General features: G+C 48.4%; 11 protein-coding genes and 3 long non-coding RNA genes across 24 annotated transcripts in view; 10 read left to right on the forward strand and 4 right to left on the reverse strand.

Moving 5' to 3' along the window:
- The first annotated feature begins 1106 nt into the window (after positions 1-1106).
- On the forward strand, positions 1107-16092 carry Ube2l6 (ubiquitin conjugating enzyme E2 L6). The gene is made up of 4 exons (XM_005065087.4): positions 1107-1230; positions 5209-5304; positions 10947-11133; positions 15797-16092. Exons 1-4 carry the CDS (start codon positions 1204-1206, stop codon positions 15946-15948), a joined length of 462 nt encoding a protein of 153 aa, XP_005065144.1. The 5' UTR covers positions 1107-1203; the 3' UTR covers positions 15949-16092.
- Positions 16093-17871: 1779 nt separating this feature from the next.
- On the reverse strand, positions 17872-29455 carry Smtnl1 (smoothelin like 1). Of its 2 annotated transcripts, XM_040745717.1 has the most exons (9): positions 29407-29455; positions 25516-25751; positions 25117-25419; positions 23956-24088; positions 23805-23850; positions 22701-22856; positions 22431-22545; positions 22114-22265; positions 17872-18142 (listed from the first exon to the last, which is right to left on the reverse strand). In XM_040745717.1, the coding sequence occupies exons 2-9, from the start codon at positions 25747-25749 to the stop codon at positions 17998-18000; spliced, it is 1284 nt and encodes a 427-aa protein (XP_040601651.1). In that variant the 5' UTR covers positions 25750-25751; positions 29407-29455; the 3' UTR covers positions 17872-17997. The 2 variants fall into 2 exon arrangements, with proteins under 2 accessions (XP_040601651.1, XP_005065143.1); XM_005065086.4 differs by having other exon boundaries at positions 25117-25751.
- Positions 29456-36517: 7062 nt separating this feature from the next.
- On the forward strand, positions 36518-38527 carry Timm10 (translocase of inner mitochondrial membrane 10). Its single transcript, XM_005065085.4, has 3 exons — positions 36518-36676; positions 37090-37202; positions 38101-38527. Exons 2-3 carry the CDS (start codon positions 37132-37134, stop codon positions 38300-38302), a joined length of 273 nt encoding a protein of 90 aa, XP_005065142.1. The 5' UTR covers positions 36518-36676; positions 37090-37131; the 3' UTR covers positions 38303-38527.
- A 6707-nt stretch (positions 38528-45234) lies between these two features.
- Positions 45235-51801, reverse strand: LOC121140414. Its single transcript, XR_005877246.1, has 3 exons — positions 51714-51801; positions 46152-46318; positions 45235-45804 (listed from the first exon to the last, which is right to left on the reverse strand). It is a non-coding gene; the product is annotated as an uncharacterized LOC121140414 (long non-coding RNA).
- On the forward strand, positions 51139-75283 carry Slc43a1 (solute carrier family 43 member 1). 2 transcript variants are annotated; one of them, XM_005065083.4, is made up of 15 exons: positions 51139-51446; positions 52556-52722; positions 61150-61327; positions 61423-61478; positions 61811-61887; positions 64399-64491; positions 65990-66123; positions 67095-67273; positions 68411-68557; positions 68656-68691; positions 68872-69025; positions 71081-71222; positions 71455-71528; positions 73073-73196; positions 74612-75283. In XM_005065083.4, the coding sequence occupies exons 1-15, from the start codon at positions 51331-51333 to the stop codon at positions 74756-74758; spliced, it is 1824 nt and encodes a 607-aa protein (XP_005065140.1). In that variant the 5' UTR covers positions 51139-51330; the 3' UTR covers positions 74759-75283. The 2 variants fall into 2 exon arrangements, with proteins under 2 accessions (XP_005065140.1, XP_040601652.1); XM_040745718.1 differs by lacking the exon at positions 51139-51446 and adding an exon at positions 52115-52207.
- A 6923-nt stretch (positions 75284-82206) lies between these two features.
- Positions 82207-98605, reverse strand: Rtn4rl2 (reticulon 4 receptor like 2). 2 transcript variants are annotated; one of them, XM_005065082.4, is made up of 3 exons: positions 98047-98605; positions 91639-92120; positions 82207-83589 (listed from the first exon to the last, which is right to left on the reverse strand). In XM_005065082.4, exons 1-3 carry the CDS (start codon positions 98075-98077, stop codon positions 82840-82842), a joined length of 1263 nt encoding a protein of 420 aa, XP_005065139.1. In that variant the 5' UTR covers positions 98078-98605; the 3' UTR covers positions 82207-82839. The 2 variants fall into 2 exon arrangements, with proteins under 2 accessions (XP_005065139.1, XP_040601653.1); XM_040745719.1 differs by lacking the exon at positions 98047-98605 and adding an exon at positions 97632-97741.
- Positions 98606-115881: 17276 nt separating this feature from the next.
- On the forward strand, positions 115882-118311 carry LOC121140415. Its single transcript, XR_005877247.1, has 2 exons — positions 115882-116335; positions 117895-118311. It is a non-coding gene; the product is annotated as an uncharacterized LOC121140415 (long non-coding RNA).
- Positions 118312-133307: 14996 nt separating this feature from the next.
- Slc43a3 (solute carrier family 43 member 3) lies at positions 133308-155550 on the forward strand. Of its 4 annotated transcripts, none has more exons than XM_040745720.1 (14): positions 133308-133402; positions 134326-134676; positions 135379-135508; positions 137787-137833; positions 140801-140877; positions 141056-141148; positions 144204-144343; positions 145243-145284; positions 145588-145685; positions 147206-147421; positions 147623-147742; positions 151935-152121; positions 152661-152775; positions 154236-155550. In XM_040745720.1, the coding sequence occupies exons 2-14, from the start codon at positions 134493-134495 to the stop codon at positions 154332-154334; spliced, it is 1548 nt and encodes a 515-aa protein (XP_040601654.1). In that variant the 5' UTR covers positions 133308-133402; positions 134326-134492; the 3' UTR covers positions 154335-155550. The 4 variants fall into 4 exon arrangements, with proteins under 4 accessions (XP_040601654.1, XP_040601656.1, XP_040601657.1 ...); XM_040745721.1 differs by lacking the exon at positions 133308-133402 and adding an exon at positions 133450-133469; XM_040745722.1 differs by lacking the exon at positions 145243-145284.
- Positions 155551-192491: 36941 nt separating this feature from the next.
- Positions 192492-195673, forward strand: Prg2 (proteoglycan 2, pro eosinophil major basic protein). The gene is made up of 6 exons (XM_005065081.4): positions 192492-192537; positions 193395-193464; positions 194015-194319; positions 194655-194786; positions 195208-195319; positions 195504-195673. The coding sequence occupies exons 2-6, from the start codon at positions 193407-193409 to the stop codon at positions 195560-195562; spliced, it is 666 nt and encodes a 221-aa protein (XP_005065138.1). The 5' UTR covers positions 192492-192537; positions 193395-193406; the 3' UTR covers positions 195563-195673.
- A 5741-nt stretch (positions 195674-201414) lies between these two features.
- On the forward strand, positions 201415-207214 carry Prg3 (proteoglycan 3, pro eosinophil major basic protein 2). Its single transcript, XM_021232117.2, has 6 exons — positions 201415-201438; positions 201814-201948; positions 202429-202733; positions 204691-204822; positions 206270-206381; positions 206974-207214. Exons 2-6 carry the CDS (start codon positions 201888-201890, stop codon positions 207030-207032), a joined length of 669 nt encoding a protein of 222 aa, XP_021087776.1. The 5' UTR covers positions 201415-201438; positions 201814-201887; the 3' UTR covers positions 207033-207214.
- Positions 207215-209975: 2761 nt separating this feature from the next.
- Positions 209976-249133, reverse strand: P2rx3 (purinergic receptor P2X 3). 3 transcript variants are annotated; one of them, XM_040745725.1, is made up of 13 exons: positions 247112-247235; positions 240947-241239; positions 238665-238800; positions 238217-238288; positions 237946-238009; positions 237306-237399; positions 236982-237059; positions 236191-236332; positions 235547-235683; positions 213984-214077; positions 213644-213709; positions 212938-213015; positions 209976-212452 (listed from the first exon to the last, which is right to left on the reverse strand). In XM_040745725.1, exons 3-13 carry the CDS (start codon positions 238695-238697, stop codon positions 212339-212341), a joined length of 972 nt encoding a protein of 323 aa, XP_040601659.1. In that variant the 5' UTR covers positions 238698-238800; positions 240947-241239; positions 247112-247235; the 3' UTR covers positions 209976-212338. The 3 variants fall into 3 exon arrangements, with proteins under 3 accessions (XP_040601659.1, XP_040601658.1, XP_005065136.1); XM_040745724.1 differs by lacking the exons at positions 240947-241239; positions 247112-247235 and adding an exon at positions 248901-249133; XM_005065079.3 differs by lacking the exon at positions 240947-241239 and having other exon boundaries at positions 247112-249133.
- Positions 222012-227490, forward strand: LOC121140416. The gene is made up of 2 exons (XR_005877248.1): positions 222012-222098; positions 226816-227490. It is a non-coding gene; the product is annotated as an uncharacterized LOC121140416 (long non-coding RNA).
- Ssrp1 (structure specific recognition protein 1) lies at positions 249111-259773 on the forward strand. Its single transcript, XM_005065078.4, has 17 exons — positions 249111-249266; positions 249751-249929; positions 250336-250521; positions 251600-251705; positions 251954-252144; positions 252246-252476; positions 252568-252671; positions 252757-252885; positions 253152-253373; positions 254246-254318; positions 254710-254848; positions 254975-255020; positions 256677-256806; positions 257727-257897; positions 258012-258100; positions 258896-259082; positions 259301-259773. Exons 2-17 carry the CDS (start codon positions 249876-249878, stop codon positions 259370-259372), a joined length of 2130 nt encoding a protein of 709 aa, XP_005065135.1. The 5' UTR covers positions 249111-249266; positions 249751-249875; the 3' UTR covers positions 259373-259773.
- Positions 259774-260646: 873 nt separating this feature from the next.
- Positions 260647-280338, forward strand: part of Tnks1bp1 (tankyrase 1 binding protein 1) — a 24774-nt gene continuing 5082 nt past the window's right edge. Inside the window, exons 1-6 of one of the 3 annotated variants that reach the window (XM_005065077.4) lie at positions 260647-260767; positions 263519-263618; positions 264864-265488; positions 266817-266886; positions 270578-271924; positions 274038-276130. In XM_005065077.4, the coding sequence (XP_005065134.1) occupies positions 263534-263618; positions 264864-265488; positions 266817-266886; positions 270578-271924; positions 274038-276130 (4220 nt within the window). In that variant the 5' untranslated portion in view covers positions 260647-260767; positions 263519-263533. Of the gene's footprint in view, positions 260768-261165; positions 261678-263048; positions 263204-263518; positions 263619-264863; positions 265489-266816; positions 266887-270577; positions 271925-274037; positions 276131-280338 lie in introns of those variants that run through there. The other 2 variants (XM_021232100.2, XM_013121199.3) reach the window with 2 other exon arrangements.

Genomic DNA, 280338 nt, shown 5'->3' on the forward strand with positions numbered 1-280338 from the left:
CATTCGGTATTAAGTGCTAGTTAACCAAGACTAACTAGAAATGGGTTCAAGTGCCCTGCTCCCTCATCCCCTACCTATATTTAGGGATGGGATTGCTGATGGTTTCCTGTTTATTGCCATCATTTAGGAGGTATCTGGTTGAAGTTATTGGGTTAATAAACAGAATTGTTCTGCAAATGAAGCAAAGCAGACATTTGGTTCCAGGACAGAGAAAAAAAATCATGTGACATATTGGGTCAAAACTTGGGGTTCAAAATATACTAATTTCTGGGCTGGAAGGGGTTAGGTGGGGGAGGTGGACTCCTCCCTAGCTTCATCACAGCACCAGAATTTCTCCTAGATGCTGTTGAATATTGGGGAGGGGGGTTGCTATTACATCGTGGACTCAACTTGGGCTAGGGCAAGGCATCTCTGCCCTTGCGTAGAGGGGTGGAGACTCTTTTGACTGTTCCTAAGGACACACAGTAGGCCCATAGTTTGTAATCAGCTGGCAGTCAAATATAATAGGCTCCTCAACTCTGTCTTAAGGTTTCTCCTACCCATCGGTTTCCCAAATCGCCATACAGCAGACACTTTCTAGGTGTTCTGCAGAGTAAAGGACTGAAAGTCGACAGAGCATCCAAAACTAAAAGAGAATGGATCCAACAGCATCCTCATGTGATGCTCAGCGCCAAGCAACCTAAAAGAAGCGTCTTGGCCTAACTGCTGGTCTGCACCTAGGATCCCACACAACCAAGGGAGCGGTACTTGGAGGGCATACACTTTCCACTGTCCCCCACTCGCTTTTTGGATGGGGCTCTGGGCCCTCAAAGGCAAAGTTACCTGGCCCAGGGCTCTGAGAATCTTTCTGGAGGTAGGCTTAGGCAGGAGGTCTCAGAGAGACCTGCAGCAGAACTAAGTTTGCACGGCCTGGAGGGGGTTAATGAAGGCTGGGGATGGACCCCATCCAGGCTCCTGCGATGTCCCTCAAGGGGAGCAGTGTGCTCTGCGGACTTAGTCTCCCATCTGCAAAGAGCCGAGTTTCTGGGATTCAAGACCACCGATCTGGGCACTCGACCGCACCCTCCAGGTATCCACCGATAGGGTGGGGAGCAGGTCTTTGCAGCTAGAGTCTGTGTGGGTGGAGCGGGCGTGGGTGGGGCTCCGGAGCTGTGGTTCAGAGAGCCAGCCGGGACCTGCCGCTGCCCCACACTCCCACCCAAGATGACAGCCAGCAAACGGGTGGCGAAGGTAAGGGCATGTAAGATGATCCCTTTCTAGTGCTTCCCTGACCCCATGCTCTACTCCCTCGGTTTCCCCGGCTAACCTCTGAGTGTTTTTGTTTATCAGGGGTACCAGGGTGGACTGAAACCCAGGCATCCTCACCCTCTCCCAGTGAAGGAGTTGGGGGATGCTCTCTCTCTCTCTCTCTCTCTCTCTCTCTCTCTCTCTCTCTCTCTCTCTCTCTCTCTCTCTCTCTCTCTCTCTCTCTCTCTGTCTCTGCCTCTCCCCCTCGTGTGTGTGTGTGTGTGTGTGTGTGTGTGTGTGTGTGTGCCCGAGAGTGCGTGCAGGGCTGGAGTTTGTGGGCCACGATGGGGGACACACAAGACAGAGTTGTCACCAACTTTCCAAGTTATACTAGGGGCTGTGTATGAGAATGAATTAGTTTCCCTAAACTGGTTTCAGTTTCAATTCTGCTGAAGTTTGTTAGTGGGGCGGATCTCAGGCCTGGGCAGAGTTCTGTTACGCCACCTACTGGATGGACCCATAATTTGATACCTATCTTAACCGAGCCCTCAGAAGCTAGAGATGCTGATGGGCAATCGGGTGGGGATGGGCGATCCCTGGAATGAAAGTATACAGAATAGTTCCTGGAAAAGAAGTATCAATTTATGCCCTGACTAGGTTTTTATGCAGTCTGCTACAGATGCTAAATGCCTATTTTATACTAGTCCAGTGCCAGGCGGCCGGGGGCAGAAAAGGAACAAAATCTTATTCCCCTTGAGTGTTCATTTCTAGGACACTGTTTAAATACTACCTGGAAGGATGGAAAGGCGGCAGTTTCCTCAGGAATGTCTAGAGGGCTGAATGGAGCCACGATTGGAGATAGTGGAGAAAAAATGCTGGGGAGCTCAGACTGGCATCCCCAGGCTTTGGGCCTTCCCAAAGGCCCCTCTAGTCTGCAGAATTTAGGGAAAGGCTGTTTCAGGAGGTGAGAAGGGATGTTTGCTGTTCTCAGATCCATACAGGAGAATTCTTTAAGGTGGAGAAGGCCAGAGCAGGCCCATCCCAGAACTAAACTCTGGAGGCTGGAGCAAAATGGGGAAGAGGGTCATTGCTGCCTCAACACCAAGAGATAGACTTGCTTGTATTGCTCCAGAATCCTGAGTGACAGGCCGTTTTTTTTTTCAATCTAATTTTTATAGCAATTCTATGAGGTAATTATGAGTTCCCATTTTACAGAGGAGGACATTGAGAAATCAGAGAGAATAATGAGAGGCTAATGTTATCCAGATACTCTGCAGGACTGATGATCCTGGAATTTGAGCCTAGACTGACTGGGAGCTAACTCACAGGGCTTTTAAAGACCTTTGTATCTTCACTTTCAGTTCCTCTAAGTCACATGACTTACTAGCAGACTTTGGGAGGAGCTGTGTGTCCTAGCTTGGGTTTCAGCAATTATGGGAAAGCCATGGCAGAATTCACCAAAGCACAAAAAATCCAAGTATTCCCAGTGGTAAGAGGAAATTCCCCTTCAGGGTTTTTGTTTTGTTTTTTGAGATAGGGTTTTATGTCAGGGTTGGCCTCAAACTTGATATGTAGCTGGTAATGACCTTTAATTTTATTATTGTTATTTTTATTTTATGTAAATGGGTGTTTGCCTGCATGTATATCTGTGAACCACCTGCGTGCCTGGTGCCAGCAGAGGCAAGATCCCCTGTAACTGGTTATTACAGAGATAGTTATTAGCCACTATGTGGGTGCCGGGAATTGAACCCAGGTCCTCTGGGTTAGAGCAACAAGTGCACCTAACTGCTGAGCCGTCTCACCAGCCCAACCTCCAGTTTCCTGATTCTTCTGCCTTCATCTCTTTTTCTTTTTTTTTTTTTTTGTTTTTCGAGACAAGGTTTCTCTGTGGCTTTGGAGGCTGTCCTGGAACTCACTCTGTAGACCAGGCTGGTCTCGAACTCATAGAGATCCGCCTGCCTCTGCCTGCCGAGTGCTGGGATTAAAGGTGTGCGCCACCAACGCCCGGCTCCTGCCTTCATCTCTTAAGTCCTGGAATGGGAGATGTGCACCACTTTATCAAGTTTTATGTAGTTCTGGGAATTGAACTCAGGGCTTCATGCATGCCAAGCAAACACTCTACCAACTGAGCTGCATCTAGCCCAGAACATGGGCACTCAAGATCTGTGTTCTACCAAAGCCTTTGTTCTTGCCCAAGCTATAGAGGATGGTTGTTGCTCGGTGGAATAGGCAAATGAGTGGCCCTGGCTCTAAGTAGAAGGCACAGGAAGCAATCTGTTGGTGTGCCTAGATGTGGAGGAGAGTCTGAGAGACAGAAGAGAGTGTGGGAGGTTTGTATTTGGGAGAGGGAGCACAGAAAGTTTGCAGCAGGGAAGGACCCCGCCCCCAACCCCCTGGGTTAGGGGAACTTTCTCTCTGCCTGTGTTTACACAAGCATTTCTCAACTTTATTTCTGTTGACACTTGGGACCAGAGAATTCTTTGTAGGGTGTTTCATCAGTATCTCTGGACTTTACCTGCTGAACTATCATAGCACCCATTCCATTTATGACAGTGGAAAATGTTTCTAGATATTGAAAAATGTGCTCTAGTGGGTAAATGTATCCCTGGAATCTCAAGAACCACTAGTTTGTATCTATTCATTCTCCCAGAGGACTGCACTGCCTTGAATGTGTGAATGTTTTTCCATGCCCTCCATCCTCTCAAAATGAGAAGAAGATCTGGAGTCCCATAAGTGAGGTCCCTTGGTCAGTTGCACTTTGGTAACTAGGGACTCTCGGCATGCTGGGGGTGTGGTTCAGTGGGAGGGAACCACCTAGTATGTTCAAGGCACTTACTTCCATCTCCAGCACTGCAATAGCCAAACCAAATCCAAAACCCTTGGGTGGCTCTTCAATGACAAAGCTGTTTTAGCTCAACTTTCCCAAATATACTCAGTCATGAATCCCTTCTCCTGTAAAAACTATTACTATTCCACGGGGCCCCTGCACACACTTGTCCTGTCTGGGCCCTTGGCCTTGGTGATCTGCTTTTCTGCCTGGTGGGCTCCTATCTACTCTTCAAGACCCATCTCACAGCATGCAACCTCTGTGAAGCATTCCTGCTTCCCTCCTCCCTCCTCCCTCCTCCCTGATTTTGTCCATCCCTGCTATTCACATCTTCAAACTCGACTTTCCTCCATTACTCCAAAGACATTCTCAAGGGCTGCACCCTGTCTTAGTCAAGGGTCGACAGAGGACGTTCAGCGAACTGCTCTTGGGAGAACGCAGGGATGCCTAAGTGACTGGGCCGTGTTTTTGAGAAGCCGACTTACTCTTTATCCCCGGTTACTATGTGTGGTGTGCAGAGTCCCTCATGGGGGGGAAGGGGGCAGCCTAAATCAGTCCTTTACCCCCAGGGTGGAGTGATGTGGTGGAGGGAATGGAGGGGTGATGTCCTTGCCATCCGTTCCGACAGTGCATATTGTGCTGGAAACTCAGCATTACTGAAGAGGACATTGGACCCAGTGACTTTCCAGAAAGAGGGCAGAGTTAAGTACCTTGTTTTCAGAAAGAAAGGCTGCTGGGAGAACTTACTCCCAAGTTCTCCATATTTGAGGAAGTGATCAGCTTATACTGGGCCTTACAGAGCTGGGGTGAGGCCTAAAACAGTTAAGTGCTCCCTAAGTGAGCTCTCCTCTGTATCGTTTGTGTGTCCGGCTTCTTCAGTGTCTCCTTGGTATCTCTAGTGGGCTAGATTCATCCCGAGTTCCTCTCTCTGTAAGTCCCGCCTATTGTCTCCTGGCTAGCTGTCGGCCAATCGGCTCTTTATTAAACCAGTCATAGTGACACATCTTCACACAGTGCAAACAAATAATCCACTATGGGCTCTGACCTTTTGCTTTCTGCTCCTGGGACATCCTGTTTGTGTTTCCTGCAGAGCTGCAGGTAGGGGGCTGAGGTTATGAACACTTGGCCCACTGTCCCTGATGTGACCCCTACAGGAGTTGGAGGATCTTCTGAACCAGCTTCCACCATACCTGCGGGACCTGTCTAGTGACGATGACAATGTGCTGGTGTGGCACTTGCTCCTGCTGCCTGTGAGTGTCTGTGGGAACTCTTCGGGTAGGGGGTGACTTATGGGCAGGGAAGGACAGGCCTTCGTGAGAACTCCCCTTGACCTGGGATCTCTTCCTGGAGGTTGAGGTGTGTGGTAAAACTCTTGTCTCTGGACCAGCTGCTTCTTAAGTCCAGTCAGACTAATGAGCATACCATCAGACACTTTGGATTTAAGAGGACACATGTCCTTCTATCCAGTAGCTACCAAGCCCGACAGAGAAGGTTCAGCAGACAAACAGTACCAGCTGGTGAACATGAGGACCTGAGTTCAATCCTCAGCACCCATGTAAACAGTCAAGTATGATGCTAAAAGTGTGTAATCCCAAAGATGGGGAGGCAGAGACAGGTCTCTGGAGTTCACTGACCAGGCAGGTGATTCTCAGGTCACTGGGAAGCCCTGTCTCCCAAAAGAAGGCAGTGTAATACACATACACACACACACACACACACACACACACACACACACACTTTGAAATAGGATCTCTCTATGTAGCCTTGCTTGGTCTGGAGATTGCTATGTAGACCAGGCTGGTCTTGAACTCAGACTACTGCCTCCTGAATGCTGGAATTAAAAACGTGTGCTACCTTGCCTAGTTTTTTTTGACAAAATGAGACTTCCTTGGTTTTTGCTTGTTTGTTTTGTTTTTTGATACAGGATCATGATTCAGCTTGAGAAATAACACCTAGAAGAAAGAAAAACAAAAGACACAGACCTTTGCTAGTCAAAGCTCTTGGAAAAAACTGGTGTTCTAATTACTTAGAATCCGTACTTACCATTGCGATGGTCTCTCCTTCTCTTTCCACTAAACCTGCAGTCCAGAAAAAAATGGAGAAAGGGTTGATCTAGGCCAACATCTGAGTCCTGTCCAGGTCCTTCAGCCCTTGGGTTGAAGCCGTCTAGATGCTGGGTCACAAGTATTAGGGGAAAAGATACTAAAATGGGTTCCGGTTGTGTCTCCAAGGAGACCAGTTTTGGGATGATGACACTGAAGGAGGAGGAGCAGGTGAGAAGGAAGAGCACAGTCATAGGAAAAACTAGGAGAGGTCACGCAGTGAGGTCAGAAGATCTCCATGGTTGGCCACTCAGGCAGGTGTGTCAAAACCTTTCCAGCCAATCAGGAGACTGAGTGACATTTGTTAGCATCTAGATGTGCCTGGGGAGCTGTGATGAAGAAAGTGTCTGGCCCAAAGGGTAGGAGAGCCAACGGAGGCCTTGAGGATAAGCAGACCTCTGGCTTAGTCCCAGTGTATATGTTCATCCAGGCAGCCCTACCTGTTCCTTCAGTTACATCAGGTCACGGCTGCTCTGGCCTTGGAAGCTGTAGAGAATCCCAACAGATGGCTCACTGAAGAACATGGCATGAGGTTACACTGAGGACCGTCACCCACCCTAAGGAAGGACGTCTTCCTTTTACAGATGAGGATGTGGAAAACTAGAAAGCTGAGGAATGCACCCATAGTTACACAGAATAAAGTGGCAGGGCAGGGGTTCATCTGGCTCCAGAATTTCATTTCATCTCCCCACACCCCTTCTGTCCTGTCTGTTTGCCTTTGGGAACCTGTGGAAGCAAGAGGTCAGTTTAAGTGCTATCCACTTTGTTGTTGGTTTTAGATGTTAGCCTGGGACTTTCTAAGGAGGCTAGGCAGGCTAAGCAGCTAGCCCCAATGGATCTGCCTGTTTGTACTTCCCAGCATCAGGATTACAAAGGGGTGACATCATGGTCAGCTTTGTTTTTTCCATACAGGGATGGGGGGGCAAGTCAGGTCCTTATGTTTGTAAGACAGAGACTTTCCTCTTAGCCTCTTTTCTGTTTTCTCTTCCTTCATTTGAGACAGGCCTCACTCTGTAGCTCAGTCTGGCCTTGAGCTCATGGCAATCCTACTGCCTTGGACTTTCACGTTTTTTTTCTTTTTTGTTTTGCTTACAGTGCTAAGATTTGAACCCAGGACAGACATGTAAAGCTTGCACTTTGCCACTGCCCTACATTTCCAGTACATGGATGGTTTTCAGTCAAAAAATTTATTTAATGCCGACTTTGGAAAGCAGTAGCAGTCTCTCCACTAACACAAGATGTGTGAAGTTCCCCCATTTGGTCCTCCTTTACAGATAAGAGATCAAGTCCTAGAGAAGCCCAGAGTCACACTGTAGCATGAGGCCTCAGCTGTCTGCATGTTCACCCAGTGGTGAGACCTTGGAACTCGGCAAAAATGAGTCTGCAGAAAGGATGGGAAGACACCCAGTTCTGCCCTGAGGCTCCTGTGTCAGCCTTGTGGCTGCCTCCCCGACCCAGGCTTTCCTGTTTATCCAGACCATGAGCTGGGCATTCATTTTCTTTATCGGCCTAGTAGTTGCCCCCTGCCTCATCTCAACACAGCCCATTCCAGTTTCCATTCTGCGTCTGTTAGGGACAGGCACTCAGTCAGGACCTTGACTCTGGGCTGCAGACATGACTCAGGAATAGCGGATGAGCCTGGCATTTGTGAGGCCTCGGTATCTGTTCCAAGACTCAGAACGGAACAAAACAAAATACACCACTTGACCCTGCCCAACCCTTGCTGTATTTCTAGCTCTCTTTGTCCTGTGTTTTCAGCAGTGGAACTTCTGGAAGGATTTGGAGCCTTGGCACCTGCATGAAGGACCCTGAGCTCTGTGCTGGGATCATCCTGGTCTCCCCTCCACTCTCCTTTCCTCTTCTTCACAGGGTCTCATGTGTTCTAGGCTGGCCTCAAATCAAATTACCTGTATACCTGAGAAAGACACTGAACTTCTTATCTACCACCCAAGCACTGGGATTGTAGATGCGAACCATCACACCCTGGTTTATGTGGTACTGGGAACTGGTCCCAGGACTTTGTCCATGCTAGGTAAATGCTGTACCAACTGAACTACATCTCTAGCCCCTGGAATTTCTTCAGAGAGCACGGAATAGAGGTCATTTGTGGTTGTAGAGTCAAATGCTGAGTTTCCACTTCCGCATAGTCACCGTGGTCTGGACATTACAAAGATACACTAAAGACACACATAAGGAAACTGTTTCCTTATGCTGAGAGACATGGCCATCATACGTACCAATAATAGCTGGCATGTATGTGTGCTGCCATAGCCTGATCTATGCCTTTGAAATAAGCAAACTTACTTCATCCTCATCTAAGCTCTGTGAAGATGTTTGCTGTTATCCCTGTAGGGAAACCCAGAGAGGTCCAGTTACTTGTGTAAGAGACATTGCTAGTGAGTGAGAGTCAAGACTGACCCTGTACCTTCAGGTCTTCATGTTCCCTGCACTCCCCTCTACAGGCTAATGTGAACAGGCCATTCCTAGGCATGGGGCCCAGTGTAGGTGCCCAGGGGAATCTTCAGGTCACTTGGTGTGAATTCTTGTATTAGCTTTTGACCATCACCAAACCCCTGTTTACTCCAGCCCCTAGGTTTATGGTTTTTATTTTGTTTTGTGACAGAGTTTTGTTGTGTAGTCCAGGCTGACTTGAACTCACTCTTGCCCTGTCAACAGTCCTCCTAGTTCACCTTCCAAATGCTAGGATCATAGGCATGTAACTATGTCTATTTTTCGTTTGAGATTTATTTTAAACTTACGTGTATGTCTGTTTTGCCTGTGTATGTATTTCATTGTAAAGTAATAACATTTATCATCTTTAAAGAGTTCAGTGGCGTTAAGTACATTATATAGTCATCATACCCCTTGGTTTCAACCTTTCAACTGTATTTCAAACTCTGCCTACATTTGATAATATCTGTCCATTTCTCTAGCATGTCCTGGAGGATAAGTACTTTTCTGTTTTATATTTCTAGGTCTGACCATTCTAGGTATTGACACGAGTGTCATCAATACAGTAGCTGTCAGTTTTTTTTTAATCTAGTCTATTTCACTTATCGTGATGTCTTCAAGGTCCATCCAAGTTGTGTCATGTATTAGACTTCCATTCCCTTTTAGGATAATGCTTCCTTGTACATATGTACCTCATTTTACGGATTTGTGTTCTTTAGCTGTACAGGAACCATGTAACCAGGAAATTTGCAGGCAAATGGATGGACTTGGAATGTATATTAAGCAGGGTCACTCAAATTAAAAAAAAAACAAATCAGAATGTTCTTTCTCATATGTGGATCCTGGTTTATGGTGCACACATGCAAACAGCTATAAGGGTAGGCCCAGTGTGACATTTAGAAAGGAGACCAGGAAAGGGTGACATTAGGTGATGAGGACAGACAGAATGTAGACAAAAGGACACATGAGCCATGAAAGAGGACACACAACTGCTTTGCTTCTCCAGTTTCAACTCTGTCGTAGTTTTCCTTTTGTGTGTGTGGTGAACGAGTCTGTAAAAGTGTGATTGAAAGTGAAAGTGTAAACCCATAATCATTTGATATCACGGGAGGCCTGCTCTTCTCTGAAGGGACACAGGAGCTGTGGATCCGGGGGAGAGGGGAGGTGTGGGGAGAGGACTCCCATGACCGGGAGGAGTGGAGGGAGGGGAGGCTTTGGTCAGAATATATTGTATGAGAGAAGAATAAATTAAAACAAAAGCCTGAGGGAAGCTGCATGGCTTCAGAAAGACTGCTCTAACTGTATAGAAGTTCACTGAGATGTACAGAGTTTGAGTGGCTACACTAACTTAATTCTGAGATATATTTATTTGTGACTTCGTTACAATAAAATGATTTTATTAAAAAATTCCTCCAGGCAGTGGTGGGTGTACACCTTTAATCCCAGCACTCAGAAGGTAGAGGCAGGCAGATCTCTGTGAATCCAAGGCCAGTCTGGTCTACGAAGTGAGTTCCAGGACAGCCAGGGATACATAGAGAAACTGTCTTGAAAAACAAAAAAATTTCTTTAGGGAGCACGGGAGAGATGGTTCAGTGGTTAAGAGCACTGATTGCTCTTGCAGGGGACCTGAGTTCAATTCCCAGCACCCACAAGGTGACTCACAACCTGTCTGTAACTCCAGTCCCAAGGGAGTCCACACCTTCTGACTTCCTTGTGTATGTGCTACAATACACACACACAGGCATTCACACACATAAAATGAGTACGTCCTCAAAAAATTCTTTGAGGAATATTTCCCAAAGTGGAATCAATGGGGCACATTTCAGTTTTTGAAGAACTTCTTTCTGGGTTTGCATGGATTGGCACCATTTTAAATTAGCTAATCTGTTCTTTGACAGTTCCATGCATATGTTACACACACACCGGTAGCTCTCGTGCTGGCCTCCTCTCTTCCCTGCACATCTCTTTCTTACATTGTTTTCTGTTGTGACTTACTGAGCTTAATCAGGGCTGTCTGTGTGATTTTCTGTGTTTCTGCCCCATTTTTCCATTGAGGAAAGGTGAGGTTCAGAGATGGGAGGTTGCTCACTCATGACAATAGAGTAAAACCCAGGGTCAAGATTTTTCTGACTGGCAGACCAGCACTCTTGTGTGAGTCTATCCTTCTTTTAATATCTAAGGCAATTGCTAAATGCTCATGTCTTCCTGGGAGTAGAACAGAGAACACCTGGGACCCTGGGATGCGGAAGGGAGGGAACCACATCAAAGCCCTTGGAGGAAAGCCATCTTTTAGGGAGTTGTTCCATCAGAACAGAACTCAATCTCTTCTTTTTAACCAGGACCAACCTCCCTATCACCTCAAGGCCTTCCATCTGCGAATTGATTTCCCCAGGGAGTATCCACTTAGGCCTCCCACTTTGAAATTCATCACCAAGATCTACCACCCCAACATCAGTGAGGATGGGCTGGTGTGCCTGCCCCTCATCAGCACTGAGAACTGGAAACCTTACACCAAGACCTGCCAAGGTAGGGCTGGCCTTGCCCAGAGGAGGGGTTAATGTAGATGGGGGGCTATTGGACGGAGATGTTTGGGGCTTAGTTTGAGTTAGATGTTTCAAAGAAAGGAGATAGGGAAGGGGGTGTAACTCAGTTGGTAGAGTGTTTGTCTTATAAGGTCTCAGGGTTAATCTTCAGCACCACATGAACTGGGTGTGATGATCCATACTTGGGATCTCAGAACTTGGGAAGTGGAAGCAGGAGGGTCAGAAGTCCAAGGTCATCTTCAAGGGCAAGATGATCCGGCTGGTAAATGGGCTTACTGAGTGTCTTAGGGCTTCAACTGCTGTGAAGAGACACCATGGCCACAGAAACTTTTATAAAGGAAAAAATTTAATTGGGGTGGCTTATAGTTCAGAGTTTAGTCCTTATCTCCACGGCAGGACATGGCGGCATGCAGGTAGACATGGTGCTGGAGAAGGAGATAAGAGTCCTACTTCTTGATCACAGGAAGTGAACTAAACTAGGTGTAGCTTGAGCATAGGAGACCTCAAAGCCCACCCCCACAGTAACATACTTCCTCCAACAAGGCGGTACCTACATCAACAAAGCTGCACCTCCTAATAATGCCACTCCCTATGAGCAAGCCTAAACCTGGGTTTGATCCGTATATCCCACGGTGGAAGGAACAAGCCAGCAGCTCACAAAAGTTGTTCTCTATCCTCTCCATGAACTCTGTGGCAGCATTCACAGCTATCACATACACACAGATAAATTCATTAAAAAAGTGAATCCTCAGCCGGGCAGTGGTGGCACACGCCTTTAATCCCAGCACTCGGGAGGCAGAGGCAGGCGGATCTCTGTGAGTTCGAGGCCGGGCTCGACCGACAGTCTCCAAAACAATATAGAGAAGCCCTGTCTCGTAAAACCAAAAAAAAAAAAAAGTGAATCCTTAGTTATGTAACAAATTTGGAGGTTTACCCATACTGCATTAGACCTTGTGTCAAAAATAAGTAAATAGGTGTTGGACAGATGACTCCAAAGATAAGAGCACTTGTTGCTTTTGCAGAGAACCTGGGTTCTGTGCTAACCCTGAAGTGGTGGCTCGTAGCGATCTGTAATTCCAGCTCCAGGTGATCCAGTGCCCTCTTTTGGCTTTCAAGGGTGCTGCATGCACATGGTGCACATATGTACAAACAGGCAACATATTCACACATAAAATTTAGAAGAATATAAATAAAATTTTAAACATTCATTTATTTAATGTATATGGATTTTCTATCTATCTATCTATCTATCTATCTATCTATCTATCTATCTATCTATGTGTATGCATGGCTGGTGCCTGTGATGACCAAAAGAGTGTGTTGGAACCCTGGGACTGGAGTGACAGACAATACAGACAATTGTTAGATGCCATGTGAATGCTGGGAATCAAACACAGCTCCTCTCAAAGAGCAACCAGTGCTCTTACCTGCTGAGAAACCTACCTAGCCCAAATAAGTACATTTATTTATTTACGTATTTTATATATAGGGATGTTTTCTCTGCATATATGCACACCAGAAGAGGGCATCATATTTCATGGGACTATAGCTATAATAGTTATGAGCCACCATGTGGGTGATGGGAATTGAACTCAGGACTTCTGGAAGAGCAGCTAGTACTCTTAACTGCTGGGCCATTTCTCCAGACCAAATACATTTAAAAAATGAATAAATTAGACCTGATAAAAATGGGAGTCTGAGGCTGGGCGGTGGTGGCACACGCCTTTAATCCCAGCACTCGGGAGGCAAAGGTAGGCAGATCTCTGTGAGTTCGAGGCCAGGCTGGACCGACAGCCTCCAAAACAATACAGAGAAACCCTGTCTCATAAAAAAAAAAAGGGAGTCTGAGGAGAAGCTGTTGGATGATGAGATGTTCCTGGAGATACTGGATGGTCAGTATACACTTCAGGTGTGATGAAAAACTTAGCCATGGTTTGTGTGTGTGTGTGTGAGAGAGAGAGAGAGAGAGAGACAGAGACAGAGAGAGACAGAGACAGAGAGTCAGAGACAGAGAGAGAGTGAGAGAGAGAGAGAGAGCAAGCAAGAGAGAGATAGAGGGACAATGGAGAGAGAAAGGGGCCAGTGAGAGAGGAAGAGAGAGAAGGGTGAGCAAGAGACAGAGGTAAGAGAGAAGAAAGGGGTGAACGAGAAAGGAGGGAAAGAGAGGAGAGAGGAGAAAGGCAGAGGAGGAAGGAGAGACAGAGGTGAGAGGAAAGTGTGAGAGGAGAGAGAGATTGAGAGAAAGGAGATCTGGAGAGAGAGGGGAGAGAGATTGAGACAGGGAGCTTGCCTGCAGAGGGAAGGCTTGGCATGGGGGGACTATCATCTCTTCCTATGTGATGGTGTCACTGTTAGCCTGGTTGAATGAACAGAGATGCTGAAACTTAGGCAGAGTGAAGCCATCGAATAAGGCTCTACAAGTGCAGAGGGGCAGAGCCTGGCTGGATCCAGCAGGTGTAGGGTGTTGTTTAGTTTCATGACAGCTTGACACCAGCCAGAATTGTTTGGAGAAAGGGACTCTCCACTGAGCATTTGCCTCCATAAGACTGGCCTATAGATAAGTCTGTCTGGCATTTTCTTGATTAAAGCTTGATGAGAGAAGGCCCGGCCCACGGTGGGTTGGGTCTCCCCTGGGCAGCTGGTTCTGCCCTGTAGAAGAAAGCAAACTGAGCAAGCTGTGAGGAGCGAGTCAGCCAGCAGTGCTCTTTTATGGCCTCTGCTTCAGTTCCTATCCTGATTTCCTCAATGATGGAGTGTGACCTGAGGGTTATAAGCTGAGATAGCCTTTCCTCCCCAAGTTGCTTTTGGTCATGGACTTTCATCACAGCCATAGAAACCCTAAGACTTGTATCTCCTATTGATATTGCAAAAGGATGTTGCCATCTGCAAAATCTATGCTCTAGAACTGCATTATCAAGCTACCCCCAATAGGGCAAAAGTGAGTGTCATGTTTTAAGTGAAATTATAACAGTGTTGGTCCTCAAGTTGGACACACCTGACTTCGAGCATTAACAGAACTCTTGGTTGTGCTGGAAATGTTGGATGTGTCTCCAGTAACTAATACCACAGTTCACCTTTGGCTAATGAAACTGGAACTGAATTCCTAATTGTATTGAACTTTCATGAACTTAAACTTAAATAACCTGAAAGCTGTGGTGACCATGTTGGACAGCAAAGCTCTGAAGTCTGATGTGTAGTCAATCTGGGTGCCAACCTGTGTCTGGCCTGTTCAGGATTCTTAACTGAGGTGATCAAAGATCCCTGGGACAGGGGAGACACAAGGAGGGGCCTGTGATGCTCTCTCCACTAGAGCTGTAAATAAGGACATAGACACTTGTGCACCTGCCTAGGAGAATGGTATGCCACCTCCCCAGGTTCCAAAAAGCAGTTGAGAAAGATTAAAAGCCCCTGGGCCAGGAATGGTTTTCAGTCTTTACTTTAGAAACCCTTTACTCCTAATAAAACTTTCTTTGACATCCCAGTGTAACAGAGACCAGGGTGTTTGAGGGATGGCCCATCAGTTAAGAAATCAGTGCTGCTCTTGCTGAGGACAGTTCAGTTCCTAGCACCCACATTAGGCCCCTCACAACTCCCTGTAACTCCAGCTCTAGGGGATGAAACTCCTCCTTCTGGCCTCCAAGAGCATTTGCACACCCACACACAGACACACAGACATACACACCTTAAAAACAAAACAGAAAACCAGAGTGATTCTTAATAAGAGTGAGAATGAGATTTCTAGATCGGAGCGTAGCCCAATGGTCGTCAGAGATGCTTCCTCCATCAGCTAAAGGGAGCAGACGCAGAGACCCACAGCCAGACATTAGGCAGAGCTTGGGGAACCTTGTGGAAGACAGGGAGGAAGGATTGTAGGAGTTTGAGGGTTGAGGGCACCAGAAGAACATGGCCCACTGAGCAGGGCTCATAGGGGTTCATAGAGGCTGAAGGGACAATCACTGAGCACGGGTCTGCTGGGGACGGTTAACTTGGAGTTTTTGTGGGACTCCTTCTAACAGATGGAGTGGGCTGTCTCTGATTCTTTTGCCTACTGGGGTGATCCTTTTCCTCCACCCCAGTTGCCTTGTGCAGCCTTGATATGAGTGATGATTTGTGGCTAATCTTATTTCATCTTGTATGCCGTGTCTAGTAGATATCACTGGGAAGCCTGCTCTTTCCTGAAGGGAAAGGGAGGAGGAGTGGATGGGGGAGAGGGGAGGTGTAGGGGGATTGTGAGGAGTGGAGGGAGGGGAGGCTGTGGTCAGGATGTATTGTATGAGAGAGTAATAAATAAAAGGAAATAAAGATTGAGAGCGAGGACCAGGAATCTCACTTATCTAACGAGATGCTTCTTTGAAGTCATGGCAAATAATTGTTTTAAAACTACAGCTCTAGAGTCAGGTGTGGTGGTGCGTGTTGCCAGTCCTGGTGGACAGCGGCCTGGGCTCCATAGCCAGGCCCTGTGTAAAACGAAGAGACAACGAGAGGGACACCTGCTTTGGCTGTGGAGCCCTCCTGAATGGTGGAAGCCTCTTGGGATCCCCTGAGGAATTATTGTGGGGCTTCAGGAGAACCTGGGGATGAGTAGCCCTGACCTTTTCCCATGGTTCTCCCTGGCCCTGATGCCCTGCTCTGCCCTCTGTCCCCAGTCTTGGAGGCCCTCAACGTGCTGGTAGGTAGACCAGCTCTGGAAGAGCCTGTGCGCCTGGAGCTTGCTGACCTTCTGAGCCAGAACCCCGAGATGTTCAGGAGGAAGGCAGAAGAGTTCACCCTTGAGTTCGGAGTGGACCGACCCTCTTAATTCTGCTTCTGAGGCCTCTCTGCCTGGACCGTCTGCTCTGTGGGTGGATATCAGAGACTGGCGCCACAGGCCTTTGGAGGCCCATCCTTGTGCTCATGCTTCCCTTTGTAGCTGCTAATTACGAATAAACGTGCCGTGTGTGTGTGTGTGTGTGTGTGTGTGTGTGTGTGTGTGTGTGTGAGCGTGTTGTGTGCTCCTTCCCCAAGTCATACGCTTGCACATGTGCCGTTCCCACATCCTTGGCCGCTCCGCAAACCAGCAGCCCAAGTTAGGTTTGCACAGTGTCGGGCCTGCTTTCCAGTCCTCCATCTTAGCCACCTCCCAGGCCAATTGGCCGGAAACCGAATGCATCAGGGCCCAAGCGCCGAGGGGTGAAGAAGGCAGGAGGATGGCTGGAAGCTGGGCACACAGAAGGAGGCAAACCCACCGCTGAGTGATTGCAATCAGCCACGCCTGCCATAGGCGTGCCCAGACTGAGGTGTTACACATTTTATTCTTCGCTGGTGAATTTCGAAACGAAGAGTTTAAAGTCCATCCCAGAAACCGGACTTCACGTTTCCTGATGGTTTGCTCTCCGATCGGCCTCAAGCTGGGATTTGTGTACTTCCAGCATCTAGTCCAAGGGCTCTACAAAATTCGCATGTTTGCCTGCAGCTAAGCCATGAATTCCAGAGCCCAGCGCTGAGTTTTCCATGAGAGCAACGTTTTTTGTTAAGTTTTCGTTACATTTTTATTTTTGTGTTTATGTAGGGGTTGGCGGGCACGCCACGGCCTTGGGGGCGGAGGTAAAGGAACAATTTTTGGCGGTTTTCTCTTTCCGCTATTTTAGGTCACCCGTCTGGCTTGGTGGCTGCCGGTGCCCTTTACCTTCTGAGTCGCATGGATCAAGTGTTTCATCAGAAAGAGGGCTGTCTGGGGATTAACAGAGAGCACGCCCTCCTTCTAGTGGATAATCACACACATTATGAGGAACGCTGGCCCCAGCAGACCATCCTCAGGGCGCCTTGCAAAAGGGAGCGGAGGAACACCAGTGTTTCCCACACGAGGCAACAGCTCAACAGAGGATTGGGCACAGCCTCTGCCAATCATCAGAGTCCACAGTTTTTTTTTCCCTCTAGCCTTGCCAACATATCTGATTTCCCTTCCCTGGTGCTCGGGAATGAACTCACAGTTTCATATATGTCAGAGAAGTTCTCTGTTATCAACTGAGATTCCATACAGTGAACAAAATGAGGCGAAACCAGCCTGAGTAGGCGGGATTAAGGTGACGCTCATCTCAAGAGCGCCACCCAGTGGCCTGGCCCCAGCAGTCCAGATGGGTGAGATTTCTAGAGATAGTCTACTTCCTTTGTAGCAGTACCCCACTGCGGGCGAGCCGAGCGAGGGGGCGAGCTTAACTGAGAGAGGGGGCGAGGGAAAGAGAGAGGGAACTGGCCAGAGGGAGGGAGGGAGGGGTAAGCGAGAGAGAGGGAGGAGAGAGAGGGAAGGGCCAGAGGAGGTGGGGGGAGAGCGAAAGAATGGGGCGAACAAGAAAGAGGGGGTTAAGCTAGAGAGAGGGGGCAAGCGAGAGAGTGAGGGATGAGAGAGAGAAAGGGGCGAGGGAGGGAGGGTGACGCGGGAGTGAGAGAGAAGGGCCAATGAGCGGAGAGAGAAGGACAAGCAAGAGAGGAGGGCAAGCTAGAGGGGTGGGCAGCGAGAGAGAGTGGGGTGAGCAAGAGAGAGAGGGGGTGAGCGAAAGACAGAAAGAGAGAGAGAGAGAGACAGAGAGACAGAGAGAGACAGAGAGACAGAGAGACAGAGACAGAGAGCCTGACTAACTGCTACCCATAGCTTCAAATGCAGGTTTCTTTTTCTTTCTGGCCACCGCCTGTTGCCCAAAGGTGTGTCTGGTTGGGGCTGGGGCCATGAAGGAATGAGAGGAACTTTACAAAAGTACTTTTAATGCTTTGGAGACTGGAGCCATCTGTCCCATGTCTCGTGGCGCATAAGCACCTCAAGGCCATGGTTGTCAGCTGTCCCCCGCTTCCTCCCGCGGTGTGGCTTTCCCGTTCATTTCTTCTTTGTCTTCACCAGCCCTTTCTGCACAAGGCTGCGGTACAGCTCCTGGATGTAGGTGTAGACACACTTGGAGTCGGGCACTGCCAGCCGCACCATGTCATCCACTTCCAGCAGCTGGGCGCAGTCGGCTCGTTTCCTAAGGAGAGCGTGGAATGAGAGCATAGGGTCAAAGAGAAGGCCAAGGAGATGGCTGGGTCGAGGCAAGAGAAGGCCTCCAGGTCAGCCATCCCAGTGTGTGTAGAGTATGGTATCGCTTCAATGGACCTGGGTCTCCATAACCTCACATGGGAACCTCTCTGTTGTAGTCTGCCTTCTCTTCCTCCTTGGGCATAATTACTGCTGTGCTCTGGATTAGGGACAGCAGATACTTTTAATTATTTATTTATTGTGTATACAGTGTTTTGCCTGCATGTATGCTTGTACGCCAGAAGAAGGAACCAGATCTCTTTATAGATGGCTGTGAGCCACCATGTGGATGCTGGGAATTGAACTCAGGACCTCTGGAAGAACAGCTAGTGCTCTCTCTTAACCTCTGAGCCATCTCTCCAGCCCTGCACAGCAGACACTTGAGAAGATAGGACACGAATCCTTCCTAGTGTGCTGGCTTGCAACAACCCTAACAGCTCCAGTCAATTAGGTCACCTGTTTGCTAAGCACCTACTGTGTGCCAGGCAGTCTTCTGATTGTCAGCAGCGAATAGCCAAAAGTGTTCTTTCTCGTGGTGCCAACAGTAATCAAATGCATGGAGCAGAAGGCATATGTGGGAGGGGCTATGGGGGAAGATAGCTGAAAAGGGCCATTCTATGCTAAAGAGGACTTGCGATCATTTTTAATGGGGTGCTCGATAGGTAGAGAAAGAGCAGTTTGCAAAGGTCCTTTGCAGGACCTCTGTGTGATGCAGGACTGCTTGGTGTGTTTCCATACTGCAGGGGACCCAGCAATTCCTCCTTTCCTAATGTCTCAGCTGCGTTTTGAGGCTACTTGATATCCCTGGCTCTGCTGAGGCTGATAAGCTGGGCTAATCACTGCTGGGGCCTCGCTGTTCAGTGCCAGGTGTCTTATCGGGTGATCCGGGGAGATGGTCTCGGTTACTCCTCTTTATCTCCAACAAGCAGAGGAGGAACTGAGCTCAGAGGGTTGGTGCTTTGCCCAAGGTGAACAAGTCTAACAGCTGGGACTCAACCTCAAGTCTGCCCAGCGCCTCTGGCACTGTGGCTCTCAGCAGTCTGGGCTGCCAAAGCCAGCCAACCGTGGATGCTGGCAATGGGACCAAGAAGACCCTAGCGGAAATTCTCTCTTGGGGCTGCCATAGCTGGGCTGATATGCAAGCCACTGGTCTGCGAGCTGGGGGAGGGGCACGGATTAGAGGGTTTTGGAGAATGGGACAAACCAAGAATTCTACCTCACTCAGACCCTATGGGTGTGGACCAGTGCTGTTCCCCCAACGCTGGAGAGGCAAACTCTTGATGCCGACGGAGTCTGGAACAGAGGAGGGTTCACTCACAGTGTAACTGATAAAGCCCCACCGAGGCTTTGGACTGGTCATTCCTTCCCTTGATCCCAGGACTTTGAGAACTAGAGGAGAGTTCTGGATCAGGGGAGCAGAGGCCCCTTTTCACATATGACTTCCAGAGAGGCCTCAGAGTGAGGAAAAAGGAGTAGGGATCCAAACCCTGGCACCACAAGTGTGATTCTCCACTTTCCATCTCTATGATTCTCCCCAGTTGCCTGATGCCACCCAAAGCCTATGGTCTTCCTCTGCCTTTCTGCGGCTCTGCCTGGCTTGAAACCTGTCTTGCAATCTCTAGATTGGGGAGTTTTGGCAGGGGCAGAGATGCCTGCTCCTTTGTTGCCTCTAAGCTTAGCTAGACTTCTAGGAGTGTCACATAATACCTACCCTGAACATTCTCTTGTAGGACCTGGGAAGGCCCCAACCCCTCTGCCAACCTCCACCTGTGAGGACTAAATGGGTGGGTCCAGACAGATGCTTGCATTGCTTTCAGTCAGAACTGCTGATCTGAAATACGATTCAGTGTTCCCTGACTGTTTCTTCCTCCCCAAGGCACCCATCTCGTCCCACTGCAGAACAACGTAAACGGAAGAGATTGTCGGGAATACAGAGTCTGGCTGCAATTTTGTCATTGTTGTTTTTCTTTGCCTCTGCCTTCCAGGTTTTTGGGATTAAAGGCATGTGCTACCTACCACACCTGACCATCTGGTGGCTTTTAAATAACATCCTTGTGTCCTATGGTCCTAAGGATATGCCCAGAGACCCTCTTATGAAGAGAGGGTTGGTCACTGATCATTTAACTGGAAGGTCTCCCCTTAATATGTATATTATGCAGCTCATGCAACCAATGTCTGAGAAAACCTGCTATAAAAAAAAAGTTGTTGAGAAGTGTGGACAATATACTCCCAATTTCCTGATGAAAACACACATTCTTCCCCACTGGTGGGTAGTCGGGCCTGGATTAGAGAGGGGTTGGATTCACAGGCTAGATAATTTAGCACCCCCATTCCTAGGGTTTGTTTGTTTATTTACTTATTTATTTACTTGAGACAGGGTCTCCTATGTTGCAGGCTGACCTCCAGCTCTATGTGTAGTCAAGGATGACCTTAACATTTTGATTCTCACGCCCCTAGCTCCCGAGTGCTAGGATTACTGGTGTGCACCATCACATTTGCTGATCAAACATGGGATTTGGTGCCTGGGAAACAAGCACTCTATAAACTGTAGTACACATATAGCCATTGATTGATTGATTGATTGATTGGCTCTTGCTATAGAAATAAGGCTGGCCTCAGATTCTCAGCGATTCTGCATCAGCTTTGGGGTGCTGAAATTATAGGCACACACTTCTATGTGTGGGCTTTAGAAAAACCGCCTGGCTGTCTCTCAGGGACCTGAGTCGCTCTCTTGTTGACACCTGCCCCCCAACCCTGTCTCCATCAGTGTTTCAGAAGTTTCTTTCTGGGGTCATCTCCCAGGTTGGAGGCAGGAGGTTGAAGGTGGTAGGAATTCCAACCCCTTTCACCACTCTGGCAACCATGTTTTGTTTGTTCGTTTGTTTGACTGATTGGTTGGTTGGTCGGTTGGTTTGCCTGGAACTTGCGGTCCTCTTGCTTCAACCTCTTGACGCTGGGAATGTAGCCGTGTGCCACCACGCTCATCGTCCAGAGTCTCGTCATTGTCTCAGTGTCTTCCTTTAGTCTCACTCTTCCTGACACTACCCTTCCACCAGCTGCTACCCTTGACGTGTGGCTGCATACGCCTCAGCAAAGATCCCCCTCCAGGACCCAAGTCCAATGGTAATTATCACAGTAGCCATGGTATCATTCATTATAGTGACAGCAATGTAGCCAAGAGTTTTGAAGTGCTCGCTGTGCGTTAGGCCCTGTTACGGGTTACAGGGACTTAATTATGTTACTGAGTTCTTATCCCTGTAAAAGGGGAACCATCATGGGATGTGGGGTGGGGACTGGGAGCCAGAGGAATGTGGGCATGTCCAAGGCTACGCAGAGGTCTACCTTTCTTCTCTCCCTTATTCTGCTTGAAGTTTGAATTTTCTCTGGATGTGTGCGCTCAGGTTTGTGGAGGCCGGAAGTCAACCTTGGTGTTGTACCTCAGGTGCTATCAGCCATGCTGCCTGTGTCTTGGTCTCTCACCCAACCCGGGGCTCACCGGTCAGTCTAGGTTGGTCAGCAAGTTCCAAGGGCCTGCCTGTGTGTGCCACACTGGCATTTTACACGGGTCCAGGGGATGGAACTCAGACCCTCACGGTTGTGCAGCAAGCATTTCACCAACTGGGTTGCCACCCCAGACCCCTGAATTTTCTTCAGGGCATCTGTCACTGCCTGCCATAACATCTAACCTGCATGTATGTTCTTATGCCTGTCTCTTCGTTTAGACTATAAGCCACAATGAAGCAAAATTCTGTCTGTTTGAGCCCATTTAACTAAAGGTGCTTTAAAAATAAAACAACCCTTAGGTACGAGGCTGTGTGGCAGTAGCCCCAGCTTGATTACTCACCCCCCCCCCCCGCGAACCCACTCCTCTGGGGTCTCCCACTTCCCTCCCGACTCCGCCATCCCAGGAACAAAGCTTACTCTGCAGTAGAGAAGGCCAGGGTGAAGTTGTGCCGGCGCTTTGTTGGGTCCAGCTCTGCATAGTCAAAGGCATCTGGGAAAAACTTGTGGATGAGGGCGCAGAAGGCCATGCCGCTGCTCCAGCTGGAGGAGAAGTTCTGGATGTCCACGTGCTGAGATAGGTAGGCAGAGAATGAAAGACCCGAGTGACCCTGGGCAAGACGGCCTGGACTTTGCCTCTCCCACCCTTTGGAATCTGAGCCCTCAGATTCTCCACCGTACCATTGCCCTGGGGAAAAGCGTCCCCTGTCCCTGATGTATCCCCAGCCCTTGCCCACCTCATAGTTCCTCGTCATGGCCCGGCACCACTCCAAAAGCATGTTCTTGACACCACCAATGGCTGCCCCAGCAGCCTTTGTGTTCCGGAACAGCGCAGTGGGGCCCGAGGCTGCCCTGGGAGGGGAGGGGCAAGATACCACGAACAGCCCCTTGTGGGGAGTCTCAGGCTTCAGGTGTATGTCTACCGGCCCCCAGGCCTCCCTCCGTTAGCCCCATCCATAGATCCTAGGGCAATCTCAGCCCACCCTGGCTCCTGGTTTGCATCCTACCCGCCAAACTTGTCCAGGATGGCTTTGCGATTCTGCGCTCGGGGTCCCCGGGGCCGTGTAGGGGCCGACACCCTGCGTTCTGGAGCTCTCTCCTTCTTTTCCTCCGCGGGTGGGGGCTCCGTGGGGCTCTGGGGCACATCACTGGGCGAAGAATCACTGCGTGGGCAGGTCGCAGAAGCACGAAAGGGGATTGAGCCGACACCACGGGGTGCAGATCAGCTTGGGCGGGGAGGCTGGCTGGGCAGAGGTCGCTGCCACAGACAGACCTGTGCACTTATACTTAGTTGGTGCGCACACTCACCCTGTACCTAGCACTGGAAGGGCCAAGACGCAATAAAGAGACTCAGGCTAACTCTGGGGAGCACGTGGTCTGTTGAGGCCATATGGGGCAGCACTAAGACACATCTGGGGCCTGACCTGAGTTTGGATCCTGGCTTTGTTCTTATTTGCTGTGTGATGTTGGGGCTGTCCCCTTACTTCTCTGAACCTTGGCTTTCCCATCTGTAAAATGGGGACAAGAATGCCTATCTGATAAGGTGAGTCTACGGACGATCGGGGTCAGGTAGGTAGCTGCGCTTTCTGCAAAGCTTGCTGAGTAGTCATCGGGCAGCTTTCCCCACGAGACAAGCAAGTGACTGGAGTGCAATGGAAGAATAAGGCTGGCTGTCCAGTGTTTCCCTCGTGTCAGGCACTCTACGCTCAGGAGATCTTTTGCTCACAAGTCACTGGAGCCTACAATAACCCTGTGAGGTCCTTACAATTGTTATGCCCACTTCACAAACGAGAAGAGGCTAAGTGACATAGCCAAGGTCACATGGCTGGTAAGTGGCAGAGCCATTGTCTAAACTCGGGTTTTCTGGTCATTCTTATGGATCACACTTCAAGAGCTCTAGTGAATAGTCGTGGGGCCTGAGGAGGCTTCAGCCATGGAGCAGAAGGCTGACCAGGCACCATGCATGCCTTTCACTTCATTTGTTTTCTGGGATCTGTCTGAGATACAAGGCTGAGGGCCAGGAATCCTGGAATTTCTGGAAAGCGGGCTCTGGGGAGGCCCAGAGAGTTGACTTCAAAAGGGGCAGGAGATAGGAGGGGGCTTGACATTACCTGACTGAAGGACTGGTCTCTCCGGTAGAGTCTGGACCTAACCCATCTGGAGGGAAGGAATAGAACAGACGGAAGCTGAGGCTTTCTGTGATGTGTCCCCTGCATCTTTCTCTCTTGTGTTAGCCATGCAACATCCTGGGCTCTCCCTTACCTGGGCTGAAACTGGCTCCCTCATCTGTGGGGCTCTCGGGCCACTCCTCAGGGGAGCTGGGAATCACCGCTGCCCTTTCTTCTGATTCTTCTTCCTTAGCCTGCTCCTGCTCTTCAGTGGGGCTCCCTGGCTCCTGGGGCGAACAGGATCTGTGTGGGCAGCTACCCAAGGCTTTCTAAGAACTTCAGAACGATTTGGAAGGCAGGCTGAGCTACAATCTCCATTCCCTATCCCCACTCCCAGGGTCTTGATACCTGGTGGAGGAAGACTGTACTTTCCCCAGATATGGTTTGTACAGAAAGTGGCCACACACTATTGAGAGATGGTTATATCAGGAGGAATCTAAGCTCATCAAAAGACTATCCCATTGGTGAATTCATAATTGAATGAGCTATTACAGGTGATATGGCCTAGTTTAAGGATCTGTCAATGGGGGGGGTAACTTTGTAGGGTATATATCTTATGTGATGCATGTATGTTTGTAATGTGTATATGATGTGATTATGTGTGTGTGTGAATGCATTTATGTGTGTGAATATGGGCACAGGCATGCCACAATCATCTGTGTGTGTGTGTGTGTGTGTGTGTGTGTGTGTGTCTGTGTGTACCAAGGCCAGAGGACAGCCTTAGGTGGAATCCTTACTTCCTTCTTTTTTGAGACAAGTTCTCTTTGTTGTTTTCCTGTACATAATAGGATTCTCCTGTCTTGGGCTCCCATCAGGCACACTGGGACTTCAGATGTGTTCTACTGTGCTTAACTCGTACATGGGTTCTGAGGATTTGAACCCAGGTACTTATGCTCACTTAGTAGGAGTTTTTACCCAGTCAGCCATCTCCCTAGTGAGGGGAATACCTTATGTTCAGAGATTTCTTCTCCTTCTCTGTCTCCCGCTTCTTGGCTGCCATAAGGAAAACACTTTCCCCTATCCTGCCCTTTCACGGCATATCTGCCTTGTCACAGACTGGAAAGAGGTGAAGCCAGGACTGAAACCTTAGAAACCATGAGCCAAAATAAAACTCCCCCCTTTAAATTAGTTTGCTTGGGTGTTTTGTAGTAATAACAAACGACAACAAACCCCCAAACAAACAAGGGGACCGGGAGGCCTTGACTCCGGAGGGAGAGAGGACCTGAGGGTAGACGAGGGTCTACGCCCTACTCACCACCTGCTCCTCTGTGTCACCTTCCGTCTCCTTCCCACCATCAGCCTGAAGTTCAGCGCTGGCCTGGACTTCCACACCAGCCTTCTTCTGAGATTCCGCCTCAGCCTCTTTGACGGTAACCTCTGATCCAACACCTTCCTTGGGTTCAGGCTTGGCTTCATCATCCACATCCAGTTCCTCCTTAGAGTCCACATTGGCCTCTTTTCCGTCAGCGTCGCGCTTCTCCGAAGCCATCGCGGCCTCCTCTTTCCCCTTAACCTCGCTGGGTGCAGGTTTTGTCTCTTCTTTCTTGCCAGCCTCTCCCTGAGAAGTCACGGGGGTCTCTTCCTTCCCACCTTCCTCCTTTGCAAGGCCAACCTTGACTTCCTCCTTCCCATTGGCCTCCCCTCGCAAGTCTACCTTGAGCTCATCTAGTACGTCTGCGTCCTGGGGGCGTGCCCCTGGCTCTCCACTCTCGGATGCTGCTCTGCACGGCTGTCCTGCCCCATCTGCAGGCGCTTCTTTAACGCTTGCCTCCGCTGTGCCTTCGGCCGCCTCCTTTGCAGTGCTTTGACTTCCTGGTGTCCCAAGATTCCCTGCAGTTGGGGAGACAGTGGTCCCATTCTCAGAGGGACTCCCTTCTGTCTGATCCATGTCTAGAAAGAGAAGACATGAAGACTGTCACACACAGCCCCGGAGTGAGGAGCAAACCCTGTCCTCCGCATGTCCTGGCACCCAAGAGCAAGAGGTCTGCAGGTCTATCGTATCCACCTTACTGGTTGGGCACGACACCGCATACCTACCCACTCTCCCTGTGGTAACATGAAGGATACAGGCTTTTGCTAAAGTGAGGCAGTTGGACCATGTTGACTTGATGTTGGATGTTATTTACCCAATGTCCTTCTGTAGACTATGGCTCTATTATTGTTATTATTTTGAGGCAGGGTCTCAGGTAGCCCAGGTTTGGCCTCAAACTTGCTTTTTAGCAGTATTTCCTTGAACTCCTGATCCTACTGCCTCTGTCTCCTGAGGGCTAGAACTACATACTGGCTTGCATCACCATGCTTGGTCATTATTATTATTATTATTATTATTAGGATCAAACCTAGACTTTATTCGTGCAGGCCATCACTTTACCCCTGGGTGAAATACCCAGCCTCACACAGTGCCTTTTCAATGATCTTGCCTCGTTTTGATTAACACAGTGAGGTGGTCACAATTTAATACCATTGTTCCTGAACATGCAAGGAATGGTTGCTGCTCGCCCCCAGGAGCCTAAAGCAGGCCAGCCTACAGAACCGAACAGCATTGCTTTGCTTCCGTTGTATGGATTTTCAGTTACCTTCTATTTCTGGTAAGCGATATTGAGCTCCCATGTCCAGCAGTGATCTGAAGTGTCTTTTTAAAATGCATTATTGGATTTAAAAATAACTTAATTCAAAACAAGACAGGCGTTTAGGAAATTTGAGTAAAGCTGCTACAAATGTCAAATACAGAGGTGGTGTAAAAAGATCTTGGGACTAGCCCTGACTGGATAGGCTAGTCTCTGAACCTCTGTAGTTCTTGAGAAAGTGAATGAGAAGAGTTTATTTGGTGAGAGAATGGGCGGCACCCCCGCCCCCAGTCTGCAAATCTGGCCTCCACCTGCCCTTGGGTAATGTGGAGAAGATGATCCCTTAAGTAGGGGTTCCTCTTTGAGTATGGTGCATGGGTTCGGTGTGGAGGACAGGATCAATTCCTTCCCTACCTTCTCTTGTTGGGGGTCTAGTTACAAAGAAAACAGCTTCCAAATAGGGTTCAGGGCATGACTCAGACAGTAAGAAAAGTGGACACCCTGTCATTGGCTAAAAATACCTCCTGCTCTTGGCAGTACTTTCTTTCTTGGTGAGAGTACCTAGGACACCTTGGTAAACTGGAACAGAACACAGGCCACATGAAGACAGGGTATGTTTCTGCCACCTACTTCAGTCTTCCTGTTCCTCCAGACAAGAGACCTGAGGTCTCTGTGTTTGGTGACCTCCACTGTCTAGGAAGCAGACAGGTTTTGTATAGATATGAAGACTGTCCGCCACCACTTCCCCTTATGGTGCAGCAGCTCCTGCCGTATGTGCCTGCAAGAGGGGGAAAGTGCCTGTGTGGCAGCACGCATGGGAGGCGGAAGGGCATGGCACATGGACCCTGGCATTCTAGTCACTCACTTTGAGCTCAAGGCATTCCCTCTGAGCCCCAGCTTTTGATCAGCTTCTAGACAGCACTCTGTAGCGGTATGGCACAAGCAAGAGGGATATGGCTCACTGGCAGAATGCTTGCCTAAAATGCACAAGGCATGAGATTCAGCCTGCACCACAGTTTAAACCGGGTGTGGTGGTACATGCCTTAATCCTAGGATCTGCGGGGTGGAAGGAGAAGAGTCAGTCCCAGCACATGGTAAGCTTGAGGACAGCTAAGGCTGTGTCTAGGAAGAAAGGAAGGGAGTAAGGAAGGAAGGAAGGAAGAAAGGAAGGAAGGAATAGGAAAACAAATAAAGGTTCTCTTGACAGTGAGAGGAGGACATGTTTATTCACTGACCAAGGGTGTTCCAAATATAGCCAGTTTTTCACTCTCCTAGAGATATACAGCACCATTAACACTTAAAGGGGTATCAGGTGCCACTGAATTAAAAAAAAAAACCCAAACAAACTGAAAAGGTAGCTTGAAGATCATTGAATTCACCTTTCTCTAAACCTACATGGCCATGGGTTTTCTTTTTAGCCTCTTTTCTTATTGGAATGTTTCCCATGAGACAATTCTATTGATCCCTCTGATAAAACCTTGTTGGAATCTGAATGAGCCACAAACTCTTTTCTCTCTGTTCTTTGTCCTTGTGGGGAAGGCGGTGTGAGTCAGTGGTGAAAGGCATTGTGGTCTCGTCATGGCAGGATTCTAGCTCCCACTGTTTACTGTGTGATACCTGTTCCGCCTTCCCATTTCTGTAGATAGAAATAGGTCTCCGCCCATATGGACAGTGGAAGGCTTAGGACACTAACACATGGGCAGTATTTGGAAGGAGTCCTTAGTCCACAGCTTGCCTTGTGAAGATTGACTGTACCATTCCTGAGCCAGGGTGAGGACCTGACCTGCTCCCCATGGCATTGTGAGTGACAAGACAAAAAGAACTGAATGCCAGTAAGATGGTGACAAGTCCTTTTCTTACCCCCAAGTAAGGCGTATTTGGCTAAGACATAGCTGATAGCTTCTACTATATTTCCCTCTAGCTGCACATTACACACTTAGGGTGTGTGTGTGTGTGTGTGTGTGTGTGTGTGTGTGTGTGTGTAAGACAGTATGTATGGGAACGCACACACACCTCAGCTACCTTGCTGTTCATCACCTCTGCTTTCCCCTCTGGGCTTGTCATAAATAGACAAGGAGTGAAGAAGCTCTGAATTCTGAGGAGTGAGGATAGCACTCCCTTCCCCTAGTGCTCCTGACTCTACAGCAGTTTACAGCTTACACGGAAGTGCCCTACTTTAGTCATTCCTTGACTGACCCTCAGAAGGGTGTCACTAGCCCCATTTTATAATTTAGGAGTCTGGTTCCTGTGACTAGGAGAATTAAATAGGTCAAAACATATCTGGAGCCCAGGTCCCTGAGTTCAGGGTTAGAGCTTTAAAGACACTTTTCCCGCTAGATGCTAGATCCTCAGCCAGTGTCCTTTCAACAGTCCCTGCTCAGAAGAGAGGTCATCTCACCTGTGGGGAGGGGTCACTGAATAAGGCTGCAGGGTTCCTCTCCTGCCTAAGTGCATGCTAACCCTTTTATGAAAGAAAGTTTTCATCACCACTCCCTTCCTGCTTTACTCTCTGCTTCCTTCTTCCATCGTCCCCCTAAACCCCAACTACTACCCTTATCTTATGTCTAGTTCAGTTCCCCTAATCCAGAAGGAAGACCCAAGATCTGAACCTTGAATTGTGTGAGTGACACTTGCTGTCTCTGTGATGACTCTATCTCCCACTGCCACCCAGTCCCTCTCCCAGTAGTTCTGAGGTCCCTATCTCACCACCTCAGCCCTTGCTTGAAGGGCTAAGTCCCCAAGACCTCCTCCTCTCCCCCTAAGGCTCTCTTCATAGATGGCCACTTGCAGGCTCCTCTGTACCTCGTTTACCCAACTCCTTTAGGTAGCTAAGAACAGTTGATGTAGTGGAGAGAATTAGGAAGCAGCCTGAATTTCTTTCATTCTCGGGTACTTCTTAGAAGATCCGGTTCTTGGGAGGAAGAGTTGGGGCTGGAAGATACAGGAGTAATTAGAAAGGGGCCCAGGGCTTTTCCTACCTGTGGGGTTTTGCCTGCAGCTTGGGAGCTCCTGCCTCGTTCTAGCTAAGTAGCCTCACTCCCCTGCCCTTTAATTTCTGGTGGCTCTGAGCCCCCAGCTCATAGTCCCGCCTCCTTGCTTTCACTGCCCCCCCTGCCCTTTCTAGAGGCCCAGGCTTTGGGAAGAGCATTGTTTACTGCCCTGTTGGTACAACACTTTCTCTTAGACTGGGAGGCTCGAATTTCGCCTGAAGATCTGACAGGTGGCACCTTTCAATCAAGCTGCGCTCTGGCCCGACCCGAACAGCATCTTTCCTGTGATCACCTTCCTTCCTCAAGTGCTCTGGCCCTGGAGACCTTGACAAGTAACAGCCTGGCCCATACAGAACGTGGTCTCCAGCTCTCTGGTCGCCTGTGATCATCCAGAGCCAGGGTAGACCTGTGCTCCCTTAACCTCGTGCCTCCTGTCTTCCTCTAATTGCCTCCTTTGCTCCTCCCTCGGCAAAGCAGCCTCCGAGGGGTGGGCTCAGGAGGTGGCAAATGGGCCAGCTGCCAACAGAGGGCTCCGCTGGACCGAGGAGCTTGAAAAGGGAGGGGCCAAAAGGAGAGAGGAATGAAGACAGGCAATAGAACATGGGACTTAGCATCTATGTGATATATAACTCATTGGTTCTGTTTGGGGCAGGATTGACTGGTACATGGTCGACTCTCTCTCTCTCTCTCTCTCTCTCTCTCTCTCTCTCTCTCTCTCTCTCTCTCTCTCTCTCTCTCTCTGTGTGTGTGTGTGTGTGTGTGTGTGTATGCACTCTGAATTGGAATTTTGCTCAGAAAACAAAACAAAACAAATCCTTATCCTGGCTATGTATCATACAACTTAAGGAGGGTACCATTTGGAGAGTGTGGGCAGGGATACCCCTCCCATTTATGAAACTTCTGACTCTTCCATTTCTCCTCCCCCAGCCCATTCCACTCAGGCACACTGGCTTGCTTCCTGTTCCTTAAATAAATCCAATCCATGCTTTCCAGACTCAGGACTGGGCTATTCTTCTGCACTTTGTGAGACTGGCTTCTTCTCGGTGTTCTGGACCCAGCTCAGATTTCTTTCTCTCAGAGAGGTCCTTCATGAGGTCAACTGCTCCATCACTTCTGCCTGTTTATGTACTTCATATTTACGGGAATCAAAAATTGCATTCTTAGCCAGGCATGGTATTGAACATCTTTGATCCCAGCACTCATGAGGCAGAGGCAGTAGGATCTTTGATGGTATGGGAATCAAGGATTCACCAGACCCAGTATGAATGATTAGAGGAGTTTTATTGGTAGAAGAACTTACATAGAAAACAACAAGTGATTGTCGAGGCAGCCCTGCCTCCTTGATGTTGTGAGTTTGAGGTCAGCTTGGTCTATAGAGGGAGTTCCAGGACAGCCAGAGAACACAGAGAAACCCTGTCTTAGAAAAATAAAAATGAACAAAGCATTTTAGCTAGGCATGATAGACACACTTTAATCCCAGCACTTAGGTGGCAGAGGTAGAAGTAGGTTATCTCTGAGTTTGAGGCCAGTCTGGTCTGCAGAGTAAGTTCCAGGACAGCCAAGTTTCATTCTTAGGGTTGGAGAGATGGTTCAGTGTTTAAGAGCATAGCACTTGCTGTTCTTACAGAGTTCCTAGGTTCAGTTCCCACATGACTCAAAACCATCTGTAACTCCAGTTCCAGGGGATCTGATGCCCTTATCCAACCTCCAAAGGCATGCATATAGTGAACTACATACATGCAGGCAAAACACACAGATAAAATAAAAAGAAATAGATCTTTGAAATGTACTGTAAATTTTCTTTCTTTCTCTTCCTCCTCTATACTCTATGAAGACAGGGACTCTGTTTTCCATGCTCGCAGATGTAGACCCGGAGCTTTGCCTGGGTCATAGTAAGCTTTTGATAAATACATATCGAATTAAGGAATCAATCAAGGAAAGCAGAGAAAAGAAAGGGAACTGGGGTCAGTGTCTGGGATGATATGAAAGAGAGCGTATTTCATGAATCCAGGTTTGGGGACCAATGTTCCAATAAGTGTAACATCTGTCCCTAGTATGTCTGCTTCATCCACCCAAAAATTATCTGCCAAAGACAGGTGAATTCCCCATATTTCTTGGGTTTGATGATTTTTTCTTTCCTTAACTCATTTCTTGTCTTGCTGTCATTAGATAATAAAAACAACAAGGACTAGAAGGTTGTGTCATCAGTCATCACAACTTCTTTTAGATAACCCTTTCATTCTTTGGTGCAATGGTTAGTGGACACCACGTAAGTGCTGGAGACAACAGCATTGAACACAAAAGAAGATACTTGGAGTGTGAGGAGATAGTAATCACATTAACAAGTAAAATATGTAATGTATTAGATGTGACAGGTTCTATAAAATAAGGTGAATCAGAGTAAATGATAGGGTTTGTGTTTGTTTTGTAGAGAGGAGAATGTATTTGTAGACACAGCAAATGATATAGGAATAAAGACCTCAAGTAAGTTTGGGATTGAAGCCTGTGACAAAGAGAATAGTAGCTAGGAAGAAGGAGGTATGATTTATGTGTCTGCTAAAGAGAGAGGATATTGGCATGGCTGGGCAAAGCTCTGGGGCAGGAGAACAGCTGGAGATAAAGGAAGAAGCTAGGGTTGGCAAATCATGTGGGATATGTACTTGCACATGCTGATAGGACCTAGGACTTCCCAGGAGACAAACCTCTAGGCTTGTCCACGAGCTAATTCTATATTGGGTTAACTGAGGTGGGAAGCCCCATCCTCAAAGTTTGTAGCAGCTTCCCTTGGATGGGGATAGCTGACTGAATAAAAAGGATAACATGAAGCCGGGCGTTGGTGGCAACGCCTTTAATCCCAGCACTTGGGAAGCAGAGGCAGGTGGATCTCTGAGTTCAAGGACAGTCTGCTCTACAGAGGGAGTTCCAGGACAGGCTCCAAAACAATACAGAGAAACCCTGTCTTGAAAAACAAACAAGCAAACAAAAAAAGGATATCATGAGTATCAGCATTCTTCTCTCTGCGTGTCTTGACTATGGACATAGATGTGACTAGCTGCTTCCCATTCCTGCCACAATCACAATGCCTTCCCTGAATATATCTCCTGAACTGAAAGTCGAGGTAAACTCTTCGTCCTTTAGGCTGCTGTTCTCAGCAGGTGATGGATCACACCATGGAAAAAAGTAATACAGAATCTTACAAGCTATTGAGAAGACTACGACTTTTGCTCTATGATTAGAAACCACTGTAGTATCTAGGGGGTGAGTGACATGATCTAATTTTAGTTTTCTAATTCACTTTGGCTGCTGTTTTGAGAACAGTCAGACTGAAGTATCAGCGGGAGTCGGGAGAGCAGCCAGGAGACTACTACCTTGGTGACTCTGTACAGTTTGTGATGGTCTGGGCCCGAGAGTCATCAATAGAGGCAAGTAGAAGGGGTGAGGAACAGCCACAAAGGAGACAGCGGTGAGATATGGGTAGGCTTTCTACTTAAGTTAATGGGATACTCTCACCTCCTGCTTCTCTCAGGACAGTCCGGGGAGATATCTATCTTTGTGTTCTCTTTCATGAGTGGCAGGTCCCAATGAGGAGATCCTGCATTCCTTTCTTTGGGGCTGGAGTCCCATCCAAAAAGGTAGTACTGTTCCAGAGTGAGTGACAAATACAGAACCTTTCTATGAGGATTGGAATATACTGATGAATATATTCTAGAGGTCTTCTGTGCAACACAGTGCATATAAATAGCAATACCACACTGGAAAAGTAAGTATCTTATGTTAGTGTGTTATGATAAAGTGCATGGGGGACCTTGGCAGATTCCATGGCAGGCGAGGGTGACTGAGGTGGGGGACAAACATGCCAGGCAGTTTTATTAGAAAGGAAAGGGCAGGGAGGAAAGAGAAAAGAGACATAGACACAGAGAGAGGACAGAAGAGACAAGTCCTGTCTGCTGCAGGGAAACAGCACAGCAGGAGACAGAGGGAGAGAAGGGAGAGAGAGAGAGAGAGAGAGAGAGAGAGAGAGAGAGAGAGAGAGAGAGAGAGAGAGAGAGAGAGAGAGAGAGAGAGAGAGAGAGAGAGAGAGAGAGAGAGAGAGAGAGAGAGAGAGAGAGAGAGAGGGAGAGAGCGTATAAGTGGGCAGGGGTCTTTCTTTTAAAGGGTCCTTTGCACCTGCATGCAGACTACACAACCATGGAACCCTGGGTTGACCAGGGTACTGCCTGAGTGCATTCTGCCAGGTGGCAGGGGCATGCCAGCATAATGCCTGAATGCTTACAAAATGTTCTAATTACAATAAAAAAAGACTCTTCTGAGGAGTTGGAGAAAATATGTGCAACAGGGCTGGGGAAATAGCTCAGGTCGGTAAAGAGCTTGTTTGCAATAGTAACATCCCAAGTTAAGATCCTAGGACCCATGTAACAGCAGAGGTATAGGATGGGTCCACAACCCCAGGACCCCTACAGTGAGACAGGAGGCAGAGATAGGCTAATCCCTGCAAGATTTCAGGCCAGCTAGCCTGGCATAAGCAGCAGCAAACTCGAGAGCCCCTGTGTCAAACATGGTGGAAGTTATGGATGGAAACCTGAGGTTATCCTATGACTTTCACATGCATGATGTGCGCACCCCCCCACAACATAGAAATATAGCTAATTTTTAAAATCTGCAATAGATTGCATGAAGAAATAATCGGGCTGTTGAGATGACTTAATGGGTAAGGACGATTACCACAATGCTTCACAATTTGGGCTTGATGGCTCTGGACCCATGTGGTGGTGTTGTGCCCAAATTCTGAACCTCCAAATCACCAAGAGACCCATTCCGATGCAAAAGCAAAGAGTCTTTTATTATTTAACGAGTTAACTGTCTTAACTAGGGTCCTTTGTTCATCACAGCGGGTAGAGTGAGAAGGACCCAGAGAAACTGTGAGGGGGATATTTACTGGGGGGTACAAGGGGAGTGTCTAGGGGCATGCAACAGTCTCAGGATTGGTGCGCTTCTGGGCTTGGGCGCAGTTTTGATTGGTCAACTGGTTGTTATGGCCTATAGGCCTTCCCAGGGCAGTTGCTATGCTCTGCAAGTCACTGTTACACCACTTTTACTGCAAAGTACTGTAAAGCCCAGAGCCCTCCAGCTAACTTCTGATTGATTCCTTGCTATGTGGAGGGTATCTGACCTCCTAGTGACTAGGGCAGCTCCTGCAAGGTCAGAAGGCTGGAAACTAAGCAATATGTGTTAAGTCAGAGGCCTACATCTTGCTGGGTCTTTTCTTCAGCCTGTCATGGCTGCTAAAGCAGGGGGCTGGGTGAGGGTCTGATTCCTTCAGTGGAAGCACAGAATCAACTCCCACAGGTTGTCCTTTGCCCTCCACACGGGCCCATGGCACATGCTTTTATGAATAAGTTTAAATTAAAAAAAGTATACCCAATGAGAGGTGTAGTTCAGTGCTGGAGTGCTTGCCTAGAATGCATGAGGCCCTGGATTCAGCCTTCAGCGCTACCAAAGAGAGACAGGAAAATAAATAAACAAATCACTATTAGCTGAAGATGTGAAAACAGCAGTTTGGGAAAAAGACTTCGTCGTTAAAGACAACGGATCAAGAAAATGTGGCTAAATTTTAAGAATCTCTTTTTAAAAACTAGGACCAATGCTTTTTATTATCTATTTATTTTTATTGTTCATGTGTATGTGTGTAGGTATAATAAAGAAGTACAATAAAACATGCCCCAGGGCTGGGAAAGAGTGCTTGCCAATAGCATGCTTGTGGTCCTAGGTTAAATCAGGCATAGTGGTGCACATGTGTAACCCCAGCGCTAGTGAGGTAAAGGCAGGAGGATCCCAAATTGTAGGTCATCTTACGCTACACAGCGAATTAGAGAGCAGCCTGGGTTCTATGAGACCCGGTCTCAAACACAAGCAAACAAACACTCTGTACAGGTTTCTTCTTTCTGCCAGCAGCAACTTTGTATCCTTCTCTCTGCAACCCCTGTTAGGATAAAGCTCCAGGGGGTCCTTGCTTGGGGGGACCATGGCCGATTCCATGGCAGGCGAGGGTGACCGAGGCGGAGGGACAAACATGCCAGGCAGATAGAGCTTAAGTGAGAAGTTTTATTAGAAAGGGGAGGGAAGGGGGAAGGAAAGAGAAAAGAGACACGGAGAGAGGACAGAAGAGGGAGACAGGAAAAGTCTTGTCTGCCTCAGGGGAACAGCGGGAAGAGAGAGCAGGAAGAGAGCTGGAAATGAGCAGAGTGGAGAGAGAGAGAGAAGAGCCGGAAAGAGAGTGGCCGGGGTCTGTCTTTTAAAAGGGTCCTTTGCACAACCATGGAACCCTGGGCTGACCAGGGTCCTACTGCCTGAGTGCATTCTGCCAGGTGACAGGGGCAGGCCAGCAAAATACCTGGATCCTTACAACCCCCAGTTAATGATGCACACACAGCTCGTTTGTTTACTAACATCTGGGTCCTACTCCCAGTGATCCCGATTTCACAGGTATGAGGTAATGTCTGGGCATCGAGGTTTTTAAAGAAATGCTTCAGGGGATTTTCTTTCTCTCTCTCTCTCTCTCTCTCTCTCTCTCTCTCTCTCTCTCTCTCTCTCTCTCTCTCTCTCTCTCTCTCTCTCTCTCTCTCTCTCTCTCTCTCTCTCTCTCTCTCTCTCTCTCTCTCTCTCTCTCTTTCTTTCTTTCTTTTTCTCGAGACAGGGTTTCTCTGTGTAGCTCTGCCTGTCCTGGCACTCGCTCTGTAGCCCAGGCTGGCCTCCAATTCACAGACATCCGCCTGTCTCTGCCTCCCGAGTGCTGGGGTGATTTTGACATGCGATACTGACAGGCTCCTTTGGGAAAGATTCTCCCTTCTTCACACAAGAACTGCGCTCAGGCGTGGACTCTCCCTGCTGCGCTCAGGAAGCCAAGCCCCTTCCACACTCCAACCGCTCACACATCTCCCCCGCAGTCCCAGCAACGGCACGCGACCAGGGCTGGCTGCCGGCGCTCCGCCTCTCACTCACGCCTCTATGGTACTTTGGAGGACTGTCTAGCAAACCGAAGTCGTTTTTCTCTTCGGCCAGGCGTGGCTCCGTCTCTATGGTAGCCGATTTCCCGTCGCCGCCGAGTCGGCGTTTTCTTCCGGATCAAAGAAGAGGTTGGACTTCCATCCCGGATGTGATCCACGTGCTTCTTGTTTCTTCTAGCTGGGTACCCGGCAACTTTTCACTGTTGACCCGGAGTTGGGGACGCCGTGGGATCTGTGACCAGCCCCAGGCCGCGGTGAGTGAGCCACGGCGTCTGACCCCCCAGAAGGACCCCGACGGTGGCATCGCCGTGACAGGCGCAGCCTTGGGGCCGGCTCCAGGAGCTTCGGTTGTGGTTCGGGTCGGTCTCGGGGCCGCGCGGGCCAGGCCCACGGTTCCGAGTGCTCTGTTCCGACCGCCGATCGTCTCTGGCTGGGAGCGATCTCGAGGGACCGAGCGGTCCCCAGTCCCCGGCCCTGTGCCCATGACATCCCGAGTGACCTTGAGCTGGGCACCGTCCCCTTTAAGGGCCTTCTTTCCACCGCTGTTAAGGGCTGATTGCGTTTACTGAGGGCCGTGGTCCCTGCTGGTCGGAGACGCCGCCCTTCGGCCCCGGGATACTAGGGTGAAGAGGGAGGGGTCGGTGCTGACGCTCGTGTCTGCTCCTAGGACTGAAGACCGGGAGGCCGTTGCGCACGGTGCTAGGTTGACATGGATCCGCTTAGAGCCCAGCAGCTGGCTGCGGAGCTGGAGGTGGAGATGATGGCCGACATGTACAACAGGTAACGAGGACCACTCCGCGGTGCCGTGTGCTGGAAAACGAGCTCGAGTCACCCTTAGTGCACAGCGAAGGACTTGTAAAGAATGCTTTCCTTTATTTAGGGAGTGCAGCCAAGTCCCACCCCTCATCCTCTGCCCCACACCGTGTGCTTGGCGAAACTAAATACAAGTCACTAGAAGGACTTGGCTGTTTAGGGGGAGTAAAAGGGGCGTGAAGGAGAATCCCCTGTCAGGATCTGGTGAGTTTCAAGAACAAGTAGCATTAACTTAAAACAAACAAACAGATAAACCCATTTAGTTTCTTTTGTTACGTGCGTTATTTTGTCTATGAGGGCCACCGGTCATGCCATAGCAGCACACTAGTGAGGGTCCGAGGACACCTTAACAGGAGCCCATCTTCCACCGTATGGGTCTCAGGACTGGACTCAAGTTGAATATGGAAGCCTTTAGCATCGAGCATATCATTCAGGAAACAGTGAGACACCTGCTGGTTTTAGTCAGTAGAAGCTCTTTTCATTGGCTGATTTATCTTGGAGGTCACAAATTACAATATTTTTGTTTTGTTTTGTTTTTGTTTTTCCAGACAGGGTTTCTCTGTGTAACAGCCCTGACTGTCCCAGAACTCGATTTGTAGAACACGCTGACCTGGAACTCAACAGAGATCCGCCTGCTTCTGCCTCCCAAATGCTGGGATTAAAGGAGTGTGCCACCACTGCCCGGCTCAAACAAGGTTCTTAATCTGAAGAACCTTCTAAGGTGGTTGAAATGAAAACAGGATTTCCACTGTTCTCTTGGGAGAGAGAGTGAAGCCAAACCAGGACAGCAGTGTTGGAGTTGTTGAAGGGTCCTGGTATGTCATAGGAAGTTAACTGATACAACCTTGTCCTTCTCTAACCCCAGAATGACCAGTGCCTGCCACCGGAAGTGTGTGCCTCCCCACTACAAGGAAGCAGAGCTGTCCAAAGGCGAGTCTGTGTGCCTGGACCGATGTGTATCCAAGTACTTGGACATCCACGAGAGGATGGGCAAAAAGCTGACAGAGTTGTCTATGCAGGATGAAGAGCTGATGAAGAGGGTACAGCAGAGCTCTGGACCTGCATGAGGCCCAGGCAGTCTTCGCCTGCGTGCACCTTGCCACATACCTGATTAAAGTGGTCCCTAATGGGTGTCATATGTGAACACTGTCACACTTAGGCTCTCTGGAGCATCTCCAGGACCCCTGGGTGTGGTAGAGCTCTCCTGGCTAAAGAAGGGGACTTGTCACGCTGGTTTGTGACTGTGTATGTGTGTATATGTATATATCTGTATTAAAACAAACTTGTGGAAAGCAGTGTCTTTAGTATTCGATAGTAATGGCTGAGTCAGAGTATCCAACAGTCCAACAGTAGACAGAATTTGATGCGGTGGGTCTTTCTGTTTGTTTTGGGGTTGGGTTTGTTTTAGGTCTGCAGACTAGTAAGATCAAGAGTTTTCTGTTCTGGGTGTCCTGCTTGCTGTGTGACCCTGAATGTGACATATCTCTATGCTTTAGCAGAGTGACTCAGGTAGGAAGCACTAATTTCTAAAAGAATAAACAATTGGGCTGGAGAGATGTCTCAGGGGTTAAGAACTCTGCCTATTCTTCCAGAGGTCTTGAGTTCAATTCCCAGCAACCACATGGTGTCTCACAATCATCTGTTATGAGATCTGGTGCCCTCTTCTGGCCTGTGGACATACACACAGGCAGAACAATGTATACGTAATAAATAAAATCCTTTAAAAAAGATTTATTGAAGAATAAACACTTGATATTAAGTGAAGGCAAGCAGTTATTTCTACCCTCATCACATATTAAAATGAAGTGATTGAGGGGAAGTAATAGTGGATGGGATTTAGGAAGCAAGTAGCCAGGCTCTGCTCTAGATGACATTGTCAAGGTTTGGGGCGGGCCGAGCGTCATGGACAGTGGCCTAGATGACTGGTTATCTGTGTTCGTCTGAGTCAGACTGCTCCCCAGTCACTTGGTGTCCAAGACTGGAGGTCGGGAACAGGTTCAGAGAGGCAGCTGTTCGCTGCAGGTTACATAGTAGAGCAGAGGGGGCGCCAAGAAGAGGCCAAACCCCACTTGTGTCTGAGGAGGCCCTTGGAGGAGTGCAGCTGTCATGATGTGTGGGTCACTGGAGAAGGCGCTTGTTGACACTGAAAGCCACGTTCACGACAGAGGTGTCTGGGATGGAGTAAGGGCTACAGAGGCAGAGGCTTTGGCCAGCTTACCAGTGCAGGCCCTGAGAGCCATTTAACTGCTAAAGTTACTCTGTAAAAATTGCGGTATGGTCCTACCTGCCTCCCTAGGTAACTGGGAAAATTAATAACTCAAACACTTAGAAAAATACACATCAGCCGGGCGTTGGTGGCCACACCTTTAATCCCAGCACTCGGGAGGCAGAGACAGGCGGATCTCTATGAGTTCCAGGCCAGCCTGGTTTACAGAGCAAGTTCCAGGATAGCCTCCAAAACAATACAGAGAATACAGAGAAACCCTGTCTGGAAAAACAAAACAACAAAAAAAAATCAAATACTCAATAATTTGCTAAACTTGATGGGGAGTGGGCACACTGCAAGCGGTTCTCAGCTCGCTGGTCACCACCCCTGGGCTGCACATTGATATCCTCATAGGAGATATTTATATTACTATTCATAACTATCAACATTACAGTTATGAAGTAGCAAGGGCATAATCTTACGGCTGGGGGGTCACCACAACATGTGGAACTGTAAGGTTTGCAACGTTAGGAAGGGTTGAGAACCACCGCACTAGATGGACTTTGGTAAAATTTCAAAACCTTTGTCTCTTTAGGGTGGGCGGGAAGACATAGGATTTCTAAACACTGAAATACAAACCTAGACCAGCAGGTGGCACTGTCTGCCCTCAGGTCTGAGCTGCTGGGACCAGCGCCACAAAGTTACTGCGCATTCCTGTGCTCTGCCAGTAATGCTCAAAGCCAGGAAGAGAGGAGTCACTGGGAGGAAAAGAGGTACTGCATCAGCCTTCACGTTTAAAAGGGATATAATGAGTATCCTCCTGATAGTGCACAGCAGGAACCAACACCGCCTGGTAGACAGGGGGAGGAGAGGTCCCAGCTCAGGGATAGCTCTTAGAAAGGCTTTGCCATGGCAGGGAAGTGTGGCGCTCTGAAACAGCTACAGTGTGGCTGCAACACCACGTGTGAAGAGAAAAGCAGAGTGATGCGCCCAAAAACCTGGGCAGGCTCAGCTCCAGAACAGCCTAGGGAGTGGGTTGTGCTAAACCATTTGGATTTTCGCCTGCTATGGGCATCAGCATACTGTTAGAGGATTTAAACTTCTCGGTGGCAATGACAGCTCTGCTTTTCAAAGGCTTACTCTCCCTGCCAGATAGTGTTAGATGACAGAAGATCATGGTGCAGACAGGAGAGAAAGGGGTAATGATGTAAGACCAGCTCACAGTTATTGAGTTGCTGTAGCTAAGCTCTGCTGAACCTCACACGTATTACTGTTAGGGCAACTCTGAGCCAGGTACAACGGTTACATTTTAGGGATGAAGAGGCCGAGGCTCCCAAGAGTTAATCACTTGTTCAAGGCAGAACTGAGATCCCAAGTTACAGACCTGAGGCTGCTTAAGCTGCTGTTCTTGGCGTCAGGGCAATTCCCTAGGGAGGCGACATTGCAGCATTTTTGCATTTTCAGACCATTTTCTGTGGGACGTGCACAGAATGAGTTGGTTAGGTTCCTGCTGCCGATGGGGTGGGGTGGAGTGAAGGATTGGAGAGCTGGCAGACATACTCAAAGGGTAGGAGAAAGAAGACAGGATTAGGGCCTTCCTGTATTTTGGAGGAAGTGTAAACCTGGATGTGGTTCCCCTTGATTTACCCAGTTTTAAAAATCAGGAACTATCTCACAAAAATCTGGGCTGTGGCTACTTTTAGAAAGAAGACCTGTAAATCTGCATTACAGGTTGCCAGCCGCCTGTTGGAAGGTGGGCAAAGCCTCAGCCATTCACTAAATCACTCACCACTGGTTTTTGCCTCCTCACTGGCCTGACTCAGCAGGCTCTGGTCTATGCCTTCTGCTGCTAGTGTATTCCGTGGTAGGCAACTTCTAAGATGCCTTGGGCCTCAGGGGGTGCCACCTGGTATTTGTGCTCTTAGGTGCATCCCCTCCCTGTGTGCAATGTGCATGAGACCACGGGACGTCTCCTTATAAAAAGACCCTATCTGAGGTGACAGGATGCAGTTATGCACACTTATGTTCCCTTCCCTGCTCACTCTGATGAAGCTCCCGTGTCGTGAGCAGACCTGGGACAAGGCCCCTGTGGTAAGCAGCACTTACATGGTGAGTGCCACAGAGTGTGAGTGAGCTTACCTCTGCTTAGCTTTCAGATGAGAGCATCCCTGATCCACACTTTGCAGCCTGGGAGAGACATTGGCAGTCAGGACCCAGCCAAGTCATACCTTAATTCCTACTAACTCAGAGAGGCTGAGATCATAAATGTTTGTTCAAAGTGTTCTATTTGGGGGTAACTCAGCCTAGACAGTTCATACTCATGCTGTCTATGTATCTGCAGAGGTTGTCTGAGACTCTTGGTCATTTTACACGGATGCTAGAATGTGTTGGGTACCATTCTAGGCCCTTGGGATATATCATAAGACACTTGCCCTCCTAGAGCCTATATTGTGGTGGGGGTGCTGTTTGGAAGGGCAGATAGACATTTCAGGATCTAGGGGAAGGCTCTTAGGTTCTTTCAGTTCTCAGACCTTTAAAAATCTGACAAAAGCTAAGAACTGTTTCCTCAATGTGTGCATATAGACTTGCATGGGAACTCTTGTATGCTGAGCAGAGAGGGGTCTTATAATGAGCATTGTCTTAGGTGATAATGTCAAGAGCTGTTTCGGTCATGATGTGATTACAGATGACAACTGATGTTTATAAGGCCGACCCACCAGGTGATCAACTAATCTGATGGAGGAAATTCATAGGCAAGGCTTATGAAAATATTGCCTATAAATACTGACTGCTTCTGTCTGTAAATTCACATGTGCAAAGACGGCTATGGTAGCTCCCAATACACTGTAATGTGTAATCTCATGAGTACATCTCAGTCTTATGGACATATATATCTGTAGATGGTCAGGAAGATGGTTTCTCATTAATCTGTATGATTTTGATATATAGAAAATATACTAGGATATGCTTCATAACCAGATCTATTATTAGGACTGTAAGACACTTAGGCCCTGTTTTTTATCACTAGCTCAGACTGGCATAAAGAAAACAACAATTTCTTCTCAGTTCTAAGACAAGCCACATTCAGTTAATTGACTCATAACCTGAAGAGCAAATCCAAACTAGATCGAATGTTTCTGTGAATGGATCATAAGCTAGAAACTTTGCAGTTATACACAAGGACAAAATTGCAGGTGTCTAACTGATGTTACTAGCACAAAGCGGCATAGAACTGCTATGCCTGCTTCTTTAGCCAGGCTTGGCTGATAACAGAGACCAGCGACCTGTCTCCTGTGGGTTGCCATGGTTACTCACAGACTGCTCACAAAAGCCCCAGCCATCCAGCTGCACTCTTCCTGTTAGGGCTGTGGGGAAAATGACACCTTTACAGCTTGTTAATCACAATGCCAGTCTATAAGACTTAATACACTTAAGAAATAGAGTAGTACATGGCTTCTTATTCTTCCTTAGACCTCTTGATACAAGTTTATCGTTTCTCTTCTTGGTTTTTTTTGTTTGTTTTTTAGTTTTTTCTTTTTCTTTTTCTTTTTTTTTTTTGGTTTTTCAAGACAGGGTTTCTCTGTGGCTTTGCAGGCTGTCCTGGAACTAACCCTTGTAGACCAGGCTGGCCTAGAACTCACAGAGATCCGCCTGCCTCTGCCTCCCAAGTGCTGGGATTAAAGGCGTGCGCCACCAACGCCCGGCTCTATAACCACTTGTAAGCAACATTCTTAAGCAGTAACACCACAGCCGATACTCCCTTTTACATCTGCCTACTGACCAGAAGCTGACACGTTTATTTCACAGGTATCCCTTATCCTTGACTCAAGGAATGCATTGGGATGGCTCAGCGGTTAAGCACAGTGGGTGCTTTTCCAGAGGACCCAGGTTCAATTCCCAGCACTCACATGGTGACTAACAACCATCTATAACTCCAGGGGATCTGAGACCCTTTTCTGTCCTCCTCTGGCATTTCTCACACATGGTGCAGAGAAACCTACCCAGAAAAAACACTCATACATATAAAATAAGTAAAAAATTAGCCAGGTGGTGGTGGCGCATGCCTTTAGTCCCAGCACTTGGAAAGCAGAGACAGACAGAGCTCTGTGAGTTCCAGGCCATCCTATTCTACACAGCAAGTTCCAGGATAGGCTCCAAAGCTACAGAGAAACCCTGTCTCGACGTGTATATAAGCTGTATGAACAAGGCAGCTAGGGGGAATTGGAACAGAGAAACAGAGAGAACTGGAACTAAAGATTTAGAACTACGGGTGCTGGAAATAGGAAGAACATGACCTCAGACATCTGTCTTCTTTCTTTAGACAGATAGGAAATTTCCCCGAAGTCCTTCCTCCTCTGAGGCATTCTTTTCGTTACCCTGGGTACAGTCCTGGGAGCTGGACTCCCCAGGCCGCAACATGATAGAACACAGTGGAATGAGGTTCTAAACCATCTAGTCGGTGGGACAAATACTAAAACCAGGCGGTTTTATACTTGTGGGAAATGTTAGGTTTTGGACCAGAAGCTGACCACGTGTGGCAGCCTCTTCCTCGAAGCTGCTGTAAAGGAAATGGTAAGTCCTCTACGGAGAGCCTGTCTCTTACCCTCTAGCTCCCCAGGTGCCTGGACCCCAGAAGAATAGCAGGTGTCCTCATTCATTTATTTTAAACATTTTTTATTGATTCTTTGGGAATTTCACACCATGTACCCCAATGTCACTCAATTCCCAGTCCCTCCATACCCACCTTTCACCCTTGTAGCATCCAAGTAAAACTTAAGATAATAAAAATAAAAAACACAAATAAGAATATTAATTAAAGCACAAAAATCATAAACAAACACAAAATCCACTTCGTCCTTCCATCTCCCCGCCCCCCCATCACCTCTTCATTTCCCTTAGTGGCACAGGGAGTTGCTATGTATCCTGCAGTACAGCTTTACTTGCAAATGTTCATCGTGTAGTGTGTTGCTGGTCAGGTTTAAGGCCTCTGGATTTCGGTAGAATAAATACCAGACCATCACTGAATACTGGACCATCAATACTGGACCCTCACTGAATCTCCTCCCAAATATCCTGCTGTTGCCTCAAGTCATGGAGATCCTTCAACTATGGTTCCACAGGACCAGACCCTTCACACACTCCAGCAGGTCACTGGATGTTGGGAGGTGCCAACTCAAAGCCCTGGATGTGTGCCTGGGTGGTAGCTGAGTTGGTCTACCTATAGACTGGGACCACCCCTCTCAGGTGAGGGGTGAAACCAGCTCTCCCACACTTGTGGGGCGGGGTCAACTCTTCCATGGGGGGCAGCTCTCCCCTGGCCAGTGAAGGATGGGGCCAGAGGTGCCCTAACTAAATTACTTTGTTTTTTTTTTTCAAGGCAGGGTTTCTCTGTGGCTTTGGAGGCTGTCCTGGAACTAGCTCTTGTAGACCAGGCTGGTCCCGAACTCACAGAGTTCCTCTTGCCTTTGCCTCCCGAGTGCTGGGATTAAAGGCGTGCACCACCAATGCCCTGCTCCCTAACTAAATTATTTAGTGGATACATATGTACATATGTCAGGGGAAAACTTGCAAGTATCAGTTTTTACTTTTAGTCATGTAGGTCCCAGGGATTGAACACAGGCTCGGTGGCAAGCGTCTACCCACCGAGTCATCTCACTGCCTCTGGCACCCTTATTCTTACTTCCTCAAGGATAGAACCAGGCTGCTAGACTCCCAAGATATCAGAGGGTACCAGTGGCACCCCCCAACACCTACCCCGTAAGTAAATATACCCCTCCTCCCCAGTTCCCCCCATCCTCTAAGTCACACAGTGACAAGATTCCTTTCTTGCTTGCTTTATGCAAGACCCCCTATCCACAATCCCTGGGAAACAGAGGCAGGCCTGTGCTGTGGATACTCATCAATTACTGGTACATGGAATTTTCCTCTTCCTCTGAGACCCGTAAGAAGGGCCCCTCACTTGGCCTCTTCCATGCTGTCTGTCTATAGTATTGGGGTCCTCCCAGAACCTCTGTCTATAGTATTGGGGTCCTCCCAGAACCTCCACTTGCCACTTCCCATGGCACTAGTATTTCTAATAAATTTCTTAGGTTGTCCCCGGTGTCTCCTTGAACTGTAATCCAGAGACCCTTCACTAAGTGAAATGCGACGAGAGGTGTTCCAGAAGCTGTGTGGCTATGAGAAGGAATGTGCTCATAGTCTGGGTGTCCAGTGAAGGCTGCCTCCCGCAGAGTGATAGTCTATCGAGAGTCAAAGACGAGCAGGATTTGCCAGGCAGGGTCCGGAGGGTGGGTGTCTAGAGGGGCGGTGCATGCAGGCGCCTGTCCTGAGAGGCACATAGTCCACCAGGGAAGCGGTCACACCCTAAGAGTTTATTACAAGAAAAGCCCAATGCTTTATAGGCCACACAACAAAGGGATTTACAGACTGACCCTGGCAAGTTATTGGAGAGAATCAGGCACCGAGAACATCACCTTCAGCTCTGATTTGAAGGATCGGTTTACTATGTCAGGTCAGAAGAATGTTCAGGGCCCAAGAAGGACTCGAGGTGGGAGAAAGTATGAAATGTTAATGCTGTGAAGGAGATTAGCAGGGCCAGGTCACAAGGACTAGGAAGGGGTCTTAAGCAGCTCTGGGGCACGGATGACACGGAGTCAGGGGTCATCGTTTGAGTCTGAACAGTGGAGTCATCTGAACAGGCATACACATACCCTAAAGCTCCTCCTTTGGTCATTACTAAAATAATGGCCAACAACGAACTGGAATTTCTTCAGGTCTCTTGCGCTGGAGGAGAGAGATGCTGAAGCTGGGTGCCAGCCAGAGGAGGACCTTGTCTCTTAGACGGAGACTTCCCATTTCTGACAACTGCTCAGGCCACCTTGCAGGATGAAAGTAAAGTTCAAACAAGGACAGGTCAGTGATAGGCAGAACCACACCCCGACAAGGATGACTCAGCTTTGCATCCCTCCAGCTCTCCACTTAAGCCTAAACCTTGTGCCAAGGCCCCTGGGGTGGACTTGGGACTCAGGGTCACTATCTCTTTGTCCCCTTTCTCTGTGTGGTCACATTAAACACGTTGTTTCTGGGGTTCACTTGGTTCTTCTAACTGACCTGTTGTGGACAGGAGGCCAAGCTTGGACTCACAAGAACATAACCACTGACCTAACTCCAGTAACAAAAGGACACTGAATACATTTCAAAGGGAGTGACCAGATAAAACTCTTGTTTCCAGTAGGTCATGCTGGTTATATGTGGCGTGGAGCTGGGAAGGCCAGGTTGCAAGGGTCCCGAGTTCAGTGAGCAGTAGGGGCTGGGAAGGTCAGTGTGTGCAGACAAGGAGCCTTTAGGGGGCGGGGACTACAGTGAGCAGTAGGGGCTGGGAAGGTCAGTGTGTGCAGACAAGGAGTCTTTAGGGGGCAGGGACTACAGTGAGCAGTAGGGGCTGGGAAGGCCAGTGTGTGCAGACAAGGAGCCTTTAGGGGGCGGGGACTACAGTGAGCAGTAGGGGCTGGGAAGGCCAGTGTGTGCAGACAAGGAGTCTTTAGAGGGTGGGGACTACAGTCTACAGGCAGGCTGCGTGAGAAGAGGGAGGCAGGAAGCAGAATCTGGGGTGTCTCAGTTCTGTCACTGAAACCCAGCAGTTGGTACTGCTGCTGACATAGGCAGCAATGGGTGAGGGGCAAGAGAGGCAGAGAACGGTCATTTAACTTGCTGAGGCATCCTCAGAGTCTTAGAAGACTCAATAGGACAGGCCTGGAAAGGCAGTCCTCAGTGACAACCTGTGCAATAGTCCCCTTCCTCTATATGCTTCTCTCCAGCTCTAGGAATTAAATCCTTCATGTGCGGTTTCCTTCTCTTGGGGACTGATAAAGCTTGCTGATTCTGCCCCCTAAAGTTATCGCAGATTGGAGCTGGAGAGATGGCTCAGTGGTTAAGAGCACTGACTGCTCTTCCAGAGGACGAGGGTTCCCAGCATCCACATGGCAGCTCACAACTGTCTGTAACTCCAGTTCCATGGGACCTGACTCCCATGGCAAAACACCAATGTATACAAAATAAAAATAAAATAAATTTAAAAAAGGTATCTCAGATCTCAGCTTACATGTCATCACCCTTGAAGAGCTCCTTACTAGATGCAACTCCCGTCCCCACTATACATTCCCATAGTGGCATATCACACATTCCCCAATTATACATTCCCACCATGACCCTTGTTCAGCTTCCCAAGACCTCATGTGCTCCTCTGGAATAGAATCTTTAAGATTTAAAGGTGTGTGCCAGGTGTTGGTGGCACACACCTTTAATCCCAGCACTCGGGACGCAGAGGCAAGTGGATCCCTGTGAGTTCGAGGCCAGCCTGGTCTACAGAGCAAGTTCCAGGACAGCCTCCAAAGCAATACAGAGAAACCCTGTCTCGAAAAACAAAACAAAACAAAACAAAAAAACAAACAAAAAAAGATTTTATTTTTATGTGTATTGAGTAGTTTGGCAGGAAAGTGCACCATGTGCATGAAATGCCTGTGGATACCAGAAGAGGGCACCAAGTTCCACTGAACCGATGTCACAGATCACTGAGAGCCACCATGTGGGTGGCTGGGAACCCAGCCCAGGTCCTCTGCAAGAGCAACAAGTACTCTTGATGGTTGAGTCATCTCTCCAGCGTCCCTGTTTTCTGGTCTTAGATTTGCTCTGTCTCCCTAGCTTAGAACTGGCTTTGCAGTTGCGCCTGACGCCTTGCCTTATCTCTGCTTTCCAAGCGCTGGGATTACAGGTTTGTGTGAAAATACCTGACCTTACTTAGGTTTTCTTTAAACTCTTTTCATTAAACACACAAACTTAACCATGTATGTCTCCTGCAAACAAAACCCAAAGAAAACAATAAAATGTCGTCGGAAGTTTTTCTGTCTCATCCGGTCCCACTGGACTGGTTTCTCTCTGGGAATAATCATTCAGAGGCTAATATTAAATATAATTGTTTGGCCAATGACTCAGACATATTAGTGGCTACCTCTCTCTTATAAATTAACCAATTTCTATGAATCTGCGTACTGCCACAAGGCTGTGGCTTATAGGTGACGCTCCAGCATGTTACTCCTACAGGGGCTACATGGCATCTCCCTGACTCTGCCTACTTTTTCCTCTGTGTCTTTGTTTAGATTTCCTGCCTAGCAATATTCTCCCTGGCCATTGGCTGAATCAGCTCTATTTATCAACCAACAAAAGCAACACATATTTGTAGCATACAGAAGGACATCCCGTACCAATAAAATCCAGGGCTTTTACAGTTCCCAGCACTGTAAGTACTTGGCTTCATGGACTCCGTTTCAAAGTCGTCCTAGCCTTCCTTCCCAGATTTATTTCCTGCCACTCCCTTCCCATTTACTCAACAAATGTTTACCAGCAGTTTACCAAATGCCAGGTCTGCGGTAGGCAGCAGCCGTACAAATTACCTTCAGCATGGTTGTTCTTACACTCAACAGACGTGCAGCCCTGGAGTGGGGAAGGGGAGGAGGGAAACTGATCATATTAGGGTAGCAGGAGGGTTCTGAAGAGGTCAGCAGTGTTTGGGGCTATGCGGGCAGCCCCCAAACAAAGGTGAAGCTTGAGCAGTGCTGTAGGCACGAGGGAATCGGAAATGAAGAAGTGAATCTGTCACTCCCACAAGAAGGCAGAACAGGTGCAGAGACAGCAAGGTGTGAAACCAGCTGGCCGGGCTCTTGGCTGCACATGTGCTCAGTGAACACCTCTTAGGTGTTTTGGATACTCGTAAGCAGCGAACACAGCAAAAGCTCCTGACTTCACAGAGCTGAGAGTCCCCAAGAGGAAGATGGGAACATTGGATAGGATGAGGAACAGCAAGCAGCCTCCCAGACACAGGACACCCAAGTCTCGTGGATGGGGCTCACAACCCCACTGTGATTTCAATGTGAATGCCTGTGCTTATGTTCACAAAGCATTTTCATAGACAATGGATTCATATTTTATTGTAGTTTCAAGAAGAACCACAAAGTTCTTGAGCTAGAACCTTTCCTGTAGGGTGCCTTGTACTGAGCTAAGGAATTTGACCCGAGGTGAAAGGTCTGGAGGCCCGAGCATGTGTTGTGCGTGCACTCGCCTTTCTGTAATGGAACGCATCCATATGCGAGAGCTCCACTGCTCAGCCGTACTTCCCAACCTGCAGCCAGCAAGGCGTTTTAAGAAGTAAAACCACCACCAAAGCCTACATGAGCGGTTGCCAGAGAACTCCCCGTGCCTTTCTGCTGCCAAGCTTTTGCTTAGCTGTTCCTTCACCTGGCTCACAGGAATGAAAACATCAGAGAAACTACAAGCCAGACAGGCCTGCCTCCAATCACTGTGGTCTAGTCTACTCAGCGTGAAAACTTGTGAGGCTGGAAGCACACTGCGTTGAGCTGAACACTTTTGTTTTGGGAGGCGTCCGTCACTACGCAGTCACTTGGCAGCGTTTTCGGTGATGTGGCTCAGCCGCTCAGGGGCTCAGGGACTCCCTGTCGCCTACCTTTGTGGAACTCTCTGCACTTGGTCATACTCCATCAGAGCTCTGTGAGTGGCATCTGCAGCACTCTTCGCGTTCTTGTTTTGAGACAGGGTTTCATGGAACCCAGGCTGACCTCGAACTTCTGATCCTTTTGCCTCTGCCTCTCCTTTGCTAGGATCATAGACATGCACCTGGTTTGTGTGGCGCTTTGGAAGGAACCTCAAGGCTCAGGCATACTAAGCAAGCATTTTATCTGCTGAGCCACATCCGTAGCCCCACGCTTTGACCCCGCCCCGCCCCGCCCCCTCTGGAGACAGGGTTTCTCTGTGTAGCCTTGGCTGTCCTGAAACTGGCACCTGGAACTCAAGGGACCCACCTGCTTCTACCTCCCAAGTGCAGGGATTAAAGGTGTGTGACACCACTGCCTAACTACTCTCTCTCTTTTTTTAAAATTCACTCCTAATGCACTGAATTAACCCACATCCGTATTTTCCTTTAGCATAATTCTTTTCTTAATCTGTACCATTGTCCAGACAAGTATTGAATACCTTCCCTGGGTTACAGGTGAGGAACTTGAGGCCAGGTGGGTTGAACGGTTTACCAAGATCAATCATCTAGCAACGGGAAGCCGCTGATCATTGATTGAGTCTTGTGAAATAACGACAATAGCCGCAACAATTAATATGTACCACGCTCACCACGCCAAGTGTGCCAGCATTACAACTGCGTCCTAATCCCAACTCATCTTGACAGACAGGCAAATTCTACTGCTAAACAAACTTACAGAGAAGGGTACCGAAGCTCTGAGAGGTTAAGTCGCCCAAAGTGACCCAGGTTTGTCAGTTTTCAAAATGCCTGCTCCTATGTAATCGGGGCATATAAACTCCAAAAGAGTTGTGCCATTCAGAAGGAAACACTCCTTTTTGATCTCGCAGATCTAAACCCCACCCAAGCCTCTCCAGCATCCAGCCTAACCCCAGCCAGGTCTTTGGTTGTTTGGAACAAAGATGCAGAGAATGCTATCAAACCTTAGTTCGGGGGGGGGTCAACAGAGAAGGTGGGGGGTCGAGAGTGGAAATTTAGGCGCGGGGCGTACTGGGTAAGAAGAGTATCTGGGGACCATCAGGCGAGTCACGTGTGAGTGAAACTCGACCTAAGGGGAGGGGAAGGGAAGGGAACCCCCGCCCCCACCTAGGGGCGCTGCTCTGGACGCCTGTAAATACAACTATCAACTCGACAGATCGCGTAGTCCATGCGCCGGCTTCCCCGCTTCAGGGTTCCGTGGCGCCTGGACGGTTCTCGGGTCCACCGCTTCTTTCGAGGGCGCAGACGAGGTGAGACCGGCGGGCTCCGAGGCCCCCTGGGCCTGGCACGCCCGGAAGACCCCCGCGTGGATGCGATTTGGGATTGGGATCCTGGGTCTCCGGCGATCCGGAGTGTGGACGCGCCGCGGAGGCTCTGTGTTACCCCGGGTGTCAACGGCGGCGGGAGGCAAGTTTGCCGGGGACAGGTGAGCAGCTGGTGCCGTTCAAAGTCACCCAGCCACTCTTGCAGGTCCCCTCGACGCCTCCGTTACCTGAGACCCTGGGCACATTGTTCCCTCTCTCCGACCACTCCATTCTTTTAGTCCACTCTGAGAAGGGAGCTCGGGGATCACCGGATCGAACGCCCCATTCTACAGATGAGGTGATGGGCCACCCCCTGGAGAAAGAGCTGGCGCCTCCTTCCCCTTCGTCTTTCTTGCTTGCTCTTCCCTGCCTGTCCCCTCTCCGCTTACCCGGGTCTCGCCTCCCTTGTCGGCGGTGGCGACCGCGGCCCGGGCGAGCTCCGGTTTCTTCGTTCCCTCTGGTAAACACACCCGCCCGCCAGCCACCCCATCCTCCGCCACTGTCCTTATAAAGTCTGCAGGCACAGGACTTCCTGCCGGAGCCCGAGCTCTCTCCCGGGGACTGAGGGGCTGGCGGGTTCCCAGGCGCGCGGCTGAGTGAGGGGTGCGCGGGGGCGCCGCGGGGCCCGCCCAGGGTCTCCCTCCACGTGGCAGCTTTGGGATTGGCCCAGGAGACCGGAGGGACGCGAGCGCCGGCCGCGGCGAGCGGGAGGAGTTTTTTCCTACCCGGGCCCTGCGGAGGAGGAGTAGAATGAAAGGCGTAACGAGAATAGAGGGTCTCGGGCTGGCCCCAGACTTCCCTTTCCGCCTCCTGCCCGCGTCCGAGAGTCCGATCTGGCGCCAGAGGCTGGCGAGCCGCGGGTCAGCGGTGGCTGCAGAGCACGGTCCGCCCCTTGCTGACTTAGGGAGACTTTGGGAACTTGGGGTTTGGCTCCAGGAGCGGGCTCTGTGCGCCCTGGCGCGTGTGGACGAGCCCGGCAACGCGCCAGGAAGTTGCTTCTCCCAGACCCGACCTTTCTAGTTCCTGATAGTGCCCTGCGGGCCAGTGGCGCGTTCGTCCCTGGCACCGCCAGAGCGCGCGGAGCCAGCTCCGCAGCACCGGGCTCTATGGGACCTCCATGAGGGCTCCATCTCGGGTTGGCTCCAGGGGTCTCAGGAGCCACCATGATGGAGTACCCTTCTCAAGGGCCACTGGGAAGCCCTTCTTCTCTCAGCGCTCTGTTTCTCTGCAGAGTCTCGGCCACCATGGCCCCCACGCTGAAGCAGGCGTACGGCAGGCGCTGGTGGATGGCTTGCACCGCTGTGCTGGAGAACCTCTTCTTCTCCGCGGTGCTCCTGGGCTGGGCCTCCCTGCTGATCATGCTCAAGAAGGAAGGCTTCTATTCCAGTCTGTGCCCAGGTATATCCTAGAAGGGTTTGGGCTTGGGGGTGAGGACCGCGAGGGAGGTAGGGAGTTGGAAAACAAGGACAGGTGGTCAGATGGAGACGAAGCAGGGCTGCCCAAGACTGGAACACTGGACAGAGGGGAATCGGACAGCCTCACTTCTTGACCTCTTCAAACTTAATGTGTCCACTCCCACAGGATTTTCACATTCAGTGGTCGCTCAGTGCCAGTGTCCTGCTAGGCATCCGCGTCCTGAGACTGCCTTTGACAACCTCCAGTCTAGGGTAGTATTGTAGACTCTTAGAAGTGCTGTACCTACCTAGATAAGCGTTAAATTCGGGTCTTTTGCGTGCTGGCAAGCGTTGAGCTACAACACCAACACACAAGGGAGTTCTTACAGGATCAAGCAGAGTCACACAAGCTGGAGTATGAATACAAAGGACCTGCACTCTTTCAGTTTTACAAACCACCCTTTGCATAAAGTTAACAGCCCTATTTCCTCTAGGGTGGGTATTGGTGGAGGGTTTCTGTTTTCAGTGTCAATCAATTTGGTCTTGTGGAGTAGGAATCCTAAGCTCTTTGAGAACAGTAACTACAGCCGAAGTCTGCCTGTCTGCATCTCTCGCTCTTTCTCTCTCTGTGTCTCTGTCTCTCTCTCTGTCTCTCTCTGTCTCTCTCTGTCTCTCTCTCTGTGTGTGTGTGTGTGTGTGTGTGTGTGTGTGTGTGTGTGTGGTGCCCCTCACGTGGCGGCTGGGAACTTGGTGGATATTTTTCTGGAGTGCTGTACTTAGTGAAGTGGCCTGGGGTGCAGTTTGGTGTCTCCCTCTGTCTCCTTTCCCACCTCCATGTTGTGGAGCAGACAAGGAAGGAATCCCAGATTCCTCCCCATTTAGCCAGGGAGTTTCCCTACAAATAGAGCGTCCATTACCTAAGGACAATAGTGATACCTGCCGCTGGGGTGGGCTGTGAGACTCAACAGCACTTGACAAGCATAAACATCCTTCTGGTTTCCCCTGGGTCCTCAGCTCAACCCATTGCCTAGTAGCTTATACTGTGAGTGTGGGAGGACGGGAAACCATTTCCTTGAGGGTGGAGGTGGGGAGTTCTTCATATCTATTCTTATTTGCAGCACCAGCTATACCGTAGAGGCTGCCGCACCCCTGCCAAGGTTATCTCTAAGGAAGCAATGGGTTGCACCCAAATATGGCGCCCTGCCCATGTGCTTGGCCCCAGTTGCTGAGGGCTGGGAATGGAGATGCCCAGGAAGTCAGGGTAGACCCCTGAGGAAGTGGTCTGAGATGGAATGACAGACATTCCAGGATGGCTGAGAGGACAAAGTGAAAGAGAGCTTAAGGACATCCATCCCCACAAGACTCAAATCCCTCTGAGTTTCCCCTGGAGACCAGAGAGCACCTTTCTTTTGTTGCCTGGCGGCTTCGATGTCTGCTATAGCCCATCCTGCCGTCTTGTACACTTTAGTGATGTTTGACAAATTTGTGCATTCCATACAACAGCCAATATTTACATTTCTACCACCCCCAAAACTTTTAAGGGCCTCTGATTATACATGAGCCCCTCATTTAAAATAGACAGTATAAGCCAGATTGTGGTGGTGCACGCCTTTAATCCCAGCACTTAGGAGGCAGAGGTAGGCAGATCTGAGTTCAAGGCCAGCCTGGTCTATATCGTGGGTTCAGGAACAGCCATAGCTACCCAGAGAAACCATGTCTGGAGAAACCAAATCAAATCATAGGTTCTAGTGTATTTAGTATTGCATGGTCATCCCCACAAGTTTTAGAGCATTTACTTTATCAACCCTCTACCCATTAGCAGCACACCCCCCCTCGTTCTCTCTCTAGGCAGTCACTCGTCTGCTTTCTGTCACAGGCTGGCTGTGGTAAACAACAGCTGTACCTAATCGGAACATTCCCTGTACATGGAATCTTGTCTTTGTGGCTGGTTCCTTTCATTTCGCATGTTTTCTAGGCTCATCCTTATTCAACATATAGGCCTTATTTTGTTACAGCTGACTAACTCTCCATCGTGTGTACTGGCTACATTTTCTTTGTTAGTTGATAGGCATCTGGGCTATTTATACTCTTTGGGTTGTTGATGACAATACTCACTCCCATGTCTGCGTATTTGTTTTGGAGTGGACTTACTGGACTATCACATTTTAAATCCTCACCAGCAGTGTATGAGGCGTTCCAGTTTCTCCACATCCTCAGCAACGGTTGTTGTCTGTTTAATTTGCATTTCCCTAATGGTTACTGAGGTTGAATGTTTTTGTGTGTTTTTACTGGCATGTTCTCTGGGATAACATCTATTCAGTTGTATCTTCCGTTTCTAAGTTGTGTCATTTGTTTGTTTGTTTTTTAAGGATTGGACCCTGGGCCTTACGCGTGCTAAGCATATATACAGTCTACCACAGAGCTATACTCCTAGTTCTGTTTTTTCGTTATTGAAGGATAAGAGTTCTTTATACTCTAGAACCCAGACCTTTATATAGTTTTCTTTCTTTCTTTTTTTTAAACATTTTTTCATGCACATCCTTTTTGAATTTTGATAAAATCCTATTTGCCTATTTTATTTTTATTCTGGCACTCCAACATTAAGAAACCGTTGGCTAAATTTAAGGTCACAAAGATTTGCACCTGTGTTTTCTTAGTTTTGTGGTTTTGGCTCTTACATTTAGATCCTTTATCTTACAAGGTACGGGCCTGCTGTTTTGAGTTGCTGGAAAGTGGGTGTGTGGTTAGGCCTGGCTGTTTGTGATCACTGGTGGTAAACTAGGTGAACTCTTATCCTCCCCCCAGAACACTTTGTGCACTTTCAGAGAGCAGTGCACAGCATCTCTCCCCATGCCCTTGTCTAAGGGGCTCTGCGGCTGGTGGATGGGATGGCGCCTCCTCGGCTGTCTTGCTCATGCTGTCTGACCAGGAAGCAGCACCCTCTCTGCTTCCTGGTGTCTCCCTCATTCATCATGAGTCCTCGCTGACATCTCTAGGAGATGCAGTGTCACAGCAAACCTCTTCTTCTGGCTCTTAAAACCCTCTGTCTCCTCTTCCAGTACGATCCTTGAGCCTTACGTGCAGGAGTTGTTGTGTGGTAGATGGACCAGTTGGGGCTAGACACCTCATGGTTATTTGTTTCTGCATTTTGATTGGTTGTGACTTTCTGTAGTGGTCTCCATCTGGATACTTGTTATTTTTCTTGCCACAGAACAATATGAGATGCAAATGACACTGTTTAACAAACAGTTGAAGAACTCAGCAAATGTGAGGCTCATTACTCAGGTTGACCTTAGTACAGGCTTTGGTGTTCCTTGGTCACACTGTCTGTTTTGGGGACCTTTTCCCCCTGATATATACTCAGGGGTGGGACCTAATGGGGACAGTTACTCAAAATCTAGGCAGGGCCTTCTCAGTTCACGACACACTAACAAAATAACAAAACAAAACTAATTAGCTAATAATGGCTAATATTTGCCATTATAAATCTGTGACATAAGTATTGTTATACCCTCATTTTGGGGGAGAGAAACCTGCAACCAGGAGATGCTTAGCAATGCACCTAAGGTCACCTAGCTGGTAAGCAGGGGAAAAAACTGTTGCTGGGAGCCACAGTGTTCCCTGACAATGTGAAGCTGTGGGCTCCATCCTCAGTACCTGGAGTTCAGTGAGGAGGGTGCAGAGTGAGGACTCACCACTGTTATGACCATCCAACTTCCTTACAAGGCCTCAGGGGAATAGCCTGTGTGTCCCTACCACCCAGAGCTGAGGGTTGCTCTGGAAGAAGCCAGCTGTCTTAGTTACTGTTCTGTTGTCGTGAAGAGACACCATAGCCATGGCAGCTTATAAAAGGAAGCATTTAACTGGGGGCTTGCCTATAGTCTAAGAGGTGACTCCATGGCCATCATGGCGGGGCGTATGGCAACAGGCAGGCAGGCAGGCAGGCATGGCCCTGGAGCAGTAGCTGAGTGTTCACATCTGACCCACAGGCAGGAGGCAGAGAGAGTCACACTGGGTATTGGCATGGGCTTTTGCAACCTCAAAGCCCACCCCGATTGACCCACTTCCTAATCCTTCAGAAGCAGTTCCACCAACTGGGAACCAAACCTTCAAATACCGTTCTCATTCAATCCATCGCATTCCACCCCTCGGCCCCTCGGCTTTGAGCCACATCGTAATGCAAAATGCCTTCAGTCCAACTTCACAAGTCCCCGTGGCCTATAGAAGTCTCAACACTTAAAGTCTCTTCTGACTTAAGGCAATCTCTTTAACTGTAACCCCAGTAAAATAAAAAAAGACACACAACAGCCCAGAATTCATATTACCATTCCAAAAAGGAGGAAATACTGGACCAAAGCAAGACTGAAACCCAGCAGCGCAAGCTGCAAACCCTGTGACTTCATGTCAGTCACCACAGAGCTCTTCCGATATCCCGCTTCTTCTAGATTGGCTGACTGCAACACACTTCTCTCTCTTGGGCTGGTTCCTCTCCCTATTAGCAGCTCTCCTTGGCAGACATCGCATAGCTCTGGCGTTTCCAACATCTTGGGGGTCTCCAATGCAACCAGGTTTTAATTTCACAGCTTCACGAAATGGTCTCTCTGGACCTCCATGGGGAGACTCTTCGTGCCACACGCCTTGTCTCAATGGCTTTCCTTAACTAGGGAGAAAGATTCCTGAATCCCTTAACCGGTATCCTGCTTGAACCATGGGCTTGAAGCTGCCAAGTTCTGCTGCCTGCTGGGGCTGAAACCTGGCCCCCCCCTTACATTTGCATTTGGCTTTGACTCCTTGGTGCTTTTTAAGGCACTAATTCCCTTCCCTTTCACAGGCTGCAGGACTAGCTGGGTGGGGTCTCATTCTGAGGGGACTACTCCTTTTTCTCCATTTATCATCAGGCCTGCCTTTAACCTTCGTTTGTTTGTTTTTCGAGACAGGGTTTCTCTGTGGGATGGTCCTGGCTGTCCTGGAACTGGCTTTGTAGACCAGGCTGGTCTCAAACTCACTGAGATCTGCCTGGCTCTGCTTCCCAAGCGCCACCACTGCCTGGCTGTCTTTTAACTTCTTATCTCTGGAGCAGAGGACTTGGCTTCAACATTACATTCCCAGTGACACAGACAATACTTTACCAGCCAAAACTTAGTCCTTAGTATTTTGTTGGTATAACTATGTCACCATCAGGAAAACGTCATGAGGAAGCAAGAATTAGGAAACAAAGAATGCTGAATCATCTTAAGTTTGATCTGCATGTCTGGAACTCAGCCCATCCTCAGATCCAGGTGTTTCAGGTCACTGTCCCCCTTTCAAAGGTGGGACAAAGCCTCAGAGAATTTCAGCAGCATAGCTAGAGAGGCCAGGATTTGACTACAGGTGTCTGCCTAACCATGGTCCCATGGCTTCACAGACACGATCGTTTATTTACAAGCCGCCTTTGGAATTTTATCATTTCTAGGTGCCGTAGTTACTGTCATTTAAAGTGTGATGTAGCCTTGGGCTTGATGTTGTCTGTACACACACACACACACACACACACACACACACACACACACGTGCACGCACATGCACTTTCCTAATAAATACATATATTCATGCGTGCTTCTAATGCACAAATAGCTAATAACTGAAACCTCAGAAGTCAGTCCATGTACTGCCTAATCCCACTTTGAATGTCCGTGTCATGTGCGCAGCCGACTGTGATGTACCCAGATCATCCAGCTAATGAGGAGCAAGCAAGGGCTGTGCTGTAGTGGTGGCCACCTGCTTTCCCTGGATTGTCAACCCAGCAGCCTCCTTCACTGAGGGCTTTCTCTTTCTCCTCTCATGCATCATCCATCTGTGAAAGTGGGCAGTTGGATGCCAAAAACTTATTCTGCTATGACTCCCTGGGATGCAAGTTCTTTAACCAGCCACTCAGAGCGATCAGGCTTCAGGAGCTAGCTCATTTTGAACTCACAAGAAAGAAGTTGATTGGTTAAGCTAGAAGAACTTACATATTAGTGGGCCTTGAGTGACCATTAGCAGCCCGCTGGGCTGGATCCTGCAGTAGAGTACACATATTCACTGGTATTAGCATATACTTGGGAAAGTTTCCAAGCTGGCCTGTGGGACAGCTAGGATGGGGGTGTGGCGAATCTCTGCTGCTCTGGAAATTCTTTTGAGTTTGAATTGGAGACAACTGTAGGCTGCTGGATGGCTGAGAGCTTTTGCTTCTAGGAGCCTCATCTGTAACAGAGGCCACTGTATTAACTTTTTAGGGTTGTTGTAAAGATGAAGTGAGATTTTGCTTGGATCAGCTTGCCACAAAGTATTTTTTTCTTCTGCAAGCTAGTGGAATTATTTGGGAGAGAACTTGTCATTTGATTATGAAAGACTAAAGGTCAGGGACAATGTCTAACTCAGGGGCTACAAATTCAACTGTCATATAGGGGCAGGAGGATGGTAATAAGTGAGGCAGGGGGGCAGGTGTGAGATACTAGCATCTGGGAGCTGTGAGACAGATGTAGGCCCGCTCAAGAAGGACAGCCCTGACAAAAGAGGCCAGCAACAACTAGATCTTTCTGGCTTTATTCCCATTCTCCTTGTCTCTCTCTCTTTTTCCCGCTCTTTTTACTATGTTGGTCAGGTTGGCCCCGAACTCCTGGGTTCAAGCAATCTTGTCTCAGCCTCCTGGGTAGCTGGGACTGTGGTTGCATACAACCATGTCCAGCTGAGGTACCAGATTTCTAGTGGTCTAGAAATCGGGGTTTTTATTTAACATGGCACCCAACTCAAGTTACTGGCAGTCTAGCAAAACATGGGTAGAAAGAGAATCCGTGGTGGTCATCTGTTTGTGGCCTTTGGTCTGAATTGTCCTTCTGTTTCTTCTTTTTTAAAACTCACTGCTCCAGCATAGTGCTGGTGTACAGCAAATGTCCAGTAAGCAGGTGTAGAATAAACCCACGTGGACAAACAAACCCAGCGGAGACATGGATGGTGATCATAAAGACAGCTAAGCAAGAGGGTTAGTGTGACCCCCAAAGGCTGAATGAATGGTCTAACCCCCTAAGTGCTTCCTCCAGGGGCCTTAGCCCTTTCTCTAGCCTCCCAATGTGGTCGGTACTGCCCAGGGCACTTCCTTTTCTGGTAGCCTGCTCTTATGATCTGACCGATCTTTATGTTCTTTTTATGTTAATACACAGATCTCATTATCTTGTGCTACCTGTAGGTCCTTTGGCAGCTTGAGGTTACTTGAAGTCAGGGTCAAGGGCCACCGTCTTTCCCAGTACCCAGGCATAGCCATACTCCTCTGTTCTCTTTGCAGAACTCACCACTTTTGTCTTTTCAGTTAATGTTTCTGCAGAATCTCACACATGACTTAGGCTGGTCTGGAACTCGATGTGTAGCTCAGGCTGACTGCAAGGCAGTCCTCCTGTGTCAACCGTCTGAGGGCTGGGATTCCATCCATGGGTCACTACAAACAGCCCACTTCCCTCTTTAAGTCACCATCCATTTGTTCCTAGTGCGAGCCTTCGCACGGCTTCCACTCTGAGGGTGCGATCCTGTGGGGCTGTGCTCAGCCCCACTCTCGGCTGCTCCAAGAGCTCTGGAATGTGCCTCGGCCCTTTCCCCTGGGCCAGGAACTGTGCAGAACTCCCTTCACTGTCTCCAGCTGCGGCTGCTCAGTCTCAGCCCTTGTTAATAGACAAGGGACCCGAGGCACAGACTGAGGGAGTTTCCCTGGCCATGACTCCACAGCTAGTCAGGTGGGGGAGGCTGCTAGGTACTGCCCTGTTTTCCCCTGGCAGGACTACCCAGAAACAGTTCAGAGGCAGCCACCTCATGGCTCAGTGCACAGAGTTAAGTAAAGTCACCCTCTGTCCCCTTTACGGGCCCTTTGCTTTACCTTGTCCAATCTCTCAAGTTCCCACCTGAAGGGCCCCAGAAGGGAGCACTTTGGTGCCATCGTGTGGGGGGTGGGGTGTTTTACTAATGGACTCTTGGGGGCTTCCAGGGTCTGTGCAGAGCGGTGCCTGGAACATAGTTAGATGCTGAACGGTACTAGCTGTCATCAGAATGTCATTTATTGCGGCTCCCTCTACTTTTTATGTGCATCCTTGTTGCACACATTAAAGAACCAGCCACTGATTTTGCTTCTTGTTTGGAGTATCCCCCTGGTGCTCTCCAGTGACTGTTATAACCTGGTACGTACTTGGATGTCCACTTTCTCAACTGAGCTAGCTAAAGCCTCCGATTGAGAACGTGTGTGACTTTCTCAGGGCCAGATGCTAACTACTGTCCTTCATGAGCACCCAGACAGAGTATACAGGCTCTACATCACTTCCGGGAACTCCTGGTTGGTTCGAATCAGAGGCCTGAATTGGAAGGCAGGACTGCTGGGCCAGGCTGTTTCCCTGTTTGTTTTATGTGCTGAGCCCTCCCATTCCCTCCTCAGCTGAGAACGGGACCAATACCACCCAAGATGAACAGCACCAGTGGCCAAGCTGTGACCAGCAGGACAAGATGCTCAACCTGGGCTTCACTATTGGCTCCTTCCTGCTGAGTGCTACCACACTGCCTCTGGGGATTCTCATGGATCGTTTTGGGCCCCGGCCCCTGCGCTTGCTGGGCAGGTGAGGTGGCTGGATTTCGGAGACGTTCAGGGCCGGGGAGATGATGCAGGGGAGGGGAGGCTAACAAATTATGCCCCGCTTTTCTGTCCTTGCAGTGCCTGTTTTGCTGCATCCTGTACGCTCATGGCCTTGGCCTCTCGGGACACTAAAGGTGACCCAGTCTGCCCTCATGGGCTTTCTCTAGAATGGGTGGGATGAAGGCGGGTTTTGACCCCAGCTCCTGCCGTGGACGCCTGTGGCTCCACAAATACCCTCATGTGCCCTCTTCTCTCTCCACAAATACCCTCATCTGCCCTCTTCTCTCTCTCCACAAATACCCTCATCTGCCCTCTTTTCTCTCTCCACAAATACCCTCATCTGCCCTCTTCTCTCTCTGCACAAATACCCTCATCTGCCCTCTTCTCTCTCTCCACAAATACCCTCATCTGCCCTCTTCTCTCTCTCCACAAATACCCTCATCTGCCCTCTTCTCTCTCTTCCCAGTTCTGTCTCCGTTGATATTCCTGGCACTGTCCTTGAATGGGTTTGCTGGCATCTGCCTAACGTTTACCTCACTTACTGTGAGTATGACCCACACGTCCTGGCAGGCATCCAGACACTTGGGAGTGGGTGGGGTTAGAGTGAGAGTAGCCGGGGCTGGAGAGGTGGCTCAGGAGTTAAGAGCATTTGCTGTTCTTGCAGCGGTCGGTCCAGAGTCCTACAGCTCACGACTGCCTCTAACTCCAGCACCAGAGAGACTGACACCCTCTTCTGGCCTTCAAGGGGACCGCACACATGGCACACACAGATACACTCAGACACATAAATAAAAATAACGGTAGAATCCAGCGAGAGGATGACGAGTAGCCCAGAACATGTGCCCGAGTGTGAAACCGTGCAGGTGGGAGCCAACGGTAGGCATGGAGCTGTGCGTGGGTGAGACTTTGTGTGTGTGTACTGAGCCTGCTGCACGGAGCCTACAGTACAAACAGGACTATGTCCTCGTCTCCCAGAAGCTTCCATATGGGCTCCAGGCAGGGGTGGATCAGAAGACCCAATAAGCAAGGAAGCCCATAAATCGTGTCAGCAGCCATAGCTATTTGGAAGAAAACTTAACTGGGTGAAGTGGTCCTGAGGGTGACGGGGCGGCCCAGCCACGTGGGTCTTTTGCCGCATTAGACGGACGGGAGTGTGTGTGAAAGGACATGTGTGGCAAACTCATTTGTGGAGTGGACCCGTGTGAATTTCCCAATAGTTAGCTATCTTTGACCCACAGAACTAACCTTTCCGTGTGACTCCGCCTATTGCCTATCCGTGTGAGTTTGTTTTATTGTATACGGTTATGTATGTCTGTGGGTATGTGGGTTAAAAGTTTAGCAGGGTGGGGGTGGGAAGGGAAAGTTCCCGTTGGACCATTTCTGGTTGTTTATCTTTGATGCGGCCAAATTGGATGTTTTGGCTGAGTTTCTCATCCCAGCAGCTGCCTTTAACTGCAGCTGGGGACATTTCACAACTTTCAAGGGAGCTGATCCCTTCCGACCCACCCCTCTGCACAGCAACCCCTTCCCGCTGTGCAAATTGGCTCAGGTCTCTAAATCTCTTCTGGGGCTGGAGCAGGAGGCTTGACCTGGACCCTGCCCTGGGTAGTGGAGGGGATTGGCGGGCCAGCCAGTCTGCGCTCCTCTGAGGTCATCGCCTCATCTCCAGCCAATGAGATGGCCTGGCGCCTGCCCCGCCCCGCCCCACCACTTGTTAGCTCAGCCCCTGACCTTTTGCTGTTTCAGACCGCCAGTAGGCGCTAACTACCGCCAATATGCTACCTCCTGGGCGATCCTATGGTTAGCTCCGGGTAGTGCTAGGCTGAAACAGAACCTCTTTGACCCTTGAGGGACAGGGATCTAAGTCCTGGAATCCTCCCGGTGTCCTAGGCAGGGTGCATGGCAGATAGAGGGCGCTAGAGAAACCTCTGTTCTAATGGGAGTTGGGCTCGCCTAACTGTATTCCCTTGTGGTTCAAGAACAGCTCTCTTCTCTGTTTAAATACTTTACTTCTCATCCCTATTTGAGGTCCCTTGACAGAGCCTCTGTTCTTATGGTCTCTGTATGTCACCTAAAGTCCTATCCAGCTATGTTATCTCCTAGGCCTGGAGGATAGTGGGATTAAGGGAGTAGATACACAGAGGATCAGAGGACTTAGCCTTCCGTTTCTCTGAGGGCCAGGCACACTGTTAGTGAGCGGAACACATGGCCATCAGTTAATTCCTTGCTGGCCGGCATTCTGGGTCTGTTTGGACATCAGAACTACCTCCGAGTCACCCTTACCTTCTTGGTCGTTCCATGATTTATCCTGGTTAGTCAGACCCCGTGGGCTGTGGTATTTGAGCCCCAAGAGAGGATTACAGGTCACCTTTGTGTTAGTGTCATCCACAGACACAGCCTAGATGGGGACAGAACAGGAAGGATGCCTTTATGTCTGTGAGCTTGAGGGCTGCTTTCCTTCACAGCTTCCGTTTTCTCCTTTTAGACACAAGCTGGACTACATCCGTGTTTCCTTTTTAAAGATTATTAAATTTATTTCTGTCACATATATGTGTACGTCAGTGCATCAATGCATGTCTGGTGCCTGCAGAGGCCAGAAGAGGTGGTCAGATCCCCTGGAACTGGAACTATAGACAGTTGTGAGCAACCGTGTGGGTGCTGAAAATTGAATCTCAGTGAGCTCTCCTGCCCCTAGATCAGGGCTTCTTAACACCTGTTCCGGGGGTTATCCAGAGGTGTCACTGAATAAAGGGGTTCCATGATCAAAAGCCCCGGGGCCATCCTGGGATGAGACAGGGTTAAAGTTTCTCCTCGGGGATATTTCTGGAACCCCGTTAGGTGTCCAGGTACATTGGAAGTGTGTTAGAGGGGGTCGGAATGGATGCATCCCCAGTGTGCATCTTCCTGCGGGTCTCCTGGGGCCACCATTCCTGGAGTTCACCTTGAGAAACACCAGGCTGGAGCCTCCGAGCTTTTCTATGGAGCGCTAAGAGAGGGGAGCTCGGGATGGTGTTAGCGTATCACCAGCTCACAAGAGCGGCCCTTCTCCCGCAGCTGCCCAACATGTTTGGGAACTTACGCTCCACTTTCATGGCCCTCATGATTGGTTCCTATGCGTCGTCTGCCATCACGTTCCCTGGAATCAAGGTATGAACCCTTGGGTAGGGTTGGGCTGTCTTTTTTCTGTTTTCACTGTGTGCATGTGCGTGTGTGCATGTGCGTGTGTGCATGTGTGTGTGTGTGTGTGTGTTACAGTTGGACTCACCTATGCTTGTACATGCAGCAGCCAGAGGTTGATATGGGGTCTTCTTCTGTTACTCTCTATCTTATTTTCTAGAACAGGGTTTCTTACTGAACAAAGCACTTACGGCTCCAAAAGTGCTTACGGTTTCAGCTAGACTAGCTGTCCAGTAAGCCCTCTGGGATCTATGTGTTTCCACACCTAGTCCACCCTGGGTTGCAGGTGTGTGCTGCTACACTCTGCCTTTACATGTGTGATGGGAGTTCAAGCTTTACCTACTGAACCATTTCCCTATTCCCCTGGGCTGTCTTTTTGCCTTGACACTGGAATCGGACGGGGCAGGGTGAGTGGTGCTTTTAAAGCCAGAAGGCCAGATGTTTGGGCTGTATCTCCCTGCCGGAGCGGCTGAGTAACTTGGTGTAAGGTCACAAAGCAAGTCTATGCCAGAGTAGATCCTGGTCAGGCCAGCCTGGTGGACCTGGGGAGCGGGAGGCCTGAGCTCTGAGCTTGGGGCCAGCTGGAGGACTCTGCTGCTTCTCCGTTGTGGAGTAGTCCAAGTACTGTTTCCACTGTGTCACGCCGTTGTTCCTCAGAGTTGACTGGAGGAGTTACGTTGTTTGTTTTGTGCACGTTTGTGTTTGGAGTGGGTAAGCTTGAGGAACCCTATGTCACCCCTACATGCTTAAGGGGTGCTGTCTATTGAAGCTTTGTCTTGGCCCCAGAAAGAAGAGCCTAAGGCCCAAGTTCCTGGAAGAGCGGAGGTTTTCTCCCACACAGTGACCAGAGCTCTCTGTAGGAGGTTGTCAGGGAGGACAACTGGTGACAGTTCTCTTATCAGAGGGGCTGTCACGCTTGCACTGGATCCCAGTCAACTCAGAACCTCTTTGTTCTGGGTTTAAAGGCTTGCCAGCTTACCCCACCTCCCCGGAGCAGGTGCACCTGTGTGCACTTGGGAGCCGTGAGATAAGGCTTCTCAGGTTGGGTTTGCCTCTCTGTGAGGAAATGGGACAGCTAAACCTAGAGCATTCATTTCCCTGTGCATATGATATGAAACACCTTTTGTGTATTAAAAAAAAATAGGCATTTTTAAGAAGTCATGGGCAAAATTTGGCATTCCTTTCCAAGGTGGCAGTTGAGGTTTCCTAGGCATGTGAGGGTGGCAGGCGCCTTCGGGGCTTTGGAAGAATGACTCCACGCTCCTTTCGCAGAGCTTGGATAAAGGAAGGGACAGCATGGCAGGCTTTCTGGGTCTGACTTTTAATTTCTGGCTTTGTTTTCTCCACCTGCAAACTGGGTATAAGGAATGGGACGGAAGAGACCTCAGAGGCCCCAGTCCTCCAAGGGTTCTGCCTTTGTGGGGCCTGAGCGAGCTGGCTTCCTCCATGGCCTATGCTTCCCCAACAGCTGATCTACGACGCTGGAGTATCCTTCATGGTCATCATGTTCACTTGGTCCGGCCTGGCCTGCCTTATCTTTCTGAACTGTGCTCTCAACTGGCCTGCCGAAGCCTTTCCTGCCCCCGAGGAAGTTGATTACACGTGAGAGGCTGGGAGAGGAGGTTGGAGTGTGAAGTGGACCCATGCACCCCCCCCCGCCTCCTCCCCTCTCCCCCACCTCCTGCCCCCCTGCCCCCTGCAGTAGAGGGTTGAGGCCGCCAGGGTTCAGTCAATGATGTCATTGACAGAATCAACGTTGACCTTAGAGCTGGGTTTGGAATTCAGTTTTGTAAACGGCCTCAGGCTTCCCAGACCAGCTTTTGCACCCAAGCCGCCTGCTCACGGGTGTTTTTTTGTTTTTGTTTTTTTTAATAGCAGAGATGGCACATAGTAGGTAGTCATCATGTGCTTTGTTATTGATGGTAACATTTTCTCTGGCTTTGGAAGAGAAGGTCAGAGTAGGAGACTCCACCACCACCCCTGAAATTGTGTTAAATGTCACATGGGAACCAAACAATAAGCTGCCAAGTTAACACACTGTCTTTTGTGGATGGCAACCCCAGTGCTAGCCTTGTCCAGCCCCCTTTCAGTTAATGAACAGCAGGAGGCGGTGCTGAGAAGCCTAGCACAGAAAAGGTAATAGTCACATAGCTGACATTTATTGAGTACCTGCTGTATGCTATACACTGTACTTGCTCCCAAGTGGCTGTATACTGATGAGGATGCCGTTATTAACTCTATTAGTGGAAGACTGACTTGCTAAAGGTTCTAGCATTGGAAAGAAGTTTGGAGGGGACCTAGCTGAGCCAGTGTTTGGAGTTGTTATGCCACCTCCTCCATGAAATAGGCCAAGAGACAAACACTCCTCCACCCTTCATTGACTGGGTATGTGTATTAGGGGGTGCCTAAGCCAGGCTCCGAGCAAGAGAGACGGGCAGCAGTAGTCTATTACTAGGTATGTGGGTGCTAGATACAGCTTGCTCAGTGCCCTTGGACAGGCTGGGATGTGCCTAGAGGTTGAAGTTTGGCTCTGCACAGCTAGCTCACATATGCTCTGGTCTGACTGCTGCCAGGAAGAAGATCAAATTCATTGGGTTAGCCTTGGACCATAAGATCACAGGTGACCGCTTCTACACCCACGTAACCATCGTGGGCCAGCGGCTGAGTCAGAAGGCTCCCAGCCTGGAGGAGGGGGCTGATACCTTTATTTCATCCCAGGACGTCCCTGGTGCTTCAGAAAAACACCATGAAAGTGAGTGTCTGGTCAGGCTCTAGCCTGGGGAGGGGGTAGGGTGCATTCTCATCCCTCCTTAGTCTTCATAACACCCTCTGTGGATGTTGTGGATGCAGAAACCAAAGCTCAGCGAGGGCTGGGAAATTCAGATTCAGGGGTACCCTGCTGGATCCTCTGGGTGAGGGTAGGGGAAGCCTGTTGATTCCTGCATAACCAAGTCAGAGAGCTTGCAGGCTGTGCTTTCAGATGTCTGGCATGCTTGCACCCCCTTCTGGCCATAGGAGGAGACGCACCAACCTGAAGTTCACTTCCAAATGTCCCTTAGCTCCCTCTGGGACTCAGTTACACGATTGGGGATGGAGCACAGGCTGTGGAGTGGGAAGGTGTGAGTTTGGGTCCTGTTTTCCATTGTGTGACATTGTCATTTGTCCTCACCCTTGCCTTGCTCATCTCTTATACCATCACCCAACAGGGAGGTTAGTTATGAGGGCTGGATGACCCCATGGCCAAAACAAGCTCGTCATACGGCACAAAATGGGTCCAGTTGTAAGATGAATTATCTCCCCTGCTCATCCTTATAGGAGGATGGTTAAGAGTAGGTCCCCCTGCTACTTCAGCCCTGTGAGCTCAGGCAAGCCATTTATCTGCCCGGGCAGTAGTTTCCTTACCTGTAAAATGGGGGAAAGTGTCTCAAAGAGGGGAGGGAGGTTGTCACAAAACTTGATTTGGGCCTGGCAGTGGTGGCGAATGCCTTTAATCCCAGCGCTTGGGAGGCAGAGGCAGGCGGATCTCTGTGAGAGTTCCATGCCAGCCTGGTCTACAAAGCTACACAGAGAAACTCTGTCTCGAAAAAACACAAACAAACAAAACCCCCCCAAAAATTGATTTGGTAAAATAAAGCTTGTCAAGTATGTGGCTTCTGCTTCATAGATGTTGCTAACACAGGGACAGGGGAAGCATTTAGAGGTCACCTGACAGGGCCCTATGGAGGCTGTCACAGAGCTTGGCAGGCTCTTGGAGGATAGTGCACTTGAACGTTTCGCCTCAGAAGAGACACGCTAGGGCCACACAGCCAATGTCTTAGCACCACCAGACCCATATAAGCTGGGAAATAGAAGGCCTAGGGGCTTGACCTCCCACCCTCTGTCTCCCCAGAATCTGTCCCCTTTCGCAAGAGCCTCTTCTCCCCCATTTTCCTGTGGAGCCTGCTCACCATGGGCATGACCCAGCTGCGGGTCATGTTCTACATGGCTGCCATGAACAAGATACTGGAGTTCCTGGTGACTGGTGGCCGGGAGCATGGTGAGGCTGTGTGTGGGGGGGATTGGGGGCGGTGAGGGATGGGACGAGAGGGTCATCTGGCTCAGCATCCCTTCACCATGTCTCTTCTCTATCCACAGAGAAGGGTGAGCAGAGACAAAAGGTTGAAGAGACAGGTAGGGAGATAAAGGCAGGGCCCTGGCCCGTACTCACGCTGCCATGCCCCGTTCCTTGGACAGGACTCATTCTCGTAGGGTCAGAGGGAGGCTGTTTGGGCATTGTCTTCCTCTGCTGGGGGTGGGTGGCGGTGTCCACGGAGCTGCTGGCATCCTGACCCCGCTTCTGTTCCTGTCCAGTTGAGTTCTACTCCTCCATCTTTGGGGTCATGCAGCTGCTGTGTCTTCTCACCTGCCCGCTCATTGGCTACATCATGGACTGGCGCATCAAGGACTGTGTGGATGACCCGACGGAGGGCGCCCTGAGTGAGAGTGCTTCCTTTGGAGATACCAGGTGACCCACAGGGTGGCGCTAACAGGAGCCCAGACAACAGTTTTCATTCCCTCCACGTCTGCCCATACAACATCTCACTTCATTCTCCAAGGGGTCTGAGAAAGCACTTCTCTGGTTTTCAGATAAGGGAAACAGGCTGGAGGAGGCGTGGTCTGTTTGGCATAAGAAGACCCATATTTGAGGGCTGGGTATCTGTCCCACAGCATGTCTGAGCTCATGATGGCCCTCCCTGGGCAGATGAAGAAGCAGAGACCTGGGTTGTACCACTAAATAACCAGCCCGGGACAATACAGCAGGCTCCTGAACCAATGTCATAGAGCATACATTCTTAAGTGTGTCTGAGTTTGGAGACTTATGCCTGTCATCAAAACAGGAGGCTGAGGCAGGAGGTTGCTGTGAGTTTGAGGCCAGCCTGGGCTACATCGTCGTGCTTCACCTACTTTGGCTACACAGAGGGACAATTTTAAAACAAAGGCTAGAAAAAGAGAGGATTGGCTTATTACCTCCCTGCTGCTGTGAGATGCATTGCCTTGTCTCCAAAGGACAAATGTTGACTGCTCCATGCAGCTGCTGAGGGTGGGGAGTCTGGGAATGCCTTAGCTGCGCGGATCTGACCTGGGCTTTCTCCTAAGGCTGTGTTCTATCTCCCTGCCATAGCTGTACCATATGAAATATTGCCTGGGTTGGAGGACTGCTTCCAGGCGTGTTTGTGTGACTGAGCATGGACTTCAGAGCCTGCCAGTGTGGCCTGTATCAGGGCTTCTTTGGATATGGCAGAGATGGCTTCCTGACAGAAAGGGTTCTGAGAGGGGAGACATGTAGCTGTTGTGTCTTTTGTAATATTGTCTTAGTAGTAACTGCTGCTATTATGTCATAGTGTGTGGTCACAGAGTAAGCCTGGTGTCGTAGAGGAAGGCCCGGATTATCGTGGGTATCTTGCTGGCTGAAGACTGAAATTGGATCTTGAACTCAGGACTCCTGATTTGCTTTTGTCCTGAGAATGTGGGGGGTGGGGTGGGGCTGGGAGAAAAGGCATCAAAGGATGGACCCGGTGGTTTCCCTTTGTTCCTGATCTCCAGCCTTCTCTCTTTACCTTCTGTTCTTGATGTGGTAAGCCCACAGCCTGGGCTCGTCCCAGCCTACTGTGGGCTCGTCCCAGCCTACTGTCCGTTTTCCTGAGCTGACCCCAGAGCTCTTGGCCATGCCAAAAAGGGGGAGATTTCTGGGGAGTCATGCCAAGCTGTGCCCAGAGTAGCACCTGCTTTTGTTCAGGCTGGTGGGGTAGCTGATATGAGGAATCCCTTCTCATCTGTAATCTGACCTCAGAGTATATGGGACATACTTGGGACACTTGCCCTGACAATTCCTGGGCTTCTAGACAATCTACATTCTAGGTGTAGGCCTGTCAATTTACACCTTAGGTGCCCCTTCTTCAAGTTGGTTTGTGTCTAGTTAGGAAGGGAACCACACTTATGGAGAAATGGCTTTCCTTTTTTACAGGTGAGGGTGTATGTGCATGCCTGAACATGCATGCGCGTGTAGAAGCCAGAGGACAACCTTGGCTGTTGATCCTCAGATGCTGGTTTTCGGTTTTTGAGATAGGTTCGCTCATTGACCTGGAGCTTGCCCAGAAGGCTAGACTGGCAGGCATGTGAGATCCAGGGACCACCTGTTTCCACCTCCCCAACACTGAGTTTACAGCTATATACCACTGTGCCCAGATTTATTTTCTAGACACAGTCTAGCACTCACTATAGAGACCAGGCTGGCCTTGAAATCACAGAGCTCCACCTGCCTCTGCCTCCTGAGTGCCAGGGTTAAAGTGTGCACTGTGATTCCTAGCAATGCCTAGATTTGTTTTCAAGCAGGGGGCTTAGGGGCTAGAACTCAGATTCTTATGTTTGCAAGGCCAGCATTCACTAGACACAGAAATGGTTTTCTGCCTTTGTTGCTTTCCTAACTCTGCAGTCGCACCAGCAGGGGTTGGGGCCAGGCTGGTACCAAGGAGCTTCCCGGAGTTCCAGGCAGCGGCCAGTGACTACCTGCTCTTTTCAGGGATGGGACTACCACCAAGTTCACCAGACCACGCTACCGAAAGATCCAGAAGCTCACCAATGCCATCAATGCCTTCACCCTGACCAACATTCTGCTTGTGGGTTTTGGCATCACCTGCCTCATCAGTAACCTACACCTGCAGGTACCTGCTTTCCTCCCTCCGTTTCTAACCCTTCTCCCGTGGGAATGCTCTGCCGGTGCCGGTGTACTCCAGAAGCGTGCCTCTGTTCCAGGTCTGTCCCCGGGTTCTCCAGGAGGCGTGCCTAGTAGATTATGTTGGTGGGGGTTTGGTCAGGGTAGAACTGTATAGATGACCCAGCAAGGCCCATGTCCTTGACCTTCTGACCCCGTTCTCTCTCTCTCTTGGGTTTCAGTTGGTGACCTTTGTCCTGCACACCATGGTTCGTGGTTTCTTCCACTCGGCCTGCGGAGGTCTCTACGCTGCAGTGTGAGTCACATGGACCATGTTGCATTCTGGGGCTTTGCCTGAATAGTTAGGGATTCTTAGCCAGAGCGATTATAGAAAGCCTAACCCCATTCACAGAGATGCCAAAGTATGGATGTCTTTCCCAAAGAAAATTGGAAAGCCTGGTCTGATGAACTTTTTGGTTCTGGGTCTGGGTTGAGGCCTCCCTCCTCATGCCTGTCTCGTACAGATTTCTTATAGTGTTCCTCCCAATGACCAATCCTGGGTCCCTTCTCATTCCAACTGCAAGGCACTGTTGCGAGATTTCTCTGCATGGATCACATCATGCAGTGCCCCTTCCCTGGAAGGTTCTGGGCAGCCCCTCTCCTCCTGCACTATCCCAGCCAATGCCTGGCAGTTGCCTTTGATGTCTTCTCACTGAACACTCATGTCCAGGGTATCTGCAATCCTTTCGACCCCACGTTTCATGTGCCCCGCATCTGGTTTCCCAACCCTGACTACTCCAGTCCCACTCCAACCCACTGGCGTCTCAAGCATGGGCCTTTGCAAATCTGCGTCACCTCTAGCTGGTGTCTCCTCTGCTCTCCTGTTTGTTTGTTTGTTTTTGCTTCTCTGTGTAACCTTGGTTGTCCTGGAGCTTGCACTGTAGACCAGACTGGCCTCGAACTCAGAGACCCTCCTGCCTCTGCCTCCTGAGTGCTGGGACTAAAGGCGTGCGCCACCGGCCACCTCCTCACTCTCCTAGTTAGGGACCACCACTCTTCATATCACATGTGGTGTCCCATCTCCTCTCGTTCCAGAAGGGTCAAAGTTCCTAAAGATCTGGGGCTAGGGCCTCTTTGCCTCTCCCTTTCCCCGTTTCCCTGTCACTCTGCTTCAGCCTCAAGAGCCAACTTATGAACAAACAAACCCTAAGTTTGTTCCTTCCTGAGGGGCCTTTGTGCTTGCTGCTGTCACTGGGACGTTCTTCCTCCATTTACCTGCAAGGTTTACAGTTTCAGCTTTTCAGCTTCTCCAGGGGGCGTATCTGTCTGTCTTTTGGGCACGGCTGCCTCTGGCCATCTCGGCTTCATTTGTGAGCCCCTGCCCCTCCCCCCTGCGCTTCCCCACTTGTCTGTTGAGCTTTTCTCCTTAGCTAATTAGCAAGCCATGCATTTATCTTGCTTATACCACTGCTACAGGATATCTGTTGGGTCCATTGCTTTTCTCCAGCACTTAGAACAGTGTCTGCGCACGGGAGGAGCTCAGTAGACATCTGTGGGAAGAATAACATGAATCAACCCAGTGAGGCTTGTCCTGTCCCTGCTGTCAGTGGAGGAAGTGGGACACAGAGGGGTTGAGCTACTTACAGTGACCACACAGGCAGTAGGTGGCTGAACTCGGTCTGCTGGTGCCAGAGTGGCAACATACCCCTGAGGGCAGGGACCAAAGGGTAGGGGCAGAGTTTGAACTGCTCAAGGATCATTCTTCCTGGCCAAAGCAGAGTGGTGTCCGGGGAGGGAGCAGGATGGGTGCTGGGCTGGAGGGGGGTCTTGCCTCTGACTGTTGGATGTCCCTCTGGATAGGTTCCCATCCAATCATTTTGGGACACTGACGGGCCTTCAGTCCCTCATCAGTGCCGTGTTTGCTCTGCTGCAGCAGCTGCTCTTCATGGCCATGGTGGGACCTCTGCATGGAGACCCCTTCTGGGTGAGAGCCGGCTCCACGTGGGCCTCGAGGGATGGATGCTTCCTAGTGCTGGGGAAGGGGCGGGGGCTGCTATGTGCCAGAACGTCTCTTTGCACATCTCAGTCAGGAGGTGCTTGGAGATCCCTAAGGCGGGTCTGGCTGGCTGTGTGCTCATCAGAATTCTTCCCAGAGAGTTGAAAGCACACGCCTCCCAGCCTCAGAGCGGCCTCTCTTGATCTGGCTCCGGGGGTCTGCCTTGATTCTGTTTAATTTTTGAAAACTTTATCACGGGTGTGGTAAGTATGTCGGAGTATACTCAGGCGTGAGTGTGTGTATGTACATGCGTGTGGAAGCCCAAGGTTGACGTTGGGGAATATCCCTTGATTACTTTGTTCCTTATTCAGTGAGGCAGGGTCTCTTAGCTGAACTCAGCTGAGTATGTAGGTAGTCTAGTTGACGAGTCTTCTCCAGGGGACTGGAATTACAAGTGGACCACCACTGCCACACAGCATTTATATGGATTTGGGGGATTCGAACTCGGAAAGAGCTTTTTCCACTGATGTATTTGTTTTAATAAGGTCCCCGGTAAGCTGGTCACAGTCCTTGGGGCAGCATTCAGTATCTCTCGTCCCGTTCACCCTGACTCTCAGTACTCTTGAAACAGGGTTCCTCTCCGCCTGGCCTGGGATGCTCAGTGCAGGGGCCTGGCCTGCTCCTGCATGAGGCACCACTGTTGTCCTCAAGGCCCTTCGTTGCAGAACTCTCGTCCACTTCCCTGACATTGATTTCTGCTTGTGGGGCACCCAGCCGTGGACCCTCCTTCTGAGAACCGTGACAGATTAGCCTCCTCCCAGCTGGCTGAGCAGTTGCTGGGCCAAGCATGCTGGTTTCTTTTTTTTTTTTCTTCACTTAGTCTTTGCCACAGTAGACCTGTGAAGGAGGTACTCAGATGAGATTCTTTGCTCCAAGTCACACATGAGTCATGGAGTAGGATGGGATCCGAGGGAGCTCGTGAAGGTCACAGTCCTGGGCGTGGCAACTCATCTGAACTCCAGGCTGGCTAAATATCCATTCTGGTTCCTTTGACCAAGCCAGACAGCCTCTTCTTGGCACTCTAGTGGGATTCTGCCGGCCGGCATGAGCCAGGCTTCAGAGGCATAGATCCCTCTACGTCCCCCGACTCTGGAGAGTGCTGCATTGTGGGGCCTGACTGTCACCTCCTGGACTTAGCGTTCTCACCTCCGAGAACGCTGACAATCTGAGATGCTGGTGAGAGTCACCGTGCCTGCTGGGTCTGACCATATTTCTTCTGGTCCTGGACCTGGAGTATAGATGGCTGCCCTGTCCTTCATGTTGGGAGTCTCAGGCAAGCCCCTGAGGAGGATGCATCCTGCTAGTCCTAGTTTGACGTTGTCTTCTCTTTCCATGCTCCAAAGGTGAACCTGGGCCTCCTGATTCTCTCCTTCCTGGGATTTCTGCTGCCTTCCTACCTCTTCTACTACCGGTCCCGTCTCCTGAGAGAGTATGCCACCAGTTCGCCAGACCCACAGAAGGTGCCCAATGATTCCAAGGTGGTTACATAGACTCCTGAGGCCAAGGGACTCGGAGGACAGGCAACAAAGGCTTGATAAAGCAGAGGGAAAGCCTCGGCGACTTTCTACCCCTGTCGTGTGCGTGGAGCCAAGGGGCTATGGATTTATAAATACGAAGAGTTCTATTTTTGTAGGGACTTGCAAAAAGGGAAACAAAACAAAAAACAGACTTTAAAAATATTTTCCGAAGCAAGCTGTCTATTAACTGAAGACAGCGCCTATTCCAGCGGCACTGGGCCACGTTCTTGGACTGGAGGAAACCAGAGTGTGGGGGTGCCCTTTCTCCACACTTGCCCTGGCAGCCTCTGTGGCGCTGCCTTCTGAAGACTCGTGGGGTCAGTGAGCAGACTGTCCCAGGAGGCTGGCTGCCGAGTGTGCACGCATTCGTGCATATGGCAGCCTTTCCTGCCGGAGGGGCTGGGATGCTGTCGGTACTGGATGTGGGGGCCGGAGGGCGGGTCCCCTCCCCGGTGCTGTTTCTTACAGGTCTCAGAGGAAATAAAAAGGGAAGTGGAAGTTTGGCTGCTGCGTGTCTGTGACTGGAGGGAGGGGATGATTGTCTTCCCACGTCTCCATCCCACTCTCAGCAGGATGATTGGGGGCCTGGAGAGATGGCTCAGTGCTTAAGAGCACTGGCTGCTCTTCCAGAGGGGCTAGGTTCAATTCCCAGCATCTACACCACAGCTCACAACTATCTGGAACTCCAGTTCCAGGGGATCTGACACCCTCATATAGACATGAATGCAGGCAAAACATCAGTGCACATAAAGTTAAAAATAAATAAAAAACATATTTAAGAAGGATGCTTTGCATACCTGTCTGACCACCTCCCTCTTCTCAACCGTGTAACGCTTGCCATCTGTCTTAGTTACTTTCCTGTTGCTGCACTGACATCATGATCAAGGTAATTTATAAGAAGGAAGAGTGTTTCAGAGGGCTAGCTAGAGTCCTTGGCCACCATGGCAGGGAGCATGGCAGTAGGCAGGTCCCAGCTGTATTAGAGGTTAGTAGTGTGCTGCTATGTAGTTTAGGAAAGCACCAGAAAGGTTAAGGCCAAAGCCAAGTAGTAGGGGAGGCGGGGAAGAATTGGGCAAGGCCAGGTAGCAACGTGACTATGGAAGCCTACCCCAACTGCAGCCAGAGACAGTGATGATTATCCAAGTTCCCAGGGCTGGGGTGCCTTGTTAGAGTGTTTGAAGGTTTCACACTTTAGCCTAGGCTAGACTGGAATTCACCGTGTAGTTGGGACTGGCTTCCAGCTTGCAGTCCTCTCCCCTCAGCTTCTCAAGTGCCTGACTGGCAGATGAGCACCACTACCTCTGACTTTGGAATGGCTCCAGCTGAGTCCTGAGCCATCCTCTCAGCCCCTCTCCCATGGAGGACCCCCCCAAAAGCCAGGGCTGAAAGATAGCATCCCTGATAAGTCTGTTTGTTCTGACTTCTCTTGAGGGATAAATAAAGAAGATGACCCACCCATCTTCAAATGACAAAAGTGCAGGGAGGTCTGCAGGGAAATCACACAGCAGATGGTTGCTCTAAGCAGACTCCTGACTATGTGGTCTTTGGTGCACAAGAAAAAAAATCAGGATGGGAGAGATCCTGCCAGTGGGGCTGGCTAACTCCCAGAGGCGCTGAGCTCTCTTCCCAGGACTCTAATTTTGCCAGCCTCAAGCCATCAAGGGACCTGGCTGGCATTCTACCAGTGAGTCGCTAATGAAGGCAGGCACAGGAAGCCCAGTGTGTGTGTGCGCGCGCGCGGTTCTCAGTGCCCCCAGCAGGCGGCGCTGCGTGTTTGCGGGTGGCCAAATCGCGGGGTGGCAAGCCAGGAGGGGAACCCCAGACCACTGCGCGCAAACCCACGCTTCTGGCACACGGGCCTAGGTCTTCCTACCTCTGTTTGCTTTGGCTTTTCCCCGTGGTGTCCTCCACACCTTCCCCCGATCCACAGCTTTGAAGCATTCTCTCTCCAGCCCCACGGACCCCTCGGGGGAAGGGAGGGCTCCACAGCTCCTGTGGAGCTGAGGCTGGGGGCTCAGTGAGGGACGTGTGGGCCTTCTAGGAGAGGGGTGTCATCACTCTCCCACTCCCGGGGATGGGGGGAGTTTGGGGAGGGGGCTGGGTAGGGGCGGAAGCGAGCTAAGCCGTGTTTGTCGCTGCGCTGCCTAGAGGAACAGATGGCTGGGGAGGGGAGAGGGTGCCTTGCCGGGAGGAGGGGTGCGGGGGCCGCAGTATGAGGAACGAGGAATTTCGACGCCCCGAGTCTCCCGGGAGAAGTCCCCCTCCTCATCTCTTCCCAGAGAGAGGGGCGGGCGGACGCCTGGCGTTTCCCCGAGGAGCACCGGCCCCTGGCTCGCCCTTGGCGTAGTTGGCCGCCTAGGGGCGCGTCCCCGACTCAGGGACTTCCACGAAAGGACAGGCCAGAGGCCAACCGGCGCCGCCTGGGGCTCAAGGGTTAACGGAGCTGCGATCTGAGGGACGAGGGGGCGGCAGGAAGCGGCCTCTGGGTTGGGAGCGAGTTCAGGGATCGCAAACAGCTCTAGGAAAACGTGTTAATTGGAACTTTATGCAGATGAACTGGGACTGGGGGGTGGGGAAGGCCGGAGAGAACAGGTCAGAGGGATGCCGGACACAGCTGAGATCCCACGGGCGGGCGCAGAGGACCCTGGTTAGGGAGGTGACACATGAGGACCCATATAGTCCTGACACACCCTATAGAGAGAGGCTCACTGGTCTTGGGGAGTGAAGCGCTTGCTCTCTGGCCCTCCTCCTCAGAAAGCCAGTGAGAGTTCTCTGTGATTAGCCTTCTCTGAATCTTGGGTCCAGCAAAGCAGGGTCTGGGGTGGCGATGATGACGGGTGGGTGGGCACACACTTTTGGCTGCTTCCCAGTCTCATCTTGGCTGTGTCCCACCCCCATACAATTTGGGTCTCTCTTTACTCATCATATTACCCATCTTGTGTTTTTATTTTTAAACAGGATCTCACTTTGTAGCTAAGGTTAGCCTGAAACTCCCTATTTAGTCCAGGCTGGTCTCAGACTTATGACTGCCCTCTTGCCCTAGCGACCCTAGTGCTGGGATTACAGGTAAGCATCATCACCGACATTCTCCATCTTTTATCCTACCAACCATCCTTTACATGGAATTCCCATTCACAGCTGCTACCAAGTGTATCTGCTCGGGGAGCAGGGCCAACTTTCCTTTGCATCGTCCTGTCTGCTCCCCTCCTCCCTCCCCTTCAAGAAAATGGCAGGCTTGAGAGTCCTCACTGACCATCTCCACTTGATAAGATGCAGATTTCTCGATGACCAGCCATGTGATTCAGCGGTGGTTGAGGGGCTCAGCAACGGTCTTCCCACTTAATCAGATAGAGAGGCCCTTATTTTTAGAAACATTGTGCAAGAGCTGAACGGACTGGAAAGATGGTGGCCCACTTCCTCCTGCCCACCCCATGGCTGTCTCTGGCTGGTGCCAGGGTATCTGGCCTGGAGAAGTTACAAGGAAAAAGAAAGGGCAATGGGGAGGGAGAGCCGATAAAGAAGGGAGTGTGAGCCAGGCTCTTCCCAGAGCTGCTGCGTGGTCCCCTTCCCCACCCTTCCCTCAGGGGTTTTCCCTCCTCCTGCCCCGCCCACTCTTCCCCAGCTTCTCTGCTGTTTACTTTTGCTGGGCCAGCCTTGCTGCTTCCTAACTCCCCTCCCTCTCCTCGGCTGTAGTCCTTGGGAGAGTGCTGAGGCTCAGACTATTTGGAGGTAACTGGGTACACCAGAAAACAATTAGAGTTCCAGAGAGGTGGGAGAGAGAGAGAGAGAGAGACAGAGACAGAGACAGAGACAGAGAGAGAGAGAGACAGAGACAGAGAGACAGAGACACAGACAGACAGAGACACAGACAGACACAGACAGACAGAGACAGAGACAGAGACACAGAGACAGAGACAGAGAGAGACAGAGACAGAGAGACAGAGAAAGACAGAGACAGAGAGACAGAGACAGACAGAGACAGAGAGAGACAGACAGAGAGAGACAGACAGACAGACAGAGACAGACAGAGAGACACAGAGAGAGAGAGAGACAGAGACACAGAGGCAGAGAGAGACAGAGACACAGAGGCAGAGACACAGAGACAGAGACAGAGAGACACAGACAGAGAGAGAGAGAGAGACAGAGAGAAAGAGAGAGAGAGACAGAGGGAGCTTGTGGGAAGCCAGGGCTGACAAACACATGGGCCTATTATGTGCCTGCCCCCTCCACTCCAACTCAGTTCAGTCAGGACTCTGTCATTGCCCGCCCCCCAGATGTCCAAACCAACAGTACCAACAAAAAGAGTTGTCAGGAGAATCTGCCAAGATCACATAGCTTGGGAGCGGGAGAACAAACAGATCTTTCATCCTCCTTCTCCAAACCACTTTCTCCAAGCATAGTTGCCCAGAGCCCCTCTGTGGCCCATGCCCTAGAGCGGACGGACAGAGAAGGGCATCTCATACAGATGAAAGGAGACGAATTCTCAGGTTTCAGGACATCTGATAGGTTTGGCTGGAAGCATTAAAAATTCATAGAGAAACCTGACCCCAGCTGGACCTTGGGCCTGCCACCTGGACTGTCCAGGCCTCTCAGAGTTTGTTGGCCAACTTTCCCTTTGGAAGGGTCCTGGAAGCCCCGTCTTCGTGTTTTTATAGAAGAGCTCTCTAACAGATTAGAGATCTAAAGTGGGGAGCCAGCTGCTCGGAAAACTGGGCTGAAAACACCCTCACCCCCAACTCTGGGTGTAAGAACCTGAGAAGCTTAAGGGCTTATAAAGCTTGTCATCTGGCGTCCTATTCCTCTCCCCGGACGGGCGATTGCATGATGCTCACTCTGCAGTTTGTGATGACAAAGCCTGTCTGTGCTGCCCGTGATGGTCAGTAGGGGGCAGCCGTCCTGAGGACAACTTTATGGGCTCTGTACCTAGAAGGGCAGTAAAGAGCCCCGCCTGCGGGTGGGCAGGTGCAGTCTTGGCCTTGAGAAGGGCTCTGGAGTTTGTGATCTGAGAAGACCAGGGAGGACTTTCCTAGTTTGGGAGAGATGATGGGACTTTAGGCAGTGCTCATAATAGAGTTCTGGGTTTGTAGCGTACCGAACCAGCTGGCCAGGTGGCCACAAACATTCAAGCGTTAGAGAGAAGGCTGGCTGGTGGCCATCCAGGATGGATGCTTGAATGGCAGCTGCTTCCTGACAGTGAAACCCCTCGACAAGGTGTTTTCTTTTGAATCTGAAGGCAAGGGGGAGCCATGATCAGTGTTCCAGCGTGACATAGTGACATGATGCACAGTTGGGCCAGATGAGTCTGGTCACCGTGGGCAGGCTGGGTGGGAGGCAGGGAGACTGAATGCAGAAAAAGCAGAGCAGAGATTACTTCCATTTTCTTTTATGTTCCAGGCACGAGGTGGTGAGGCGCTTCAGCGGGGGGAAGGGGGTGAATGGGGGCTGGAAGAAGAGCATGGAGAGGGAGGGGCCAGGAGGGGAGCTTGGGAACTGTGTAGATAGAGGCCATTAGAGAAAGGAGGGGCTAACGACGACATGGCGTCTGAAAAATGAAGCATGCAGAATGGGGGGGGACACACTCATGGAATGGGGAAGGTGAATGGATTTTGCTTCTTTCGAGAGTTAGGGGAGTCATGGACAAGTCCATCCCTGAACACTCTGGCCTCGGTTTCCTCATCCGGACATTGGTGGGGGTTGGAATACAGGGCTTTTCCCCATCTCTCCTATTTTGTGCATTTGAGTGCAATACTCAAAGCTGTCAGTCTGCTTTGTTTGGAGAGGCTGGGGACCTGAGTTTGCGTGATTGCTGGGGGTGGGGTCCTGGGGGAGAGGGTGTGAGTCCACGTCCATATCTGAGGTACCTCTGCCTGTTTGTGGGACCCATGGGGGGCTGGTGTGCTTGCACGTGCCACAAGGCTCCAGTGTGTGTGTGTGTGTGTGTGTGTGTGTGTGTGTGTGTGTGTGTGTGAGAGAGAGAGAGAGAGAGAGAGAGAGAGAGAGAGAGAGAGAGAGGGAGAGAGAGAGATGGAAAGTGTGGTGTGTACGTGATGGGCGTCCCTTGGTCTGTCTGGGCTGTCACTTGCTGTGGTGGGGGCCAATGGGGAACAGTAGTGCTCTAGGCTTCTTCCTGAGGCTCTCACACACTCCTCCTGCTCTCGTTGTTCTGAAATAGCATCTGGACCGAAGGCCCATGAATATTTCACAACGATAATTCTGTGACCTGGACAGCCTGCCTCTGATTTACCAGCACACTTCCCTCCCCTGCCCTGGCCCAGAAGCCCCTCCTCCAACACAGCACTTCCCTAGCTCACATCTCCTCCCCTAGCTCGCATCTCTCCTACCCCTTCCCATCCTCTTCCTAATCCCACTCACCAGCCCTGAAAGCCAGCCTGACACAGCTCAGAGCTCTCCGTTCTGATCTCTGCTCTCACTAGGCCCTCACCCGTTCCACGGTCATATCCAAAGTGCATCTGCTACAGGATGCTGAGTCCTGTCTTGTTCTACCCCCTCTTCTCAGCATCCTGAACATCACTGGGCAGGGCTACAGGATCCCAGTAGCAGCTCCATCCTGAACCCCAGCACCCAGGTCCCTCCTATCCTGCCATTCCCACCTTCCAGGCTACAACCTCAACTGTGGGATCCTTGATCGGTTCTATCTGCCGAGACTCAAGGCTAAGGTTCATTGCTAGCCCTGCCACCAGCCTCTCTTTACCCAAGTAAGAGAGGGAGCTTCTGCTGCATCTCAATGTGAGGCAAGTTCCATCCCTTGATCACCTTAACATCGTAGTCTCCCCTGATCTGCTCAGAGCACTGCTTGCCTTAACCCACCGGTGAAGGCTTCTACCTCCCAGGCAAAGGGAGAAAGATGGGATGGCTGAAGGGGTATTGAGAACAGCCGTGCATGCTGAAGACTTCACATCCAACAAAGAGGGCAAACACAAGCTGGGAATCGAGTCTTAGGTTCTGCTATTTGAGGCTTTTGTGGTGCGACTGTGTTCCCCCAGGAAGCCATGCCTTTTCCAGATAGGCCCAAAGCCATGTTTAGCGGGCTAAGTTACACCTTGCAGGGGAAGATGGGGGCTTACAGTTCTTTCCTGGAGGCCACTTAGCAAGCTGGTGGCCACTTCCAGACTTAGCTGTTCAGCTACCAAACCCTTCAGGAGTGGAGGTAGCTCCTTCTCTTGGGCAAATCGGTGCCATCAGCACACACCCTTAACTGCTAGGGTAGCTGGAGAAACTGAAGCCTCGGGAGGACCAGAATGACCTTGAGGCCCAAGCGAGATGAAGCGGCAGGAAATCCTGGTGGCTGAGACGGCTCTTCCTTGTCTAGCCTTCCAGCGTTTAACACGTACAGTTCTAACTCCTACTTCTGCTTTTGAGGTGGGGGGGGAGGGGGAAGACGACAAAAACCTTACAGAAGATAAAATAATAGAATTTTTTAATAAATTTTCCCCCAAACAACTTCTTTTGATCTTCACCACACAGGGGCCATGGTGGAGAGGAAACTCTCCAGGCACCCTAAAAGTGTTCTGGGTAGACTTAGGAGAAAAGTATTCCTCCTGGTATCAGGAGGCTGAAGGGATCTGGACAAGCAGGGTCCAGGGGCAGCCTGGGCCTTGCTGAGGCATCCCTCCCAAGGTCCTGGGGAGGAACGAAGGCTCCCGGGGGAGCTTTCAAAGGCTCTGCTGGTGGAAGGTGCTCTGCAGACAAAAGCCCCTCCAAGTCCACTGTGGGGCCCTGGAGAGAGGAGCAAAGGCTGCCTGGGGTGCCCCGCCCCAGCCCTGGGATTGGGGAAGAAGAGTTAATGGCTAGAATCAGGGCGAATGGGGCCGAGCCACCTTCTACACCGTCTTAGGGGCTGCCCTACAGAAGTCAGAACAGCCCAGAAGGCAAATGAGGCAGCGTGGCCCCCGGGAAGAAAAAGAGCGAGGGGGCCTAGGGAAGTCGCTAGGCCTGGCCGCAAACAAGGGGCGAGAAGGATGGAGCCGCGGCTCGGTGGGGCAGAGAAGGGGAGCGGGCCGAAGGCCGTGGCCTCTTCCGTCTGAGCACCGCAGTCAGAGGTGATGGGGCGCCAGGAGCAAGAGGCAGAGCAGAGGGGTGCGCAGCCCGGCCGAGAGCGCGGGGCCACGCGAGTCTGCGGGCGCCTGGCACGCGGCCCCGGGACACGTCTGCTCGCCCCGCTGGTCCTCGCCGCCGTAGCCGCCCCAGTAGTCGTCCTCGGTGGGCGCGTCCCCGCCCTGACGCCCCCTGGAGTCCTCGGCGGGCAGGTCTCGGTAGAGCGTCGATGGGTCTGCGGGGGGCGCGCCCGCCTCGGCCACGCCGTACAGGTGGTTGGAGGAGCTGTTGCCGCGCGCGCGGCTGCCCGGCCTCGTGGGCGTGGGCGGCGGGCACGCCTGGAAATCGGCCTCGCGCAGCGCGCGCAGGTCCCGGCCCTGGCGCTCGGGCGGGGTGGCGCAGGTCACGTCGGAGCTGGACACCCGCGCGCGCTGGAACCAGGCCCAGAGCGGCCGGGCTCGGCAGTCGCACGCCCAGGGGTTGGCGTTGAGCCGCAGGAACTCGAGCGCCGGCAGGTCGGCCAGCGCCTCTCCCGGCAGCGAGGCCAGGCTGTTGTTGAACAAGTAGAGGATGGTGAGGCGGCTGAGGCCGTGGAAGGCCGCGCGGTGCACGCCCTGCAGCCGGTTCCCGTGCAGCAGCAGCCGGTCCAGGCTGCCCAGGCCGCGGAACACGTGCTCCGTGAGCAGCCGCAGGCGGTTCCCGTGGAGGAAGAGGTGGCTCAGGTTGGCCAGGTCTGCGAACAGGTCATCCTGAGTGAGGGGGTGGAAACAGAAGAGAGTGGCCTGAGACAGGGTCGGGGACTCCACTCCAGGACCTGGGGGAGGGTAAGGAAGGCATAATGGCAGGGTGTGATAGTGGGGAGGGGCTTGACTTCTGGTTTTTTGTTTTTTGTTTTTTTTTGAGACAGGAGCTCATGTATCCTAGCTGTGTAACCAAGAGGATCTTCTAATCTCCTGTCTCCACCTCTTGATTTCTGAGACTTCAGGTTTCAAACATGCTAAGGCAGCACCTTATCAACCCAGCCAGTCCTGAATTTGAAACTTGCATCTTCTAACCTATTTCCTATGAAAAAAGGCCAGGCCCTCAAAGTACTGAACCCAGCACAGCAATGCCAGGCAATAACTCTACCGCTGAGCTATAGCCACAGCTCACTTTTACATTTATTTTTGAGATAGAGTCTCACCAACTTGCCCAGGCTGGCTTTGAACTTGCTGTTTAGTGTAGGTGGAACTTCAACTAGCCGTCCCCATGCAGTGCCTCTTCCTCTTGAGTAGCTCGGATTAGCTTTCAGTAACACAATAACTAGTTACTTATTTATGCCCTCCCCGTGTGTGTGTGTGTGTGTGTGTGTGTGTGTGTGTGTGTGTGTGTGTGTAACTTGTGGGAGTGCATCCTCTCCTTACGTCACGTGGGTTTCCAGGACAGACCTCAGGACACCAGGCTTGGTGATAACCACCTCTCTGACCAGCCATCTTTCCAGCCTGTGAATCTAGATGCTGTCAAGATGGCAGTCAACACTAACCATCACACAGGGACAACGCTGTCCCACCTGCCCGCTTCTTAAATTTAGAGTGTATCCCTGTCCCTTTCAGATTCCAGCACCTCCCTGGTGATTGCCCTCCGGCAGCCGTGGGATAGGCCGGGAACAAGTCTGCCTTTTCCACGGTGATGAGGTTGCCTGAAGACTGTGCTTGGAGCGTGAGAGTTAGGTCCAGGTCTGTCATGAGCTGTGGTAGCTGGGGAAAGTCACTCTGTCTATTCTGCACCTCAGTTCTTCCTCTGTAAAATGTGGCGATTAATGGAGCAGCACAAAGGAAGGTGCTTGGGATAATCATGCAATGGAGGTGCACGCCTTTAATCCCAGCACAAGGGAGGCCGAGGCAGGCCGATCTCTGTGAGTTCCAGGCCAGCCTGGTCTACAGAGCGAGTTCCAGGACAGCCTCTTAAAACAATACAAAGAAAAGAATAAGGAGAAGGAGAAGATGCTTGGGCTAAGTTTTCACATGGACAGACATCATGTGAATTAGCCGTGTTTGTTAAATTGGCCAAGCCAAGTCACCACCAAGCATGCTTTCTCCCTTCGAAGGTGGAAACGAGTGTTCCTAGCTCTTGGGTCTTTTCTGAGGATCAATGAGTAGAGGTCACATAAGGTTCATGGGGGTGGAGTTCTGGGTACAGTTCTTGCATATAGCGATTTTTGTTCAGGGACGAGGCCCAGAGGCTCAGGAGTTAAAAGCACTGACTCAAACCCCAGCCTCTCCTTTTCCTGGCTGCTGGGCCAGTTGTTTAACCTCACAGAGCCTCTGTTCCCTTAGTGTATGTGTCTTCCCTTAGAAGGTTCTTAAGTAGACTGAAGGAAGGTCAGAGGCTGTGATGCTGTTGAGGGTACAGCACCTGATAGAGGCATAGTCAACCATCCATCCTTCACAGTTGTCATGACAGCAGGGGCTCATTTAGAATTCCATCCCGCCCTGTCCATTTCCCTCTAAGGAAGGGTTTCTTCGGGGACTGGCAGTTCTGCTGGCTGAGTTATCCAGGGGACCACTGTCACACCCCAGACTTATCGAAGGAGGGAAGAAGCTATCATTGTCCCTCCTACAGTGTGGGGACAGTGCCTGGGGTGGAGAAGTCATGTTAGTACTGGCAGAACCTTGGAACTATGGCTCAGAAGTGAAGGTATGTGTGTGTGTGGGGGGGCTCTGCATTTTAACCAGCTTACCAGGGAACTTTTGGTGGTCAGCTGGTGTGAGGCTGTAGCTCAGATGTAGAGTACGTGCTTATTGATGTTTAAGGCCCTGAGTTGGATTACTCCACCCCCACCACACCCCCACCCATGCAGTGTGATTTAGGAGCTATTTAGTGTTCACCCATCAAAAGCGAAGTTTGCTTCAGATGCAGGGTTAACTGTAGAAAGAGCCAGAACTCCCTTCCTCTCACCCCACTGCTTGGAGCCTCTCCCTAGGTTCGCAAGCCCCAGGAGTTCCAGTTTGAAAGGACAGAGCATCCTCTCTGCTCAAGCTAGCTCACCTTGGTCTGTTCCCCAACTCTGGTTCTCTCCCACTCCCCCAGTGCCTGGGGAGATGGCTCCTGCCTCATGCTACCTGGGCACTCTGTTGGTCGAAGGTCTCCGGAGGGAGAGCTCGCTGAATCCCAGCCCATAGCCACAGCCCCCACCTTCCTGTGTTCCCTGCCTGCTCGCACCGCCTCCCATATGCCTTCCGCCCTCTTTGCTGCAGGAACGGAGGCTGCCAAGAGCCCTTCTCTTGGCCACACTGAGATCGGTCCTCCTCAGCCTTCTCGCTACCTCTGACACCAGCACAGCATTGGCCACCCTTTGATGCCACCACCCTGAGTGCCTGTGCAGGTCCCAAGCTGACCTGCTCACCCCAATAGCCCCAGCCTTGCTGTGTGCACCCCTAGTTCCTCCTTTCCTGTCGTGCCCAGGGGGTACCCTGAGTCCTTCCGCTCAACCCCTCCCTTGGGGTTTCTGTTCATACAGAGTCAGCAATAGTAGGACACACCCAGAGACATACGGCTAGAGAGTTAGTGTGGGGACACGGAAGGGTAGCACTGGATTAAGCACTCCTGTGGAGACTTGGGGTCCTGGAAGGGAAGACAGGTTCAGACACCCCGGGGAGTCAAGATGTATTTTAACCACAGCCCAATTTTGTATTCCAGTCTCTTTTCCTCTCATTTTCTTGGCTAAAAGTCTTGCTACTCAGCCCTCTGGTCCTCAGCCTTGGGGTCCATTCCCTTCCCCCAACCCAAGTTGTAGCCAAATCCCATTGCCACTTCCTGGGCTGCAGCTCTCAGATCCGGTCCTTCCTCTCTCTCCACCATTAAAACTGTTCTCTGTGCATTAATAGGCTCTTGACTTTCACAGACCCTCCCCCATCACCTTGCTCGCCCCCTCCCTCTGGGCTAGGAACATCTGCTAAAGTCATCCTCTTCCATTTCAAAAACCACATTTCCCTTGCCTCCTGCCTGGCCGGTTCACAGCTTTCTGTATCCATTTGGAATCTAAATGCAGCATCCCTCCACTCCTCAGCCTTGCTGAGAGCATCCTGCTGGTAACCTTGCCTTCCTCCAGCCTCGCAACACCTGGCTCTGGTACCCATCTTATCAGCTCCCCAGGCTGTGTGACCTTGGACAGCTCCAGGCACCTCTCTGGGCCTCAGTGTTTTCATCTGTGCCATAAGTGACATGGAGTGGCTGATCCTTCAGGTCCCCTAAGCATTTGCTAATTTTGACTCAGGGAGCCTGGGAGTTGATCTCACTCATTGAGCAAAGCTGTTCTGTGTGTGCACTCTGCATTAGGCACCCCCGCTCATGGTGCTTGCCCATCCATGGTAGGTGTCATAATCATTGGCGTCAGCAGGTGATTTGCCAAGTTCTCACTGAATGCCAAGTCCTGTGTGGCACAGATCCTGATAGTATCTTAATCATCAACACTGTGAGGCAGATGCTATGATTTTCTCTACTTGGAGACTAAGAGAGAGGGGCTCAGAGAAGGGAACCACTTTCCGAGGGCCCAACAGCTAACATGGGCATGAACTCCAGAGGCAAGACTGTACACCTGTGCTGCAGAACCTAACAGACCTGAGCCAGTTCTATCCTGACAACTCCGTGGTTGGCGAATTCACTGCTGCCATTGACTCCCACCCACTCTGCTCTTCCCAAGTACCATCCCCCTTAGTCCTCACAGCACCCCTGCCCTGAGCAACAGGCCACCATCTCTCTTTCATAGATGGGACCATGAGGCCACAGCAAATTAGAGAGGGCTTAGATTAGAACTCCGGTCTGCCTGAGCACAAATGCTGCTTGGAAACGCTAAGTAAGCCACTGCAGTAACTAGGGAAGAGAAGCAGCTTTACCACCTGGCCACCTTCCAACAGAACAGGGATACTGTTTTTGTTCACCCTGGAATCCCTGGCACCCTGCACGCTGCCTGGCATGCAGTAGGTGCTCAGTAAGGAGTCTGCTGCTGAATGAACTGGCCTGGCGCAGTGCCTAGCCCTCCCCAGACAGTCCATGAGAACTCCGCCATTTTCCTGTGCACGTGCCACACCCTGCCAGTGAGCCTCCTCCAGAGCTCCCTTCCTGGGCAGGCTGGGCTCCATCCTGGGTCACACCTGCTCCCCGAGGTTCTCACATGTTTCCTCACCTGCTTGTGGCATCTCCTAGCCTAGTTCCACCAGGCACTTCCACGGACAGAGGCTGTCTCTTTTCTTCTCTATAAAGGGCCAGGTGTGAAAAGGCTTGACACCTGATGCTGCCCAGGCCAAGATTGTTCAGAAAAAGATGGTTTCTAGTTCAGAAGACCCCAATGACCAGCTAGAGGATCATTAGGCCTGAGCCTTAGGTGACCCCAGGAGCAGATCTGCCTGTGGCCTGAGGGTCAAGATTGATTGATTGATTGATTGTTTTTTTTTCAAGATAAGGTTTCTCTCTGTGGCCTTAGCTGTCCTGGAACTCGGGAACTCACAGAGATCCTCCTGCCTCTGCCTAGTGCTGGGATCAAAGGCCACCACTTCCTGGAAAAAGCAATTTATTAAATCCTAAGCTATGCACTCTGCATATTAACTTATTAGCGTTTCATAGCCTGTCTCTGTGGAAGGCCTCATTTTCATGACTTCCCCACTAGGAAGAGGAGATGGAGACTCAGAGAACCTTCCCTAAAGCTAAATAGTGAGTAGCTTCTACATGCTGATAAGGAGATCAGTATCTTAGGAGAGTCAAGGCCAGCAAGTTGGCTCAGCAGGTAAAGGTGTCTGCCACTGTGGTGGTTTGAATGTAATTGACCCCTATAATCTCATAGGGAATGGCACTGTTAGGAGGTGTGACTTTGTTGGAGTGGGAGTGGCCTTGTTGGAGGAAGTGTGTCACTACGGAGGCAGGCTTTGAGGTTTCCTATGCACAGGCTACCGCCAGTGCCTCAGTCAACTTCCTCTTGCCTGCGAGATGTAGGACTCCCAGCTACTTCTCCAGCACCACATCTGCCTGATGCCATGATGATAGTGGACTAAACCGCTGAACTGGAAGCCAACTACCCTAATTAAATGTTTTCCTTTATAAGAGTTGTTGTGGTCATTGTGTTTCTTCATGGCAATAGAAACCCTAACTGAGACAGCCACCGAGCCTGACAATCTGGGTTCCATAGTTGGGACCACCTGATGGAAGGAGAGAACCAACTCCCCCAAGTCATCTTTCGATATCCACATGCATGCCATAGCATGTGCATGTACACACACCTCCCCCTATGAGCATAAAAATGTAATTTAAAAATTCAAAACGGAGACCAAGTGTCTTTAATCAGAAAATATGAAATCCCCAAGCCTCTAAAATCCCAAACTGTTAGAGCAGCAGCAACACATCACCACAAGTGGGGAATTCCCTGCCATGAAATGTATCACAGCCAGATTTATGAAGTTGTATGAAATTTCCTTTAGGCTATGGGTCCATAAGAGATATGGATGAGCTACATGCTTGGACTCAGGTCCTGTCTCCATGATAACTCATCATGTGTATACAGGTCTTCCAAAATCTGAACCAAACCCATCTTGTCCCCAGCACCAGGGTACTCAGCCTGCAATGATTGTGGTGCTTTTATTTCAGAGTGAGGCCTGTGCTAACACGGGGATAGAGAAAATAGTTTGTCCAAAGCCACACAAGAGGATGAGAAGTGCTTTGAAAACTGAACCCCCAGGCCTGGGGATGTGGCTCATTGATAGAGTGCTTGCCCAGCATGCACAAAGACCAAGGCTCCATCCCCAGCACCGTATAGACCAGGCATGCTAGGACAGATGGGTAATTCTACTCAGGAATCAGAGGAATTTGAGGTCAGGGCTGGAGAGATGGATGGCTCGGAGGTTAAGAGCACTGGCTGCTCTCCCAGGACCTGGGTTTGATTCTTAGCACCCACATGGCAGCTCACGACCATCTGTAACTAACCCCAGCTCCGGGGAATCTGACTTCCTCTTATGGCCTAAGTGGGTAGTAGACACATGTGGTGCACAGATGTACACGTGGCCAAACATCCATACATATAAAAATAAATATGCCTGAAACAAACAAAAACCGACGACAAACCAAGCAAATACACTAGGAAAATTCCCTAACCCTCTCCATTGTATTTCGGGAGTACTATTCCTCTAAAGTATGGGGTCAAGTTCCAACCTCCCCCCAGTTTCTTTCTGTGTACTTTCTAGACATGTCTGTCCCTGCTGCCAAGCAGTTTGGGGCTCAGCTTGGTGGGAAGTCCAGTACGGCCCTAATCACAGGGACAGTGGCTTCAGGGACTTATGTCCCACAAATCCTTGGGATCCCCAGTGTGCACTCTGTGGTGAAAACCTCTGCCTCCAAAGGTCTGCAGACCTGAGATGAAGTGGCTGAGTGCACTCTCTAGCCACGTGGTTCCAGGCAACTTTAGGAAGGAGACAAATGGGAGGTGGGCCTTGGATCCTATCCATGGCCTCACAGTAATCTTTAGAGTTGACCCAGATCTCCAAGATAAAGTTCAAGCTGGGGCACTTCACTGAGACCAATGTTAAATAAAGTTCATTTTAAAAAACATGGCATTTTAACAAGCGTTTATATAGCTCTTATTTATGCCAAGCACTATTCTAAGTGCACTACAAATTATTCATGCATTTAGTGCTTACAAAATCCCTGGACGATGGATGCTTATATTACTTCCATTTCACAGACAGGAAAACTAAGGTCCGTGTTTGAAAAATGCCTCATGCTTGTAAATGGTAGTGTTGGTGCCTGTTAAGTGCTTCGTCTAGGGCCCAACACAGTGTGTATTTACTATGTGCTTGCTAAATTGGTTGCCATTATTCAGGAATAATGAGACATATTATCTCAGTCACTATACATTTTCCTGCCCCTCTCTCCATTTGAATAATGTTTCTAAGGTTGCTGTATTTCTAGTACAGCATCCCATGGATGCTCAACACATTGATGAATAATCACTATTGCTATTATCAGGAGCATCAGCTGGGACCCATTTTCCAACCCACAGACTGATGACCTGTGGGTACCAAGCCCTTGGGTAGGGAGAAGGCAGTGCTCCCTTCTAGCCGGAGGCTGTGCTCCTAGGGAACATGTCCTCCTGTGTGGTTGCTAAGAGGGTGTGTTACTACTTCCTGGGGAAATGAGATATGAGGGTTTGACTGCCAGACAGTCAGCATAACAACAATAATAAATAATAATTAGTTCAACGATAATAACAATAACAATTCTGTTCCTTCCATTTCTTTTTTTTTCTTTTTTTTAGCAATGTAACAGAGTTTCACCTGAGACTGCAGGTCTGAGGGACAGGGCATAGAAAGGGTTGTCCCTTCCAATATTATCCAGAGTTACTTCTATGAGACCCTCCCCTCCTCAGCAAAGACTCCATCCTTTGTCCAGCTTGCCTGGGAAGTGGGAGGACTTGGGAGTGGATTGGGGAAGGCCATGCAAAGGCCTTTGGGCTGAGGCTCTTGGGGAAAGGAGAGACACACAGACATGGGGGGGCGTGCTGAGTGAGTGGGTGACAGACAGAAGAGGCAGAGGGAGGCACATGGGGGAGGCAAATCAGGAGACAGGCAGAGACAGGGATAGAGAGACAGGGATAGAGAGACAGGCAAGATAGAGACAGGGATAGAGAGACAGGCAAGCGGTATTACTGACTGGGTGGACAGACACTGAGAAAGAAAAGACACAGGTAGATGGCGATGCTGAGGCAGGAAAGGTGGCCTCAGAAGACAGGTCGGGAGAGAGAGGCCCTAGAGGCCTAGGGGAGGTAGCTGGCTCACCTGTAGGTGGAGCAGGCTGTTCTCCTGGAGGTAGAGGTACTGTAGGCTGACCAGGCCTCGAAAAATGTTGCCAGGTAGGCTGCTGAGCTGGCAGCGGTACAGATGCAGTGACTGCAGCCGCTCCAGGCCCTGGAAGGTGTCGGGCTCCAGGGAGCGAAGGTGCCGATTGTCACCGAGGTCCAGTTCCTCTAGGGCCTGCAGATGGCGGAAGGTGCCGGGGTAGATGGTGGAGAGGTTGTTGGAGAAGAGCCACAGGGTGAGTAGGTTGGGCCCAAAGGTGCCTGGCCGCAGGGAGCGAATGAGGTTGTTCTGCAAGAAGAGTCGCTGTGTGCTGGGAGGCAGGGACAGCGGCACTGAAGAGAAGTTGTTGGCCTGGCAGCTCACGGTGGGTGGGGATGAGTAGCAGGTGCAGAGCATAGGGCAGCTGGGAGTCACAGGAGGGAGGCCCAAGAGTGTCAGCAGTAGGCAGGCTGAGGCAGGACCTATGGGGAGAGCAGAGTGAAGGCTCGCTCACTGGGTAGGTGGGCAGGGGTCTAGACACACCTTAACAGGCTCAAGAGACTTGGCCACCTCCCGTCTCTCTCCAGGCTCTCCTTTGAGGTATGCAAGCCTCTCTTTCTTTCTTTCTTCCTTCCTTTCTTCCTTCCTTTCTTCCTTCCTTTCTTTCTTTCTTTCTTTCTTTCTTTCTTTCTTTCTTTCTTTCTTTCTTTCTTTCTTTCTTTCTTCCTTCCTTTCTTTCTTTTTTTCTTTCTTTCTTTCTTTCTTTCTTCCTTCCTTTCTTTCTTTCTTTTTCCTCCCCTCCCCCCCTTCCCCTCCCTCCTTACCCCTTTCCTGTGTGTGTGTGTGTGTCTATGTGTTTGAGCCAGGGTCTCTGTAGCCTAGGTTGCCCTCAGACTTGATGCTTAGCAGAGGGTGATCCTGAGTTGTGTTCCTCCTGTCTTCACCTTCCTAGTGCTGAGATTATAGTGGCGTGCGCCATGTCTAGTTGATGCTGCGCTGGAAATCAAACCCAGGACCCTGTGCTTGCTAGTAGAGCACTCCCCTAGCTCCGCCTCAGTCCCAGTCTTCAAGCCCTTTTGAGAGCCTGTGTTTCTCCACTGTCAGAGGGAGGGGCTTGCTCTCCCCCCTCCAAGACAGGCTTTTTCTGTGTAGTCCTGGCTAGCCTGGAACTCTCTCTGTAGACCAGGCTGGCCTTGACCTCACAGAGATCAGTCGGCCTCTGTCTCCCAGGTGCTGGGATGAGAGGCCTGTGCTACCCGTCGGGGAGGGGGCTCTCAGTGGAGCAGATAAGGTGAAAACAACTTTTGCCCTCTTCCCTCAGGATTCCCAGGAAACTGCAGAGGAAACTTGAGGAGCTTTGCCTGGGGAAAGGTGAACCTGCATCTTCAAACACTATGGGGGGCTTTATAGACAGCGCTGCGATGTGTCTCAAGTTGTTTGGGGAACAGGTGTCTTTTCCTTCCGGCCTGTTCTTATGGTTGTGTTTGACCTTGTTTAGAGTTAGGGTCAGAAGTCTAAGGGTCCGGGTTTTCTTTGTTTTGTACTGGAGCGGGGCTGGGGATTCTTTGGGATGGGGAGAGCTCTTCCTAGGGTGTTAAACTACAGCACTGTCTTCTACCCACCAGATGCCAGCAGCACCCTGCCTCCAGCTATGACAATCAAAATGTCTCTAGACATTGCCAAATGTCCTCTGGGAGCAAAACCAGCCCACTCGAGAAAGCCAGACACTAACTTGAGGCCGTCTGTGACTAGGAGGCCTGTGGGTGTCCTGGTGACCCAATCCTCCTCCCTCTTCTCTCTGCAGGCCTTGGAAGAACCTTAGCCTTTTCTTCTAGGAGTGGCTGGAGGGGCGGGGCTGCAGACCAACTCAGGCTCTACCCATTCAAAGTCTCCCTCAAAACCTTGGTTACCTTTTCCCCCCAGAGTAACTTCTGGAGTTTGGTTATGGGCTAATCTTCTTAGGATAGCAGGTGCAGGAGACAGTGTTAAGAGTGGGTCTGTGTTTCTCTGCCTGACCAAGGAGCACGGAGCCCCTCCTACATGCATCCCTGTCCTCTCCCCCTCAATGTCACCGTAGTTCATCCAGGATTCCCAGGAAGCCTGAGACTTCCCTGGGCATCTTTCTCTGGGGAGAGGTGAACCTGCATCTACAAAGCCAGGAGCCATTCATTCCCTGGGCCCCAAGAGTGCCTTGTTTGGGGATTCCCACGGTTTAGGGAGTGGGTAGCCGAGAGGCGGGCAGCTTTTAGTGACAGATCTCAAAGGCCACAAACGGAGGTCTGAATGAATGTGTTCTGAGATGCCAGTGTGTACGGAGGTGTGCCTGTGATCTCTGGGGAATGGGGTTGGGGAGCGCCAGGAGACAGGTGCTCACTACCGAAGGTGCAGGGCAACGGTGTATCAGACATGCGCCCCTGTGCCTCCTCCTGGGGGAGTTCACCCGGATGCAGAGTGGAGTTAAGTACCTGTGAGTCGGGGTGCTCCCTAGCTCTTCACTTTCAGGCACTTCCCAAAGCCACCACAGCCTGCTTGTGTGTGTGTGTGTCACTGCCCCCCCCCCCAGCGCAAGAGCGAGCGAGCGTGTGTGCTGGCGGTCCTCCGCGTGTGTGAGTGCCGGGCCCCGTGCGTGTGTAGGCTGGGTGTGATGTAATATTCAGTGACACAGCGCGGCTGTTCCATTCGTTCACACCACCTCCGCGTTTCTCGGTCCTTCTCACCCCTCCCCCGTGTGGCGGTTCACGATTACTTTTCTCCTGAGTTTTTTTTTTTCCAGAGCCACGTGGGGTGGAGGAGCATGTCTCTCACCCTTGATCTTAACCAGGAAGGAGTGGGGTGTGGGTCCAGTGGAGGACCCTGGGTGGGTTTCCTGAGCACCGTGGGCTGGGGATTTCAGAGCTGTGCAAGTCCTACGGAAATGGCAATTTGGATCTCAGAGAAGGCAAACAACTTACCCAAGGTCACACACTAAAGTGGTACAGGACGAGGGCCAGAAAGAGTCTGGCCTGGTGTCCAGTAGGGCATTCCTCTTCCTGTCATCATCACCTACTGAGCTCTGCCTCCCCAAGGACTTTACACCAAAGGAAACCAAATCCTTCCCTGATCTCTTAATCCCACCCCCTTCCACAGGCTCACCGAGTGTGAGCTGCATGGCTGTCAACTCCCCCCTCCCCGCAGGACTGCCAAGCTCGCCTTCCAGCCTCCACAGCTGACTGAGGTCCAGAGGGCTACTCCCCTGACCCTGGTCCTCTCCCAGTCTGAGGTCAAGCTCATCTGGCTGCCAAGTCCCCCATCCTTCTTACCCCAACTTCCTGTTCCGGCTCCTCTCCTCTTTGCCCCCACAGCCTCCCTGCTGCCCCGTCTACGCCTTCCCCTCAGTAGGACCCACTTCCCTCAGTCTCAGTGGTACTCCTGCAGGCCCTTTGAGGAGACCCTGTGGGGGGGGTCTGCTCCATGGCAGCTGCAGCGTAACAGTGACTCTGGTGCCATTTCTGGCCCTCACTGCCGTGCAAAGCAGCTGTAACCCAAGGAGCTTCATCCATAATTCAGGTTGTGGCTCTCACTGGAGGCAGGGGGAGGGGGAGGGGGCTCTGAGCTTCTCTGCCCCCAGGCTGAGTTGGAGTGGGCACTCCAGGCAGAGGCAAGGTGGGGGGGGCTGGGGGAGCACCTTTCCCTCCCTCCGTCCCCCCTCCCTCCCTCCCCTCTCCCCTACCCTGCTCCTTGTGTTTTTTTTCCTTCTCTCACATCCCCTCCCTAAGCCCCGCTTTCCGCTCCTCACAGCCACTCCATGCCCTCCCCTGAGGACCCCAGCTATACTCCAGGCTTCCCCCCCACCCCCCCCCCGTGCATGTCCTGGGCAGACACAGTGTGTCAGAGGTAGACTGGGAATCCTCAGCCACTATCTCCAATAAACCCTTGTGAGACAGGAACCATCACTCAGGACTGGGAAGCAGAAAAGTCAGCGTCTGCTTGGCAGCACCCCTTTCTGTCCTCAGAACCCTGGTTTCTTCCCTCCCCTGTCGTGAAGGGAGAGGGAAGCCTTTTCCGCCTGCCTGCCTCCCTCGCCCCCTGCCCATCCCTTCCTCTAAAGTCAGCAGGTCAGCCCCAAGATGGATGGCGTGTGGGGCCAGAGAAGAAGGGATCAGTCTGTCACTGTGCACCTACTGCGTGCCAGAACTCTGCTTGTGCCTGCTGCCCTCTTCATCCCTAGAACCCCGTGGAGATCAATAGTACAAAGGTCCCAACCTTCCTAGAAAGGGAGGGAGGCTTCACTGTGCAGCCGAGAGCCAGAGCAGCGGCACAGGTGCTGGACTGTGGTCGAGGACACACTCTGGCTTTTCTTACAGAGCCCCTTCCCCTACCACACCCCCTGGGTGGGAGATGCTGGCCTAGAGGGAAAGAGAAGGTAGGTACCCTGCCCATATGCTCAGGCTTGGGACACTCGCAATGCTAGCCATTGGCCGTTCACGGTCGAGATGGGGGGGTGCTAGGCTCTCTCGATAGATTTCCAGTCCTGGTTATTCTAGAACACAGCACAAATGGGAGTCAGGAGGAGGTGACCAGTCATCAAAGGCATAGCCACATCTGGCCACAGGAGGGAGTGGAGAAAGGCCACAACATTGATCCTGGAAGGCTAAGGTATCCAGAGCCAAAAGGATCCATTCACCAAAGGATCATGCTTAAGACCCAAGGGCTGCCAGACCTTGGAATACCCAGGTTCTGAGACGAAGAACGCAGTCTGCGCCAACCGTTAGGCCAGAGGCTCCTGGGAATAACAAACTTGAAGCGGGGAGGGGAGGGGAGGCGGAGAGGCAGAGTCCAAGGCAGGAGCTGGAGTGCACCATAATGGGACAGAGATGTCCCAAGAAAAGTAGACAGGCCTCTGGCTCTAGAAATAGGGGACAGGGTCCCAACGACAAGCACCGTCTCCACACGTTAACCACAGCCTCAGGGAAGATCCAAGGGCCTGCCCAGCAGATGCTGAGGGGGCAGAGGCTGGGGGGGGGGCTTGGGAGTGGCATGGGGGCGATGGCATACCAGTGACGCAGGGGCCTGGGAAGGCACTGATGCAGGTGACTGGAGGTTTTGAAGCTGCTGCAAACAGCTTCTCACTCTGCCAGAATGTGACACCCCAAAATAAGAAGCTACTGTGGGGCGGCAGGATCCGACGTCGGGGCTTGGAGATATAAATGGCAGCATTGCGCTAGCCCAGGTGCCCACCCCAAGGAAGCTGCCACCTCCCCCTACGAAGTCCTTACTCTCCTCCTACAGCAGCCCCAGACCCTGAGCTCAAGGTCCCTTGACTAGCCCACCAGCCCCTCCCTGCCAGAAGGGATATAACAGGCAGGCGCTTTAGAACGGAGGGCTTCCCACGTGGAAGTGGTTACCGGGAACCTCTTTGTCTCCTCCCTGGACACCCCACCGCTTCTCTTCCTTCTCCTTCTCTGGCTTCTATTGACATCCTCAGCCTTCTCGAAACACTCTACCAAGTAGGGATCCGGATCCCCAATCCTGGAGACCATTTTCCCCGTGTCTGACCCTTACATCTATCCTCCATCACCAGCTTCCGCTAGCTTCTAGTCTTCCCAACCCTTTCCATTCCAGTCTCACAGAGCCCCAGACCTCACCCTTCCGGCTATCTCCCCCGCCCCGCGCCCCACTAGCTTCCTATCCCTAGTCTCTACATTTCTCTCTGAACTGGTCCCCTTCTCCCCGCCCTTCCTTGGTCTTCCCCGACCCAGCTTTCCTGTCGTCTAACCTTTATTCCTCTTCTCGCCCCTCCCCCATCCCGCCCCCACCTCCTCTTTCTCACCCCCACCTCTCTAGACACTTTTCTCATGCTGACTCCCCTCCTCCCTCCGACCCCTACTCTCCCCGCCCCCAGTCTCCAGCCCACACCCTTGGCCGTCACTCAGAGCTCGGAGCTAGCCGCCTTCTAGCCCCTCCATCTGTTCGGACCAGGCAGGGCCATTGGGGAACCGCTCTCTGCCCCCTACCTTCCCAGACAGACCCCTACCCACACGGCTTGTCTTCCCAGGTGACTGGAAAGTGCTGAGACACCGGGCACGAGGAGTTGCTGAGTCGGCGCTTCCCCAGCCGGCCCGAGTCCTCCGCGTCCCCCGGAGCAGGTGGAGCCGGGACAGCGGAACCTGAGCCTCTTTCTCCTCCTCCCAGCCTGCTCGGTCTGCCCTCCGCGTCGCCCCTTGGTCACGAGCTCCCCGTACACTCCCGCAGGCTCCAAGCCCGGTGCCCTCCTGCGGCTGGCAGCTCTGGGGGCGGAGGCGCGGCTCCCGCGCTAAGCGGTTTTTTTTTTTTTGCTCCCAGCCCACCCCACCCCCTTCACTGCCCCACCCTCATGCCCAAGGAGAGGGGCGCCCTCTCTAGGGTCCTCCCGCCGGACGGTGTCCCTACCTTGCAGCAAGCGCCGGAGCCCGGGCAGCATCTTGTCTCGACGCTCGGGGGAGGGGGCGGCGGGGGGGAGGGCTCTCCCACTCGCTCCCTTATCCCGCCGGACAGACGGCGGGGACTCCGCGGGGCTCCGGAGGGACCCGAGGAGTCCCCGGGCTACGTGGCGGGGCTGCGGAGCTCTACCCTGCGCCCCCCGGACTGCGTGCCTCGGAAGGAGCCATGGGCCCCGACGGGACGGGGCGGGGCACGACTGGGTACAGAGGGCTGGGTTGGCCCTGGACACCTGGTGTCCGCTCCCCCTAGGCAGTGCGGCCCCGCAGAGAGTCGGTTAGTCGGTCGGTCCGTGCACCCCGGCTGCTCTCCGAGGGAGAGTGGGGACAGCGAAGAAGCGCTCCCCCCCCCATTCCCGCACTCGCTGGCTCCTCCCTCGCTTCCCGGCTTGCCGGTTTAACCCTTCGCTGGCTACTAGCAGGCGGGAGTGGTTCTCCGTCTAGCCCACTCCTCGGCCCCCTCCCAACCTTGGGAGACCGGGAAGGCCGTGTTCCCAAAGCCTCCGCGGCGCCATGCCTTTAGAGAAATCCCTTCTTGCTGTGTGTGTGCACGCGCAGTAGTGTTAAGGACCCCCCCCGCCCCCATGGACTTGTCCGGGATCGGGGCTTCCTCTCTCTCAACTTTCCCAGAAAATATGCAGTTTCTTGGGTAGTTTCCCAGCTCAGCGCCCCTCCTCTTGCCCTGTCCCCGGAGATGGTTTGCGTCCCTTAGGAGAACTTCAAGATTTCACTTTGTCTTTGGTTCCCAGACTCCGAGCCCTGTTTGTACAACCATAGCGATAGTGTGCATAGGAGTTTGTGTGAACAAGTGTGTGTGTAGGTGCGTGCAGACACTTGGGCAGGTGTAGCTGAGTGCTGGCCTAGATCCCCGTCGGAGAACCGGGCGGGAGTATGCGAGTGTGCGCGCTGTTTTCACACTGGAGAGCTGTGTGAAAATTTTGCGCGCGCGCGAGTTTGGGATGGGATGCGAAGGGTGTATGCACGCGGGTGTGTTGTATACACCTTAACGCTTTTACAAACGGGTGTAAGTTTGGGCGCGTGCGGGGTGTGTGTGTGTGTGTGTGTGTGTGTGTGTACGCGCGCGCGCGCGCACGCGCTCGTACCCATTTACTTGACGTGCCCCAAAGGGGATATCTCATCCCTCGCCAGAGGGCAGAAGAGGACCCAAAAGAAGGAGCCGACTGTTAGTTTCACAGAAACACCTAGCCCTTTTATAGAGGGGTGGAAAGGGGCCTCATAGGGGTCCTAGACGCCTCTAGTGGCCTCTTTCGTGGCACTATCAGCCAATCCCTGACCTAAGCGCCTTCTTTTAAAGGCCTCTATGCCCTTTGTCCTAGTCCTGGCCAGCCCAGGGTGCCCAGGAGTTGAGAGCCACTAGGTGAAGGATAGCTGGGGGAGCCGCTCTGGGGATTGTCGCCCAGCGGGGCCGGCGGGTTGGGAATTGCTGCAGTGATGCGTGCTGCGGGTGCCGGGGTCATCTGGACGCAGCCGGACCTGTCTGGGACAGTGTGGGAAGCACTCCTGTGACTGGAGCCGAGGAACCCTTAGTTCGGACACCTGGCCGCTCCTTTCTTTTCTATGCCAGGGAGCAACGCTGTGTACGGCATACAGTCGGCACTTTATAAATGCTAGACCCATTCTTCTTATTCATCCCATGCTCCATTTGTAATCTGTCATTCTTCTCTCGTACTCTTTCGATTTCTCTCATTTTCTCCCCCAACTCTTATTCATATTTTATGATCACCATCTCAATTCTCTCCTTCACATCCCCTCCCTTACCTTCTCTGTCCTTTCCTCCCCCAATATGCGTATGCCTTCTTGTCTTCTTTGCCGCTTCCTTTTAAAAGATTTTTATTCATTCATTTTTTTTTTGTGACTACCAGCCGCTTGGCCTCTCCACGTCTACACGTAGCCTCTCCTTTGTCTTCCCTCCCTCCCCTTCCCTTTCATCTGGTTCCCTGGCGGGGTGGTGGTGGTGGTGGCTCTCAGCCTTCTGCACCTCACGCTGGAGTGCCCCCTGCCGGTTCTGTCTTTTGTTACTTCCCAGCCTAGCAGTCCCTGAATTTTCTCTCCAGCTTTTCTCGTTTCCAGGTCAGGAAGAAACAAAAAGGGGTGTATGTGGGCCTCCTGTCCCTCTTTTAAAAGGCATGAGTAGGGCCCTGCGCTTCCCTGGGTCCCACTCTGCGCAGGGCCCGCGCCTGGGGTGGGGGTAGTGCTGGAGGGGGCGGCGGGGAGGGAGTGTTGGGGGTAGCCGGGTGGGATTTGGCGTCCTTCCCCGGAATGAGCCGCGGCACAATCTGTCGCTGGGTTTGTTTGCCGAGCTGCCTCCGGAGCGCAATGGGGCTGGCTCCCGGGGAGCGAAATATCACAAGATGCGGAGACAGACGCTGAGGGGCGGGTGGGCGGCGGGCTGACTCAGGTGTGCTTCATCGACTCCCTGGGCCGCAGCTCTTCTGAGAGGGGTGGGAGGGGACACTGGCCCCCAACACAGGCTGGCAACCAAAGCTTGGAGGGGAGCCCCATTCCGTGATGAGCTGCGGGGAAGAGGGTCCTTCGCTCCAGGCCTCTCCTTCAGCCCAAAGCTGGGGTTCCCGAGACAGTCTCAAGCTCTTTAAGCCACCGCCTTGTACAGGGGTCCGGGTTTCCCATGGTTATCCGCTGACTCACCGCTTCCCACTCTAGAGTGCCAGCGTTTTGAGGGCAGGAAATGCTTCTCATACAGTGTGTCCAACAGGTGCTGAGCAAGGCTGCTGGACCACTGGCTGGTGGGTGGGCGGGGGCTAGTATTGGTTTCCCAGGATCTCCTGCATTTGGTCCTCCCCGTGGGCTATTCCCACCCCTTGTTTCTCCCGGTATTTACATTTGGGGTCTCCTCTCCTTACACCTCTTGGCAGCTCTCTCCGGATCAGAATACCAGCTTTCTTTAAGTACCCCGGACCATTCACTCTGTTCCTTATGCCTCCATTTCCTTATTTTGTACTTAGAGATTTATACTACTCATCAGGACACATAAATCTTCGTCTCTCCAGGCCAGCTGGCTTATCACTGTTTCGGGGCCATCGTTTTTTGGTACGGGCTGTCCCACTAGAAGCAGACCCCGTGATGGGCTTTTGCAGTTAAATGTTTGGAGATCCCAAGGAGTAGGCTGATGGCACAGAGTGATGGGGGGTGTGGTTTGGTCACGCAGGCCCATCTCCCGCCTGGACAGTGGGCCAGGCTCCGGGTACTTCTTGGTCACAGAGCTGGCCCGCCCTCTGGTGGTTGTAGGTAGAGCTGCAGTCCCGCTGGAAGACAAAGCTCTCTGGAAGGGGGTTGATGAATATAGACTATTTCCTGAGCAAGCCAGTGTCTGGGGGGAAAAGTGGGCTTCTAAAAGAACTCGCAGAAGAAGTGGGATATTGCCACAAACGATCCTTTATTTATCCTATGGGCACGACTAGTCTCATTGTGTCACTGGGACCCCTCTTCCTTCTGGTGACCCCACTTAGTGAGTTGACAGAGCCCTCTCCTAAACTCCGACTATTTGGTACCTTTAGTATTAGAATCCAGGTCAGTGAATGTACACTGTGGGATTGCTCAGTGGTCCTGAACACTCTGCAGAGTACATGCTTCTCTCCGCAACTCACTGGTTAAAACAAGTGACGGTCACCAAGTGTTTCCTAAGCCTCCAGGCTTCTCGTGTAGGAAAATGGAAGTTAGTTTCTTAGTTTCCAGACCATAGAGCTGACTGAAGATTAAATGCCATAAAGCATGAAAGACTCTAACAGCCTGTTTGCTCAATAATGCTAAGTAATGTCATTATTTGTGCTTTGAGCCTAAGGTGACCCAGAGACTGGATTCTGTGGTCTAAGGGTAAAGGACAGAGTTAGGACCTAAGTTTACCAGTGCTCCACTTGGGAGTCCTTAGTCATAATGGCCCCCTAGTGAACCAAACTCTCCTAGTACATGCCAAGGTTGCCCAGTCAGGGTTCCCAACCTGACCCAGAAGTTCCAGCCTGAATTCTGACTGTGAGTGAACCTGCGGTAGCCTTTCCAGGGCTTCAATTTCCCTATTGTTGAAAAGAGCATCATGGGGTTGGTGTTCCTGGGAGTGTGGCTTCCTGGCGTTCCTGGTTCTCTGGGGCTTCTGAGATGGAAGCTACCGAGAATGGAGTCTGTCAGCCAGATTTCACACGGCTCTCACCGTCCCAGCTCTGGGGGTGGAGTTTGGGCTCCAGCAGACAATCAGGGTTTGTAGAGATTCTGCCGAACCTCATCTGGGCCTCCTTAGCTCTCACTGTCCACCACGCAGGGCTGGTGAGCGTTCCCCTGCATTCCGATGATCTGGCCAGTGGCCACACATGCTGCATAATCTTGCCGATGCACCTGTACATCCCAGTTTCTTCTCCCCGAGCCTTGCTCTGACAGCCTGGTGGGGACAGAGTTCCCCATCAGATCCTTTCTAAATTGAGGAAGAAAAAGTCCCAAGCCATATTAGTTTAAAGGTCAAGTTTGGGACCTAGAGAGGTGGCTCAGTGGTTAAGAACACCGGTTGCTCTCTCGCAGAGGACCAGGGTTCTGTTCCCAGCATCCATATGGCAGCCCACAACTGCCTGTTGTTATCCGATTCCTGTTATTTATGGTACTGTGTGTAAGTGTTTACTTCAGGCCACCAACTTCTGTGCACTGGATGATTCAGAGGAACTCCATGAGGGAGCATTTGTTTATAGTCCCCTTAACAGATGGAGCACAAGCTTGAAGAAGCTGGAGCCATCTTGTACCTGTGCCCGAGGAGTCTGGCCTCGAACCCCATGCTCTTGGGACTCTTCTAGCCTTCCTCTAGCCAATATCCATTCATGGGATAAGAACTACTTAAGGCCAGGGAGATGTGCCCTCCTGGAGCCCATATGCTCCTGGTGGTGACTACAGTCTTTTTCTCAAATGGCCCCACTCCCCTGTGAGGATGCCCATGAGCCTTTCCTTTTCTTCCCTTCTGTGTCCCCACAGCAGAATCTGGGCTCCCAGGAGCTTTAGAGACCTCAGAACCTGCAGTAAGGGCCGTTTGGGTGCATACCCCAAGGACCCTTGTTTAGGTGAAACTATAGTTGTAAGAGTCTAGGACACAGTATATTTCTGTATAGAACCATATGGAATCCAATCATTCTAAATTTGAACCTGGGTTTCTAATATTAGGTTTCTTTGAAGAATGTGGGAATGGTGCCTGTGGCTTGGGAAACAAGGGTTACTTTGAGGGGGAAATCTTGCTTGCTTTGACTGCTGTTCGAGGAGAGAACTCCCAACCTATGCTACATAGTATTTCTACTCGCACTTGTGCCCCATTCTTGTACATGTTGGGGTCCGCTCTGCCAAGAAGTCACATGACTTCATCAGAAGGAGACAAGACAGAGAAGCCACAGAGCCAACCTCTGCATCTAGATACATAGCAACCTCTCCTTTCTTGCAGCCCCATGCAGTGCTGAGTCCTGGAGGCTTCCTGGAGGCTTAGTAACTCAAAAGTTGGGTCCCACTGTGTTGACAGAGCTCCCTCTTGGCTGAAGAAGACTCCTCGTCTCCACAGACCATGAACTTGCTAACTTGCCTAGTGCAGAGTCCACATTTTCTCTGATTCTATTCATTTGGTGTGCCTGGAAGCAACCCTTACCCTTGATGTCAAATACACACAGAATGTGTGTGACTAGAGCCGGAGCAGCTCTAATCCTAGTTATGGTACAAGTGTCATGTTGGTATTTCTCAGAGGGTGAAAAATTAAAGTGGGGGTGGGGGTGGGGTAGTGCTTAGAGGTTCTGCTTGTGGCGTTTATTAGATGGGTTGCCTTGGACTCATTCAGCCCGGGAACCATAGGAGAGAGCAACAAGACAATGGGTCCATCCTATTACTGTAACCTCCTATCTTTCCGATGGGACCAACCTATTTGCTGTAACTTCCTATCCTTCCATTTCCTCTTTGAAGGTATCACACACGGCTGGGTGCTTTATCATCTCTTCACTGCGGGGTCCTCTTTGGAAAGAGTTTCCTTAGCTATATTCTTTCCCCTTCAGTTCCACTAGATTCTCCAGGGAAGGCAAGTTCATGGGAGAGAGGAATTGTAAGACGGTGTTGAAGAGAAGGGTCACAAGCCTTAAAAGAGGGACATAAGACCCCTGTAGACTGGGGGTCTGGAGTCACTTCCCAGCCCAAGCCCCCATTAAGATCCTGAGGACAGACATCTCTGCCTTTTTAGTGCATTTCCCTCGATTAATCTGAGAATTAATTTTCCTAAGGTGTAGTCTTGATCATGCACCGTGCTGCTGAGAAGCCTCAGTGGCCACATCTGGCTGGCAAATGATTCGTATCTGTGGAGGTGCTCCCTCAAATCCATCACCCAGATTGAAAGGCTTCAACAGACAAAGAGGTGGCTGGTTGCTTCACCAGTTGGGTAGGGAGAGAGCAAACAGATACTTGGAAAATAGTTCAAACTGTTTGTGATCAAAGAGATGGAAATGAAAGCTGAATCGGGATAGCATTTCAGACTGATTAAATTAGCAGAATTTAACAGACATCATCATCTTGCGCTGGCAAGACTGGGCGAAGTCTGTGCTTCTGAGTCTTTGGAAGCAGTGTGCAAGTCTGCGAAACAGTCAAGTGAATGTAACGGGAGCCTTGAATGTATTATTATCTTTTGACCCACTAAGTTCGCTTCTGGGAATTGGTCTAAAGAATATAATTCAATAGGTTAAAAAAAAAAGTCCTAGGCATGCCACTAGCATTTCTCTCTTTCATTTCTCCAGGCAGTGAGATGGTTAAGAAATCCAGGGCTGATCTATTCAATTCAATACTGTACACCCTCAAAAATGGTAATGATCAAGGATATGCAGAAACATGGAAACTGTTTATAACGCATTTGTTGATAAAGGGCAGGGCACAAAATTTGCATGAATACTGACTGCAGACATGCAAAACAAGTACTCATCTGACAAAGTCAAGAGGAGAATATGCAAAAATGAAAATTGTTGGGAGAATGACGGGTGGTTTTCCTTTCTTGTTTAACCGTCTTCTTTGGTAATGATGTTGAAATTTATTTCCACGACGGAATGGGTTCTATAACAACAACATCTTATATGGCCAATGAAATTGAAGTGCTTAGCTTATGCTCACAATCATCACACTTACCAGGCCCTTCCTACACACCAGGAAGTGAAGTGAGCACCTTGTGCATGTGACTTCATTGAATCTTTGCAGGATCCTGTGACAAAAAATACCACTCCTTGGACAACCAATGACTGGCCCAACCACAGATTCATGCGAACAAGAATGTGCCCAGCCCTGCCACTTCTTGGAGTGCCAGGATAGTGTTTTGCATCTATGAGTGTTAAGTCCTGCTAAAGAGAGGGAGAAAAGATTGTATGAGCCAGAGAGGTCAAAGTCATCACAAGAAAACTCACACAAACAACTAACCTGGCTCATAGGAGCTCGCAGAGTCTGAACCTACAACTAGGGAGCCTGCATGGGACTGGCCTATGCACTCTACACATATGTGGCATTTATGTAGCTTGGTCTTTTTGTGAAACTCCTAAGATGTAGCTTGGTCTTTTTGTGAAACTCCTAAGAGTGGGAACAAGGGCTGTCCCTAATGCTTTGGCTGGCTTTTGGAGACCTATTCCTCATACTGTGTTGCCTTACCCAACCTTAATATAAGGGGAGTGGCTCAGTTCTATGGCAACTTGATGTGCCATGCTTTGTTGATACCCACGAGAGGCCCCTTTCTCAACAGAAACAGAGGAGGAGTGGATGGTGGGGGGGGGGACTGCAGTTGGGATGAGAAACCAATACATTTAATTTAAAATCATACCACTCCCTTTTATAGATTAGGAATCTTAGTTCTGTCGTGGCTAATCCAACTGCCCAGTCTGTTTGATTCATAGAGCTCATGTTGAATTCTAAAATTGTCATCGTATATTAGTGTTTGAGGAACTTCAGTTACTAATGTATTACCATCACAATTTGGGGGATGACTGTGGTTCACATACCATGTAAAACGAATCACTTAGCTTTAAAATTTCAATCAAATCACATTTAAAACATGTAAATGCTTTCATTAGTGTCTTCTTTCTGAAGCTATCCATTATTTATGTATCTATTTATTTTCATTTTACGTCTATGGGTGTTTTGCCTGCATGGGTGCCTGGGTGTCAGGTAACTCAGAACTGGAGCTACAGATGGCTGTGACTCATCATGTGGGTGCTGGGAACTGAAGCTAGGTCCTCTGGGTGCTCTTAACTGCTGGGCCGTCTCTCTAGCCTCCCCATTATCCATCCATCCATCCATCCATCCATCCATCCATCTATCTATCTATCTATCTATCTATCTATCTATCTATCTATCTATCTATCTATCTATTTGTCTATCTATCATCTGTCTATTTATGTGACTATTTTTGTTGTGTGTGATGCATGTGTATATGCTCATGTGTGAGCCCATGCATGTAGAGGCCAGAGATCGATGCTGGATGTCTTTCTCATTTACTCTTCACCTTTTTTATGTGTATGTGTCTGCATGTTTGTTTGAGCACATGCATTTGGGAGGCCACAGAAGGCAGGGAAGGGCCTCAGATCCCATCAGATACTGTGGAGCTGGAGTTGCAGGCAGTTATGAACTGTCTGTGCTGATGTGGGTCCTGGGAACCAAACTTAGAACCTTTGGAAGAGCAGTGAGTATTCTTAACTGCTGAGCCAACTCTCCAGTCCTCCACCTGACTTTTTTTTTTTTTTTGGAGAGAGAGCATGGAATCGCTTCTTAAGTGGGTTGGTTGTATTTACAGTGTTTTAAAAATTGCAGTGATCTCATGTATCTACCTTTGGGTAAAATCCTTGCCACAAAGAGAGTGTCAGTCTCTCACCCCAGTATTACCTCCTCCACACGCTTCTCAACTCGACTTCTAAGGCCTGAATCCTCACCTGCTTTTTCTCCTTAGCCTGAGCTTTCCCAGCCCCTCTTACAAGATGCATTCAGAACCACACCCTCTACCTCAGGAACGACAGCCTCACCAAGTCTTGCCTGAGTTAAGTCTAGATCAATGCCATTCACAGAGGAAACTTGGGTTCAGATGCTTGCCTGCTACAATGCCACTACCTGGGACTTTGCATGCCTTTTGTCGTCTGGCTATTTATAACAACCAGACAAGGTTTCAAAAAGATTTATGCTTTACACATTAGGAAGATGAGGTCCCCCATGAGCTAAGGCATAAATTGTAGAGAGACCAAGTATTCGAAACTGGGCCATATTGACCCTTGTCAGCAATAGGATCAGGTGGAGGTGGAGGCAATAGGATCAGAAGTTCAAGGACATCCTTGACTAGGTAGTGAATTCTGGGGAAGCCCAAGAGACAGTTGAAACCTTGTTTAAAAACAAAACACAGTAAAACAAGTTTCCAGATTCAAGCCTGGCATCACTAGATTCCCAAAGGCCTTCATCTCACTGATCTGCACCTGGGTCTTATTCACGATCAGGATCATCTAGCAGGCCAACAGCTCCCCTCTGTGTACTCTCCAAAGCTGATCTATGAGTTGCTTGCCTCCCCAGAATGTGCAGAAGAGAGGGACTCTCATCTATCACAGGTGCGGGTGTTAATTGGTATGGCTGCTTTGAAGGTCAGTTTGATAAATGGCTATTAACTTTAAAATGTACTTACTCTTTGATCTAGAAATTCATGTTTTAGAAAGGGATCCTGCAGTTACTCTTGAAGTATGAGTGTGACTATGCTGCCTTGTTTGCAGTTGCTTATTATATTGTCAAGCAACCTAATATCACCAATGAGGAATTAGGGACTCAAATCCTACTCCACATATGAATGTCCCCAAATTATCATTAACTTAATACAAATTATAAAAAGAAGAATGAGGGCTATATGTTCTTTTTTGGGACAGAATTAAATATACTAAAGTGGCTGGAGAGATGACTCATTGGTTAAGAGAGTATATTGTTCTTCCAGAGAACCTGTGTTCAGTCCCAACACCCACACTGGGCAGCTTGCAACTGCATGTAACTCCAATTCCAGGATCCAACATGCTCTTCTGACGTCCATAGCATGTACATGGTGCACCTACAGACACACACACACAGGCACACACAGGAACACACACACACACAGGCACATATAGGAACACACACACACACACAGGTACACATAGGAACATACACACACACAGGCACACACAGGAACACACACACACAGGCACACACAGGAACACACACACACAGGCACACACAGGAACACGCACACACAGGCACACACAGGAACACACACACACACAGGCACACACAGGAACACACACACACACAGGCACACACAGGAACACACACACACAGGCACACACAGGAACACACACACACAGGCACACACAGGAACACACACACGCACATGTAAAATAAATCTTAAAAGATAAGTTAGTTAAGGGTTGGGAGATAACTGAGTGGGTAAAGTGCTTGCCCCATAAGCACAAGGACCTACGTTTGATCCCCACAAAATACAGAAAAGTTAGCATGGTGGCGCCCAGTTGTCATCCCAGAGCTAGAGAGGCAGAGAAAGATGGATGTCTGGAACTCTTTGGCAGTCCAGCCTAGCCTACTAGGTGTGTTTCCGGCCAGTGAGAGACTCCATATCAAAAAATAGGGTGGATGTCTTCTGAGAAACAACACCTGTGGTTGTTCTCCAGCTTCCGTATGCATGCATATACACGTGCAAAGATATCTCTCGTGTGAACTGACACAGGAACACACACACACACACACACACAGAACACAACACACTACAACAATTAAAGATATCATCAAAAAATAAGAGAGCAATTAAACAATATGCTGCCATCTGTGTCAAAAGCATGTGGGGGTGAAATAGTGATACGATAACTATACACACATTGTTCCTTTAGATGCAGAGGCTGCCTCTGGAAGGACTCAGAGGAAAGAGTAACACAAGCTGGCCAGCATCATGGGTTGGACTAGAAGACTAGGAAGAGGGGCAGTGACTGGTCCTGATGCTAGGTTTGTGCTACGTGAATCTCAAGATAATTTGGTGGGTTTGGGGATATGATTTGAGCAAGAGAGATTGTGGAGACTCTAACTCCTTCAGCATCACCTTGCACCACAATTTTTGGGTGCTCTTGATACTGATATTTTGATATTGTCAAAAGGCTGAAAAGTGTTTTTCCTTCCTTTCCTTCCTTCCTTCCTTCCTTCCTTCGTTTTTGTTTTTGTTTTTTTTTGTTTTGTTTTGCAGTTGTTGAGAAGGATGTGGGAGATCAAACATAGGGCCTCATGAATACTCTGTGAGCTCTATTCCTAAGCTATGACTCTTATCCTAGACTTATGTTTTACTTTATAACCTTTGTACTTTAAAACAAAACCTGGTGCATGTATTATCTCTTTAATAATTGAACGTTTAAAATTAAAAACAGAAGAATTTCTTGCTTGAGTCATCCACTTAAGAATGGGGTCTTTCCAGGTTGCAAGGGGAGCCTCAATACCTGCGGTCTACAGGAGGAGGAGGAGGAGGAGGAGTCAGGGTGTTGGGCTCTAAACACCATTCTTCTACCACCTCAGGACCTAGGGTCCTTTCTGGCTTGTCCATAGGTAGGTGTCTGGTCATGTGCATTTCAGGGGCTTCCACATCTAGAACTTTTTGTCCTTTATTCCTTTCATTTTCTTCTTTTTTTTTTTTGAGACATTTGTTTCCCTGTGTAGCTCTGGCTGTCCTGGAACTCTCTCTGTAGACTATGTTTATCTGCCTGCCTCTGTCTGCAGAGTGCTGGATCAAAGGTGTGCACCACCACCACTGGACTGTAAAGAGAAGCCTTCCCGCCAGCCTGGTTCCAGAGCCGCATCAGTCCCAAATGAACACACAGGAGGCTATATTAATTATGAAGCTGTTGGCCTTGCTTGTTTCTTACTGGCTAGCTCTGACTTAAGTAATTACCCCATAATTGTTAATCTAAGTATTTCTCTTATCAGAGAACTTTCTGAGTTTCCTACCCCATGGCGTTACATCTTGACTTCCTGTGTTTCTCCTGTATTTCTCCTACCCAGAGTCCTCCTGGATTTCTAGTCCTACCTATCTTGGTTCCATATTGGCCAACCCCACCTATCTTGGTTCCATATTGGCCAACAGTGCTTTATTGACATATACACAGGACTTCCCCCATCACTTTCCCTAGTGTGGCTTCATCATAAACCAGATAAGTTGACTTCTAGGACAGCCAAGACTACATTTTTATGTAGTGCTGGGTATCAGCTGAGCCACAGTCTTCAGCCCCATCCACTTCATTTGTGAGTGATTACTGGATGCAAATACTGGTTCAGGGCTGGAGACTGTGTAGTAACCAGATGCAGCTGTGACACTGTGACAGGGCTTGCTATCATAAGGTTTGGCTCAGAACTCCTAATTTTCAACAAAGCGACTTCATCCTGAACTCCATGTCTCATCTCCACCCTCCTCCAATGTCCTCTCACTCTCTGGTTTGGGAGTGAAATGTCCTTCAAACCCTGAGACTCAGGTCCTAGCAAGCAGAAGTGGGCCCCTGAGGTTGAGTCTTGAAGGTCATTTTTACTTCTGGTTCAGCTCTCGCTCTCTATGTTCTGATCCACCAAGATGTGAACCGCTACCTTCTGCCACCATGCCCTCCCTCCCCGCCATGAAGGACTGACACCACTGGCGTATAAATCCTTCCTCCCTTAAGTCATTTCTGTCAGGTACATCACCACAGTGATGGGGAAATTAACCACACAACGCTTACCCCTCCTGATCAGCCCTTTAAGTTATTTACTCTTTAGGTTTATTATTTGTTACCAATCTTCTCCTACTAGGGTGTAAAGAAGAATTTGCAGCTTTTTAATTTTTTTTTTCCGAGACAGGGTTTCTCTGAGTAGCCTTGACTGTCCTGGAATTCTGTAGACTAGGCTGGCTTCAAACTCGTAGATCTTTTTACTCTTAAAGCCTGACTCCACGTGGGAATGGAAGACACTATGGTAAGTCAATTCTGAAGTTAGAGAATCAGGCCTGCTCTGCTTGCAGTGTGTAGAGCCCTGGCTGTTCCAGCAGGCGGAAGCCACTGAAGGAGGTGGAGCCTGCAGGAAGCCTACTGCCTCCCTTCCTCAGCACTGGAGCCCTGACTGAGCGGCTGTCTGGCCTTGGCAGGTGCGGGCGATTGGCCATGGTTAGGTGTCACCCGAAGGCCCAGGGAGATTGGCGCGTATCTGGCCTTACCTGGCTTGACTCTAACATGGAGTGTCAGCAATAGACGTTGATCCTGCTCCCCTTGCCCACTTAGGTTGTTTTGTACTCGAGCCTCCTTATCACTCGATTGGGCAGTGACAGCTCTTAAGTGTCACTTTTCCTGAGGCGAGACACCTTTCAGGTGTGGACACTTGATGGTTTTTTCTCTCCCTGGGAAGTATCTATACATCCAGAGGGGGCTCAAGCTCAAACTGAAAGAAAGCCAGTCCAGCCTGCCTCTTCCTGCGATCTTCTGATGGGTCGGGCAATGAGGAGGGAATGAGGACATGCTTTGCTTTACAGATTGCAGAGTCTTGTAAATGCAACCGAGGAGAGAGAACTCCCATCTTCCACAAAGGAAATCCTCACATGCAGCTATGAAGGATGGTTAGAGAGGCTCAGCAAAGAGAAAGAGCGGGGCCTTGAGTTTACACTGCTGCTACGCCTTCCATAGGAGCGTTCATGGTTGTTTTCTTTTTAATAGAACAGACACACAGGCCTTGAGCTGCTGCTACCCCTTCCACAGGAGCGTTCATGGTTGTTTTTCTTTTTAATAGAACACACACACACACACATAATAAAACTTATAAAAATTTTAGTGTTATTGGTGTGAGTGTATTATAGTACGCGTGGCAGTCAGGGAACAATTTTCTAGAGTCTGTTCTCCCTTTCCACCATGGGTTACAGGTCATCAAGCTTGCACACCCTGCACTTTTAACCAACAAGTCACCTCACTAACACAATTTATGCTGAAAAAGAATGAAAGGGGGCATGGGGATACGGCTCAGTTGGTGGGGCACTTATCTAGTGCATCAATAGTCTAGGTTTAGTCTCCAGATGTTAGCAAGCCCAGCACCTGGGTAGTAGAGAAAGGAGGATCAAGTTAAAGTCAGTGAGCTAGTGAGATAGGCCTGAGCTACAGGAGATCAAAAGAGAAAAAGGAGGGGGAGAGGGAGGGAGGGAGGAAGGGAGGGAGGGAGGGAGGAGGGAGGGAGGGAGGGAGATGCGTTCATTTGAGTGTGGTGGGCCTTGCCTGATCATCGCCAGTTCTTCCTGGAGAAGTTCCACCTTACAAAGGGAGACCCTCCAATCCTCTGAGGATAGAGGTTTGGGGTCTCAGCTGGGTTCTGTCCATAGCAGGAGAAGGCAGCCAATGGTGGTGGAAAGTGAGATAAGAGCAGAGACACTACACTTCCTGTCAGCTCCCAGAGGGTGGTCCGCAAGACAGGAAACCATTCGTCCGCTTGGCATGTTGTAAACAGAAGCTGTTCCACAGACTAGTACACTCTGTGTGTTACTGGAGAGAAACTTTGATGAAGTTCCATGTGATGAGTACCTTTTTGGTGTAAGAATTTATTAAAGGAAAAAAAAGATTTTTTTAAGGATTAGTTGGTCAAGTGATAACTAGGGCCTGAGTCCCACCTCCAGAAACCATGTGAAAACAAAACAAAGCAAAGCAAAGAAAAAAAAAAAAAGAAGTCTAAGTGTTGTGGTTGGTTTGTGGACGGTAGAGCGGATTCCTGGAGCTCGATGAGCCTAGCCTAATCGCCCAGTGAGAGATGTTATCTCAAAGGGAGGTCAGTGAGAGTTAGTGAGATAGCTCAGCAGGTAAGGACCTTTGCCACGAAGCCTCTAACCTCCATGTACACATTGTGGCACATGTGTAAACACCATACACACACACACACAAAGAGAGAGAGAGAGAGAGAGAGAGAGAGAGAGAGAGAGAGAGAGAGAGAGAGAGAGAGAGAGAGAGAGAGAGGGAGGGAGAGAGAGAGAGGGAGGGAGGAGGGAGAGACTAGAGAGAGAGAGGACCCCAGTTCCATTCCTGGCGCCCACATGGCAGCTAACAACTGTCTAAAACTCCAGTTCTAAGGGGCCTCAAAACCACTTTTGGCCCACACTATACACTCATGGTACCCAGACACACATGTAGACAGAACACACACACACACACACACACACACACACACACACACACACACACACACATATAAGATAAAAGGAAATCTCAAGAAAATAAGAAGTTTTAGTTTTATTTGTGCATGCATGTCTGTGTGTGGCTATGTGCAAGCCGGTGCGGGTGCCCGTGGAGGCTGAGGGAACTGAACTCAGGTCCTCTGCAAGAGCAGCATGTGTTCTCTCCTGCTGAGCCATCTCTCCAGCTCTGGGTCACTTATGTAGTTCAGAGCACAAAGCACTGAGAGTACTGTCTGGTAGAGTGCCTTGGCCATAAAACAGGATTCCTGCAACACACATGTGAGCTTGCTGGGTCATTCTAGGAAGGAATGTCTGTTGGGACAGCCTGTCTTGCCTTGGGCAAACCATTTCAGGAAGGAGAAACTGCAGGAGGATATGTGGGCTATGGTTGCAACAGTTTCCTCACTCAAGGCCTTCACCCTGCTCCTATAAAGGGGTGCAGCAACCTTCTCCCCTCCACCCCGCAGACCCCTCAACTTCCTGAGGGAGAGAGGCTGCCCCTTGCTGTGTGCATTAGTAAACCCAGTCCTGTCTGTGGAAGGTTAGATCCCTGTCTCTGTTCTGCCTTCTGTCTCTTTACATGGACTCAAAAGTCTAACACTAGATCCAATCTAAATGTAAAGCTCCAGTGAATTTTTACACGCAGATGTCCTGGTTAGGTTCATGTCAACTTGACACAATCTAGAGTCGTCAGTGAGGAGGGCACCTTACTTGAGAAAATGCCTCAATAAGGTTGGACGGCAGGCAAGCCTTTGGGAGCATTTTTAAATTAGTGATAGATGGGGTAGGGTTCAGCCAGTTGTGGGGTGTGGGTGAGAGCACCCCAGGGCTGGTGGTTCTGTGTTCTATAAGAAAGCAAGTTGAAAACCTTGTCTCAAAAAATTAAGAAAAAAAGGAAGAAAAGAAAAGAAAAAGCAGGTAAGCAGGCCAAGCAAGCCTTGGGGAGCAAGCCAGTAAGCAGCACCCCTCCATGGCCTCTGTGTCAGCTCCGGTCTTCAGGTTCCTGCTTCATTTGAGTTTCTGTCCAGATTTCCTTCAATGATGAACACATATAAGGAAGTGAAAACTGAATAAACTCTGTCCTTCCCAAGTTGTTTTGGTCATAGCGTTTCATCACAGCAATAGTGACCCTAACTAAGACAGTAGGTATGTCACCTGCTACTTAAGGGCAGGCTGTTGGTGCTGCTTTGGGAGGTGGTTGATATGACCAGTCCTGGTTGGAGGAAGCAGGAAACTAGGTAGTGGAACTTTTGAAGTTGTGACCTAAGCCTGCCACTGATCTACGCTCTGCTTCCTGTTCCGCCGAGATATAAGCTCCTGCTGCCGTGATGGACGGTACTCTTGAAATGTGAGCTAAAATAAATTGCTGTTCTCCTGAGTTATACCATCAGGTATGTGGTCACAGCAATGAGAAAGTCACCATTGTAGAAGGCCTTCTGACTGAAGACAGCAAACCCACCCTTCCTTCCCCTCAGCGCTAACCAACTGTCCTTCTGTTCCTCTCAGTCAGCTTTGCCCATCAAGACCTTTACATGAGTAGAACTGTACAAACATTTTATGTCGCCTCTCTCCCTCTTGTCCTCCGTCTCCATCTCCCCCCTCTTCCTTTCTCCAGAGTCTTCTGTATCCCAGACTGGTCTCCTATTCATTATGTAGCTGAGGATAACCTTGAACTTCCGAAGGGCTTTGTATCATGGATTAGTTTGCATTGTGTGAATAAAGACTATTTACTCCTCTATATGCTTAATGGTGGACTACTGATGGGGCTCTTCTGAATAAACCTGTTGTGAACACTCTGTTGCTCTCAGTTGGTGGGCACACACACACACACATTCTCTCTCTCTCTCTCTCTCTCTCTCTCTCTCTCTCTCACACACACACACACACACACACACACACACGCTTCTTCAAGGTGAATCTTAAGTGGAACTGCTTGTCAAAGTGCAGGCTTGGTAGGTTTATAGTGTTGAGACTTGCGGAGTAGAATTTCCTTTCTTGTGTGTTTCTGGTGAGGGTGGGTCTCAAGGAAGACTCTGGAGAGCATTTGGAGGGTGGACAGGAAGCAGCAGTCATTTTGTAGCTCAAACACATTTTGCTTTATCTTTGGCAGGCCTGACCAGCGTGTTTCCATAGCTGGCTTCCCCTTTGCTTGGCTTCTGCTCTCGAGTCAGGAATGTCTGAAGTGACTTCCATTGGAAAGTCCCGTGGTTTCGGCAAAATACATCACCAGCAGCTGCAGCAACAAGAGCTGACAGGGATTTGAGGCTTCAGTTCATCTCTTGGGGTTCTACTTCAAGCTTATGGGGTCTACCTCTTCTTTGTCTCCAGTACTGTAAGTCTAATCATGGCTGTCTGACTCAAGGAACTGAAGCTCCAGTATGAGGTAATCTGTGTAAGATGTCTGAGTCATTATCCATAATTAAGACCAAATCCCTGTACCATACAGGACATCTCTCTCTCTCTCTCTCTCTCTCTCTCTCTCTCTCTCTCTCTCTCTCTCTCTCTCTCTCTCTCACACACACACACACACACACACACATGCACACAGACACAGTCTCTCTCACACATGCACACACCACACATATCACACACATACCAGACACACACATCATACCCCTCATACCTCCACACATACCCCCATACACACAACACACTACATATATGCACACACACAATGTCTATCCTTAGTAGTCAACTTGCCTTCATCTGGAATTAGCTAAAAAAAAATCAAGCCACTAGGCACTCCTTTGAGGGACAGTTTTTAGGTGATTGGATCACTCCAGGTCTGAAGACCCACCTTGAATCTGGGCCACACCCTCTTATGGCAGTTGGTATAAAGGGCAAGGGAGAAAGAGGCTTTGCTCTTTGCCTGCATGCCCTCACTCTTTCTGGGAGTCCATTCCTTCACTGGCATTAGAGCCTCTTTCTACATTCCAACTGTTGTGGACTGACAACTACGGGATTCTCAGACTTTCTGCTACTCGCCAGCCGTTGTGGATCAGCTGCACCACAGCCTGTAAGTCGTTCTAAAAAACCTCCTTTACATAGAGATAGAGTCATATTATCAGTTCTCTTCTGGTCGAGAACACACACACACACACACACACACACACACACACACACGGACACACACACACAGAGTAACTTTTGTTCCTGGTTGAACCTGGTTGATTCAGTGTGTGTTTATTTAATGACACTGGAAACTTCCAGACACTTGCTAAGTAACTGCTCCTGCACACCTTTTCTGGTTGCCCTGCAGCCTCACCTTACCCTAATGTCTCATTCTTTTAGATTTTTACCCCTTCTGGTTGGTGGGTGGGTATTTTCATTTTAAAAACCTCTCCTTTATCTTCTTAGGAAATTCAAGAACAGGGGCTGGAGAAATGGCTCAGGGGTTAAGAGCACTGGTTGCACTTCCAGAGGTCCTGAGTTCAATTCCCAGTTCCCACATGGTGGCTCACAACCATCTGCATGCCAGAACACTATACATAATAAATAAAAAATTAAATAAAAACTTTAAAAAAATCTTTAAAAAAGAGAAATTCAAGAACAGCAGGGAAGTGGTGGCACACACCTTTAATCACAGCAGAGGCAAAGGCAGGTGGATCTCTATGAGTTCGAGGCCAGCCTGGTCTACAAAGCTACACAGAGAAACCCTGTCTTGCAAAACGAGAGAGAGAGAGAGAGAGAGAGAGAGAGAGAGAGAGAGAGAGAGAGAGAGAGAGAGAGAGAGAGAGGGAGGAATGGAGGGAAGGAGGGAGAAATTCAAGAGCAGGAAACAGACTCTTGAGCTACAAACTTATTAATGCAGTGCTGCCATTTGCAGTGAAACAATGGAACTGGAGGCCATCATTCCTAATGAGATAAGTCAGGCACAGAAAAACAAGGACAGAATGTTCTCTCTCATGGATGGGAAGGAAGTCATTCTGAAGAGCAGACAAGTGGTTCCTAGAGACTGGAACGGATGCTGCAGGGTGGGGGCAGGGGGTGTGGAAGAGGGGTGAGTGGAAATGACCCCTGCATGTTGTGTGCATGTATGGAAATTCACACTCAGTCTCATTAGTATGTACAATTAATATGTGTTAATAAAAAAGTAGGAGAGTGTCTGAGGAAAGCCTCTGTAGCTGGAGGAAGCATGCGACACAGAATTATATCTTCACCCCTCATTGGCTGCATGATCTTGGTTGACTATCTCTCTGGGCTTCAGCTTTCTCATCTATGAAATGAATTATTCATCATCACTAACAAGTATCGATTGCTTCCCAGATGCCAGACGCGGCTCTAAGCACTCCCCGTGTATACTCAGTCATCGGATTCTCTTGATTCACACGGGGTGGGTGCTCCCGTGACCCTGGACTTAGATGAGGGGAAACTGCCATAGGTAATGTGTCCACAGTAGACACACTGCAGACCCAGGATTCAAACATGGACAGTTTGGCTTCCAGCACCATGTTTTCTGTCTACAGCCCTCCATCACAAGGAAACGTGGGGCTAGAATGGTAATGTGGATGTACAGGCTCCCCAAAGCTGCAGGGCTAATATACAGTGCAGTTGCTTCCTCCTTCTCCTCCGTAGGTTGTGATTGGAACTTGCTGTGTGGTTTTGTTAAAATGCAGAAATGAGCCTAAACAGACAAGCACCAGAAAAATCCAGCTGGAATAATGATGAAGACATCCAAAAGGTAGGTTCTTCAAAGGATCCAGAAAGATCCAGGGCTGTCCGGACACAGCACCAGGACACTCTGACTTAGATATTCCAGTCCTTGGCAGGCAGGAGGCTTTGGAGGCGTGTCTGGCTCCACCTGTGTGTCAATCCATCGACTCGCTTTACTGACTTTGTACCGAATAAAGAACCTTCTAGTATTGATTTTCTTTCCCAAAAGTCTGTCCTTCCTGAAAGAGATTGTGCTGACCAGCCAACCTCAGAATTCCTGGCTGCTGGGGGTTTTCATTTCTCAGTGCAAATTAATAAATTGCATTTTGGGCTCATTAATCAGTCTCATGAGTGTGTTTAGTGTGAGCTATTTCCTCTAAACTTAATCATAACAATTCACCTTCTAGGGGGAGGGAATGGAGAAGAAATACCTTCAGTACAGTAAGAGGAATGTTCCAAAAATTTTATGAAAAAGACAGAATGTGTTGATCTGTGGCTGGAGCACCTTCAGAGTGGCTTCCTGGAGGCGGGTGACACTGGCAAAGGAGGGGACTTCAGCATGACCCTTGAGCACAGTCCCTGAGGCCTGCCCGAGTTGGAGATGTGTCTCTTCCCCTTCACTGGCTGAACGACTTTGCCAGGCTTCTGCATCTCTCTGGTCCTCATGCCCCTTATTTTTATGGTTCTCACAATGATGGCCTCCAATATGGGTTGGTGTGAGCACCAGATAACTGCAGATATTCTGAAATATCCCGGAGAGCCGATTTCAGGGCTCGTCTCACCCAGGATCTCCAAATTCACAGATGCCCAAGACATTTCTGTAAAATTTCATTATATATATATATATATATAATTCTCAAAAATAACGAAAAATAAATTACTAGTAAATGAAAAATATAGCATAGTATTTACATTTAGCCTAAGCACTTATGCTTGAAGTCCTTAGATTATTCATGGTGTGTGTGTGTGTGTGTTGCATGGATCTGAGGTGAGCGATGGGTGTCTGTGGGTGTGAAAATGTGGAGGCCCGTGAAAGACATTGGAGTCTCCTATCACTCTTTACCTACTGCCTGGAGACAGGGTCTCTCACTGAACTGGTAGCTTGCTCATTTGACTAGGCTCCCTTGCCAGTGAGCTCCTAGGATCCACTAGACTGCCCCCACGGATGCTAGCTTACAGGCATGTGGTTCTGTGGTAAAGATTTTAATTCAGATTCTTAGGATTGCATAGCAAGCGCTCTTACCCACTCACCATCTCCTCAGCCCCCATGCATGGTACTGAATACAATGTTATGCAAATAGTTATTAACGATGTTAACAAGAGCTGGGCACCACAGTGCACACCTGTAATCCCAGCACTTTAGAGACAGAGGCAGAAAGATCAGGAGTTCCAGCCTATCCTCAGCAACACAGTGATTTCAGGGCCAGCCTGGGCTACATGAGAGTCTGACATAACAAGATAAAACAAAACATGTTGCAATGATTTATTTGGGGACACAAGACAAAGAAAACAATTCCTACATGTTTAGTATAAATGCACTGTCCCCTAGCCCCCCACCCCAATATTTGAATCTGTGGTCGCCTAAACTCCAATTAGGGCAGACCAACTGTGCTGTACAAAGCTCTTCTTAGCCTGAGGCCTGGCTTGCAAAGGACACTTAGTAAATGGATGTCATTACTGTTGCTATTATGAATGCCCTGAAGGGTATTTCCACAGAGGGCATTCTGGAAGGAGTCTCATTTGGCACTGGGTACATCCTCAGGACCTAGAGACTGTTCTGTGAGTGGTGACCCTTAGGTTTCAGATGTGCAGGGCAGAATGTTCTTTGTAGTAGAGGGATCCTTCCTTGAGAGCAATCACAGTCCATTCTGTGGTTTAGCAGCAGATAAGAGCTGCCACACAATCTGTAAGAGCTCATCAGCTCGTGGTTTCTGAGTCACTGTCAGGTCATTCCAGCTTCCAAACACGAGGCCTGGGCCGGAAGGGCAGTGCCTGGAGACAACTGAACCTTATCAGAGAACCTCCTTCAGGATCAGCCTCTGCATGGAAGCCTAACATTTTAGCAGCTAGGGCTGAGAGATGCTCAGTATTTGTTTCTAGAGAAAGGAAGGGAGGCCCTACTGGGAAGGGCGCTCTCAGTAAGGTCCGGCTGCAGAGCTGGGTCCCCTGCTCTCTTGTCCTGTGCTTGTCCACAGATCCTGGTTGAAAAGAAAGTTATTGGCTCCAGACCCCTAAGGCCAAGTTCTCAGCACAAAGGAGATTTATTTGCCCCAGAGGGACAGAGGGAAGGGATAAGGGTCAAAGACAGAAGACGGAAGAAGACGGAGAAGGGGAAGGGAGTCAGGGAGAGGGGACAGGGATATTTGTTCAAGAGGGACAAAGGACTGTCTCTGGGTAGAGAGGAGACAAATGTAGCACATAGGAAAGTAGCAGTTGATAAAAGTGCAATGGGAAAACCCTGTGTTAGGATGAGGTGTTTAATTTTAGTTGGACATCTAATCAGGTGAGCCAATGGGCAATTTTGATTACTGGACTTCAATACTTTGATAGCTGGACCTTGGTAGTCAGCCTCAGGAGGAGGAAGTAAGGAATGGAGCTTGGGGCTAGCCCCAGGAATGTAATCCAATGGTTTACAGCAAAGCGGGATGAACAGGGCAAGGCCTGCCGGAGTCACATGCTGGAGTGGCTAGTTGTCCCTTCACTGGTGAGTCCTTCCTTGAGTTCACCACAGAGTAGAGAAGGATGGACAGCATGCTTAGAGGGTATTTGGAGTTCCATTCTACATGTGTCTCCAGGGAAGAAAGAAATAGACAAAAGCAAGACTATCCAGGCTTGGAAGGGAGAAATAAAGGCAGGTCACAGGCTAAAGAAAAAGGAGTCCCCAGAACAGAAAGCAGAAAGAATGCCCTATCTCAGGTGAAGAGTGTTTGGAGATCCAATAGAGGGAGCAGACGTTAGGACCTGGGAAAGCTTCTATCTCCAGTCTCCCTCAGAGCCACACAGCTAAGGGCCTTGTATCCTGTGGTCACTCTGAGGTGGCATCCTGGACTTACTGGCTGACAGGGGTACTAGGATTCTTGGGGTCCCAGAGGAGGTAAAGTGTGTGTGCGGGTGCGGAGTGGGGGTTGCTGCTCCACTCCTGTCCACATTGTAACTCCTGTAACCGTAAGTCGCCCCGTCCTGCACGCACTGTCCTGTCACACCTGGGGCCTTATCTTGCAGGGCTCAGCCAGCAAGACTTTGTGTCCTGCACTTGGGCTCTGGGAGCCCTTTGGGAGAAGGAGGATTTGACTTGACTAAGTTCTAGCTCTGGTTGAGACCCTTGGCAGGAGCTGAGCAGTAAGAGTGAGGGGTTGAGATGAAACTCTGAGGAGTGGAGAGCTGGAGAGAAGCAGAGAAAGAAATGATTGGGAAGGAAGGGAGGAGAGAAACACACATGGAGCCTGGGCAGGAATGGGGAGAGGCAGGTAGGGGGTTTGTGGACGAAGGACAAAACAAAAGACAGGCGGGGTCGGAGGACAGAGTTGACCTGGACAGTTAATATAATCCCAGAAAAGGAATTCCCACCACTTACAGAACACGGGCAGCAAAGGCTGCATATGACTCCCTAATGGGTGAGGCTCACACTCTAGGTCAGTGCAGCTGGCTCCCTAACAGGTGAGTCGCAGACCCCAGGTTGGCTTCCAGTCACTAAGTCAGAGTGAGCTTGGAGTACAGACCAGCTCTTCTCTTCTCAGAAACGCTAACAGGGAGGGGACAAAACAAGACAGAGATACCAGTAACAAATCAACATAATAGCCCTGTAAGCAGAGCTCGCACAGTTGGCTGGTCATTTATCCTGACTAAAACAAAAACCAGGTCTCTCATAAGAGACAGAACCAGAAGGCCAGGCCCTCTGCTTTTGGCATCTCTGCCTAGCTCAGGAGAATGAGGAAAGACTCCTTGTTACCTGTTTCTTCTCAAACCTCAGAGGGCCTCGGCCCCTTAACCCTAATGAGACCCCCCAAGAGGCCTGTCCCTCTTACCCAGGAGAAGGCCCCCTAAGAGGCCTATTTTTGTAAACAGAACTGAATTCAGTATGCAGACTCACTTCCTAGGAGTGCCACAAGGACTATACCCATTTTGGTGTCTGGGCCACACAGCAGTTACTACAAACCTTTCTCGGCTCAGTGGGAGGCATGGAGTACTGGGGTATCTCCATAGAGCAACTCCTCTAACTCCTCTACTTCCTAGGGCAGTCAAAAGGGAGGCTGAGTCCTGGTGGGTTGGAGTTACCTTTCTGGGGCCTCTAAAAAGTGAAATAACCCATGTGAAAGACATAGACAGCTGCACAAATTAAGTCAATTAAAAGCTAAGAATCCTTTCATTTTGCCGGGCGTTGGTGGCATACGCCTTTAATCCCAGCACTCGGGAGGCAGAGGCAGGCGGATCTCTGTGAGTTCGAGACCAGCCTGGTCTACAGAGCGAGTTCCAGGACAGCCTCCAAAGCCACAGAGAAACCCTGTCTCGAAAAACCAAAAAAAAAAAAGAATCCTTTCATTTTGACCAGAGTGACCTAGCATGGGCTAATGCTTCAGTCTCTTGGTGTTGAAGCTCAGGGGTACAGCGTTTTCAAAGGCAAAACCCACAGAAGCCACAGTTACTTCAATGTCAGATGAGGGTCAGGGCAGTGTAGCCTTGAAACATCTGCTTAGGTGGAACACAGTGGTTACTTCAGGTACAACATGACAATTAATTTTGATTTGTACCTTTTTCAGTTATTTTAGGTTATGTTTAGTTTGTACAAACATTACTTCTTTTGGTTATCCACTGGACCATGGTTAGGGTCATGGAAATCTCAAATGTGTTGTCCAGTAAGATGTGGCTGTTGGGAGGCAGAGGGTTGAGGGGTCTAAGCAGACACGAATGGAGTCAGGACACGATGGCATTGCTTTAGTCTCTTCAGCTATATGAGTGGGGCTGGGAGACACAGAGCATACGAATACTTGTGTAATCTAATCAGCAATGCTACCAGAAAGCCGCCTGCCCACTTTACTTCCTTGACTAGTAATTGATCCTTCTGTCAGTCCATTTCCAGAGGTCATGGTCTGTGCAGTAACTGGGGGTCAGGTCGACCAGGCGGCTTATTAGCTAGGAACATCAACTGAGGGCTGGAGAAGACTCAGTGGTTAAGAGCTCCTACCGTCTGGTTTCCAGCACCTACATGACAGCTCGCATCAATCTAGAACTCTAATTGCAGAGGATCTAACACACCTCTTCTCACCTCTGAGGGTTCCCATATGCATGGAGAGCACATATATACTCAGGTATATACGCATACACATAAGATAGAGTGTTTGTAAAGAGAACGCCAGCTGAGTCAGAGCACCCTGGCTTGTACCCTGTAACACGAATAAATAAATGACCCAGAGACAGACATTTGGGTTCAAGCTTCAAGCTGAATATCAGAAAAGCAAAGTATCTGGCCATTAGCTTCTTACCTCTAACTTGAGTTCTCACCAAGCCTCAGACTGTAACTTTTCCTCAGTGTGGCTGAAGAATGAATGCCTCATTGAGACCTTGCTTCTGTCTTATATACTTCCCTAATGTTTGGATTAAAGGTGTGAATTATAATTCTCTTTTAGAATGATTTAGTCTTGTGTAGGTTTGAGATCTGTCTTGTCTATCTTTTAATACTGTGTCCTAGGATTAAAGGTGTGTACCACTACCTCCTAGCTTCTGTCTGCTGGGATTAAAGGTATGTGCCTGGCTTCTGTGGCTTGTGAATGACTTTGCTTTTCTGAATCATCAGCCAAGTTTTAATAAATCATAAATTCTATATCACTACAATTCCTCTTTTTTTGTCTAATACAAAAAGAAGATGGCTACAACTAACATAAAAACTATATACAATATACATAGGCAATAAGTTTGCACTTGACAAATTCAGAGAAAATATCTAGTCGATTTGCATTTTACAAGTTTAGAGAAAATATTCATTATCTATCCTATCTTGGTGAGTTCAAAGTTTTGTACCTAATTTATTTTCTATTCTAATTTGCTTGCATTCTCAAAATATCTTTTAATGTCTTTCAAACCGTTTACACTTTACATATCTTTTTTTTTTTTAAATGAAGCTGTTGGCCATTTTCTTGGTTTCTTACCGACTATCTCTGACTTAAGTATTTAACCCATAATTGTTAATCTAAGTATTTCTCTTACCGGAGAAAGGGTCCAGACCTCTTACTCCTCTGGCGGGTACATGGTCTCTCTCCCACTTTACACATCTTCAATGAGTTTCTTTTCTGAATCTGGTAAACAATGGAAACCATATCTAGACTATTTAGTCTTCAACTCCTTCAGCTATCCAAGAAGGAAATAATATTAACTGAGTAAACAGGAAGCATGAGCAAGTAACTCCCAAAATGTGAGAAATGTCAAAAGCAGCTGGCTGCCTGGACAGTTACCCAAGGTTCCTCTGCAATGGTGGGGCATCATCTTTGACCTATAGGCCTAGCATCTCTGACAGACTTTTCTGTGAAGCAGGATTTTCTGAAGGGCTCTCTTGTCTTGTCTTGGAAAGATTTTTGCAGTCACTCTCTCTTGTGTCCTGTTTGTCCATTTTGGACAGCATACTGTCAGCAGTCAAGGCAAGGGCACTTTCCCGTCCAGTGACTTACTTTTGCCACAAACAAAGTTAACTCCATGTGGTTTCTTCAATGCCCATCATCTTCTCTTAAGTAGATTGTTGCTTCCTGGAGCAAACGTGTCTCATTGTCATAAAACATAGCCTATGTTATTAAAAAATTTTAAATGCCATATTCTATAGATCTCTGAAGTGCTTGAAGATGACCTGTCTTTCTAAAATATATCTCTGTTTGACCTTGAAAGTATACTTAATGTGATTACAAGTTCAATTGTAATAGGTGACTAATTACTAACATACTTTTTTCCTTATTATCTTATACAGTTGGTAATAATAACTTTCAAGGACTAGAAATTTACATTGTATCGATAAATGGGCTATATAGGTATAATACCTTGAACAATACCTTAGAAAGGTATGTACAAAATGTCTTAATAAATTAATCTCAAATTTGTATCAATATACAATATTTGTATTCTATATACCAAAGTCCAATCAAATGTAAAATATTTAAAACTAGTAGTCACTTTTTAAAAAGTAGATCCAAAAAACTATCTTTTTATCTCACCATGTCTATACTTTTTAGAAGTAGATTCAATAATTTACATTTTTGTCTTATCATATCTATATGCTCCCTTTTTCTTTTCAAGAAAAGATTTAATAATCTACCTTTTTATCCTATCATATCTGTAACCTTACCTGCCCCAAAACAAAATCCTTCAATCTATTCTCCTTTCTTCAACTTTCTTCCTGATGGTGACCTACAACACTTTGTAACCAATCTGTTTAAACAATGATAAATATCCATAACCCACTGATGGTTAAAAAACTACCCATCCCACCTCTTGGGAAGGTGGGTGTTGTTTTCTTAAAGTTACTTCCTGCTATCTGGGTGCAACAATGACATCTTTAGGGGATCCTGAAAAAAAAAGTTGGCTGCCTGGACAGTCACTCAAGGTTCCTCTGCAACATTGAGGCATCCATGTTTGACCTATAGGCCTAGCATCTCTGACAGACTTTTCTGTGCAGCAGGATTTTCTGAAGGGCTGTCCTGCCTTGTCTTTGCAAGGTTTTGCAGTCACTCTCTCTTGTGTCAAGCTGTATCATTTGTTGTCCAGTTTCTGCGTAATGGGAAAGTGCAGGGATTGTCTCAAGTCCTGGCTAGAGCAGTCTGCTAGATCATCTCTGCTGGCCATCTAGAAATTGTTCTGAGCAGTCTCTTCGAGGCTGGATCTTCTCAGTTGGCATCCTTGAAATTGTTCTGAGCAGTTTGTAGTCCAAAACCGATCTTTAGTTAGAGCTGTTCAGCTTAATGCTGGAAAAATTGTCATTGTGGGCCTCCTCCTCCACCTCTCCTCCTCTTCCTCCCCTACTTCTTCTCCTCCTCCTTCTTCAAGACAGGGTTTCTCTGCTGGTTTAACGGGTTTAACAGTCCTGGCTGTTCTGAAACTCACTTTGCAGACCAGGCAGCTTCTGCCTCCCTAGTGGTGGGATTAAAGGCATGTGCCTGACTTCTAAGGCTTGTGGCTGACTTTGCTTTTCTGAATCCTCAGTCAATCTTTAATAAATCATAAATAATATATCGTTACAGTACCCCACTCTGCCCAGGTGATATTTGGAAAGTTGTTGAATCCCTCTGGGCCTCAGTAGGACAATATAATGACTTCAGCATTATATTGGAACTTATACCCATGGAGTTATTATGAGCCAAATGAAAGAATAGGCACAAAGCACTTTAAGTAGTGCTTAATATATTGGTGAGCTACTTTTCATTCACTGAAACAAAATACCCAAGATAATTAACTTCTTAAGAGGAAAAATGGGAAATGTGTCTCAGTTGAGTTAGTATGCAAAAAACCTGGGTTTGATTGCCATTACAGCATAAAACTAGGCCTCTTGCTGATGTCTGGCTGCAAAATACAGCATGGAATGGAAGCAGGGGTATCAGAACTTTGAGGTTATCTTTGGTTCTACAGCAGCTTTGAGGCCAAGTTGGATGCATGAAACCCTGTCCTTAAAAAAAAAAAAGGAAAGACTGTAGCCGGAGAGATGGCTGAGTGATTAAGAGCACATACTTCTCTTCCTGAGGACCTGTGTTCAATTCCCAGCACTCACATCAGGTGGTTTACAACTGCCTGTAGCCCAGAGTATCTCACACCTCTAACTTCTGTGGTCACTTGCATTCATGCACACAGACCCACCCCCCCCCCACATACAGATACTTAACATAATAGAAATGAAAAGCATGGGGGTGGGGGCTAGCCAAGAAAGACAGCACACACTTCTAAACCTAGCACTGGAGGCTGAGGCAGGGAGACGGTTACGAGTCTGAGACAGACTGGAGATGCACAGTGAGGCTGGGAGACTAGAACAAGAGAGAGTGCAAGTGAGAGAGGCAGACTGAGGTGAGAGGCTCGTATCTGCCACCCAGGAAATTCTTTGTGTTGAGGTCAGTGCTTATCTCATGGCCAGGAAGCAAGGAGGAAAGAGGAAGGGGCTGAGACTTAGAAATTCCTTTGCAGACACAGTTCTGGAGACCTAAGGACCTTTTGAAGATATACTTCCTGGAGGTTCTGTCACTTCCCAGTAGCACCCCACCCTGCGAACCAAGCCTTTAACTCAGGGGCCTTTGCGGGGACAGTCAATGTGTAAACTCTAGCACACAGTCAGGGGTCACTTAATAGCAGGTATCACTCATGCCACTCTGTCCTCTCGGGGCTGGAGAACACCTTTGGAGTTCATTCAGTGTGTTTCAGCCTGGCTCTCAGAGTTGCAGGTATAGACATGTTTAGTAATCTGATGTCTTTTGGCTCTGATAAAATCTAGTACCTGTAAGTGTCTCCTTGATGAACACATGTATTAGTTTAAATCTGGAATGTCCCAAATAGGCTCACAGTCTCAATGTTTGGCCTCCAGCTTGTGTGAAAATTTTGAAGATTGTGAAGCCTTTATGAGGTGGGGGCTGGTGGTGGAAGCTTTTCAGAGTGTAAACCGTCTAGCACTTCCTGCTTCCTGGCTCATCCCCTGTGAGGGGCCTCCATCGCATGCTCTGTCTTCTGAGTGCTACCAGGCTTCCTCTGCCACGATGAAGTAAAAACCTCAGACACATCTTCCCTCTCTCGTTTCTGTCACAGTGACATGGGGCGTACCCAATACAGAAAATCAGTATTGGGAGTGGGACTGTCACTATGAGAAACCCAGGTGTGTGGTCCTTATGCTTTTAGAAGTGGTTTTCAGAAGGACCACGGGGGAGCAGAGATGTGGACGCCACAAGTACAGCTTATTGTGCAAACCTGGTGGCCTTCTGAAGACAGGCCTGCAACAGATACACACACTGTAAGGGTTATACTCGTGTTTTCAGATGGGAACACAGATCTTACTGAAAACTGAACCAGAAGCTATTCATGTTACATTCTAGCAAAACTCTGGCCATGTTCTGCCTGTAATCTAAACATTTGAGCGAGGCTGGATTCAAAAGTAAAAGACTAGTTTATTTGGTGGATGAAATTGCATGACTGCGTAGCATCCAGGCTGGGGCATGGTTGCGAGTGCTTTTAGCTCGATTTGCAATGAGATCCAGAGCAAAAGGATATGGAAAATGTACTTTGGTGAGTGAGGCAGTGAGAGTTTGCTTACAGTGTGGGCTGCCATCAAGAAAACCCTCACTGGGCAGCTCACAACGGCCTGGAAGTCCAGTTGCAGCGGGATCCAGTGCCTCCAGCTTCTTTGGGCATCTGCTCTCTTGTGCATACATCTACACACACACACATGAACATTAAAGATGAAAAATAAACCTTAAAGAAAGAAGCCCCAAATTTCACCTGAACAATAGGTGCCTTGAGGGTCCATCCATCAAAGGATTAGGAAGCAAAAATGCAAATTGCACATGGAGGACTTTCAGCAGAGAATTCCTGAAAATGTAGGGCACCAAGGATGTCCTGCTTGTAGATAACCATCTAGGGAAATGCTTGCCTAGGTTTGGCTGTGCAGGCATTCAAAGGCCACAGGAGTCATGGGTCCAAAGGTACCAGGCTACATCTTGAGATGTGGTGATGCTCTAGTTTCTATCTGGCTCTTTCTGCTTCTTGATGTACTGAGACGTGAGTCTTGGCCACATGCTTCTACTGCTGTGAGCACAGCTGTGCCTTCTCTGCCATGACAGACAGAAATGCCTCTGAAACCACAAGCTCAAATAAATATTTCCTCATTTAAGCTGTGTCTGTTGGGTAATCTGTGACCGCAGTGCAGAAAATAGCTCACATGGCATGGAAATGAAGCTGGGGGGGGAGGGGTGGGCCCCAGGGGACTCATGAGGCCAGGTGCACTGGGCCTTGATGCTCCTGACTCTGTCTCCCAAGCTCATTGTGACTTGCTGCTGTATGCATGATCGCTGTCACTGACAGTAGACAGGAGGACTGGGCTGGTGACATGACTGGCCTGAGGGCCTCTCCAGTGACTCCTTGGGCATCCTTTCATATCCCTTTTCCTCCAAAAACAAAGGAGCATGGAGGCCTCCTCTTCACTGACAGCCCAGCCCTGATCAGAGCTGTTTTGAACGAACTAGGAGATCCCAAAGAACCTAGCTCTATGGTTTCCTCTCCTTCCTGTCTACTCTGGTTTGTGAACCAGCTTCCTGCCAGTAGTTCATAGTATAATCAATTGGATGGTCAACAGGGTCCCTCTCCTTGGGGAGACACAGATACCTACCTCAGGGGGCTGCTTCCGTAGGAAGGGGCTCTTTAAAGGTGGTTGGCTTACTTACGACACAATTTTTTCATTTTTATTTTTTGTGTATGAACAGTTTGTCTGCATGCATATCTGTTTACCATGAGTGTGCCTGGTGCCTGTGGAAGTCAGACGAAGGCATCGTATCCCCTGGAACTGGAGTTAGTGGTTGTGAGCCACCATGTGGGTGCTGAGAATGAACCTTGGTCCTCAAGAGCAACCAGTGCTCTTAACCCTTGAGCCATCTCTCCAACCCTACCCATTTATTTCTTTGTTAGGTTAGGGACAATTTACAATCCTTCCAAAAATCTCATTTCCTCTTTTTGATTAGATTTCTTCTTGATTTTCCCATAATTAAATAATTTTTGTTAACAACAATATTAGCCAGTGTACTAATTGGGCAATTTTCATATATTATCTGTAATCCACACCACAACTTGATTACTTTTATAGATGAGGGGAGTGAATCTCAGAGAGATCAGTAATTGACTATTGACACGTTGCTCATTTTTTTTCCTGGCATTACTTCATGAGGATGGGAATTTTTCTTTTCATTGGAAATGAAAAGGAAAATGTTTTCATTTATCTTTTACTTGTTAAACTTTCAAAAGAGGCTCTCAAAATCCTTTTTGAGACTGTAGGTGGGAAAGCCAAATACTTGGATTTTCACAAACCTAGGTTTTGAAAGGCAATGTAAAGGCTAATCTTGGGTGTCAACTTGACTACATTTGGAAGTAACTAAAAGCCAAGCAGCTGGGTGCCTCTGTGAGGGATTTCTCCTGGTTGGATTACTGTAGGTGGGAGAGGCACTTTAAATCTTTTTCTATTTTTTATTTAAATTAGAAACAAGCTTCTTTTACATGAAAATCCCAGTTCCCTCTCCCTCCCCTCCTCCTCTGCCCTCCCTAACCCCTATCCCATCCCCTTTCTGAGTCACTTTAAATCTTTAATTAATCCCTTTCTGATATTTAGCTGTGTTAGTTTATTCTATCAGTTCTGTTTCTGTTTCTTTGACAACATTGGCTTATTTATATGCATGATGTATCAGAAAGCAGAGCCCTTTATGTGAAAAGGCTCACAACTTTCTTGGCTCCATCTGGAAAGGGGGCTAAGATAGGGTTTGTGTGCCAGGTGGTGGTGGCCCAGTACTTTTGGGAGGCAAAGGTAGGTGATCTCTGTGAGTCGAGGCCAGCCTGAATCATTGCTTGTACCAGGAGGATCATTCTATTTGTTTGTTTGTTTGTTTGTTTAGAGATAGAGCCTCATGTAGCCCAGGCTGGCCTTGAACTTTTTATGTAGCAATGGACGATCTTGAACCTCTGCCTCCTGAGTGCTAGGACTATAGGCAAGCATCTTCATCTGCAGTGATGAGTTTGGAACCCAGTACTTCATGCTATGTGCTAAGCAAACACTCTACTGAGCTACAGCCTCAGTCTTTTTACCCTCAGGTATATGGTTTATATGTAGCAGATCTTTCATTTTGCCATGTGTGGCTAGGCACACAAGTCCAAGTCCATGGCTTTTATCCCCAGAACCTGGGCTAGCCCTCAGTTGCTGCGCAACTGGAAAGAGTCTGAACAGTTAAGTAGTGTTATCAAATGTGAGAGCCCAGATGGGCTGAAGTGCTGATGGCACAGAGGTAGGCAGGGCCTCAGTGAGAGGTGAGGATCTGGCTGTGGCAGTAGCAGAGGAAGGGCAGGACAGATAGAAAGAGACAGAATCAACAGGACGTGATTGATTGATATGGGCTGAGGTCCAAATACCTTCACCCAGGTACTGGCTCAGGCCTAAGTCTTTCCAGTGCCCTTGCCAGTATCTACCTTGGTTCTAAAATGTTCTTTTGCTTTGTTTAGGCTCTGTCCTGGCCCCATGTTGTTGGCTGAAAGTATTATGCTGGCCTCTGCCTGGAAGAACATTCCATCACTCTAGTAATAGGCTTTCTTTGCCTCCTTGGCTTGACAAGGAGCTGCTTGAGGGAAGGCACTGCATCTCCTGAATTCCAGCACCTGGCATGGAACCGGGTGCCTCTCATGTATCCACTGAGCCAAGTAAGCAATTAAAAAAGAAGGTGGGGTGCAGGGGAAGGAGATGGGGAGACAAAGTCAGACCTCACTATAAGAAAACCCTCATTGGAGAGCAGCTGCAGGCTGATCAGAACAGCAACTGCCTGGAACTGAAGCAGATAGGACTCAGAATGTTCTAGGACTTGCACTCACCGTTGTCAATAGGCCTGCCATGTTACTGAGGTGGAGTCTTCTGCACAGTCGAGTGGGATGTAGGTTGGGGCTCCTAATGGAAAGACAGGAATAGGACATAGTGCTGAGTCTATGGTGGCCTGTGCTGGGGCCTGCTTGTGAGCTCTGCCTGCTCCTGCTGATTTACATTCTAAATTCTCTGTATCTTGGCTTTGACCTTTTCTGTTCTTTCTTTGCTGTTTCCATTTCCTTATCCACCAGGTCCTCAGGAGAGCAAAACATGAGCCCAGGGCAGAGGCTTGGGTTTGCATTCATAGCGGTGCCTTTGTGACTTGCAGTGAGAGAAAATCTTGCACTGTGCAGTCCTTTTGTCTTGAGTTGTATTTTTAGTTCCCCGTCCTCACCCTCCCATGTTTTAGAAATTTTAATTTTATTTTTAAAGAAATGGCTTGCTTTCTGCAATGTCCAAATATCTGGTGTCAAGACTGGGAGAGTTAAGAGCAGAAGTTTGGGGGTCAGGCAAATTTTACGCTGTGTGGCATGACCTTGGGCAAAGTCCTTTTAGGATTGCTGTGTGGCATGACATTTGTCCAAAGTCCTTTTTGGACTCCCTGCTAAGCTCCCTCTCTGGCCCAGTGATGACTACAAACTGGAAATCGCACTTCTGCGCAGTTAGCCTACGGCATCTGCTCCACGGAGAGACTAGCTATGCTCCTCACGCCTCCTTGAGGACAGCTCCTATAACTAAGGTGCACCGAACCCATTTCACAGGTGGGGCAGCTAGTGAGCCTGTCTCACTCAGCCTGCCACACTGAAGTCACTGGGGTGTAGGATGGCAGCGCCCTCCCCCTCTGCAGTAAGTCACTTGAGTAGCCTCTTTTGAGACTTTGTTTTGGCGGTGGTCTGGAAACAGTAACTGGTGCTGGCCTTCCCATAATCTACTTCCTATTTCTCCTTCGGAGAGAGGGCTGAGCCAGGAAGCTGGGCATGGGGTCTGCATCTAATGCACAAGAAGCTTTCTCTCAAAGGAGAGGAGAGACCTGTGGTACAGGCAGGGTCTTAAGACATCGGCTCATTTGCTCTGGGCTGGAGTGAGCAACACAGCTGGTTAGGCCACCTATCTCATGCTGATCACAAGCTCCGATGGGCAATTATAAATGTCTTTGATTAATAAAAAATGGGGTGATGAATGAATAGTTAATCAATGCAGTCTGGCAGGAAGCGTCTCTCAGAACCTGGGCGGTGGTGGGGCAGGGGTGGGGGGTGGGCGTCCAGTAGGGGTTGGGGGACCAAGGAAAAGGGTCCTTGGGGGTGAAAGGCAAGGCTACCTCCAATGACGGTTTCCGATAAGCACCTCTGTCCTAATCCTGGCTCCCTGGTTTTACGGTGGGGTTTTCCTGGCAGCTCTGGGGATAAAGCTTGGAGTGGGGGGTCAGCTGATGAACAAGTGGGAAAGCAGTGTGTTCTGTGCCCACCCAAGTGGACACGGCGAAGAGCTGGAAACACTATGTGAGTGCATCCAAGTGCTCTGAACTGTGCCCTGGATCTCGATGGCTGAACCAGTGCCTGGAACTGTGTGAAGACTAGCTCGTTAGGGGCGGCAGAGGCAGGGTTACCTAAAGGCGTAAAACCAGGCAAAAGAGAGCAATCGACCCTGCACGGATCCTAGACAGAAGTTGAGGTAGGAAAAAAAGAAGAGGTTAAAAAAAAAAAATGAAGTGGTGGAGACAGGGGGCGGGTCCCAAACCCTTCCGGGAGGGGCGAGCGGGAGGAGGCGAGGAGGGGACTGGGAGGGGCGACAAGAGCAGGGAAACCCAGCCAAGGCGCCTTGGAGAACTGTTCGATTAGCCGGCTGGGCTGTGCGAACGCACGCGAGTAGAACCGGGTGAGAGAGTGGGTCGAGTCAGGCCGCGCCGGGCCGGGCCGGGCTGGATCGGGTCGGGCAGAGACTGGTAGGCAGGCGGTCTGGTGGCAGTGGGGCTTCGGGGACAGCTATCTGCGAGAGAGCGGCTGCGGAATAGGGCCCGACCTCTGGGCCTGGTGGAAATTGATGGATGTTGGTAGAGGCAGTGGTGGATGGGGATTGTGGTCTGGGGATTGTGGTCTTAGATAAGGGTCTGGTTGGTATATTTTTGCATAGTGACCAACTAGCCAAGCGATCTTGAGGCTAGTTCATAAATCCTTCAGAAAATTTTATTTCTCTATGATGCATTGAAGAGCTCCAGCGGCTAGACGGAGCCTTTGCATTACCTACAGGAACTGCTCTTTTTTTTTTTCTGAGACAGGGGTTCTGTGTTGTTTTGGAGGCTGTCCTGGAGCTCGCTTTGTAGACCAGGCTGGCCTCGAACTCACAGAGATCCGCCCGCCTCTGCCTTCCCAGTGCTGGGATTAAAGGTATCGCCTCCAACGCCCCGGCCAGGAACTGCTCTTGTAGTGAACTGTGTTTCGATTTTCAAGTTAGGGGTTCCTAACTTGTAATGTCCCCTCCCCCTCATACTTTGGGCAGGATAGACTTTTCCTCTATGGCATGCTTTGTGGTTGAAACCCGCCATATCTTCTTACTCATGGGTGGTTCACAGATGCCATGAATGAGGAGATGTGGACAGTATCGGGGTTTTTTGTTTGTTTTTGTTTTTCCGTGTTTGGGAATGAACTCCAGATAACGTTCTATGTCTAGGTCGCATTCCCTTGTCATGTATGAAAGTTTTCACTTCCCAAAGCGTCATGCCCTCTTCCTGAGGACCCGTTTCCTCACTGCTGCTTTCCCACAAGCTTCCTGTATCAGGCTGTTTCTGTCTTATTTTCCAGGATCCAGACAAATCAATTCCATGGTACCCCTCGGCCAGCCCAGAGACAGCTGGAGCAAGAGGGCTCTTTGAAGTCGAGGGCTTGCCAAAGGAATTTTCCACACATCACTACCAGTGGTCATCTCAGAGGGTTAGGCTAGGATTTGTGGATCCACTTCACCTCAGACCATGGCAAGCCGGGGCCTGCCCCTTTACTTGGCCACCCTCTTGACTGGGCTGCTGGAATGCATTGGTTTTGCTGGTGTCCTCTTTGGCTGGACTTCGCTGTTGTTTGTGTTCAAAAAAGAAGGCTACTTTGCAGAGCCCTGGGAACAGAACTGCTCTCATAGTAGTAATGCAACAGGACCCCCTGGTAAGGACACAGAGGGCCTTTCTTTTCTTTCTTTCTTTCTTTCTTTCTTTCTTTCTTTCTTTCTTTCTTTCTTTCTTTCTTTCCTTCCTTCCTTCCTTCCTTCCTTCCTTCCTTCCTTCTTTCTTTCTTTCTTTCTTTCTTTCTTTCTTTCTTTCTTTCTTTCTTTCTTTCTTCTTAAAGGAAGCTGTGCCTGGTTCCTGGGAGGTAGAAGAGAGCAGGGAGGACTCCATTCCTTACTTTTGTTGCCAGCCTTTTTTTTTGTTTTTTTGTTTTTTGTTTTTTGTTTTTTGTTTTTTGTTTTTTGTTTTTTTGAGACAGGGTTTCTCTGTCTTGTTTAGGAGGCTGTCCTGAAGCTCTCTCTGTAGACCAGGCTGGCCTCGAACTCGCAGAGATCCACCTGCCTCTGCCTCCCGAGTGCTGGGATTAAAGGCGTGCGCCACCAACGCCAGCTGTTGCCAGCCTTTCTATGAGGGAGAGGTTGTCAGAATCCTCTGTGTAGAGGGGGTCAGGGAAGGAAGCATCAGATTTTAAAGGGCCCCTAGGGACCTCTATGTTTTAATGCAACCTGACAGTCAGCTTTCTGATGAGCAAAGTTGTTCAGGATAGAGGGCAGCCTTGTCTGGGAACTAACCTGGTGGGAAGGTTGGGTGATTCCAATTTTGGCTCAGGTAACCTGGGTTCCTAAGAGCTTTTCTTTGCCAGACTCCAAAGCTCAGGATGAGAAGTTTTCACTCATCTTCACCCTGGCATCCTTCATGAACAACTTCATGACCTTCCCTACTGGCTATATCTTTGACCGCTTCAAGACTACTGTGGCCCGCCTTATAGCCATGTAAGTCTAAAGCTCCAGCCTGGGCAGAGGTGCGGGGAAGAGCCATCCTCTCCCCATGCCCTTGAGGGAGAAGAGCCATCCTCTCCCCATACCCTTGAGGGAGAAGAGCCATCCTCTCCCCATACCCTTGAGGGAGAAGAGCCATCCTCTCCCCATACCCTTGGTTCCCTTTTCTTTGCTCTTTCCCCTGTAGGCAGTAATGTATTATCCTGTTACATGCTCAACTTCCTGAGAGGCCAGGGTTACAAAATTAGCAAAATGTTTGGTGATGCTATCTGCTTTCCTTGTCCCTGGAATCCTCAGTCTCATTTCTAGCAGGGCCTCACATCGAGGCAGCTCAGGCTGTGTCTTCATTCCCCCCCCATCATTTTCTGGGTTACCCCAACGGTGGAATTTCAGGTTCCCTCTGACTAAGATGGTTCTTGCAGTGGGGGGTTTCCCTCGCAGAGGAGCCAGAGACCTCATGTTGCTTTTACAAGGTTCTGCTGTCTCCTGATCACTATAATGCTCACGGCCGGCCGAGTTCACTGATAAGCAGGCTTTGCTGATCCCTGATGTAGCCTAGAGCAGGAGCATGAATTGGAAGAGCTGTGAGAAGGAAGGGAAAGCAGAAAGTAAAGCAAGCTCCTTACACATTAAGCTTTTGGGAGAATAGTGCGTGTAAGTCACACAGAGCTTGATTTTTTTAGTTTCCTTTCGTCTCTTGCCCACCATGTGTCCTTTGAACTTCTTTATGGTATGGATTTTGTTATCTATCTTTACAAAGTCCTCCTCCACTAAGGGGGCCCCAGAACCTTAGGGTTTACCCTGGAATCACTTGAACTTTTTTTTTTTAATGTTGCTGGAAATGGAACCCAGTGCTTCATGTATGCCAGGCAAGTGTCTACTTATGTGTTGGTTACTTTTCGGTTGCTGTGATAAAAAACCAACCAAACAAACAAACAACAAAAAAGAAATGAAAAAAGAATACATGACCAAGGCAACTTACAAAAGGAAGCATTTCATTGGGCTTATGGTTCCAGAGTCTATGATGGGGGGGGGGGGGGGAGAGGCATGACCTTAGGCAATTGGAACAGCAGATAAGAGCTCACATCTGGATCCACAAGCAGGAAACAGAGAGTACACTGGGGGTTGTTTCAGGCTTTGGAAGTATCAAAGTCAGCCACCAGTGACACATCTCTTCCAACAAGGCCATGCCTTCTAGTCCTTTCTACCTACTGAGAACCAAGTATATTAATGTATGGATCGATGGGGGGGACACTTTCATTTAAGCCACAACTTCTAAGCCACACTCCTAGGTGCGGAACTCAATGATTTTGAGCTTGGAATCTAGATCAGTATGACCAGGCACGTCCAACTCTTCTGACATTGCAACACCAAGTTGTCACCTGAACTCTCAACTACCACAAAGTCCAATTACACACAAACACACACACAATCTTGATAACATTTTTTTTTTGCTAAATCTATGATTCTGTTAGCTCGAATTCATAGCTGTTCTTGGTTGCTTGTGGTAACTAACCCTTCCGTTTTCCAGAAAGGCCAGTGAGGCCCAGAGAAAGGCAGCACTGAGTCCACAGTCTTATCTGGAGGAGGAATTAGAATTCAAGGTTTTGATTTGCAGATTAGGCACCAGGCCTCCTTCCTCAGGGGTTGGCCTCAGGACCAGAGAGCCTGTTCTCTGCCCACTGTGCTCCTGGCCCTTCCACATCTTATTGTCAGTTGAGCATTGTCTTAATTGATTTCCTTTACTAGGATAAAATACCCGACAAAAGCAACTTAAAGCCCTTTCTCGCAGTTCCAGGTTACCCTCCATCATGGTGGGGAAGTCACAGCAGCAGCAGGAGTTCTAGGGAGCCGTTCACATGCATCAGTAGTCAAGCTGTTCCTTGTTTTCTGTAGCCCAGGTACCCCTGCCATGGGAATAGTTCACCCAAGTCAGGATGGGTCTTCCCAAATCAGCTAATGGACTCACCTCATTGCCAGGTGATGCTAGGTTCTCATCAGGTTTACAATTGGGTTTTTCTATCAGACTGTCTGTGGAGTCCTAGGTTCTCATCAAGTTTACAATTGGGTTTTACTATCAGACTATCAATCTGTGGAGTCAGGTCCACATCTCAGTCTATTGGGACTTCTCTGGCGCTGAGCCTCTCAGAAGTGTGTGAGCCTCTGGAGTTCCTTGGCTGAGGATGCTGTGAAGTCTTACCTAGTCTTGGATGTCGAGCAGACTCCTGTCCTGCCTTCATGTTTCTTTTAATCGGATGCGTCTGTTTTTCAGATTTTTATACACATGCGCCACACTCATCGTTGCCTTCACCTCTGCAGGTGAGTGCTGGGGTGAAAGGGAGAGAGGAGCATGGGGAGTGGATGGATGGGACAGGTGTGGAAGGCAAAGGGCCCAGGGTATTTTTCAGAGATCCACAATTTGAAAGAACCCCTAAGAGTTGCTGAGTTGTTGCTTGTCTGTGAAAAACTTACCCCCCTGAGGAAAGAATTGTATCTACACAGTATTAAAATGCTTTCTTGCTTTTTGTAACATGCAGGATTTTTGAAAACATCTTCATTTAGCAGAATCAAAATTGTCAACCCTGTTTCATGCAAAAAATTGCTTCTGATGATTACTATAAAATAAGTCTGGGAGACGGGAGGTGGTCCTCGTAATCCCAGCACTTGGGAAGCAGACACAGGCAGATCTCAGTGAGTTCGAGGACAGCTAGGGCTGTTACACAGAGAAACCCTGTTTCAAAAGACAAAACAAAACAAAAAAACCACAAACAAACAAACAAAAAGAAGCAGGGAATTCCAGTCTTCTCTGTTTTTTCTTCTTTCTTTCTTTCTTTCTTTCTTTCTTTCTTTCTTTCTTTCTTTCTTTCTTTTTTTTTGGTTTTTTGAGACAGGGTTTCTCTGTGGCTTTGGAGGCTGTCCTGGAACTAGCCCTTGTAGACTCACAGAGATCCGCCTGGCTCTGCCTCCCTAGTGCTGGGATTAAAGGCATGCACCACCAATGCCCGGCTTGTTTTTTCTTTTTTTTTTATATGGAATAGAAAACTGAGAGGAGCTGAGGAGAGGGAGGGAGGGAGAGTAACTTCAGGTCCTTTCTCACAGTCTGAAGGCTTGCTTGAGGCCACAGATAATATGTGGGAAGTGGGCCTGGAAGCCAGTGGTTAGGCTGGTCAAGAGGTAACTCCCAACATTCTTCCTCGGGGTCAGATTAGGTGGCTTAGTTTTGGGCGTTGAGACATAAAGATATGTAAATCCATTGCATAACAGCTGTGTTGGAGCCAGCTGACAACATGAGGGAGGCTCCATTTGTGTTTAGCAAGCCCAGGGCCTGAGTGTTTTGGTCCAAACAAATCTCATCGGAGTCATATTTGTAAGCCTTGAGAAAATTCCCCGTTTTTAGTTTTATTATTATTTATTTGTGTAGACATGTGTGTAGACATGTGTGCTCACTTGAGTGTGCATGCAGAGTGTGTGTACATGTAAGTAGAAGCCAGAAGTGTATCTTAGGCACCTCAGATGCCTCGTGTTTTTGAGGCAGCCTCTCTCGGTTTACCTAGAGCTTGATGATCAAGCCATACTTCCTGGCTATGGATATTCATGCCTGCAGGGCATCTCCCCAGCTGTCTTAGTCCATGTCCTATGGCTGTGAAGAGACACCATGACCACAGCAGTTCATAAAAAGAAAGCATTAATTGGGGCTGGCTTACAGTTCAGAGATTTAGTTCATTATCAGCATGGCGGGCAGCATGCAGGCAGACATGGTGCTGGAGAGGTAACTGAGAGTTCTATGACTGGATCCACAGGCAGCAGGAAGAGTGAGACTCTGGGCCTGGCTTGGGCTTCTGAAACACCAAAGCCCACCTCCCCAGTGACACACTTCCTTCAACAAGGCCACACCTCCTAGCCCATGTCAAGGAGCTCCACTCCCTAATGACCAAGCATTCAAATCTATGAGCCTGTGGGGGCCATCCTTGTTCAAACTGACATGCGAGCCCAGCAAAAGTCCCTCGTCCTTCATTAATCAAGACTTTTATTTCAGGATGAGTATTGAGGCTACGTGATTTTATTATGAAACTGATCTCCAATCTTTAGCTCGTTAGGAGAGATATACATTTGTTAACGACAGAAAGTGAATGACAAATAGTGTGACTCATTTCTAAAATCATCTCTTCTCAGAGCTTAGGTATAGAACAATAGTTACTCAGGAGGATGCTGTATGATGATGGTAAAGGTGCTTGCCACCAAGTCTAATGACCTGAGTTTGGTTCCCAGGACCAATTGGTAGAAGGAGAGAACCAACTCCTACAAGTTGTCCTCTGGCCTTCACACATACACACACACACACACACACACACACACACACACACACACACACACACACACACACAAATGTGGAAAACAAACAAAAAAACCCTAGGATGCTAGTACAAACCTAATATGCCAACAAGCTTGGGATTACCTGGTACAAGAATTCCCTCCCACCCCCCAACTGCTCCATTCAGGGTTTCTCTGTATAGTTCTGGCTGTCCTGGAACTCTCTCTCTCTCTCTGTAGACCAGGTTGTCTCAAACTCAGAGATCTGCCTGCCTCTTTCTCCCCAGTGCTGTGGCTAAAGGTGTGTGCCATCACTGTCTAGCCAAAATGGTTCTTTTTAAAACATCACTTTTTCAGTGATTTTTGAGTCATTTAGAGACTACCCAACACGGAGGCCTGTTGCTTACATGTCAGTTTTGCTTGCTTGTTTTTGTTGTTGTTTTGTTTGGAACCAGGAACAGGCTTACTCATGCAGCATTTCTAATGCCAATCTCGCCACAACGAGAGCGCTCAGATTCTCACAAACAAAGGGAAAGGTCACAGGCATTTTTCTCTCAGTTTTCACAGTGCTCCAGTGTGGCCGGGCAGAGTCTGTTGTTTCTATGTAGCAGGAGAGGAGAGAGAGGCAGATTCAGAAGGTAGCTCGAGGTCAGGGCTATGCAGTGATTTTGAGGCTGGACTTGGGGACTGACTCCAGAGTCCTCCTCTGCCACAGGGATGGAGCGAGCATTCAGGGTCTCCCAGAGACCCAGGACCATCTTTGGTGAGAAGAGGGTCTCAGGACACCTCATGAGGCACGACTGGGGAGTCTATTGACCATTCCCTAAAGCAGGTTGGTGAATCAAGCTCCAAGGGCTCTGCGTTGTTGGGAGTCTGAAGGTGGTGAGAGCTGGAGCCTCCTGAGGGGAGTTTGTCCAACTTCTGGGGCTTTGGGCTACAAGGAAATCACCATTCCTGTGACTTTTATGGTTCCAGACTCTGCCCTGCTGCTCTTCCTGGCCATGCCCATGCTTGCGGTTGGAGGAATCCTGTTTCTCATCACCAACCTACAGGTGTGAGCCTGCGTCCCTCTTCTTTATCCCAGGAACCTGGGGGAGATGGGGACATCATTTGTTTCCAGAGGGGTAAAAGGGTCTTGGGGTATTAAACATACATGACCCAAGCTGGATGCTAAGGAGGGAAAATAACTGTTTCGTGAATGAATAAGTCAGCTAGACTTGTCTTCTCCAGATTGGGAATCTCTTTGGCAAACACCGCTCAACCATCATCACCCTCTACAATGGAGCATTTGACTCCTCCTCAGTTGTCTTCCTCATCATTAAGGTAAAATACCCGTAGCTGGGGACAGCCCAGTGACTAAAGTGCCTGCCGGGTGAGCACAGGTACCCAAGTTAGATTCCCAGAACACATGTGAAAAAGCAGTGTTCTGGTGTGCTTTGTAATTCCCATGTGGGGTGTTGGAAGCAGGTAAATCGCTGTGGTTAGCTTCGTTTACTTAGCAAATCACAAGGCCAGTGAGAGACCCTGTTGCCTGAGGAATGATGCCAGAGTCTGTCCCTGGCTTCCATACACTGTCACACACATATTCACACATGTCCTACTATTACTCAACATTTATTGAGCCTTGAGCCCTTATTTACTCCAGATACTTGTCTTGTCATGATTCCTGCCAGCCTTCCATGCAGGCACTATTTAAATGCCATTCCTTAGGTGACACATTTCAGTCTCTGGGAGATCATGATGCTTTCAAAAGCTCTGTGCTGGTAACTATGGTGTTTGAACTTGCACTTAGGCCTGTTTGTTTTAGAGTTGAGCTTGTGAACACCATATCCCCTCTTTAAATTTAAGTATACTCTTTGCTTAGTTCAGAAGAAAAATGTGGTCATGACATCCTTGAGTCAGGGCTGGGCAGAAGTTGGGAACCCTGTGGAAGGGGACATTTCCTACTGTGAGCTTCAGCTTTGGAAACTGCATAGGAAGGGCTAGTGGGGACATTAGAGACCACACAAGGGCCTCTCTGTCTCTCCCAAGGGCCAGCCATGAGTGTCAGGAGAACAAACTGTTGGCAAGGATGTTAGTAGCCCCATTAACAACCATTCTGCTAATGGTTTTGGTTTCATTAAGTAATTGCTGTTATTATTTAAGACAAGGCCTCTTAAGCTGGCCCAAGACTCACTGTGTAGTCCAGTTTGCTCTCAAACACACGATCATTCTTTCTCGACTTTCTAAGTGCCAGGATTACAGACATGCGTCATGACACCCAGCTTCAATTAATTTGTGTGAGACAGCATCTGACTGTGTAGGGCAGGCTGGACTGAATTTTGTAGCCCAGGCTGGCCTCAAACTCTCTGTCATCCTGCCTTAGGCTCTCTGGTACTGAGGCTACAGGCAGGAATCACCATACCTGGATTTGCTAATGGTTTTTGTGTTTTAAGTCATCGCTAACAGTTTTATCTGGCTAGTGCCTTACCTAATGCATAGGATGAATTCTGATTGGTCTAAGGTAACCACGGCATACTCTGTCTCTACTACCAGTGACAGGTAGAGATGGGCATGTCTTCAAGCCCTTGCAAATGAGACAAAGCAGGTGTATAGTGTCTAACTCCAGGGGACGTTGCCTCCTTGAAGGAGGGTAAGAGCAGAGCTGAAAGAAAACTTTTAGGCTGGGATTAGCTCAGTTAGAATGCCTGTCTCGCATGCACAAAGCCCAGGGTTCAAACCCCAGCTCTGCATAATCAGACTTCCTGGCATGCCTGTAATCCTAGCACAAGGGAGATGAAGAAGAGAGGATCAGAAGTTCAAGGTCGTTTTACACAGTGAACTTGGAGCCTGCCTAGCCTACCAAGACCTTGTCTCAACAACAAACAGAAGCCCTCTTCCTGAAAGGCACAGTTTCTCAGTTCTTCCTCTTTGAAGGCTGCAGTGGGACGGAAGGTGTATTAGGTGACACTGTAGTGACCACACTCCAATGATGAGGCAACAAGCTGGGGCACAGTGACCGAGCAGCGTGGGTGAAAATGGTGGATCCGAAACTGTTCAACCCGGGACTCTCTCTGGGCTTTTATTAGACCATGCATGGGCTCGTGAACCTCACTTAGTCCCATGGGTGCCGTGGGTAGAGAGTCTGAGTTTCCCGGGGCTCGCTAGACCCTCTGCTGCTGGCGCAAGAGCCACTCTCCAGGTTCCTTTTCCTTGATGTATCCGCTCTCCGGAGGTGGAGGTGAAGGACTGGAGCAGGAGAGGGATTCCTAGTTTAGTATGACTCAGCTGCTTCCTCTATGGAAACAGACCTCAGTGTCACCCTCCGTACAACTTAGAACCTTATCGAGGAATTTAGAGGTTCTCTTTGTTATGAGAGTCACTCAGGAGAGCCCAGGGGAAGCTGGGTAGTTTCCCACAGATGTGTTTTATAAGCTGAACTCTTGTGTGAAGAGTTGGACAAAAGGACTTCTTGCTGCTCAAGAGGAATAGCATTAGGCTAAAAGATCTCGGAGAGTCATGTGCGGAGGTTCCACAAGACTGTAGGGCCAGGTGCCAAGATGTCCCCTGCTTCTCACCGGACCCTGGGTGAAGGAATTTGAGGACCAGGAGTCCTTGGGCAGTTCCAGGATGACTGTCAGGAGGCTGTGATGAAGTTTTTTGGAAATGGGGCTTCCAGTTTCTGCCTCCTACACTTTTCACTTGTGATAAATACATGTAGCATAAAATTTGCTATAAGAATTTTAAAAGATTATCTATTGATGGAGTGTGTGTGTGTGTGTGTGTGTGTGTGTGTGTGTGTGTGTCACAGCATGTCTGTGGAGGTCAGAAAGACACCTTGAAGGAGTCTGTCCATCATTGGGTTGTGGGTGTTGAACTCAGATTATCAAGCTTAGCAGGAAGCCCCTTTGCCCACTGGATCATCCTGCTGAGCCATGCCATTTTTTTTACGTGTACAGTTAAATAGTTTTAAGGACACTTATGCTGCAGAGCAACCAATACCATCATTCATCTCCAAAATTTTCACGTCATGAAGTTGAAACCCTGTACCTGTTAACACAAGTCCCTCATTACTTCCACCCTGGTTCCAGCCTCTTACAGTTGCCATTTTATGAGTTTGACTCCCCCAGGAATCTCTTGTAGGTAGAACGACACGGAATTTGTCTTTATGTGACTGGCTGTCCTCACTTGCTGTCTCAAGGTTCATCTGCTTTGTGCTGTTTGCTGTGATAGCCTTCCTTCTTTTAAAGGCTGAATAAGACTCCATCAAGTGGCTTTACCACATTTTGTTCATGCATTCACTTACCCACGGACACCCTTTCTCTCCACTTTTGACTATGGTCCGCAGTGCTCTTGTGAGCACTGGCGTAATTCTGATGTGTTGCTCCTTTCTCCGCAGCTCCTTCATGAACGGGACATCAGCCTCAGGGCCTCCTTCCTTTTCCTGTCTGTCTGCAGTGTCTGGCATGTTGGGCGCACTTTTTTCCTGATGCCTCGGGGACACATCCCTTACCCACTGCCACCCAACTACAGTTATGGGTAAGCATGATTGGCCAGTGCCCCACCTGATCCGAGGCAGGAAATGATTAAGCCTGTTATAGAAGAGTGTATTAGCTACCTCTGCACAGGAAGCATACCAAGCCTTCCTTCCTTCCTTCCTTCCTTCCTTCCTTCCTTCCTTCCTCCCTTCCTTCCTTCCTTCCTTCCTTCCTCCCTTCTTCCCTCCCTCCCTCCCATTCATTCTTTCTTTCTTTTTAAGGATTTACTCATTTTTATTTCATGCATAGGAGTGTTTTGCCTGTGTAAATGCATGTATACCATGTGTGTGCTTGGTGCCCCTGGAGGTCAGAAAAAGGTGTCAGATCCCCTAGAACTAGAGTTACAGATGGGTGTGAGCTGCCATGTGGGTGCTGGGAACCAAGCCTGGATCCTCTGGAAGAGCAGAAAGTCCTCGTAATGGATGAGCTGTCTCTCCAGCTCCTAAGAATTTATTTCTTACATCAGAGCCAGACTGGGATGATCTTACCTCTGATCATCTGATGTGTTAGCGGGGAGCCGGCTGGTCTGCCATGCCTGAGCTTACATTGGGTTTGGAGTGACAGGCATGTTGGTGTCACAGGCTAATGCTCCAGCAGGCTTGCTTGGGTGTGTGCACACAGTGGTTCCAGGGTTCAGAGAAGGGGCAGAGATGCCCACAGTTTGTGGAGGTTTCTACTTGGAATTGGTGTGTCACTCATGTGCTACATTCTCTTGGCTGAAGCAGTTCACGTGTCTAGCCTTGGTGACGGCGAGAAATGGTCTGAGTCCATTGCCAAGGACCAAGACAGGGGAGGTGGATGCCACAATCAGGTCGGCTGTCAGTTACAGGGAGCCGCCCACTCGCTGTTTGTTATGACCCATGTGCTCTTCTTTCTCATGGTCACCTTTCCCGCTGACAGCCTTGCCTTTGTCTTCCAACTGAGAACACGAGGCTCTGAGGGGTAAGATGGAGCCCTTGTGACAGATCCACCCTCTTCTTACATATTTCCAGAGTACTCCAAGCTTGCCTGCTTATGAGAATCAATCAGATCATTACAACAAAAAATAAAATGGGAAAATGGAAACCTGGCCCTTAGCCAGCAGGCATCCTGATTTAATTGGCCTGGCTGCCCCTTGTCCATCGAGGTTGTCCAAAAGCAGTTCCACGTGCAGTCAGATGAGGATCCTCCGCACTGCTCTCCCGGGCCGGGTTCTGGTCAGGCTCACAGTCCTCGCCCTGGCTGCCCGGGCTTCTGTTTCCATAGCTTGTGCTCCAGGTTTGGCACCAGAAAGGAAGAGAAGAAGACAGCTGAGCACGAAACCAAGGAGCTGCAGTCAAAGGAATTTCTTTCACCAAAGGAAGGTGAGTTCTGCAGGTTCACCCATGTCCCCTGAAGACACCTGCAGCCCTGTACTGGTCTGTTCTTACCAGGACGTCTTCCAGGGGTTCAGAATGGGCCCAGGCCAGGCAAAGAAGAACCCATAAGCATTTTCTCAATCCCCTCACTTCAGAGAGGGTCCAGAGAGGCAGGACCTTTGTCTTTTCAGTGTTTGCTTCTTACCTTATCCACATACTTCAGCTCTCGTCACGCTGAAATCTACCTCCCGCTGCCTAACCCCACACCCTGTTCTTGTCCTCTCTTGGGATTCCAGGGCATCAAGGCTGCCGTCTGTGTCTTCATTTCTTTATGTCTCTTGGATTTGACCTCTTTCCATCTCTGCCACTTCCTCCTTTCCCTCTTCTGTCTGCTCTGGGTCTTTGGTTATGAATATTATAAACCATTGCCTGCTGCAGTAGAAGTAAAAATAGGAGGAGGAGGAGGGAGGGAATGGAGAGAGGCAGGTCATAGGGCAGAAGTAGCAGCTGGGCAGAGGAAAGCATTTTCTAGAACAGGAAAGTTAATAGAATTACATTGTATTTGAGATCGTTTTTTCTATATGAGCAGATTTTAGCTGTTCTTGGCACACAAAAAATGGGCAACAATATGAGATGATGGATATGTTAATTTTCTTTGCTATGGTAACCATTTTACTATCTATATGTACCCGATGACAGCATGTTGTATGCCTTAAATACACACAATGCAATTTATTTGTTAAAAAAAAGAATAGGGTCCAGGGATGTAGCTCAGTCAGTAGAGTCCTTGCCTAGCACGTGCAAGGCTTTGGGTTCAATCCTAGCACGGCATATATCTGGGCATAGTGGAAAGGGGGAGTCAGAGGTTCAATGTCAACCTTAGCTACATAGTGAGTTCAGTGCCAGTCTGGGTTACATAAGACCCCGTCTCAAACAGTCAAAAGAGTAAGAGGACTGTGGGAAGTCTCATATAGTCAAGAGGAAAGTGAATTGCCAGGCTACAGAGGTATGGAACCAAGCTGCCTCTGGGCATCCCTGTAGTCTTTAGCCAGCCTACCTGCTTAGGTCAACTGGGTGAGGAACAGAGCATTTAATTCATGGTCTCAACTGGACCAGGGATAACAAGGGAGTCCTAAGGAAAAGAGGGATTCTGGGACCCAGAGAAAGGCAAGGGTACACAGAGCAGACCAGAACAATCGCTGCCCATCGCCAATGCCCACTTTGTCCCAGTGCTCTCCTCGTCTTTCACGTCACCATCCTGGCTGAGAAAGATCAGGAAGGTACCGTGCAAGAAGTGTCATTGAGTAGGCGGTGAGAGGCAGATCAGATTTCAGGACACGGAAGAACAGGAGGAGAGCCATCCAAGGTGGAAGGTCAAGATGACAAATCATGGTGGAGGGGCCAGGGGAGTTCAGGTAGCTCATAGAAGACAAGCGTGGAAGGTGAGCTTAGGCCAGAGACTGTCTCGTTAAGGGTCACTCTCCTCTTCCCTGTCATTTATGCCCAGTTCCTTCTTTCTCCATCAGAGAACTCTGGACCAGGGCAGCCGCAGGAGACGCAGCAGGAGCCGCAGGAGCAGCAGCAGCAGCAGCAGGAGCAATGCTCATTTCGCAGCTGTGTGCTCTCTCGTCGATTCGTCCTGCATGTGGTGTGGTTGTCCACCATCCAGTTGTGGCACTACCTCTTCATCGGCACTCTCAACTCTCTGTTAACCAGCTTGGCTGGCAACGACAGTGTACAAGGTATGTGGTGGGCTTGGGAGCAGTCCTTCAGTGGGTCTCAGGTAGGGACTCAGGAACTGGTGCTGAGCCAGCAAAGCTGTGTGATCCAGGAGGGTTTCTCAGGGTCTGGGGAGGAGGGCTGGAGAAGAGAAAGTCAGGATGGCAGAGTCCTCTCTTGTAAATTACCCTGAAAACTTCTTCTCGCCCAACCCCTCTCTGCAGTCAGCGCCTTCACAAATGCCTTCGCCATCACCCAGTTTTTTGGGGTGCTGTGTGCGCCCTGGAATGGCTTGCTCATGGACCGCCTTAAACAGAAGTATCAGAAGGAAGCCAAAAAGACAGGTGAGGCTGGAGCCAGTGATCGTCACAGACTTCCACAGTCAGCTTTGCCTTTAGCCTTTCTCTCCGCTCTTGTTCATCCACCCACTCAACCCTGGGCCGTACATTTTGTGTCAGCCACAGTACCAGACCCATGAGGATTTAGCATGAGATAGGTGTATCTTGTCTTCCCAAGCTGTTCCTAATGCAGAGGGTAGAGAAAGTAATCATGTAGTTACAATTAGTGAGTTACAGATGCTCTGTGACCGATAGAGTGCTGATTCTATGATGAGGCAAAGTCACACCCATACAGCCGTTCTGAATCTACTTTCATTGTCTACAGATTGCAGCACTTTACTGGATAGTGGGCTTTCTGTTAGATCTGAGCATATTTGAGGTAGCATACACTGAGCCATGATACCCCATAGGCTAAGTATATTCAATGCGTTTTCAACTTGATGGTATTTTTGGCTTCTGATGGATTTTTCTGGATATAGCTCCATTGTGAGTCAGGGAGACTCTGCTAACATTCGGTGGGCTCTGGACACTAAGATGGGTGTGTCACCTGTTGTGGGTGAGGCAGGGTTGCTAGGGAAGGTAGAGGGAGCAGTACCTAAAGTAGGACGGAAAAGATGAAGAAGGGAGGAAAGGGAGAGGAGCCCGCTGGTGGCCGAGGAACGCAGTGGCATGGCAATTGGGGAAAGAGAAGGCATTCAGGAATCTAGACACTTCTGGCAAGTGATTCAAGCTAACTAAAGTGCGGAGTGCATGAGAGTTGCAGGAAAATCCTGCAGGACTCGGGCTCCTCCACATTGCCTTAGAGAGTTAGAACATGGTCCTTGGGTGTGATTGGCAGAACACAAGGATGCTGGGACATTGCACCCTTGGGAGCTGGGGGAAGGGATAAAGGGAGAGAGTACAGTTTATTGTTTGCTCTGCCTGCTTCCTCCTTTCAGCTCTCTATACCCTAACCCCCAGGCACTATTTTAAAATCAAGTTTAGACAGTATGCCGTATTTACTAGCAAATACTTCATAGGTTCTCCTTAACAAACAGAGTCTCTCTTAAATAAACGTCACTGTGAAAATCCCCAATGGTCTCTTAATTTTTTTAAATATGCAGCTGCTCTTCAGATCTCCCTGACTGTCCTTCTCAGTACCTTGACTCATGACTGACTTGTTCAGTGTCTCAACACAAAGTCCACACAAAGTTGAAAGGAGAAAGGTCAAATTGATGTGTCTTTGCATCTTTATTTATTTATTTTAATATTTATCTATTTAAGACAGGGTCTCATCTAGCCTAGGCTAGCCTCCTAGTTGCTATAATAATCAAGGCTGGCCTTGAACCCACTATGCACTTGAGGCCTTGGACTTCTGATCCTTCTGCTGTTACTTCCCAGGTGCTGGGATTACAGGCTTACCACCATGCCCAGCTAACTGACTTTTTTCCTCTTCCTTTTCTGGTACTGGGAAAAGAGCCCCCGAGGCTCCTGCATGCTAAGCAAATACTTTACCACTGAGTTATAGCCCCGGCTCCAGTACTCTTCCTTTACGATTTACGTCAGTTATTTGTTGAAGAAAGCGGGATATTTTTCCTGTCAGATTTCCCACATTTGGACTTGGCATCCTTCATGTATTTCGTGAATGGGCTTCTTTGATTGGGCATTTCCTGTAAATAGGCAGATTCGAAACTTGGAGGAGACTCATTTTTTTTTTCTGGCAAGAATAAGTAGAAACGGAGTTGTGGCCTTTCTCTAGTTCCTTTGCAGGCCACTGCTATCCACTGTCTTTGTTGTTATGACGCTGACATAGGTCAGATGCTTCAGAATTTGACAGTCTGATCCATCCATTATAAAGCTTCCCATCAGCCTGAGCAGATAACGATTTTGCAACCACTGTGATCAATTTAAGACCCATGATTTGATTAGGGTGCTATTTCCATCTTCCCTCCAGAAGACACAGTTTCTCGTGCTGCTTTTTGTGCTGAAGTAAACACTTGCCTTCTTCCTGTTTAACCAGTTTCAGGATGATGAGTTGGTGCCTTAGGGACGTCACACCGCACCAGAGACAAGTGGAACGGCTGTGCCATGGAGTCCAGCTGGGTCCACACTTAGGCTCAATGGTCTCATTTTGTGTCTAAGTTTTTAAAACTTTTTTTCTTTTAACCTTTTTTTTTTTTGAGAATTTCAAATGTGTATGCCATGAGATAGAATCACACCTGATTTGTTTTTCATTTTGAGAAAAGATTGCTTTGTTTGAAAAACAGTTTAATCACACAGTGTATCTAACATGTTCCCATCCTCCTCTGCCTTCTTCAGTGCTGGAGATGGGGCTCAGGGCTACTCACGTGTGCTCTGAACCACAATCCCATAGGCCCTTACTATTCTTCTTTAGATTCCTTAGATTCCTTCCTTCCTTGTTTTTTTTTTTTTTTTTTTTTTGAGATAGGCTCTCGCTATGTAGCCCTGACTGGCCTGGGACTCAGAGAGCTCTATCTGCTTCTTCCTGAGTGCTGAGGTTAAAGGCGTGTGCTAACATGCCTACTTTAAAGTATTTTTTATTCTGTTTATTTATTTTGTGTGTGGGGGGTGCACCCGTGAAGTTCAGAGGACAACTTGTGGGACTCAGTTCTCTCATTCCGCCAGCAAGGCTTGGTGACAGGCATCCTTACCTGCTGAGCCATCCCATAGCCATTCTTCTTCAAGCTCACGTTTACCCGTCTTTGGCCACACATTTGGGACCCTCAGACATGACATTAAGTTTAGACAGTGTCCTTGCCTTCTAGTGCAGTAAGAGGTTTGAGTCTGTCCCATTGGGCATGCTCCTGCCCCAAACATGAAACTGGCCGTTTGTCCAGCTAGTCTTGGGTCTCTGTTGGAAACGGCATTTAGAGACCTCAGGTTGGGTGCTTGCTCTCTCCTTGTATGCTTATTCTTTTTAAAATTAATTTAAAGTGAGCATGCAGTGCTGTAGGCTTCATTATGGCATTTCATACATTTAGTACACACTATTATCCATCTCTCACCCCACTGCCCTCTACTTCCCCCTGCCTCCTCCCTGCTGGCCCTCTTCCTGCCTCTCCCAATAGTCTCTTTCTGTTTTTATGTCATCCTCTCTCATAGGGGGTATTTGTGCAGCTTCAGTGACCCCACACACATGCTCAAACAGGAACATGCATGCACACTCTGGTGTATGAAAGCTCCATCCTTCCCACCTGTACCAATATGCAGACATCTCCACTTCCTCTTCCACCTTTACCTGACCACCTCCACGCCCCAGTTTCTTCACTGCCAGCCCGCTTCCCTTTTCTCCAAGCTCATTCACACCAGCGTAAGGAAAGCAGCATTACACCCCCCACACACACAGACACACACACACAGACACACAGATATACAGACACACACACACACACACACACGTGTGCACTCACACACATGCACACACATACATGCACACAGGCGCGCGCACACAAACACGAGTCCAACAGGACATAGTTATGGTCATTGGTCTCGTTTGTTGTTGTTTCTGATATTTTGGGATTGCTTTGCTTGCCTCCTTCCTGTTTGAATTTTACTGAAAACATTTCACAAGTTAAGCATTTACATGTCCTCAAAACTAAAACTGGGAAACAGGATGTTTAGTTTCTTCTTGTTTTCCTTCATTTCCTCCTTTCGGTGAGCATTTCTATTGCTTTTCTTTACAATACAATAAGCACCTCCATACGATAGGCTTACATATGCCCCTTTCTTAGATAAAATGCTGAGTACTGTCTACATTGCAGATGTGCAGTTACCGTTTCTCCGGCACTTTCTTTTGAGACCCTCCTCACTGCTGTAACTGCTGCCCAGATCTCTGTTATGTGGCCGGCTTGGACTTGGTACCACGCCCCTCTGCTGATGACAGTTTAGATTGTTTCCAGTCCTTTGCCATCACCAGTTGTGTTACAAGTGACAATGATAATAATAGTAGCCATCTTCATCATCTCTGATTCTGGGTGGCCTCTGTTTAGAGGCCACTGCATCTGTGAGTGAGTTAGGGAGCCCTAGGGAACTGGGAAGAGCAGACCCGTTTGATTGACATATAGGTGGGGAGTCATCAACAGCAAGGAGTTGGTGTTGAGATGCGGCCTGGTTCTGATGGGATAGTCCTGATCTTTCTGGCTTTTCCTGCTCTCCCTTGGGCTCAACCCCAGACACCTTCTCTTCCCTCCTGAACCAGGTTCCTCCTCCTCGACTGCAGCTCTCTGCTCCACGGTGCCTTCGCTGGCCTTGACGTCTCTGCTGTGCCTGGGTTTTATCCTGTGCGCCTCCATCCCTGTCATCCAGCTGCAGTATGCTACCTTCATCCTGCAAGTGGTCAGCCGCTCCTTCCTCTACGGCTGCAACGCCGCCTTCCTCACGCTGGCGTAAGTGGGGAAGAGGGAAGCAGGCTGGCCTTGAAGACGTTGTGGAGTGGGATGGGCCTGGAGGGCCAGGTGAGGGTGGTACGTGGAAGGCTGGAGATTGACACCGGACAGGAGGGTGGAGCATCCCACACGGGGGCCTTTGTGTCTAGTGACAGTCCCTGTCTACAAGGCGAGCTCTTGGTCACTCTCCTCCACTCTTCTGCTCTAACTCCCCCACAGAAGAGTTAGAAAGGTATTTCCCCTTCTTTGTGTCCTTGGCACTCCATCCTTGCTTCCTTTGGTAGCACCTGCATCTGTCTTTTCCTTAAGACCTTCCCAGACACAGGCTGGGTCTGGGTCCCCTCTGTTTTCCCCGAGCCTACTACAATGCCTGTGTCTTATGGTTAGAAGGCCTGAGCCAAGCGGGAGAAGGAAGGGCTTGTGTGGGTGACTGAAGGGCAGGCCTAGGAGCTGGCTCACGAACACTCTTCAATGCCAGGCCCCTGCTTGGAGCCACAGGGCTGTATAATTCACTGAAACCTGTCTTTTCCTTCCCCTAGATTTCCTTCAGAGCATTTTGGAAAGCTATTTGGGCTGGTGATGGCTTTGTCAGCTGTTGTGTCTTTGTTGCAGTTTCCTCTGTTCAAGCTCTCCCCCCAGAACATCGCCGTTTATGTGAGTACCGTGCAGGGCACAGGCATTCGTGTGTGTGTGTGTGTGTGTGTGCGCGTGCGTGCGTGCCGTGGGGCCCTTGACTAGAAAGGATACCCAGGCTGAACCTACTGCCTAGGGCCCCAGCAGGGGGCACCCTAAGCTGTCTCAAGAGGCCTGGATGTGTCAGAGGCTTGCATAGAGCAGAAACAGTAACATTCAAGGTTTCGCTTCTCAAACTAGGGTGACAGGCAGAAACCTGGCTCAAGTTGGGGTTTCCTAAAATCAAAGGATTAACATGGTGCCACTTCCCAGAGAGCCTGTGCTTTTCATAGGTCTGGAGAAGAATAATTGATTGTGACTGTGTATTTAAATATATGTTACTCCAGAATAGGATGCAAAATCCTCTCAGAATTTCAAGTGAAAGGGTCTCCCACATCCAGTCAGTGCAGGCCAACCTTGGCTTCTCTATGGAGACTATGGCATAGACTACATTTGTCTCAGGGCAGGAGCTTCATACTTTCACCCCTGGGCCCCATACTCAGTGCATGCTAATGGCCTAGCCCTAGGAGGAAGCTCCAGTTCTCCAGCTTTGGGGAAAATTGGGCATCAAAGAGATTAAATGACTTACAAACTCAGATACTCAAGAGTCACACACAGCTCAGATGTAGAAGTCTCTGTACTTGGGAGTCAGAGTTCTGGCCACTCGTGACCCTGTTTGCCCCATTAAAAAGAGATCATCAGGGTAGGAAAGATGGATCAGTGGGTAAGGGTGCTTGCTGCCAAGTTTGGCAATTTCAGTTCGATCCCTAGGGCCCCATGGTGGAAGGAGAGAGCCAACTGCTACAAGCTGCCCTCTGACCTCTGAAAGGGCTCCATAGCACTTGAACTTACACACACACACACACACACACACACACACACACCACACAAATAAATATGCATCTTTTAGATCAAAGTGTAATGCAAGTGTTAAATCTTCACTAGGAGTAACAAAGCAAAGCTACACTTAAAAACCAAGGGAATTTTCCTCGATTGTGAAATCAGGACACCTAACTCAGTATTTAGTTGTAGTCTAACAGATGCCTCCCCAGCTCCTCGGTGACTGCCGCAGGTCACTGAGTGCTCTCCAGGCCACTGTTGCCCCACCCATGAAGTGGGCTTAGTGGGATTGCAAGTGGCTTACTGGTAGAGTGATTCCTCAGCATGCACAAGGCCCTGAGCACAGCCCTCAGGGATGAATAAGTCATGTGTGGTGGTACATGCCTGTAATTCCAGCATTTGGGAGATGGGCTAGACTTTCAAGGTCAGCCTGAGGCACATGAGATTTAACTCAAGAAAGACGAAGTTGGGAAAATAAACCACAAGTTCTTCAGGTCAGGTCAGCTTGGCGTCTGGGTGGAGACATGGACCCAGTAGGACTTCTGTTGGTGATAGGTGCAGCTCAGAGTTACTGAACTGATCCCTCCTTCCTGTCTTCCCAGGTGTCAATGGGGCTTGCCATTCTTCTGACCTTGGCCCATCCCTTCCTGGTGTACCGAGAGTGCCGCCCTGAGAAAACAAAACCGTCTGTGACTCCCTAGCCCAGAAGCCCTCACCATCTAAGAGCCTTGATGGTGCTTTTCCAGATCCTTCGTCACCTTTGAAGATGCAGTGTCCACAAAGACTTTGCCTACCCAGGAGAACTGTACTAAGCAGCCATAGGTTTTTCTGTTTTGTTTGTTTTTTGTTTGTTTGTTTTTCAAGACAGAGTTTCTGTGCATAACAGTTTTGGTTATCCTGGAACTCACTTTGTTAATCAGGCTGGCCTTGAACCTGAACTCCCTGAGACCTGCCTGCCTCTCCCTCCTGAGTGCTGGGATTAAAGTCTTGTGCCACCAATGGCAGCATTTTTTTTTTAAACAAACAAACCAGGCATTTAAGTGCCATCTAGGACTTCTGATGACCAAGAGGAAAATTTCAGGGACCAAGCGACTTGCATCCATGTAAATTCTCCCTGGTTTGGGAGCAGGAAGTTACTCCTTGCCCTGGGCCTCAGCAGTGGAGGGGGAGATATGTTGCCGAGGCCCATACATGCAGAATATCTGCTACTAGCTGGATTTCCAGGACAACTGTGAGGTCATTATGGCTTCGGTTGTCCCACCTGACATTTAGTTGCAGCACCGAGAGCCACTCTGGCTGCCTCAGAGGCACACTTTTGTTAGAGAATACTCCATGAGCTTTTGGGGAAAGAGGAGCACACAGAGGTCACTGGGCCCAAGTCCCCCACCCCCTTCTGCTGGTGGATGACCTGGGGCTGACCCCTCCAGGCCAGAGCATCTCCTTTTTCCCCATGAGTAAATGCTAGAGCTTGGACTCAAAGATTGTTTTTGGAATTGATATCATATTACCCCAAAGCATTTGGGAACCAGCTAGCCAAAATGATTTTGGGCACTCCCCTTTACCCATTGTGTGTGTGTGTGTGTGTGTGTGTGTGTGTGTGTGTGTGTGGTGTGTGAGCAATGTCTTCTCTTCAGGAAGAGGGATGTTTATTGACCTAAGGCATCATATATATTATATATAATTATCTTGGGGCTGGAGAGATGGCTTAGCTCTCAAGAGCACTGGCTGCTTTTCCAGAGGTCCTAGGTTTGCTTTCTAGAACTCACGGTGACTCACAAACTGTAACTCCAGTCCCTCCATGGGCATTGCATGCTTGTGCACAGACATATATGCATACAAAACACCCATACACATTAAATAAATACATTTTCTAGAGGATAGTTTTATACAACAATAAAGTCTCTATATTTAAGGCAACTGTTGTTTCCACCTCTTTGGGTTTGTGTGAGCATGCGCTTGCACATGTGTGTGTGCTTGTGGGGAGGTGCCATCCTTGGGGACTGGATGCAGGGCAGAGGTGGAGGGATCTTGCTGCACACTGTAGGATGGCATCTTGACACAGAATTAGGATGCAGGGGTGGAGCCAGCTTCTGGGTCCTGGGATGTGGACTCTCAGAGTCCCTCCCATTCCTCTCCACACCCTTCAACCTCAGTCAACACCCTGTGTGCCAAACTCATAGCACTAGTTGTAGTCAGATTGTCTCAGGATAGCCTCAGTTCTGTTACCAGCACTTGGGAAAGCCCCACAAGCATTGCGTCACAGTTCTTTCACCTGCAAGAGGCAGTCAATCATTTCTGTCCTGGAGAGTGATGGGGAGAAGGAAAGTGGAAGCAAATGATTGCCACTTCTTTACTTACTCAGGACTGGATGAAAGAAGGGGAGATAGAGATATGTAGGGAGGCAAGATGGGAGGATCTGGAACATCCCAGCTGTTTTTATTCTACCTGGCAAAGAGGGAAGCTTGAAAAGGATAATGGGAAGAGAGAGTCAGCTGACAGAGTCATCCATCCGTCCATCCATCCATCCATCCATCCACCCATCCATCCATCCATCCATCCATCCATCCATCCATCCATCCATCCATCCTTCTATCCATCTATGCAGTAATTCAGCAAGTGTTTACTGTCTTTACAATACACCCAATGCTGTCTTGGGTGCTAGGGGTGGAGGGATGCTCAGGAAGACAGCTCCTCTGTCTTGTGTTGGGATTCTAAAACAGTTGTTCACAGTGGTCTAGGAACCTGGATCTATAGATAGATAACAGAGTTCTAAGGTGTGGTTTTAGCCTTGTAACTCAGCTCAGAAGCATCTAGATCGGTGGTTCTCATCCTTCCTAATACTGCAACCCTTTAATACTGTTCCTCATGTTGTAATGGCCCCCAACCACAAATTATTTTGTTACTGCAGTTTTGATACTGGTATGAATCACAATGTGCAGGATATCTGATATGTGACCCCCCCCAAAAAAGGGTTACAACTCACAGGTTGAGAACCTCTGATCAAAAGGCTCACAAGACAATTCTAGGCTCCAGCCTGGCATTCAAGGCTTCCTGCAGTATGATCCCTCAACCTTCCCTCCTCCCTTTCCACCTTCAGGAGAGCACAGTCCATTCTGTGGACCAAAGCCTCTGGTCTCTGTGTCTATGTACACTGGTTCCTCTGTGTAGGCTGTCAGTTTTCTCTACTTGGGAAACCTATCATGTTCAAATCTCCAGAAGTCCTTCCTTGGGCTTTTCGGCAGCATGGGGTCTCCATCACTTGGTCACACCCTTCTTGGTGACCAACATCAGACTTTGGTAGGCAGTATCTGGTTGTACCTGATGGAGTACGGGACACGTGCTTGCTCTATACAGGGTGTCAGTTAAAGGTCACAGAGTGTTTTAGTTAGGGTTACCATTGCTGTAATGAAATACTATGACCATAGGCAAGTTGCAGAGAAAAGGGTTTATTTGGCTCATACTTCCGCATCCCAGTCCATCGCTGAAGGAAGTCAGGGCAGAAACTGGGAGGCAGGAGCTGATGGAGAAGCCCAGAGGGGTGTTGCTTACTGGCTTACTCCTTATGACTTATTCACCCTATTTTTTAAAAAAGTAATCTTATTTTACATACCAATCCCAGTTCCCTCTCCCACCCCCAACCTCCCCCTCCCCCATCCACTCCTCAGAGAGGGTGAGGCCTCCCATGGGGAATCAACAAAGTCTATTGCGTCTCTTGAGGCAGGACCAAGGCCCTACCCCCTGTATCTAGGCTAAGAAAGGTATTCCTCCATAGGGAATGTCACCTGCTTTCTTATAGAACCTAGGACCACCAGCCCAGGGACGGCCCCAGCCACAATGGGCTGGGCCCTCTTCCACCAGTGACGAATCAAGAAAATGCCCTACAGCTTCATCTTATGATGGCATTTGTGGTTCCTCCTTTCAGTTGAGTAGTCTGTGTCAAGTGGGCATATAACTAGCCAGCACATGGAGTGAATGGTCATTGGATGAATGGATTTTCCCTTGTTCCAGCCTCATTGCCAACTGGAAGGAAGCAAGAGCTCCAGGCAGGGAGGAGCAAGTGAAGTGGGGTGCACTGGGAATCTCGGCTCTGACACTTACTAGTATGACCTGAATGGCTACTTCGGCTCCACATCTCATCACTATTATGGAAAACAGAGACTTGTCCCCCTGGGTTGTAGCTAGGGATGGGAATCAGGTCAAACACATGACTCCTAAAAGCGACTGTGGCAAACACAGGTAACACTAACAGACAACGCATTAAAGTGCCAAAGACATCTAAGGTTTATCAATGGGGAATGAACAAACAGAACATACTCTTAAGGGCTGGCGAGATGGCTCAGCAGTTACGAACACTGGCTGCTCTTCCAGAGGACCTGGATTCAATTCCCAGCCACCACATGGCAGCTTACAACCATCTATTATGGCATCTGATACTCTCTTCTGGCATGCAAGCATGCATGCAGATAGAGTACTCATACATAAAACATATAAGTAAATAAAATTTAAAAAACATACTCATAAAATGGAATATTGTTTGGTAATAAAAACCATTGAAGTACTGACACATACTATAATGTGGAGGAACTTGAATGCATTATGCTAAGTGAGAAAGCTAGTCACAAGAGATGATGAATAGTATAACTGATCCCCATTTACATATTAATGCCCTGAATATGCAAATTCACAGAGGCAGAAAGACTACTAGGTTGTCTATGCCTGTTGGTAGGGCATGCTTATTGACTAGGGATAGCTTTTGAAAATTGTTAGAGTAGGCATGGTGGTGCACACCTTTAATCCTAGCACTGTGAGTTTGAGGACAGCTTGGTCTACATAGTTCCAGGACAGCTAGGACTACATAAAGAGACTTTGTCTCAAAAACAAGACAACATAACAAAAATTGATACATAAATAATAAAAATTGATGGGACTGATAACTGCAACATACTTTTTATACTTCAAATGGATGAGTTATGTGGGATATGAATTATACTCACTAGAGCTTTCATTTAAGAAAAGATGCTTGGAACCGAGCAGTGGTGGCGCACACCTATAATCCCTGCACTCGGGAGGCAGAGGCAGACGGATCTCTGTGAGTTAGAGGTCAGTCTGGTCTACAGAGCGAGTTCCAGGACAGCCAAGACTACACAAAGAATCCCTGTTCTCAAAAAACCAAAACAAAACCAAACCAGAATTAATGAAATAAACAAAATAAATAAAATGTCTGGATTTCCTAAGAAATGCAGAGAATGCTCATTTTTTTGGGGAGTTACAGGCAATCTCTGGGAAGCTAAGCAAGAAAGGAGTGAGATCTCACTTCCTCCCCTGGGACTCTGTAGAGAGTTCTTCCTCCCTCTTCAGCCTCTTCCCGGAAGAGACCATCTGCAGTTTCACAGGTCAGGTGGAAGCCAGCCACACAGGGTTCACTAGGTTTGAGTTGGCCAATTGCACTTCCAGTGTAATCCTGGATTCCAGCCACCAATCTCAGCAGGTAAGGGCCAGAGGCAACTGCCTTCACTCTGCCCTACAGTGCCATGGTGGACCTCCTTTGGGGACAGTATCATTCATGGGAAGTTTAGTTAACAGTTGTCTTAGGGACTTGTGCGATGTTCTTTAAACTTGTTTTGGCCAGAGAAGTATATGTAATCAGCCCTGTTTTATAACTCAAGAAGCTTATCAACTAATGTCATCAAAGTTACCCAAATATGATTTTAAATAGCTGCGTATGATGCCATCACAGGGCTATGCTTCCGCTTGTATTCACCCACCCCATTAGTGGATATTACTTCCCACACATGTTCTTGGGATGCTGTGCCCTCCCCATTCTTTCTGCCACCAGCACAGGGGTCCCAGACAACCTGAGTCATAGACAGTCTGAGAAAGCAGTCTGCAGAGTTCCAGTAATAACAGAAGTCAGAAAATGGGCAAATGGTATCAGGGTCATCGCAAATTGTCACCAAGGAAGTTTCCAGAGAGTGATGTATAGAGACAAAAGGTTCCCAAATAAAAGGACCAGAACTAAAAAGGAAACTTTCTAGAAGCCAGACCTCAGTGACTTGTGATGACTTATTTAACCAATCAGAGCCTGACCCCGAAGACCCCTGCCTCACCCCAGATGACTGAGTAGGATAGGTGGTATTATGAGATTTACTATGTATATAACAAGATAGTGAGCTGCCCTCTTGAATTCTGCTCAAACACAGTCCCACACAAACAAGAAGCAAGACCAGGGCACTTTCTTTTTCCGTGTTTCTTTTTTTTTCTCAATATATGTTTTTATTTAAATTAGAAACATGCATGCTTCATATGTCAATCCCAGCTCCCTCTCCCACCCCTCCTCCCCTGTCCCTCCACCAGTCCTCCAGCCCCCCACCCAATCCCCACACCGTTCCCCAGGGAGGGTGAGGCCCTCCTTGGGGGAATCTCCAGAGTCTGTCACTTCATCCAGGGCAGCACCTAGGCCCTCTGCCAGGGAACCTCCTAACTACATAAATGAGCCCCTTTCCCTCTCAGAGTCTCTCTCTCTCTTTCTGAGTTTGTCCCTGGGTGTCTGCCCACCGTTAAAATGGATGGTGAGGTAGCTCAGTGGGTAAAGGCATTTGATGCCAAACCTGATGATTGGGGTTTGATTCTTGGGGTAGGAGGAGAAAAAGGACTATTGTAAGTTGTCCTATGACCCCCTCACATAAAACAAACAAACAAACAAATCTTTTGTATCACTTCTGGTCTGGTGAATGCTTTTGCCATGATGCCTCAGGGTCATGGTTCCTGTCATGACCCAATGTGCCTCCCTTAATCCTCATTGATCATCTGGTGCTAATTTACTCAGCTGAAGGTGCTCACCCAGTGCTGGAAACTTCCTGAGATTCAGTGCTTGCAGCAAGGGTTCCTATGGCTTTATTTGGAAGCTCCCTCACCACAAGCTCTCAGGAGACAGAATAAAAAGTCCTCCCTCTTTTTTTTTTATTATGACATTTCTGTCCTCTTCAAAGCACAGGCCCCTGTTCATTGTTGAAAAGGTGAGGCATCTTTGTACCTGAGCATACAAGCAGCCTCTGTGGCTTGCCATACCGGGGCTGCCTCTAGCGTCTGCACTGAGAAGTCTGTCTGTTGTTTCTCTCCTTGCCCACCCTTAGGAAGGTCTGGGAGTGGTTTCCTCCCTGGAATAGGCAGCTTTCGTAGACGTTTACCCACAATTCAGTCTGTTTCAACTGGGTGCCTTAGAATATGTACAAAGGTGCAACTATCCATAAAGTTAATTTTACTAGGTGAACAGGTACTGGTGCCCTACCCTTCTTAGAGAAGGATTTGGTAAGAATTGGCTGAAACCTGCCAAGACCACACTTACTTTTTTCTTTCCCGCTATCTGGTTAACCTGGCCATCTCACACCCAGGTGTAAGCCTTCTCTGGTGTTCCCGACCTTACTGCTTTAACCAAACATTCACTTTTAAAATTGTACTTTTATTTATTTGCTGTGTGTGGGGAGGGGGCACATGCTGCTATGTGCAGGTGAAAATCACATAACTTCTGGGAGTCAGTCCTCTCTTTCTACCGTGTGGTGATCAAACTTAGACCGTCAGGCTTGGTGCCAGGTGCCAAAATCCACTGAGTTTTCCTTACCACCGCCTAACAGTTTTTAAAACTGTAATGTAAAGATGAGGTGGCACATTTGGCACTTCAGACAGGACCTGACACACGGCACACGAGCCACCCTGGCTGGCCACAGGTGTGCTGAGCATGGCTGCAAATGTTCTTGCGTGTCTGTGGTGACCCGAGGGAAAAGCAGAGGGAAGACATTTCAGTCCTGCTGGAGTCTCCTTGGACTGGGATGGGAAACCGTCGTGGGAGCCTTAGCTTAAACTGGTTTCTGCCCAACAGAGCGAGCTCTTCCTACTGCGTGCTTGCAATAGGAGAAACTTCAAACGCAAAGGAAAACAACAGACTGTCTCATTATCTAAAACCTTAAGCCAAAGTCAATGAAAAATATCAATCTTCATATTCATTTTGTGTGTGTGTGTGTCAGGTTTGTTTCTCCAGCAGTCAATGTGGAAAATCCAAATGCATAGAAATGTCAATGCCTGGGGGGGAGAACTCTTGATTTCCCTGGAGTTCTGGAGGTGGAGAGGAGTGAGCCTGTTCTCACGTCCTCGGGCCAGGTGTCCTTGAGAGTTAGACAGCCTCTTGGTACATCTGCCGCTTTGCTTTAGAATGGAGGTTATCATGCCTACTCAGAGAAGAGCAAGAATCAACCAGGCTCCCTATGAATATGCGGGCCCCGCCACACAGTAGGTCTGCAATTAATGCCACCTATCCTTTTTTTTTTTTAATTAAAGATGCAAAATCACTTTACAAGTTGTCTTTGTTTCTACTGCTGTGAAGAGACACCATGTCCATGGCAACTCTTATAAAGGTGGCTCACAGTTTCAGAGGTTCAGTAGTCCATTATCCACATGATGGGGAGCGTGGCGATCTGCAGGCAGCTACGGTGCTGGTGAAGTAGCTGAGAGTCCTGTGTCTGAAAGTCACACTGAGGGAAGCTTGAGCAAAAGAGACTTCAAAGCCTGCCCCCACAGTGACAGACTTCCTCCAACAAGGCCACACCTACTTCAACAAGGTCACACCTCCCAATTGTGCCACACCCTATGAGCTTCTGGGGACCAGTTGCATTCAAACCTCCAAACCAGTCTGTGCAGCATTTCCATGTGACATGGTTTTATTTATTTCTATGAATAAGTTCTTCCCTATTCATAGTTAAATCTCCTGCAGTTCTTTCGCCACTTGGCTCTGATTTCTCGGTCTTTTCCAATCTGTTAACTACTCTTGAGTTTTCATAACAGGAGGAACAATCACAGCTCTGAGCTTGGGAAGAGCACAATTACAATTCTAAGTGGGCATCAGTCAGATCCACAAAGCAATGGACATGCATGTAGGAGATACTCAAGCTGGGTGGGAATGGAAGCACGGGGCTGTACCCCAGTACTCAAGAGGTGAGTGTAGAAGGGTCGCAAGATCGAGCTCATCTTGCACTGCATAATGTGCAAACAGGGCCCAAACAAGCATGCAAAAACAACTGAAACTCTCCTTGTGAAGGACAGCCGAGTTAGAGCTCTTTGCTAAGCTCTGCCGTTTGCACACAGCTGGAACGGGAATCACAACACGAACCTTTCTAGCCTCCACTTTATAGTCTCCTGATTTGTGAAGTGGGGATGCTGTTTCAGACTGTTAGTGGAGTGCCTGGAGACCTTTCCAGCCCTTACAAGGGCTATCCCAACACTCCCTTCTCAGTTACACCTACTCCTATTTATCAAATGGTGGGGATCCCAGGAGATCCCCATGAAAATGCTTGGCCCTGCCACACAATAGGACTGTTTCTCCAGCAGTCCCAGGCGTCAGTCATCTGGAACTCACAGATGGGCAGGGACTCTGTTGGTGTGGTCTAGCTTGTGAGCATCAGAGCCAGGAAACTGAAGATTATGTTTAGTGATTTTCATATCTGCTGCTACAACCTCATGTTGGAGAATCGTCAGGAGAGCTTTTGTTCTTTGCTGCCATGAAGATGAGTCCAAGCTCTGGATGCAAAACCAGCTCTGACACTTAGATGCCAAGCCTTGTTCATCTGTCTGTAACTTGGAGGTAACACTGTTCCTTACCTCTTAGAGTTGTTTAGAATACTAAACAATAAGAACCGCTTATAATAGCATGCTGAAAATACCTCCTCAGTAATAGTTGATGTTGCCATTGTTAAAATTCCTGGCTCCAGATTTCAGAGAGGTCTGCCTAACTCTAGCTGTATTAGACTTAGACAAGAAATGTTTCTCAGAATTTATTTACTTATTCAGTGTGATGGTTAAGCTTCATGTCACCTTGACTAGTGTTTAGATCTCCATGGGAATACACCTCTGTGCTGGACTATAATAGTGTTTCCAGACCCATATGAATGTGGATGGCACTATCCCATGGGCTCAGGTCCTGCACTGAATTAAAAGGAATTAAAAGGAGAAAGTGGATTCAACATCAGCGGTTATCTTTCTACTCCCTGACTGTGGAGATAATGCCATCAGCCACCTCCAGTTCCTGCCGTCATGCCTTCCCACTATGACAGATGCATCCCTTCAAATCTTCTTCCCTTAGGTTGTTTCTTGTGTATTTGGTCACATAAATAAGAAATACAGAAAATTGGTACTGAGAATTCAGACTGTTGATGTGATAACCCTGACCACTTGGTTCTTGGGCCTTTGGAACTCTTATAAAAGGAATGTGGAAACATGTTGAGCTCTGGGCTAGAGACTACTACAATGCTAAGTACACAAAGCTTAATGGGCCACTCTAATGGGAGTACAGAAGACCAGAATGCTGAGAGAAATGTGTGCAGTGGGGTCCTGGCCTGGCTAAGAGGTTTTGAAGGGGAGTCAGACTCCATGTTAGAGACCATGCTAGAGACCATTTAATATTGTACTGTGGCAAAGAATCTGAGTTTTTCCCATGTCCTGAAAATGTGAGTAAGGCTGAATTCAAAAATAATGAGCTAAGTCCTGGGGGTGTGACTCAATTAGTGAGTACTTAATGCACAAAGATTTGGGTTCGGTCCCTAGCACTGCATAAACTATGCATGGCTGCACATGCATTTAATACCAGCACTCAGGAGGCAGAGACAGAAGCAGGAGGATCTCTGTGAGTCTGAGGCCAGCCTGGTCTACAGAGACAGCCAAAGGTACAAAAAGAAACCCTGTTTAAAAAAACAAACATAGAAAAAAAAAACTACCCAGCACAACTAACCCCTTGACAATTTGACACAGACACAACCCTGTTACTCTATAACTTTTCTTTCCTTGTTCATCCCCAAGACCACACATTAGTAAAGACATCACTATATAAACTCTAGTAATGAAGGCTGGTAAGTTATTATTTAAAATGATATATTTTGGTACTAAGTTGACAAACAGTAGATTTGTAAGTAATTTCATTGTCACCTTGATTGGATTCAGAATTACCTTGGTGATGGGATGGTAAAGAAAGTGCTGTGACTTACTGGACAATAGAAAATACCACCTGTGATCACATCTGTGAGGGTATTTCTAGAAAGACTTAACTGAGGAGGAAAGGCCCACTCTGAATGTGGGTGGCGCCATCCATTGGCCTGGAGCCCCAGATTGAATATAAAGGAGAAAGTGATAAGCACCGGAACTCATCTCACTCTGCTTCCTGACTGTGAGAAAATGTGCCCAGCCACCTCATACTCATGCCAGCATACCCTCCCGCCAGGCCACACTCTGCTGCCTCAAACTGTAAATGAACCCTGCCTTCCTTAAGTGGCTTATTATCAGGCATTTGGTTACAGCAGCAAAGGTAACTAATGCACTTGGCAAGTATGAATGAAACCACTGCTGTGTTTTTCAGAGCTCTGTTAGTACCAGGAATGCCCAGGTGAGTAAAGCCAGGCTTGGAGAAGCATCGGGAAAGCAGTTGTGTAGGACATGAGCAGAACAGAGATAACTTTGAAGCTATAGATTACCACCTATGAGGGAAAAAGCAGGATGTTCAATATGATTGGAGGGCTTTCTCCCCCTCCCCTCTGCTCCCCTATGTGTGTGTATATATGAAGGTATTGAGATTGCAGAACAGTGACTCACAACCAGGCATGATGTGGCCCCCAAAGAACATTTGGGGATGTCTGATCACATTTCCGATTGCCATAACTTGGGAGGAGAAGTTACCACTAGCATTCTTTTTGATAGAGGATATGGATGCTATTAAACACCCAGCTGTACACGGAACGCCCCACAGTAAAGAAGTATTTATCCCAAATGTCACCTGTCCAAAAGCTGTCATGAGTAGGGACATAAATGAACACTAGGGAGGCAATTTGCTTAAGAGCAAGAAGACTAACTGAGAAGAGCTGGTGTGATTGGCTCCAGGTTTAGAAGATTGAGGAGGTGGAATCTGGGAATGCTTCAGGGGTAGGGGGCAGTGTGAGCCTGAGAAGTAGTTAGAGAGCCATTGAAAAACATGAGTGCAGTAGAGGGAGGGGGATGGATGGGTGATGGGATGGTAAAGAAAGTGATGTGACTTACTGGACAATAGAAAAAACCTACTGAACTAAGTCAGCCTACCTACTTTAAAGATGTGTTGACCTCAGAATGGAAACCAGGGTATGTGTTACGGTGGGAAAGCAGTTTTGCTTTTGTTTCCATAGGAGAAGAAAAGCTGTGGATACCATCAAAATGATTAAAGATTTGATTTGGACAGGACAGACCTCTTAATAAGGAGACGTGATAGTTCAGCAACTGATGTGGCAATTCAACATGTCAAAAAGAAAACTCACCCTGTAAGGGTTGGGGCAGGGTTCTGTTTTTGTCTGTACAGAAAAATAGGAAAACTCATCTTCAAGAAGTCAAAAGACCTTGGAGAGCTAGATGTTCAAAGAAGGGAAAACTATCCATAAAAAATTACTAAGCAAAGAAAAGTCTGGCCTAATAGTACAAATATTCTCTACAGGATAAAATCTTACTACCTAAAATTAATTCTCTTCACTTCTCTAAATAGTTGTAGTCCTGACTCAATAAAAAAATTAAAGCTGGATTTGGGGTTGGACTGTGGTTCTCTCCTTCTCTAAATCCAAGCATGTTGTTAAAAGAAAAATTCAGAGTCTCTGTCTCATCTCAGAAGAGCCACCTGGTGTGGGACAGAAGAAAACCAAAAATCTAGGGACTATTGTTGTCACAAATCTCTTTTCCCTCATACTTAGTTTTGACTCTTTAGGACCTTTCTTTAGATATAATACTATCTTAAGATTTAAACTTTCCATTTTGATATTAATGATATTTTTCCACAGTGAACAATAAATTTTCCTAACAGTGATCTCTGAAGTCTCCAAAAAAATGACGGGGTCCCACAATAATGATTCTACCTAGATTATAATAATGCTATTGAGCTGATAAACACTACTTAAAGATTGGCCTTGGACTACAAACTGCTCAGGACATTTCCAAGATGGCTAGCTGAAATGGCCCACCTTCTTACACCACTCTAGCCAGAACTTCAGATAAGCTTTACCCATTACCCAGAGACTGGCCACACATGTTACAGCTAGTCCTCATGAGATTCAATGTAGTGGCATCTAGCCTTGCCAGTGTATTTGTGTTAGTGGCCACACCCCTTTGGCCAGAAGGTGGGAAATCTCTCTCTTTGTCTCTGTCTCTCTCTCTGTCTCTCTCTCTGTCTCTCTCTCTCTGTCTCTCTCTCTCTCTCTCTCTCTCTCTCTCTCTCACACACACACACACACTCTCTCTCTCTTGGATTGCGGATCGGATTAGGAGGGCAGAAACTGCATCTTTTGGAGCAGGAAGGCTTTGGTGGCTCTTTATTTTTATCTGTGTAAGTTGTTCACCAATAAAACACCCAATTATCATTTGTCTTGGGTCTAGTGAACTCGTTACAATCCCGTCTTCAATTAAACCATTGTTTTAGTCTTTTACAGGATCCAATAGAGATACCGACACCACCCCCAAGACAGCAAGAAGTAATTCTAAGAAAACAACGACCCCATCTTCCAGTAGGTGGGGAGGATGGTCTTCATTTTTCTCAGGATTGGATAACTGTAAGGGGTTGGTAATAAGCTGTTATAGGGTTGGGGGCAGAAAATAGAGATTAGACTCAAGGATTTCTTATGGAATAAAAACAAAAGGTGATAGATATGATAGGATAATAAGGTAGATTATATCTACTTGTAAATTAAAAAAGCAAGTATCAGTTTTAAATAATTTGCATTGGCATGGATTCTTGTATATTGATACAAATTCAAAATTATTTTTGTTACATTGTATCTATGTTCTTACTTCTGTTTAAATTTTTTGTATATTAAAACAAGTATAAAATTATTTCTGTTATATTGCATTTATGTTCCTACTTCTGGATAAATTTTTTGTATATTGAAACAAATTAAAATTATTTTTGTCATATTGTATATATGTTTAGAATATTTTTGTACACTGATACAAACTAAGGTTATTTCTTTCATATTGCATTATACATTTCTACCTCTGGTTAAGATATTTTTATATATTGTCACAATTTCAAAGTCATTGTCCTATACTGTACATCTGTTTACAGATTGTTTATTTTTGTAATGTGAAGCTTTAGTCTTTAAATTGTACAGGTTATTAAGAATTACAGGTTAATAGTTACCCATGTCTGTCAAACTTATAGTTGTGTTAGTTAGGTTTTCTAGGTGTGCAGAGGTATATTCCACAAAGGTAATCTTCAAACACTTCAAAGACCTACAGAATATGGCATTAAAATAAGTTAGAATTCTGTTGACATGAGGCACAACTGCTCCTGGCAGCACCAATCTACTCCCGAGAGAATGATGGGCATTGAAGACACTCCATATGGAACTTGCTTTCTTCTTGGCAAAACAGGCTTACTGGGCAGAGAACTGCCCTTGCCTTGGCTGCTGATAGTAAGTATGCTGTCCAATCTGAACAAGCAGGATGCAAGGAAAAGTGACTGCTAAACCTTGCGGAGACAGGGTAGGGCAATCCTTCAAGTTTTCCTGCTTCTGAAATTGGTCTGTCAGATATTCTAGGCTTATAGCTAAAGTTGGATGCCCCAACATTGCAGAGAAACCCTGGGTGGCTATCCATCAGCCTGCTGTTCCTGTCATGTCTTGAATTTTTTGGAAGTTGCTTGTTTTCACTTCCTGCTTACTCAAGTAATATTATTTTCCTTTTCAGGTCTTTGATGGGATTGAAGACTAGATAGTCACAATTATAGTCTTCTCATATCTTAGCTAAGGGCATATTAGGTAGAAGACTTAGACTCTTCAGGAAAGGACAGCTATTGGAGTAATCTCTGTAATTTGCCAGTTACCTATGATCTGGACATCTGGGATGTATTTCTTGCTTAATGTTGTTCTTGGTTATGGTTTTATTTTCATTTATGTTATTACCTTTTCTTCTTTATTCTGGACAATACTTGATAATTATTCTTATTGTGCATAGTTTTACGTTAGGATTAGAACCTTCTCTTTTTTTTTGGTGGGGGGCAGTTTCAAGGCAGGGTTTCTCTGTATTGTTTTGGAGGCTGTCCTGGAACTAGCTCTTATAGACCAGGCTGGTCTTGAACTCATAGAGATCAGCCTGCTTTGCCTCCTGAGTACTGGGATTAAAGGTGTATGCCACCACTGCCTGGCTAGAACCTTCTTAATTAGACAAGGGGAATTTGGTCATTCAGTCTAATGACCAATAGAATGAAGTAGGTCAGCTTAATGGGCATGGTTTTCTCTGTGGGTGTGACCCCTTAAGCAGCAAGGGAGGTGGGTTATATGTCCCTCTTGGGTGTGTAAGGCTTCCTGATGCCATGGCTTGGTGACCTGGTCTGGAGCTTTCCCCATCCTTCCCTGGTGGACCGAGAAGCAGTAGCGCTGCTTCATTCAGTATTTGTGAGTATGTTATTTCCATCCCTTAATAAATAAGTCTTAATCCAAGACTTCACTATAGTGAACGGTGGAGCAGCAGGGGTGAAGGATGATCTTTTGAGTCTTAGCTTGGGATCCGAGTGGAAGATAATGAGTTCTTTCACAGAAGAGGGATGGGTGCATGTGCTTGTGTTTGCATGTGTTTGTTTGTGCTGAGTTCAGTCTGAAATGCATTGAATTTACAAGGAGAAGTACAGATAGAGGCACTCACTGGTGATTCTCTAGGTGAGTCTGCTAATCCCAGCAGGTGTGGGCTGTAGACAACCACTGGAGAAGGACCAATGTGTAGTCATTAACTTGAGTCATGATCATAGATGGGCTAACCCACAGAGATTGTATGTAGGAATAAAAGAAGGAGAGGAATCCCAGGTCAAAGGCCCAGAAAATATTTTCAACAAGATAAAAGAAGAAAATTTTCTCGAGCTGGGAGTAACATGTGTAAAAAGTTAAATAAAATAAAAAAAGAAAATTTTCCTAACCTAAAAAAGGAGATGCCTACAAAGGTACAAGAAACTTACAGAACACCAAATAGATTCAACCAGAGAAAAATGTCCCCATGACACATAATAACCAAAACATCATACCTACAGAACAAAGAAAGAATACTAAAAGCTGCAAGGGAAAAAGAGCAAGTAACATATAAATACGCACCTATTAGAATTACACATGACTTCTCAAAGGAGACTCTAAAAGCCAGAAGGGCCTGGGAAGACTCTAAGAGATCACAATGCCAGCCCCAGATTACTATACTCAACAAAACTCTCAATTGCCATAGATGGAGAAAATAAGATATTCCTTGATAGAGTCAAATTCAAATAATATTTATCTACAAATCCAGACCTACAAAATATACTAGGAAGAAAATTCCAACACAAGAAGGTTAACTATAACCATGAAAACACAGGTAATAATCTCAAACCAGCAAGTCAAAAGAAGGGACACACACACACACACACACACACACCCAGCAGCAGCAGCAGCACCACCACCAACAACAATTAAATAACAAGAACTAACAATCATTGATCACTGATATCTCTCAATATCAGTAGACTCAATTCCCCAATAAAAGGACAGGCTAACAGAATGAATGTTACATACAAGAAACATACCTCAACATCAAAGATAGACATTATCTCAGTGTAAAGTGCTGGAAAATGTTTTTCCAAGCAAATGGACCTAAGAAGCAAGCCAGTATAGCCATTCTAATATCTAAAAATAGACTTCAAACAAATTTAATCAAAGGAGCCAGGAAAGGGCACTCCATATTAATCAAAGGAAAAAAATCTCCCAAGATGACATTTCAATTCCTTTTTTGAGCATAATTATCCTTTACGAGTGAGTACATGTCGTATTTGTCTTTCTTGGTCGGGGTTACCTCACTCAGGATGATTTTTTTTCTAGTTCTACCCATTTGCCTTCAAATTTCCCAGTCTCCTTGTTTTTTTAACAGCTGAGTAATACCCCATTGCGTAAATGTACCAAATTTTCTTTATCCATTCTTTGGTTGAGGGGCATCTAGGTTGTTTCCAGGTTCTGGCTATTATGAATTAAGTTGCTATGAACATAGTGTATTTTGTGGTATGGTTGAGCATCCCTTGGGTATATACACAAGAGTGGTATAGCTGGGTCTTGTGGTAGATTGATTCCCACTTTTCTGAGAAACTGTCACACTGACTTACAGAGTGTACAAGTTTGTACTCTTACCAGCAGTGGAGGAGTGTTTCCCTTGTTACATATCCTCTCCTGCAAGAGCTGTCACTTGTGTTTTGATTTTAGCCATTCTGACAGGTGTAAGATGGAATCTCAGTCATTTTGACTTGTATTTCCCCAATGGCTAAGGATGTTGACAATCTCCTTAAGTGTTTCTTGGTCATTTGTAATTCTTCTGTTGAGAATTCTGTTTAGAGCTGTACCCCACTTTTTAAATTTTTTTTTATTTATTATGTATACAGTGTTCTGCTTGCATGCCTGAAGGCCAGAAGAGGGCACCAGATCTCATTAGGTGTGGTTGTGAGCCAGCATATGGTTTCTGGGACTTGGAATCAGGACCTCTGATCTCTCCAGCCACCTATGCCCCATTTTTTAATTGGATTATTTGATTTGTTGAAGTACAGTTTCCTGAGTTCTTTATATATTTTGGAAATCAGCCCTTTCTTGTATGTGGGGTTGGTGAAGATCTTTCCCCATTCTGGAGGCTGCTGTTTTGTCCTATTGACATCGAATCAAGACCCAGACATAAATCCACACACCTATGAATGTCTGATTTTTGACAAAGAAGCCAAAATTATATGATGGAAATAAGAAAGCATCTTCAACTAATAGTGCTGGTCTAACTGGTAGTTGCCATGTAGAAGAATGCAAATAGATTTCGTATCTATCACCCTGCACAAAACTCAAATCCAAATGGATCAAATACCTCAATATATATCCGGTAGGGAATAGCTTTGAATGCATGGGCACAGGAGACAACTTCCTGAACAGGACACCAATAGTGAAGACCCTAAGATCAATACTTCATAAGTGGGATCTCATGAAACCAAAAAGTTTCTGTAGGCAAAGGATGTTTCAGTTCTTAACATCTATGTCCCAAATGCAATGTCACCCACGTTTGTAAAAGAAACTTCAATAAAGCTTAGCTCGAAAATCCATCATCTGGCATTGATAATGGGAGACTTCAACACCCCCTCTCACTAATGGAGAGGTCATCCAGATAAAAACTAAACAGAAATAATGGAGCTAATAGATGTTATGAACCAAATGGACCTAACAGATATCTACAGAATGTTTCACCCAAACACAAAAGAATATACCTTCTTCTTAGCACCTCATAGAACTTTCTCCAAAATACTCTGTCACAAAGCAAGTCTCAACCGATAGAAGAAAATTTAAATAATCCCCTGTATCCTGTCAGACCACCACAGAATAAAGTTGTGTTTCAACAACAACAGAAACAGCAGTAAGCCTTCAAACTCATGGAAAATGAACAACTCTCTACTGGATGAATTCTGGGTCAAGGCAGAAATAAAGAAAGTAATTAAAGACTTCCTAGAATTGAATTAAAATTAACGGTCAATATACCCAAACTTTTGGAACACAATGAAAGTGGTACTAAGAAGAAAGTTCATAGCACTAAGTGCCTTCATAAAGAATTTGGAAAGATCTCATACTAGCAACTTAATAGCACAGCCAAAAGCTCTAGAAAAATAAGAAGCAAGCACACTTGGGAGGAGTGAATGGCAGGAAATAATCAAACTGAGGCCTGAAATCAATAAAAATAGAGCAAAAGAGGACAATAAAAGAATAAATGAAACAAAGAATTGATTCTTTGAGAAAATCAACAAGATAGACAAACCCTTATCCAAGCTAATTAAAAGATGGAGAGAGCTCTCTGCCCTCTGCTTGAGGTAAGTGTAGGCTCTGCTCAGGGTCCAACTCCCACACACCCCCCCCCATCTTCCTGGGCCTGCTCCGGGTAGGACAGACTACCCTGAATCTGGCCACACCTCTTTTTTGGTCGCCCCATACTCCCTCCTCTTGAATGAGGAGAACACCAGGAGATGCTGGATCACCCAGAGTTGCAGACACTGAAGTCTTGGTCCACCTACACCACCAGGAGATAAGAAGAGAGGGAAACACCCTACCTACACTCACTCAAAGAAGGGATGGGAAGACGACAGTATAAAAACACAGTCAACAACAGAAAGACCAATATGACATCATCAGAATCTAGGGACATTACACAGCAAGACATGAACACTCCAACACAGATGAAGCATAAGAGAAGGACCTTAAAAACAACTTTATGAGCTGGGTGTTGGTGGTGCACGCCTTTAATCCCAGCACTTGGGAGACAGAGGCAGGCAGATCTCTGTGAGTTTGAGGCCATCCTGGGCTACAGAGTGAGTTCTAGAACAGCCTCCAAAACAATACAGAGAAACCCTGTCTCAAAACAAAACAAAACAAAACAAAAAAACCCCCCCAACTTTATGAAGATATTAGACACCTTCAAAGAGGAAACGAGAAAATCTCTTAAAGAAATGGAAGAAACAACAAACAAAAAATATAGGAAATAGAGGAGAAGACAAACCACAAAATTCAGGAAATAAACAAATACCTTAAAGAATGCAAAGAAAGTCAAGAAAAAAACAAGTAAACAAATGAAGGAAACAATTAAAACAGTTCAAGGCTTGAAAGCTGAAATAGAAACAATGAAGAAAACACAGAATGAGGGGAGAATAGAATTAGAAAAACTGGGTAAACGATCAGGAACTACAGACCCAAGAAACAAACTGGTGCAGCAATTCTAATATCTAACAAATCAGATTTCAAATTAATATCAATCAAAAGAGATAAATACAGTCATTTCATATTCATCACAGGAAAAGTCCATCAAGATGAAGTCTCAATTCTGAACATCTATGCCTCAAATACGAAGGCAGTCACATTTGTAAAAGAAACATTAGTAAAGCTCAAATCACACATAAAACCTCACACACTAATAGTAGGAGACATCAATACCCAACTCTCACAACTAGACAGGACTACCAGACAGAAACTTAACAAAGAAACGAAGGGCCTAACAGAAATTATGATCCAATTGGGTTTAACAGACATCTATAGAACATTCCATTCAAACACAAAATATGCCTTCTTCTCAGCACTACATGGAACCGTCTCTAAAATCAACCACATACTTGGCAATATAGCAAGCCTCAACAGACACAAAACATTGAAATAATCACCTTTATCCTACCAGATCACCATGGTTTAAAGGTAGAATTCAACAACAACATAAATTGCAGAAATCCTACAAACTCATGGAAATTATGCAATACACAATTGCACCATTCCTGGGTCAAGGAAGAAATTAAAGACCTCCTAGAATTCATCAATAATGAAGACACAACATACCCAAACTTATGGGACACTTTGAAAGCAGTACTAAGAAGAAAGTTCATAGCACTAGGTACCCACATGAAGAAATTGGAAAATAGTCACACTAGAGAATTAACAGCACAACTGAAATTTCTAGAACAAAAAGAAGGAAACTCACCCTGGAGGAGTAGACACCAGGAAATCAAATTGAGGGCTGAAATCAATAAAATAGAAACAAAGAAAACAATACAAAGAATCACTGAAACCAAGAGTTGGTTCTTTGAGAAAAATCAACAAGATAGACAAACCTTTATCCAAACTAACTAAGAGTTGGAGAGAGAATGCATGCTAATTATCAAAATCAGAAATGAAAAGGGGGGACATAACAATGGACACTGAGGAAATCCAGAGAATCATCAAGTCATACTTTGAAAACATATACTCCACAAAATTCAAAAATTTAAAGGAAATGGACAACTTTCTAGATCGATATCAGTTACCAAAATTAAATAAAAAACAGACAAGCAATTTATATAGACCTATAACCCCTAATGAAATAGAAGCAGTCATCAAAAGTCGCCTAACCAAAATAATAAAAAAAAAACCAAACCAAGCAAGCAAGCAAGCAAGCAAGCAAACAAACAAACAAAAAACCCAGGACCAAATGTCTTCAGTGCAGGATTTAATACCAACACTCCTCAAACTGTTCTACACAATAGAAGTAGAAGGGTCATTGTCAAACTTTTCAAGAGGTCACAATCACTTTGGTACCCAAGCCACACAAAGACACAACTAAGAAATGGAGCTACAGACCAATATCCCTCATTAACATTGATGCAAAAATACTCAACAAAATACTGGCAAATCTAATCCAAGAACACATCAGAAAAATCATCCACTGTGATCAAGTAGGTTTCATCCAAGGGATGCAGGGATTGTTCAACATATGAAAATCCATCAATGCACTCCACCACATAAACAATCTGAAAAAGAAAAACCACATGATCATCTCACTAGAACCTGAAAATGCCTTTGACAAAATCCAACACCCCTTCATGATAAAGGTCTTGGAGGGATCAGGGATAACAGGAGCATACCTAAACATAATAAAAGCAATATACAGCAAACCTACAGTCACCATCAAACTAAATGGAGAGAAACTTAATGGGATTCTTCTAAAATTAGGAACAAGACAAGGCTGTCCACTCTCTCCATATCTCTTCAATATTGTACTCAAAGTTCTAGGTAGAGCAATAAGACAACAGAAGGAGATCAAAGGGATGCAATTTGGAAAAGAAGAAGTCAAGCTTTCACTATTGCAGATGATATGATAGTTTCCATACCCGAAAAACTCTACCAGGGAACCCCTACAGCTGATAAACACCTTCAGCAAAGTGGCAGGATACAAGATTAACTCAAAAAAAATCAGTAGCCCTAGTATGTATAAATGATAAATGGGCTGAAAAAGAAATCAGAGAAACATCACCCTTTACAGTAGCCACAAACAACATAACATAACATAATGCTAACTATACAAGTGAAAGACCTGTATAGCAAGAACTTTGAGTCCTTAAAGAAAGAAATTAAAGAAGATACCAGAAAATGGAAAGAGCTCCCATGCTCTTGGATAGGTAGGATCAACATAGTAAAAAAGGTAATCTTGCCAAAAGCAATCTACAGATTCAATGCAATCCCCATCAAAATCCCAATACAATTCTTCACAAACCTTGAAAGAACAATACTCAACTTTATATGGAAAAACACAAAAACCCAGGATAGCCAAAACAACCCTGTACAATAAGGGAACTTCCAGAGGCATTACCATCCTTGACTTCAAGCTCTATTATAGAGTTATAGTCCTAAAAACAGCTTGGTATTGGCACAAAAATAGACAGGTAGACCAATGGAATCAAATTGAAAACCCTGATATTAACCCACACACCTAAAACACCTGATCTTTGATAAAGAAGTGAAACCTATACAATGGAAAAAAGAAGCCATCTTCAACAAATAGTGCTGGCATAACTGGATGCTGGTGTGTAGAACACTGCAGATAGATCCATATCTATTGCCATGCACAAAACTTAAGTCCAAATGGATCAAAGACCTCAACATAAATCCAGTCAAACTGAACTTCTTAGAAGAGAAAGTGGGAGGTACCCTTAAATGAATTGATACAGGAGACCACTTCCTGAATATAATACCAGTAGCAAAGACACTGAGATTGACAATTAATAAATGGGACCTCCTGAAACTGAGAAGTTTCTGTAAGGCAAAGGACACAGTCAATAAGACAAAACGGCAGCTCATAGAATGAGAAAAGATCTTCACCAACCCCACATCCAACAGAGGGCTGATCTCCAAAATTTACAAAGAATTCAAGAAGCAAGTCTCCAAAACAAAGGATCCAATCAAAAAGTGGGGTACAGAACTAAATAGAGAATTCTCAGTAAAGGAGTCTAAAATGGCTGACGGACACTTAAGAAAGTGCTCAACATCCCTAGCCATCTGGGAAATGCAAATCAAAACAACTCTGAGATATCATCTTACTCTTGTCAGAATGGCTAAAATCAAAAACTCCAATGATAGTTTATGCTGGAGAGGTTGTGGAGAAAGGGGAACACTCCTCCACTGCTGGTGGGAGTGCCAACTCGTACACTCACTTTGGAAATTAGTATGGCAGTTCCTCAGGAAAATGGGAATCAGTCTACCACAAGACCCAGCAATTTCACTCTTAGGCATATACTCAAAAGATGCACATTCACACAACAAGGATGTCTTTTCCACTATGTTCATAGCAGCATTATTTGTAATAGCCAGAACCTGGAAGCAACCTAGATGCCCCTCAACTGAAGAGTGGATAAAGAAAATGTGGTACTTTTACACAAGAGAGTACTATTCAGCGGGGGTGGGGGGGTGGGGGTGGGGGGTGGGGATGGGACAATGGAATCCTGAAATTTGCAGGCAAATGGATGGCACTAGAAGAAACCATTCTGAGTGAGGTAACCCAGTCACAAAAAGAGAAACATGGTATGTACTCACTCATTTATGGATTTTAGACATGAATCAGGAGAGTGCCAGCATACCAATCCCACTACCAGAGAGTCTGGGAAACAACCTTCATCCAGTGACTGATGAAAGCAGAGGCAGATACCTACAGGTAAACACTGAACTGAACTCCTGGAATCCAGTGACAGAGAGGGAGAACTGATGAGCAAAGGAGTTAAGACTGGGCTGGTTTAGCCCACAGAAATAGTTGACCTGAACAAGGGGGGAGCTCTTAGACCCCAGATTGATGGCTGTGTGGAAAGTATGGGACTGACTCAGACCCCCCTGAATGTGGGTGCCAGTGAGGAGGCCTAGGTAATCTATGGGGCCTTGGGTAGTATTTATCCCTGGCGTACAAATAGACTTTGAGTGCCCATCCGACAATGAGGGATGCTATCTCAGCCTGGACTCTTGGGGGAGGACCTAGGCCCTGCCTTGGATGAAATGACAGACTCTAGAGATCCACCATGGAGGGCCTCACCCTCCCTCCCTGCGGATTGGAGTGGAGATTGGGTGACTGGGGGGGCCTGGTGGGTAGGGAGAGGGAGCTGGGATTGACATGCGAAATATGCTTGTTTCTAACTTAAATTTTTAAAAAAAGGAAACTTTAAAAATCTAAAAGAAATTGATAATTTTCTCAATAGATACTACTTATGAAAGTTAAATCAAGATCAGATAAACAATTTAAAGAGACATATAACCTCTAAGAAAATAGAAGCAGTTGCTAAAAGTTTCCTAACCAAAAATACCCAAAGCAAATCAATCAAAGAGATAAACAAAATCAAACAAAACCCAGGGATGGACAGTTTGAGTGCAGAATTTTACCAGACTTCTGAAGAAGAGCTAATACCATTACTCCTCAAATAATTCCACACAATAGAAACAGAAGGAGCATTGCCAATTTTTTTTTTTTTTGGCTTTTCGAGACAGTATTTCTCTGTATTGTTTTGGAGGCTGTCCTGGAACTCGCTCTGTAGACCAGGCTGGCCTCAAACTCCCAGAGATCCGCCTGCCTCTGCCTCCCGAGTGCCAAATTTATTTTATGAAGCCACAGTCACTCTGACTCCCAAGCCATGCAAAAATTCAACCAAGAAAGAAATTACAGACCGTTTTCCATCTTGAACATAGATACAAAAATACTCACAAACTGAATTCAAGAACACATCAAAAAGATTATCCACCACCTGACAAAGGTTAACTCTTGAATCCCAGGCATCAGCCTGGGAATCCAGCATGGGACTGATCAAGACCCCCTGAATGTGGGTGTCAGTGAGGAGGCCTAGGTAATCTATTGAGCCTTGGGCTCAGTACTCATCCCGAGTATACACACGGACTTTGGACTCCCATCCAACAATGTGAGATGCACTTTCACCCTGAACTCTTGGGGGAGGGTCTAGGGCCTGCCCTGGATGAAATGACAGACTATGGACACCCCCATGGAGGGCCTCATCCTCCCTGGGGAAATGAGGGGATAATGGGGGGTTGGGGAGAGGGCACGGGAGGAGGGGAAGGAAAGGGAGAGGGACCTGGAACTGACTTGTAAAGCAACCTTGTTTCTAATCTAAATTTAAACTTAAAAATAAATAATAAAAAAATAGAAAATCTAAAAAAAAGATTATCCACCATGATCATCCCAGAGATGTAAGGATGATACAACATACAAAAACCAGCCAATGTAATCCACCATATAAATGAACAGAAAAACAAAATAAAAACAAAACACATGATCTCTCATTAGATGTTAAAAAGCCTTTGACAAAATCCAACATCCCTTCATGATAAAAGTCTTGGAGATAGTAAGGATACAGGGGACATACCTAAACACGATAAAGGCAATTTACAGAAAGACTATAGCCAATGTCAAATTAAATGGAGAGAAACTCAACGCAATTCCACTAAAATCAGGAACAAGACAAGGCTTGAAGATAGTGCTTGAAGTTCTAGCTAGAGCAAGATGACTGAAGGATATAAAGGAGATACAGCTTAGAAAGGAAGAAGTCAAAGTATGCTGTTGCAGATATGACAAGTGACCCCCAAAATTCTACCAGGGAACTTCTATAGCTTATAAACACCTTCAGTAAAGAGGCTTAATACAAGATTTAAAAAGATCAATAGCTCTCCTAAATACAAATGACAAACAGGCTGAGAAAGAAATCAGGGAAACAATACCCTTCACAGTAGCCACAAATAATATAAAATATCTTGGGGTAACTCTAGCCAAGTAAGTGAAAGACTTGTTTGACAAAAAGTTCAAGTCTTTGAATACAGAAATTGAAGACAATATCAAAAGATGGAACTATCTCCCATGCTTGTAGAATTAACATAGTAAGAACGGCCATCTTACCCAAAGCAATCTACAGATTCAATGCAATCCTCATTAAAATCCCAACACAATTATTTACAGACCTTGAAAGAACAATGCTCAACTTCATATGGAAGAAAAAACCCTCAGGATAGCTGAAACAATCCTGTACAATAAAAGAACTTCTAGAAGTATCATTGTCTCTGATTTCAAGCTGTACTACAGAGCTATAGTAATAGAAACCACATGGTATTGGCTTTAAAACAGACAGGTTGATCAGTGGAATAAAATCAAAACCACACACCCGATTTTTGGTAAAGAAGTCAAAAATACATAATGGAAAAAAGAAAGCATCTTCAATAAATGATACCAGTCTAACTGGGTGTCTTCATGTAGAAGAAAGCAAACAGATCCTTATCTACTACCCTGTACAACACTAAAGTCCAAGTGGAGCAAAGACCTTGACATATATCCAGATACACTGACCCAGAAGAGAAAGTGGGAAATAGCCTTGAACACATTGGCATAGGAGACAGCTTCCTGAACAGAACACCAATAGCTCAGGTACTAAGATCAATAATTAATTAATAGGATGCCATGAAATTGCAAAGCTTCTGTAAGGCAATGCACTGTCAATAGGACAAAATGGCCGCCTACAGAATGGGAAAAGATTTTCACTAACCTCACAGCTGACTGAGGGTGTCTTAGGGTTTTTATTGCTGTGAAGAGATGCCATTGCCACATCAACTCATATAAAGAAAAACATTTAATTGAGAGTGGCTCTCTTACAGTTTCTGAGATTCAGTCCATTTTCATCGTGGTGGGGAGCATGGTGGCGTGCAAGCAGACATAGTTCTGGAGCTAAGGGTCCTGCATCATGCAGGAAGTCAAACAGAGACACTAGACAGTATTCTGAGCAAAGGAAACCTCAAAGCCAACCCCCACAGCGACACACTTCCTCCAGCAAGGTCACACTCCCTAATAGTGCCACTCCCTAATATTATGGGGGCCAACTATATTACAACTACCACAGAGGGCTAATATCCAAAATATATAAAGAAATCAAGAAACTATACATCAACAAACCAAATAATCCAATTAAAATTGGGGTACAGCTCTAAATAGGATGAAAATTAGAAGAATCTCAGATGACTGAGAAACACTCAAAGAAATGTTCAACATCTCTTGCCATCAGGGAAATGCAAACCAAAACTACTTTGAGATTCCCATCTTACATATCAAAATGGCTATGACCATAAACACAAGTGACAGCTCAAGCTGTTGAGGATTTGGAAAAAGAGAACTGTCCTCCATTGCTGATGGGAGCGCAAACTTGTACAACCACTATTGATATCAATATGGTGGATTCTCAGGAAATTGGGAACGATCTAATTCAAGACCCTGCTTACTTTTAGGCATATACCCAAAGGATGCTCCTACCACAAAGACACTTGCACAACTTTGTTCATAGCAGCTTTATTAATAATAACCATAACCTAGAAACAACCTAGATGCCCCTCAACCAAAGAATGAATAAAGAAAATGTGGTACATTTACACAATGGGGTATTACTCAATTGTTTACAAAAAACCGACATCATGAGCTGGGTGGTGTTGGTGCATATTTTTAATCCAAACACTTTTTTTTTTTGGTTTTACGAGACAGGGTTTCTCTGTATTGTTTTGGAGGCTGTCGGTCCAGCCTGGCCTCGAACTCACAGAGATCCGCCTGCCTCTGCCTCCCAAGTGCTGGGATTAAAGGCGTGCGCCACCACCGCCCGGCTTAATCCAAACACTTTGCAAGCAGAAATGGACTGATCTATGAGTTCAATGACCGTCTGGTCTACAAAAAGAGTTCCAGGACAGCCTAAGCTACACAGAGAAACCCTGTCTTGAAAAAAAAAAAACATCAGCCAGAATGACTAAAATAAAAAAACACCAATGACAGTCTATGCTGGAGAGGATGCAGAGAAAGAGGAACAGACCTCCATTGCTGGTGGGAGTGCAAACTTGTATGATCACTTTGGAAATCAGTATGGCAGTTTCTCAGGAAAATGGAAATGAGTCTACCTCAAGATCCAGCAATTCCTCTCCTGAGCATATACCCAAAGAATGCACATCCATACAACAAGGGCATACGTTCAACTATGTTTACAGCAGTGTTGTTTGTAATAGCCAGAACCTGGAAGCAACCTAGATGCCCTTCAACTGAAGAATGGATAGAGAAAATGTGGTACATTTATACAATGGAGTACTACTCAGCAGAAAGAAAAAACAATGGGATCTTGAAATTCGCAGGCAAATGGATGACACAAGAAGAAACCATCCTGAGTGAGGTAACCCAGTCACAAAAAACACAAACACGGTATGTATTCACTCATATATGGCTTTTAGGCATAGAGAAAAGGATTATCAGCCTACAATCAACACCACCAGGAGAGCTAGAAAGCAAGGAAGACCCCAAGAGAAAAACTCATGATCCCCCGTAGAAGGGAAGGGGGACAAGAACCCCCCAAGCAAATTGGAAGCCTGGGGATGGGGGAGAGGAGGGAGATGGAAAGAAGAGAAAGGGAGAAGAGGGGAAGGAGAACAGGAGAACTGAGACAGGGGAGGAATAGAAGAGGGCAAGAAAGGAGATGCCTTGATAGAAGGAGCCACTATAGGTTTGGAGAGAGGTCTGGCATAGAGGAAATGGCAGGGGATCCATAGGTATAACCCCAACTAATAATCTAGGCAGTGTTGAGAGGCTGCCTTTGATGCCCTTCCCCTATAATGAGATTGATGACTACCTTGGTTACCATTCCTAGAGCCTTGACCCAGTAGGTGATCCAAGCAGAAACAGGTACCCACAGCTGAGCACTGAGCCACACTCCTGGATTCTAGTTGCAGAGAGGGAGGACAGATGACCAAATGAACAAAAACGGAACTGGAGATACCCGCAGAAACAGTTGACCTGACCTAATGAGAGCACTAAGCAGACCCTAGTTGTAAAGTGGGGGAACCAGCATTGAACCAAACCAAGCCCTCTGAATGTGGGTACCAGCTAGAAGGCCAAGATAGTCTATGGAACCTCTAACAGTGGAGCCAGGGTTTATTCCTAGGCCACAAATGGACTTGGGAAGCCCATTCCCTAGGGAGGGATACTATTGCAGCCCAGATACGGTAATGAGGGCCTGGACCCTCCCCCAAATGATGTGATGGAATTTGATGATCCCCCATGGAGGGTCTCACTATTCCTGGGGAGTGGGTGCTAGGTGGGTTTGGGGGTTGGTGGGAAGCATGGGAGAATGGGAGGGTGAGGGAATGGGGGGAAAGGTATGCAATTTTCTATAAAATAAAATAAAAGGAAAAAAAGAAAAAGAAAAACAAAAAAAGACATTTACAGGCAAATGGATGGAACTAGAGAAAAAAAGTCATCCCAAGTGAGGTAACCCAGACCCAGAAAAACAAATATGATATGTACTCACTTATAAGTTGATATTGACTGTTAAGTAAATGATAACTGTGCTGCAATCCACAGACCCAGAGAGGCTAAGAAACAAGGAGGGCCCAAGTGGGGATGCATGGATCTCCTTGGGAAAGGGAAATAGGATAGAATAGATGGAGGGAGAGAGTAGTCGGAGAAATGACTGGAACTGGGGGACATTTGGGGAGTAGTATGGAAACCTAGTACAGCAGAAACTCACTGGAATCTATGAAGGTGACCCTAGAAAAGGTTTCTAGTAATGGGGGATATGGAACCTGAGCTGGCCATCTTCTGTAACTAGGCAAGGCTTCAATGCTGGGATTGGGACATCAACCCAATTACAAAATCTACAATTTGTCCTGCCTGAAATATGTGCTGGGATAATGGTGCCACAGAGCTTGTAGGAGTGGTTAACTAATGACTGGTTCAACTTGAGGCCCTCACCATGAGAGGGAGCCCACATCTGACTCTGCCAGAGACCTAAGATAGAACCAAACACAACTGACCAAAACAAGAAGTCAATGAAATGATTCTTAATGATATTCTGCTATACTCATCAATTGAAGCCTAGCCCAATTGTTATCAGAAAGGCTTCATTTAGCAAATGATGGCAGCAGATGCAGAGAGCCACAGCCAAACATTAGGTGGACCTCAGGAAATCCCACAGAAGAGGAGGAATGATTGTAGGAACCAGAGGTGCTGAGGACATCAGGAGAACATAGCCCACAGATCTAACTAACCAGGGCTCACAGGAACTCACAGAGATTGAAGTGACAATCATAGAGCCTATATGGTTCTCTGCAAATAACCAAGAAGACATCAGCTTACTATCCTAAGTATATATGCACCAATTCTGGGCCACCCAATTTCATTAAAAATGATTACAGGATTTAAACATAGATTCACACCAATCCATTACAAATAGGTGATTTCAATACCCATTTTTTCCCAGTAGACAGGTCATCTGGACAAAATGTAAACAGAGAAGTATCAGGATAGATTGTCACCATATAAAATGAACGTAATGGATATGAACAAAATAGTCTACACAAACTCCAAAGAATACACATTCCATTCAGCAACACATGGAAGTTTTCTCAAATAAACCACATCTTTGGACACAAAACAAATCTTTCCAAATTAAAAAAGATTGAAGTAATTTCTTGTATCCTATCTGACCACAATGCACTACAACTTAAAACTGAGAGCAAGCAGACCTCCAGAAAACATGCAAACTCATGGAAATTAGACAGCTCATTATTGAATGATGAATGGGCCAAAGAAGAAATCAAGAAAGAAATAAAAAAAACTTTCTGGAGATAAATGAAAATGAAAACACAACACAACAAAACCTCTGGGACACATTGAAAGCAATCATACAAGGAGAATTTATAGCTTTAAGTGCCTGCATTAAAATCAGAAAGAGCACAATAATGGTTTAGTGATGCAACTCAAATAGTTGGAAAAGCAAGAACAAACCAAATCTAAACCCAGCAGATGGCAAGAAATAACAAGAATAAGAGCAGAAAACAATGATGCAGAAAAAGAAAACGATACAAATAGTCAACAGATCTAAGACCCTTGTTTGTCTTCGAGAGGATAAACAAGGTCAAGAGACCCTTGGCCCAATAAACTCTAAGAAGGTTACCCAAATTAACAGAATCAGAAATGAATGTGGAAATATTATGACAGCCACCAAAAAAAATACAGAACATTATGAGGGAAAGCCTGAACTCCATTAAGATGGAAAACCTAAAAGCAATGGATGGATTCCTAGGTTCAACAAAATCACCAAAGTTAAACCCAGAAGTCAACAACTTAAGCAGACCATAACAAATGATAAATTTGAAACAGTAATAAAAAGACTTTCAGTGGAAAAAAAAGTTCAGGACGAGATGGATTCACAACAGAATTCTACCGGATATTCAGATATCCAGTCCTTCTTTTTTTTTTTTTTTTTTTTTTGGTTTTTCGAGACAGGGTTTCTCTGTATTGTTTTGGAGGCTGTCCTGGAACTCACTCTGTAGACCAGGCTGGCCTCGAACTCACATAGATCCGCCTGCCTCTGCCTCCCTAATGCTGGGATTAAAGGTGTGCGCCACCAACGCCGGGCCCCAGTCCTTCTTTAAAAGGAAGGAAGGAAGAAAGAAAAGGATGGAAGGGAGGGGGAAAAGGGCAGGAGAAGCAACTCACACAAATCAATAGCTTTTCTATAGCACCAACGATACAGAGAAGGAGATTGTAGACGCACTCTCATTTACAATAGCCTCAAAGAAAATAAAACATCTAGAAATAAACTGAACTAAGGTTGTGAAGGACCTTAACGATGGAACTTTAAACTTCTGAAGAAAGAGAGAGAAAAATACTAGACAATGGATCGTGGACTGGTAGAATTAACATTGTGAAAATGACCATTCTACCAAAAGCCATTTACAGATTCAATGAAATCTCAATCAAAATCCCCACCTCATTCTTTACAGAATTAGAAAACAGCAACAACAACAACAATAACAAACCCCCAAACTACAAAACTATACTAAATGTGAAGTTAACAAAAGACCCTGACAGCCAGAACAATCCTGAGGAAAAAGAACAGCACTGGAGGGACTACAATTACGGTTCTTAAGATATATCACAGAGCCATAGTAATATAGCCAATAAGGTACTTGAACAAAAACAGACTTGTATCCTAATATAACAAAATTAAAGACCCAAAGAGGAATACATGTAACTTCAGCCTCTTAATATTTGACAAAGGAGAAAGGAAGGCTCTTCAACAAATGGTGCTTGGAAAACTGGATGGCCACATGCAGAAGAATGAAATTAGACCTGTATCTACTACCTTACACAAAACTACCTCCAAATTGATAAAAAAACCCTACACATTAAACATGAAACACTGAAACAGCTAGAAGAAAACACAGGTGGTACCCTACATGATATAGGTGTAGGTGAGGACTTTCCGAATTGGACTCAATTTGCCAGAGAATTAAGGCCAAAAATTAACAAGTGGGACTTCATGAAATTAAAATACTTCTGCACAGCTAAAGAAACAATCAACTAGATGAAGAGAAAGCATACAGAATGAGAGAAAATCTTTTCTGGTTGTACATCTGACAGAGGATCATTATACAGAATATACAAAGAACTCAAAATACTGAGCCAAAAAAATATGAATGACCCATTAAAACATGGGTCTGAAACCTGAGTAGAGAGTAATGAAAAAAAGAATAGCTAAGAAATAACTTAAAAATCTTTACCATCCCCAGTAATTAGGAAAATACAGATCAAAACAACGTAGAGATTTCATCTTACCCCAGTTGGAATGGCAAAGGTCAACAGAACCAAAAACAAATCCTGGGGGGATGTAGGGAAAATGAAAACCTCATTCACTGTTGGTAAGATTGTAAACTTGTGCAGCCACTATGGATATAAGTATGGAGAATTCTCAAAAAGCTAAAAACAAACCTATTGTATGCCCAGCTATACCTTTCCTTGGCATATGCCCAAAGGACTCAACATCTTACTCCAAAGACACTTGCTCAGCCATGTTCACTGATGCTCTATTCACAATAGCTAGGGAATGGAAACAACTTAAATGTCCTACAACTGATAAATGGGCAATGAAAATGTGGTATATGTATATAGGAGGGAATTCCTATTATTCTGTTGTAAAGAAAAATGAAAGTAAATGGATAGAACCAGGAAAGATCCTTTTAAGTAAGGTAAGCCAGACTCAGAAAGACAAATGCTACACGGTCTCTCTCATTGGAGGCTCCTAGCTTCAAATCTTCAGAATTGAGTTCATAGTCTGCAGGAACTACAAAAACCAGGAAAATAAAACAGGATCATTGCCAGAATGGGGGGATGGGAACACTAGAAAGGAGAATAGCAGGGCACAAGTGATCAGGGAAATGGTAAACGGGAGTCCTTCAGGGAGGGAGGGGAGGTAAATACAGAAGTAGGGAGGATAGTAAAATAACAACAAAGATGTCTGGAAAAGCCACAAGGAATTACATTACTATTTACTTCAAAGAGCCCTACAATATACATAACACACACACACACACACACACACACACACACATGTATATATAGTTTTAATGAACTTTTTTCATTGGGGCAAACCTAATACTAGGCACGAGAAGCCTTTTTTTTTTAGTTATTAGCCATGGTTATCCCAAAATATACAATCTATTACTATTGCCCTTTGTTACTCCCCCATGCCAGAAATAGAAAAAGTCCCTAAGCTGATGACATAAACTTCACAAGTGGGTCCCAGAGACCCCTTAGCTGGGACTGGACTGAATATCCCCTCCCTGTAGACTAGCTTTCATAGTACGAGAAGACACCACAAACTTCCAAAGGAAGGAGGCACCCAACAGTCCTACCCATGACCAGCCTGGCACAATAACTCTAAGGGTGCAGTAGTGGCACACATACCTTGGCAACAACCAACAGCTCTCTAGTTGGACTTAAGACCCAATCAACAACAGGGAAACCTAGATGGCTGGCACTGGCACTGGAAACCTAGCTAACCACTCAGTGGTAGCGAAGTTATGATTATTGGAGGAGAATCTGCAACACTACTTTACTAAACCAGCATAATCCCTGATAACAATCTATAAACATTTGTCTTTATATCCACAGATAAGTGTAGTCTTCATCCCTCATCAAGGGCACTTCTATATGCAACAGAGACTACTACAGAAAACCACAACCAAGCAAAATTCTGAGTTGTAGAGCCTGGTCCCAGGGGAAAAATTGTAAGAGCCAGGGGATTAGGGAGTTTGCTGTGAGATTTTTTTCTCCTAATAACGTCAGAAGGAATACCTGTAAATTCTCATCAACATGAATGCCCATGTATGAGCTGAACAAAGATGACACCAATTGACATGACAAAACAGACATGGGAAAGCCCACAGACCCTCAGTCCTACACAAAGAACTACAGGCAACTGATAAAAGAAGGGAGCAGGAAAGATGAAGATGAACTTCCCCAGGGAAGAGCACACAAACTAGTTGTCCATGGTCAAATGGCAGCCGTGAAAACATACATAGAGTCTCATTATACAGATTGAATAGGTTATATAAACACACACACACACACACACACACATGAAACAACAGTTTTTTTTAAGGCCATGAATTTGAAGGAGAGCAGGAAGAGGATTTGGAGGGAGGAAATGGCAAGGAAAAATGTAATTGTATTATCTCAAAAGTGAAACTGAAACACAAAAAGAAATAGAATAATGTGTAGCAAAGTAACGGGCTATGATGGTGGGGTGTGTTTGATTGTCTAGATGGTTCTTAGAGAAGGCTTACATGAGTGGATGATCATTAGCTCGGGTCTATCAGATGAGACAGAGGCATTAGCTTGGTCAGAGAAGTTGGGATCAACATGATGAGGGTCTATCACTCTAGGTAAGTTGGATCAGTAGATAGCACCATGTTAGTGGACAGTTTTGCAAGCAGCAGCAATGAGATCAAGATACTTGCTTGTGAGCAGAGAGACTTTTAATAGGAAGCGTGGGGATGATGGGTTTTGTGTATCACCAGTCATGGTGGCTTGGGCCTGTGAGGAGGCAGCTGAGAAGGAAAGGGAGCAGGAAGGAATCGGGATATCTGGTCTTTCTACATCAGACACTTTCAGGTGGACTGGCTCATCTCTCATGGCTCTTCCAGCTCTGGAATGTGGGACATCTTAATCTGTAACAACTGTTGGGACATCTAAATGAGGAAGTGCCAGGGAAGCTGTTGTCAAGACTGGTTTCACAGAGAAACGGCTTCATCCCTATCTCTTGGGCCATTTGCCCCTGGGATTGTGTTGGCCCTTGCACCACCTTTTATCTGGCCCACAAGAACGTTGGCCAAGCCCAGCCAGCAGGCGGTTGGTCAGATTCAGACTCCATCTTTTTTTATGAGGCTGGGGAGTCCAACTGAGCAGAACTTGAATCTATTAGAGGCTACTTATGGTCTGAAGGGACTCTCCTTCTGTCCATTCCCTGCTCTTCTGCCCTTGTGCTATTCTAGCAGGTCCTCAGGCCCATTTCTTGGGACAATTGTCTATGCCACTCCCTCTACTAAGTGCACCAACTGATGGGGAGATGGGCCCGAAGCTGTTAGTCATCCATGCCACAGGACATATTGCTACACATTTAGCAATGTCAGGCCACAGCATTTATCAGCACAGTCCAGTAGATCAGAGATATGAGCCTGGCATGGCTTGGGTTTCTCTTTGGAGACTCTTAAGGCTGAAATCAAAATGTTGCTTGACCACATTTCTGAGCTAATGAGGTTGTAGCAAAATTCTGTTTCTTTTAGGTATGGCGCTGAGGTTCCTGATTCGTTACTGGCTGCAAAAAGGAGCCTTTGTTAAGTTCTCAAGACTGCCCACAGCCCTTGTCATGGTGTCTTCCACTCTAAAAGCCAGCAATAGGTGCCCTGGGTTGAACACTTTGACACTTGGAATCTGTGACTTCAGGAAGAGCTCAGTTGCTTTTAATTCATTTGATTAGGCTGATTCCCCCTATATAGTCCTTCTCTGTCTTCTGTTCCTCCTTACCTACCTCCTTTCCTTTCTTTTCTCTCTCCTCCCATCTGGTTTTTCTCCTCTCATCTCTGTGTCTCTTCTCCTCCATGCCCCTTTCCTCCACTTCCCTCCCTCCCTCCTTCCCTCCTATCCTTCCTTCAATGCTGGGGATTGAACCCAGGGCCTCATAAATGCTTGGCACCACTGAACCACAATCCCATACTTACCCCAACCTTAAAATTAATTGTGCTGTAGAATTTATAACACGACCACAGGAAGAAAGTCCTCATCAGTAGTCCAGAGATTGTATAGAATATACACACTAGGAGGTGGGAATGGTGAAGAATTTTAGAGAGAATCGTAGGATTCCTTCCATCACAGGAGCCTAGAAAGTCATTTCTGGTTCTTGAGGAACAAATCATTCAACAAAATTAGTTATTTTTTAGACTTCTAATAGATCATTAGTGAACCTCACTAGTGATTTGGATCCTTGCTCTGGGAGCATCACACACAAATCACCTACGATTGTACACTTCATGGCTTCTTGGACATTATTCAGTGTGGATGATGCTGATTGAGATACAGTGTGAGGTAGCATCTGGAGCTGCACTTTCTACTTTTAAGCTGCTGTGTGGCCGGGGGATGTGTATGAAAGGGTGATAGACAAATTGCTTGCTGTTGACCACAGTGGCTAAGGTGACTTTTATTCAGTGTCTGGTACACATATGCACACCTAGGGCAATAGCCCACAATGTATCAGGGCAGAACCTTCACTACCAGGTCTGTTTTTTACACTGGGGGTGCTATGCCTGAAGGTATACTGTTTTCTAGAGGATTATGAGGCTAATGTGAGGGTTGTCTTTAAAGTTTCTACACGGGGTACTGACATTCAGATGGGGACTGGGTATGCTTTGGGACATTCACTTCTTACCAATGTCATCTAAGTTCTAAGGTAACTTTGAGGCCTGAAATGGGAACTCCCAATTCTCATGACCCTGCAAGGATCTACCACTCCTTGAGGAAGGAAGCAAGTCTGAGTTTCGTGACAGTCATCAAAGCCTCTTGCTGGAAGACACTGGCCTCCAAGCCCTCCTATTCTGTGTGTGCTCTTGCAAATCACAAGTTAGGTGCTTATATTGTAGCTTGTGATTCAGGAAGAGAATGTTTTGCTCGAAGGGCTTGGAAAAGCTCCCCTCCCCCCAGCATCGTAGGTATCACCAGTCTAATTTATGCCCTTGGCACTGATATGGACGTTGTTTTCCTCCACACCATTCTAAATTTTTTTCTTTTTAAAAGTTAATTTATTTTTTTACATTACAGTCCCAGTTCCCCCTCCTTCCTCTCCTCCCACTCTCCCTACTCCTCCCTCCTCCCATCTGCTCCAAGGAGAGGGTAAGGCCTCCCCTAGGAAGTCTACTAAGTCTGTCCCATCATCTTGTTGAGGCAGGACCAAGGCACCCCTCTACTCCCACACACCCCTGTGTCTAGGCTGGGCAAGGTATCTATCTCTCCATTCCACTAAGTCAGTTTGTGCATTAGTGTTAGGTTTTGGACCCACTGTCACTGCCACACCCTTTTTTGTATGTCTGAGTGCATGTATGTGTGTATATGTACATGTATGGATGTGTGAATGTATAGATGAAGGGATAATCACTATCTCTTCCTTTTTATTAAAGGATTAGGGCTGGGATGATGACTCCATGGGTAGGGTGCTTGCAGCATATCTATGGGGCTTAGTGAGTGACCTTGATTCAAAACATAAGGTGGAGCACACATGCACATGCGTGAACATATGTCCATGCGTGTGCTGCTCACAAAGATGAAATGAGGTGATATTTCCACACACAGTACTGAAGTATGTACAGAACACTTTATGATTATGAAGGTGGTCGATTGGCCAACCAAGGGCTCCAATTGTGAGGGTGCGTAGTCTGGTGCATGAGAATACTTCCTGCTCGCTGAGCTCCTCAGGTCAGGGATTTCCAGGTCCCTTTTTACCCCCCAAACCTGCACATATTAAACGCAGGTCTTTGCTTTCCACTCTAGAAAAACTAACCAATCAGAACTTCCCAGGGAAGGCCTTCCATGTTTTACAAACATCTTTAATAAAGTCTCTCTTCAAATTATAGATTTTTGCACACGTAGATTGTGATCCCTGAAGACAGGCAGAATAATAAAAGAAGGAACAGCTACTTCCCTTCTCACTCATGGAGGCCATGGAAGTCGTCAGGCTGGTGTGAACTCTTTACACATCTAAATATGGTCTCCATGAAAACTCACAGGAAGAAGCTGCCCAAGGTTTTTTTCTTGTAAAATTGTGTTTTCACACTGAATATTTTCTTTTCTTGCTGGGTGTGGTGGTAGCACATGCCTGCAGTCTCAGTACTAGAGAAGCTGAGGCAGGAGGATTGCCACAAGTTTGAGGACAGCCTGAGCTATATAGTGAGTATCAGGCCAGCCAGGACCACATGGCAAGACCCTGTCTCAAAAACAAAAAGTAAAAAACAAAGAGGCAGACAGAGCCAATGAAGAGACAGACAAACACAAACAAAAACCCTCAATATTTTCCTGTCTGTCTCGCTTTGTTCCCTCCCTGGTGTAGTACACACACACACACACACACACACACACACACACACACACACACACACACAGTTCCTCAGGATCAGAGGCACAGGTGTAGCTACAGGAGATTCTCTAGAAGAAATGTGACACATTTTAGTCACTGTCCTATGGGTAGTAGCACAGTTGTTTTGATCAACCAATCAACCAATAAACAACTTTGTAAAAATTTTCCTACATACGGGTGCTTTTCTGTCCAAAAGAACAGTCTACAAAGTTTCCCTAACTAGTCAGAAGTGAATATTTAACTCCAACAGATAATGGATTTGCTTCCTCCAATGCCTTAGATAAAGTAGGAAAACCATGACTTGGGGGAAGCTCCCATGGAGAGTTAGAAATGGAACCCAGAGTGAGAACTCTTAGCTCTGACCAAGAACTCAAGGCTCCCCTCCCCCACGTGTGGCTAAGGAGTAGACTCCTCAGAGAAGTGAAGAAATGGCTCTTATCAGCCAACTCTCCCCCTCTGGCTGAGACTAACCCGCCTTTGTCCAGGAGACTTCCTCCGAGGTGTCCCTATAAATGCCACTGTGAGATGGGGTGAAGGAGGGTCCAGCTTTGAGACACAAACACGATCCAGGAAGGCCTGTAAGTGTTTTCTCTACTGGGGATCTCCAGCCTCTGGGGAGGCCCCTGACCTAGGCTGAGGGCTCTAGAAGGCTGGCAGGGCTTCATGTGACTTTCAGGCTGTGCTGGTGCTAGCGCAATGAGCATCACTTCTGAGCGACAGGCAAACGTCCCTTGTCAGGGTGAGGAAAGGGGAATCATGTCTGGCTTTGGGAAAGGAACACACGTTTTAAGTGCTGTGCATTCCTAGAAGATCAACGACCACTGCTCCTGCATTTGCTCATATTGCAGACACTGACAAGCTCATTATTGTAAATAAATGGGTGAATAAATGACTAATTCATTTTACTCACAGTAGGTGTACAGGAATGCTAGGCTGAGTTGTTCCTTACGGTCTGCTTCATTTGGTTTGGAAAGGACTTCTGGAACTGGGGCTGGGGCTGGGGCTCAGTTGGTAGGGCACCTTTCCAGCATGCACCAAGCCCTGGGTTCAATCCCCAACAAAACATAAACCAGGTGTGATGGTGCATGCCTATAATCTCAGGCATGCAGGGAAGCAGAGGCAGGAGAGTCAGGAATTCTACACCATCTTCAGCTACATATTGAGTTCCAGGCTACCTAGACTACATGACACCTTGTCATAAGCAAAGCAAAACAAATGAGTTCCTTGAAACAGCATGGGCTAGGCTCCACCTTAACTATTCTGACTCATCCTAAATTCTTGCCTTCTTTTTCTACACTTTCCTCCCATGGGTCCAAAACAGTCTCTCTCTCTCTCTCTCTCTCTCTCTCTCTCTCTCTCTCTCTCTCTCTCTCTCTCTCTCTCTCTCTCTCTCTCTGTGTGTGTGTGTGTAAAACATCTGTGTTCTCTATTCCAGGACAAAACCAAGATGAAATTCCCTCTACTTCTGGCTCTTCTAGTTGGGGGAGCATCTGCTCTTCATCTGAGTGAGTCATGAGTTCCTTCGCCTCGCTCTCCCTTTTGTTCCTGTGTATAATAGATGAGATCTGAATCACATAACCGGTTCCAGCACTGATCATTCCCAAGTTCAGAATTCCTGTACACCAGGGGTGCGGGGACTCCGCAGGACTCCCAAGAATACCTCTTATATCTGTAGCCTTGATTCTCTTGTAGTGTTTCCAATTTTGTGCTTTCTACATAATTCTAATGATGTTTGTGGTAATAAGGGCTTCTTTTTGCTTTGACTTTACTGAGCATTTTCTCTGCATGTTATGTCCTTTGATCCCCAGAGCACCCTCATGAAGTACCTGGGATGGTATACCAATTTCACAAACAAAGAAATAAAGCTGGTAGTAGTTGCTGAGTCCAGGACCCAGACCCACAAAGACTGGGCTCTAAGATACTGTGGTTAGCAGTCTTGACCGCCTTTCTTTTCAGGCAGGGTTTTGCACATTGGTGTTCATGGGCTGGGACAAGAGTATCAGGGAGAGTAGGGGAAGGTGTGAAAGAAGGACATTTGAATTTTCTACTTTCCAGGGCCTGAAACTTCCGACTTCAAAAGCTCATCGGGAGATGAGAACTTACCTAGCGATGTGGGGATATCAGGACCAGAAGTAGAAGAGTGTCCTCCTGGGGAAGAGCTAATACCACTGGAGGAAGAGGAAGGTTCTGGAAGTAAAGATATTTCTGGGGATGAGGGAGCTGTCTCCGGCCAGGACGTGTCAGATGAAGACCTTCAGTGCCCCAAGGAAGAGGACACAATGAGTCTGATGGGCATCCCTGGATGTAAGACCTGTCGCTTCCTGCTGGTGAGGAATCCTCGGCCGTTTGACAACGCTCAGGTAAGTGGCCTGCTGCTGAGGCTGAGAGCAGGAACAGACAGGAGACATGCTTTCTCTGTGGGCTGTGGGGCTGTGGGGGAGCATCAGCAGAGGGCGCAGCTTCAGACACGCTGGGTGGGGAGGGCATCAGGTGGAAGCATGCTATACTTTGCTCTCCTGTTTTCTCCTGGCTACAGCTGTGGAGGGAGGGGTTCGAGGGTAGGAAGAAAGGACTGAGGGTGGGAGGGAGGAAGGTAATGGATTTTGGAGACTCAGGGACCATGACTGTGACCATGGGAACTCTTGCCAAGTGGGTGAGGGCCATTCCCTTCTCCCTCTTTTGTTTTGTTCTGCAGTCAGTTTGCCGGAGCTGCTACCGGGGCACCCTTGCCTCCATCCACAGCTTCAGCGTTAACTTCCAAATCCATTCCTCTGTCAGGAGACTCAACCAGGGTCAAGTCTGGATTGGAGGCAGAATCATGGGCTGGGTAAGAGGGATACCAGAACTAAATGGGAGCACCTCTTGACCCCATCCAATAGCAACCTTGCTACAATTTTGAATGTCTTTCCCCTTTAGTGTCCCCTGAAGAACTGGGGACAGAAAACCACTCATACAAGACACTTAGGTACCACCAAGGATTTAGGATTGGGGTTGAGTTCAAGTTCCTCCCAACTTCTCTATCTTTGTGATCTGGGCGTGTTTCCTTACCTCTGTGCTGCACTTGGGATGATCATATCATAGATGTGGAGATGTGGAGAAGGGGGTGATGATCACTGTGAACCAACAATTCAGCTGGCCAGTATCCACTATGGCCCTGTGGTCAAGGACCTTAGGGGTTAATAAGGATAGTGCTGGTTCCACCCCTTTCCCTCCCTCCACTCTATCCCTTTGCCTCCTACCTTCTCTAGGGTCGCTGCAAACGCTTTCGGTGGATTGATGGAAGCTCTTGGAACTTTGCATATTGGGCAGCTGGCCAGCCCCGATGTGGTGGTGGCAGATGCGTGACCCTGTGTACTCAAGGTGAGGCTGACTGGAAATGAATGAAGGGATGGCTGGGGCGGGGGGACTCAGGAAGAGTGCCAGGACGTGAGTCTGGCCACTCGGGGAGAAGCTTTCTAGATGTAGAGCTGCTGGGAACTGTGATCTACCTGGTGTCACGTGAGGGCAGACCAAGTGCTGAAGTTCTCCTATTCTCGATTCACAGGAGGCCACTGGCGTCGCTCTCACTGTGCCCAGAGACGCCCCTTCATCTGTTCGTATTGAGCTAGTCCTAGCCAGGAGTTCAAATTCATCCTCTCCTGGGTAACTGCCTCTTCTTTCCTGCCAGATGTCACCATCTTTCACCTCCCTACAATAAAAGCCGCTTTACTGAAATAGATTCCTTTCCTCCTGTGGTCGTTGGCAGCCGGGCTCATTTTGAGCTTTCTGCTTTGTCATCTCACCCCACTCCATGCCTTTCACAAAGGAGCCATAAAGTCAGCATGCTTCAAGAAACGATGGTAGATGGCACTGTGGGGTTTATGGAGCATCCTGGCAACAGGAAGCCTGGGCTCTAAGGTTCGAGGGGAAGATACTCAGTTGCATAGCACGTGTGTGTCAGGCGTTTGTCAGGGCCACACCAACAGCTTCCAGACACTGAAGGCTTGGGTGGACTGTCACCTGCCTGGGCGCCTTCCCACTGCATTAGCTGCTTTTCGTGTTGCTGTGACAAAATATCTGGCTCAGGGAGACAGAGCTTATTTGAGTTCACAGGTCAAGGGTACTGTCTGTTATGGTAGGGAAGTCCTGGCTGAAGGACTCAAGGCAGGTGGTTACCGTGTATCCTTAGTTAGGAAGCCGCAAGATGAATGTTCACATGCAGCTGACTTCTTCCAATAACCTAGGATCCAATCCCAGAGAATGGTGGGTCTTCACACCTCAATTACCCTAATCAAGAGAATCCCTCCCAGGCGTGGCCAGAGGCTTGTCTCCTAGGTAACTGTAGAGCCTATCAAGTTAACAGTCAATATTCACCGTCACACCTGTCAAGCAGAACAAACACACAGCATGTACGAGGCTGGCATTACAGCATGTATTTTATTGGCTGCTTCTCTCTCCCCAGATGAATCCTCTCTTTCTCTAGCAATGTTTCTGCACTTCCCCAAATTAATGACAGGATGTGTACTCAAACCTTGTCTCAGTCTCTGCTTTGGAGGAAGCCCAATATTAAACTCTTTATTATGAGTCAGACTCTCAATGAGGTCTGGGAATCTAAGACACAGGTGTGTGTGTGTGTGTGTGTGTGTGTGTGTGTGTGAGTGTGTGTGTATGTGTGTGTGTGTGTGTGTGTGTGTGTGTGTGTGTGAGAGAGAGAGAGAGAGAGAGAGAGAGAGAGAGAGAGAGAGAGAGAGAGATGTGCTAGTTGTTACCAATTACTGCGCACTCACCTGCTGTGGCAAATGCCTTGCACAGATCACACTACACCATCCATCATCATTATCTCCGCTAGGCAGAAACAGGCTCGGAGAAGTTATACTTGGATGAGGAAAGACTTGCTCAAGATAGAACATCTGGGTGTTGCCAGTGCCGAGATTTGACTCTTAGCTCCAAAGCTTGATCCTTTGTCCATTGTTTCTACGCTTGGAAGTCTTGACTGATTTCCTTCGCTCTTGACCTTGGGACATAAAACTCAACCCATCTGGGACCAAAGAATCCCAGTTAAAGATGGGGAAGAGCTGGTTTTAATACTACCAGGCAGAGAAGCAGGACAAAAGGGTTCAGTGGCCTGAACCCTTTTCTTTCAGGGGTTTTCCGATTCTATATGGGTCCCGGGATCTGGGGAAGCAAAAGAAGAGCTGGGAGTTTTTGAGTGACTCAGAGAAGGGGACTGTTTGTTTAAGGTGTGTTACTCTGTAGGCTGAAAAAGAGACAGAGCCACATTTTGCCATGTCAGCTGTTGAGTTTATATGTGGTAAGTGTTGGACATTCCATGCATTTGTCTCTGTGGTGGGTTCTATGAGGATATGGCTGAGGCAGAACTGTCATCCGGAGCCCTCATGGATGCTATCTCTCTGCTGTGGGGCAGCACTGCTGTTTTTGTTTTAAAATTAATAATAAAGATGATGAGAGGCTTGGACCATAACTCCGTGGTAGAGTAGCTGCCTAGCACATGTGAATAGTATTCTAGCACTGACACAAATGAGTGAATAAATAAATAAGTGCACGAATAAGACAAGATACTCCCCACCTTTTTCTAGGCATTTACTACATTCTGGACTCTAGCCTGAGTTAGGTAGATGCTGAGAGTTAGGTAGATATTTTTTTTGTCTTGCTTCTCAGAAATTGCTCTCTTACTGGGTTTTTTGACACTTGCTGCACAGAAGTCTCTTTAAGGAGTGCCAAGGAGAAGACAGGAGGAAGCTCCAGGGTACTTTACTATGTGCATAGCTTTGGCTGTGGTTGCATAGGTGCCGTGACTGTGGTTTTCCAGGCCAGTTCAGTCACAAATGCTTCTGGTTCTCTTGTCAGCGAATAAGCAATGCCCTGTGTTTGCTCAGGAGGCTGGGCTCCTGCACACTGCTTTGACCTTGTGATCTCATTCCTCGTCACCCCGATGTTGAGGATCACCCTTTGGGTGATACGGGGTTGGACCGAGTTTTAGGACAAGATGCATATCTAGAATCCCACAAGAAAGATGGATATATTAAAGCCAGGCATTGGTGGCACACGCCTTTAATCCCAGCACTCGGGAGGCAGAGGCAGGTGGATCTCTATGAGTTTGAGACCAGCCTGGTCTACAGAGTGAGTTCCAGGACAGCCTCCAAAACAATACAGAGAAACCCTGTCTTGAAAAACAAACAAAAAAAGATGAATATATTACTGATGCATAAAACTGGCTTGAAGTAAGGTCTAGGGATGCGGAATGGTTGGTAGAGTGCTTGCCTAACATGCATGAAGGCCTGGGTTCTATCCCCAATACCACATAGAATAGGAGTGGAGGCACACGTTTGAAATCCTAGTACTTGGGAGGTAGATGCAGGGGGATAAGAAGTCCAATATCATCATCAGCTACATGGTAAGTTTGAGGTCAGTGAGGTCAGCCTGGGCTACATGAGACCCTGTTTCCAAAAAAAAATAAAGTTCATGAAATAAATAAGTAGACAGGCCTTGTATTCCAAGAGATAGCTTATGTGAACATTCTTCCTTTCCAGATGACTGAGCTCTATGCAGCAGGGATCATCCCTTTAGATGGGATGTCCAGAGGGCTGCAGCATCCAAAGCACAGGGTAGACACTCAGCCTCTGAGCAAGTGCACAGTGTATCACTCTTCACTGACAAGGGCAGTTTCCTGACAAGGACCATGGGAAACTCTAAGTGCCTCATCTCACAAGGTCACTACGGCTCCGCACACCAGGTGGTTCTCTGACAACTCATCCTTGGCTCATGTCTTTAGAGGAAGATCTTGTCCCTGTCCTCAGTTTGAAGTGGTTGCCTCTTAGCCTTGTGATTTTATTACATCTCATCACGATGAAACTTATCTTTGGGTAATCTGGGGTATGACTGAGCCTTGGAACAAGAGGCCAATTTGAACACAAATGAAAACAGTGACCCTGATACTTGGAAGCACTGGTCCCATTGGCTAGATTGTCAGGGTAACTCATGTGGATGGGAACAAGGACTTGTGAGCTATGACAACTAGAACAGCCATTTACCTCCATTAGTTTTTTTTTTCAGTAAATTTGTAAAGCTAAGGTGACAATACCCAATTTTTAGGATAATTTGTTAAGATGGTTGAAAAAAAATCTCATGCAAACATAGTGCCTGGTCTGGAGAAAATCTTCAAAAGTGTTACTTCTGGTTTTCAATTTAAGAGGAGTCACTGGGGCCATCAGCAAGGTTACTGAAGGCATTTGAATGGCCTTTTTTTCCTGAATTTGTGTGCAAGGAAAACAGGACTTATGTGAATGTGTGAATAGGGTTGGAGAAGACAGATATCCAAGAGAAGAAGGCCAAGATGAGGTGCATAAGGGGCATAAAACTCTGGGTTTTAGGCTGGTCTCTGACTTGCTATGGAATCTTAGGCAACTCCTTTAAGCACATGGAAATTTGTAAAGGGAAATTATGAGAACAACAAGCCTTGGGACTCATCCCAGCCATTCAGTGAAATGTCACCTCTGTCATGGACCCCAGGGTGAGGAGAGCAATAGGGAAGGGTATCTATGATTCTTCTTTTCTCACTGGGGTAACCTCAAACTTGAAACTAATAGACTAAGTTTTGGGTTCTGGAATTGACCAACCTTCCCACTGTTAGGTAGATAAGCAGACATCTGGTCTGTTGGGTGGAGAGATAAGGGCCGAGACCGTTACTCTGAAATCAGGTCAGGAAATGGCCTCTCAGTTTCTTCTCCAATTACAGGTCCATTGGGAGAGCAGAGGAAGTCAAGGCATTCAGGCCATACTGTCCTCCAGATGACCTGTATCTGCTTCTTTGGAGGTGTGGGTCAGTATGTAAATAACAAATACGTGCTGCCCAACAGAACACTTCCAAATTGCATCAACCTCACTTCCAACAATCCATAAGCTCTTGGCAGAAAGATGTGGCAAAGCCAAGGCTATACAAGCACTATTTTCTCTTTGGGCAACAGTGAATGAACTGGAACTTGGTCATTTTAAATAAAATTAGTCATTGTGAATATATTTGCATTCAATTTGATTTTAAGAAAGTTTGCATTAAAATATTACTTATGTTTAATATTGAATTTTTAATGTCTTCTTAAATTTGTGGTCTGAGATGAGCGTTTCATTGCTTGATCCTAGTCCTAATCTTGATAGCGTCAGAGGGCTGGTGTGAGGTAGGCAGTGAGAGTGGGAAGGGCAAAATGCTCTGCAGATTGACTGGGAGACTTAACATGAGGGTGGATGAAATGATATAGTCTAGGCCACTGGTCTGTAAATGATCCAAAGGCCATTAGGAAATGAGATGCGTGGAAATGGTTTGGGTTGTTGCCTACTGGGGTGGATATGTGTGTATTTTCCAGGGCTGGCAAAGAAGTACAAACTGGGATGAGAACCAGGAAGGGACTGGTTTGTGAAGAAGGAAGGAGTGGGTAGGAGGGGGAAGGAGGGGGAAGGAGAATGTGTGAGAATGTGAGAATGTTTAGGACTTAGAAACCCCTGTTCCTTGACCTCTTATGAGTCTTACTGTTTCTATCGCTGTGATGGAACATCATAACCAAAAGCATCTTGGAGAGGAAGGTGCACACTTCCAAATAATTGTTCATCACTGAAAGCAGTTAGGGCAGGAACTCAAAAAGGGCAGGAACCTAGAGGCAGAAGCTGACACAGAGACCATGGAGGGATGCTACTTACTGGCTTGCTCCCCATGGCTTGCTCGGCCTGCTTTCTTATAGAACCCAAGACCAGCAGCCCAGGGATGGTAGCACCCACACAACAGGCTGGACCCTGCCCCATCAATCACTAGGAAAATGCTCTAAGGCTAGTCTGATCTTAGGGAGACGTTTTTCAAATGAATTTCCCTCCTCTCAGATGACTCTAGCTTTTGTCAAGTTGACATAAAAGCTAGTCAGGACATCATGCAAGCACGACGAGCTTTCCTTCTGTGAATCCTGTTGTTTATATCTGTGAAGCAGGGACATCTATAGTCTCAGTGGAGATGTGTGAAGGTGGGTCAGGAGTGTGCTGTTTGTGAAGTACTTCATGTGATGCTCAGCCTCCCCTTCCCTCCTCCTCCTTCTCTTCTTGGTTCCTAGCTGCTTCCTAGGATTTTTACATCGCTTCCCAGAACAGTGACTTCAGAAGGCTGCTTCTGAATTAAGGGGTATCATTCATGCTGGGTACTTTAGGGACATTGATACTAATTACATCTGGTTGATGTAATTAATACAAATTGCATCATGGTGTTACACATGCCTCTCAAACAAACTGGTGACAATGGGCTTCTACTTAGGGCAGCAGGCCCCAGAGGGCAGGGCAAGGTCTGGGGTGAAAAAACTGAAAATTTTTTATCAGTTCCATTATCCCCAAGCTTGGCCTGGAGCAATCACCCTGGCCCCTTCCCACTTCCCCAAAAACACAGTATAAGGGCTGACAGTGAGTGCTAGCCACAGCCACTGAGAGTGGAGACCACAGAACCTCATAAGGTGAGTGCTGGGCTGGGCCAAGGTCAGCGAGGGAACACGAGGACACTAGCAAGAAAACAGCTAGGGAGCCTGTTCTTAGGATCACCACAACTCCTGTCTTTGCCTCTTCTTTTCCCATGTAAGTAAAGTCAGCTCTGGCCCGGGGGTGACTGTCCCTGCAGGTCTGGAATCTGGGTGGTGTAGTCCTAGAGTACAGCAGCAGAGGTCTCAGGAGTAGACCTTTGCAGCTCAGTTGCCCCTCCTGCCCACCCGACTCCTGTTTCAGACTTTCCAGCTCAGGGTGTGTCCATCAGAGCAGGAGGAATAGAAGGAAGAGGAGGCTCTCTGGCCCTCTCTTTAATCAGGTAATTAAACAAGTATCATGTCACGTGCCAGAAGCTGTGCTGGACACAAAAAGGACATTTGTGAGCACAAAGGCGGAATTGCCTCCACTACAAGATCAGGAAGATATGAAGCAGCCTCTAATCCTGTCCCTTCTCCTACTGGGGACAGTTTCTGCTTTTCATGTGGGTAAGTCCTTCCCTTTTATTCTCATCCGTTTTCCTCCTTTTCCCCCTCGCCCACTCTTTTGGTCATTGTTGCTGTTATCATGGGGCCAGGGTCACAGTGTGTTCTTTCCGAGTTGCTCACACATCTCTAGTTAGGTATCTCCCAGACCCAGAACTGGCTCCTTCAGAAGGAAATGAACAAAAACAATCAAACAAAACGAAAAAACAAAGCACCTATATAATGATTAGCCAGTGATCATTCTAGGCTTCTCACACAGTTTTTCCCACCCATATACATGTCTGTGATGTCAGCCAGTGTTCAGGCTGTTGTCCATCTATGAGTCTGGTGTAAGACATCTCTTTTTACCCAACCTAGAGGAGTCCCTGTCTAGTGTGGTCTCCAGATTAGGACCCAAGAAAGCGCTGGTGGATGGTTGGAGCTGTCCGAGGTGCTGGAGGAAGAGAGCCTCTCATGTGATGGCAGGTTACCTCTTCTTCCTAGAGACCACTCACCCCCATCTGGAGAGCCCAAAGAAAGAGCCAGACCTGTGGCAGGATGCAGGTGGTTCGAGGGATCAGGGAGGATATTTGACTCTGTCCCAAGAGACAATGCAGACAGAGGGAGAGGAGGCTGTGGGTGCTGAACATCAAGACACCTTTGAGGATGAGGAGTCTGACGGAGATGGCTTAGACAAGGACTCAACATGCCCCAGCGAAGAGGACACAGTTCATGTGCAGGGAACTCCTAGGTGCAAGAGCTGCCACTACGTGCTGGTTAGGACTCCCAAAACTTTTTATAAAGCTCAGGTAAGTGATAGGAAGACAACGTGAAAAGGTCAAGGGTTAAAACTTCTGTTCTCTATTCATATAGGCTAGTGTTTCTCAAAACTGCAGAACTGCCTGGAGGTCTTGTTAAGATATAGCTCCATCTTCACAGTCTTTGGATCAAGAGGCTTGGGGTGGGGGTGTGTTCTGAGGGTTGAAACAAAGCCCCAGGGAATGGAGATCTTAGTCTGAGGACTGCACTTTTAGAATCACTGATCTGCATAAAACCACATTGGTGACAGAGATACTTGAATTTCATGGAGGAGGAGGTGGAAAAGATGTTAAGAGTTAGAGGCTGGGGGTAGGGATTGGGTGAAGTGAAACTGTCTTCTGGACGTGACAGAACTATTGCATTCATGAGCTCACAACAGCTGTGGTTGCATGCCCAAGACCTGCAGAAGATCAAGCCAGCCAACATTCCAGAGTGCCCATAGGCACCATTCCTAGATGAAGAGTTACTGGCAATTCGTGGCTGCTAAGAGAGAGAAAGTCAATTTTCTTTAGGGGTATGGCCACTGGTAGATAAACTATGGTCATGAATGTACTGGCAACATTAGTTAGTCTCACTGGGTCGTATATTACTAAAAAGAGGACATGAGTTTGGAAAGAGGATGTGTGTGTGATTCAGGAGGAGCTACAGGGGGGATGGGGAGGTAAATATAATCAAGACACATTGTATGCATGTATGAGAATCCCAGAGTAAATAAAATATCATATTAAAACCACAGAGAGCATTAAAAAAACTCCCATAAGAGGGAAGATTCAAAATGACAGATCTACCCTTCTGTACCTCACTCCATTCTTCTGTGTGGCCACTCTGGGACCTGTGTGTGTGTGTGTGTGTGTGTGTGTGTGTGTGTGTGTGTATGTATGTGTGCATGTGTGAACGCATGTGCATGCTAACTAGGAAATCTCAAGATTCTACAACCGTAATGAAATGAATTTTAAAAGAGTAATCTTACCTCAACAAAGAAAAGAAACCCCCATGTTAAATATTGCCTCCTTTCACTGAATATTGATTGTTTTCTGAGTGACTCTCTATACCTTTCAGAGATCAGGATCTTCCAAATGAAGACATATGGTTGCCACTTAGCCTCCATGGGACATTGATCCCAGGACACTCCCAATGGGCACCAATGTCTATGTTCAAAGTGCTTACATAAAATGACATAGTATTTGCATATAATCCTTGTATATTCTTCTGTTTTTAAAATTTTATGCTTATTTACTGTGTGTTTGTGTGGGGTGTACACATTATGACATATACATGTAGATCAGAAGAAGCTTTCAGGAGTTTGCTTTCTCCTTCCTCCATGTATGACCTGGAATCAAACTCATTTACCTACTCACTGAACTATCTCATTACCCCCTCTCCTATTCTTTAAACCATCTCTAGATTATTTATAATACTGCAATGTAAATGTCACGAGAATAGTTTTAAACTTCATTATTTGGGGACTAATATCAAAGGAAAGAGTATTGTTCAGTGTAAACATAACTAAAAATATACATTTTCAGGGGCCGAGGAGATGGCTCTGTGGATAAATGGGTTTGTTCAAGCATGAGGACTTGAGTTCAAATCTCTGGCATCCATGGGAAAATCCGGATATGGTCGTGCATGCCTGTGACCTTAGCACTAGGGGGCAGAGACAGGCAGATCCTGAGAGCTCACTGGCCAGGCAGCCTCTCTCAAGCAACAAGCTTCCGGTTCAGTGAGAGCCTGTCTCAAGGAAGTAAGGCAGAGGGTGATAGAGGAACCTACTGATGGCCTACTCTGGCTTCTGCACGTGTGCATCACTCACACTCATGTGTTCCTCCCAGAGGGAAGCAAGTGGACTCCCTATATTGATTCTGTGAATAGCTGCAGGGACCTTTCTTGGAAATTCGGGCCTTGAGGCAAAAGAGAGTGAAATCTCTATCCCATCTCTCCCCTTTGCAGAGTGTCTGCAGCAGATGCTACCGAGGCAACCTTGCTTCCATCCACAGCTACAGTTTCAACTTCCAAATTCTGTCCTTGGCCAGGAAGATCAACCAGTCCCACATCTGGATTGGAGGCATCCTCAAGGGCTGGGTAAGTTAGGAAGGCCCCAACTCCGTATAGAAAGTTTTGGTTGTCTTGAGGGATCATTTGCTGGCTCTACAGTTAAGGTGTCCTTTAAACGATAGGCAATAGGATGCTGGAGTTGCCTTGTACTGTCTTGACAGAATTGATTACCTATACCTCTCATTAATTCCGTATTCAATGACTTCAGGTGTGTAGCTCAAAATTACCATGGTAAGTTTACACCAAGAAAACTGGCAATTGTTATCGGTTAGTCAGCTGTCACTGTGATAAAATGCTTGAGAGAATCAACTTTGAAGGAAGAAAGGTTGATCTTGACATACAGTTTCAAAGGCGTCTTCGGTCTACACTCATTTGAAGGTGTTGGTTTGGACTTGACACACAGTATGTCATGGTGGGAATGTGTGGCAGAAGAAGACAATTCACTTCTGGTGACAGGGAAGCAAAAACAAATGAAAAGGCTCAGGGTCCTAGTATTCTCTTCAAGAGCATGCCCCAGGTGACCTAACTTTCCCTACGTAAACTTTATCTCCTAAGAGTTCTAACATGCAGTTCTATCATGAGTTGGAGACACAGTCTTTAACACATGGCACTTGGGGGGCACTTCAGATTTAGAACATGTTACAGTAAGGTTCCTTCTTCCCTCTCACCATTCCCTAGGGTGTGTGTGCGTGTGTGTGTTTTCTGTGTATACCTGAATGTGGAGACCGTAGGCCAACCTCAGATGTCATTCCTTAAGAACTATCTAGTTTATTTTTAAGAGTTTCTCACTGGAACCTGGTGCTCTCTGATCAGCTAGGCTGACTGACCACAAACCCAAAGGAATCCTTTTATCTTTGGTACCTAACACTGATACTACAAGTGATATTACAGCATGCCTGGCTTTTTAATGTAATGTTAGAGATTGAACTCAGGCAAACCCTTTACTAACTGAGTCGTCTCTCCAGTCCTCAGAGCTGGGTTTTTGAAGCATGTGATTGTATAAAACTGCATTGAGGAAACAGATTCCAGGAGACTGACTCAGGGCTCATCTCAGATGTTTACTAGCTGAGGAGCGTTCTCAGGTCCTTGGTTTTTCTTTAGTTATAAAACAGGGATCTCCATCTATAGTGGTAATCCCAAGATTGCAGAGGAATGAATTATACTTAGTATTAGAAGAGTGGTCCTTGGGCCACCACCATCAGCATCACCTGGTAGCTTGCTAGAGATGCAGAATAATGGGCCCCATGCCTGAATTCCTGAATCTGAACCTGCATGTTAATAAGATCAATACAGTTGGGGAAATCTGCCCTGCATGGTGTCTGGGAGCAATGGCTATTTCCCATCACATCGCATGCAGACACAGAGAGATGGGTGGTGGGAGCATTTGGCTTCTTTCCAGGCAGGCAGTGAGAGAAGCAACGGTGGTTTGGGTCTTCCTGCCTCCTTTGGTTCTCTGATCCACTTTCTTCTCTAGCTCTTCTGGAAGAAGTTTCGGTGGACTGATGGGAGCTGCTGGGATTTTGGATACTGGGCCCCAGGGCAGCCTGGGAATGGTGGAGGGCACTGTGTGACTCTGTGCAGCTCAGGTAAGAGAACAGGCTCCAGACAAGGGGATGGATTGATAAAGTAGAATTTTAGCTGCTGCTTCTTTGAGCTGTCAGGACACACCTCTTCAAAACTACTCACTCCACATGGAGAACTCGAACTTGGTCTGTGGGGAGGGCCGAGGGGTAGACTTCTCAGGACAAGGCCAAATGATGGGATACCTTGTAGAGGGACTAGCTGGGAGCCCTTTGCCTCCTCCGATACCTTGATAAACTGGAATGACTTAAGTGACCAGCAAGACCAGCAGATGTGAATGAAGCTGTGGATATAGGAATTGGTGATGGCGGAGACAGGATGCTAGCTTCATGCCAGCTGCAGATGTGGGGAACAGCATGCGTGGCAGGTGTGAGGCACTTTTAGTGTAGAGGCTGAATGCATACTAGAGCAAGAGGGCTGTGATTCGCATGCCACCCTTGCTACCTAACAGCTATGATAGAGCAAATTATTGTCACAAATCTTCTCTGAAGATGATGATAGCCATGGAAGGGGATACAGAGGCATGTGACGAGGGTGGGGTGGATGGAACTCAGTGCAGAACCCAGCCAGTTTATATCACTGTGTTCTCTGCTGCAGGGGGCCATTGGCAAAGAGCTTCGTGCAAAAGTCGCCTGCCTTTCGTCTGCTCCTTCTAAGCTGGAGGGAGACCTTACCTTGGAACCTCTGGCCCTGGCTGCAGGTGTCCCGTCCCTTGGCGTTCAGTTCTGTTCCCTGTCTCCCCGGTCATAAAGTCACACTTCCCACTGCATCCCCTAAATCCTGTTTCTTTCTTTCCTTCCTGGAATTCGCTCTGTAGACAAGGCTGGCTTTGAATTTACACAGAACCTCCTGTCTCTGTCTCCCAAGTGCTAGCATAAAAGGTGTGCACCACCATGCCCAGCAAGTCTTGTTTCATCACCGCCCTTTCTTGGAGACTCCTGCTTGCTGGGAAAATCCTGGAAGCCTGTTGCAGGAGGGGAGCAGCAACAGAGCTTGGGGCATTGTGTGGTGGCAGCACTGAGTCACCCGGAAGCTGGGCAATGCTCTCTGCAGTCTCTTCTTCATGGGCTCTGAATCCACCTTTCTATCCAGTGAGAGGACAGCAGAGATCTGTCTGATGGGGAGCTGGTCCTGCCTTGGCTGGATCTCATTATGAGGAGTTGAGTGGCTTTCCAAATGGAACAGAAGGGGCTTACTCAAGAGCTGGTATGCAATATTGAGATTGAATGTGTGTGGGGGGACCCTGAGGGCATGGGGTGAAACCCCTCTTATACTTTATTTGCATTGGTGTTTTGCCCGCATGCATGTCTGTGTGTGTCAGATCTTGGAGTTACGGACAGCTGTGAGATGTCACGTGGGTGCTAGGAAGGGCAGTCAGTGAACTAATGGCTGTGCCATCTCTCCAGTCCTGGAAAACCCTTTTTGAGAAGTCTGTTTCTCTAGTGAAATGCTTTGGGGCATCTGGCAATGACTCTCATTTCCCATTCTCCCAACCGCCTCTTGAGAGAGGGGGTCCCAAGTGAGAGGCGGCCCTCTCCTTTATCACCCCCCCTTTCTGTAAAGAGGCCACAGTTTTGAAGGGATCTGTCCTCCACTCAGAAGCCAAAGGCAAGAGACTGGCAACAGCATCGATCCCAGCCTCAGTTCTGTTCTCACTGTCTCAGACCTGGAGAGACTGAGGGGGGGTATCATTGTTACTTTTAGCTGTATGCCAGCTAGGACACTGGGCTAGAAGGATTTTGCAAAAAAAAAAAAAAGGATTTAGAGTAGACAGAACAGGAAGTTCAGAGTTAAGACTGGGCATTAAAGAGTATAGAGAGAACCTCAAATTGTATGTGTGTGCGCTTATGATGAGAGAATTTCTGTACATGTACTTGTAAATGTACACATTTGTATTTTTGAGTATGCATGGATGTGCACACTCATCTGAGTGTGAACCTACATAGGTGTGTGTGTGAATGCATGTTTGTACTGACATGTTGTGTGCACTTTTGCAACTCTCTGCAGATTTGTGTTTGTGTTAACTTACACCTTTATGTACCTGAGTCTCTGCACATATACATCTCTATTTACCTGTGTCTTTGGTCACACGTATGTAGGTGTGTCAATGTGTGACTAGGTACAGGTTTATGTTTGTATCTGCATCTGATGTAATATGGCTTCAGGAGCAAAAATACTAGTATCCCACGTATTTTATCTCTATGGCTACTGGATCTGAGCAGGGATGGGGCACAGTCCTAGACAATGGGTTGGAAGAAACAGTATATATAAGCCCTTGGAACATGGAGGTCTATGGCACCCATGGCACCTCACTGATGGTGGATGCCCAGGTCTGTGTTGGTAGAGGGATTGTTGCCTCAGCTGCTAATCATGGCATAGCATCCTGTCAAGAGGTGGAGCTGCCTAGGAGTCGCTGCCATGTAGGTCACTGCAGTAAGTGGACTCTTGACTCAGTGCTTCTAAAGAGAAAGTGGGATTGTTGCCGGGGTGGGAGGATGAGCAGCAAGGAAGACATTTCAGGGCACATCAAGCTCCTGATGCATTCACTCTCTCCCCGTCTCACTGCCTCCTCTCTTCCCTGACAGAGAACGGCATCTAACTAAGCAGTCCAACACCCTGATGGTCAGAACCAAAGGCAGAGGTGTGGGAGGGGGCAGGGGAGGAACTAAAGCCTCCTCAGGGCACACCAAGCTCTTGGAATGCTCCTCAAGTCTCTGGCCCTGTTTCTGAGTACCTCACTCTGCCCTTAGGTAGCGATTGTGCCGGCCGGCTGTTTAAAGCCTTCCAAGCTCTCTCTCCTGATTAACAGGCACAGGACGGTGAGAAGGCAGCCCCCAGAACCTCATCAGTTACTATCCCCAGGAGGCTTGCTGATAATGTGCTGAGAACAAGGTGTTGTGAGAAGGACCGCAGAAGGAAAGGGTTTGGGATGTCAGGGTCTGGTGGGGGTCTGGGGAGGGAGGGAAACACACTGCTGTGCCCACTTCCTTGGTATTCCTTCAGTAAGCTGGCTCTGTAACTTGTTCCTGCTTCTGGCCGGTGCAGGCCTGGGCACCAGATGATTCTTACAGTTCTCCAGCTCTCCATTTCCCTGACACCACGAGTCTCATTCTGCCTAGCTACTTCTCTTAGATTTCACTAGTTACCACAGCAAGATGTTGCTTAGCCCAGGTAACATCATATATAGATAAAAGATGAGTTGGCAAATTTCCCGACTTTCCCCCAATAGATATACCACATAAGTCAACATCTTACACTCCAGCATCCCAAATCTCTTGGTTCAGGCCAGTTTGACTTCCATCCCTTGATTTTACCCAGCCTCAGTTTCTTTTGTAAAATGAAGACTGAATTGGGCAATGCCTGTCATACATTTGGCCCACAGCTTGCCAATGGTGAGCCATCCCACCACTGACTGACAGCTTGTACGCTGAGCAACGCAGCCTTGAGAGTGAGCACAGCTTCCAACTCTAGTTCCGAGAACTGTCCGTTTGTTTTTCTACCAAGTAAATAAAGCTAATAACAAACCACAGAAACCTCCCCAGGTGTGGTCAGGGCCCGTGTGACCATGTTGGTAACGGCGCTGAGTAAACCACAGTGTATCAGATACAAGCTGGCTGTTGTAATTTCTACTACTGGCCTACATCTAGGACTTGATTCAGACAAAGGGAGTAGAGAATGGGTTTACACACTTACTGGAAGGTCCAGAAGAGGCTTGGGCCTCTAGGGGAGGATTATCCTAGTCTGGGGTACCATTGCCTTCTAGGACATAGTGCCTCATCTGCTCCTGGGAAGCATCTCTGTGAACTCAGCCTTAGCTCAAAGTGGGCTGTGTGCCTCCTTCTTGGAGGATGTGCTGTTTCCCTTGCTGATGTCTCTGCTGGAGAGATGAAGCCTGGCGAGGTCTCCTGATACTACCCAGGGCCTGACTCTGGTGCTGGGGAGACAGCATCCCATTGCCCATAACGATGGGGGCTGTGGGCAAGCAGAGTGAGGGGAGGGCTGATTAACCTGGTGGGAGGACTTTTACCCCTTCTCCTCCCAGGGTGGGGATCATTGGGGTCGTGTCTGTTCAATTACTCCTGTAGAAGCCTCCCCAAGGTACTCCTAGACTCCTCCTCCCCCTCATCTCTCTGTACATTCTGGTGAGGGGCCAGCCCTCTGTCTACATGTATGTTCAACTCTGCTAAGACCTCATCATCACACCCACATTCCCAGAGGAGATTGGCTCTGACACTAAGGAAACTTATACCTCAGGCCTACTCTCTTGCATGAACCTCTTTGATACCTAATTCTGTATTGCTTTTAAACAGATGCCCCCAGCTGGATGATGGCGCTTGCTGGTAAATCCCAATACTGGGGAAAGGTTGAGACCAGCCAGGGATACATAGCAAAGTCTTTTCATCAAAACCAACCAACCAAAAAAAATCAAAAAAGCCTCTCAAGTTGTTTCTTTCACAAACTCTGATCTGTTCCCGAGCTTTGCCCTGTGGGAGTTAGGGCTTCCTCTCACTCTCTCCTTTTCTTTGAAAGCCCAGAAAGAAGACAGGGCATCTGAGCCAATGGGGGCAAGGTGGACTTGACTTCTGCTCTGAGCACAGGACACCTGTGTTCTCTCTTGTTCCCTCACTATGGCACAAGGCAAGCCATTTTCCATCTCTGGCCTCAGTGTTGATGATCTGTAAGCAAGAGGGTTGAACATGCTGGTTTCAGAGGGCCCCTTTGCTCCTAACTCGTCACCTGTTAGGATCCTGTGGAACAGGCCTGGCTGACCTGGCTGAATGCTCACGGGGTATTGGATTTCATTGTGCACCCCACTTCTTTTTTTTGCGACATTTTCATGGGTCCCAGGCTGTATCCCATCTCCACCTCCTGAGTGCTGGGATTATGGGTGTGTGTCACCATACCTGGTGTATATATGATAGAGGTTGGCCTTAGGGCTTTCTTTATACATGCTAGACAAGCACTATACCTACTCAGCTACATCCCTAGTTCCTAACAGGCTTTTCCAACAATGTCCTGGGGTGTGCTAGGTTTAAAAATCATGTCTCACCTGTTGTGTTCTCTCTCTCTCTCTCTCTCTCTCTCTCTCTCTCTCTCTCTCTCTCTCTCTCTCTCGTGTGTGTGTGTGTGTGTGTGTATGTGTGTGTGTGTGTGTGTGTGTGTGTGTGTGTGTGTGTGTGTTCTATCTGAATTCTGGAGTGAGGGTCCAGGTGTGTGAGGGTCTAACTGGAGAATAAAGGTCTATTCCTACTATTTAGATATGGGGTGAGGCAAGGTAAAATTCACTGACAGAAATACCTCCTATTTCCTTCTGAAGCTGGACTTGACCACGTCAGAAATGAGAGTTTATATTCTATGTCACTGGGATCCCCTAAAGTAGGGCCTGCATTCCCGAGAAAGCTCACTGGTGCTAGCCATGGGAAAGCCAACTGACACTAAGGGCACACACCTAGGGAGTTCATTCTTCCCTCACAGATGTGGGCAAAGGAGTTAGGCCTGGGTATAAGTCTCATTTTCTGGACATGTGGCCTGGGGCAATGACTCAGTCTCCCTGAGCCTTTGCTTCTCTTCAAAAACAAAAATCAGAAACATATCCTATAGGATTATTTTAAGGACTCAATGAGATAACGTGTATGGAAGTGCCTGGTACTTGGTAGGCCCCTACGGTGTTACCCTAGCAACTATTTTCTCTATCCTTTGCAAAGGGATGGGTACCACTGCCCCCAGGACTCTGGGAAGCAGATGGGAGGCATGCAAGGGGAAAAGGCAAGATTCAGATCTTAGTGGGAAGAATTACCTGTCTGCTGAACAGTGAGGGCCTAGATACCTGCCTGTGGTCTTTTGGGTGAGCAGCAGAAATGAGAGCCCCTTCCCCCAACCCACCCCATCTGCCCAGACAGGCAGAGCCACCCATTGGAGGTTCTGCAGCCTAAGGGTGAGCATGGGACCCTGGGAAGAGGTCTTAGTGGCCGATGGAGTAGGCGCCCGAGTCTGTGGACTGTTTCTCCACAGTGGCCTGGTCACTGGGGAACACTGGGTTGGTAGAGGCGGTGCCTTTCAGTGTTGTCTCATTCACCTGCAAGCACAAGAGTTGGCATTGTCATGCTTGATGTGGGGCACGATCTTCCAGTGTGACTCATTTGACAGAATCAGCAGTGGGGTGGGATGGGGGGCTGCCCAGGACTGTGCATGCACCCCAAGGGAAAACTGTAACCCAGGCCATCTCCAGGCAGGGTCTTTCCTGCCCCATATGTGGACAAGTGACAGTGAGTGGTGTGTAGGTTGACAATGACCCACAGAACTACCCCCTCCCAATTTTTTTCTTGTAAGGGAAGGGCTGATGTCATTGTGCATGCTAGGTAAGCGCCAGACCCCTGAGCTACGCCCAGCTCGAAATCTCCAGAGTCCATTCTTGGCCCAAGCCTCTCTTGGCCCCCACACAGGAATGGAGGCCCACTGAACTTGCGTTCAGAACCCCGTGGACAGGAAGCCATGGGGCGTCCCCAGGGTCCAGCAGCCCTCCTTGCTCTGCTTCCTTTGCTTTTCTGTCCCCCAGCTCACCTCCTCAAACTTCCTGGCTTTGTAGTGATCGGCCCCTTTGAGGAAATTGAGCAGGATGATGTCACAGAGAACAGTCCCCTGGAGGAGGAAGAGGGCAGTGCAGGCTCAGACATCTGCTCTGACATGGGCAGGGCTCAGATGGCCCCTGCGCTGCCCAGCTCTTGGCCAGGACTTCCTTCAGCAGACAGGTGGCCAAAGCACCGAGGGGGAGGAGCATGAAGGGGTTGGGTCTTCCAGGAGACCCGGCTGCACAGCTCTACCCAGAAAATTCCCAGAGGCTCTTCAGGGTCCTCTATGGCCCTCCTTCTAGCTACTGAGAAACACCATTGGGTCACAAGCCCAGAGAGTGTGAAGGGAGAAGCACAGGGAGCTGGGGAGCAGTCCCTGGCAGTGGACCTTTGTCCCCACTTTGCCTGGTGGCATGTTCCTCACTAAGACATCTTAGGACTGGGGAAGCATGGAGTCTCTCCTCCCTTCATGATGGGAGGCAGGAATTTTTTATAAGACAGAACCACCTGAAAACAGGTGAAGGCAATCTTTGGAGCCCATGAGCCTTGGCAGATAATGATGGGAGATGCCCAAACCAGGGCTACTCAGCAGCAGGTGTTGGAGGCCAAAAGGAGGGCTTAGCTGAGCTGTCTGACAGCATCATGCCTGGCTGGGCCCCACCCTAACTGCCCTGTGAGAGCCTGGAAAGACGACTTACCACTCCCACAGAAGTGAAGGCGGCCACGGAGCTGATGATGGTAGGGATGATGTTGAACTTGCCAGCCTGTATGTGTAAGGAGCAAGACATGTAGACAGTGGGTCCAATAGGGAGGGGGTAAGGGCTGAGGTTAAACTTGGGCTCCTGTTAGAGAGGCAGTGGAGCCTGAAGGGTTTACGGAGGGTCAGACAGTTCCACTCTATAAAAATTTAAGGAGCTAATGGGGGAGGTGGCCGGTTGGCCCTCAGAAGACCCCCACCCCCTGAGAGCCTCTTTAAGGCCCAGGTGCAGGCATGGGAACCTCCCTTGCTTCCCTCATATGCTGGACCCCAGGACTCACATTCCCATACACCAGCACATCAAAGCGGATCCCAAAAGCCTTCAGGAGTGTGCGGTACTCGCTGCCATTCTCCATCTTGTAGTACTTGGCAAACCTGGAGGCAAGAGGTGAAAATGGGTCTGCTTATGAACTCTCCTGTCTGAACTCAGCATCTTTGTTGGGGAGTGGTGTGTGTGTGTGTGCAATGATTGTGAATGTAATGACTTACACGTGTGTGTACCTTGAGGTCAACATCAGATGTCTTCTTTGATTACCTTCCACCCTACTATTGAGAGTGTTTCTCACTAAAACCTGAGCTCATCAGCTGGCTAGATGGGCTGGTTAATGAGACCCTGGAAAATCCTCCTCTCCACCTTCTCAGCACTGCGATTATACACGTGTGGCTTTTAAAAATGTGAGTGCGCCTACAAATACTTGATTTTTGACAAAGAAGCTAAAATTATACAATGGAAAAAAGAAAGCATCTTCAGCAAGTGGTGCTGGCATAACTGGATGCTGACATGTAGAAGACTGAAGATAGATCCATGTCTATCACCATGCACAAAACTTAAGTCCAAATGGATCTAATACCTCAACATAAATCCAGCCACACTGAACCTCTTAGAATAGAAAGTGGATGGTACCCTTGAACGAATTGGTACAGGAGACAACCTCCTGAACATAACACCAGTAGCACAGACACTAAGATCCACAATTAATAAATGGGACCTCCTGAAACTGAGAAGCTTCTGTAAGGCAAAGGACACAGTCAATAAGACTTAAAAAGGCAGCCCACAGAGGGGGAAAAGATATTCACTAACTCCACATCTGACAGAGGGCTGATCTCCAAAATTTACAAAGAATTCAAGAAGCAAGTCTCCAAAACACCAAAGGATCCAATTAAAAAGTGGAGTACAGAACTAAATAGAGAATTCTCACTAGAAGAGTCTAAAATGGCTGAAAGACACTTAAGAAAGTGCTCAACACCCTTAGCCATCAGGGAAATGCAAATCAAAACAACTCTGAGATACCATCTTACTCCTGTCAAAATGGTTAAAATCAAAAACTCCAATAACAGTTTATGCTGGAGAGGATGTACAGAGAGGGGAACATTCCTTCACTGTTGGTGGGAGTGCCAACTCATGCACCCACTTTGGAAATCAGTATGGAGATTCCTCAGGAAAATGGGAATCAGTCTACCACAAGACCCAGCAATTCCACTCTTAGGCATATACCCAAAAGATGCACATTCATACAACAAGGACGTCTATTCTACTATGTTCTTAGCAGCGTTATTTGTAATAGCCAGAACCTGGAAGCAACCTAGATGCCCCACAACTGAAGAGTGGATAGAGAAAATGTGGTGCATTTACAGAATGGAGTACTACTCAGCAGAAAAAAACAATGGAATCCTGAAATTTGCAGGCAAATGGATGGCACTAGAAGAAACTGTACTGAGTGAGGTAAGCCAGTCACAAAAAGACAAACATGGTATATACTCACTCATATATGGATTTCAGACATGGAGCAGGGGAATGCTGGCATACAATCCCACCACCAGAGAGTCTGGGAAACAGGGAGGACCCTAAGAGATATATGCATGGTACCCCAGAGAAGGGGAATGGGACAGGATCTCCTGAGCCAATTGGGAGCATGGTGGTGGAGGGAGAAGGGAGTTGGGAGAAAAAGGGGGAGAAGAGGAGGGGAGAGGATGACATGGGGGAGCAGGAAGGTTGAGTCAGGGGAAGAATAGAGGAGAGCAGGAAGAGAGATACCATAATAGAGGGAGGCATTATAGGTTTGGGGAGAGATCTGGCACTAGTGAGATTTCCAGAGATCTACAAGGATGACACCAACTAAGAATCTAAGCTATAGTGGAGAGGCTACCTTAAATTCCCTTCCCCAATAATGAGATTGACGACTACCTTATATGCCATCCTAGAGCCTTCATCCAGTGACAGACACCCACAACTAAACACAGAACTGAACTCCTGGAACCCAGTTGCAGAGAGGGAGGAGTGATGAGCAAAGGGGTCAAGACCAGCCTGGTAAAACCCACAGAAACAGCTGACCTGAACAAGGGGGGAGCTCATGGACCCTAGACTGATGGCTGAGAGGCTAGCATGGGACTGATCCAGATCCCCTGAAGGTGGGTGTCAGTGAGGCCTTGGGTAGGAGATCAGTATTTATCCCTGGCATCTGAATGGACTTTGGAAGCCCATTCCACATGGAGGAATGCTCTCTCAGCCTGGACACATGGGGGGAAGACCTAGGCCCTGCCCCAGATGAAATGACAGACTTTGGAGATTCCCCCATGGAGGGTCTCACCCTTCCTGGGGAGCAAAATCAGGATTGGGTGGGGTGTTGGAGGGTTGGGAGGGGCAGGGGAGGAGGGGAGGGAGAGGGGACTGGGATTGACGTGGGAAACAGGCTTGTTTCTAATTTAAATAAAGTATTTCAAGCATGTGAGTGCTGGGAACGGATCCCAGGCCCTTGTGCTTGAGCAGCAAGCACTTCACCCTGACACATCTCTGAAAACCTCTCTCCCCATGAGTTTTATGTTTATGAAAGCTTGAACTACCGCTGACCACAACTGGCCCCAGGCTTCTTTAGTTCTACTTGCTTGGGTATCACAGGGCCCAACTCTAACCTTGCTGGGCTCAAAGCCTGGCTCATAACCGTGTAGCAGTCATTTAACATTTCTGAGACTCAGTGGCTGCATCTTGAGTGGCAACAGTAAAACAGTTCTGCTCTGTACAGTTGCCACGAGAGTTGAAAACACGTGTCAGTGTGGTGGACCAGCCACGGGCACAGGAAACATACACTGGTGTTGGCCATTGTTATTTGCTGAAGAAATACGTTTATACGATAACTGAGGAAAGTGTTTCTTGATACCTCACCTCATTTTACCTTTGTCTCCATCCCATGGCAGAGGGAAGTGACTTCCATATTTTCTGGGGCTCTGCGAGGTTAAATGATTCACCCGAGATTTCCCACTGGAAACTCAGCACTATATCTGCCAAGTCCTTTGATTTGCCTTTTGCTCCTCAGCTTTGGCTGCTGGGTGCCTTGTGATGAGCTGGGGGCTTATAGAAGTGATCGCATTTCACTCTTCCCAGACTCGGGTGGTACCCACACAGAAGGGTAGTGTTCACACCCCAATTTTCAGATGCCTGTGGCAGGGAGGGGACCTGCCTGTGGCTTTGCAGATCTTAAGTGCTGGGCTTGGGGTTGGAATTGCACTGACCACTTGGATTCTGAATCAAACACAATCCTTCTTGTACGACTCTGCCTGTCACAGGCCAGCCTCTAACGTCAGCACAGTATAATCTCTCTGAGCAAAGCCCCACTGCTGTAAAGTGGGTTCCTGGTGATAGGATTAAGTGTAGTGGTGGAAATAAACTAGTCCAGAAAGTTGTACATGCAAAGCCAAAGCTGCTCGCATCGAGGGCCGACTTCGTTCTCTGAATGCAATGGTTGAGGCAGCATCTCTCTTCCAGGGACGCTCACACCTGAACCTGTACAGCTGGGAGAGGAAGTGTGAAGCCTAACAGGATTGGAGCTGGAGGACCACAGGCGTGGCAGGAAGGCAGGGTGAGCATGCTGGCCAGTGCTCTGACTGCCTTTGGGGAACTCTATAGAGTTAGGTAGAAATGAGTCTAGATCCTACCGTCATCACCTGCAAATGGTGTAGCCTTTAACGTTTTTTAGCCCCCAGGGTGTCAGCTTCCATGTCTACAAAGATGGCGTGCTCCAGTTCTGTCAGAGCTCTGTTAGCAGCAGCTGGTGAACACTCGCTGAGACCGACTCTGAGTACTACTAAAATCCCACAACAGATAATTCTGAGCACTGGACACTGTCTTTCTCTGCCCAGCTCTGGCCTGGGGAGCCTGTCTCTTGCTGCTTCTGCCAAACAATCTGCTTGGCTTTTAGGTAGGTTTGTCCAAAGGAAGTACCAACAGGAGAGCAGAAAGGATGGTTGTTCAGTCTGCTTAGCTTCCAGCAGTGGCTTAGCTCCCACATAGGCCAAGGGCTTAGAGAGCAGCTTCAGCTTGACCTACAGTCCACGCTTTTCTCCTTTGCTTGCTCATGCCAGCCCTGGAATAACAGCTTCCATGGACTGCCAACCTTGCGGTCCTTCACCACCAAGGTCTGCTGAGAAATGTTCCTTTTGTACACTGTGGGAATATATGTTGTTATGATTGGTTTAATAAACTAGCTGACTGGCCAATGGCTGAACAGGATGAAGTTAGGTGGGAAAGCCACACTGAGAATGATGGGGTGAGGAAGGGTGGAGTCGGACATGCTACTCAGCCACAGAGGGGAACAAGATGTGCTGGAGGACACGTAAAGTCATGAGCCACTTGGCAAAACATAGATTAACAGAAATGGTTTAAATGTAAAAGCTAGTTAGTAATAAGCCTGAACATTTACAATTAATATAGGCCTCTGTGTGGTAACTTGGAAGTTTGCTAAGACGGGAAAACTCCACCTACACAGGTTGGCTCCTCTTGTCTCAAGTATACCCTTGTGTATTGTTTCTTCATGTAATCACCTTTTGAGGACACCCATGTCCCTTTGGGATATCTACCCTAACTGCCCCCACTTTCCAGATGAGGAAGCTCAGGCCTAGATGATTCTGTCATCAGGAAACAGTACAGGAAAGTTTAGGTAGCAGACTTCTGCCCTACCCATGCCTGGGCAAGGGCTGGGTGCTGAACCTGCCACCAAGGAGGCTGAGAACCATTCAGTGGAAACATTCTCAGGGGGTGCCAGACACAGGTGTTTCCTGTGGGCTCTGTAGTTGAAGGGACAGAGTGAGGGAAGGCAGGAGAGTCTTCTCCAGAGAGTGAGACCCAGGAAAAAATGACAGTGACACAAGAACAGCCACTGATCAGGCAGAAAGGGAGGCTTGGAGGTCAAGAAAAATGTGTGAGCAATGAGATCGTCTTTAAATCTGGTAAGTAATGTCTGGGTAACAGTGGGAGAGCTCTATACAGGTCAAAGCAAAGCAGAGTGAATTCAAATGCAGCAGCAGGAGGATGGAATGGACTGCAGGAAGGCTAACAGTTCTATATCCACGGTGAGATCCAAGAGCCTGGATCTTCAAGGTGACCTCCAGGGATATCTCGAAGAGAAACCTATGGCTTTCAGGCTGCCTTGAGGGTATGTAGACCAGACAGACTGTGGCCATTTCAACACCCACCATTTCTAAAGCCCCAGAAATATATTCAGAATACCTCAGTTAACCTCATGAATAATGCACTGTTGTTGACCCATTTTATAGATGAGAGAGAAGAGCAGGTAACTTGCTTGAGTCAGGATTCCCATGACTTTTGATTCTATGACTCCACAGCCCAAACTTGGAATCTCTGAACCATCTGTTCAGAATGCAGGCATCTCAGTGCAAGGTCTTACAGCCCTTCTAAATTCTACTTTCTCACACCGCCGGAGAACTGAAGATGCCCGTCACAGAGATGTACTCATGGCAACTGGGCAAGGGGAGTGGGGATGAATCACAGATGTTTGAGGTAGGGCAGGGGTTGGGCCTGCAGTCCTGCAGCCTTCACTTATAGCCTGAGGCTGCATCCATGACAAACGCTCTGACATGGACTCAGAGAACAAGAAGTTGGCATCCTAGGCTCCACTGGTTAAATTTATCCTGAGAAGGAATGTGAAGGGAACAGGGAGAAAAATCAGAGGGACTTGGTTTTCTTCCAGCACCTGCCTTCCAAGAGGCAATAAGCGTGGTAAGATCATTATCTCACCAGCCACCCACCCTCAAGGAGGCTTGGCAGGGAAGGCTTCTTTCCCTGCTGGGAGGGAGGACTTGCAGAGCTCAGGGAGGAGGGTCTGGGTTGCAGATGGGGCCAGATTCGGCAGAGTCCAGACTGCTCCGGTGGAGCCAGAGGTCACAGAAGCTGTCTGATCTGAGAGGCAGGGGATGGCTCAGGCCACAGGGGCTTCGGGTGTCTTCTTTCTTGGGGCACAGTTGGACCTTACTTCCCTGTCCCTCATACCTAGCTGGTGCTCCACCCCTGGCTCTCGTGTGGAATGTGGATGGACCTGAGGCCTGTTACCTATGCTGAGACGGATCGGTGCAGTGTGCCTTCTGTGTTCTCCCCCCCCCCCACACCCCATCTAATGACTCATTGTTTAGGAACCAGAGGAGATTGATGAGGCAGTTCTAGAGGAGACCGAGTCAAGATGGCAGCAGGCTAGAGCCCAGAATGGCTGCACAAAGCCCTCCCACATCACTGACCCACGATGTTAAACCACTGATGAGAGGACTGTTTGTTACAGCAGCTATCAATACCTATCCTGTCTGTTACAGCCCTCCCCACTGGTTTATCACTGAGAAGACTCAGGCACAGTGAGAAGTGCTTTTCCAAAGGACAAAGAATGAGTTAGAGTCGAGGAGGACTAGGTCAAATGGGTCAGTCCTGGGTATAAGCTCCTAAGAAGGCCCGAGATCCAAATGCTCTTCTTAAACTATCATTTTGTCCCTGAGCAGGTCACTCAACCTCTCTGAGACTTTTACCATTACTGAAAAGATGGGGGTGGGGGAGTGGATATAATGAATTAAGAGATCTAAGCTTCTTATCCTAAGGCCAAGATAAAGAATAATATCTTTATTTGCCTTAACTCTTCTTGCTCCTGGAGATAATAATATTAGTAACAACTGTTGCCAACATCTACTAAATCCTTACTATGTAGTGCATAGTACATGGTCCTCACGGAGTTCTCTGTAATACTGTAGCTGCCGACATAGCCTTGTTTTACACTTACCATGTCACTCCATGCTTACAACCACCAGTGTCATTAAGTACTTGTTGCTTTTCTTACTTTACGGAAGAGAAGGCGGGATCAGAGGGGTTAAGAAGCCTAAGCCATAAAAGGCAATAGTCAGGAGAATAAAACTGGACTCCAAGCCCAGTCTGTACAGCTGCAGAGTCCACACTCTTAGCCAGCACTGTGGTTTGAAGGTGGTTTGTCTCCTCTGAAAAGCATGTTGAAACTGAATCTCTATGGTAAGACTTTAAGAAGTGGAAGGGACAGGACCTTTACGAGGTGATCAGGCCCTCTCCTCATGAATCTCTGCTTCTGTGATTAATGGATAAATGTGTTAAAGACTTATAGCAAGAGTGGATGTTCTGGGCTAAGGAGATGACTCAGCAGTTGGGAGCACTTGCTGCTCCTGCAGAGAACCTAGGTTTGATTCCCAGCACCCACATGGTGGCTCACAACTCTCTGTAACTCAAGTTCTGGGGGAACTGATTTCTTCTTCTGACCTCCAGACACAAGGCACACATATGGTGCATGCACATACATGAGACAGGAGTAAATACAACTTTTCAAAAAAGTGTGACTTGGGATAGTGGCAGATGCCTTTAATGCCAGCATTCTGGAGGCAGAGGAAGGTGTATCTCTGTGAGTTCCAGACTAGACTGGTCTACATAGTTCCAGGACAGCGAGAACTATATAGAGAGACCTTGTCTCAAAACAAAGAGTGGGCATGCTGTAACAGCAGGCCCAGTGTGTGTCTTGAACACTATCTGTCTGTCACTATGTGATGTCTTGTGCTGCCTCAGGACTCTAACAGCAAGAAGACCATCTCCCAGTGGTCTCCACCCTCTACCTTGACTCAGAATAATAAGTCAAAATATACCCCCTTTCTTTGTCCTTACCCAGATATGACATTGTTATTAGGAACATAAAATGGAATAATATAGCCAGCATTCTAGATTGTTCTCCTGCTCCCTGATTTCTCTTAGGTCCTGACTTAGGGCAGAACTGTTAGTTCTGTAGTTAGGAGGGTTTATTGCATTTGCTGGTGTCTGGACACCTGATGTCACTGACTAGGACTAGCACAGGAAAGCCACTCAGAGTGGGAAGGGACCCCTTCATCTGAAAAGGGAAAGGCTGACCTCTGTATAACCCCATTCTGATCCCTCTGGTTTTAAATTTCTTGGCTAGGAAGCAGTGTTGGTGATAAGAACACTGGAGTATAGGCCCTCCTAACATGAGCTACTCTGCTTCCCTCCCACAGCACATGCCTGCTTTCCTGAAAGTCCTGAACATGCTCCGGACAGAGACTTTGGAGCTGTGGCTCATGCTGTCTCCCCTCTCCACCCCGTGAGTGCCTATTTATTCATTAGGACCCAAGCTCAGACAGCCTCTCATTTTTTTCAGTAGTCAACAAATGCTTAGAGCACCTACTGTGGCTGGGCACTGGGCTGGGTACTACTGACACACTGATGAGCTCTATTGTTGTTAGAGGGAGACAAGCATCAATCCATCGCATAGTCCAAAACGGGACATAGAGAAGGGCTGGGAAGCTGAGGAAAACCAGGCTAAGCACAGGGCCGGCGAAGAGTTTGGGCCTAGACTCAACCTCAGGCAAAGCTCTGGGTAACAACACACTGAAACTGGAGGGACAGGTGAGAGGTGGAGGCAGCATTCCTGGCTAAGAGGACAGCAGGCTCTTTCGTTGGGAAGGACGGGTGCTTTCAGAGTTGCCAAGAGTGTGGCTTGACTGGGGAGTAAAGATGGACTGAAGTCACTGTGGCCAGGTCCACTAGCTCTTGCGAGGTCAGCCAACTGTGTCCATCTCTTTCCAATCCCATATTCAGTGACTTTACCCTTGTAGCTTCACCACAGTGGGATAGTCACTCTATGGACAATGGTATCCTATACCCCCCAGAACAGACTTGCCAGTGCAGAGAGCTATAGTTGTGAAATGCTCTTGCCCTGCTGGTCCCGTCTCCCTCAGGACCCAAGCCCACTCTTGTAGAACCTGGATTCTGGTACTTGGTCTCTGGGCTATGAGGCCTATATAACCACCTGTGCTTGTCGAATGGTCTTGTGGTCATAGCAGCAGCAAATGAATTTCTCAGATTCTTAACCCCTCAAAGACTGAGTTTCTCAGTGCCAGCCTCTGGGCATCCTTCTGCTGGCTGGCTTCTCCAGATTCTCCCAACCTGGCAGATGGAACTAGGATGGTGGTAACAACATGCTGTTTTCTCTCTCAAACAGAAAACATTTAGATCCAGCAGCTGGCTAGGTGGGAAGGTAGGTGATACTGGTGGGGGACAAGTTGGGAGAAGAGAGGACATAATGTATGTGGAGCACTTACACAAGCTCAGTCTGGCCTGGAGGCTTCACTCATGACTACCTTTAGTCTCACAACATCTCAGCAAGCAGTATGCTGATGGCCCTAGGTGGCACAGGGACATAGACATGGGGAGGTCCTAGGGTCTGAATCCTTGCTTTGCTACTTCAGCACTTTAGACAATTTTGGGACCCGCCACATTGGTTTCCCTATCTGTAGGGTGGAGACAACAGCATCAGATGGTTAAGGGGATTAACTAGGTATGGGGGAGGAGGGGACTACTTGAGGAGAGTCAGGAGAGGGAGAAGGAAGACACAAATAATACTAAGAATTTTTTAGGCTACAGGTTAACACACTGTTTTATAAGCTTACTTAAAATACATATTTAACATATTAATATGTATGTTAAATGGAGTGTCAATGCTTCCCACAAGAGTCATAGATTATCTGATAACCCCAGTGCCAGGATGAGACACCTCCCTTTGCGTTTCTGGCCAGCGCAGTGCAAGAGACTACTGTTATTGTCCTTGGCATATTCTAGAACATAAGAGTAAGACCCTAGTGCACTTTGAACACAGGACTTGCAAGAATTAAGCTAGAAATGACCTGAAGCCTGAGGACTGGCTCTCATAATATCTGAAGTGCAATATAAGCTGCCAAAGGAAAAAGGCAAGCAATAGTTCTATCAGGATGTAATTCCTATGATCACAACAATGACCAGCATGGCAAGATATCCCTAAAGGTGTAATAGTGGTACTTATATCTTGGTGGTAAGCAACAACTGTCTAATTGGACTTGAGGCTTGCTGAACAGGAAGGAAATCATGGCTCATACTGTAAATTTATCCAATCACCCAGAGCTAATGAGATCATAGATTTCAGAGGAGAACCTACTAACTGTAGGGTCCCTATCCCCAACTGATACATCTACAACACAGCCCTTATATATACACCTAAGGGCTCAGATAACATCATGGAAGAGGGAGAGATTGTAAGAGCCAGAGGACCATGACTCCTGTTGTTAGACAGGGAAGCTATATGAACGAAATCACAACAATATAGTTGTCTAAACAAGACCTGTACAAGGACAACATCAGTTGACATGCCAGTGCCAGTGAGGGAGATTTTACAAGGCCTCATCCCTAGACGAAGTGTTACAGGTAGTCAATGGCTGCTGAGAGAGGGTGAATCAATTCTCTTCAGGAGTTTATTCCCTGATGTCGTTCAATTCTAAGTGGTCATCCCTAACCACATATATGCATGAGTGACATGAAGTTGATTCAGTAGGTTGTACGTGTGTTTGTGTGTAGCCTGTTTTTTGTTTATTTTCTTTTGTTTGTTTTTGAGATGGAGTCTCACTATGTAGCCTGGCTGACCTGTGTAGACTAGGATGGTTGTGGCAGTCTTCCCATCTCTGTCTCCTGAATGTTGAGATTACAGGGTATATGCCACCACATCTGGACTCTTCTTTGATTTTACAAGCTACAGAAAAGTACAAATACCATTAGGTAAGGGTCATGGTTGAGATCGCAACTCAGCCTGTTCAGATGCAGCCTGTTCAAATCCTCTAAGATAGAAACCTCAGAGGAGGCAGGGGGCTTGTTAACTAGGTGTCTCCAACAGCACCTCAGCTGTTGAGGAAAGCACCCCACACCTGTGACCTGATGCTGCTGAAGTATCAGGGAGACAGCTGGAGCAGCTTCCGGTACTGAGCTGAGAAGAGGAGGAGAGGAAATAGGGCTGGAGATGTCAGGGATGAGAGGCATCACTACCAGGCCAACCTAGAAAGGCGACTGATGCTGGACACAAGCAGGAAGCCACTGTGTGGTACTCCTCTCTAGCCTCTAGAGTAGTGAGAATAAGTCTGCAAAGGACTGAATATTAAACCATTATGTTCCTAAAACTATTCAAATAAAGCAATTCATTTATTTTCTTTTCTCATGTTAGTGGTTCTCAACCTGTGGGTTGCCACTTCTTTGGGGGCGGGGGCATTGAACGTAGCATACCAGATATTTACATTATGATTCATAGCAACAGCAAAATTACAGTTATGAAGTAGCAATACAATAATTTTATGGTTTGGGAGGTCACCACAACATGAGGAACTGTATTAAAGGGTTGCAGCATTAGGAAGGTTGAGAACCACTGACTAGAGCCAAGTCTCTGCTCTTTGGGGTCTGCTGCCTTCCCTCTGGTTTCTGGAGGTGTGGCTGATGGGAGGAACTGGCTGGGGAGTCAGGCAAGCAGGAGGAGAAGGTGGGTATTTACTCTGCCTACTGCTTCCCAGCCCCATCTCGGTTTTGCTAGTCGCTGTGTCTGTTTGTGACTGCTGCTTCTGCCAGGGATACCGGTTTAAATCTAGGCACCTATACCTCCCACAGTGACTGCAAGTCCAGGGTTGCAGTGGCCCTCTGTGTTCCTCCCATGTTAGTTCCATGGGTGTGCATTTCTTTCCAAGCCCTCGCTCAATGTGCCTTCTTACTGAGACCTTCACAGAGATACCTGTTCTGTGACCAGACAGAACATCCCCAACCCTGGACCAAATTGAGCCATTTTGAGGCCTGACAGCACTGAGATGCTTCACACATGGTCCCTTGTGCCATTAGCAGGAACAGATAAAGGATGAGTAAGTATAAACGTCAATTGCTGTAATAAATCATTTGTCAGATGTGCGTCTGTGGGGCAGGGCTGAAGCCCCATCCCAGTGTGACAAGGCTATAAATAACAGTGCACACTTCAGCAGTCCAGCTTCCAAAACCCCTCCCTGGCCTCCAACCCTCGACACCTAGGTGTGTTAATTTAGGCTGTCATAAAGAGTTTAAAAAGACCTCACAGCCCATTTCACAGAAAAGGAAACAGGCCCACAGAGGGGATGAGACTTGCTCTACAAGTGTCCCTGATTTCAATTCATACCCTGGGCTCTAGCTACTTCATATTTATTTCATGATGATGATGATGATGACAACTGTTATTGAGACAGAGTCTCACTATGTAGCCTACCCTGGTTGGCCTGGAGCTCACTATGTAAACCAAGATAACTTCTAGGTCATAGAGTTCTGCATGCCTCTGTATTCTAAGTGCAAGGTTTAAAGGCAGACTGGTTGCTCTTTTTGACTTCTGTAGACCAGCCTGGCCTCAAACTCAATATTCAGCTGAGAATGACCTTGAACTTAGGATCTTCCTGCCTCTACCTCCCAAATGATTACAGGTGTACACTACCAACATCTGGTTTTACTCTGTGTTGGGAGTCAGAAACCAGGGTTTTGTATATACTAAGCAAACAGTCTACAATCAAGTTACATCCCCAGTTTCATCTTAATTATTCTTAGCTTAATTATTCTTAGTCATCCCTCAGTAGTCCCAAGAAGTTGATTCTAGGAGCCTTGTAGACACCAAGACTTGTTTTATATGAGGCTCAAATGCCTTATATAAAATGGCATAGTATTAGTCTATACACTTTGCACATTGCCCTGCATGGGTCAGACCCTCCCTGGATAACTTGTAATGCCTAACAAAGTATATATTCTGTGCAAATAGTGACTGTGCTGTATTGTTGAGGGAAAAAGGAAGGAAACAAAACCCACTCCTCTTTGGGGCAGGTATAACTGCTTCTTCAAACACCTTTGAGCTCTGTTAGAGGCATCCACAGATGTAGAATGCACAGCTAAGGAGAGCTGCCTGGATTTTTATGTATAAACAGTTTTGCTATTTGGGTTGACGTTTATCCTTCTCTTGATCACAGGACCTGCCTCATCCCACTCTCTGTCAGTCACGAAGCTCAGCATGGGACAGAACCAGAAGCTGAAAGAGACCTTCAAAGCCATCCCCTCATTATCCACAAGAGGTTCCACTCTCGAGGCCTGAATTCTCCTGTGCAAGGAAGCATGCGGCCAAATTTAGCTTTGAGTAGTGCCAGCCATTACAAGGGCTTCCCCATGCTGAGCTGACATTCAATAATGTTTGCTGAATGGAGAAGGGTTTTTTATCACGGCGCACAGATCCCTTGGAAGCACTCGTATCTGTTTAGAAATGATTTTTCCTCCCATAGAGTAGTGGAAACTCCTTCCTAAACCAGGACCAAAAACTGTTAAACCAGCAGGAAAAACAGCAACAAGCATGCAGGATCCGGGTTGACTTGGGAGGGGAAATTTGAGCCTGGGATTTGGGTTTCTCTGTGAAGGAGGTGCTGTTCTCAGCAAAGCTTTGCCTGCTGGGAAGTAATTTTGCCAGCTGATATACACTCTTACAGTTGATTCTGTACCGATAGGAAAATATCGCCTGGCAGTCTCTTTGCATCTGGGACGGGGGCCACACCGTAGAGCCTGCTGGGACTCCTCCCCGAGAGACAGGCCCAATGCCAAGTTTGTTTATTTAGAGTCTACGGACCTGATAAACTGCAAGAACAGCCATTTAAAAAGTTGTCTGTTGTTGATTTTTAAAAACATATTACTAGCTGGCTGTGGTGGTACACACCTGTCACGCCAGCATCAGGAGAGTAGGAGGGTTACTGTGAGTTAGCAGCTAGCCTGGCTTGCATAGTGAGCTGCAGACCAGTCTGGGCCACATGGGGAAGCAGGGGCTGGGGGGGAACAACCTTAACAGTCCTACTAGCTTACTTGTAGCTGCAAGTGCTGGCTGTGGGGCTAGGCTGCCAGCCCTTGATGCCCTCTCTGGCACTGTATAAGGCATGTGGCCTTGTCTAGGTAAATGAGAACCTCTGAATCCAGAGTTTCTCAGAGATGAAGAGATAACCCCCTTGGCTACTTGGTCAGCACTCAACAAATTTCAGATGGTATTTTCTATTAATAACACTGGTTTCTGTGCTGACAGGCTGGACAAGGGGACAAGGATGTTAAAGAGGGCTACGTGCACCTGGGACCAGTGGTTCCCCACTGACATGGCAAGAAGGTGAGGCAGAAAAAGGCCCATGGGGGCGTACAAACACACCCCCCTGGAGGAGGCCTTCCCAAACCATGGCTTTCTGTGAAAATGATGGGAGTGGCTGCCTTCACAACATACTCTGGGGCTTTTGAAGGGAGGAGGGGAAATCCAGATTGTAGGGAGTGATGAACGCCAGAGCCCACTTCAGCTCTGTCTCTGTCAGTTGGCCTAGGAGCTTGGTGATCTGCATGCTGTGAAATGGAAGGGGAGCCGAGCCAAACCCTGAGCCTCATGAAAGCTGCTGTGGGTGCGTTTCCAACATGGAACGCCTGCTGGAAACACCTAGCACACGAGGAATATCTAGCAGATGAACCAAGAGAGGAAATCCAAACCACACTGCCTTTTAGTAGCAATGCTGTCTTAGGAAGTCTCAGAGGGGAACCGAGAAATCAGACATCATTAAAAGTGCGTCTGTTTCCCCTCGGGCTGTCAGCACTGGGTATATCTATATATCTCTTAGGCTGCTTCATGTATGTGTTGTTAGGCAAGTCCCACAATGGTTGAAGGTGTGCTAGAAGAAAGGAACACAGACCAGGCCTCTGGCTTTGAGCTTTGATGAAGTCAGGTCATTTCTGGCAAGTTTCAAAACCTTTCTGGTTGGGAGGGTGTGGTGCTTTGTCAATGAGGTCAAAGCACAGGTGTGAAAGGGCTTCACAGATTGCACATTAAGAACTTTTTAAAAAAGGTTTATTATTTTTATATGCATTGGGGTTTGGTCTGCATGGATGTGTTAGGGTGCCAGATGTCCTGGAACTGGAGTTACAGACAGTTGTGAGCAGCCATGTGGGTAATGGGACTTGAACCCGGGTCCTTTGGAAGAGGAGCCAGTGCTCTTAACCACTGAACCATCTCTCTAGATGAGGACCAGAGGTGTTTTTGAGGTCTTCAAAGACATGGAGTTTTAGGTTGCATATGTATAAATGTATAACCCCCCAGAAAGACATTCTCCCTCTCCCCACCATGATCTAGGATGCTAACTTCCACTGAGGGGAACAATATGAGAGAAAGGAGCCCTCATCACTACTCTGTGTAAGTCGTATATTTGTGGACAAGTGTCTTTTGGAGGCAGGCTAGGGACCGAACCCAGGGCCTTGTACATGCTAGGAAAGTGCTCTACCATTAAGCTACATCCCTAGCCTAAAAAAGCATCTTTTAAGAAAACTTACATTTGTAGATAAAATAGTCTCTAAGAACAAAAAAGAAACCACCTGCAAAATTACTAGTGCCTGTGAGTACACATCCTTTTGTGGAGCAATGGTTCACACTTTCATCAGGGGCACAAAGGGTTTAGAGACCTCCACAAGGTAGCAGAAGGACTTGGGCTGGATCTCATATGTGCCCCTTGGTCCAAGCTTCTCCCTGCCTGGTGGGCTGCTTCGTCTCCTTTCTGGCTGCTGGTGGGGCTTCATTTTCCTCACATGCCCATGTCTCTATAGCTCCAGCCCCTTCCCGCAGGCCCTGTGATTTCCCTACGTCCTGCCCACACTTTCAAAGCAGCCCCTTTATTAAAATCTCCTTGAATTACCTAATTTGAGTCTGTCATTTGCTTCCTGCTGAGGCCCTGATAGATATGGTGTTATAAAATCTGTCATTAATTCATCAATGCCTACACACACACACACACACACACACACACAGACTTGCTTTCACTTGGCCTAAAATATTTAATCGCTAACAAACATATGCATGTTCCCACAAACTCACCATGCTCACATATTCACATATAACAATTGGCCCAGTTTAAAATCCTGCGTTGAATTGAGGTGAACTGAGGGTATACCTGAGTTAACAGATCCCACCCCAGTCATGTGTCTAAGCTACAGGATGCTACCTCCTACCTCTGGGGGCGGGGTGTCTTTCATCTGTATACTGTTGAGCCACTAGTTCTTATTTTTAGATACGGCTACACTTTGTCCACCACAAATCCAGACAACCCCAGCAACTGCACTCTCAATATGCTTGGAAAAAAATCTTCAAAAATTAAGTTAAAAGATCTTTAGAATATCTAACCATGCAGAATAGACAGACCTAGGTGTAAAAACAAAACATTCTCTCAACTGAATTGCAGGTGGAGAAAGAAGAAAAGCCTTTAGAGATCACACAAAACTTAATTAGATGGTGAGAACCAAGTCCATTAGGGTCAGAATTGAAGGGAGATGCACCCTGAGGCTCCTTTTCCAGTAACTGGATCTGACTCATGCAAACAGGCCACCTTGTGAAGCATCCTTTGTTTGGGGCTGTGTCTTAGGAAAGCAGATGCCAGGAATTTGGACAGAATGACCTCTAAGGCTGCACTAAGATGCTCTCGTGATCTTAGACAAACCATTGCCCCTTCAGAGCTTCTGTTTCCTCTCAGTAGAGGGACAGCTTTGTCTAGATGTGGCCACGGGATCTTTAACACCTAGACAATCTCAAAATCGATGATTCTGCAGGCAGAGAGCTGCAGAAAGCGGGGAGGTGGAGGCATGGAAATGAGCCGCAGAAGTAATTAGTGATGGAAGTGCAGGTCTCTAAGCTGCCCCTGGGTATCAGACGCACAGCTTAAAGCAAGGCCAATCTTGTCTGAATAATTCCACTCTCCAGAGCAAATGGCAACAATAGAGTGGTGAGAAATCTGGCTTCTGTTGGAGGGAGAGACAGATGAACTTGTTTGGGAGGCAAAAGGCCAGGCTGTGGATTGTGCTGCTGGCATCTGCTAGTATTTTCACTCCCAGGGAACTCAGGTTCTTTGTTTTTCAGCAGGGTAGAAAGTAACCACCTATGCATACTTTACTGAGGATTAATGTGTGACTGTCCCTAGATTTCCTGGTTATGGGAGATATCATTCGAGAATATTTATTCACATCCATGTCCCCTAATGCACTAGATGTGTGACACTGGCTGTGAGTGAACTCAGGGAGCCTGCCTTTTCTCATTAGGACAGTGGAGGGATTGAAGCATCTACCTCCTAGGATGAGTAAGGAATAATTAGACAAGATACAGAATGCTATGCACATGGGGCAATGAGTGTCAGTCCTACTGCTAAGTAGCCCTGTGAGATTTAAACAACAGCACAAAATCACCATGTCATGGAAACCACAGTGAGTGCCCTCATCTCTTACCTGAGCATTCAGAAAGGTGATTTTGTGGCTTCCCCAACACAGTTTGGCCTTGAGTTTCTGTCTATCCACCACTGTAGGAGAGTGGTGGTGGGGACCCGGGTGGAGGGATGTGACAGAACTTAGGCAGAGGGCCCTACTTGGCATGGGTGCCAGATGTCTCCTCATGGCAGTTTCCTTGGGGCTCTCTGACAGTTTTACCCAGAGTCCAACTGGGCAGTTTTGCCTGCCTTGTACTTCTGCCTCTGCTACAAGAGTAAGTTACTTAAGTTCCTCAGAGGAGCTGGCACCTCTCAGGTAGCTCCCCTAGATCCTGACTATAACACTGGCAGAGCCTTTGGAGATACTCTTTCCAGTCTTGTCCAAGTAAACAATCTAAGCTAATTTATTCATTTTGAGACAGTGACTCATATAGCCCAGGCTGACCTTGAACTCCCTATGTAGCCAAGGATGACCATGAACTGATCCTCCTGCTTCTACCTCCTGAGTGCTGAGGTTACAAGCAAGTGCCGCCATTCCTTGTTTCAGGTTTGCTGTGGTTTCTTGAGCTGGGGCTGGAAACCCAGGCTTTATGCATGTTAGGCACACACTCTACCAACTGAGTTACATCCATATCCTCAACCAAAGCTTATTTTGAACTAAGTGTATCTCCTGTGCCTAGACAGGGCACAAGTTACTGCATAGTCAACTGGAGATATAGACTCCAAAGAAGTTCTTTCTCAAATGAAGGGCACTGTTCTAAACTGCATGATACCAGCAGTTGGGGTGTTCATAGCAGACATGTTCTTCACAGCAGTAATGGTCTTCAGAGGCATTTCTGTCAAAGGAGTCATTTGGAGTACAGAAGAATTTCTAATGGCCAAAGGGGAGTTTATAGTATGAAAACTTGTATTTCAGAATGAGAATTTTATTAAAATATATTACTATTTTTAAGCTGCCATACAAATATCCTTTGTATTGATCTAGTGTGATGAACTGACTGAATAAATATGCCAATTTCTTCCAGTGAGCCAAACAGTATTTTTAACCTACTTTAAAATATGTGTTGTTTCCTATGGTTTTTAAAACTCTGGAGTTGATTATGAAAGCAATTTCAATTTTTAAAAAGTCTTCTTTCCAGAGAACATACATATATATTTTAAACTATCAAATGTAAAGCTTAATGGGATGGACCATTATTCTTTAAAGTTGCAAAGTAAGGTGAAAAAGAAAGTGGATTATTGTAATGGTTAATCTTGCTTGTCAATTTGATTCGATTTAAAACACCTGGGACACTAACTTATGAGCATGTATTTGAGGATGTTTCCAAAGAGATCTAACTGAGGAGTGAAGACCACCCCTGAATGTGGACAGTACCATAGGCTGGAGTACCCACCAAGTAAAAGGGAGAAAGCAGTGGAACCAGCCTTCACCTCTTTCTGCTTCCTGACTGAGGATGCCATGTGACCTGTCACCTCACTCTCCTTCTTGTCGTTATGGATTATGCCTTCAAACCATGAGTCAAAGTAAATCCTTCCTCAAGTGCTTTTGTTGGGTATTTTGTCACAGAAGTTAGAAAGGTAATTAATGCAAAAAAAATGGTACCAGGAGCAGGGTCACTGCTGTGATAAATATAATCCCATGGATTCACAGGCCTTTGGAGCTAGTTTGCTAGAGGAATGTAAAGAGCTTGGTGCTGCAGACTGGAGAGGCCCTAGAATGACATAAGAAGAGAGTAGCAGGCCACTACTACAGTGTAAGACGGCAGCAAATACAGTAGAAAAGCATAAAGTGTGCAGTATGATGAGAAAGGACTACAGCAAGTTTAAAGCAGATGTAGAGGAAGTAGCTATAGTTGTTGAAGAAATCAGTGTCCCTCTGGGACAATAGGAAAAGTACTCCGAGGGCAAGACCTCACTCACACAAAGCTTGTGAAAACATAAATTCAAACAACCAGAGCTAGAGGACAGGTATTCCCCACTCCAAATGGCCACGGAGGAAAGTGTTTTCCTGGGGTCTGCCTCAAAGGCACACAAAGGCTGCTAAGGGGGTTGTCTCAGGGGGTCATGCTACACCTTGATCTGGCAACACAACTTGGCAGCATTTTCCACGTGGCACTGGTTTTGCAGGCATGGAGGACACAGAAGTGAGGGAGTCACAGTGGCTGGCCCCAGAGTTCTAGAAGCTACTGAAGCCAGGCAGTATGTAGGTGGCATTAAGAGACCACTGCATGAGGCTGAGAAGGTGAAGCCCAAGGTACAAATGGAGACCCCAGGATATTGGAGATGCTAGTCATGGGGAGTGCTGTCCAAGAAGAACAGCAGGCATGGAGTAGAGCTGGCTCAAGAGAGTCTGTGTGCACAGCAGGCACCAGAACCAGAGCACTGCAGCAAGCCAAGAGAGCTGCAGCCCAGACAACGCCACCAAGAGCCCCAGATCCCAGACAGGGAACTACAGGATTTGGTGTTGGCCCTGCTGTGATCCAGTCGTGCCTTGGCTGAGTCTTTGCTTGCTTCATTCCCATTCCTTCTTTTTTGGAATGAGAATGTTTCCTCCATGATATTGTATACGAGACGTATATGACTTGTAGGCTTGGCTTTTATAGGGCTCATAGATAAGAGATTTCCTAAATCTCATAAAGAGACTGTATTTACACTTCTGAATTTTTAGATTCAGATAGAGGAGACTTGTAGAGCTGAACTAAATGTATTTGGCATTATAAAATGAACATAAGATTTTAAGGATCAGGATGGAATGCAATGATTTAAAAATGATATGCTTGGGTGTCAAGCTGATAAAATGAAGACTTGCGATAGTTAATCTTGATTATCAACTTGGCAGGGCTTAGATTCACCTAGGAGACAAACTTCTATCCCTGTGTGAGGGGGTGTTTAATTTAGGCAGGAAGACCCACCCCGGATGTGATGGCATCATCCGACAGGCTGGAGTCTCAAATGAGTGAAGAGCAGAAAGTGTGTGGAGCATGTCTCTGTTTCTTGACTGAGGATGCCATGTGACTAGTCACCTTACCCTCATGCTGCCATGACTCCCCATCATGATGGAATGTACCCTCAAACGGTACCAAACCAAACCTTCCTGCTTTAAATGGCTTTCGTGTGGAATTTTTCTCAAGAGCACAAAGAATAACTAATGCATACATAATGTAACATTACATTGGAGACTACTACAACCAAGGGAAGTCTGAGTAACAATTCTTCAAATAAATATAGTCTTCTATGTATTTTGTCCCCATCATTGCCTATTTAGTCTTCTTAGCTTTTTTAGCATATAACATTGTGTAGTTAACGAGGGTCCTTCTAGGAGTTTTGGGATTTTCAGAAGTTAAGGGAGGGACTGGGAGATAGCTCATTTGCCAAAAGGCCTCAGTGTGCATGTCTGGAGACCTGAGTTCAGATCCCCAGAACACATGTAAAAGCCAGATGCAGTGGCACAGGGTCTGTAACCTTGGAAGCAGAGCCAGGAAAACCACCCCAAGTGCATAGGCCAGCTATCCCGGTGTGCGACGATGAACAAGCGGGACCCTGCCTCAAACAAGACAAAGAACAAAGTTTGTTCTCTGAACTCTGTACATGCGCGCACACACACACACACACAAACACACACACACACACACACACACGAGAGAGAGAGAGAGAGAGAGAGAGAGAGAGAGAGAGAGAGAGAGAGAGAGAGAGAGAGAGAGAGAGAAGGAGGGAGGGAGGGAGGGAGGGCGGGAGACCAAAACTGAAAGCCAAAGCAATCCATGTACTGGCCAGCAGGCCCCTCAGGTAAACAGTCCACTAGCATGCTACCAGCATTTCACAGAAGGGGACATCACAGGGAGGAGGTTAAGGACTTGGTCAAGGCCCCCGCTATTCCAAACAGACCACCCTGTGCTTCCTCACTTTTCCTTTTGCTATTTGGAATATCAACTAGATGATATTTAAAAACCGTTTTCCCCAGAAAAGCATGAAAGAACTCTGATCATTACAGTTGCTGCCCATGAATCACAGGATTTCTGGGTTTCAGAAAGAAATGCCAATTTACCATTTTGGAAAAAGAAACAATGCCAGATATTGTACTTACTTTGTGGGGAGTAAGAGCCTTAGAAAAGTCAGGCACAGGGCAGGGAATGGAGCTATCTGGGCATGAATGAGGCACATTACAGCTTCATGGATAGAGTATTTCAGGAGACCTGGGCCATCTGGGGTAACTTCTGTCCTCAGCAGATCCAAGGTGGTTGGATCCTTTTTTCCTGCCTGGAATTCACACCTCACAGCACAATTCACCAGTCAGGGATGGCCAACTCTCAGAAGTCCTCCCTAAGCTTGAACCCGATGGGGACCAGAAGAGAGACATGAGGAATTCCCTTCCAAATGTGCATTTCTGCTTGCCATGGCATCTTTGGAGCTGCCTGTGAGCTGTGCCTCTGCTCAGACAGAGAGGTTGGTTTACCTGAAGTTGTAGCCAGGGGAAACGCTGCTTTTCTCAGAAACTCCATCCAGTCGAGTGAAGGAATATTTGGGGATACACTGGTCCCAGGCCTTGTCCAGATCACATACCCAGCCAATCTTAATGCCTAGAACTCCACCCTGAAGAAAGGTCCAGATAATGAGCTCTCCCCTGTGCTCAGTCAGGCTGAGGATTTGTGATAGTGATTTCATTCCCTTCTCTACATGGGAGGTGGCAGCAGGGAGGAGAGAGAGTCGCTGGTAGGGAGGGGAGAGTCCTTAGGGGAGGAACCTGGAACCCCGAAGTCCCTGAGCCACAACACAGGAAAGAGGACGCAGCTGCAGATCGCTTTCCTGTGGTGTGGCGCTTATGAGACCAAAGGCCTCTTCTGAGGTGAGGTGGGATGATAGGAATGGGAAACTGAGGCTTGGGGAAGTAGAGGCAGGGTTTCTGGGGGAGAGGTGGCTGGGTTTCGGGGGAGGAATGGATTCAGGGATCTGCAGGTCTCGGATGCTCCCACCAGGTGGCACTGTCTTGCTGTGGCTCCTGCCCAGCATCCCAGTGGTTATCCCTGAAGTCCATGGGGGTGGGGGGGCTGAGCTTTCCAGGTAGGTGTAGGGGATCATGGAGAAGAGACAGGTTCTCACCGTGCGGGCCAGCTTGGCAAAATCTTGCCCGGCAAACTTAACCACATCCCCTACCCTCAAGATGGGGCAAAACGGGGCCTTTTCAGGGTGGAAGCGGCATGTCTTTATGTCCTTGGCTGTCAAGTTGGGCAGAAGGTTTCCCCTGGGGAGGAAAGAGGAGAGAGATGAGGCCCAGAACGAAAGGAAAGATAGTTATGCCTAAGTGTTCTCCAGTCTTCTGGATGCTTCTGGCCCTCCACACCCAGGTGGGCACATCTACTTGCACCATGTCTCAGTCACTGCCCATGCACCTCCCCTCTTTCCCTCACGCTTTCGTAACCCTCATCGCGTCCCATCTCATGGTAGGGCTATGAGTGTCTGTGGCCAGTGTCTACAAGCTACCAGGCTGGGCTCCTGGTGACCAGTCTCTCCTAATTGCTGTGTGCATCTCCATGGTGCCTGGCAGATGCTCTCCACATGCCACTAGATAGCTGCTGAATGCACGAGTCAACGTGGAGAGGGCAACTAAGACAAGAAACTACAACAACAAAACCTGCCACGTGAGGGCTGTAGGTGGGAAGAATAAAAGCGACGAACACTTCAGACTCCAACTGCAGGTGGCCTCAGTGTCCACAGCCAGGCTATGTTGTCTTCCCAGCTCCAAGCAGAACTCCTATTTGGTTGGGTTCAGGGCTCCAAGGCAGGAAATTGGCTACATGATGTTTGGGACAGGAGCTCCAGACAGATGAGTAGATGGAGAGAATGTGGGGACCTTTATGGCAGGCTGAGTGAGGGAAAAATGGAGGACTCACTTCTCGAAGTTGAAGAGAGGGAAACGGATGCTGTTCTTGATGAAAATAGTGAAGTTCTCAGCTTCCATCATGATGGGCCTGCAGGTGAAAATGGTGATTCAGCTCTCCAGAGGAGGGGAGATGGAGCTTTCCTCAGGAATATTTCTTTGTGGGTGCCTCTTCAAAGGGGACATCTTGTAGACCAACGGCCTTTGGGAGCAAGGGTGAGAGGCAGAGGCAGGGCAGGGGGGATGACGCCTTGTGATCACATTCCCACTCCAAGAAAGAACCTGAGTTGGGGACACACAAAGCCCCCCCTGCGCTTGGGGATGCTCAGAGCCTTACATCTCCACGGTGTCCACTTCGGTGGGGCACCAGCCCTGGATCTCACAGGTCCGGAGGACAGAGCTGTAGTTCACACAGCGGCCAGTGAGGATCCCTGGAGGGTGGAGCCGCATGACCGGGTGGCATCCTGCCCCTTGCCACTGCAACCCCCTCCTCACCAGGGCCCCTGGCAGGTGAGCAAGGCAAGCGAATCCGCTGCATGTGTCCTGAGCGCCCCAGGACTCTTCCTCCTCGCCTCTTAGGCTGAGATATCCCTTCTGCCTAGAATGCCCTTCACAAAGCTCCCTCCATCTTGCTAAATCTTCCTCATCTTCAGGCCACCTCCAGGAGGGCTTTGGAGCCACCACCTCTCAGGACCACCCTTGTTCCCTCCCCTGGGGCTGTCCTTTATGCTTCCTAATGCCACTTGCTACTCTACCACTGCAATACCTAGAGTGAACTCTTGGGGCAGGAACCATGCACCTCCAGAGCTCTGGCTGCTTCTGACACCCAGCAAGCCTCTTGTAACCCTGGCAGAATCCCATAGAATAGGATGGCCCCCTTTCCTGAAATAGACTACCCCCGTAGAGAATTCGCTGCCTTTTAGAGTCCCATGAAGGCTTGGAGTTGGGGGTGGGGTGGAGGAAAGGGCTGCACTCACCCCCACCCGGGAAGCGCTCAGGCCCACACTGGCTGTCAGACTCACAGCGGTACTTCTCCTCATTCTGTGGGGGACAGGGTCACAGGTGTATGAAGGGCTTTCCCTCGGCCCTGGTCAACCCATTAGTCCCCATTGCCTCCCACAAGTCCCTGTGGCTGTGGCTTCCGGTGGGTGGCAGGTCCAGTCACAGCTCCAAGGCTAGACTATGGGCCTCTAGTCACACCACATACCCTGCTCCTACCAATACGCTTCCGTGATCTGCTCCACTCACCTCTGGACAGAATCCTTGCATTTGATTTTCAGTAACGATCATCTTGGTGATGATGACGAAGACAGAGGTGCCCTTGGGAGAAGAAGGGAGAGGGGAAAAAAAAAAAAGCCCCATCCCAATCTGCAGACCAAGAAGGGATCTCTGCCCTACAGAAGAGGAAGCCCCAGTCTGCCTGTGATTTGGCCAAGGTGGCAGGGCTAGCGAGGTGCGCGGCTGGCATTCAAACCGACTTTTCTAACCACCTGGTGGCCCCTCTCGCTCTCCACGAAAGCGCAGGCATGACAGAGTCGGGGGCGGGGGAGCCCAGCTTCCTTATGGATCTGCACTTTGGAGGACAGGTTCTTGTTCCCCCAACAGTACTGCAGTGGCTGGTTCAGCATGCCTGCGCCTCTGTCCCCACTCTCCCCAGATGCAGGCATGCACATGTCCCTAGGGCAGGGCTCCATACCTGGGGTGGGGTCACATAATCTGACACGTCCATGACTCTGTTGGCATAGCGTCCGAAGCCTTTCACCTTTGTTACTACTGAGGACTCAATGGCTGTGTCCCGCACTTGGTAGGCCTTCTCGTGCAAGAAAACCCACCTGCAGGGACAGAGAAAGGGTCCACAGGCTCACAAGACAGGGGCTAGGAAAACTCTCCCTCCTGCCAACATTAGAGTCATATGGGTGTACTTGGTAGGAACATATGTTGCGGGTAGAAACCAGGATGAGTCCTGGGTTAGTTCAGTGAGTCTTTGTAGCCACCTTTGGGGAGCACTTTTGAGCTTCTTCTTCTAATTATCTTCCTATGAAAACTTAACATTCCAGCATGTGCCATGTGGTGTACATGTTTGGAGGCCATAAGTTGATATTGGTTTTATTCTTTCTGAAGCAGAGTCTTACTGTGTAGCCCTGGCTGGACTAGAACTCATTCTGTAGACCAGGCTGGTCTTGAACTCACAGAGGTGCACCTGTCTCTGTCTCTGAAGTGCCAGGATTAAAGGTGTGTGCCACTATGACATCAGATACTGAGATAGACATTCCAGCATCACCTCTATCACTGTCCACCTTATCTCTTTTGAAACAAGGTCTTATTGAACCTGGTACTCGGTGGCTGGCTAGACTGGCTGGCCAGTGAGCCCTCTATCCACCCATCTACACACACCGGCACTGGCTTACCAGTGTACACTGCCATGCCTGGCATCGTTTATTAAAAGATTGCACCGGGGACTCTAGATTTCTAGGAAAGTGCTCTATCAATATTGAGCTACAGTCCCAGCCTACTTGTGACATACAAAACATCGAGTTTTTCTTTATTTTACTCCTAAGATGGAATTTCCACCCCTTTGTGGGCCAAAAGTAACTACTGCTGATAACAACGTCCCCCCTCTGGCAGGCGCCATGGAGAGAGAAGAGACAGAAGGTCTCGGGCTGCAGACGCTGTGTGTCCCAAGCTTTATTCACGGCTGTGCCCTGTGTGCCAGGAAGACAGCAGACATTCAAGAAAGAAACGGATAAAGGTCCTTGGAGCAGGCTGCTTGGCAGTTTTCATCCGGCCAAGGGTCAGCAGGGAAATTAGGAGGAAGTGGGCGTGGGCAGTGGTTGTGCCTCTGCCTGGGAGGCCAACACTGCTGGGAAGGCGGGATGCTGATCTTATTCCTTGCACTGTGCTTCCACCTAGTGGTCATTACCTGTCTCCCCCACAGTGTTGCCATTGTGTCAGCAAGCAGCTAAGTAAGGCAAGAATCCCTTTCTTCCACTCCCACCCGCTTTTACAGACCCTCCTAGACATCCCGGGCAGCAGGGAGAGCCTTGGACTGCTGACTCTGCTCGTCTGTAAAGGACTGCCTCCTGTGTGAAAAAGCCATCACAGCCCTCAGGGGTCAAGACACTCAGTCCCTATACCTGTAGCTGGCCTGGTGGCACACTAGAAGGCCAATGCAGCCACTGTCATTATTCTGTAGGTGAGGAAATCCACCAGATGGGTTTGGGGGAATGTGCACACTCTATACAACAAATACGCTGCATTTTGTTAATCTTATCATTGTCATCACCACACTATGGCTACTGTATTGCAGTGCTGAGGATGGCACTCCAGCACTGAGGTACACTCCAGCACTGAGGTACACTCCAGCACTGAGGTACACTCCAGCACTGAGGTACACTCCAGCACTGAGGTACACTCCAGCACTGAGGTACACTCCAGCACTGAGGTACACTCCAGCACTGAGGTACACTCCAGCACTGAGGTACACTCCAGCACTGAGGTACACTCCAGCACTGAGGTACACTCCAGCACTGAGGTACACTCCAGCACTGAGGTACACTCCAGCACTGAGGTACACTCCAGCACTGAGGTACACTCCAGCACTGAGGTACACTCCAGCACTGAGGTACACTCCAGCACTGAGGTACACTCCAGCACTGAGGTACACTCCAGCACTGAGGTACACTCCAGCACTGAGGTACACTCCAGCACTGAGGTACACTCCAGCACTGAGGTACACTCCAGCACTGAGGTACACTCCAGCACTGAGGTACACTCCAGCACTGAGGTACACTCCAGCACTGGCTCAGCTTACTGGATCGCAGAAGCCAGTTTGGGAGAGAGAACTGACAGTTGGCAGAATCGAACAGCATTCTTTGGAAAGACTGGGATAATGTCATTTGCTGCCTCTACCAAAGGTTGGGAACCTGCATCGGGAGAAGATGACAGAAGGAGTCTGGGACAGTTTAGCGCAGGAAATACCTTGCTGTGGGCACCTCTGGCAGGGCAGCTGCAGAGGCAGGACTTGGGTTGGACAGGCATCAGGCCCTTAAGAGGAGGCAGTGAGTGTCCCGCCCAGGAACTCCTGTCACTGAGTTGGCCATGAACTGCTGCTTCAGAAGGTGATGGACAGCACGTGGCTGGGAAGACTGGGGAGCTTGCTCTTTCGTGTTCCGTATGCTGAGGAGGTATTTCTCTTGGGTGGATGGTGGACTGTTTGAACTTTGAGGTCCCTATACTGTTAGAAGGTTCAGAAGGAAGCAGCTTTCAGGTCACTAAGGGGATAAGGGAGGTAGAGTCACTTGTAGGATAGACACAGTCTCGCTTACAGCAAGCACAGGCTGATCTTCCGGAGGCCTCTTCGTGGTTCAGTACCACCCCACAGAGGGGCTTTACTTACTCAAGTTCTTCTCCCTTTACTTTTACAGCTCTCCCCCCCCCGTGTGTGTGTGTGTGTGTGTGTGTGTGTGTGTGTGTGTGTGTGTGTGTGTGTGTGTTGTGCTGTGTATGTAATTCCTCAAAAGTTAGCTACTTTTTAGTTAATTCTGTGGGAGTTGGTATGTGTACGCCATGGTATACATGGCGAGGTCAGAGGGTAACTTATGGGATCCAGTTCTTTTCTTCTATTCTGTGGGTCTTGGGGATTGAACACAGGTTTTCAGGCGTGGTGGAAGGTAGCTTTACACAAAGGTACACAAAGGCTTTCTTACTCGTCTATTGTCTGTCTGTCTATCTATCTATCTATCTACCTACCTACCTATCTCCTACCTATCTATATATCTATTATCTATCTGTGACAGGGTCTCTCATCTATGTATCATCTATCCATCCGTCCGTCAATCCATCCATCCATCCATCCATCCATCCATCCATCCATCCATCCATCCATCCATCCATATATTTCTCACTTTTACCTGGCACTCTCCAACTGAGCTAGACTGACTGGCCAACAAATACCAGTCTCCATTTCTTCAGCACTGGGATTAGAAGCATGTGCCACAATGCCAGGTCTTTTTCACACAAGTTGTGGGGATTGAACTTAAGTCCTTGTGCTTGCAAGGCAAGCACTGTACCCATTCAGCCCCGCCATGGTTTTAACTTTTAATTGGCAAGCAATCATTGTCTGTAGCTAAGGGGCACACTGTGAATGTTTTGGTGCATATATACATTATAGAATGAGTCTATTAAATGAATTAGCATAACCATCTCTTGTATTTACCTGCTTCTTTTTGTAGCACCATCCACTTGGATTCTGAATGCTTTCTTGCCTGAGAGAAAGAGGGTGGAGTCGCAGCTCTGCCAAATGGCTCTGAACCTGTTACCTGCTTTACTATGGCTGCCTTGTAGCAGCCGGTAAGTTGATTAATGCACCATTAAGCATTATCCACATCCTTGTAAAATGGTCCTCTGAGCACCACGCCTTTATAGAAGTCTGCAGTGCTGTTTGCTTTACCGCTCTTGCAATAGTTTCTTTCTTTCTTTCTTTCTTTTTTGAAGGGGAGGAATTTCATTAAGGTCTCATTCACTGTGTTACGTTCCAACAGAGATGAAGGCAGCATCTTGTTACAGAACCCAAGGAAGTGATCCGAAAGAGCACCATTAGCTCATGGCCTTATGCCCTCTGGAATGCTGAGGAATGAGGTCTGGGGGCCTGATTCTAGTTCAGCTAAGATGGTGGCTGCTGCTGACCACTCATCAGAGAGTAAGCCACAGCCCAAACAGATTTCTGGACCTCCAGGGTGCCTTGTCACAGGACTGTCATGCTTCTTGGTGTTGAGCTAAGGAAACGGTTCTTTGAGGTCAGTACCCTGTCCTTAACGTGAAGGCAGGCTTGTAAATGCAAAGAGCATTCAGAGTGTCTTTCATACACCAAGATATGACACTACGTTGACCCAGACCATAAAGCCTTTGTGAGACAGCTGCATCATGACCATTGTGCCATGATCAGGGAAACAAAAGGGTGTGCTGACTTGCCCAAAGTAACGTAGCTGGGAAGTGGGCTCCAAGTGGGCTCCACACAGCAGTCTGCTCTGGACCACTCCCAGCCACACCACTGTAGGGTCTCTAGCTACATCCCAGGTCAGCCCCCTGCTTCACTGACAGAAAAGCATCCCCTAACTCAGGAAGGTTTCAGGGGGAAGGGGCTTGAGGTGGAGAAACAATTAACCAGTCGCCTCTCTTCCTCCTCCTTTCTTTAAGACTCCTGTATGCCCAGTAGGGAGGAGAGGCCACTTTAGAATTCTCTCTGAGTTAACAAATGGAAGAATTTCAGTGGCCCCATGGGGCTGAGAACGTCATCAGGGTAGCTAGCAATGGGAGGTGAGGGGTTGCTTCATTTCCAGAACAGAGGGGCTGAGGCTGTCTCTAGAGGCCAGGGCTTAGGAGATGCAGCAGGACTAAGCCTCTGATTCTTGGCATTTACTCTGCTGCTCTGACTTCTTTTTTCTTCCCCTTGCATTTCTGGTTTATTATTTATAGAGCGGAAGGCGGTGGCAGCTCCTTGGCAGGTGGGATGTGCAGGAAAGAGGCCCAAGCAGCATCCCAGCACCCTCCCGTCTACCCCCAGGAGTGGAGGAGGAGGAGGCTGGGGAGTGAGCGTGAAATGCGTGCAGTCGTGTGTGTCAGAGGAGGGGGGTCTTTTGAGGAAGGTGTGAGCAGGGCAGAGGAAAAGAGCGAGGCACAGCGGGGAGTCTAGGAACAACAATAACCACCACATATAGCTTAACACTACTGAGTCACCATCTCGGGAGAAGCACTTAGCATCTCTCATCCCAGAACACCCTGACAGGAGGCACTCTTGCACCCATTTCCTAGACCTTGGGACTGAGGCGAACAGGTCTGTGTCAAGGTGGTGTCAAAGCAGGGCTGTCACACCATGTAGTCCCTTCGTCCTGAAGCTGTGGTGTAGGGAGAAAGCAGGCAACAATGGGTGTACCTAGAGGATGAGGGATCCCAACTAATCCTCCCAGCGTGTCACTTAGTGTGCTGACAAGGAACTGGGGGTGCTTCCTGGGGGTCCCAAGCATGGTATCCCCAGCTTCTGGTACACCTAGGGTGGGTGAAGGCATCTCGTGAACTGGTGAAAAGCACAGCAGGTAGCTGAGGTTGGAGACTGGATGGTTTGGTTGTGTGTTGCTGTGTGTGGATAAGATGAGAACTTGGTTCACGTTACACACTTCCTAGCTGAAGCGGTGTGTCCTGTCTTGTGGGCGGGGAAATCAGACACTGTCTCCCTGGCAGAAAATAACAAGGAAAAGATTCAGGTACCACGTAAGTGCCAACACCACAGCATTCATCAAGTATCCTTTCAAAGGACAGAGGCAGGTTGGTTCAGTGGGTAAAAGTACTTGTTGTCAAGCCTGAGGACCTGAGTTTTGTCTTTGGAGCTCACTGGTGGAAGGAGAGAACTGATGCCCCACCCCCAACCCCATTGTTCTCTTGCCTGTACTCATACCCATGCTCCACTAACCGACAAAACGAGTAACATAAATGAAAAAAAATTAAAACCCTTTCTATTGAGTCTAGGTAGTGTTATCTCTCTCCTTTAGGTTTCCCCACATTCACTTCTACTCCCTTTAACCCTTGGACACATCAGGCAGCTCAGATCTCATCACAGGGCTCTTCCTTAGTCCCAGCCACACAGAGCAGGTGAGCAGTGTCGGTAACTTCTGCCACATTCTTTACTCTCCTGGGAAAACAAAGGCTCTGGTGGGATGCCAGGTCTGACCTCTGCTTCTAGGGGTCCTTCCACACTCTAGCCTCTCCTCGAACAAACTTCTTTTCTCCTTTCCCCAGATCAAGCTCTTTCCCTCCACAGAGGAGGGTTCTCTGCCTTGGGCCTTCGTCCTTCCTTTTTCTCATCTGGTTGCTTCAACTCATCCTTTAGAACCTGGGTTGGATTTGGCACTTCCAGAAAACTCCCCTCGGTTTCTAGATGTAGCCAAGTGCCTCTACAGTGGCAGCACTTTTAGTGTTGTGCACATTTTAGACACCGTTAAAGTAGCATTTGTTTGTGGGGATCACTGGGCTAATATCCACTTCCTGCCACATTCTCTGGTGTGATGCTCATAGGATAAAGACCCTGTCTGCTCTTGTCCACTGCTCTACCCTCAGTGCACAATGCCTGGCATGAAGAGATGCTTGATGCACTTTTGTTAAATTGATCACAATGGATTCATGAAGTCACGTGGTGTTGGGCTCCTATAAACAGCCTGGGCCAGGGGGCTGGGTTGCTGAGTATGCTGATGTAACTGCAAGGCACTGTTCCATGGGGAGCTGTCAGGCTGGTAGATGGATGGGGTTGCATATGAAGACTCCAAAGAGCCTCTGATGCTCCCTTGAGCAGACTGGACGCAAGCCCCCAGCACTGGAGGATTCAATCTGATTCTGATGAGGGGCAGTCAAGGGCAGTGTAGGGTTAAGGGGTCTAGTCCAGGAGACGGCTGTCTCTGTCTTCCATCAATGTCCTGCCTGGAGCCAGGAGAACCAGGCCAGGTTAGGAATGTGCTGAAACAGCTTTTGTACTCATTTGGACCAATACTCCATCCTGTGACGATCAGCAGTTAAGGCACTGAATATATATGTGAACACAGAAGGCTTAAGAACTAACTCTAAGGCTGAGGATGTAGCTCAATTGGTACAGTGCCTACCTAATATGCACAAAGCCTTGGGTTCAACGTGCCAGCATCACACAAACTCAATGTGGCGGCCCACACCTGTAATCCCAGCACTAGGAGGATTAAGAATCCAAGGTCATTTTCACCTACGTAGCAAGTTCAAGGACAGTCTGGGATACTGTCTTAAAGAAAAAAAACAACAACAAAAAAACCAGTCAACCAAAAAGGAACCAATTTTGAGCCAAACTTTGGAGACAGGGATATGGAACATTTCTAAACATCTCTCACAAAACAACACAGGAAAGTAGTTTCAAGGCCATTTAATTCTACTTCATAGCTTGAATTCCTTCTGATGTCTTCACAAGGCTATATAGCCTCGTTATACACTGGAATGCCGAAGTCTACTGGCGTTCATAAAAGCCATGAAGCAAAAATCACTTTAAAAAACCACATCTGCCCACTGTCCACACACCAAGCTCTCCACATTACTGCAACCTTTCAGCTCCAGCCCACAGGCACACAGGATGTATTCTTTGATTTGCCTGAATTAACTCATGACCTAGTCAGTGGCTTGCTGTCTTTCATAAACAGACTCATTGTCTCAAGGAACAGCAAGCGACCACAGACCCGAAAGCCAGAAAAGAAAACCCTTGAGGTTTCTGCCTGCATTTCCTGGTGCCAACCAGTGTGTAGAAATGACCACAAGAAGGACAGACCTGTGTTTTCCTCCTAGCCATTGTTTGCTCAAGTCCCTTTGTGTGTGTGTGTGTGTGTGTGTGTGTGTGTGTGTGTGTGTGTGTGCTGGCCCCTAGCATGAGTCTTCCAGCACAGAGTCAGGTAGAGGGACAAATTTATGACTTTTAACAATGGGTAGCATTTCTACATTCTTGGGGGGGAAGAGTCCCACACTAAATCAGAGAAGGAACTTTTCTGTTTGGCAACTCTTTCCTTGGATGTCTCTATACCTATGCCTCGCTCTACCTTGAGGGGCACGTCCGTCCTTTGTCCTACTCTCCAAGAACAAGGGTGTCTTGGTTTCTTAACCTCTCACCATCTAGCCCGCGGCAGGAACAATTCCTAACTCTAAGTGAAACCCAGTGTTCTCTTTCCCTCCCCAGCCACTTCCTCTTCCACACATCAACCCATCTTCCTGGTTTCAGTGCCTCCCTCCTTCCTGTGCTCCTGTATCTCAGACTCGATTGAGGGGAATGGAAACATGTGGGGAGGGGTTTGCCTTTTTTTTTTGTCTGTTTGGGAAGGACCATATGGGTCCTCTCCTGCCCAGGGAATGCACCTATTCTTAGAGCATGTGTCTAGAATCATTTTCCAGCCCTGGGAGAGTTACTGGGTAAAATAATCCACCTGAGGATGGGACTGATTGGGAGTGGCAGAGGCCAATCCCGAGGACATGGCTCTCCCAGATCAAAGTGTTTCTCAGAGAAGCTCTGGAAGCTGCAGAGCAGTCTTGGGAGAGGGAGAGAAGGACATCAGGTAGCCCTCCCGTCCCGGGACTGAAGGGCCATGGACTCACCCCACAAAGTAGGAGATGATCAGCAGCTGGACAGCTCGGTTGATGATCCCAATGGTCCAGCTCTTCACAACCACAGACTTGGTAGTCTCGTAGGTGAAGAAGTCTGATATACAGTTCATACTGAGAGGGTGCTCCCAGCCACTCAGAAGGGCGGTAGATGGCAGCCCAAGGAGATGACCTCAGGGCAGGGAGAAAGAGATCAAGGCCTGAACTGGCCACTTAGTGGGACCTGAGGAATACAGCCAGATCCTGTAAGCCAGGCAATTGTAGTCAGTGCCTAGTCTCTCTCCTCTTGATACTCTGGCTGCCAACAGTCTAGGGCCAGGGCGGCGGACCACCTTTTTATTCGTCTTCACTCCACTCCCCTGTGATGTCACAGCAGGGGTGGGGTCTCCAATGCGGGCTCCAGATTGCCTGGGATGCAGCTGGCGAGGGCCCTCTGGGACTCATGCTTTATCTGCACTCTGTCTACTGTTTCTATTCTGTTCTCTTATGCCTGTGTGTCTACCACAGCTCATCAGCTGCGTCGTATTCTCCAAAACCCCTTGTAGGGGCCCATTCCTGAGTTAGCTGATCCACCTGAGCCTGCGTCTGCTGATTTCCACCTAACAGCACCAGAAAGGGTTCCTGTGTCTCCTGGGAGGAAGACTCACGTATTTCCTACCATCCCCTCCTCTCTGTCCTCCAGAATCTCATTGTGTTCCCTGGCTCTCAAACTTGCTATGTTGTTACGCCTCAAACTCACAGTCCTCCTGCCTCAGTCTCCCCGAGTGTTTCGATTACAGGTTTGCACCACTGCAAAGTGGAAATTCACTTACTTCTAACTGCAGTTGGCCGCAGTGGCTGAAACCATCCTTGTTGTATAGAAATTACTGAATTTTCTTTTCTACCCCCAGGTTATTCAAATCTTTGGTTAGGGTATATGCTTCTGAAAGGCTGGAACTGTTTCAACCATCTTCAACGGTTTCCTCAAATCCTAGAAATGTGCTGCATTAACAATAGGCTCTCATTACATGTCTTAAGCACAGTTTGACTTAGCTAAGTAGTGCTAGCAATAGCAGTGTTTAACCGAGTGGTTAAAGCCACGAATTCTAGATGGCAAGAATGTATTTTGACTATCTCATGTGCCGGGATTGAGTTAGCAAACCAGTGTCGTGATGGTCAGGAATGAGTTTAAATATCCTGTCTTTATGCAGGACACATGCTAGCAATTACTCTAAAGGCTGGGCCCTCATGATTATGATAAAAGGCTGATGTTACGGAATCTGAATTCTAGGCTCTAGCTTTGATGCCAATTCACCGACACCCTGAGCGAATCTTTTGTGTGTTTCACTTTTCTCATCTGTAAAATGAGGAAGGGCGAGAATAAACTCAAGCATCTCTTTCAGACCCGGCTTCAGAGTTTGCAGGATGGAAGCTGGTGCTATGTGAGGGCATCCGGCTTCTGCCAACTCAGGCTGATGTGGTTTCAAGTAAGTTCTAGCTCAAAGGTAAATCTGACACCAGCACTTGAAGTTAATGCGGCCATCTGCCAGGCTCTTCCCGAGAACCCACAAATGAGGGATATGGATGGGATGTTGGGGGTGGAAGGTGAACTCATTTCAGAAAGGGCCCGATCCACTTGCCAGGATACAGCTGGAAAGCATGCACAGTCACCGACACCCGCATTCCCTTTGCAGCTAGTGGGGGCGTCATTTTGGCCATAGCTCTGTATTTTTCTTGTTCCAAAAGACTCCTTCCCAGACTGTTTCACAGCAGAGAGGGTAATGAAGGATTCCAACGCACAAACCTGAAAGCCTGATAAAACTTCATAGTTTCTCTTCAGAATCTACGCTTTTTAGAGCGGCTTGTAACTTTCTCAAGCGAGCTCCTAGTCAAGAATCCAGCCGCACGGGATTCCACAGCAAGACCCTCGCTTCCCTAGCCCAAGGTACCGACGCTCTAGGCCACGGTCCCGTTGGTCGGCCCGGCTGGTGTCTTTCTAGCCAGGCCTTCCTCTCTATGGTCTGTGCGCGACTTCCGGTGGCGGGACGCGGGACCGCGCACGCGGGAAAAGCTTCCCCGGCGTCCCCTCCCCCGCATCCCTACCTCCTCCCCCGCGTCCCCCTGCGCCCACCGCCCGCGCTGTGCCGTCGCGAGGTTGCAGCTTGAAGAGGTGGGTGGTCGCGATCCCGGGTCTCGGGTGTGCATGGGCCCCGCTCCCCCGCGGGACGCTCGAGATGGATCGTTCCGCGTTCAAATTCGCCGGCACTGGGCGAATCCATATTAAAAGGAGGGGGAGAAACGTGGGTCGGGCGGGGGGGGGGGCTCGGGGTGGTGGGATCGCTGGGATCGCGACACTACCCTCAGCGAGTTGAGGTGCGCTCTCTGAGCTGGTCCCGGGGTTCCGCCGATTGTTGCCTTTGGCTGTAGATGGAACGTCCCGAGAGGGTGTCGGGTTAGGGTGTAAGCGCCGCTACAGGCCTGGTTCTGCATCTAGGGTCCTGGGCCTTGGCCTCAGGAACGCTGCAGAGCTGGGTCTGTAAGGTCCTCAAAGCAGTGGAGAGCTTGAGACAATCCAGTCCAGGCACAGCTATCCATGGGTGAGCGGAGTAAGGTGGCGTCTTTACTTGTTTTATCAATCTCCTTCCCGAATTCAGATTCCCACCCAGCTGAACATCTACACACCTCACCAGGAATTGGGACCCAGCTCCCAAAAAAGGGTGGTTCGTTCTCTTCTGGTGCAGCCTAGGGCTCTGTGCTCAGGCCACCAGGACAGGTGAATATGGCAGAGACACTGGAGTTCAACGACATCTTCCAGGAGGTGAAAGGGTCCATGGTGAGAATGGCTTGGTCTTTTAATAAAGGCAGAAATTGGGAAGAGTTCGTGTCCATTAAGAAAAGCTTAACCCTGGCTGCTGTTCTGGAAATAGGGTTTCCAGTGTTTCCCCAAGCAAAAGTAGCGGCAGAGTCTCAAGAGTTGTGATCTTGAGTTTGAAGAGGTTGCACGTGCATATCTATCCTAAACCCCAGTGTTAAAAACCAGGAAACGGGGGCCCTTACAGGGTCTGGATACCAGAGCCACGCTTGCAGGCCCCTTGTGTCTTTTGACTTGATCTCACTGCTTGACCTGTTGCTTTCCCATTGATAATCTGGCTGTCCCGCAACAGCACCACACAGGCAAGGGGTAAAGTGAGTCTGCTACTCAGTGACCTGTTCTGAATCTGGCTCTGTATTTTGGGCAGAATGATGGGAGGCTACGATTGAGTCGCCAGGGCATCATCTTTAAGAACAGCAAGACCGGCAAAGTGGACAATATCCAGGCTGGGGAGTTGACAGAAGGCATCTGGCGCCGGGTAGCGCTGGGCCACGGACTTAAACTGCTCACAAAGAATGGCCATGTCTACAAGTATGATGGCTTCCGAGAATCGGTGAGAGATCTTGTTGCCATGACTCTCTCCTTTTGTAACTGCCCTGCCTTGTTTATTTTTAATCTTCTACAGACAGTTGGTGTTCTGATAATCATGTCATTGCTTGTTTGGACTCCTCAGAGCAGGGCTACTGGAGACTGTTAAACAAAAAACTACTGTTTTCAGTGCACATGTCTTGTGAATTTCTTTGTACCCGTACTCCAAGTTTTTTCACATCTTATTTTAGATAGTGGTTTCTACTTGCTCCTTCTGTCCTAGTTCAGAATCTTAACTTGCTTCAGAATCTTAGCTCTGGGATTTTGTTTTTCCATTTCAAACTGTTTGAGTTACTTGGTTTTAATATCCAGTTTCATCAAAAGAGCACCTACACAGAGTTTAAAAAGTCAGCAAGGTGATTCATACATCTGGGAATGGAAGTTCCTTTACTCCTCTCCTAGCCTGGGTTTTTTTTTGGGGGGTGATGGTATGAAAAGATAGTTTTATTTATTTATTTTGTTTTTTGTTTTTTTTGAGACGGGGGTTTCTCTGTATTGTTTTGGAGGCTGTCCTGAAACTTTCTCTGTAGACCAGGCTGGCCTCGAACTCACAGAGATCCGCTTGCCTCTGCCTCCCGAGTGCTGGGATTAAAGGCACGTGCCACCAACACTGGCAGAAAACAAGAACTTTTAACCACAAAGTCATCATGTCACTAGCACCGATTTAAGTAGCCAGGCAGTGGTAGCTCATGCTTTAATCTCAGCACGCTGGAGGCAGATCTCTGTGAGTTCAAGGCCTGCCTGATCTAAAAAGCAAGTTCTAAGATAGCCAGGGCTGTTACACAGAGAAGCCCTGCCTCCAAAAACAAACAAAAAAGACTAAGGACATCTGTGAGAGTGTGGCTGAGGGCATCTGGGTCCCAGAAACAGCCTCTGGTAGCAAAGTAAAATTGTTTTTAAACAGTTTTTGAATTGACATGCTTAGTTAACTATGGTTTCTGATAAAGGATACATTGCTGAACTTTTTTCTGAACTAGAAAATAGGACTTTTAAGTTGTATTAAGGTCTAGAGGGTTTACTGGTGTTGTCCTTACAATTTACAGGAGTTTGAGAAACTCTCTGATTTCTTCAAAACTCACTATCGCCTTGAGCTAATGGAGAAGGATCTGTGTGTGAAGGGCTGGAACTGGGGGACAGTGAAGTTTGGTGGTGAGTGAGGAAGATTGAGGTTTGGGGAGAAGGTGGGATGAAGGTCTTCAAATGGTACCTTCCTTAACTCTGCTCTAGTTTCTGATTCCCAGTTTGTGTGTTTAGCATGTATCAGGCACTGTGCCTGGTCGTGGTACAGTGTGAACAAAGTTCCTGTGGTCCTCCCTCCTCCTGGAACTTGGGGCTGGTGGGAATGCTCCTGCAGACTCAGGGAGGAGTTTGTGGCTTGAATAACCCTTTCCTCACAGGACAGCTGCTTTCTTTTGACATTGGTGATCAGCCAGTCTTTGAGATACCCCTAAGCAATGTGTCCCAGTGTACAACAGGCAAGAATGAGGTGACCCTGGAATTCCACCAGAATGATGATGCTGAAGTGTCTCTCATGGAGGTGCGCTTCTATGTCCCTCCCACCCAGGAAGATGGTGTGGACCCTGTAGAGGTGAGGCTTCTGCTGGCTGGGCTGCTAGATATTGCTGAGTAGGCTTTGGCTGGCTGGCCTGGAAGCCGAGGTTCACTGTGATTACCCATGTGTGGTTGCAGGCCTTTGCCCAGAATGTTTTGTCAAAGGCAGATGTGATCCAGGCCACTGGAGATGCCATCTGCATCTTCCGGGAGCTGCAGTGTTTGACTCCTCGTGGTCGTTACGATATCCGGATCTACCCTACCTTTCTACACCTGCATGGCAAGACCTTTGACTACAAGATCCCCTATACTACAGTTCTCCGTCTCTTTCTGCTGCCCCACAAGGATCAGAGACAGATGTTCTTTGTGGTGAGCAAGACTGCTGGGGTGCTTCAGTAGATAGAATTCTGTATTGTATAGTTACCTGGGTCTCAACAGCCTTGCCCACTGTCCTTACCAGATCAGCCTGGATCCCCCCATCAAGCAGGGCCAAACCCGTTACCACTTCCTGATCCTCCTCTTCTCCAAGGATGAGGATATTTCCTTGACTCTCAACATGAGTGAGTAAGTATCTCCCTGGACCTGTTTCTTGCCGCTGTCCAGGCAGGGAGTAGGCCTGCCACTGGACCTTGTCTCGCCTTGTTCGTAGGGAAGAAGTGGAGAAACGCTTTGAGGGGCGGCTTACCAAGAACATGTCAGGATCCCTCTACGAGATGGTCAGCCGGGTCATGAAAGCACTTGTAAACCGTAAAATCACAGTCCCGGGCAACTTCCAAGGGTGAGAATGTGGGTTGAAGTCCTGCCGCTGAGGATGGGGGTGGCGTGGGTGGGAAGTGTCCTGTCGCCTTAGTAATGAGCCCTTTGCTGTGATGGGTACCCTCTAATAGAAGCGTGGGTGCACTTGTTATAATTGTCAGTACCTCTGTCAAAGCTACGTGGTGGGAGTGACTTCTGAGGGTCTGGGCGTTTGTGTTGCTACCACCACATGTGCCCTGTGTCTCTGCTGTGGTCAGTGCTGACCAGACTCCCCGAACCCTCCATCAGGCACTCCGGGGCCCAGTGTATCACTTGCTCCTATAAGGCCAGCTCGGGACTCCTGTACCCACTGGAGCGGGGCTTCATCTATGTGCACAAGCCCCCTGTGCACATCCGCTTTGATGAGATCTCTTTTGTCAACTTTGCCCGAGGCACCACAACCACTCGTTCCTTCGACTTTGAAATTGAGACCAAGCAGGGCACTCAGTATACCTTCAGCAGCATCGAGAGGTAAGAACTTCCTCTGGAGGTAAGAACTTCCTCTGGTTACCTCCTGGTTGTCCTGACCTTGATCCCACCTCTACTGGGAAGCTTAGCCTGGCCTCGGGTCCTTTCTGGATCCATGGTTGGACTTTCCTAGCTGAGTTGAATTTTCTTTCATTTTTTTCTGAGCTCTGATCTTTCCAGTACTCAGACTTTAGAAATGTATCTGTCTTTTGTTTTCTGTCCTTACATACGTTATTTTTTCTTTTATGAAAGCTGTGTGCATTGGTTCTGACTTATTCTCCTCTACTCCCCCCATGGTGGAAATATTATCTCTTTCTTTCCTGGAATGAGCTTTGTGTCCAGGAACACAGCAGCTAATGTTTACTGAATATACTCAGCTGTGAGCTAAACATCTTACAAACATCTTTGTGTTTAATCCTTGTAACAAGCTAGGCGTTGGTGGCGCATGCCTTTAATCCCAGCACGCGGGAGGCAGAGGCAGGTGGATCTCTGAGTTCGAGACCAGCCTGGTCTACCGAGAGAGTTCCAGGACAGCCTCCAAAACAATACAGAGAAACCCTGTCTCGAAAAAAGCAAAACAAAACAACAAACAAATCCTCATAACAGCCCAGCAAATGGTGAAATGCAGACCAGTAAAAAGATGAAAATCTCCCTTCCCATAATGCCTTGCCCTGGGCCTATTTGGTGATTAGCTAGTTATACCCCTGTCGGTCTTTTCTGCCCCATAACTCTTCAGGGCTGTGTCTAACCTACTGATGTCCTGGGTAGTGTAGCCATGAGCTCCAGTTCCACCCAGCCTGTCAGTATCAGAACATCATTTAGTCTACCTGAGTTGGTTCTAACCATCTGGTAACAATGTTTGTCTCCCCTCACAGAGAGGAGTATGGAAAGCTGTTTGATTTTGTCAATGCAAAAAAACTCAACATCAAAAACAGAGGATTGAAAGAGGTATCTGTGGGAAGGATATGCCCCTCTCGTCTTCTTTCTGTAGAGGAGAAAGGAGCGGAGACTTGGTGGCTTCTTTTTCACTCTTTCTCTTCTTTTCTTACCCTTATAGAAAAAGGAGGTGCGTGTGGCTCCTTCCCCTTCCTGAGCAGGTTCTCTCTGCATGGCCTTAGATCAGTCTATGCAGCCTCTTAGGAGCCCTTGTGGGGCCAGGAAAGGGAGGGGCTTGGATTAACTCAGTCTAGTAGGCCCTGCATGTTGGCTGTGTGGACATTCCTGCTCAGGGGCTCCTGGGAACTGCTGGTCTGATTTCACAGATGTGGGGAAATGCTTTTGAGTGCTGAGGAGTTCTGGCTTGACCAGGATGTCTGACACTCATCTTTTCCTTGGCTAGGGCATGAACCCAAGCTATGATGATTATGCTGACTCTGATGAAGACCAGCATGATGCCTATTTGGAGAGGATGAAGGAGGAGGGCAAGATCCGGGAGGAGAATGCCAATGACAGCAGTGATGACTCAGGAGAAGAAACCGGTGGGCTAGCCTCTGTGCTGGGGCCTGGAGCAGTCAGGCTGTACCCTGTGGTCTAGGCTGGGTGTCTGGGTAAGGGATGGGACTTCCTCGAGAGTAGAAGTTGATGCCGTCTGTGTTCTTTCTTAGATGAGTCCTTCAACCCTGGTGAAGAGGAAGACGATGTGGCAGAGGAGTGAGTTTTGATTGGACCTCACAGGGATAAGATTGTGACCTATAAATTTAAGGGTTTCTGAGTATCATGTCCCAGTCTTAGCCAGTGATCCAGGATGGAAACATGACCTCCAGTGAAGTGAGACATGAAAGTATTTGTCAAGAGTGTCAAGGAATTTATTAGTGCATAGCATGCTTGAAAACTAGAGAAATGAGCCGGGTGGTGGTGGCGCACCCCTTTAATCCAGCACTCAGGAGACAAAGAGGGAGGCAGATCTCTGTGAGTTCAAGGCCAGCTTGGTCTACAAAGCCAGTTCCATGACAGGCTCCAAAGCTTCACAGAGGGAACCCTGACTTGAAAAACCAAAACCAAAACCAACACAAAAAACCCCAGAGAAATGGAAAGAGAATGGGAATGAGAGCTAGTGCTTTTGCATGCTGGCAGTCCTCACTTGCCAGTGACAGTATAACAGTAATACCGTTGTGCTATATCAATCAGTCAAGACTCCTGGTTCTCCTCCTCGAGAGTGAGAAGGCTAACCCTGGTCCACAGGGTTAAGTGTGTGTTTTGCTTTTGTTTCTGTGATTGGAGAGTACAGGAATGTAGTTGACCGTAGGCACTATTGGATCTTGGTGCTCAGAAGCTGTGAGGAATCTTGCTTCTGATTTTACTATTCTTAGCTTGCTTTATGTCCCTCAAAGGTCTAGGCAGGCTTAATGTGGATAGCTGAACACCCAGAAGTACCTCTTGGTGAACAGCAGTGGATAGTGTTGTCTCTGGTCAATTGCCCTCTTGAGCTTGAGGTAGTATGTTCCGGGCTCTAATGGGCCCTGCGGTCGGAATGAGCCCCTTTCCTACAGAAAACTGGGACTGTTGATGCGGAAAGATGGGGCAGCAAAATCAAAACCTTACTGTGACAGTCCTTCAGAAGCCCACTAGTTGTGCTTGCAAAGGTTAGGGCACAGATGCTTCTGGCGTGCCTCGGGAGCCTTTCAGCAGTAGGCAGGTGCCGGCAGCTGTGTGTTCAGAGGAGATGCGCTTCATTGGACAGGAGAGTCAGGCACAGGGACTGGCTTCAGTGGAAGCTTAGGTTCCCCCTTTCAGGCTCTCTTTAGCAGTAAAGATTGTAGTATAAGCTAAGGTGTTTAAGCAAAAGGAGTGGTGAAGAAGACTTGGTATGCTGTAGGCCAGCAGGAGACAGTGTCGTGTACTGGAGGGCAGGAGTGGAGTAGAACCTACCTGTCTTAGAGCAGAAGAGCCCACTGAAACTCTGGTTTTTTGATTGCTTGAATCAACAAATATTTACTTGAATCAACAAATAACCCTTTGAGGTGGCTGGGACTGGAGAATGGATATGAAGTCATTTTAGTGAAAGGCAGGAAGCTGGGTGGCAATTAGTGGTGGAGCCTGTCCTTGGTTATTCCCTTGGTCCCTTCTGGGCAGATGTCTAGATTCCTTTTACTTCTTTCTCAAGACTTCTGGCATGGCAGTGGCGGCACACGCTTTTAATCACAGCATTTGGAGGCAGAGGCAAGCAGATCTCTGAGTTCGAGGCCAGGCTGGTCTACAGAGGGAGTTCCAGGACAGCCAGGCCTACACAGAGAAACCCTGTCTCAAAATGAAGGAAAAGATCTGTATCCTGCCTTCCTTTGCTGAGTCTAAGCCTTACTCTGGCAGGTTTGACAGCAACGCCTCTGCCAGCTCCTCCAGTAATGAGGGGGACAGTGACCGAGAGGAGAAGAAGCGGAAGCAGCTCAAAAGGGCCAAGATGGCCAAGGATCGCAAGAGCCGCAAGAAGTCTTCAGAGGTACAGGCTCACCTAGACTGGGGGAGTGAGTGAGTGTGTGTCTCCATTTTCTGTTTCCTTTCTCCCGTCCACTCCCAACAGTCCTGTTGGTTGTGCGCCTTTGTAGGCGAGTGTGGCTTTAGTAGATTTCTTCTAGGTTTTCTTATTGGTCCTGAGATACTCTTGTTTCTAGAAGATCTGGGTTTTTTGTTTGTCTAATTTTAATATTTTTAACAATTTTTAAAACATTCAATGTACAGTGATTTTATTCATACCCCCTTTCCCTCTGTTCCCCTCCTTCAACTTCTGAACTAGTCCATCTCTTACTTTCATGTGTGGTCTTTTTGCTTTGTATCTGGTGAGTTTAGTTAGGATTACTTGTGTAGCATGTGTAAGACCTTACCAGTGACTGCACCGCTGAAGCAAATGACTCGTCTTCCCCTAGCAACTGCATGTTAACTGCACGTAGCTCCTTAGGAAGGGTGAGCCCTCGTGGATGCCTCTCCCATCTGTGATAGAATATCAGAACCCAATCTTTGTTGGCCTTGGGCAAGTATCCATTGGTGTCGATAGGCACAGCAGCCATGTTGTGTCTGGTGGCAGTTTCAGAGCAGTCCTCCCGTTTCCCAGGCTCTTGCGTTCTTCCAGCCCACCTCGTTAGCTGTATTCTCTCGGCCTTGGTGATAGAGATGCTCCATTTAGGACGGAGCACTCAGTTGTCACGTGCTCTCAGTACCATGGCAGATGTGAGTCTCTGCATGTGAATTAGGGGACACCCTGCCTCTGCCCAGGGTATTTCTTGGGAAAGGAGGAAGTGGCCACTCCTGCCCTTAGAGCTGTTCTCCCTGCATCTCCTCCCTCCCCAGATGGTTTCCTTGGGGAAACTTGGGATGGTTGGGAGAAGTGGATGGCTGATGGCATTTGGTTTCTTTCTCATGTAGGCGAAGAAGGGTAAAGATCCAAATGCCCCTAAGAGGCCGATGTCTGCATACATGTTGTGGCTTAATGCCAGCAGAGAGAAGATCAAGTCAGACCATCCTGGCATCAGCATTACAGATCTTTCCAAGAAGGCCGGCGAAATCTGGAAGGGAATGTCCAAAGAGAAGAAAGAGGTGAGTAACAGTGGAAGGAGCAGAGGTGAGAAGGGCTGTGCGGGGGCCGGGTGTGGCGCGTCCATCTGTAGATAGACATTTGCTTGCGTCCGTCTAAAGGACTGTTTGTGACAGGAGTGGGACCGCAAGGCGGAGGACGCCAGGAGGGAGTATGAGAAAGCCATGAAAGAGTATGAAGGAGGAAGAGGGGAGTCTTCCAAAAGGTGAGTGTTAGGAGCAAAGTGGTTTGTTTTTCCAGGTTAGAATTGAGAGTAGTGGCACATGTTTTCGACAGCAGTGGAATAGTACTTATGCCATTGCCGAGATTAGGTGTTGTATGGAGTTAGGAGATAAATATGGCCCATTTTCCCCTATCAGTTTTATATTTGAATAAATAATGGGAGGGTTTAGAAACAGTATTTTGTGAAGCTTAATTCAAAATCCATATGAACTTTTTTTTTTTTTTGGTTTTATGAGACAGGGTTTCTCTGTATTATTTTGGAGGCTGTCGGTCCAGCCTAGCCTTGAACTCACAGAGATCCGCCTGCCTCTGCCTCCCGAGTGCTGGGATTAAAGGCGTGTGCCACCAACGCCCGTCTTTTCAATCTTTTTTTTTTTTTTTTTTTGGTTTTATGAGACAGGGTTTCTCTGTAGGAGGCTGTCGGTCCAGCCTAGCCTTGAACTCACAGAAATCCGCCTGCCTCTGCCTCCCGAGTGCTGGGATTAAAGGCGTGCGCCACCACTGCCCGGCGCAAAATCCATATGAACTTTTTACAAAACAAAAGTGTCAGATAAGTTTTGCGTAAGTTGTTTCAGACCATGACCTGGCATTTCCGGGCACTCATGTATGATCCTCTCCTTTGGTGCACTTTGGCTGACAGAGCTGACATTACATTTGCCAGGGTGAGAATAATGTGGTCAGTACTGGGAAAAGTCCTCATTAAAGCCAGGAGAAATGTGACCTGCCTGATAATCTGGGAAGACTAATGGCCTGCTTCTTTTCCATTTTCCTAATCTAGGGACAAGTCTAAGAAGAAAAAGAAAGTAAAAGCAAAGATGGAAAAGAAATCCACTCCCTCTAGGGGCTCATCATCCAAGTCTTCATCAAGGCAGCTAAGTGAGAGCTTCAAGAGCAAAGAATTTGTGTCCAGTGATGAGAGCTCTTCTGGAGAGAACAAGAGCAAAAAGAAGAGGAGGCGGAGCGAGGTGGGACAGGGATGTGGCGGTCCAGGGGCGTATGAGTCTGGGGTGGGCAAGATGGGGCTTGTGGTTGGTCTATAAAAGTAATAAGTTAGGGTGGACAGGTGCATTTCTGAGGTTGTGATGAGCCCAGTTGTAGGAGGAACTGGGCATCAGGGACCCTTCACCAAAAAGTGTCTGGGACATTACATCTTTACCTAAGAGAGAAACCTCTGGTTTTTCAGGACTCTGAAGAAGAGGAACTAGCCAGTACTCCTCCAAGCTCAGAGGACTCTGCCTCAGGATCTGATGAGTAGAGGAAGAACACTCTTGTCCTTGCCCCGTCACATCTCCAGGCTTTCTACATCATCCTTGGACTCGGTGCCATCTGAGTAACTGCTCCTGGTGGCTTCCACTTCGCTGAGGCAGGCATCAAGGGAAACATCTACTCTCAGCTGCTTTGCCAGGGTGGCTCCTTGTAACCTGGGGAAAGACTGGGTAGGAGTGCGATCTGCCTGCTCACAGTGCGTTGAAGGATCCAAGTCCTCGGCTGCCTTGCCTGACTGTAGGGTCAAAGCTGCTTCCTGTCTTGTTCAAGTGGCTGCATCAGGGGTCTTGTGAAGTCAGGCCTGTAGCTCCTAATAGGGGCCTATTTCTACTTTTATTTTGTATTTCTGGTCTGTGAAGTCAATTTAATAAATGGGACTGACTTTGGAAACGATGTCCTCATGTCTCCTTTCCCACTTCCTGTGTGATGTTTACCTTTCTATCCGGATTTGGCAGGGCCCTCCTACCCAACTGGGAAGCAAGTCTCTAGGCACATCCTGTCCTTCCTGGCTGAACAAGCATTGGTTTTCATCCTTGTCTGTGGACCAATGCCACCTGAGAGTCAAGAAATGAGTGCTGATCTGATTAGGAAGCCTCTCAGAGTTCTACTCCATTAGGCAAGGGGAGGGGGGTCAGAGGGGGCGGGGTCCTCAGCTCCATCCTTAATCACTTTAGGAGACAAGGGGCTTATAAGGCTTGAGATAATGGAATGAGGATCGACTTTCTAGTGTAGGGAGTGGAAACTTGAGTCAGGAGGATGAGGTGTGTGTGTGTGAAGGGAGGGCTACAAAATTTTATGTTTGGGAAGTCTAAGAGAGATCGTAAACAGATAACATGAGGGAAAAAACGACTTTGCTTCCTACTGTGGCTCTCAATCTGAATTTACACAAGAGGGGTGGCCACCTCGCTTGTGCTCCCAGAAAGACTCAGGTGTAACAGGAAGCCTGTTCAGTCCGCCAACGGTTCCCTTCGTGCTGCCCGCGCTCTATGGTGTTGTAATCAGTGTAGGCTTAGGGAAAGCAGTCCAGAGCGGTTTCCTCTCTAGGCAGTCATCTCGGTGGCGCTGGGGTAAAATTGCGTCAGTTTCGCCTAAGTCTGAATCAGGACCCGCCCCTCATTTACAAGGTCATGAATAATTATATGCGAGCTGTGCTTGTTTGCATACGGTGGGCCGGGCTCTACTTCAGCTTCGTCTTCCCTCTCACGGATTCCTGTGTGAATATTCATGAGCGACATGGAGGCGTGTACCTGGGCGGGGCTAGGGGAGGGGCTCCGGGGCTTGCACTGGCTCGGTCCCGCGGTGACGGTGGCAGCAGCGGCAGTAGCTGTAGCGGTCACTGGCGTCGGGGTGCCTAGCTGAGCGGAGCCCGTCCCGGGGGGAGCGCGTGAGTGTGCGGCGGCGGCCGGAGGGGGCGGGGTCCGGGGATGGGGGCGGGGAAGGGCACGGAAAGAACCGGGCGCCTAGCAGTGCCGACCTCAGATTGGGGCGGCGGCGATGGGGGGGGGCACCAGGAAAGTTTGCGAGGGCCTGGGGACGCGGGGGCGCTGCGGTGCTGGCGCGTGTGTGCGGGGGTGGAGAGCACTCGTGCCGGGAGCCAGAAGAAAGCGGGGAGAGGCGAGGGTGGGGCGGGGCCGGGCCGGGGGCGGGCGGAGCTCCTCGAGGGACCCCCCCTCCTGCCCTCACCGGCCCCCTTCCCCGACTCCCATGGCACGCCCCCAGCCACCCCAGGCCGCCCGCACAGTCCTCCTCGCCAGTCCTCGGTCGGTCTGTTCCTTCGCGGGCTGCTTGGCATCTCGCGCTGTCCTCGGCGGCTGCCGCCCCCTCCTCCTCCCTCGTCTGCCCCTCCTCTTCGCCTGGCCGCTCGATGTCCGTAAGCTCCCCACGGAGGCCCTCCAAACAGCCCCTTGCCCTGGGCTGTTCCGTCTTCCTGCTGTCCCTCCCTCTTCCAACACTTAACCCTCCTGGTCGCACTATTCGCACATCCAGCGGGAGACCTTTAGGGACGACCCTGCCTGCCCTTACGGTGCCTGCCCAGGACTGAGGCTACCTAGCTCCTTCCCATCCTTTGGGGGCAGCCTTTACTCCCTAGGCTGTCTGGCTCCCGTAGACCATTAAGGGTGCGGAGTTCTTGAGGCACTGCGATTCTGCAGCTTGAGGCCATGGCCTTGGTTTCCTGGGGCTCCTGGCTGGGGCCTCTGGCCTCTCTACTGTAGCCACCTCCTCTGTTGGGGACTCGGAGCCTGTCTTCATCTCTGCATCCCCTTATAACCGCAGAGTGTCCATCAAGCCCACAGGTGAGAAGGTTTCTCTGTTCTGGACGAGTTTTTCTCCATTTCTAACCCACCCACACCATTTCCCTTGTAATAATGTCCAGGGAGAAGGAAGCAATCTTGTGTATTTTTAATTTTATTTTTCCCGTCACCCCCCCCAACGTTATTCTCCCACGCTCCAGGGACACAGCTCGTGGTAACTTGCTGATCAGAGACTGACACTGTCAGAGTTTCTCTCCATACCCGCTTTGAAATAAGCTGGGACAGGGTCAAGGGGATGGGAAAGTCTTTTGCAAAGACTGGGCACCACAGGTCGTTTTTAGAATTGGGAGCTATGTTCTCAGACCAGTTGGAGTGGGAGGGGGACTTTGAGGTTGCAACACAGTGAAGCTTGGAGAGGGTTGGGTTGCCCCTCCAGGGCTGTGTGCATTCCATGTTTTAGGCAGCTTCTCTCTTGCTTTTGAACCTGAGGGGACCTGAGGGGCAGTGCTTGCTATTCACCAGGCTGCAGAGCCCGAGGGGGCCTTGTGGGTGGGAGGGTGCATAGCAGCCAGGATGGGAACTGAGGAGGTGGAGTGCCTGAAGAAGGACGACTTGGGGACATGAAGGAATGGTCTAGGAATGCAGGCTAGGGTAGGGGGAGAGGCATAGGTGGTTACCAAGGATGTTAGTTAGCTCATTAGTGACTCTGAATGTACTCACATTAATAGTGGCCAACTGTTATTTATCACTTCCATGCTTGGTATTTTGCATGCATTGTTTGGCCTGAAACTCAAGTCTTAACACCCCATTTTTTCAGATAGGGAAAAGTCGCACAGTTTTAAAGTGGTAGACCCACTTAGCTGTTAAGTCTTACAATACCAGATTCAGAAACTCCTGTGACAGGCTACTACTATGTGGCTGTCATCTGGTTTAATTTCTTCTGGTCCCTCAAAACTCCTTCAGGCCGTCTCCAGGCTAGTGATCCACACATATTCCCATTTCACAGGCTATGCAGGTCCCGCCCTGACGGTCCTGGAAGTCTGAACCCTGGGGGAGTTTTCCTCCAAGTCAAGCCCCCCCCTCCCCAAGTCCAGCCCATCCTCTCCCTGCCCATCTTGGGCCGGCTCCTCCTTCCCTTTGGCTAGGCCCTGGAAATCCAGTGGGAGGCCATTGCTATGGTAACAGGACTAGGCCCTGGCTTTACCTCATCAAATTCCAAGCTGAAGCCAAAACGATTGAGAAATTAAAGGAAAAAAAATGTATTCCAGATGTTTACTTTTTATTCCCCCCCCCCCCCCGTGTTTGGATGAGACAGCTCTGAGAGGAGGAGGAGGGGGCAGGGATGTGAAAGGGGAGTGTGGAGAGCCACTCCCAGCCCACGGAGGGAGGGAGGAGACTGGGAAGAGGGGGGCCGGCAGTGGGGCGGAGCCCCAGGTCGGGGAGGAGCGGGTTTTTTCCCGTCTCCCATGAGGTGATTCCCGAGACTTGAGACTTTCCGGCCCTCTTGCCCCGCCTGGAGTGGATACCTCTAGTGGGGCTGCCTGTCCTAGACGGGTGTCTTGGGAACTGTAAGTAGGGTGTCACAGGAGGGTGCTTGCGGGTGTGTGAGTGAGGCGGCTCTCACGCTCCAGATCTTTGAGGTTCCGAGCCAAGAGTTGGAGAGCTGTGGCAAGGACGTGGCTGTGGGGACCTTCCCCACCCCGCCTGTGGGGACCTCCCCGACCTCCTCCTGGAGTTCTCTCTTCCTGTCCCACACAGCCTGGGTTAGAAATAGACTTCCTTGGCTAAGCCTGCTGCCTCGCCCGGCTCCTTTCCTTCTCCGCCTCCCCCTTTCCTGGGTCGTCAACCACCCCAACTTACACTGCTTCGCCTTTCTCCCACAGGGCCTGCCGCATGTGATGAAAGTCGGGGGAAGCACCGCCATGGCTTCCCCACTGCCCCCGGAGATGGGGGAGGAGCTGGCGCCTGTTGGCTCGGAGCCAGGTACCCATGGGTGATGGGTGCAGGGTGCGGCCGCTGACGGGGAGGGTGGAGAGGGTAGAGGCTGCACCCCTGTTCTGTCCTGCCAGGTAGCTGAGTGACAGCTGTGTGGAGGTGAGAGGCAGCAAGTGTGAGATTAGTGCTGGACCTGGAGAGATAGATCTCCAGCTGGGGTGGAAGCAGAACCCTTGAGACTGTCCCGTAATTCTTTGAGAAGGTGACACTGAGGTGCAGGAGAGGTGGAGTACATTTCTTTCTCCTTGTCTAGACTTTTTTTTTTTTTTAATGCTTAGCTGAATGAGTGGGAGATACAGGATTCTATTATAGAAGGGTTGTGGCCATGAGTAATTCCCAAGGTCTTTTATTTGGCATTAGAATGCCTTATATAGAAAGTACATTTCTGTCCTCCCCCCCCCCCCCCATTTCTTCCCATGGTAGATTTACTTCTGTTTGACATAGGTCAATAGTAAGTTTGCATTCCTGATCATGAACCAGATGGCCTTGAGGAGGTGGCTTAGGAGTGTGCAGGGAGACATGGGGAGCTCAGCTAGGATCAACAGTTCACTATGGAAATACGGTACATAGGACCCTATAAAGAAACAGGGCTAAATTGGGTACCCAGGCTGACAGCCTACTAGGGTCAGGCAAATGCTCATTAATTTCATGGGAACCTGTGCTAGGTACAAAACAGGGTGTTAGAGAAAGACGGTGTCATAGCTCCCATAAATAGCTGTTTGTTTGTTTGGTTTTGGTTTTTTTGAGACAGGGTTTCTCTGTGTAGCTTTGGAGCCTGTCCTGGCACTCGCTCCAAACCAGGCTGGCCTTGAACTCACAGAGATCCGCCTGCCTCTGCCTCCTGAGTGCTGGGATTAAGGTGTGCACTACCAACGCCCGGCCCATAAATAGCTTTTAAGGAGGGGAACTGGTAAACATTGAGTAAGTTTGGAGAAGGAAGGCTTCATGGAACAAGCAGGGTGTGCTAGAACCTAGAAGGATGGGAACACCCTGTGATGTTGGATCCAGGGTGGGAGATTTGGTGCAACAGGAGTCACAAAATTTGCTTCTTTTTTTTTTTTTTTTTTGGTTTTTCGAGACAGGGTTTCTCTGTGGCTTTGGAGGCTGTCCTGGAACTCGCTTGGTAGTCCAGGCTGGTCTCGAACTCATAGAGATCCGCCTGCCTCTGCCTCCCGAATGCTGGGATTAAAGGCGTGCGCCACCAAAATATAAGAGTGATTCTTCTTTTGATAGGTGACCCTCGGGCCAAGCCCCCTGTTAAGCCCAAGCCCCGGGCCTTACCCAGCAAGCCAGCTCTGCCTGCCAAGCCCAGCCTCCTGGTTCCTGTTGGGCCTCGGCCTCCTCGGGGTCCCCTGGCTGAGCTGCCTTCTGCCCGGAAGATGAACATGCTGGCAGGACCCCAGCCCTATGGTGTCAGCAAGCGTCCCCTCCCGTTTGCACCAAGGCCTACAGCTGAGGTACCTGCTGGAGAAGTTACTCAAGAGTCTGGGAAAGAGGACACTGGGAAAGAAGACTTGCCCCCTTTAACACCCCCAGCTCGGTGTGCTGCCCTTGGAGGTGTGCGCAAGGCCCCTGCCCCATTCCGTCCTTCCCCCGAGCGCTTTGCAAGCAGTACAGTAGAAGAGATCTTGGCCAAGATGGAACAGCCTCGGAAGGAGAGCCCTGCTAGCCCTGAGCGCCTCTGGGGCTCCCGCCTCACTTTTAACCACGATGGAAGCTCTCGATATGGCCCCAGGACCTACGGTACCCCTGGACTCAGAGAGGATGATAAGGCCCCTGCCAAAGGGCCGTCCCTGGAAGGGACAGCAGAGTCTCCAGCAGAATGCCAGGAAGAACACAGCAAGACTCCCGTGGAGAGGTAAGAAGTGTTGAAGGGGGTAGGGAGCAAGTGGGCTCCAGTTTGGGCTGCCGCCTTCACTGTTAGCTTGATTATGTGAACACAGGTCAACCCGGTCTGTGTCCCAGAGCGTCCCTGTAGCAAATGGTGGTGTTATTGCTCTCTCTCTCTCTCTGTGTGTGTGTGTGTGCTTTTTATCCCTGAGCCACATCCCCCTAAAGAGTTGATGCACGTTGTGCCAGAGAGTCATTGGGTTCACTAGACCAGTTTGTAGTCAGTGAGTACATACCCATGTTCTTTGGAAGAAGGGACTGTTGGGTCCATTTTAGAGACGGGAAAACCAAGGCTCCAGAGTGACTTCCTACAGTTTGAATTCAGATGTGTGAGATTCTAAACAACCTGTGATCTTAAACTGGCTCTGGGAGAAATGAGACAGCAACAGGTCTTAATGCAGCTTCAGCTAATTTCTGCATAGGAATTTCTTCAATTGGAAGGCCTTTCCCCATCATGTATTTCTTACCCATAGCCCGGCCTGGGGAAGTCTGGCTGGGAGGTGCTTCTTGGGTTAGTGGACACAAGGCATGGGAGGGAGGTGAGGAATCTGGTCACCCAAGGCTTCAGGGCAAGAGAGCACCAGCTTGAAGCATACACAGTTAGGCCCAGTGGTTGCCTTCTGTCTCCTGACTGTAGAGGCTAGGCCTGTTGTGGTCTGGGCTGAGGCAGTAGCTGAAGGCCCTGCCCTGCCCTGCCCTGCCCTGCCGTGCCCTGCCCTGCCCTACCCTACCCTGCCCTACCCGCCAGCTTTCCCTTCTCTTACCTGAAAACACCTGGTGGTTGGGCTGGGAAATTAACCTTTGCGTATCCAGGACTGGGAGGCCATGCTGCTTCCCAGACTGGATTCATCCCTCCCTCCATGAAGGGCTCAGTCTTGGAAAATCACCACCACCCCCTCTCCCCTTGCTTAAGAAATATCAGTAGGGCTGCCAGGACTAGCTATGTTCTGGTCAGAGAAGGATTTAGCCCCTTAGGGACTAGGGGAGGGTGATGTCTTCTTGGGGACCCCTGAGTGATCTGGACACACATGATACTGTTCCTAAAAAGGAGGGTGGGGGGGGGACTTAAACCTGTGTGCGCAGGAAGGGAGTGGGAGTTCTGTCCTGGGTATTTGCCCTCTGGGTACCACCTAGCTTCCTTATCCCAAGTGGTTCTAGGCCAGCCTCAGGAATAAACCCTGGGGTGTTTAACCTTTAAGTGCTGTTAAAATTGCTTGGGGGTGATACCTTCCCCCCTTTCTGTTTGTGTCAGACTTCAACGTTCTTTATCATTCCCTCTGTCTCTCTCCCTCCCAGGAGCCTCACTTCTAACCTGGCAATGAACGGGGACCTGGCTAAGCTGGCCAGCTCGGAGCCACCTCCTGATGTGAGTTATCGTCATGTTGTGAACACAGCTGTGGTAAAGTAGAGCTGGGGGGTCATCTGAGATCACCTCTTGTGCTGTCAGAGTTTAGATGGGGAAACTGAGGCCCAGACCAGTGTTCCTGGTGGCTGAGTAGGAACCATAGCACTGACTAAGTCCCTCCTGTGTGCTGGGCATGTCCTAGGAATATTAGCCAAGTTAGTTCTTTTGGTAACTAGCTAGTAGGCCTTTAAGCTCCTTTTGAGATTCCAGGACTCAGTCTTAGTAACTCCCTTGACCTGAGGCAGGACCTAAAGTATCTGACTCTAGAATCCTCCCTGGCTATGTTGTTACTTCTGGGTTCAGAAAGAGGAAAGTCTGGGCTTCCTGTTCATTCCTTCTTCTCCCCGATGAAGCCTAATTTCCTGAGCAAACCATGTCATAAATGGCCCTTGAATAGACAGCCATTGTCAGCTAGAGGCTGTCCCACATGCCCCGGAATAGAGACCTTACTCTGTGTAATTGTATGCTATGCGTTGGGACATCAGAGAACAAAATATGCGTTGTTTCTGCTGTTAGGACCTCACCTTCCAAAGGGAGCCGATCAGACACTAAGATAGACAGCCTTGAAACTGGCAGAAACACAAGGTGTTGCACACATGCTGGGAGAACTGGGAAGGTCACGTGCGGGGGAGGGAAGTGGGAAGTCCTCACTACACAGCTCAGGTAGTGAGTGGTGTGATGTATGAGGAACAGCATTCTTGCTTGGCAGAGGACTCAGCATATGCAGAAGCGAAGAAGCCAAGAGGTCTGGGGCGCAGGGAGAGAACAGGGTAATAGTGAGGATCGGGAGGCAATAGCAGTAGACGGCAGGGTTTGGAGGCCGCCTAGGACTTTGGCTTGAGCAAAGACAAGATACCACTGAGCAGTTTGGAGCTAGAGAAAGTTTCTTCTGAGGACTTACTTATAAGGAGGCATCTTGCTTCCTAGGTTAAGAAGGGGCTGCAGGGACCAGGTGGTGGTGGCACACACCTTTAATCCTGGTACTTGGGTGGCAGAGGCAGGTGGATCCCTGTGAGTTTCAAGACCAGCCTGGTCTACAAAGCGAGTTCTAGGACAGGCTTTAAAGCTACAGAGAAACCCTGTCTCAAAAACAAACAAACAAACAAACAAAACAAAACAGGAGGGTGGGGGGTGGAGGGCCTGCAGGGAAGTTTCGAATAGCAGCTGCAGGGATCAGTGAGACGATCAGTCCCTGGATCTGGGGACAGATGGTAACGCCTTGGACCCTAGAGGCAGCTGTTGGAGCTGGTGAGAAGTGATCGGATCTGGACTGAAACGTATAGGTGACAGAGGGGGACGATCAGAGTCTCTTTTGATGAGGAATACCCCAAGGCAAGTGCCCTAGCAACTGGAAGGATGAGGTTACCACTTAATAAGATGGGGGCTTTTAAAGGCAAAGCATAGCTGGGAGGCATATGAGGAGTTCGCCTTGGAGTTTGTTGAGTTCATGATGCTCTTTAGACATCCAAATGGAAATGTCAGTTGGGTGATTGGAGACTGGCTTCGGTCACCCAGGAAGTAGGTGGTGTACTGGAAGGAAGTACAGCAGTGGAGACAGGGAGAACAACTCTAGAGCTTGGCCAAGCAAAGAAGCCTCTAGGACTTCGGGGCTGTGCCAGCAGATTGCCAGTTTGTCTCCTGGGCTGCCTCTGTTAGCATCAGTTAGATTTAGCTACAAGGGAGGTCCTCAGTGACCTTGGCAAGCAGTTAGGTGCAAGGTGTGAAGGCGAAAGCCTGTGGAGAGGATCTGGGAGAGGTGGGGCAAGAGGAGCTGTGTTAGTGAAGGTGAGCCTCGCCTTCCAGAAAACAGAGGCAGCTAGAGAAAGGTGGGGTCAGGAGTGGTCTCTCTCCCTCTTGTTTTCTGTTAAGCTGTGGGAGTGCTTGAGTGGGGAGGGAAAAGTCAGTGATGGCGGCAGAGAGAAGAGGGGTTGGCCTTAGCCCGGAGCAAGGACACTGCCTGGTCTTGGAAGGGGAAGCAAGTCCTTAGGCTTCCCTGCTCCTGGTGGTGGATGGGAAGGAGTACAGAATGTGGGTGTTCTTTTCTGTGCTGAGGGAACAGGAAACAGAGCCGTCAGCCGAGAGCCGATGGGAGGTGTTGGAGGTTTGAGGAGAGACTTTAAGTATGTTGTGTGTGGGGCGAATGGAAAGGAAGTACAGTAGGGCTGGTGGGTACTCTGGAAGCAGTTGGAGGTCAGTGATGAGTCTGACCAGCTGTCGTTGCTGTGTTTTTCTCCAGCCACAGCTAGCTGCCTGGGTGCTAGGGTTGGCAGAGAGCTGTTTGGAAGCAGTGTGATGCGGAGAGTGAGGGTGTTGAGGGTTGTGCTGTGTAAGAGGCAACTGTTGATGGCGAGGGGGAGGGATGGAGCTTCGAGAAGGAAATAGGGTTACTGACCCTTGCTTCCCAAAGGGGTTGAAGAATGAGAGTTGGGAACATGGAAAGGGCGACAAGGAAAAATAGGAAATGGAATGGGCTGGTAGCAGACTTAAAGTTGGGACGGGAGGCAGTGGTGATACAGTTATTGGGAGGGACTAGGGCTAAATGCATGGCCTCAGAAAAATGCAGGGCACAGCATCAAAGCGTAGGGAATCAGGATGCTGGAAGAGTCGACGCTCCTGAAACCTCGGTGAACTGTGAAAGTGGTGCCAGGAGGCTTTCCATAACCCAGGGGCTGTTATTTCCAAGTGGCTTTCAGGTGACTGACAAAGGCGGGGGCATTAATGGTACAGTTTAAAGGCGCCAGTTTGGGAATTAGATTGTTTCAGAGAAGGGGAAGTCTATCACACAGATCCAGCAGCAGTGACTTTGGGGCACAGAAACCAGGGCAAGTGTTAGTATATCTGTATTCACTTAATTTTTGGGGACAGGCCGAGTGGCACAGTGCTGGAGAACCACGGGCTTGGTGCCACCTCTGCCCCCTTCCTGTCCCTGGTGTCATCTCCTCTCTCTGCTCTCAGGAACCACAGCTGGCTTTTTCCTTTATTTTTTTCAAATACCCAGAGCCCATGTGCACAGATCTCTTTTAATCCTCATCTAATTCTGAGGTGGACATGGGTATCAGCCCAAGAGTACAGGCGGGAGCCCGAGGCCCCACGAGACCCTGTAGGAAGGGGACCTTCAGCTTACAGGAGGCAGTGCTGGGATTCCTAGAAGCCATGTGTCTTTGATAACGTCCATCATTCTCTGCTTGAACCCACAGCCTCCGCGCTTCCTTGGGCAGTGCTGAGGTCCGTGGGTACCCAGAACAGAGGATGGAACTTTATTCCTCTACTTGATGATGCTCCCGGGAGATGCTCTGGGCCTGAACTGGACTTGTAGTCCTCTGAGACAAGCCCTTTCCCTTTCATGCATATCTAGATGGTCAGATTTCCCCATTTCTTCTTCCATTTATAAAGCGTGTATTGTTTGCCCCAAAACTGTATGTAGCCTCTTCGAGGAGATCCTTAGGTGAGTCTTGGGTTGGGTTTGAACCACTGAAGTAGTTAAGAATGATGTAGTTAAGTGAATAGAGCTGGGCACCTTTTCTGGGGAGATGACCTGGGGGAGGAGCTCTACTTAAATTCACCTCCTGGGACTTTCCCAGCCGGCCTGAGGTCTGTCTGAGCTTGGACCCAGCTGAGAAGTGAGTGACAACTCTCCACCTTTCTCTTGCAGGTTTCCAAGACCTGGATCACCCCAAGTCCAGACCCCGTTTCAGAGCATGGAGGCTGTACCAGCACAGTCCTCCCTGCTAACGTCTCCGTCCCAGCCTCCGAGTCTCCCCGGCTTTCAAGCCACCAGAGTTCTCCCCACCATTCTCAAGTTTCAGAAACCCAGAGTCCTGCAGCATCCGAGGCTTCAGTTTGCCTCCCTGTGACTCCTGCATCTTTGCCCGATGAGCACCCCTGTCATTCCCCTAGCTCAGAGCTACCTGCCGAGGCAGCCCCAGAAACCCTCAGACCCAGTAGCTCTCCTGTGGAGACAGTCTCAGGACACCACAGCCCAGAGCAGCCCCCAGCTGTCTTGCCCCAACCCCTGCTTGAGGGGGCTGAGCTGCCAGACCCCACACGAACGCTCCCCTGTGGGGAGGAGGTAGTAGCCAGGAGTTGCACAGAACCCCGTCCCAGCAGCCTGGCTCAGCGCCGATTCTCAGAAGGGGTGCTTCGACCACCCAGCCAGGACCAAGAGAAGCTGGGAGGCTCACTGGCTGCTCTGCCCCAAGACCAGGGCGGGCAGTCAGCCTTAGATCGTCCTTTTGGAAGTGGGACAGAGTCTAACTGGAGCTTGTCTCAGTCATTTGAGTGGACCTTCCCCACAAGGCCCTCAGGTCTGGGTGTGTGGCGGCTGGATTCCCCACCCCCATCCCCCATTACAGAAGCCAGTGAAGCTGCAGAGGCTGCTGAGGCTGCCCATTGGGCTGCGTCTGGCAGGGAAGAAGGGGTGTCCCAGCAGGGACCTGGAGACCCACCGGCTCCAGAGAGCCCAGGAAGGCCCGTTTCTGGGGCTCGGGGAAATGATCCAGGTGTCTCCCTAGCCCAGAGAGATGATGTAGAAAGTCAGCCTCAGTCCCCGGCTGTTCTTCCCTCCACAGTTGGGGGCCCATCTGGAACACCCTTACGGCAGGCAGAGGAGAGCTGTGAGGACCAGGAGCCACTGGCGGGGCAAGAGTCTCCTATCACTCTGGCCACCAGGGAAGCAGCCCTGCCTGTGCTAGAGCCAGTACTGGGACAGCAGCAGCCAACGCCCCCTGACCAACCCTGCGTCCTCTTTGTTGATGTACCTGGCCCTGGCCACGCATTGCCTTCTGAGGAGGAGGTGGTGACCCTAGGCTGGGCAGAGACCACCCAACCCAGGACAGAGGCTCAGGACCCATGTAGGGTGTCCCCAGAGCCTCCAGGCCCTGAAGGCAGTTCTCGCTGGCTGGATGATCTCTTGGCATCACCACCACCCAACGCAGGCAGTGCAAGGCGGGCAGCAGGATCTGAGCTAAAGGACACACAGCCACCCAGCACCTGCTCCGAGGTAAGGTGGGCACAGGGAGGGATGAGGCATCAGGCGCAGGGGTCGGGTCGCCCTCGTTCTTTAAACATGGAGACCCTGGAGTACACGGGGGCTGTGAACCCACACCTCCTATTTCTGCAGTTGCTGTCAGAGCTGCCGAGGGTAGTGCTTACAGTTTGGCTGTTTGAGTTCTAGTCCTGACCCCAGCATGCACTAGCTGAGCAGTCTTAGGAGTGAACCTTAATTGTAAGCTTTGGCCTTTCTTAGAGGGGTGTGTGTGTGTGTGTGTGTGTGTGTGTGTGTGTGTGTGTGTGTGTGTGTGTGTCTTTGCGTGTGTGCGTGTGCGTGCATAGCCAGGTCAACCTCAGGCATCCTGTCCACCTTATCTTTTTAAGATGTGTCTCACTGTACCTTAGAGTTCACCCATTTACCTAGGCCGGCTGGCTGGCTAGTGAGCTGTGGAGATCCTCCTGCCTTTGCTTCCCCATCGCAGGGATTATAGACACTGGCCCTGTGTCTGACTCTTGGGATCTGAGCTTGCGTGCTAGATGCTTGTGCTGTCAGCATTTCCCTCTAATGAAATGGAGACACTGTTTCAGGCAATGTGTAGCCTACGCTGAGTAGTCGACCTGTTATCCCTGGGAATATTATGCAAGGGAAAGTTGGGCAGGCTTTGAGGGCCTGGGTTCATCTGATAGCATAGGTATGTTACCGGTGCTCAGCTGGCGCTACTAATTCTTTGCCCAGGTGTAACCTTGAATCAGATATCCTTCTACTCTCTGCCTCAGTTTCCCTGTATGTAAAGTGGTGATGGCTGTAATAGGTTGTGTCTCAGAGAATGAGAGGATTAAATGAGTTAAGACATGTAAGTACCGAGGATAGTGTTGGGCTCATTATAAAGAGTTTGTAAGTGTTGGCTTTTACAACTGGAATCACCATTGAGTTGAGTTCAAGATCTGTTTTGTAGACCAGCAGCCAAAGCGCAGAGGAAGTGGTGTCCTGTGCAGAGTTACCCAGCAAGTTGGTAGCTGGGCCTAAGCCAGGACCAGCCCAGTCGTCAGCTCTGCCTTTTCTCATACCAGACTGCCTCTGCATTTGAGAGCCAGAATCCAGGTGGCTTTTGAGACACGTTTTTCAATCCTGGATTGGACCGGGTGGGGTGGATCTGGAGGCAAGGAGGAGCCCCCCCACCCCCAGGCCCTGTGGAATTTGGAGGAGGAGGAAGGGGTTAACACTACACTGACTCCTGCAGTAGGTGTGTCTGTCCCAGGATGTGAGTGACTCAATTGGCTTCTGGGCGGGGCTGCCAGAACTGCAGCTGCTCCCGGAGCTGAGCCGGGGAGCTGGGCCAGGACAGGCGGGAGCCAGAGCGGTCGGACAGGTCCTGGCTAGGGAGCAGCCCAGCCCTGTCCTGGTACCTGGCTCACCCAGCAGCCCCGGGGTGGTCAGCAGGGAGGTGGGGGGCATGGCTTGGCCTGGGGAGAGGGAAGCCAGTATGTCTGTCCTGGAACGGCTACTGGCCAACGCGGCACTGCGGGACGAGGCTGGCAGGCTCCGAAGCCCTGAGCCCCGAGCCCGCCCGCCCTCTGGGGTGAGTCAGGGAAAGTTGGGTGGGGGTGCAGGGAGCCTCGTGCCCTGAGTTCTCTGGGCAGAGTCTTCAGTGGGGAAGGCTGTGCAGACGGGAAGCAGGGCCTGGGGACTAGAAGGACTCTGGGGGTCTAAGTGGCACAGCAGTTGCCCTTTGTTGACAGTTGCCCCCTCCTCCCAGTCTCCTATTTGGGCCTCTCCTTCAGGCAGGCTTTCTCCTGGCAGCTAGCCAGGTCTTGCCCAAGGGCTGTAAACATGATCACAGGACTGTCCAACTCAGTGTTCATGTGGCCAGGCTGTTTAAATGCTCTTGATTGATCCTCTCACGAAGTCACATGTAGTAGAAATTATCTGTTTAAGGTTGAGGATCTTTAGGCCCAGAGTAGTTAAGTGATTTGCCCAAGGTCACACAGCTGAAGTCTAGACAGCATTCTTCTGCCAGAGTGGGGCTCTGAGGCACTCACTAGGTAGGCATCATTCTCAGTTTGGATTGACTTCCACCTCAATTAACTCTAAGCATTCTTTCTCCCCCTCCCTCCTTCCCCAGGGACTCCTTGGCTGGGCCCAGAAAGACCTGCAGAGTGAATTTGGGGTTGCAGCAGACTCACGTCCTGGCGGTTTTGGTCCTTCTAGCTGGTGTCAAGGTGCTTCTCAGAACTACAGCCTAGGAGGCAGGAGCCCTGGTGGAGACCCAGGCCTTGGGAGTAGAGACTGGAGTAGCAACTGTGGGCAAGGATCTGGGGAGGGAAGCAATAGGGAGTGGGCCAGCAGATGCAGCCTTGGCCAAGAGGGGATAGGAGCCAGTGGCAGCCAGGATGAGAACGAAGAATCTGTCCATGAATGGGCAGTGGGCAAGTCACCGCAACTTGGCAGCCAGGGCGCGCAGGCTGATCCACAGGAATGGGAATTCGGGAAGAGGGACTCCCAGGGCACTTACTCCAGCCGTGACAAAGAGCTCCAGGACCAGGAGTTCGGGAAGAGAGACTCCTTGGGTTCTTTCAGCGCCCGAGACGCCAGCCTTCAAGACTGGGAGTTTGAGAAGAGAGATGCAGATGAGAACGGCCAAGGATTAGGGGTGAAGGACCTCCCCAGTGGCTATAGCAGCCAGGATGCTGAGAAGCAGGACCGGGAGTTTGAGAAGAGAGATTCTCTGCTTGACATCCGTGGCTGCCAGGCCACAGCCCAGCAAGACCAGCAGTTCGGGACGAGTTCTTGGTTACAGGATTACAGTGGCGGTGGCCTTAGCTCACAGGACAGAGGATTTGGGGCGCACCCCCTGAGCTCTGGCTTCAGCCCTGAGGAAGCTCAGCAGCAGGACGAGGAGTTTGAGAAGAAGACCCCAAGTGGTGAAGACCGGTTTCATGAGGCCAGCAGGGACACAGGCCAACTGGAGGAAGGAGAATCTGGGGGCCTGCTGAGCCCTAGTCCGCCTAAGTTGCAAGATGGCACTGTCAGGCCGAAAGATCAGGGCAACTGGCAAGATGGTGATTCCAGCCAGGAGCTCACAGGGCTGCAGGGGAGAATGCAGGCAGGAAGTCTGAGCCCGAGCAACGCTGACTTGGAGGACAAAGAGTTAGGGCAGCGAGGCTGGGCTGGGGAATTCAGCCTCGGTGTTGCGGCCCAGTCAGAGGCAGCCTTTAGTCCAGGGCATCAGGGTTGGAGCAGGGACTTACGTATGGAGGCTCCTGAGAGTAGCTATCAGTTTGGCATCATCGGCAATGACAGAGTAAGTGGTGCTGGCCTCAGCCCTTCCGAGAAGATGGGGGCTGGTCACTTTCTGCCTCCTGGGGAGACGAAGGCCAGGGCTGTGGACTGGACTGACCAGCTAGGTCTCAGGAACTTGGAAGTGTCTAGCTGCGTGAGTTCCGGGTGCTCAAGTGAGGCCAGAGAGAATGTTGTGGGACAAATGGGCTGGTCAAACAGCCTGACCTTGAACAATGGGGATCTGGCCAGTCATTTGGGAACTGGAGGTTCTGAAGAGCCCAGGGGGATGGGAGTTGGGGAGAAGAACTGGACTTCTGATGTTGAGGTGAGAAGCAGAGATTTGCCAGGGCAGGGAAAGGTAACAGGGCACAGCCAGGACAGAGAGAGTGGTGTGGGGCAGCCAGACTGGTCGGGTGTGGAGGCTGGAGAGTTCCTCAAGTCAAGAGAGCGAGGAGTTGGACAGGCAGATTGGACACCTGACCTTGGATTGAGAAACATGGCCCCAGGGGCGGGCTGCAGCCCTGGACAGCCCAGGGAACTTGGGGTGGGTCAGGTAGACTGGGGTGACAATCTAGGTCTGAGGAATTTGGAGGTGTCCTGTGACCTAGAGTCGGGAGGTTCTCGGGGCTGTGGAGTTGGGCAGATGGACTGGGCCCAGGACTTGGGACTCCGGAACCTCAATCTCTGTGGAGCCCCAAGTGAAGTTAGGGAGTGTGGGGTGGGGAGAGTGGGCCCTGGCCTCGAGTCAGATCTTAAGAACAGTGGCAATTTGTCCCCTGGTCTGGAGACTGAAGACCCCTTGGAGGCCAGGGAGCTGGGGGTTGGGGAAACAAGTGGGCCAGAGACGCAGGGTGAAGACAGTACATCACCTTCCTTTGAGACCCACCCTGAAGACACTGGAATGGATACAGGAGAAGCCCCAGGCTTGGGAGCCAGGTAAGGTACTCCATCTGGGGACTGGGAGGGAATGTGTGAGAGGGACCGCTTCGAGGAGGGAAAACAAGCTTTCCCTGTGCACTGTATTGTTCGGGAAACCGAGTCCTTTTAAGGCTGTGAATGTTCAGTTTCACATTTTACCTTTTATGTTAAACTTTGAAACACAAAACTTAGATGCATTTTTTGGGGGGATGAATATAAAATTTGAGGTGCCATTTTGCAACTAATGTTTTGGGCTTTTTCAACGACTGAGTTATGGCTATCTAGGGGAAGTAGAATCTGCCACATCTTTGGTGGTTTCTGGTGAGTTCTTTGTGTGGATGTACAAATGCACTTGTGTGTGTGAGCACATATGTACAAGCTTATCTGCCTATAGGATGACTACCTCTGCTGTCTTTCCTGTCTCTGTTTTTAGGGACAAGTTCTCTCTTCTCTGCCTGCTCTGAAACTTGCCAAGTAGGCTAGGCTGGCAGGCCAGTGAGCCCCAGGAGATCACCCTGTCTCTGCTTCTCCAGTGCTGGGATGACAAGCACATACCACAGCTTTTTTTTTTTTTTTTTTAAACACGGGATATGAGGAGTGTACTCAAGTGTTCATGCTTGCAAGGGAAACACATTACCAAATGAACTATCTTCCTAGCCTAGTTTCTGGTGAGTTCTGTAAGCCTCAGGCTCTGATGCCAAATGAGCTCCCAGGATGCTTACATAGGTACTAGAAGGCCACCTGTGGGTGGTGACTGGTGATGTAACCTGCTCTGTCATAGTGCCCAGAAAAGCCATGGTTAAGGAATCTGAAGATGTTGTTGAGAACCAAGTCCCAGCCCTGTGACTTTGACCCCCAACCCCAAGTTAATGAAAGCAAACCAACTAGCCTGCCTGCCTGCCTGCTTTCCTTCCTTCCTTCCGTTTTTGGAGACAGGCTCTCTCTATGTAGCCTTGGCTGACCTCAAACTTGCTATGTAGGCCAGGCTGGCCTCTAAATCAGAGAGATCAGCTTGCTTCTGCTTCCCGAGTGCTGGGATTAAAGGGGTGCTTCTTGGGAAAGAGAACTTTTCATGGGGTGCAGGCTGGTAAGAACCAACCAGTCTGTCTTGTGGGTGTTCTAAAACTAACCGAGGTGGTTTCCCACCTTGTGGGAAGGGCATGAGAGAGGCATTGCATGCCTTTCATTAACATTTCCACCCATTGAGATTTGGTTTTCTTCTCTGTAGTGTGTAGAAAACTCTTTACCCTTTTCAGTCCCCGAGTGGGAGCTCCCTCCTAGGCATGTGGGAAGGGAAGGAGAGGGAGGTGTGTGGGGGGCTGTTCTAAGTGGAAGGGCAGATGGCCGTGGGAGGAGAGCAGGAGGGACCAGGAGGGGGCGAGGGAGGCTGGGGGGGGCGGTTGAGAGAGACATTTGGTGGGGGAGGGAGAAAGCATAGGTTTAAGAAGGGAAGCTGAGGAAGGGTGTCCGCAGGTGACTGGGTGAGGAGGGGGAGGGGACAGGGAATGATTGAGGTTGCAGCGGAGTCTACATGGGGTATGAATGTGCAGAATTAAATGTTGGGGGTGGGTCCCCGTGAGCCTGTGGACTAGCGTTTGGGCTCTGAGCTTCTGTTAGCCTGGGAGGCCCAGGGCTCTAGCAGTCCTGGCACGAGGGAGTGCGGGTTCTGTGTGCCTGTCCTCATTTCTCTTCCTGGGACTCAGCCTCTCTGAGTGTGAGCTGCCTGCGCATTGATTTTCACAACTGCGCTTTGCAGCAAGAGAGGGAGTTTCAGCCTGTCCTTTTGTTAGGTTGAGATGGCATGACTTGCTTAAGGTCACAAAGGCTGCAATATGCACCTCTGACATCCTTCTGTCAACTGCTTTCTGGTATGGCCGCTGAATTCAAAACAGATTACTAAGGAGTGGGGGGCTCTGCCCTCTGCCCCACTGGGGTTGGTTCTTGAGGAGGGTGAGGGGCATTCTCTTCTGTTGTTTAGGATGGAGGGAAGGTGCTGTCCTGACGGGACAGCGGCATCATGAGGATGGCCTTGATGGGAGGCTGCTTTGAGTCTCCACACCCAAAAGCACCCACGCTTTTTTGGACATGCTACCATGATCCATCTGATGTTGTCACCTGAGCTTAGAGGTTAGCCAGAATGCAGGCAACAGAGCCTCACTGTGTAGGAGAAAACATGTTTCTTCCACAGCTGGAAGGACTTGTGTGGATGCTGTATTTTCTGACACATGTTCTGAAGTAAGCCAGTCCTGTGTTTGGAAGGAGCTGTGTGCTCAGTGGCCATGCATGGGACTGCGTGTGTCTGATAGCATATCTAGGACTTGAACCAAGTTGTCCAGAGTTCTCTGACTAACGCCCAGCAAGCTGGTGCTGTGAGTGTCTGACATGGGGAAATTAATACACTGTGGAATGCTTATCTTACAGGAAAAATTTGGAGGTTTCCTTTGTATCAGGAAGTCCTTAAGAATGGGTCAGAGTAATCTGGCTTGGGGCCCATCTGCTGGTCCTGATTCTGTCTCTACCCACCTCTGTGACCCCGGGAAAGTAACCTGCAGTGATGGCCTTTTCTCCTTGAGTGTCTTTGGTGTTTTCACAGGGCCCATATCCTCATATGCAAATCGAAATTTACTTCAGACTCTCTTGGAGTTTTCCTGAAGAGGGTTAACACATGTAAAGTGATTAATACACCCCTCCCCATGGTAATTGCTTTATAAAAAAAATACAGCCACCTGCATTTGCATCTGTTTTGCAAGTTTGCATGTGAAGTGTCCATAAAGGGAGGACCCTTTGTGTTGCGGACCTCATGTTGAACAAACACATCCTTGGTGGTCATTAGTTAGACTGCTGGCAGGAATAACTGACAAACTAGCATGGAGGTGGGTGGTTGAGGGGAGCCTGAGCTTTTCTGGATCTAGGGCTATCTTACCGCGCCCCTCCCCCCCAAGAGGGTGACAGTGGTACTTCTGAGTCTCTTGGCCATCCCTTACTCCTGTCCTTTGGAGTCCACAATGCAAAATCATCCCAGCCATTTGGAAATCTTTGTAAGCTCCAAGAAGGCACAAAGATCACTGAGTCCAGGCACCTCATTTCAGGGATGGAGATATCCGGGGCCCAGAGCGGGAGTGTGATTGTGAGTTCCTGTGGGTCCCAACTTCATTGTCCTCTCTGAGTTCCTCCCCTGGTTCTCTCTGGTTACCAAAGCCAACTTTGCCCTTCAGATGCATCATCTCAGCTCCAGCACTGGTGCCCCCTCATTTTAGGTCTTAAAGCCTTAAACACCAGGACTTGTGGCAGATGTGTCCCCAGAATTCTCATGTGAAACAGCGGTAGAGGGTGGCGTTGGGCAGATTGGGTGGTGCTTAGATTGGGTGATGTGTGTGGAAGGTTTTGGTGAGGCGTCGTCTCAGGCCAGGAACCTCTGATTAGAATGACAAGGGCCATCTTTGCAATGTGTGTTTATCACGTATCGACCGTATTGTAGGCACATGTTTTCTGCCAGTAAGTAAGCCCAGTGAAATCCTGGGACTTTTTTGATTCCCATTTAGCAGATAAAGAAACAGGCTCCTGTTCTGCCAGAAAGCCCTTAGGTTGTGGATGCCTTGGATTCTCAGAATGGAAGCTTCTCAGACATAGAAGGCAGAGGCGTTTCCTAGGGCTCTGCCATGTTCCGTGGCACCTCTAGAGCCCACTCAGCAGCCCCTTACTACCTTCTGCGTTCAGTGGGCTGAGAGTAAACTTTTACCCCTTCTCAGCTGGTTCACGTCTCCTCAGCTGCCTTCTTGTCCCGGCTGGGTGGGTACCATTACTGTCTTCTCGTTGTCACCTCCCTGACTCTCAGCTGGCTCCAGGGTGAGCTGGCTTTGGCTGCCATCCAGGCTCTTGAGTCCTCTGTCTTGCTGTACCGTATAACCTCTGCCTCCTCTTACCTCCCTCTCTCCCTCCCATGCTGCTTTAATTTCTATCTGTCAGCAGCTTATGGAAGGACAGACTGACACATCTCTCCCGGTCCCTGTCTCGTCTTCCTGCTCAGGACTGACTCACCTGCCTGGTTCTTTCCCTTCTACAGTATCTCCAGTTTCCCAGTAGTCTGGCTTCTAGGCATTGCCTCCTAGCCTTGACTACCCTTGTGTGTGTCATGGTGTGGCTTTGTGTTGTGTATAGGTGTGGTGGGTACCAGCACACACCCAGTCTGCTCTAGGTGTGTGATGAGTGAGCATGTTTTAGGGTGT

Source organism: Mesocricetus auratus, unplaced genomic scaffold, assembly GCF_017639785.1.
Source record: "Mesocricetus auratus isolate SY011 unplaced genomic scaffold, BCM_Maur_2.0 Super-Scaffold_100004, whole genome shotgun sequence".
NCBI lineage: Eukaryota > Metazoa > Chordata > Mammalia > Rodentia > Cricetidae > Mesocricetus > Mesocricetus auratus.

Bases quoted from the DNA above. Each gene is read 5' to 3' on its own strand.
- Timm10 (XM_005065085.4), top strand. From the start codon at position 37,132: ATGGATCCGCTTAGAGCCCAGCAGCTGGCTGCGGAGCTGGAGGTGGAG. The intron at 37,203-38,100 runs GTAACGAGGACC...CTCTAACCCCAG, and splicing joins ATGGCCGACATGTACAACAG to AATGACCAGTGCCTGCCACC.
- Prg3 (XM_021232117.2), top strand. From the start codon at position 201,888: ATGAAGCAGCCTCTAATCCTGTCCCTTCTCCTACTGGGGACAGTTTCT. The intron at 201,949-202,428 runs GTAAGTCCTTCC...TCTTCTTCCTAG, and splicing joins AGTTTCTGCTTTTCATGTGG to AGACCACTCACCCCCATCTG. The intron at 206,382-206,973 runs GTAAGAGAACAG...TCTCTGCTGCAG, and splicing joins TGTGACTCTGTGCAGCTCAG to GGGGCCATTGGCAAAGAGCT.
- Ube2l6 (XM_005065087.4), top strand. From the start codon at position 1,204: ATGACAGCCAGCAAACGGGTGGCGAAG. The intron at 1,231-5,208 runs GTAAGGGCATGT...TGACCCCTACAG, and splicing joins CCAGCAAACGGGTGGCGAAG to GAGTTGGAGGATCTTCTGAA. The intron at 5,305-10,946 runs GTGAGTGTCTGT...CTTTTTAACCAG, and splicing joins GGCACTTGCTCCTGCTGCCT to GACCAACCTCCCTATCACCT.
- Rtn4rl2 (XM_005065082.4), bottom strand. From the start codon at position 98,077: ATGCTGCCCGGGCTCCGGCGCTTGCTGCAAG. The intron at 92,121-98,046 runs GTAGGGACACCG...CTCTCCCCATAG, and splicing joins GCTCCGGCGCTTGCTGCAAG to GTCCTGCCTCAGCCTGCCTA. The intron at 83,590-91,638 runs GTGAGCCAGCTA...CCCCTCACTCAG, and splicing joins ACAGCCTGCTCCACCTACAG to GATGACCTGTTCGCAGACCT.
- P2rx3 (XM_005065079.3), bottom strand. From the start codon at position 247,230: ATGAACTGTATATCAGACTTCTTCACCTACGAGACTACCAAGTCTGTG. The intron at 237,400-237,945 runs GTGAGTGCAGCC...TCCACCCTCCAG, and splicing joins TGAGCGCTTCCCGGGTGGGG to GGATCCTCACTGGCCGCTGT. The intron at 237,060-237,305 runs GTAAGGCTCTGA...TTTCACCTGCAG, and splicing joins GAAGTGGACACCGTGGAGAT to GCCCATCATGATGGAAGCTG.
- Slc43a3 (XM_040745720.1), top strand. From the start codon at position 134,493: ATGGCAAGCCGGGGCCTGCCCCTTTACTTGGCCACCCTCTTGACTGGG. The intron at 141,149-144,203 runs GTAAAATACCCG...CTTTCTCCGCAG, and splicing joins TTGTCTTCCTCATCATTAAG to CTCCTTCATGAACGGGACAT. The intron at 152,776-154,235 runs GTGAGTACCGTG...CTGTCTTCCCAG, and splicing joins CCCAGAACATCGCCGTTTAT to GTGTCAATGGGGCTTGCCAT.
- Slc43a1 (XM_005065083.4), top strand. From the start codon at position 51,331: ATGCGATTTGGGATTGGGATCCTGGGTCTCCGGCGATCCGGAGTGTGG. The intron at 67,274-68,410 runs GTGAGTGTCTGG...CTGTCTCCCCAG, and splicing joins TTCAGAAAAACACCATGAAA to AATCTGTCCCCTTTCGCAAG. The intron at 71,529-73,072 runs GTGAGTCACATG...CCCTCTGGATAG, and splicing joins GGAGGTCTCTACGCTGCAGT to GTTCCCATCCAATCATTTTG.
- Smtnl1 (XM_005065086.4), bottom strand. From the start codon at position 25,749: ATGGATCAGACAGAAGGGAGTCCCTCTGAGAATGGGACCACTGTCTCC. The intron at 22,857-23,804 runs GTAATGTCAAGC...CTGCCCACGCAG, and splicing joins GAGACCAGTCCTTCAGTCAG to TGATTCTTCGCCCAGTGATG. The intron at 22,546-22,700 runs GTAGGATGCAAA...CTCCCCTCCCAG, and splicing joins ATCCTGGACAAGTTTGGCGG to GGCAGCCTCGGGCCCCACTG.
- Ssrp1 (XM_005065078.4), top strand. From the start codon at position 249,876: ATGGCAGAGACACTGGAGTTCAACGACATCTTCCAGGAGGTGAAAGGG. The intron at 249,930-250,335 runs GTGAGAATGGCT...TATTTTGGGCAG, and splicing joins AGGAGGTGAAAGGGTCCATG to AATGATGGGAGGCTACGATT. The intron at 255,021-256,676 runs GTGAGTTTTGAT...TTACTCTGGCAG, and splicing joins GAAGACGATGTGGCAGAGGA to GTTTGACAGCAACGCCTCTG.
- Prg2 (XM_005065081.4), top strand. From the start codon at position 193,407: ATGAAATTCCCTCTACTTCTGGCTCTTCTAGTTGGGGGAGCATCTGCT. The intron at 194,320-194,654 runs GTAAGTGGCCTG...TTTGTTCTGCAG, and splicing joins GGCCGTTTGACAACGCTCAG to TCAGTTTGCCGGAGCTGCTA. The intron at 195,320-195,503 runs GTGAGGCTGACT...CTCGATTCACAG, and splicing joins CGTGACCCTGTGTACTCAAG to GAGGCCACTGGCGTCGCTCT.